Source organism: Hippoglossus hippoglossus, chromosome 17, assembly GCF_009819705.1.
Source record: "Hippoglossus hippoglossus isolate fHipHip1 chromosome 17, fHipHip1.pri, whole genome shotgun sequence".
Taxonomy (NCBI): Eukaryota; Metazoa; Chordata; class Actinopteri; order Pleuronectiformes; family Pleuronectidae; genus Hippoglossus; species Hippoglossus hippoglossus.
In genome coordinates, this window is record NC_047167.1 from 20,971 (window position 1) to 234,393 (window position 213,423).

The following is a 213,423-nucleotide window of genomic DNA, read 5'->3' on the forward strand; positions in this document are numbered from 1 at the left end:
GCTCGGGCCCTAATAATAATAATAATAAAAATAATCCTTTCAATTTCAATAGGGCCTCTCACCTTCGGTGCTCGGGCCCTAATAATAATAAGAATAATCCTTTCAATTTCAATAGGGCCTCTCACCTTCGGTGCTCGGGCCCTAATAATAATAATAAGAATAAGAATAAGAATAATCCTTTCAATTTCAATAGGGCCTCTCACCTTCGGTGCTCGGGCCCTAATATTAAGAATAATCCTTTCAATTTCAATAGGGCCTCTCACCTTCGGTGCTCGGGCCCTAATAATAATAATAATAATCCTTTCAATTTCAATAGGGCCTCTCACCTTTGGTGCTCGGGCCCTAATAATAATAATAAGAATAATCCTTTCAATTTCAATAGGGCCTCTCACCTTTGGTGCTCGGGCCCTAATAATAATAATAATAATAATCCTTTCAATTTCAATAGGGCCTCTCACCTTCGGTGCTCGGGCCCTAATAATCCTTTCAATTTCAATAGGGCCTCTCACCTTCGGTGCTCGGGCCCTAATAATAATAATAAGAATAAGAATAATCCTTTCAATTTCAATAGGGCCTCTCACCTTCGGTGCTCGGGCCCTAATAATAAGAATAAGAATAAGAATAATAATAATCCTTTCAATTTCAATAGGGCCTCTCACCTTCGGTGCTCGGGCCCTAATAATAAGAATAATCCTTTCAATTTCAATAGGGCCTCTCACCTTCGGTGCTCGGGCCCTAATAATAATAAGAATAATAATAAGAATAAGAATAATCCTTTCAATTTCAATAGGGCCTCTCACCTTCGGTGCTCGGGCCCTAATAATAATAATAATAATAATAATAATAATCTTTTCAATTTCAATAGGGCCTCTCACCTTCGGTGCTCGGGCCCTAATAATAATAATAATAATAATAATAATAATAATAATAATCCTTTCAATTTCAATAGGGCCTCTCACCTTCGGTGCTCGGGCCCTAATAATAAGAATAATCCTTTCAATTTCAGTAGGGCCTCTCACCTTCGGTGCTCGGGCCCTAATAATAATAATAATAATAATAATAATCCTTTCAATTTCAATAGGGCCTCTCACCTTCGGTGCTCGGGCCCTAATAATAATAATAATAATAATAATAATAATCCTTTCAATTTCAATAGGGCCTCTCACCTTCGGTGCTCGGGCCCTAATAATAATAATAATAATAATAATCTTTTCAATTTCAATAGGGCCTCTCACCTTCGGTGCTCGGGCCCTAATAATAATAATAAGAATAAGAATAATCCTTTCAATTTCAATAGGGCCTCTCACCTTCGGTGCTCGGGCCCTAATAAAAATCCTTTCAATTTCAATAGGGCCTCCCACCGGAGGTGCTCGGGCCCTAATAAGAATAATCCTTTCAATTTCAATAGGGCCTCCCACCGGAGGTGCTCGGGCCCTAATAATAATAATAATAATCTTTTCAATTTCAATAGGGCCTCTCACCTTCGGTGCTCGGGCCCTAATAAAAATCCTTTCAATTTCAATAGGGCCTCCCACCGGAGGTGCTCAGGCCCTAATTAGAATAATCCTTTCAATTTCAATAGGGCCTCCCACCGGAGGTGCTCGGGCCCTAATAAGAATAATCCTTACAATTTCAATAGGGCCTCTCACCTTCGGTGCTCGGGCCCTAATTACAATTGACAACATTATATTGGAGATGGTCTTTATTGTTCCTTACAAAAGCATTTTGGAGGTTGGTTGAAGGTTTAAGGTTACTAACACTAAAACACTAATAAACTAAAACTTAACAAATTTTGTTGATGAATATGAGTGACTGTGAAAGAAGAAACCTGTAGAATTTGATGAAACTAAACTGAGTATTTAAGCTGAGGATTTCAGCTGAGAAAGAGGAGAAAAGAAAAAGAGAGGAGTCTAAGAATCCTCAAACTGGAGAAAAAGGTGAGTATATGTTTAAATATATTTGGGGTATAATTGGGTTTTAAAGGCTAATAGTAAAAGGAAAAATAAAAAAACCTCTAAACAAATCTTAAAATATATTTTTTTAAGAGATAGAAAACGATTGGTTTAAAAATTAAATTAAGAGACTTTTAAGTTCTTTTCCCAGATAAGCAGAACTTTATTTTCCAAATTTCGTATTCTGCTGAACAAACCAGGGTAAAAAATTATAAAATAAGAGTCGGGTTCACAATTGCTGAGACAACCTATTTGAGAAAATAGGTTTAAAAATAGAGAGGATGACTGTGTCTTTTCTGAGCATGGGAAGTTTGAGTTTAAATTATCTTTGGTAACTCAAAACTAAACTGCGTGTGAAAAGAGAGAAATAAAAAGAATAAGAACGAAGTAGAGAGGACAAAGAAAAAGGGAAAATGAATGTAGGGATATTTGTGCTGGATTGAAGAGTGTATGGATGTTGTTTAACTGAAGTGAATATGCAGGAACTGAAATAATCTCTAGTCTCAGTGTTTCCGACTAGATTCTGATCTGGACTCAGCTCCACCAAGAGCATTGGGCAAGAGAATGCCCTGGGAAGCATAATAATAATGATAAAAATAATCCTTTCAATTTCAATAGGGCCTCTCACCTTCGGTGCTCGGGCCCTAATAATAATAAGAATAATCCTTTCAATTTCAATAGGGCCTCTCACCTTCGGTGCTCGGGCCCTAATAATAATAATAATAATAAGAATAAGAATAAGAATAATCCTTTCAATTTCAATAGGGCCTCTCACCTTCGGTGCTCGGGCCCTAATATTAAGAATAATCCTTTCAATTTCAATAGGGCCTCTCACCTTCGGTGCTCGGGCCCTAATAATAATAAGAATAATCCTTTCAATTTCAATAGGGCCTCTCACCTTTGGTGCTCGGGCCCTAATAATAATAATAAGAATAATCCTTTCAATTTCAATAGGGCCTCTCACCTTTGGTGCTCGGGCCCTAATAATAATAATAATAATAATCCTTTCAATTTCAATAGGACCTCTCACCTTCGGTGCTCGGGCCCTAATAATCCTTTCAATTTCAATAGGGCCTCTCACCTTCGGTGCTCGGGCCCTAATAATAATAATAATAATAAGAATAATCCTTTCAATTTCAATAGGGCCTCTCACCTTCGGTGCTCGGGCCCTAATAATAAGAATAAGAATAAGAATAATAATAATCCTTTCAATTTCAATAGGGCCTCTCACCTTCGGTGCTCGGGCCCTAATAATAAGAATAATCCTTTCAATTTCAATAGGGCCTCTCACCTTCGGTGCTCGGGCCCTAATAATAATAAGAATAATAATAAGAATAAGAATAATCCTTTCAATTTCAATAGGGCCTCTCACCTTCGGTGCTCGGGCCCTAATAATAATAATAATAATAATAATAATAATCTTTTCAATTTCAATAGGGCCTCTCACCTTCGGTGCTCGGGCCCTAATAATAATAATAATAATAATAATAATAATAATAATAATCCTTTCAATTTCAATAGGGCCTCTCACCTTCGGTGCTCGGGCCCTAATAATAAGAATAATCCTTTCAATTTCAGTAGGGCCTCTCACCTTCGGTGCTCGGGCCCTAATAATAATAATAATAATAATAATAATCCTTTCAATTTCAATAGGGCCTCTCACCTTCGGTGCTCGGGCCCTAATAATAATAATAATAATAATAATAATCCTTTCAATTTCAATAGGGCCTCTCACCTTCGGTGCTCGGGCCCTAATAATAATAATAATAATAATAATCTTTTCAATTTCAATAGGGCCTCTCACCTTCGGTGCTCGGGCCCTAATAATAATAATAAGAATAAGAATAATCCTTTCAATTTCAATAGGGCCTCTCACCTTCGGTGCTCGGGCCCTAATAAAAATCCTTTCAATTTCAATAGGGCCTCCCACCGGAGGTGCTCGGGCCCTAATAAGAATAATCCTTTCAATTTCAATAGGGCCTCCCACCGGAGGTGCTCGGGCCCTAATAATAATAATAATAATCTTTTCAATTTCAATAGGGCCTCTCACCTTCGGTGCTCGGGCCCTAATAAAAATCCTTTCAATTTCAATAGGGCCTCCCACCGGAGGTGCTCAGGCCCTAATTAGAATAATCCTTTCAATTTCAATAGGGCCTCCCACCGGAGGTGCTCGGGCCCTAATAAGAATAATCCTTACAATTTCAATAGGGCCTCTCACCTTCGGTGCTCGGGCCCTAATTACAATTGACAACATTATATTGGAGATGGTCTTTATTGTTCCTTACAAAAGCATTTTGGAGGTTGGTTGAAGGTTTAAGGTTACTAACACTAAAACACTAATAAACTAAAACTTAACAAATTTTGTTGATGAATATGAGTGACTGTGAAAGAAGAAACCTGTAGAATTTGATGAAACTAAACTGAGTATTTAAGCTGAGGATTTCAGCTGAGAAAGAGGAGAAAAGAAAAAGAGAGGAGTCTAAGAATCCTCAAACTGGAGAAAAAGGTGAGTATATGTTTAAATATATTTGGGGTATAATTGGGTTTTAAAGGCTAATAGTAAAAGGAAAAATAAAAAAACCTCTAAACAAATCTTAAAATATATTTTTTTAAGAGATAGAAAACGATTGGTTTAAAAATTAAATTAAGAGACTTTTAAGTTCTTTTCCCAGATAAGCAGAACTTTATTTTCCAAATTTCGTATTCTGCTGAACAAACCAGGGTAAAAATTTATAAAATAAGAGTCGGGTTCACAATTGCTGAGACAACCTATTTGAGAAAATAGGTTTAAAAATAGAGAGGATGACTGTGTCTTTTCTGAGCATGGGAAGTTTGAGTTTAAATTATCTTTGGTAACTCAAAACTAAACTGCGTGTGAAAAGAGAGAAATAAAAAGAATAAGAACGAAGTAGAGAGGACAAAGAAAAAGGGAAAATGAATGTAGGGATATTTGTGCTGGATTGAAGAGTGTATGGATGTTGTTTAACTGAAGTGAATATGCAGGAACTGAAATAATCTCTAGTCTCAGTGTTTCCGACTAGATTCTGATCTGGACTCAGCTCCACCAAGAGCATTGGGCAAGAGAATGCCCTGGGAAGCAGCGCACACAGTGCGATTGATTAGCGGTGAGCTGGGGACAGTGAAGGAATTCATCTGGTGCGGACACTGAGATGGAGAGAGAGAGTTTCAAGCACGTCACTATAGTAAGAACACGGTTACACACACACCATGTGAATTAATGTTAGACATAGAACAGATGATTAAGATTGCTATTGACCATTGTGAGCTTGATCAGAAGATCAGTAGAGAGGCCTACTGTACTTTATGCTAAATATTTTCACAATGATGTGTATAAACTAATGCCCGAACACACAAATCACAGTGAGTGGTAGAAACATCACATATATTTGTAGATTCAGGAACCGGAATCAGTTAATAAATGTGAAGAGTGTGATATTACTCCTAAAATGAATGTTGGATATCTCATAATGATTGGAGCAACAGGTACAACAGTGATAGAGAGATGCACTGTACAATTGCTATTTTTCATGATGTGGTTGAAGGGGATTTTTTTAAGATTCATTTTTGTTGTCACCACACTGCCTGATAAATCTTATGGGTAAAGATTTGATGTGTTCATTGAGTGATATGTTAAATTTTAAACACCGCAGGGCATTAGAGGTAACTGGAGTCTAAATAACATCTGCATTTGTTAGATAGAGAAAGGGGGATTTGACACTAGCATATCAATGGGAGGTCTAGACTCTTTTCTACTCTCTGGAAGTAACACCCTCTTGCGAAAGGCAGAGGCAGAGAGACTTCAGACAAATGTGAACATAGATGTTATTTACTCAGAGAAACGAACCATTAAGTAAGCGCAAACTAAGTTTAAGAAGGTTATAGAGGACGTTAATTAAAGAAAGGATAAAGTAAGTTGGTTGTATTGAGATAGTTAACACTGTGTTGTCTTAGTAGTTTTGATAGACTCATTGGCTAAAGATTTGTTAAAATATCAACTTTTGATTATAATATTACTGGAGGGGAAAAGACATTTAATACCAATAAGATATTTTAAAAGAGGGTTAAAGGTTAATCGCAAACGATTTTCCATAGTGATGAATGAAATTAGGAGTGTTGAACTCATTCCTGAATGTGGTAAATCTTTTGATAAAATGTATTAAGATTTTTAGTTTTGGTGTAAACATTAATGATATTCCTGAGTTGAAACAGGTACCGTCATGTTTGTGGACCGGGCACAAATATGTTTTGGGTCTGATCAAGGGATAAGACCCAACTAGAAAAGAATATCTGAATTCTCGTATGGAATATGTAAAGATCGTCTGTTAACACACTACTTTTTTTCCTGTCAGGAAAAACAAAGGAAGCAGAGCTTCAAACAATGTCTTAGAGCTGCGACAACTTTTGAGAGAGCTGTGATATTTGATGTGTGATATGTGACGCTGTGATATATGACTTTACTGGTGCCAATATGCTGATAGGATGATTTTGCTTGAGCAAAATACCTCCCACCTTTTAACAACCAGGTGGCTCAGATATGGGACAGTATTGCCTTAGATGATAGACATCACTATTTAGAGATGCAATGTTTTTAACTATGCGACTCTCTTCCCTACATCAGTAGGGATAGCCACATGATTGTGTAGCAGTTTTTTTCTTAACTAAAGAAAAAAAAAAGTTTTTTTCTCCTAGATTAGATTTAGATTTAAAAGATAAACAGCTGATTATGCAGAAGTGGAGTTGTTTGGTGATAAGTTCAGCATCAAAGGATGCAGCAACTGAGATAACCAAGTGGGTTTACGACTGTGTGATACAATAGAGGCTAAACCACTCCCATCACACTATTGTGCATTGACTGAAGAATGCAAATATGCTAGGGACAAGAGTGTCAAGATCAACACTAATAGCAGGTTTGCATGGGGGTGGCATGTGATTTTGGCCGAGTTGATTGAATAGGAGATTCATGAACCTATTTCACTTCACACTTTCATCTGTGTGCTGATAGATGCTGTGTTATTATGCAAACTGTATGCAGTCTGCAAATATGGAGTGCGTTTAAAGATTTTTAAATAATAACACTTAAAGTAGGTTATAGGAGCTATAAACAAGGGTCAATCGCAATTAAATTTTTTTTAAGAATACAGATTTAATTTAACAAGTTTAAGGAGTAAACTGTTTGGTGGATAACAGTTTGTTTGGTGGCTGACAGACTTATGATGTGGGTCACATGGATGATATTGTTTAACTTATGTATGTTTCTTCATTAGTTTGAATTGACACATGACTGTAGTCAGTGTGTCAAAAGGGAGGAATATAGATATAGATGTATTGGGTGTACAAAAACAACACTCTAAACAATACTCAATAAAACTTTTTTTATCTGAGTCGCGTAATTGAATTACAATTAAAATAAAGAAATCCAGATTCCACAAAGTGAACATTCACCACCAAACAAACAGTTTGATCATTTATAGAGGGATTTGATAAAGATTAAATTGAATTAAGTAAGTTAGATAAATAAATAAATACTGTCTTGTTCTTGTTGACATGTATGCTATGCAAGTAGAAGCTTTCCCCACATCTAGACAGGATTCTTCAGCAGTGGCGCAGACGCTGCTCGGAGAACTCATTCCACATTGAGAAATTCCAAAAAGATGTCCACTGATAATGGTACCCCATTTGTAAGCACAGCTTTAAGGATGCTGGTGAGTATGGGTATCGACACGAGGCAACATCGTGCCTATCATCCCGCCAGTGGCGGGGCAGTAGAAAGAAAGAAACAGTGGAAGGAGACAACAGCACATTGAAAAAACGAACTGGTAGATATTGTGTAAACCTGTCCCCTGTAAAATCCACAGGCAGGTGATGGACTCCCTACCGAAATCCATAGACAGGGAAACTGCATGATCTGAGACCAGGAGACTGGATTGTGGTGAAGGACGTGAGGAGGAAACCAGGAGAGCACGTCGAAGGAACGAGTGCAAACCAAGTGCCTCTCACCACACAGACGGAAGTGAAGGTCAACCTGGAGACATGCAAGCCATTGAAGGAGGATTTCCGGAGCCACGAGTGGATTCTACAGGACGGAGCCTGCGTTGTGTCAGTGTGCGAGTCTTCAGCCTTCAATTGTTTCGTGTTCGCAAGCAAGGAGAGGTGTGGAAATGATTAGGGCCACACGTCTCTAATCTCAAGAAGAGGCAACACTTTGAAGAGGGGGTTGGCGAGGGGCACTGCTGATACAATAGCGCCGAAGGGGGAAAAACAATGGCACCTGATGGGACGACTGGGATGCAGTTCGAGGGAAAAGATGGTTTCCCTGTTCATGAACACCGTCATTGTCGTCCTGCCACCAATAATCATGTGTGTCAGCCGAAGGTGTTTGTCACATAATCAGGACGAATTGTGGCACATACACAGTGAACATTTTTGACAATATGATGCATATCGTTTCAAATTTTAAATGACCTATTGTCCAGAGAAAGAACAAGGACACTCAGATTCCTGAAGGGCGGAATTGATGGTCACGCCTACTTTTGAATGATTACAAAATATGTTATTGAAGTTTGTTGAAACCTATTTGGATTTTCATGTGTGTACTAGTGTTGTTGAGCTGTTGTATTGTCTTTTGAGTTTAAGACTATGGTTATTTCCTTAATCAAGTCTATGATTGGACGATATGTTCAACTTCCTGACACTCATCTATCCTGGATGCTTCCCTTCCAGGATGATGAGATGGTATAAAGATGTATAAAGGATATTGAGCCTTTTAGGCTCAAAGGGGGAATTGCAATGGCAGATTTTGCATTTGTGTAATGTTTAATAGAAGAACAGATATGTATTTAGAAGAAGTAGATAACAAATGTGTTTCTATGACTTACGAGAGTTGCAGAGGGGACTATAAGTGTTTATGGCCCCCACATGTGTGACTGAGCAATTGCTTCACTGCAGGACTCACTCAGTGTGTTTGATATAGATGGGTGAGGGGAACTCTGCATTGTATACAGGACTGGGGTCTTTTGATGTTGTAAATGAAGATAAGGGATCTCGGAGACAGATTGTCTCACACCAGAAGTCACACCAGGGGTCTGGGACGGAGATCTGAGACAGAAACTCTGCCCAACCTGGTCAGAGATCAAGAGGCTGAAGAATACCATTTGCTCCTCGCAGGGAGGGGCTTCTGATTGTATAAGTGAAGTGATTCTCCTGTGCTCTGTGCTCATTCTATACATGTTACACTAGGTGGCTGTGTGGGGTGAGCCCACCTGCAGGTGTTAGAATTGAACTTTCCGAGAGACAATGTTATGTGTGTATTATTATACAATAGAGTATCATTATTAAACAGAAATTGCCACCACAGGACGCAAGTGAAAATCAGGGAAAGTGTCTGTGAGCAGCTTTTTGTGAGACAACTTGATCTCCAAATAGTGCAATAGCTCCTCCGAAAAAACAGCTGATACAACAATCTCAACAATTTCTTTGAGGTCCTTTAATATCTCCCATTCAGGTTCTTGCTCTGGTATTTTCTTTCCAATAAAAAAAGGGAGGAATCTTAACAGGGTCCAATTTCCATGGCCATTGCCACCTATACTGCCCTTTTCAAAACTTGCTTTAGAAACTACCTTTGGTTTATTCACCCTATCTGAGTATTTATAAGGCAACAAAGATATTATGCTATTCAGACTGTCCAAAGTAATAAAGCCTTTCAAAATCAACCTTTTTAGGCACAAACTCAAACAAAGTTCTACTGGAATGACACCTTCAAAAAAGTCATGCAAAATGTCTGGAGGAAAACCAGTGACAGGGTGGAAATATGACAGATGCTTACTTAATACACATTCACTTTTAACACCATTTACATGTGGAACATTTTCACTATGAAGTTGCACCAGAAAAGTATTGTGCTGTTCTCTGGATCGCAGCTGGAAGTCAGAAATTTCTGTGGTTGCTATTTCGCCTCGACTTATCAAACAAAGTCTACAGAACTTGTTTACAATGAAACTCTCCTGAAAACCTGCAAATCCGTGTGCTCCTAAATTATCAGCACTGACACAAAAAACGGTACCTTTTACGCAGTTATCAAGGGTTTGAACAAATAGCCCTGTCTGTTCAAGTGACTTTAAATCCTTAATTAGTGGATCAAGAAACTTGTCATAACCAAACAGCTTAACATCAGATGTCTTTCCAAGTAAAGCTAGATTAATTGAATGTAAACTAGAACGAAACTTTGGAGGTAGATTAAGAATCACCCAATAAACTGCTGTAAACTTGTGAATTTTCTTCGACGTGCCTAATGGGTTACACAACTCAAAATCATCTATATAGAGCCCTAATGCAATTTGCAGATCTTGTCCTACAAAAAGCTGGTTTTGTTTAAAATAATGGCCATCTTGAAAAGACTTGTAAAGCCCTGGTGCAGTCTCTTCATTGAAAACAAGCTTTTCCAGAAATTCTGCTCTATTTAGCAATAGTTCAATAACCTTATTCACAGAAACATAAACAAAGGTTTTTCTTGAAGTCCTGTCGTACAACAACTCAGTTGGCTCAATAATTGAGAAATGCTCCCTGAAATATTTATTCCTCCTGTAATCGGTTGATAATTTTTCTGATGTAGTAGTAAGTAGTGGATTTGTTTGAATTACAGTGTTAGTTAACTCTTCAACAACATTTTCCTCAATATCAATGTTGTGTTTTGCAAAGACCTCTTTGAGAACTGCAGTTGTATGGAACTTGGAAAATGATAAAGTATTATTTAATTCTTCTATAACTGTCTGTATTGCTTGTCTAGACACATGTAACATACATTGCATGCGAAGAAAAAGGGATGCTAATTTTTGTTTGAGTAATTTTGCATCAACATTCTCTACACAATTAGCTTCATCATTTTCTGTGGACTCTAATCTCGAACTACTGGCCAATGAAAACCCAGTCTCATCTCCTTCATTACTTGGTGGGTCTGTGTCAATTGACTGAACACCACTTACTACCCTGACTGATGCCCCAAAATCTCTTATCGTATGGTTTTTATGCTTCCTTGATATGTGAACAGTAAAGCTGTTCGAACGGTTGGTTTTAAAGCTGCACCCCAACAATGGGCAACACACTAGCTCTCTGTGTTTAAGGTGATTTTGCAAATGAATTAAGACAACATGAAATGTTGAGTTCTCTTGCCTTGCGACAGTCCTGTGTAATCTTGAAAGATGTGACTTCAATGCACCAAAGGTTCTGAAAGTGCACAAGCAGTCTGTGTAGATGCAAGGCCAGTTTACTCCTCTGTGATGAAGGCGGTAGTGTTTGAGGAGAACAGTTTCATTGGCGTGAATGAAGTTGCAGAATTTGCACTGCATTCATTTCAATCTGAAAGACAAAATTTGGGAAGGAATTGAGGAGGTTAATTTTAAATTGTAACTTGTACAGCCACAAGCCACTCTTCTTTGTAGGAAGTAAACAACAATAATGGTATTTTATCCCTTGGTTTCTCGAGGGGTTAGGTGATGTGGTTGAGATGCGGGTGTACACTTGGTCAAGATGTCGTCCTCCAAGAAAATGTGATTATTATTTGACAAAAACTCTGCATTACCACAACATTTATCATTGTAATCATGTAATTATCATTACAAACACATACCACACAGGTTGTAGCTTTTAATAAAAAATTCAAAAGCGATATAAATATACTCACTGAATAATGTCCTTTAGTTAAGTTGTGAGTGATACCAAATTATGACAAAATAACAATGGTAAAACAAGGCTTATAGATGGATTTCAGCTGTAAATCTCTCACCCATTTTATCTTAAATCTTAAATAATAATTTAAGTAATTAATTACCCTACACTCCACACGGCGGTAATTAATTATTAATAAGAATTCCTCAAAATTATGCCTGGACATATTTTCTCAATGAGGGTTGTAGTCTGACCAGGAGGAGACCATTTGAGTGACTCTACACTGTACAGCAGTGATGCCTTTTAAAATATTTTTGCAGTATTTGTTTTCTATGTTGCAGTTTGTAGCAAATACTTGTAACCCCTGTCGGAGCCTACAGGTGGATACTGGGGTGGTGGAGGGGCTGAAGCAACTGGCAACCGCAGCAGTGCGAGCAAGGAGGGTGATGGGAAATTTCTCTCTGCTTAAATAGACGCCTAGTAAGGTGGGTGTGTATTATAGATGGTTGTGGAGAGTGAGGTATGTCACTTGATTTTTGTCACATGATTGGAGTAGCGCAGCTGGAGTTGGCTGCCTGAACTAGCTCGCAGGGTTCGCCTCATTTGTGCTGGTCTAGATTTTTTTTTTACTGCAGTTCATAGCAGAATATACAAATAAAATTATCTTCCAGCAGTTTCAATGTTTATCTCCAGAATATGTCACAAAATGTGTGCAACACTTCCTGTAACCTACCGTTTCAAAATAATAGCACCTACCACGTTTCTGTTGACTGAATCCATTAATTTGTTTTTAAAAGAGTTTTATTGTGAAATATTAGCAGGAGCATAAGATGCACGGCTTTATTCTGTATAGTACTAGTATTTGTTTGAGTACACAGGAGTACATTTATACAAGGAAATACTGTAGTTACACCAGAAAACTCATACAAGGGCTGTAGTTATATTCAAAGTTAAGGTAAATGACTTCAGGCGGTAGTCTCTCGCTCTCTCTCTCTCCCACACACACGTATACACACGTATGTCCATACGCACACGATCACACACACTTATACACATGTACTTACGTGCGCACGCGATCACACACACGTATACACACGTACGTACGTACGCCCGCACGCGATCACACACACAAACGCACAATTATGGACATTTCACGCGGCCGGTTTCAACAACAGACAAGTCTCTTACTGGCAGATGGTCAAGAGAGAAATGAAAGGTCTGATCCGGCGTCAGTCCAGCTCCCACGGTGGACCAGCTCTCTGGAGCCAGGTGTGTCCCTCGGACAAGACACCCCCCTCTTTATCGCTGTTCCTGCCTGTTAACGGTCCTGTCTTCTAAGAAAGAAGACCGAGAAATGCAGGTGCAGATGTCGAAGCTGACGCTGCGCAGCGCGGTCAAATCCCCTGACATTACATTACATTACATTACATTTCATTTAGCTGACGCTTTTATCCAAAGCGACTTACAATAAGTTCATTCAACCATGAGGGTACAAACCCAGAACAACAAGAATAGAGAAAGTACAATTTCTTCAAAAAAGCAAAACTACAAGTGCTATAAGTAAGTGCCATTTTAAGTGCTACTAAATTGTTAGTTTTTAAAAATGTTATTCAAGGTATAGTCGGAAGAGGTGTGTTTTTAGTTTGCGGCGGAAGATGTGTAAACTTTCTGCTGTCCTGATGTCCATGGGGAGCTCATTCCACCATTTAGGAGCCAGGACAGCAAACAGTCGTGATTTAGATGAGTGGTTAGCTCGCAGTGAGGGAGCAACAAGCCGATTGGCCGAAGCAGAGCGGAGTGAACGGGCTGGGGTGTAAGGTTTGACCATGTCCTGGATGTAGACTGGACCAGATCCGTTCGCAGCACGGTACGCAAGTACTAATGTTTTGAACTGGATGTGGGCAGCCACTGGTAACCAGTGAAGGGAGCGGAGGAGCAGAGTAGTGTGAGTGAATTTAGGTTAAAAACCAGTTGAGCTGCTGCATTCTGGATGAGCTGCAGAGGTCGGATGGCACTAGCAGGTAGACCAGCCAGGAGCGAGTTACAATAGTCTAGGTGTGAGATGACCAGAGCCTGGACCAGAACCTGCGCCGCCTTCTGAGTGAGAAGGGGGCGTATTCTCCTGATGTTGTACAGCATGTATCTACAGGAACGTGTTGTTGCAGTAATGTTGGCAGCAGGCACGTGCACAGACATTTTGGGGGGCAGGTGCTCAAACCTAAAAAAAAACGGCACCCATCGCCAAAATTATTTATGAAATTAAAAATAATAATAATAAATAAATAAAAAACACAGTAGGATATTTTCAACTTATATATTTATTTTTGTTAACAAACTAACTCAAATTATCAAATTGAATAAATATATGAATAACAGGCAAAAACAGACAAAACAAGGCCATATTGTATTACCAAATAATATGTTAAATAATCAAAAAATATTCTAACTTAAAACTTATCAAAACGCTGCTCTGAATAAATTAAAGGATCTTCACAGGAGCATCCTCCTTGGTGCCATCTCTTGGAAGATTTTTATTACTTCACTGTGATTTATTTCAATGTCTTGCTCAATGGCAAGCAGGAGAAGGTCGGAGAGTCTTTCTTCCCCACAGAGACTCCTGAGCCTGTTCTTTATTATCTTCAGTTTTGAAAAGGATCTTTCCACTGAAGCTGTTGTCACTGGCAGTGTTGCATAGATCCTTACCATCTTCACAAATGTTGGAAAGATGAGGTGGCCAGTGTTCTCCTCCACAATGGCAAGGATTTCTTGCAGGTTCTTCGATGGAAAGCTGGAGTGGAACACCTTTAGCTCTGTCTTCAGCTGGTCCTCATTTTCCTCATAAAAGTCGCAAAGAACATGGACAGCTTCCTCTGCCTCTGGGTTTGGGGTGCTTGTCCAGTTGGCACACACTGTTAGAGAGTGGAAGGACCGTATGATTGTGCCAGTTGGACTTCCAGTGATGCTCCCCTGGAATCTCCTGTTGAGCTCCGCAGTCAAGGTATCAATAAATGTGTAGTACACATTTGACAATGCATTGAATCAGAACTTGGGGAATACTCCAGCCACACATTTCCAGAAAACCAATGCTTTTGGAATGACCGCCCTTCCGCATTTTTGGGAAAAAACATTTCTGGTTGACAGGGCCCTACACTGCAGCACATAGCAATGTAGCTCTCATTGCACCTGATGTGAAATGCTTCAACATGGGATGGATCTGTATGGCATGGTGGCTATTTTTGAAATTGCATCCTCACTTTCATCAACAGCTCTTTCCTCCACATGCCCTTGCTGTGATGTAAAGGGAGCTGCTGTCACTTCACCCTCTTCTTGACTCATCTCCTCAGGCAACACTGTTTCTGTTGCTGCCCCTGAACATAACTCAGTCCTACACTCTGTCTGTCCTTCCTCATCTGTGATGGGCTCCTCTGGACCAGGTAGGGTTACTGATTCTCCCTCATTTGTTTTACTAGTTGATGGCCTGATCCAAGATAAAAGAGAGCTGCTACCCTAAGCTGCTTGCTGCAGTTCCCTGTCCTTCTGCTTTTGGAGTCTCTCTTTTCTTGGCATTATGCTGCAAATTTTGTAAATGAGATAAATCAATGTTGTGCATAATAATCAAGAGTGACTTACATAATCTCTATAAAGCTGACAACACAGTACACACACATTTTTTTTTACTGTTTTCTGACAGAGTTGAAGCATAAGCAGCATTACACTAATAATATACCACAATATTAATATATATTACCACAAAACCTCACCAGACTGTCATGTAACTCAACTTAAGACCTACCTTTCATTTCAATAATTTGAATTTGAATTGTGTTAAATGAAACAAAACTAGTGAACTTGTCTAATTTGTAGAACAGTAAAACTGCCTTTAAATTCCCTGCCTGCCTGCCTGCCTGCCTCTCTCTCTCTCTCTCTCTCTCTCTCTCTCTCTCTCTCTCTCTCTCTCCATTAAACATGACAAACGTCAGTAAACAGCTGGACAAGGCTTTGAAATCACAGATTTCGTGAGTTTTTTGTTTGTTTTTTAGGAAACGTCGGACCAGTTGCGACGTAATGTTTTCAGCAGCGCTAATGTTGTGGTTAATTTATCACCAAACAACGTTGGGGGATTGCACAAACACCGTCATTACCTGTTTGTCTGATGCTGCGGGTCAGAGAAGAAGTAGGCTGCAGCCGTTTGGCCTGGATGAACTGCATGAGCACTAAGTGGAGGAGGAGGAGGGAGGGGTGCGGCGGGGGCTTGTGAGCGCCGCGGAGCATGTCGGGGCGAGATTCTCACAAGAACTCAAATAAATGCCCCGTCAGATATCAAAACACATTTGGGGGGAATTGATGACAGAGAGAGTCATTTTTATTCTTAAATATTGATGAATGAAGAAAAAATTGGGCTCCAGCAGAAGGGGCACTTTTCTCATCCAGGGCAAAAGGGCAGGTGCTTGAGCACCACTAGGGGTTTATCTGTGCACGTGCCTGGTTGGCAGTAAGGGAGAGTTGGCTGTCGAGTGTCACACCCAGGTTCCTAGCAGTCTGAGTGAGGGCTAACACGGAGTTGTCAAAGTTAATAGTCAGGTCATGGGTGGGAGAGTCTTTCCCTGGAAGGAAAAGTAGTTCAGTCTTGTCAAGGTTAATTTTCAGGTGGTGTGCAGACATCCACTGAGAGATATCAGTCAGACAGGCAGAGCCGAAAGAGTTGGTGTACAGTGACATGTGACGACATGAAAAGCATTGACGTTAGCTTGCGTTAGCGGTACTTCGAGAACTACTCCCCACCACACAGTTAAAAATTACAGCTTAAAAGTTTTCGCTCAAGTGTCAGGGTTTAAACACAGCTACTCCCGTGGTTGTAATACTGTAAAACATATGTAAAGACAATTCGGAAAACACATACCTGCTCTGTTAGAGGGCTACTGGACCTGTCTAGACATGCCAGATCCAGTAGCATGTGGCACCCTGATAGACTGAGTTCTGGAGGCTCTGGTTTTCTCCAGAACAAAGGACATGTGGCCTTAGGCTTTTGACTACACATCTAGGCCGAACTGTAGTTCACAAATACCAGGTCCCAACAGCACTTATTGTAAGTCGCTTTGGATAAAAGTGTTGAGTGTTTTAATGGAATACTGGGAAAGTTTAATAACAACAATAGGACAATTGAAGTCCAAATTATGAGGCAATTTCAGCAGAGTCAACAGCTTAGTATGCCATGGACATGTGAATATGGTGCTGAGTTTTTCCCAGCAGTTTGGGAGGGCAAATTTTTGGGACTTTGTCACGCGATGACACAGCTGATATAGTGCATCTAACTTTTCTTTCTTTAATTGTTTGCATGGATTCTAGAAATTAATTATTTAAATACTTCCTTTCTTGGTCCATACTTCGACAGCTACTACCTCCAACTCCTGTATTGCTCCTACTTGTCTGTATTGTATTCCATTTCTTATAAATGTTGCACACCCACCACCATTTCTATCAACTCTATCCTTGCGTTTGTTAGATCTAAAACCGGTTTGAGACACATTTCTGGTATAAAGATGATACCTGGTTTGTTTTTTAATGTGCTAATATATCCTTTTAATTCTTGTCCGTTTGCACTCAAGCTTCAAGCCATCCATTGAAGTATTAACATTATGCAATGATTGGTTGACTGCCCTCTGAGACCCCTTCCCAAGATAATTCTTTCATATCTAAGAATTTTGCTGCTGCTTTCACTATAATCTTGATTTTTTCTGTTTTAGTCTTAGCTTGTTCTGAGCAATTGATGACATATACAAGGAACAGAACAAGTTTATCTGTTGTTAAGTCTGTCTGGTGATACGTGGCATTGTCCATTATTTACTTCTTTATTCTGACTCGTACTTTGATTTCTTTTCCCACTGTCCATGACCTTGACTGCCTCTGCATGTTATTCTCTGCTCAGTTCTGACTTTCTCGACCTTCACTGCATGTTTTCTTATTATCTCCCCACCACAGTTGCAGCATTTTATTTAGCTGTTTTCTCTACACTCTCCATAAGCATGCTCTCCCCCGAACACCTTATACATCTCTGTTTGCCCTTGCATACATTCTCAATGTGACCGTATCTCTGACATTTAAAGAATCTTAAATCTGGGGGAATATATGCACGTACTTTAAAGCTCATATATCCCACCATGACTTTTTCCAGAAGAACTTAATCTTTAAACTCTAGTAGAACTGACTGACTGTTCAGCCTTTAACCGTTTCTGCTTGCAACCGTCAAATTCATGTAACAGTTCCTCCTATCAGCATTCCCTTAATTGCTTCCTAATAGATTCCTGATATCACCCCTCTAACTCCACTGTTGTTTTTTCTTTCTATTTTGCATATTGTTATAAATGTAAGCACCTTATTTCTCTGCTCTGTGTCCTTACATTTAACCAACATACTGTGAGAGGCTGGTCTGAATGTAATAACATTTATACGTTTTATTCTCATTATTATAGCCTGTATAGTAAACGACAAACTTGGGGCACAGTAATACCTAAATGCACAATATGTAACTGCTAGGGGTCTTTGAATCTAAATAATGAAAACAGAAGAAATAGATTGATGGCATTATCTAGTAGTCTGGTGTTTTTGGTGGAAGTAGTGTTTTTGTCTTTGTTGTAAAACGACAACAAAATCTAGCTTTTATGTTTAACTACGTTCAATGACCTCACTTATCAAACTTGAAAGTTGACATCAGATGCCCCCTTACTTCAATCGAATTTTGGGTGGGAGAGTTGTTGGAACAATAATGTAGATATTCAAATCATCAACATATATAACATACCTGTAGGTGCAGTAATTTGTACACTTTTTAATGTAGACACGTTACATATTATAAGTTTAAGAAAAGAGTGATGGAAACATCTTACTGTGTGGTGGCTCAGGTGTACGACCAGCCTAGCCACTTTTCTCCACCTTTTTTCATATTGTAACGGACTGGTAGTTAGGATTATGTTCTGTTTGACTGCTATGTGGTCGTTATGACTTATGTTCAGCTAAGTACACTGTTAAATAAGTTCTGAGATGTCCTGAGGGTCAGTGAACAGGTCGGGGTGGGGCATGTGACAGTTCTAGACCAATGGCTGTGGGGTTGTGCGGGATGACAGGCTCTCATTGGCTGGTTTGTTAGCGGGTCAGGGGTGAAGGAGGAAGGGGAGTGAAGAAGACGAAGTTGTGGTTAGGAGTGTCGGGGTTAAGAACAAGAAGTGTGACATGTTCGGGTTGACTTTAATAAATTTACAAATAAGAGAAGAAGTTCCGTGTCGTCTGTGAGGCGGGGACGCTACATTGGTGTCAGAAGTAAAAAGTTCGCCTCCGGATCCCGCTGCATACTCACAGCGGGCTACAGTGACTTTTGCCCTGTTAGCAAGATGAGCTTAAAGAAAATTAAGCGGGAGGAGGAAGCCGACTGTCGGCAATACATCAGCGCTGACGAGGGCCAGGGTGCGGCCGAACACAGAGAGCGGGTGAGAGAAATGACCCGGAGAATGGCCGGAGGGGCTGGCTTCAATCGGGGGCAGTTGGAGGGAAGAATAACGGGCGACAGCTCGCGGGTGGAGCCGCGCAGAGAAGCCCTCCCGCCGTCAATGAAAACCCCCAGATACGACGGGAAAGCTAACTGGGAAGCATTCCATGCACAATTTGAACTGTTAGCCCACGCTGGAAAGTGGTGCACGGAGGAGAAAGCCCTCCAGCTTGCTATGTGCCTTACTGGGGATGCTCTGACTAGCCTGTTGCTGCTAAGCCCCGCTGATAGGAGCGACTATGATGCGTTAGTGGGGGCTTTAAAGAGACGGTTCGGATTGTGCTCAACAGCCAGCCTGCTTCGCTCTGAACTGTGCAGTAGACAGCGTCGGCCTGCGGAGCTGCTGAGGGATCTCGCCAATGACATTGAGGGGCTGGTCCACCGCACCTATACTCACATGCCCCCTGTCATCCAGAGTGAGCTAGCCCGTGATCATTTCCTGCAGGCCTTATTACCAGCTGACCTGCGTATCCAGACATTACTGGCCCATCCCAGGTCCCTCCAGGAGGCTTTGGAATTAGCCACAGAAAGAGAGATGCTGAGCGCTGGGACACGGGATGCTGCGGTGGATATTACTGCACAAGTGAGAGCTGCGCGTGGAGCCGAGTTAAGTACAGCAGAACCTGCCTGGGTGGAAAAACTAACGCAGCTCGTGCATGCCACCACACTGCGAGAGGAGCGGTCTCCAAGACCTCATTCAAGGGTTTGCTGGGGATGTGGACAGCCTGGCCACCTGGTTCGACAATGCCCTCGCAACCCGGCTAATCAGGGAAACGAGCCAGGGACCGCATAATCGGGACGATGTGGACCCCTGCTTTTGTTTCCCGACCCCCTTCGAATGAAGAGACATTAAGCTGCACTAATCAGGTGGGAGTGCTACCATCAGCAGATGAGGTTGACAGCCAGCTGGATCGGCTCATCATGCTGGGCCAAACGTGGATTGGAGACTGCTGGTATGCACCATTGACTATCGAGGGGACAGAGTGTTTTGCGCTGGTGGACACAGGCTCTTCAGCGACGCTGGTGAAACCCGAGATGGTAAAGAATAAAACAAATATTTTCCCCACCATAGTGAAACTTCAGACAGTCACCGGGGAGCGAACACCTATGGAGGGGGAAACATTAGTGACTCTGGGGGTGGGGAAGAGGTTTGCCCGCTGTCCAGTGTGGGTCGCGAACCTCGAAGATTGCATACTGGGGCTGGATGTTCTTGGGGCATTGGACTGTGTCATTAGTACAAGGAGGGGGACCCTCACTTTTCCAGATGGACACACTATCCAGATATATCGGCGACCACCCCAGCCAGGCTGTCTTGTGACTCACAACATTACAACAGGGACAACTGAGACCGGGACAGGCATGCCTGGGTGCTACAGTTCCTCAGAGGCGCTGCCTACGCCATCTTCCACCCCGCCAACCACTGGCCTGCACCTACGACCAGCCCCTGCTACACAGCCTGAGGAAGAAGAGAGAGCACTGGCGGTGAGGGGGGTCTGGCAGAACAACTGTGATGGACTAACCCCCAATGAACAGAGTCTGCTACTACAGCTTCTGCTGGAGTTCAAGGACTGTTTTTCTTTGTCAGAGAACGATGTTGGTCGGACTGATCTCATCGAACACAACATCGAAACTGGAGAGGCACAGCCCATTAGGATGAGACCACGACGCCTTCCCCTGGCCAGACAAATAGCTGCTGACAAAACTCTGCGGGAGATACAACAGGCTGGACTCATTGAGCCCTCCTCTAGCTCATGGGCCTCCCCAGTAGTCATGGTCCCCAAAAAGCAGAAGGACGACTTCCGATTCTGCGTGGACTTCAGGCCCCTCAACAAAGTGACCAAAAAGGACTCCTATCCCCTTCCGCGCATTGATGAGGCCCTTGATTCAGTGGCGGGGTCTTCCTGGTTCTCCTCGCTGGATCTGCGCAGCGGATATTGGCAGGTCCCTCTCGCCCCTGAGGCCAGACCCAAAGCTGCCTTCATCACCAACGGAGGTTTGTGGCAGTTTAAGGTCCTCCCATTTGGCCTCTGCAATGCCCCCGCCACGTTCGAGAGGCTGATGGACAAGGTGCTGGCTGATATTCCCCGCCGAGAGTGTGTTGTATATCTGGACGATATCCTGGTACACGGAGAATCCTTTGAGTCTGCCCTCAGGTCCCTCAAACGGGTGCTGGAGAGGGTGGCAGCAGCAGGACTGAAACTGCATCCCCAGAAGTGCTGCTTCATGAGACGGGAAGTGACTTTCCTTGGTCACACGGTTGGCGAGGGTGGTGTTGGCACCATGGAAGAGAAAGTACAAGCAGTGAAGAACTGGCCCACCCCCAGTTCTGTACAGGACCTAAAGAGCTTCCTCGGCCTGTCCTCCTACTACAGGAGGTTCGTGAAGGGGTTCTCCTGCATAGCTGCGCCCTTGTTCTGCCTGCTGAAGAAAGGGGAGGCGTTCTTATGGACAGAAAAGTGTCAGATAGCGTTCACTTCGCTGCAGGAAGCCCTGCTGGAGGCACCGATCCTCTCCCCGCCTGACCTCACTCTCCCTTTCGTTCTTGACACGGATGCCAGCAACGTCGGCTCAGGTGCTGTATTGGCCCAGGTGACACCTGGGGGAGAAAGAGTGGTGGCGTACTACAGCAGGACATTCAACAAGGCTGAACGTCGCTACTGTGTCACCAGGCGGGAACTGCTCGCTGTGGTCAGTGCCATCCGGCACTTCAAATATTACCTGGGGGGCCTCCACTTCACTGTCCGGACTGATCATTCCGCTTTACAGTGGTTAATGTCCTTCAAGGAGCCGGAAGGCCAGCTGGCACGCTGGATCGAGGAACTACAGGCATATGACTTCACAGTGGTACACAGACCAGGTATGCAGCATGGCAACGCAGATGCACTCTCCCGTCGGCCCTGCGACAGCGACGGCTGCCGCTACTGCAAAAAAAGGGAGGCACAGGAGTGCGAATGCTTAAAGACTGAGGTGAAATGTGCAGCTCTGGGACCTGGGGGTCCGTCTGCCGATCAGGGACTAGTGGCTGTGGATACAGTGGAGTGGAGGAAAAATCAAGAGGAGGATGGTGACATCAGGCCAGTATGCATGTGGGTGGCAGCACGACACAAACCGCGGTGGGAGGAAGTATCTGTGTTTTCTCGGGCCACAAAGGGACTATGGTCAGTGTTTGAAACCCTGCGCCTGTGTAATGGGGTTCTACAAAGGGGGTGGAAGGAACCAGCTACAGGAGAGACACGGTGGCAGGTGGTGGTCCCAGGGGCTCTGAAGGAGACTGTGCTCCGGGCTGTACATGGAGCTCCTGGATCTGGTCACTTTGGGATCTCTAAGACTCTCCGCCGCCTCCGACAGGGATTCTACTGGGGCCAACACAGGCGAGATGTGGAAGATTATTGTTGCCGCTGCGACAGCTGCACCGCACGCAAAGGACCCACAGACAGATCCCATGCACAACTCCAACAGTTTCCAACAGGGGGTCCCATGGAGAGAGTCGGGGTCGATGTTCTAGGGCCATTCCCCCGCTCGGGAAGGGGTAACCGCTACGTCCTCACCGTCATGGACTACTTCACCAAGTGGCCAGAGGCATACAGCCTGCCTGACCAGGAAGCGGAGACCATTGTAGATGTTCAGCCGGTTCGGGGCACCCGAGGTCATCCACACCGACCAGGGCAGGAACTTTGAGTCCCGTGTGTTTGCAACCATGTGCGAAAAGCTGGGCTCCCATAAGACACGCACCACACCTCTCCACCCGCAGAGTGACGGCTTGGTCGAGCGGTTCAACCGCACACTGGCGCAACAACTTGCCATAGTGACGGCTAAACACCAAAGAGACTGGGACACCCATGTTCCCCTTGTGCTGATGGCATACAGGTCTGCTGCCCAAGACTCCACATCCTGCTCCCCCGCCCTACTCATGCTAGGCAGGGAAATCCGGACTCCGGCTGAAATGATGATGGGCAAACCTCCGGACACCCCGGTGGATCCTCCTGGGCCTGAATATGCCAGGAAATTACAGGACCGCCTGGAGTCCGCTCACAAGTTTGCCAGGGGCCAGCTGCAGAGTGCAGGGGCAAGGCAGAAGAGGAACTACGACGTACATACCAGAGGACGGCATTTCGAAGCCGGCGAGTTGGTCTGGGTGTACAACCCGCAGAGGAAGAAAGGCAGGTGCCCAAAGCTGGACAGCAAATGGATGGGGCCCTGCAGGGTCCTGGAGAGGCTGAGTGAAGTTGTGTACAGGGTCCAGCTGCCGCTGAGAGGAAGGAAGGTTGCCCTCCACAGAGATAGACTGGCTCCCTATCGGGGCACGGTGACCCCACTGCGATTGGAGACTGGAACACAGGGTGTCAGGGACACTGTTCGATCTTCTCCCCAATACCCCTCTGATGTGCCGTGTTCCTTATCAAGTTCCCCACAGTCAGGATCCTTTCCCCTTTTTCCGGTCCCTGCCCCGGATTCCACGTTGGCTGGACCCCCCTCTGCTGCAGGGCCGCCGCGGCTGCAGAGGAACCGCAGACCTCCTGACCGCCTGGGAGTCTTTGTTGTTCCCTCGGGGACGAGGGACTTTGATGGGGGGAGGTAGTGTAACGGACTGGTAGTTAGGATTATGTTCTGTTTGACTGCTATGTGGTCGTTATGACTTATGTTCAGCTAAGTACACTGTTAAATAAGTTCTGAGATGTCCTGAGGGTCAGTGAACAGGTCGGGGTGGGGCATGTGACAGTTCTAGACCAATGGCTGTGGGGTTGTGCGGGATGACAGGCTCTCATTGGCTGGTTTGTTAGCGGGTCAGGGGTGAAGGAGGAAGGGGAGTGAAGAAGACAAAGTTGTGGTTAGGAGTGTCGGGGTTAAGAACAAGAAGTGTGACATGTTCAGGTTGACTTTAATAAATTTACAAATAAGAGAAGAAGTTCTGTGTCGTCTGTGAGGCGGGGACGCTACAATATTATGTTTTATGAAACGCCTCTTTGTATAAGTTCTGGCTTTTGTGAACTTTGGGGCAGTTCCACTTTGAGCACCTGTGCTTGTTGTGTAACCTCTGCAGAGCTTACTATTAAAAAGACTCAAAGGCAACTCCAGTCTGAGAATTTCATTATTTCAAATCTCAAGATGAATTTCCATCACAAATGGAAACAGAATACCCAGTAATTCTGCTGTATAAACTGACAGGTTTTCTGAAATTCGTCTTTAAACTGCTATGTCTTACCTGTCCTCCGCAGTTTGTCTCTGGATTTATCTGCTGCTATGCATCATGATCATAATGATTTAGCTAGGAGTGGGACCTGAACCTGCAACCTCTGGATATATATATATATTTTAACTTTTTACTGATTTTGTGTGCTTTTTAAAGGAAACATAAACTTAAAGAGCTTTTCTTTGACCTTGGGCACACAGCTATGGAAATCTGAGTAAAGAAAGAGTGCTGCTTAAAGTTGTTCACTATTATGCCACCAGTCTATTTATTTGTTTTTCATAAATGCTCAAATTAATTTGCAAATCAAAATTATTGGAGCTTAGACAGTCACATGAGGTTTTCCTGCAGGTTCCCTTGAGCCATCGTGGCCTCCAAGGGGCGATGTTTTACCCAAATCTGCCTGATCGATAATTTTATTGAATCCCTCAGGTGTTAGGTTGGTTCAGGTATGTACAGAGGCAGAGCCCAGGGGCCTTCTGTAAAGCACTTCATCAGTAATCAGAACTGAATCCCTTAAGATGTTATATTAGTGTAGATACGGTATAAATAAAACAAATTCATGACCCAGAATCATTTTGTCATTATGTCATATATTTTCCAGCAGTGTTTTTCAAAAAGGGTGTAAAATTGACCTTATGAAATATAAACTGAGCGTTACATTCATCCATAAAGTTCCCCAACGTCTCTCCCTGCTGGTCACCAGCAGCAACTGCAGGCAGAAGACCTCGACTTTACAGTGGTCACACATTATCCTCCACAGCTGACAGAGCATGTCTATGTTTAAATGTGGACAATATGAACAAGTCTATCAGCCTGTTTCTGTGCTCAGAATGTGGAGTCATGTCTGACATGTGTTTCATCTGAATGTTGTCACTATGCAGCTGACAGATGCACTCGCAAACTTGCACAGTGGTATGCAATACTTCTGCCAAATCCTGCCTACTGCTTTTCTTGTGTAACTGAACTGGTCCAGCTCTTTACTCAGACTATAGTTTTCCTAGTAATTCCCGTTATGTTTTCCCCTTCAATGGAAAAAAAATCCTTAGGATAGAGTGGATCCGCATTTCATTCCAGTTAGTTGGCATCATATTTCCTTTATCGATTTATGATTTTAAACCTTAAGATTTTCATCATATTAAAATTTCCTAATTTTCTAAGGGTGTCTGGACATTTAAAAATTAATCTTCATCACAGAGGAGCACAGGAAACGTCAATTCAATCTGGTTTTAACATGAATGATTACAACTTTAAAGTGGATCAATTTATATAAAGATTTCTCAGAGTAAATGACTTTTACAAATGTATAAATAAAAGACATAACATTTACATAATCATACCTTATCATAGATGGCTGCTTCTTCAAATATAAATCATTTTATAGTTATTTAAATCAAAATCATCAGAACAAATATCTTGAAGGTTAACTCCCCTGAAATGTGATCAGTGACCCCAAGTGGACAAGTTTATTGTCAAATCTTAATCTGTCACCTTGATCTGAAAAGTAATCAGTAACTACACCTGTAAAGAGTACAACACAACACTCAAGTAGATTGCCAGTATCTCATAACTGTACTTAAATACAGTACTTTTAGTTACAAGTTCCACCACTGCTTACATGTATCCAGTCTGAGTCTGAAGGTGTCACTGTGTTCTATGTGTTACTTTTTGAGAGAATATGTCACCTGAATGGTGAAGTTCATGTGTGTGGTAAACACATACATTAACATCAGTATCACGCGTCATCGTAATAAATACTAATAATGATAAGAGAGATAAAACGAGAACCAAGAGTCACATACATGTTTGAGCTGATTTTTACTGAAAAACTGTAACAGGGGTTGGTGAACCAGGCACCTCTGTAGCATCACGCTGCTACTGTAAATACGAGACAACAGCCACGGCACAGTCACTCATTATACAGTGCTTCTAATCAATATATTATATCAGTATATAATGTATTGTATAATCAACCGCTCTGGGTCACACGGTGTGGATATCAGATGATTCTGATCCAGGTTGAGGATGGTTTGTTCCATGCTGAGAAGCTTTGGGCCAGTGAGCATGAAGAGTCTCAGATCCTCAGGCATCATCATCTTATCAAGTTCATCCGGAAAAAAAAAAGAATAAAAAGGGGCACGCTTAAAATATACAAAGACAATATGATCGTATGAACAGCATGGCTTTGTGTCTAAAATAAACCCTGTCACTGGATCCTCGTCCTCTAAGAGGCTCCATGCTCCAAGCCAGGTGGTCCAGTGACGACTGCAGGATGATGACCGGTGTGTTTTCGTGCATACAGAGCTGGTGGCCGGGCCTCACAGGGCGGGGCTCAACAAACACCAAATATCTTTAAAGATCAGACTTCTTAGATTCACAATCCTTCACTTGAGGAGAAAAACTAATCCTGAAAGAGTTTTGCAACAATATAGCACCAGGGATGTCTCGGAGCAACCCTGTGTTCCTGTTAACGCAGATCGATCTGAGGCCAGAAACCCTGGAGATGCCTGTCACTTCCTAGAAGAACCAAATACTTCAACATAACTTGGATTGTTTCCAACATGAGGACTTCATACTCGATCACACCACTTGATTTTTGATCAGAACCTTTAAAACTGCTTCAATAAAGCTTTAAATATTGTCCTGGTTCAAATGTACTCAGACTTGGACAAAACAGCAAGAAAAGACAAAGTCTTTCTGGTGCATCAATCAAGTCTGAGGAATTCAAGACATTAGGCCTCTTGCAGTAACGTCTCATACAAACACATTTGCTCTAAAGTGATGCAAACAAGTGGCTTAACAAAATTTGTGATGTTCATCCATTTTTGTATTTAGAGTTAAGTGGTCCAGACCTGTCTTTCAAGTCAAGTACCAACCATGGTAAAACACTTATTTAAAAAAAACTAATGATAACATGTTGCTGTCTGTGTTAATATTGTATGAATATGTTCTAAATGTTTTACTACACTGAAACAGTTAAATCAGTCATCTCTTTGGCAAAAGTTGATTCATTATTAAACTGGTTTAAAGGTGCAGTGTGCAGAATTTTGTGACATCTAGTGGTGAAGTTGCATGTTGCAACCCTCCCCTCCCAAACATGAAAGAGAACCTGTGGTAGCCTTCAGTTATCATAAAAACTCAAAAGGTGTTTAGTTTGCCCAGGTGGGCGACTGTTAAAAAAGCAATGGCGGCCTCTCTACAGAGGTCGTCATTGTATTTAAATATAAAGGGCCCATTGTAGGGTAAAGTAAACAGCAATTCATACAAATTAGATGAAACACACTTGCGAAACATCACTAGGATTATTTTATATTCAATTTCTGCCAATAGATCACTTTTACCTAAATATTACACAGTGGACCTTTAACTTAAAAACACAACTTCTGCCTTGAAATTTGAGTTTACTGATTTAACTGGACAAAACAAGTTCAACAAACTGAAAATAATAAGTTAAATGTTAACCTGGTCAGTGACACTGACATACTATATGTTACACTGGGTCAGAACTAAGAGCTCTGAAATGTTTGGATGATGGGGACAGAACTCGCAATAATCTTCATCATTGTTAGAATGGTTCCAATCATTATGAAAAAAAAAAGACTTATCATTGTATGTATTATAGACACTGCAATATGTTGCTTCTCTTCAAACTACATGAAACAATGCTCTGGGGAGTTTGAACTTGAATGCTGGGATATCTCTTATTCCTTATTTAATAAGCTGAGTGAAGTCATTCGTTGTAAGGTGATCTGAAAATAAAAGCCAGAAATGTTGAGCTGAATCAACAAAATAGAATTTGTATCTTTACAACTAAATAAGAAAAGATTAGCTGACTTTAATGAATTCCTGTATGATGTTTAATAGTTTAGGGGCCATGATAAGGCAGGTTCATGAATATGAGCAGGTAACATCAATCAGCTTTAAACAAACCATTTACAACACGTGAGTCCAGTTAAGGGATTTTGAGAATCTGAACACGGACAAACCTTGCAAAATAAAAGTAAGTGAAGTTTTGGGTTAAGAGTACAGAGAAGTTCTCGCATGAGGCCAAATGTGCAGCTTTGTTTTGAAATAACTAATGAGATCCTGGTCACATACAAGTGGTGCGCTGTGAAATCTTGGGAAATAGGCCTGTTGACAACAGAGAGTCATATTTATCATCATAAAATCTTCAAGAAATTCTGAAATAACTTCTTTTTGATCAAGTAGATTCCACCAGTCTGGACTACAGCTGGGTATCGAGAGTTTTGGTTCCTTATTTGGCAAATTATTAACACAAACTTCTACATCTCACTTTTGAAGTATTAAATGTTATCAAGCAGCTGTTTCATAACTGTGTCTAAAAACATCTAAAATGAAAATCATAAATTTGACCAGACATTCACTTTAAGCTCATGATATACTCTGTGAGGCATTCACATTACTGTTAGTGCCAAAAAACATATTGGGGCTAGATACCCAACCCAACCCTCAACTGATGGATTTTACTTGATTGACGGCTGGCAAAGGGGAGGTTGTTTCACCTGTCTGTCACAGTTTCAAAACATCTTTACAGACGATTGGGCTGGTCGTGTGTGTGATGGAGTGTGAGGCATAATGTGGAATGTAGATAGAGACCAAAAATAACAACTCCAGTCAAACAAGGTCCAAATCACCAAATGCTGCTGTTAAAACTATATGAACAGATTCATAATAAGTAAAACATCTAATGCTGTTAGGCTTGGTTGTCATACAGAGGGATCACCCTATTTGTTTTTTCCTGGATTTGGATGCACATTTATAGCTTTCATTAGCTAAGCTAAAGCAGTCAAGAAGCTTACGTCCAGCTTGTGAATGAACAGCCTAACACACTCGCTAAGACCTGAGGTTTCATCTTAGTGTCACTTTGGAATGTCGTTCATTACACAGGGATGGGTTTCTAATCACATTTCTTCTAAAGGAAGACGTGTTCACATGAAACCCAGAGGAAGGAGAAAACAGAAGTTGTGCATTTAAAAGGAGAAAACTCAACAGTTCTCTCAGGGTCGAACAAGTGTGTGTGATAGCATGTTTTGAAGACAGAAGCAGTGAGGACAACATCCTAATTTCAAAGCTCTAGTTGAATACAGAAACTAGTGGGAACCTTGATCTGTTCACACAGTCACAATGTGGGGACAAAAAGCATGTCCCCATAACATGGGGAAGTTATGTATGGTCAGGGGATAGGTTTAGATTACGGTTAGGTTAAGATTAAGGTACGGTTAGGGTTAGGTTAACTTCAGGTTTAGGTGAAGGTTAGAGTAAGTTTATGTTCAGGTTAAGTTTATAGTAAGGTTAGGGTGAGGTTAAGAGAAAGTTAGGTGTAGCTAGGAGCAAGGCAAATTGTAGTTTGTCTCCAGGAAAGGAATGTATGCAAGTCAATGAATGGCGACATTATGTCTGTGTCTGTGTGTGTGTCAGTACCGGAGCTGCAGAGATCTAACTGCTCTCTGAAAATATTCTTACAAGAACGTTTAGCATCAAATGACCGACATTTAGTATGAAAGTCAAGCTTTTTATCAGAAAGAAAAGCTGCAAATGAATTTTACACTACTTTTCATCTATGGAGATTTCATGTATAAAACTAAAGAACTGGTTATAACACATTATGTTTAGTTTAAGATCAGCATACATTTTTAAGGTTATCGTGAAACAAAATTTCTTGTGCTACTTCCAGTGCTGCCAAGAGTCACTTCACACTATCAGCCTGCTCAATAGTGGAACCTTTAAAGTTGCAGTGTGTAGAATTTAGTGACATAAAGTGGTGAAGTTGCAAGTGGCAGCTGAATACCCCTCACCTCATCCTCCCCTTCCAAACATGAAAGAGAAAGCTGTGGTAAGCTTCAGTTTTCATAAAAAGTATCATAGAGAGGACCACTCCTGATATAAAGTATCCACACTCGTGAAAACATCACTAGAATTATTTTATATAAAATATCTGTCAATAGATCCCTTTCACCTAAATCTTACACACTGGACCTCTAAGGCCTGGTCCCACGACAGAGCGATGCAGATGAGTTCAGCTGTTGACAGGGTTTATTCTGTTATTATTTTTAGTAGTTTTTCCTTACTCTTGTTGAGGGTTAAGGGCAGAGGATGTCACACCTTGTTAAAGCCCTCTGAGACAAATTGTGATTTGTGAATATGGGCTATACAAACAAAATTTGATTGATTGATTGATTGACAGGGTTTATTCTGCTGTGGCTGCTGAGATATCCGCAGATATAGCACTAGAAAGACTTTTGTAGATCCTCTGCTGCTGCTCACAAAACGTCTGATAACAAATAAAAGTCTTTAAGCTAAGGAGCCTATGAGCTTAGCTTGGTTAATAATGGAACAATAAGATATAACTGCTAATTATTTTCAATTTAATCCTCTGTTGTTGAACAATTTTTACTTGCTACAATAGCAATATCCTTTTTGGACTCTTTAGCACTCCGTCTTTTCAAAGGCAAACAACGTCAGGACAGCTTGCAGTTGGTCAGTTGAGTTCATTTGTGGGACAAAGCTGAACTCAATGCAGTACTAATGGATGTTCTAAATGGTCACAACAGTTGTTGACAATACCAGCTAAAAACAGTTTTTCCTTTAAGGAAAAAATTTTTCCTTAATCTTATTGGGAAGGTGAAAATAAAAGAAGCTAAACTACAACCTTCACTCTATTAAAAAAGTTTCTCCAGTGTAAACACAACTGTCTCTTCAAAACCAGAGCAGAGGATTCTGTTTTATGGCTCTGATGAATTGGCAACAAACACTGAAATTAGTGCCTGCAGTGATGCTGTTGATGGACACTTTGTCAAACTACAGAGGCTAAACCACAATGGTTTGGTCAAAAATAAGAAAAACACTGAGAGGATGACATTCCCTGAAGCCAAGAATAATGCCTCTCATGTAATAAATTAAACATAGTAAGTAAATACATTTCCACAGAACTGATTTGGACCAGTGTTTTTACTAATTTTTCATTTTGTGTTCTACATACGTACATATCAAAGCTGCAACTCTTCCATTTTTCCTGACTGGTATTAATTGTACACCATCAAAACCATCAATGAGAGGACACTTTGGTCAGTCTTCACAATTTCAAAGAGACTTTTGAGGGTTAAGGCCTATGGGCCAGGCTATGCATTATGCTAATGAGTGTCCTTGCAACTATAGAAAAACAAACATGTCTGTGTGTAGGAAAAACCTTACACGCACACACACAGTTAAAATCTAGCATGTGACTGACAGACAACCTCCCCCCTCTTTATCACCAGCATCACATTTCAGTGAACAAGTTTGACAGATGACAATAAGTTTCATAAACCAGCAGTTTACAATCAGACAGTCTTCAATCTTTCTTTCAAGATTTTAGGGCACGGAATTAAAAATTCCTCTGGATTCACCTTCAATCAATTTCATTTTTTGAAAAGTGATTGGCCTGAATGGGATGACTGGTGGTATTTAGGCATCGCTCCCACACATCCATACATAAATACGTTGGCATATATTCAACAAAAATGGTTTTACTTTTCCAAGGGATGGTCTTTCATTACACAGGGTGACTGGGAGTTACTGCAGGATACAAACAAAAAATTCCTTCTCAGCTCTTTGGCTGAACAGTCATTCCAGCTGCTGTTCAATACAGTAGTTTTTCATTTTTCGGAATATTTTCACACCACCTCCTGCTTTGGTCCATTTCATATTTACAACAACCACGGTTACAACTAATCTATAGCTTGTGTTTGTTTGTGTGTGTGTGTGTGTTTCTTTTCAACCCAGGTTCAATAAAACATCTTAAAATCACTGCTTATGAGTGTGTGTGAGTGTGTGTAGGTGTGTGTGTGTGAACACAACAGGCATTCCAATACTCTTCCTACAAAGTGCATGTTTCTGTGTGTTTCTAAAGCATGTAAGGTGTAGATAGGCAGCTCTGTGATGATGCGACAAGCTGAAAAGCAATGACAGTCCAAATGTGCGTCTGCACATTCTGCTGGCCAGCGTAAACGCCAAGGGTCAGTTTACTTTATAACTGTTTATTCTCCTAGAAGAAAGGGCTTCAGATTCACTCCTGGGTCCAAATTACAGATGAACTTGAGGTCTCTTGAGGTGGTACATCATTTATTCAAGGCCTTGTTATCTGGACACTCGGAGTGTAGGAGGAGACTAACAGCTATAGGGCAGAAGTAAAACTTTTCAACATTTTAACAGCAGTCAGCTTGAAGCAGTCTCTTCCTGTGTTGAGTAATGTGGCACGGACAGGGAGCGGGGACACTTCCGTCAGAGCGATCGGCTTGCGTTCCATTTAGCTGCATTGTTCATACTAGGCTGAGGCTTTGAGGAGAACCAAAGCAATGGTAAAGGAGTGAGTGTAGTTCTGGAGTCCACCTCTGTGTGGTTTTGGGTGTCAGGGGGATAGGTTTGTCACCCGCTGCTGGGTAAGGTAGAGTGTAAGTGATAAGCCCACCCTTGGGTCTTATTGAAGGTAGCAGTAGGAGGTTGATGGCCTTTCGGCTAGGATGTTTGTACAAGTTTGTTTAAGTTCTACTGTTTTGAAATAATTCTGAACCCGAGCAGAGGCTCCTGAAAACAGATTATGTAGGCATGAGAGTTTAAAACTCGTCCTTGGTTGAGAGTTCAATGCCCAACTCGCTGGGTAATTCCTAGGTTAGGAGGTGGAGTTCCCTCCTTTGAACAAATTCTGGACCCAGGCGAGGGGTGTGGCCTGATGTCAGGAGTCATCGTCAGTGTCTTCTATCAAAACCTTGGTGTCACGGGTCTTGGACCTGGAGGTGAAAAGGGAGAGTGTGATTTTTGGGTGAACTATTCTTTTAAGGTAGGCCTGTCACAATAATTTTAGTTGGATGATATTTTGTCCCAGAAATAACTAATAAATAATATTATTGTCATCATTGTGAAACCATTTTAAGCCACTGGTATAATGATATTATAGTATAATCATGCAAGTACACCCTTTTAAAGAGTAACAAACTTAATTCTAAAGAATATTCAGTCCGATATTTGAATTAGAATTAAAAATGTTAAAATATTCTAAATAAATAAAACATAAATCACACACAACCATAACAATCAAGAAAATGGACTCTCTGGCTCTGTCAATTGCTATTGAATACATATTTAACATTTGGCACCTGCTCAGTGAACAGGATAGGATGGTTATGATTTACATGAGCTTTTAGGTTAGTATTCCAGTGTTTCACCCAGAATTTTATATGCGTGTGCATGTCTCGTGGACTCTAGAGTGAATAAAACGGACACAAAATACAATAAAACTTTACAAATTCCAATAACTTGTTATTAGTTTTAGTTTTAAGCCATGATCAGCTGATTGATACAGTGGGATGGCTGTATACCTCAAGTAATCCAATTCATCTTACTGTCGCTGTTGTTTGATGTGTTACATACAGAGCCTCTGTGAATATAGCAACTGGTCAGTTATATCCAGTTGCTATATTCAGTCTTACGCGTTGTATTTAACAAACTCCTTCAACAGAAGTAATCAGATTAACTTAATTAATCATAATTAATTGCTGTATGTAATCAGGAGACATCCATGAGAAAGAAATCTTTAATTTTTGTTGAATGGAGTGTCCATAGGATGGAATGAAATTGGTAATGTTTTGCAATGACACAGGAAATGGTTATAGCTTCTCGCCAAAACTTCACGATTGATTAAAGTCTGTGCCTGAAGACATCTAAAAGCTAATATTTAGTCATAGCTCCACCTACTTCCACCTACATCATTCCAGTTACATGAAATTTTTTGTGGTCTGGTCTACACGGTATACACAGCAATAAAATGCATGTTTGGTGTAAGCTCTTTTCTCATTTTGTTGATGTGCTCTGTTACACAAAACATCTATTGCACCTCTTTCAATCCTGGAAGAGGGCTCCCTCACAAGTGGCTCTCTCTGAGGTTTTTACGTTGTTTCTTCCCCCCTGTTAATAGTTTTTTTTTTGGTAGTTTTTCCTCATTCTTGCTGAGGGTTAAGGGAAAAGGATGTTACACCTTGTTAAGCCCTATGGGGAAAAGACTGTGTACGTGAATATGGGCTATACACATAAAATAAGATTGACTGACAGTGGTGTGAGGGCCTGTTAAATGCTGCATGAAGCTAATGTGTCCATTAGAACTGAAAAATAAATGACTGTGTATGTGTCTGTCTGGGAATCTGAACTGCACTCTACATATTAAATAAAGAGACCATCAACGCGAATGAATAAGAGAGGTTTAGAGATGAACACATTTCATAAACAACATTCATTCCAGTCAAGTAATTCAGTCACACTTTAGGGTACAGGATCCCTTTAAGATCCATCACATGGCTGCAGCTGTTGTTTTGAAGACTCACTGTGAGGCAAGCCTTGGCCTACGTAGACTCATGCTATAGCTCCTCTTCCAGCTCTTCTTGCCCTGCCGGTTTCTGACTCCATCCTCCTGGTCCATCATCTGCTCCAGCAGGGTCTGGTCATCAGCATTGAGCGGAGCTACGCTGATGTCTCTGACAGCCCTGAACTCACCACAGTTGTTGAGATGTTCGTTCTCCAGCCGGAAAAAGTTCCACACAAAACGCCTGCCAAGGACAAACACTGACTATCAGCATTTAATCTTAATCCTCCTTCCTTTTACCACATTTAAACAAAACATAAAAGATTTCAAATGTAAAAAGCAAATCACTTTTTTGTTTATATATTTCACACAATTAATGGACTTGCACAGGCATTAAAGCATTTCCTTTATCAGAAGCAGCAACATTGAAATGGCACAGCATCTGAATCGTTAACTGTAATAAATTAACTGCAATCAGACATTTGTTGAGCAAAAATATCAATATTTGCTGTTTCATGTTTTTCCAAATGTTGAGGACTATTTTTGTCTGTTTTTGTAGCTTATGAGTTTTTGAATATTGAAAGGGCAAAATAAACCATTTTAAGACTTTGCCCTGGTTCAAAGAGATTTTGTGATCGTAAATTGATAAATCTATACTGGAAACAAATGTCACCATGAGATGACATATACCTTAGCACCCAGACAACCTAAACGAGTAGAATATTTGTTGCCTTCAAACTTACCTGAAGTCGTAATACTTCTCTTGTGAAAATATCAAAAGGCTCCACTTCACTATCTGATTGACATGATTGTGAAATTTGTTTCTTTCTGTTATAAACAGGCGTAATCTGAACCAAATCCAGTTCTGCAGCTGTGCCAGTTTAACGTTTAAAATCTGGGCAAGGGTAGGAAATAGGGAAAATAAGAGAAGGACGAAAAAGATATGGATGCAATTAAGAGGAGAGAAAAGTCACAAGACAGAGTGATGATGTTCTCCATTACAAGTGGCATCTATTGCACTTCTGTCCGCCTTGGGAGAGGGATCCCTCACATGTGGCTCTCTCTGAGGTAACTACGTTCTTTTTTAGTAGTTTTTCCTTACTCTTGTTGAAGTTTAAGGGCAGCTTATTAAAGCCCTATGAGACTAATAGTGATTTGTGAATATGGGCTATACAAATAAAATTTGATTGATTGATTGATTGATAGACACCTAAAGACTTCCATTGGGGCGAGCACAGTAGCCAGAATATCAGAGATGCCTTGAAACTCAGACACTGCGCTGAGGGTGACAGTCAAAGTCCACGAGAAACGCAGCAGCACATCCTCCACTATAGCACTGTAGTAATAGGCCTGTGGGGAGAGACAGAACACATTAATCAATCAATTAGTCAATGAAACAATCAATCAAATTACATTTTTTTTTGAATGGCACCTATTTAAAAATCCATCTTTGCCTCAAAGGGCTTAACATCATTGTGGAGGTGGCTGGGAGAGCACCTCCACCTGTACGAGAGGATCAATAAGCGCAGGTGAGAGCTGTTAGCTGATTGATCCTCAGCTTAAAAAGGCAGCAGCGGAGCTGCCTCTAGAGGATGGACAGATATACGTGTTGAGAGACACCGAGTAGAGCTGCAAAGCTGAGACACCAGCAGAAACTGCTGGCACTTTAATTTGACTTTCTGTGTTTGTTTAATTCAATAAAGATGCTGAAAAGCAACTGTTTCGTCTCTGGCTGTGTGGGAGAGCCCTGTGGCATGGTCTACTGCCACAATCATACATAACAGCTTATGTTCCGATAATGAAACTTGTCAAACTTGTGTCAGCATGTGCAGGTTCCTCCCTTTGTGGAGGAGAAATACCTTATGAGGATAGACTATCTCCTCTCTCAGAAAGGTATTCTCTCCTGCATTGCGGTCAAACAGGCCCCAGTCCATCTTCAGATCCCAGACCAGTGTGTAACATGAGCTGACCACTAAACAGCTGATGTACAAGTAGAAGAAGATCTGGGTTTCATCTGAGGAAGAGAGAAACAGGATGAAGCATGAGGTTAGACATTATCAGATTTATGGGTTTAATGATGTTGACTTAACATATTTTTGGAGAGTACAAAACACCTTTAACTACATACCAATGATTATCAAAAGCTCATATTTACACAAAATTCTTTCTGACTCTTAACCTGCTGCTACTGTGGCCTCTGACACACAGCAGGGGAAAGCTGCTTATTACTAATTAAGCCTAGGGAAGGAATTTCAGAATAAATCATTAACAGAATAAAATCTGTAAGGTAAGATAAATATTAATTATATAAAAGCATGAGAAAAGTACTCAGCTGAACTTGTACAAAACACTTCTCTGATTGTCTGACTGCACTGAGTGACACGTGGCCAGGCCTATCACTGGTCTCATTCTGGCGTATTCACTCTCATTGGTAACCACAGCTGAAAGTCACGCTATGTTTGGATACCGCTATAGAAGACCAGCCACATATTTACAGTCGGTTACAACAGGATGTTTCTGAACGGTAAGTTACACCGTCCTCATGTTTGTTCAAGTTTTAGCAGGACAGTTGGCAAATGTATAGGAGTAACATCCCGAGTTACAGTACGGAGTTTCACAATGGAGTTTCAATACGGAGTAACATAGACTTTACTCCGTAGTGACCACACCGACACGGCACGTCAGAAGAAATAAAGTGTAACAGCTGGTCTCGAACAGTAACGTTCTTAGGAGGAATGTGCGCGGACACATTCTCTTCCTTGCATCCCTCCACGCTGCAGTGTTTCTTCAGTGTTGTTTGTTGTGGTTAGCCTGTGGTAGCTAACAAGCTGCTAGCTCAGCAACAAGTCTGCTTGGTGTCGCGTTTGGTTTGGAGCGGGGGTGGTGGGTTCGGAGGCTGGACTGGTACCGGCTGGGTGGGGCTGAGACGAGTGTGATCCCGTATGACTCATATGGAGGAGGAAGTACAAAACGAGACGTTTCAATAACATATTTCTTAGAATGTACTGAGTGAAAAAGTCCGCGGAGTGACTGTTTTCATACTTTGAGGGTCCCTACTGACCCCCTTCAAGTCATTACGGATGGTAAAAGCCCAGAAAATGTATTTTACACAATATGGGCCATTTAAAGGGGACATATCATGCAAATTCCACTTTGTTAGTGCTTCTACACGTTAATGTGGGTATCTGGCATGTCTACCAACCCAAAAACTCTGGGAAAAAAACACTCGCGCGTTTTGTTATGGTTCCTCTAAGTCAGAAACGTCATGCTTGAGCGACTCGATTGAGCTTCCTGGGTTTTGTGTCGTAACAAGGCACTGGAAGTCTCCCTACATGGCCTTGGCCCGCCCCCCACACTCGTTACGCCGGGTTTACACCGGACGCAGCGAGGCTGCGAGGCAGCGCAGAGCCGTTCCCAAGCACGCAGCCGAGCATTTCTCCGCTGGTCAGCCCGCGATTCACTCACATGTGTCATTTGTCTGGATCGTTGGGACTGGGAGGCTGCAGCAGTTGCTCGGGCGCGACCGCTCGCTCTCCCATGCGTGAGCTGGAATTTGTGTCAGCGCCACACAGCCAGCAGTGTGGAAGACTTCCGCAGTGTTCAGCACTACTGTAACAGTGGCACACACACACAGAGCCCCCCCACTCGTTACGCCGGGTTTACACCGGACGCGGAAGCGCCGCTGCGAGGCAGCGCAGCGCCGTTCTCAAGCGCGCAGCCGCCTGGCTGTTCACACGGGACGTGCATTTCTCCGCGCTGGTCAGCCCCATAGACTGTATATATAAGGTCAGCCCGCAATTCTGCTCTCTCCGCTTGTTGTTGTACCCGTTGAATGTCGGGGTTCGGGGGTAAATGATGGTCTTCATAGCCCCCCCCCCCCCCCCCCCCTCTCTTTCTCTCTCTGTCTGTCTGCTTGTGTGCTTGTAGTGGATGGGCAGAGGGGGACATTTAATTATGTGATTGGGAAAATTAAAACTCCAGGACAACAGAAGGGGAATACAAAGTATGGGATGCATATTTGATAATTTATATCATATAAAATATGTAATTTATATCGTTTAAAATCATGGGGGGAGAGGGGGGAGGGGGGAGCTGGCTCATTAGCATTTAAAGGAACAGGCACTCAAAACAGGTCACTCTGTGGAGGGCTGTTTTATACAGGGTAAAAAGGGTGCTGTTTTAAATGATCCTTGTGGTATTTTGACCAAAGTATGTTACAGACATTTCATTAAGACCCCAAGGAACCATATCAACTTGTGGTAAAATGGGCATGCTATGTCCCCTTTAAGACAACAAGGAACAGGAAGGAAGTTAACGTAGTACCATTCCTAAATTGTAGGAAATGATACTAAATAATAAGAAATAAAGTTTCATATAAAGGTCTGGAGTGCTCTGTGTGTAAACTATGTCATATGTACACTGAGAACAGCTTTACCTTTGTGTGTACTGTACAGGGCAGCAAAGGTGACAGCAAAGAAAGACGTTGAGTATTTCCCCGCATTAACCAAGTGAGGGAAGGCCCGTTTGGTGTCACGGTAACGTCGCAGACACTGGACAAATCGGAACCAAGCAGGAAGGCACTGGATAACTGCACGGACACCGTAGGAGTAGGAGTTACACACGGCTTTATCTGCAAACAATGACATGCAAGGAGTGTGGTCATGATAAGGTGTAGATCAGTCTTCACAGCCTTCAGTAGCATTTATTTTACAGTCCCACCGTCACTGCTGATTAGTCCATCATGTTTTTTCCAGTCCAGTTCAAAACTGTAAAAACAGATCATATACTCCAGATCCATCAGAACCACCACCAGAGAGTTCAGCTGATCAGCCAGCCAAAAGTCTGCAAAGCCAACACGATGAAATGGAGCTGTCACCACTCGAAACTGTGGAGGAGACAACAAAATGAGGAAGATCAGATTCTTTACAAAATAAACTAAACTAGGAGTTTTCACAACATATCCATTTGGCATGTTATAAACAGTAGGTGGAAGTCAAGGTCTCAGTGTGCCTTCGACCATAGTTGAAAGTGTAAACAATTCTTCTAACAGCAGGGCTGAAACCAGCCATAACCTTACAGGGCAAGATGCACTAAATTATTCTTACTTATATATCAGAGCAGTGGTAAATAAGAGATTTCAGTTTTGGTTTGACTTTGTAATTATGGGTTATTGAGTGTTGCCTGATGGGTGAAAATATGAAATCTACATCACCATACAGAGAGTAACTAGAATTACCGCACAGTGGTTGTATGCATCTGTCAACCAGTGCAGTTTCCGTCTACATATTTCTACATTAAAAAAAGTCAACAACGGATCAAAAGTGACAACGGATCAAAAGTTGAAGAAATTCTCTCAAGGCGGTCTTGAGATATGCCAAAGTGTTTTTGGAGGCCACTGTGACCTTGACATTTGACCAATGAAATTTGATCACTTAATCACTGAGACCAATTAAATATGCCAAAGTGTCCCTGGGCACGATACTAAACCCCAATTTGACCTTTCTCAAAGAGAAAGTGCTGTACATACATGCACTGTATGTATGTGTGTGTGTGTGTGAATGGGTGAATGTAAAACTGTACTGTAAAGGGCTTTACGTGGTCATCAGGACTAGAAAAGCGTAACCATGTGTGCAAAATTATAATTCAGCTCATCTATGAATCCAAGTGAGTTGTGCCAGATATTAATGAAATTCCCGACTGGCAGTCATTAAATATCATATTCACAGGAATGTGAGGTCACTGTGACATTGACCTTTGGGTACCAAAATCAAATCCTAGTCCAAATCAATGTTTTTGCGAAATGTGAAAGGATTCCCTCAAGGCGTTCCAGATATATCACAAGTGCTTTGTCAAGTCACTGTGACCACCAAAATCAAATCAGTTCAGCCTGAAGTCCAAGTGAATGCTTGAAATTCCCTTTGGGCATTTCTGATATACCGCATTCACAACAACGTGAGGTCACGTGACCTTGACCTTGTGGGACCTAGGATTTGTAAAAAATAGTTGGGCCTACATGTAGCCAAAGCCTGCAATAACATGTTTCCTTTGTTCTGATGACAAAGGAGAGCCTCCAGGACTCAGTCTCCCAGGGTGCTTCAACTTCACACCAAGGTGTTAAAACTGCCCCTGGACACAACTTTCAACCACTATTGGTCACTCTGGGCCCCATGACCCATGAAGTCACCAGGCCAATATAAACCCAGTTCCCTCTTTTTTTTCTCTTTCTATTCACCTCTCCTGGAGGAGAGGTGTAGCTCTCCTGCTGACCCAGCCAGGGAGAAACTCTCCCTAACCAAACTCTTCCAACCTCCAAGCAGGCCTGCCTGGAGCAGAACGCTAAAACCTTCTGAAAGGCAGCGACGCAAGACCCTGCCTAAGAACTTTAGCACGAAAGCTGCTTCGACCAAACGTCTTGCCAGCAGCACCACGACAACAGGGGCCACAAGCCAGCAAGACCACTTAACTGGACTTTGAACCGCACATCAACCTTTTCCCCCTTTTCATGGACTGGTAACACAACTAGGCTTAATAATTACACTATGTTATGCACAGGAATGTTGAATTCTGTTCATGTGATGTTTTATAAGTGAGATTTTTGTTAAGTGTGATATTTGGTAATAGGTTATTTGAAAGCTAATGTTAGTTATGTTATACTCTTCACAGACTTTCTTTGCATGCAACTTTCTCTGACCTGGCACCAACATCTCCCACACTCATCTCCCCAAACTTAATACATGCATGTGATGTCAGCCACATGACCCCAACAATCCAGGGGGTATTTCGTCTTCATAGTGGCCAGCCGCCATCTCACTCTCACTCTCACACACACACACACACACACACACACCTATATATAGTAAGTACACCTTTAGTTCGTTCGTGTGTTTAATTTTTTCATAATAAATGTTATTCTTTAACACACATGTTGTCCTAATTATGTTGCAAGTGTTAATTTTGCTAACCTCTACACCACAACACCTTCAATGTTTTTCAGGCCAAGGACCCCCAAACTGGTGGAGAGATGGAGCAGGGACCCCCTACTATATATATTGCATAAAATTATGTTTTATATTAAACTGGGCCTAGTGCCATGTATAAACATAGCTACCCTGTTATTGTGCATTCAATACTAAGCTATTCAAATATTACACAGGTTCATATATTCATGTTTTTAATTTAAACATGTGCAAGGTACAGGGTGGCCATGCCACTGCCATTTATAAACATACATCTTGCATACAACACTGAGCTATTAAAATAATTCACAGATTCATGTTTTTATTTTAAACATACATGTAGAAGGGACAGTGAATCCTCAAGCCATCTGTGGATGGCACACATACTCCCACATTAGTGAAGATGTCTGACCCTGATGAGTAGCACACAACTTATCTAACCTTGGACGGATGGAGGTTGTCAGGCAGAGGGTCATATCAGCCTCACAATATGTTGGATGCATGTTAATGTGTATTTAAACACATTTAAATTTGTGTGAAAAAAAATGATTGGAAAAAAAATTTAAAATTAAAAAAATATAAAAATTTGTCGAATCAACTATAAAAAAATTCTCAACCCCCCTGCAGTACCTCCGCGGACCCCCTGTTGAAGACCTCTGCTCTACACTATCAAGAACGCCATATCCTTTAACTTACTAGCTATTGATGTGGTAATTTTGGTTAAAGTTATTAATTTAATTATTAATGTGTTCCAAAATTGTAGTTAGTAATTTCATGAGACTTAATCAATAAATCGTTTCCCTTCCTTTGAAGGGTGGTGCCCTAAGGTAGCTTTAATGTAAATTAAAGTTATTATTTAATATTAATATTTTTTATATTAATATTCAATATTTTTCTGATAGCCAAATTTATTGAATACCCAAAGGCACACCATTTAATGGTGTCACGCTTAAGGTATAATAATCACAACAACCTTTTGACCTTCAACCACAAAAATCAAATCACTTCACATTTGAGTCTATGTGAAAATTTGTGCCAAATGTGAAAAGATAGAATGTGAATATTCCATAGCAATATGGAGAAATCGCATTAACCATGCAAACAATTTGCTTTGTGAGGCCACCGTGACTTTGACCACCAAAATCGAATCAGTTCTCCCTTGAGTCCAAGTGAATATTTGTACAAAATTTGAAGAAAATCCTTCAAGACGGACGAGAATGAGACGGAGGGATGGACAGACAGCCTGAATGCATAATGCCTCAGGCCGCTGGCTATCGCCGCCACTGAGGCATGAAAAAGTGAAGGGGGCTCAGCACTGTCTGGAGCCACTGGAGCTCCTCAGCATCATGGTTAGTTTCTTCCTAGGTTATATGAGCTAACTGTGTTTTGGTACTTTCTTTCATCTTTACCCTGTTAGTGGGAGCTCCACTGCCAAAATAATTGGGTGATTAATGGATACAATCTACAGAAAAATAATTGTCAACCATCTCAATAATCATTGATTCTTAAAGGGCCAATATTTTACACCTTTCTGGGATTTAATTTGAGGTATTGGTACCTCTTCTGCCTCTCTCTGGCCCTCTAGACAGAACAGGCTGTTTTCCTTGCATCCCCTCCTCTGATGGCTGAGTGCACTTTGAGTGACACGTGACAAGTCTTATCACGGTCTCATTCTGGCGCATTGACGATCTCTCTGGTAAACACAGCTGAAAGTCACGTTGTTATGTTTGGATACAGCTTTAGAAGACGAGCCACATATTCACAGTCAGTTACAACAGGATGTTTCTGAACGGTAAGTTACACCAGCCTCATGTTTGTTCAAGTTTTAGCAGGACAGTTGGCCAATGTAGGAGTAAGTCCAGAGTTACACTACGGAGTAACGTCTGCGGTACTCCGTACTGAGCACAGCGACACGGCACATCAGAAATAAAGCTTTACCGCTGGTCTCGAACAGTAACGTTCTTAGGAGGAATGTGCGCGGACACATTCTCTTCCTTGCATCCCTCCACGCTGCAGTGTTTCTTCAGTGTTGTTTGTTGTGGTTAGCCTGTGGTAGCTAACAAGCTGCTAGCTCAGCAACATGTCTGCTTCGTGTCGAGTTCGGTGTGGAGGGGTGGTGGTGGGTTCGGAGGCTGGACTGGTACCGGCTGGGTGGGGCTGAGTGCGATTCCATGATGACATCATACGGAGAGGAAGTACGAAACGCAATGTTTCGATAACATATTTCTTCGAATGGACAGAGTGAAAAAGTCCGCGGAGTGACTGTTTTCATACTTTGAGGGTCCCTACTGACCCCCTTCAAGTAATTATGTATAGTAAAAGCTCAGAAAATGTATTATACACAATATGGGCCCTTTAAAGTAAAAAGTAGGAGCTTTACTGCAATCAAAAATGAGTAGCACACAAATCGTTTATCTACAATATACAACTGCTTCTTTATCTAAATTATACTTCTCCATTATTGTGTATGTTGAGCCGAAACCAATAATCACTTGTTATCTATTCATCAACTCTAGAATGTCCTAACCTTGTTAAAAGTGAGGATTATACATAAATGCAATTGGACAGTTTTTTTTTGACAAAATGAGCAACATAAAGATGAAACCTTTGGCAGATTAATCATTCGTGAAATGTTCATTGAAATCGTTCTACAGTTATGGCCCTTTAAAGATATTGTAGACACAAGAAAACATAAGGAAAGCCTTTAACAGACATCTTCTCTTTGGTTTAAAATATTTCCCACAGATATTCACCCCTGACCTCCCCAATTCTTATGGAAAAGAAAGGGAAGATGAATTATATCTTATGTAAATGGTTAAATGTTTTTTGTATTTATATAGCGCTTTTCTAGTCTTGATTACCACTCAAAGCTCTTTACAGTACAGTTTTACATTCACCCATTCACACACACATTCATACAGTGCATCTATTAGCAGCACTTTGTTGAATGTCTGACCTACTAGTTGTTTAACAGTCAAGTTAGATAAAGGTAGGGAAGTTTTTACCATAAATATTAGAATGATGTTAGATCACTAAAATTGCCAACCACTTCAAACATCTTTGTGAACTATAAAGACCACAATTTACTGTGTTGATGAACAAAAAGGTGAACAGTGTTGATACAAAATGAAGTCTGTGTGATTATTTAATGAGTAGTTACCAGGAGTTTGAGCAGCCAGAATCGTGACTTGTAGTAGCACGTCTTGAGAGGGTTGATGAGAAAGAGGAGGAAGAAGCCGTACAGAGCCAGAGGGTTTGCCTGCATTGGTACCAGGATGCTGTCACTGAAGAGACAGGACAGCAGGCTAACGCACCACAGCACACCCAGCAGACCTGCAATCTACACACACACACACACACACACACACACACACACACACACACACACACACACACACACACACACACACACACACACACACACACACACACACACACACACACACACACACACACACACACACACACACACACACACGAGAGATTCATTCACAATGGGTCATCAATACAATCTGAGACACAGAGCGACAAATGAACATACAACATCCATCCACTCATTATCTATAACACTTATCCTTTGAGGGTTGCAAGGGGAAATGGAGCCAATCAACAGTGTTGTTATGGGAGCATGCTATATAATAGGCCCGGCTAATCAACTATTTTTATAATCAATTTTAGCCAAGAAACTTACTACATATTCTAAACCATTTGTTTAATTTGTTACGAGCGTTTTTGCGCAAGTGTGCATGTGTGTGTTTTGTGTGTGTGTGCACTCAGACCTCAAACAGATGTTGGTGGGACAGGTTGTTTCTGGGGTTGAGTTCAAATATGAGCACATGGTTGACTCCTGCCTGCCTCCAGCCGTACGTGTTGATGCCTGGAACATGAAGACAGGAAACAGTAAGACTAGTGGAGGAGGTTGTGTGTTGTGTGATCATTGAGAAGAGAGACGGTCGGACAAGGAACCATTCAAGTTGTTTTTGTGTTTGTGCCTACACATGTGCATACATCAATCTGCCTAACTGACTTCTGTCACATTAACGTGGCAGTGGATATTCTTTAATTTTCAGGTGCAACTAGGTTTGTTTTCTAATACTGAGAAATGTCCTTGTCCTCAGCTCAACTAAAAAATTTGCATCGGAGCAACTCTGTGTGTGTGTGTAAATACCTAACAGGAAGAGAAATTCTATCAAGAGGAATCCTCCTCTGTAGATCCTGACCATGGGCCACACATTAGCTCTACGAATCATCACAGCTCCTAATGAGAGTGACAGGTGAGAGAGACCGTAGAAAACAGACAAATGAAAGACATATTTCAGCAGCAGACATTTTCCAAATACTTTTTGCTATAGTAATAAAATGTCTAAACAAAGGTGGATCCAAAGGCATATTCATTCATTCTAGCAAAGTCATATAAACCAATTTTCACAATGTCAAATATATACATTTAGGGCTGGGCGATAAAACGGTCGAAATCGATAATTATCGCGATATAACTTTTCCTCGATAGAGATTTAAGACAGGTTGATATAACATCGATAGAACTCACAGATTACGACGCAGCGCGGTGTTTTAACTTCATTGTTGCAGTAGAAGCGACGCCCCGTTTATCGCGGAACATAAATATGAATTCAGCAGGTTTTTATAAAGATCAGTTCAAGTGTGATGATTAGAAAACATCTGAGGAGCAGAGTCACTTGTTGACCAGCGGAGTAATGTGCCAACGTGCAGTGGCGCTGATTTAAGTTAAGATAAGATCAAACTTTATTGATACACACACTTGGGAAATTCTGTTGTTACAGCAGAAGGCACGTCAGAATGTGGAGCACAAGAGAATAAAGAAATATAAAAAGGCAATAGAATAAATATAATTTTTTTTAATTAAATTAAGAAAATGCTGAGAATGTACATTGTATATCCCCTTTTTACTGTAGTGTTTTGTATGAAATGTTATAAGTAAAGTGCAGTGGCACAGGATGATTGTATGAGCAAGTAAAAATCTGTTTTGTGCATAAGAAAAAAAAATTGTACATAAGAACATTGTACATAAACACAAATGTGCAAAAAAGTTATTTTATGGTTATATAAATTATATCGCGATATATATCGATATCGACTGATATGAAAAAATTATCCTGATAAGATTTTTTTTCCATATCATCCAGCCCTACATTTTGTAGTATAGAAAACAAACTATAAAACAGAGGTTTAAATCTTTCTGAAAAATGTTACAGCTCTTGGTCAAAGGAAAAAAACACCAATTCCTTATTGTTTTGATTAATTTTTTTTCCTGCTGTGACCTACACTAACCACATGTTTAAGTATCAGACCTTTAAAGTCGCAATAATAATAGATCCTGTGGTCTGTGTGTATGTGTGCGTGTGTTTGTTCTACCTGTAATGACCACTGTAACCATTAAGACAAGGAATACTCCACAATAAAGTCCGACTCTAAACGTGGTCCAAGCAGGTGCAGGCTGCAGGTAGAGACACAGGCAGCATCTTAGCAGGATATCATGATATGATACAGAGTGAAACACAAGCAATATCATTAAACACTTAAAGTGTTCAAAAATTGTATATATATATATATATATATATATATATTTAATATGATTTATATAGACATTATAAATATTCTGAACTGTAAACCAGTGTGTGGATATCTCACATAACTGGTCCCCTGAGCTTTTTCTGTACACAGATAGCTGTTGAGGAGTTTTTGAACATCCTCACACATTACTGTATATGCCATTATATATTATGCTTATAGTGTAGATTACATCATAACTTTACACCATTAAGAGAATAGTGCCTGTCTAGGGTGCTGGCTTAGGGACTTTCATATCTAACTCAGATGCACCAGACAGAGAGACACCAACTTCAACTCTCACCAACTTTAACTCTTTTGCGTATTTCACCAGTGGCAAGACGTAAGGACACAACGTTATTTAGGAATGCTTACTTTAGGCTTAACTATCCAATAGGATGCGAACACCTACATGTAACAGAGTGACAGCAATTCTAGCCAATCATGGATGTGCTGTTGGAATGGGTGACGCAAGTAGAGGAAGATATATGGGGATGCTGTGGGAGACATCTTCAGACTTGGGGGTGACAATTGCTCGTTACTCTGTTAGCGTTTGTATATTGTTACTGTTTTTCTGTTATTTGTTTCCTTCTGGTCTCCTTGATGCATCAAGTCTACATTAAAACCTTCTGCATAAGACATCAGCCCCTTCCTGAGTTCTCCTTTGACCAGCTTCCAGAAAACTTCCATAACAATAGCTACACCATCCACCCACCAACTCCCCCACCCATCCACCTCAATATGTATACGGACATTATATTATGTTATCTTCTTGTATCTCTGCAGAAGCACTGCTGCAGTTCTCTGTTATTTAATTATGTCTAAAACGGCAAAAACAAACAGTATCTTTGCATATAGATTTAACAACATGTCATTTGCTTTGGCAGTAATGTAGAGTTGAAGTGAAGCACATTCAATTTGAAGCAGCTGTTCTATGAACTGATCAGAGAGGCAGAGGTTAAGGGAGGTAGCAATACACGGAGTATAATTTTGTAATTAATATAAAAAGAGAGATGTTTTCTGTTTCGAGTTTCTCCACATCTTATCTCTGTGATCATATTCAAAAGACTTCTTATCAGACTGGAGAGAGAGATGTTACACTCTTATACATATTAAATAAGTGCTTCCTTGTTAAAATGTATCAATACTAAAAGTTTGAACTTTTAAGCATTGGTGAATGTTACTGATTGACATAATGATGAAATGATTATAACTTGACAACTGTAAGAGGGATGCAGTCCAGCAAATTATGAATACATTGAGAATATAATCATTTTGTGGTGTAGCTGTTCATATCGATACTGTATTATTTAGTTTTTAAAAATGTTAAACATTGACAGAAACAGATAGACAGACGATGCAATAAATGACTTTTGGAGCATGGGTTATAAAGTCACTGGCTCTCTATTCATTCACAGAGGCAGTACAGTGACAAATTAAAAAGTATGTGTGTGCATGCATCTGACCTGTGCAGCTCCCAGGGGAGGTACCCTCAGCCTCTTCATGGCCTTCTGCCTGTCACCACCTTCCAACTCTGTTGTAACCAGCGCCTGAGAAACAGAGATTTAGAGATTTGTCCTGTTCCTCTCTGATCATGCCAACTTCTTTCAGAATCGTAACACTGTAGATATCATACAACCTACTGTAGCAATCAGGTATATGTGTATATGTGAATATGAGCAAGACGACATGTATGCGCCCCTGGACAAATTCAATACTTGATGTTTTTGTTGTGAAAAGAGGTGATTCCAAACACTGCAGCAGATAGACATAAATTCTTCATTCTTCAAAAATGTTAATTCACGGGACTGTGAGGGTTATTCCAGAAGTCTCAGCATGTTTATTGAATATGTGCATGGTGGAGTTCTAGCTTCAGCTTTGGGTCAATGTCCTGTGGATCTGTATTTTTTTCACTTTAACTTTCTGGACTGACTGCAGGACATCCATGTGAATGTTCTGCAGTCAGTCAGTTGACTTCTGTGTTGAAGTCACATATGAGGTTTCCTCATGAGACATAAGACTCTATTAATTCTGTGTTATTTCTGAACTGTCAACTCCTCTGCAGTCATGTGAGGGTTTTTCTTTCGGTCTAGCCGACCTGCAGCTTTATCTCTATGTTTTATTGGTCTTCCACATTTCACTTTGAGATTTCAGTCTGGAAGACTCTTCTTGCTTTATATCATCAGTCAGCTTCATGTTCAGATCCTCAGTCAGTCAGCTTCGAGCCTATGTTTGCTGAGTGTTCACACAAAGAGTCAGAGAATTTATCATTCCCTGTCAAATCTTGATGACAGCTACTCACTTGGCCTACAAATGTCGAAGATAATGAAATGTCTAGAATCAGCAGCAACCAGCCAAGTGTCAGTAAACAGTCGCTCACTTAACTTCTGTGTTATTGTTAAATAATGGTGAGAAGTGACCTTTGACCACCAAACTGTAAACATTTCATCCTCAAGACCAAGTAAACGTTTCTGTCAAATTTGATGAAATTCCCTCAAGGCCCCCTCGTTCATGAAAATGTGACAGATGAACCCCAAAACACTGAAGAAAAGTGCAAACTCTGGCATGTGATTTTGTGTTTATTTCCCTTATTCAAGAGTGTGCTTTTTTATTTTGAGAGAGTTCTTTCTTCATTTTACCTTCAGATTTTGTAATGATTTCCCTCACCGCCCTGTCCTCTCTCTCAAATAACCCCTGATCAAGGGCAGATTCTCTCTGCTCCTGCTCAAATCTGTTTGCTCTTAGGTATGCTGTTGATGCATTCCTGTCCTGTGTTGTGCTTCAGTTTAAGTCATTCTCTTCATGCTCTGTACACCAAACTTCTTTACTTGGATTTTTTTATTTAACTCTACATATAAACAATTGTGTGTGTACCTCAGTTTCGGAGATGAGCTGTGTAATTTTCTTGCATGTGTAAAACGGAGCCACTTCAACGTGGGCCACCCTCCAGTCGGCCCCCCTCGAAGTCTCCAAAATCTTATCATGCTTCTTTAGGATCTTCCTGAAACCTGTGAAGTTCAGGTTCTGTAGAGACACAGAGGGAGAGACAGAACAGTGTTTGATGAAAAAAGAATGAGAACAATCAATACGAGCTGATTAAACACTTGATGAAAGATGTGAAATGAGCTAAAGAGGAGTAAGAGCTCTGCATGTGGTCCAGCTGTGTTTTGTAAGAAGATGAAATGCAGACTGGATGTGAATTATAAGCTTGTTCTGCACTGACTGAACAGTGGGGATAAAAGCGGCTTCATCTACACATGGAAGCACAACCTCCTTTCATTACTTAAAACTGTTTTAATTGGCTTTGACTGAGTGAGAACAAGCTGTGGACATCTATATTATAAAGTTAATATGGTGAACATTTTAGCTCATAGCAGTGTATTCACACATCCAGCAGCTGCAGAGCAACATTAGAAGTTGTAGTTATTTGGTCTGGTTTGGTCTCCACAACTTCCCTGCTGAATGCTTCATTACATTCACCAGCTAATCACTGACGTATATTATGGTGATAGGCAGGGGTGAACAGTGGATGATGGTGCTAGTCCTCGATGGTTTCATCACACCCCTTACATTACACATATTTATTTTAATACCAAAAGTTGATTAAATGACTGATTAGTGCAGCATTGGTTTGATTTTACTTGACAAACTGAGTAAATAGTTAAAAATAAGAAGTTGACATTTATTGTTCTCTTTAGCTATGGTAACACCTGTTTTAGCAATGAGGAAAGGACACAAACAAATGATTGGCCCTAAAATACCATAACTGGTGCAGCTCAAACCATAATTATGAAGAATAAATAATATTAACTATGTGTCAACCTGTCTGTACTAATTGAATTATTTAAAGATGAATGATTATTATGTTGTATGTATATGAACAGAAACGCAGTTTTTGCTTTCATTGAGCCTTGGAAAATTGAATCAAGCAGTAAAAATGTGTCCCTTGTGTTTGGTTATTTGTGAGTGTTGAGATGAAGTGTGTGTGTGTGTGTGTGTGTGTGTGTGTGTGTGTGTGTGTGTGTGTGTGTGTGTACGTGTGTGTGTACCTGATAGTTCTGCAGTAGTATGAGGCTCAGGTAGAACTCGGAGAAAGCCAGCTGCAGATCCTTGATGTTTCTGTGTTTACATCGTTCCTGCTGCGACAGGGCGAACACCGTCTTCCTCCTCCTCAGGCCACTACTGTTAACCGCGCTCTCTCTCTGGGCATCCAGTGAGGACTGCAGCTCATTCTGCAGTGTGGCGAAACGCCGCTGAGCCTCAGCTAGCTTTTCTGAAGAGAGAGTAATGGAAAACGATTTAAAAGACAGAAAGGATGCTATCCATTTAACACAGTTAAAATAACAGAACTTTATTAGGAATGCCCCACTAATGTTGGGTAGTTCATCCCTTTGCTCTGGATTCTTAAAGATGTTAGAAACTTTCCTTCCTGTATTACAATATTTTTGCAGATTTGTCAGTTGCACATTCATGCTAACCAACTCCAGTTCTACCATATCCCGAATCTAATCAGTTGCAGTCATTACCAGAGTAGAAGGTGTTGATCTTGGCCAGTTCTTTTTCACATGTCTGAAAGAACTTCTCCTCAAACTTGGCGTAGTATCTCTTAACTGTATCTTCATCCGTGACTGTGAGAAGATAAGAGTCATTAGATTCATGAACGAGACCTTAATGTACCTGAATTTAGATGGGAAATAAACAGGTGACTGTGTGTATAGTTCTGTTTATGTGTGTCTTCTTCTTATTTTATCACACTTCATACAGCAAAGCCCTGTACTGTCCTGCTCTGACCAGCAGGTGGAGCAGAGACACAGCAGTAGGTGTCCTGCTTCCAGATTCTCCATTGACATTTTTTGTTGTGGAACACACACACACAAATAATCTAATGCTATCTGAAAAAGCCAATATGAATAAAGCCATATAACATGTAAAAAATTATGACGATGAAGATCTGAGAAGAAAGAGGAGGGTTAGAATCATTATTTTTAACAGGTAGTCACAGTCACATCCTGATGTAAGAAAATTGTTAATTTGTTAAAATGTACAAAAGTAGGTTCAATCATCTTAATGAACTTAAATCACTCTGTATACAATAATCATTGGAGAACACAACACAATAGTTTTCAAATTGTTTGTGTCCCTCACAGACAAACCAGCTAATTAACTCCCATTAAAAGATGAATTAAATTTTATAGTCATTGGATTAAAAAGTTATGTTCTAGAAGAGGCTGCACTCTTTGCTTGCCCTGTTTACTATAATCTGTGTTAACACTAGCAGGATGTCAAACATTGTAATTAAGACTTCTAATGCTGGGATCAAGACAACATAATAGTTGTGTCTCTTGAGATAGGCATTCTATCAGATAAGTGGAGACTTCTCTCTACATCCCAACCAGTCACAGCTTTCCATCATTCTTGACATGCACAGAAAGGTGCCAGATTTCACTGCTCCACAACATGCTACCATATGTAAACACAGCTGAATCTTTTCCATTTCCATCAACTGTCCTCTCAGACTGCCCCGCCTAATGGGGCCTTAGCTGGGACACTTAAACCAGTTTAAAAATGGGATTTGATCCCAACATAAGAGCTGATAATTTCAATACTGTCATCAGGCATTGTGCTCTCTTTCAGGTTATCTCCGTCTCTAAGTCAGTAATTAGGGCCCGAGCACAGACATTGCGAAGACCCTATGGAAACTGATTAATTGCCTTTTTGAGGGCTTAAACGTACTGGAAAACTCATGAAACTTTGCAGAAAATTCAAAAGTTGTGAAAATGTCAGCATTCTGGAGTAATTTGAAATGGGTGTGGCAAAATGGCTGAACAGCGCCACCTAGAACGCACCCCGAGTTTGCTTTTCCACTGATCTGCACGGAAATCGGTACACACGTGCATCATGACTAGACGAACAAAAAAGTCTCAAGGAGCATTGTATTTAGTGGCCATTTTTGACCATTTATACTTGTTGTATTTGAACGAACTCCTCCTAGAGCTTTCATCAGATCAACTTTAGATTCAGTGAGTGTCATCTCAACAACATGTAGATTAAAACTACCTCAGTTTTTTTTGTGTACGTCACACGGTGTTACCGTGGCGTGGCATCGTATTTTGATGATTTGCCAAAAAAGAGGGATTTATTATAACTCCTCTGTGCATTGTCCAATCAGCCTCAAAACTGTATTACACGATCAGAGTCCCGCCCTGATCAGATCCATGTCAATATTTACTCTAAAGCTTCTTCAACACTGAGCCCACTGTTATGTGCCAATAAAAAAAAATCATCTAAAATCTCTGATAAAGGTTGTTAAGAAAAACATGTATTAGAAACCAATCTTTTGAAAGCTGCAAAGTATAAAGTTTTTCCAACAAAATGTTATGTGATCAGATTGTGTGATCAGAAATATAATAAAGTTATATTTACTCCCAGTACTTATATGTACTCCAGTGGTATGGCAGAAGGTATAAGTGCTGTTTAAGCAATTAAGATGCCTTTACAGAATCCTGTAAACTTTCTAATTTTTGATATCAAGTCTTTCAGACTGGTGCTGGTAGAGAGTCTAGAGTCTGGTAAACACTAATTGAACAGTGGACACAGAGAACCTGTGTGTCCAACCACTAACATGCACCCACTGTCATGCCAACAACAACCAAACAGCAGACCAGGCAGGCGGTTTTGAGTCAGGCTGTGCACACTCAGTGATTCACTGTGTTTCAGACTGGCTGCTTTTAGACAAGACACCAAATTAACTAAATTGGAGTGTCCCAGTCATTCCCTGCCTCCCTCACCCCTCCCTCCCCCTTTCCCACCAGCACACAAACACAAAAACAGCCACCACAGTCAGACTACAGTAATCTCATTATCCCTTTTTGGCCTTATTTTGCTCTTTTATTTGTGTCTCAGCTCATGCCATCGTGATTATTATCATTATTACCATTATGACATGTCTGTCTCTCAGTAATAGGCTGTACTTTCCACTGGTCAATTGGTGTTTTTTGGTTTTTCAGCAACACCCTCCTTTGCTCTCAGTTACACACACTTACACTTCGCCACCCAGTGCAGAGGTGTTTTCTGCCATCATGGCTCTGCAGTAGTTAGACAAGGACATAGTTTTCCATTTAAAATGATAAAGGCTGGTTTTATTTGTCCTAGCTTATATATATATATATATATATATATATATATATATATATACACACACACAGTATATACATATATTGTCTTATTCAGTTTTGACTCTCAAATTAGATAATAAAAGAAGTTCTATGGCTGTATGTATTTGATTTTCAAAGGGTTTAAACTGTGCCAGGTCAAACAACAATGATAGCAAACATCACTTCCATACAGGGTTAGTAACATATTGTTAAGATATGTTGGTATTTTTGCACTGGTAACAAAAATGTCCATGTATCATATTCCGTATCAGGAAGGGAAAAGTGTTATCGGAACATCTGGTCCTGTGATGGAGGCTTTTGTTTGGGACTGGGAACTGGGGTTATTGTGGAATGTTTGTAAAGCAGGAAAAGATGAACCAGAAAGTGATCAGAGTCTCAAAGCTACACAAGTAACTGAGTTGTAGTCCTTCAATAAGCTGGAGCAGTGGTCCTGTATGTTTTCCTCCCTGGTGGGGCAGTGAAGTGCCATCTGTATTTTGGCTGTTCATGCCTGATGCTTGCCCTAAATAGTCAGGAGAGTCTGGATGTTTCATGCTGGTTACCTGCTCAGCCAGATTTTGTGATGCCTCACTTACACAGGCCTAAGGTGGAACTTAAATGCAGACTGACCGACACTGTGATGCAGGTTCCACCAGAGCTGAACGGGAGGCACAGGAGTGGTTAAACAGGCAACCAGCAGACAGACTGTGCCGAGGGAACACTGACACATTATCTGGTGACAACAAGGGATTAGCCTATAAGAATTATGAGCCTTTCATAACAGGGAAATGGAAAACAAAGATTATGTAAGAATCTCAGAATTAAGACTTAAGTAACCTGACAATTCATATAGTACCCTTCATAGTATATGGCATAGTTGCATTTTTTTCTCTAAGTTGTTCTTTCCAAACTGTATACCAGCCAATTATATGTATTACTACTCCCAAACCCAGTAAATGAGACTTACTGTACAACTTACACTCAAAACAAACAGCCGTGTAATTAAATTATCATTGCCTCAGCTTTAATTGAAAACTGCGCTCTTTCCACTTCATTAGTAAACGTCAGTCATGTTTTTAAAAAAAAAATGCAGCAATCTTCAATGGATTTTTGCAGGCACCCTGTCTTTCAAATGCTGTGCAAGCAATTCCTGATAGTGTATCAAGCTGCTGTGTTCAAAAGAATTTTGTCACTTCAGTTTGAAGCCAAAGTTGGTCTCATGGGAGCGAGAGAGAGAGAGAGAGAGAGAGAGAGAGAGAGAGAGAGAGAGAGAGAGAGAGAGGATAATGGAAACAGAGTGAGTAAAGAAAACAAATAGATCATGAGGGAGAGCATAGTACAAGGTGAAGGGATATAATGAAATGATACAATGCCTATAAAAAGTATTCACCCCCCTTGGATGTTTCACCCTTTTGTTGCTTTTATACATGAAATCATGGTCAATATAATTTGGCTTTTTTGACAAGAATTTGCAAAAAAAGCTTCTTTCATGTCAAAGTGAAAACAGAACAAACTAATGTCAATTAATTTAAAATATATAGTGTAAAATAAGCGTTTGCATAAATATTCACCCCCTTTAAAGTGACTGACCTAATTCAACAGAGGTCCAGCTAGTGTCACAATTAGTGAAATGGAGATCACCTGAGTGCAGTTGATGTGTGTCAAGTGACTGGAGTATAAAAACACGTGTGTCTGGGAGGTCCAGTCTCTGGTTCATCAGGATTCCTGCTACAATTGCAACATGAAGACAAAAGAACACTCCAAGCAACTCAGAGAAAAGATCATTGAAAAGTATAAGTCAGGAGATGGCTACAAAAAGATTTCCAACTCACTGGACATCCCACAGAGTTCAGTTAAATCCATCATTAAGAAATGGAAGGAGTATGGCACTTGTTTAAATCTGCCTAGAGCTGGCCGTCCTCACAAACTGAGTGACCGGGCAAGAAGAAGACTGGTGAGGGAGGCCACCAAGACACCTACGACCACTCTGAAGGAGTTCAAAGCTTCAGTGGCTCAGATGGGAGAGACTGTACATACAACAACTGTTGCCTGGGTTCTTCACCAGTCGAAGCTGTATGGGAGAGTGGCAAAGAGAAAGCCACTGTTGAAAAAAGCTCATATGAAATCTCGCCTGGAATTCACCCAAAGGCATGTGGGAGACTCCAAGGTCAATTGGAAGAAGGTTCTTTGGTCTGATGAGACAACAATTGAGCTTGTTGGCCATCAGACTAGACTCTATGTTTGGCGAACACCAAACACTGCACATCACCACAAACACACCATCTCCACCGTGAAGCATGGTGGTGGCAGCATCATGCTCTGGGGATGCTTCTCAGCAGCAGGCCCTGGAAGGCTTGTAAAGGTAGAGGGGAACATGAATGCAGAAAAATATCGCCAAATCCTGGAGGATAATCTGACTCAGTCTGCAAGAGAACTACGACTTGGGAGAAGATTTATTTTCCAGCAAGACAACGACCCCAAGCATACAGCAGAAGCTACACAGAAATGGTTCAAAGACAACAAGGTGAATGTTCTGGAGTGGCCAAGTCAAAGCCCAGATCTCAATCCAATCGAGAATTTGTGGCTGGACTTGAAAAGAGCTGTTCACGCCCGATCCCCGGGCAACCTGACAGAGCTTGAGCTGTTTTGCAAGGAAGAATGGAGACAAATTGCAGTGTCCAGATGTGCCAGCCTGATTGAGACATATCCACACAGACTCAGTGCTGTGATTGCAGCCAAAAGTGCATCTACCAAATACTGACCTGAAGGGGGTGAATATTTATGCAATCATTTACTTTACCTTATATATTTTTAATTAATTGACATTATTTTGTAAAAATCTGTTTTCACTTTGATATTAAAGAGTTTTTTTGTGCAAATTCTTGTCAAAAAAGCCAAATTATACAACAAAAGGGTGAAACATCCAAGGGGAGTGAATACTTTTAGGCATTGTAGTTGGTTAGTGGGATTGATTTAACAAGCTTCTGTTCATGTGATGCAATAATAGCCAACATCTCTTAAATCTGCTTGTGTCTCAAAGTCCACCGTCTCCTAAATCAGTGCCATGCTTTATGACTTCAGGCAAATTTATCGAATTTATTACGGCTTGAACATACTCAAAAACTCACCAAACTTTGCAGGCGCATCAGGCATGGTAATAATGTACGTATTCTGGAGTAATTGGAAATGGGCATGGCAAAATAGCTCAACAGCGCCCCCTTAAATGCAGCAATTCTGTCTGGGTTAACCGATCTTCACAAAATTTGGTACACACGTGTATCATGGCCAGACGGAATAAAAAAGTCCCTGCCACCAACTTGATTAATGCAACAGAAAGTCAGCCATTTTGGATTTAGTGGACATTTTACAGGTTGTGTATTTTAACGTTTCATAATTGTGAGAATGAGCCATTAAACTGATAATTCACTGTATAATTTACACCAATACACTAGCATTGAAGAGGAGAAGGGAATTTCTTCAGGAGAGCAGGTGATTTCAGGCCAACGTATACATTTAACATTTCCAGCTATTAACTATACCTGTGAGTCAAATCTGAAAATAAACCAAAGTCAAGGAGAAGAAATGAAACAAAATGACAGCCAGCGAGACAGTCAGGTGGATTTATTCATTAGTCAGAAAATGAGAATGGAAAAGACTTTGAATCACACGGTCATATTGAGTGACAGCATGTGACTGTAGACTTCTGTATAGAACATATATTTAGGGTTAGAGAGACAAAGGCCAGGCTGTTAATTACTCAGTCAATGAGTCATACCATAACTGATAAAAAAAGAAGAATGGAGTATGGTAGTATATAACGCACTGAACACTATGTCTACACAGAAGGTGCAGAAGCTGTTTTACTTCTTCGTCTGTGTCTACACTGGATGCTGCTATCAAGCACAGTATTTGGTACAGGTTACCATTTTTGGGCAAAGCTCAGAGGCAAACACAAACCACTTTGGGTTGTGTTTAAGTGCATATAGTACAAGTGAAATGCAAGATATTACAATGCCTGTGCGGACTGTTCCTTCAGAGCTGCAGGACTGAAATATGTGGTCTTGTCTGTGCGGACACAGACAGGCATGCTAATAGCTTTGGGCATGTAGCTTTGATATTTTAAGGATAAATCCATTGCTTGTTTTCTCGAGGTGAATCCTACAGAGGAGGACCTCCCGCTGTGTTCTCACATCGACTTCTCCATAGTTCCTGCAGACTTTATACCTGATGGGGGCCTGACAGTGAAAGTCTGCAGAAACTCTGGAGGTTCTCACTCGAACATTCAGGTTCACACAAAAACCTCCTCCTGAGAAATCTCTCTGAAAGCAGCTTATGTTACAGAAAGTACTAATAATGAACAGAGGTGGCTCTCACTCAAAGTGAGTGAGAGCGTTTCTATTTTAACGTGCACACCTTTTCTAGCATATACGGTAGTCTTATTTTAACCTGAGCAGCTTTTTCCGTCTTTACGGTAGTAAATCCTGGCAGCATATGGTAGAGTTTACTTCACTGTACCATAGAAAGTTGGAACAAAGATCAAAGTTAAAGCTGTTAAGCTGTTTGTTTGTTGAGATTGTTCATATGTGTAATGCAGTTATATATTAAGAAAAAGAAGAAATGGGGAAACTCAAACTTGGGATTTTTTTTATAAAATTAAGCACTTAATTTAAAGATGCCATTTTTTAAAGTCTTTTATAAAATTTTGGAAAGAAAACCTTTTATTTATTTTTTTATATTATTTTTATTTTCAAAAGCAAAAGGAATGCAATAATACAATGTACATGTACTTGAAATGAGAAAATAATAGTTAATTAATTATTAGAGTACACTTCAGTTCAGTGTGAAAATTAATAATAAACATTGTTGAAATACTATTAAATTGTACTTTATTTGTTTTATTTGACAGTCAGTTTTTGACTTCATACAGATATTGATACAACTATTAGGCTACTTCAAGATTGTTTTTTTTTTATGCTAAACTTGAATTTACAGTGTAAATATTCCTCCAGAAATTTACTTGAATTTTACTTTGGTTTTCATTTATTTTGTTGTTGGACAGCTTAATGTAGATTGATATATTCCTTTTACTTTAATGCACCAAGCTCTTTCACTAATCTTATTTTGGAGAGATATGGGACTGTAATAGAAGTTCAGACTGGGCTATTTTTTGTTGTGGAAAAATGCCTTGCAGTCCATACTTTGTTTTTGTCAGATTTGTTTGTAACAGATGATTATTAACCCTTGTGTTGTTCCTGGGTCGAATTGACCCAGAGTGTGTGTGTGTCTGTGTGTGTCTGTGTGTGCGTGCGTGTGATCATACGCAAGCCCTGGCCGGTCAGGGTTAGGGTTAGGGTGACCCAAGGATTGTCATTATCCAATTCTCCTGGGGTAATTGAGACCAATGGATTGTCATTCTCGATTGTCATGGGAGGGGTCATTTAGACCCCCAGAGAGGGCGCTGTGGTGCTCTGTGGGGTCATTTAGACCCACACCTGATTCCAATTGAAATCAAGGGGGGGTACATTAGACCCACATATAAGTCTCAGTGTGCCACTCTCTCACGGACCATGGCACGATGTCGCGCCAGGAGCGTTTCACCAGAGAACAGGTTCTCCAACAGCTATTCTCCCAGCAACCATCCTCTGAACCCGAAGAGGACGCGAAAGAGCCAGACCGAGAAGCGGACAGAAAAGCAGACAGAGAGGACGGAGACGGAGACGGAGACAACGGCGATAGCGACGAAGACTACGACCCAGTGGGTGATGCTTCTGCAGATTATTCATCCTTGGAAGAAGAAGAAGGAGGAGGACAAGACCACGGCGACACCACCACCACCACCACCACCGGACTCGTGGAAAGAGAGACCTTCCCCTCAAGAAACGGGGAAATAACATGCTCCTCCTCCTCCTCCTCCTCTGCTGCGGCTCAAAGCGGGGTCCCCCGGGGCCCCACGATCCACGCGACGTCCCGCACCGGTGACCTAGCCTCGACGTTCCACCTGTTCATCACACCGACAGTAGAGAACATCATCCTGGAGATGACGAATCGGGAGGGTCGTCGAAAATACGGTGACGAATGGAAAGGGATGGACGAGACCGACCTGCGCGCCTACGTAGGGCTGCTGATCTTAGCGGGCGTGTACAGGTCCCGGTGCGAGGGCGCCGCCAGCCTGTGGGACGCCGAGAGCGGCCGGGCGATATTTCGTGCCACGATGCCCCTAAAACTCTTCCACACATACTCCAGACTGCTGCGCTTCGACGGCCGCGAGACGAGACGCACGAGACGAGCCACGGACAAACTGGCGGCCGTGCGAGAGGTCTGGGACGCGTGGGTGTCGCGGCTACCGCGCCTCTACAACCCGGGGCCCGAAGTGACCGTGGACGAGCAACTGGTTCTGTTCAGAGGTTAGTCTTTTTTTTTTTTTCATATTATTATTATGTTATGTTATGTTAGTTATGTTATGTTATGTAGATAGCGGCTGCTAGTCCTCGTCCTCATCTCATCTCCTCCTGTTTTTCTCCCTAGGCCGGTGTCCATTCCGTCAGTACATGCCCAGCAAGCCGGCGAAATACGGGATCAAGTCGTGGGTGGCCTGCGATGCGAAATCAAGCTACGCTTGGAAGATGCAAGTGTACACCGGAAAGCCGAGCGGCGGACGCCCAGAACGGAACCAGGGGTTGCGGGTAGTGCTCGATGTAACGGAGGGACTGCACGGACTGCTCACTTGTCTATTGCGCTACGTGTGCGTCCTAATATGGGGTGGGCTATGTGAGGGGGCCAACAGCCGGGGGAAGCAGGGACAACACAAGGGTTAAATAGATATAAATTAAGTTTTTTACTTTTTATATTTGATAAATTCATTATTATATTAATCGAAAAAATAATCGTTAGAATAATCACAAAAAAAATAAATCGAGAGGTGCAGCCCTAGTTGATATATTTTACAATGAGCTCAAGTGTTGGACCAACCACCCAAGGTCATTTTCTCATATGAATTCTAGACAATGTCCACACATCTGGGGCCTCATTTATACGTACGTAGGATTCATACTAAAACTGTACGTGCGCAAATTGCATATGCAAAAAAAGATTTAGATTTATAAAACTGGCGCACGCACACCTCAAGGCAATGTTCCCTTTATTAATCACAGTCCGCCTGAAGACGTACCTATGTGAATCTGCCTCAAAGTCTGCACGCCCACATTTAACCATAAATGGTCAATGCAAAGCACATCATGAATATTAAATTCTAATGCTGACCAATGGTTTTCTATGGTGAATCATGACATCAAGCTATGAGAAGAAGAAGTGAAACTGTCTGACACTGACATCAAGGTGGTTTTTTTGGAGTTGGAGGTGAAGAAAGACAGGTTGTTTGGTGGCCACAGCAGTGGCATAAATACATAAAAAAATGTATTAAAAGAGGCTCTACATTGAAAGGTAAATATTATACAGTGTAAATCATACCACACACATATTGGCTAATAAACCAGAGTGGTGAGTACTTGTGTTTGTACTCGGATGGTTCATCACCAGACAACAACCATCTCAGTTCACACAACAGTTAAACTGGAAATTACACCGTCCTTCTAAAGGCAGGGTTTGTTTAATGTAATCTCTGACTGATTTGGAAATTTTTCTTCTCATATACAGCTCCTCTAGGTAATGTCTACAAAAGTTCTGGGTTGCAGTGCAATGGTGAAAGCATTACAATATTGTCAATCACTTCTTCGATTCTTTTCTCCATTACCATCCTAAGAAACCCCTGCTCCTGAAGAGGCTCAAATGCCTAATTTGCATTCCAGTTTTTATTTGTGTGTGTATAGCACCAAGTAATATTTAACATGTAAACCGTAACCTGTAACATGTCCCCCTACTATAACAGAACCAACGGCATCGATGCCGTTTGTTCCCTTTGTTATTTTAATGAGTTACGTGCTTAACATTTTAGATAGATGGAGGCTCTGGTAAAATTCAATGTCAATATAACATGAGAGATACAAGGAAGAACATATTGTGCTTGTCACACTGTTCTGTATCATTTCATGAGCTAACAGCCCAGTGGAACAGAGAGGCCTGTAATTACATGATCAAAAATAAGGTCTCTGATAACGGATTTTAAGAATTTTCTAAGACTGTATGAAGCCTAAAATTCTTGTCATACTCTGGCTGTATTTTCACAAAGACACATTAATTAACATTCACATTCAGACCAAGTGAAACATATATCTCCCTCTAAGGGCACGGTCAGACATACACAAATGTGTGAGTGAGGAGGCAATTAAAACATTCACTTCCCGTGGTGCAGCAAATCCGCAGCATGGCTTGGCTTGAGTTCAACTTTGGTGAACTTTGACCAGCGACCTCTGTGTATGAAACATGCTTTATAAATAACATATACACTCACCGGCCACTTTATTAGGCACACCTGTTCAATTGCTTGTTAACACAAATTGCTAATCAGCCAATCACATGGCAACAACTCAATGCATTTAGGCATCTAGACGTGGTGAAGACGACTTGCTGAAGTTCAAATCGAGCATCAGAATGGGGAAGAAAGGGGATTTAAGTGACTTTGAATGTGGCATGGTTGTTGGTGCCAGACGGGCTGGTCTGAGTATTTCAAAAACTGCTGATCTACTGGGATTTTCACACACAACCATCTCTAGGGTTTACAGAGAATGGTCCGAAAAAGAGAAAATATCCAGTGAGCGGCAGTTGTGTGGACGAAAATGCCTTGTTGATGTCAGAGGTCAGAGGAGAATGGGCAGAGTGGTTCGAGATGATAGAAAGTCAACAGTCACTCAAATAACCACTCGTTACAACCAAGGTATGCAGAATACCATCTCTGAATGCACAACACGTCGAACCTTGAAGCAGATGGGCTACAGCAGCAGAAGACCACAGAACAGGAAACTGAGGCTACAATTCGCACAGGCTCACCAAAATTGGACAATAGAAGATTGGAAAAACGTTGCCTGGTCTGATGAGTCTTGATTTCAGCTGCGACATTCAGATGGTAGGGTCAGAATTTGGTGTAAACAACATGAAAGCATGGATCCATCCTGCCTTGTATCAACGGTTCAGGCTGGTGGTGGTGGTGTAATGGTGTGGGGGACACACTTTGGGCCCCTTAGTACCAATTGAGCATTGTTTAAACGCCACGCCTTGTTGAATCTATGCTACGTAGAATTAAAGCAGTTCTGAAGGCAAAAGGGGGTCCAACCCGGTACTAGCAAGGTGTACCTAATAAAGTGGCCGGTGAGTTTACTTGCCTTGCTATTAGGGCTGTACCGTAGATTATTTTCTTATCGATTAATCTAACGATTCTTTTTTAGATTAATCTAGCGATAATCTTTTCGATGTATAACGATTCTTTTTTAAAACTCGATTAATATAATAATGAGTTTATCAAAAAATAAAAACTTACTTACTGCGAATTTGCCTTTTACAGTCCCATACAAAATCTCTCCAAAATAAAATTAGTGCAAGAGGTTGTTCCATTCAAGCAAAAGGAATATAGCAATCTACATTATGCTGTCCAACAGCAAAATAAATGAAAACCATAGTAAAATTCAAGCAACTTTCTGGAGGAATATCAAAACACTGTAAATTCTAGTTTAGCAGTCGATCAAAAAAATGTATCTTGAAGTAGCCTAGTTGTTGTATCAATGTCTGTATAAAGTCAAAAACTGACAAAATAACAAATAAAATAATAAAAAAGAGCTTTTGAAAAAGGCATCTTAAAATAAAGGTCTGACTTTTCCCATTTCACTCGTTCTGCCAGTCGACGTATTTACCTAATCCATGATGCAACGTCGTCGCCCCTGCCCTACTTGCTATTGCCTTCACATTTGTGAATGTGTGACAGACACAAACAAATACTGTTCATTTTAATCTTATATTCATTTCAGTAATCATTTAAATCAAGGTCTGTATGTAAAATCATTTAAGGTACGATAGCAGCGGTTTGACAAATCTAAGCCAAATAAATGCCATCTGCCTACACCCTCTGGTAGTGTAAGTCATTTCCCACAGTATCATGTATTAAATTACATAATATTTTACTTATTAAAATGTTCTAAATAAAATGCTCAAGTCAATAGACCCAGGACAACACGCACACACATACAGTATGTAATACCTTCGATAGATGGTGCCTGGTCTTGAGCAGCATACAGCATCTCTTTGAAAGCCTGCAAGAGGAAGAAATTAAACAATTACATTGATTGCATAATCTTTTTGAATCAGGTCTTATAATTAATACATTAGTGGGATATTTTATATTGTCAAATACAGACAGAGAGAGAGAGAGAGAGAGAGAGAGAGAGGGAGAGAGGGAGAGGGAGAGGCACGTTCACGTGAAGCAGCCGGTCAGTGAGTTTGTTGAGGAACAGTGGAGACAAACATCCACAGCTGCTCAATGATCAGAAGGCAAACCCTGCCATTTATATTCGACTCCAAACGAGGTCATTTACACTGTATTTTAAGCCTAAATGTGCGCCGATGTCTTACGACGAGGTGCATTCAGGGACCGTCGTAAATGCTAACGTCCACTTGCTTAGCCACTTCCTGGGGACTTTGATGATCATGTATCGCAAAAATATAGCAATATTTGTTTTAGGCCACATCGCCCAGCCCTAGTCTGCACATGTGGTGACATTTCAAGAACATCAACACAACAAATCACTCAGCATGACAGCTTTGTGCCAGATATACATTTTTAAAAGATTTTTTTTAAATCAATGTTATGAAGCATCTTGATTTGTCAGGTGAGATGAGCTCAATGAACACCTGTACATCCGCATAGTCATACTATCTAATCAGCCAATCATGTGGCAGCAGTGCAATGAATACAATTCTCCAGATACAGGTCAGGAGCTGATCTCCTGGGATTTTCACAGACCACAGTCTCTACCGAACTAAGAGGGCCCGTACAGTACACAGTGCACTGGTTGAGCTAATAGTAGATTTTTACGGAGAAGCTAAAATGAAAGCTGTCTGTCTGTAGTCTAGGGGCTCTGATGTAGTGTGAGCAATTTTGTGTCAATTGGACAATGTAACAACAACTTAATTATCACACTGATCAGTAGGTGGCGCTATGACCCTGAACTAATATTAATATATGGAGCTGTTCAGGTCAGGATTGTGATCATAGGTCAGTAGTTTGGAGCCGGTTGGATAGTGCAGAGTAGATTTACAAAGTACTTCCTGTTTCATGGCGAATCAGTAGGTCGCGCTATGACACTGAGGAAATATTGACACAGAGCTGTTCAGGCTTGGTCTCTGATCATGAGACAGCAGTTTGGCGGTGATAGGACAATGCACACTGGAGTTATGACAACATCGTCTCCTTTGGCGAAGGATGAACCTTCGCCGCACCTCAATGTTTACACGGTTTGAGGAAATGTCACAATTCTGACCATGGTCCAATGACTTGACTGAGCTCTTTTGAGCTGTATATTGTAAAGCAGCCAGGAGCAGTTCATCAAAGTATAAAACATGTCACTTCCTTTAGCCAGCAGGTGGCGCTGTGATTTTAAGTCATGATTTCTGTGTAGATGTCATCAGGCCGGGACTCTTGTCTTACATGTCTAGTTTGGACTCGATTGGACCATGTATGTCCGAGATACAGAACCTCGTGTTTTGATGGCGTGTAATCAAACTTTGACGCCACGCCACGGTCACACTGTGTGACGAAAAATCGATCTTTGAGTTAGTTTTTATCTCCGTCTTGTTGTGATGACACTCATCTCAATTTGAAGTTGATCTGATGAAAGCCCTGGGACAAGTTCGGCAAAATAAAAATGTGAAAAATGGCCAAAATGGCCACTAAAGTCAAAATGGCGGTCTTCCTGTTTGGTCTAGCATATCTATCCAAGAGACTTATTTGTTTGTTATGAAAAGACACATGACCCTATAGATTTTTGTACATGTCGGCCAATCGTAGTGCCGGGGCTGCACTTTAGGGGGCACTAGTCAGTTATTTTGCCACACCCATTCCTTAAAACCATCTGAATGTCTGCAGGGGGGGGGCTGTTGTTACACAAATGTAGTTTGAGGGAGGTTGAACCTCCAACACCGAAAGTTATAGTAATTTCGTGTGTCACGGCGAGTTGATGAACTTTGACGCCACGTCACTATTATGGCGTTTGACGAAAAGTCACAGTAATCTTATGCCTTCATTATCAATGTCTTGAGACCCATTTGATACAGTTTGACATGGCTGCGGGCAGTGGGTGAGGAGGAATACCTCCAAGTGTAAGACGTTCCAAAAACAAGACATTTCCTGTTGCCACCAGGGGGCGCTGTGATTTTAAGTCATGATTTCTGTGTAGATGTCATCAGGCCGGACTCTTGTCTTACATGTCTAGTTTGTAATCGATTGGACCATGTATGTCCAAGATACAGAACCTCGTGTTTTGATGGCGTGTAATCAAACTTTGACGCCACGCCACGGTCACACCGTGTGACGAAAAATCGATCTTTGCGTTATTTTTTATCTCCATCTTGTTGTGATGAATTTCTCAATTTGAAGTTGATCAGATGAAAGCCCTGGGACAAGTTCGTCAAAGTAAAAATGTGGAATATGGCCAAAATGGCCACTAAATGCAAAATGGCGGGCTTCCTGTTGCGTTTTTCATAATGCCCCTTTTTTGTTTGTCTGGTCATGATACACCTGGGCTACGATTTTTGTGAAGATCGGTCAAAGGGAAACCTAGGGGCTGCGTTCCAGGGGGCGCTGTTGAGCCATTTTGCCACGCCCATTTCAACTCCAGAATAGTAAAATATCCGTAGGTCTTGAATTTCCGGCAAAGTTTCATGATCTTTTGAGCATGTCTAAGCCCTGAAAAAGTCCCCCAAAGGGAAATAATAATAAAAATCCTTACAATTTCAATAGGGCCTCCCACCGTTCGGTGCTTGGGCCTAATTACTGAATGGATTTCCATGGAATTATCGGAAGGGGTGGGACATAGACCAAGAAGGAATCCATTTAACTTTAGTGCAAACCCAAATAAAGCGGCAGAAGCAAGATTTTTTTTCACTTTCTTTGCAGTGTTTCCCACAGAATTAATTATTGCATGTTGGGAGCGGGGTGCACATGCACAAACAAACAAATCCAGTGACCAGGTATATCGTTTTTTCCCCCAAATCTTAAAGCTACTACAAGGAACTTTTCATTTCATTGATTTTGGCACCTCTGTGAACAAATGCGAAAGTGTTTCCACTGTCACCTGTCGGAAAAACCTTTGTCCAGACAGCATGTGCATTTGTTTTGTAATTAGTGAAGACACATGTAGTGATTTCAGGACACACACCAAGAAAACACTAGCAGTAATGACAATCTTCCAACAATATTAGAACTGATTTAACATGACCATTGAGCATTAAATACATTTATACAAGTACGAGAAACCCATACTTCCCCTGTCCTCTTATTGTGGGAAAATGGAACATCCGACCTGAGACAATACCAAGTCACTCAATTTATAGGGGCTTAAAGTTGGCTGGTTTATCAAACCAAACCATTAAACACAGCTGTTTGCAGGATGCATTAGAGGTGTGCATCTTCACTAGCCTCACGATTCGATTACGATTCAGCAGTCAAAGATTCAATTGAAAACGATGCACTTCAATGTATCACATCCTCAATTTTCTATATTACTGCACATGGCTGCTTCATCAATTAATACAATCAGTCAGTTATTAATCGATGGTGTCGGATCATGTCTCCAGATCGTTCTGGTCACTTTAACCCAGATGTCCTGACTGTGCGGGTCACGTTACGTCTCGTTTTGTGTGAAGCAGTGGAATGTGTGTGCACAGTGTGTTTCATGAACTCTACAGTGAATCAAACAATCACAAAGTAAACGTCAGTCCTGTATGTGTCCTAATAACTTGTGACCAGTGATGGTGTTTATTGTTAAGTGAGCGCAGGTCAGAGGGGGAGTGAGGAGGAAGCAGACTCTGACAGAGACTCTGACACAGGACGACCAGACCTTTAATGAGCGTCTGTCCTGAAGCAGTGGGGTTATAATTATTCAGCGGGAGGACATCGCTAAAACAATGAACGTAGCAGTAAACATTAATCGATTATGTTCCGTCTCTGCATCAATGCAGAGTCGTCCACGTCTTCATTCAGAAATTTCCACACCTCTAGGATGCATAGTGATGAGGTAATGTATCGTAATTCTCATTCTGATCTCATCCATCTTGTTTGTAGGACACATTGAGTTGGCAAGGAACAAACTCGGGAGTGCTGGTCTGTATGGCTTAGCCTTTAGCCTAGCCCTTAGACAAGCCTTTAGCCTAACATGTAGCCTGGCTTGTTTCCTCTCCCTCCGCCTAAACATAGGCTTTTCCAGCCTGACTGGCGCTAGTTAAAAAGTCCTTGTCTTTCATGGTCTTTCAGTTTGAGAGCAGGGTCTATTGATGTCACCTTCAGATTTTGTTATGCTTTCATTTAAAACCCTGTGGTCACTCTCAAATAGCCCCTGCTTGTGCTTAGATTTGCTCTGCTTGTATTCAAACTGTGCGCTTGGAAACATATGTTGTTCTTTCCTTTGCTCCAGCTCTTCTCTCCTCGCCTTTACACTGCTTTAGTGTGTTCAGTGTGCGTGTGAAACGTATGCTCTCAGATTTCTCCTCTGCTCTTGGGTATTTTATGCAATTCTGTCAAAATTCTCCAACCAATAGAATGCCAGCTCTAGTGTTGACTAATGATATTCCCACCCTCGTTTTAAGATGATTATTATGATGCATTTGTCTGTGATGCTCTCACTCTGCGCTCTGTTAATGCAGTGACACGGTCTCCTTCATGCTCTCTGTTAATGAGTCTGCAGTGTATACTGCAGCTTGTCTCTGCTGTAGAGAGGACAACAGTCATTCAGTCTCAGTGAGTGCTGGTAAGACAAGAGGACAGAGACAGCCTTTTTCATCCGCTCTCGATCAAGGGTTAGATAGAAGAGTGGTGAGTTAGTGTTGCAGAATGCCAACAGAGCACAAGACCACAATGGCCTCACTGTGTGCCACCCTGCTTGCCAGCCAGTTAAAGAACAGCTCAGTGGGACACACTGGATTCTGCAGCCAACAACAGAGCAAGTCAAGGTCATGTTTTTGCCTACACAGTCAGTTTATACTCACCGTTTTACCACAGCAATGTAAACAACAAAACAACACCACACACAGGGTAAGCAACAGCAAATATCACGTATAAATCAAAGAGATGGCAGTACGATGTCTCCCATCCTTCAGTGTGTCTGCCTCACTAAAGAAACATTTAGATCCCATTAGGTGATTTAACCCTCTCCTCATAAATATAAGAGTAAAGGACTTTCTTCATGTTGTCACTGCAACTAACAGGTGACAGGAAGGCCTGTTCCACCAAGGCAGTTACAGGGCCAGTTCAGACCCAGTGCCTAATCTGGAACAAGTTCTTTGTGTTTTGACAGCGAAAGAACTGGCTCTTGGCCAGAAAAACTGGTTCGAGAGTGGCACCAACTCATTGCTGGTCTAGAAGCAAGTACTGCCTACTTCAGAGGGCGGGATTATCGTGATCAACAAGAACAACCACAACTTTGTTGTGACCACTTGGCATCGGATCTCACACTACTCTGTGTGCAAAACAGGACATTTGCGTTGGTGAAGCGCAAAATATGATGTTTTTACCCAGTCTGAGTTTACACATGTATCAGATGGCATAGTGTGTTTGCGTGTGTGTGCTTCTCAGCACAGAGTCGGGGGGGGCAAATAAAAGAATAAATGTGCAGCTATGAAGAAAGATTTGACTAATTTAAGAAAAACATAGATCATTATTCGTTGATTAGTGTTGATATTGCGGCGTTCATTTCAAACAAATCAACGTTTAAACTGTAGCATCCCAGAGACGTCAGCTGAGTCATTGCATGCGAGAGAGAGTGAGCGAACATTAAATAAATGAATGGATATACATAATTTAAGTTCATTCATAAAGCTAAGGCGTTGAGACGTCGACAGTCACATATATGGTGACGTAATGGCTTTAAGGCGGCACATGGAAAAGCAATTTTCTAGAGCCATGTCTTACCTAAACGCACAGAAAAAGCTGCAAATGCAATCAATGTACCACAGTGCTGTGTACTTATGATAAATTCTTTGTGTTTTAATTGAGTGACAATAAAACCAGAGCTACAATCTGAGAAGAGAACTCAGGATCAATACAAAACAGTTTGTCAGTGTAAACTGAGATAAAGCACTCAGCAGGTGGAGGGGACAGAGAGGATAGGAGGGAGTCAAGTCTACTGCTGTGAGCCCCATGTACTTCAGCTAGCATTCCCATCAGCTCCACAGCCTTCACTATACAAACAGTTTCCTTTCACTCAAACACAATATATGCACAAGCCGAGTAGAAGCTATCTCCCAAGTCAGGCCTCCTGTTTTTTACTTAGATCATTTTTCCACTTGGGATCAACGTTTCAACATGCTGTGTGGGAAACAGAAAACCAGTCAGACAAAGTGTACCTTAAGATTCACATAACTGCCATTATTTCCAGGGAATATTATGAATACCTTAATTTTTATTGTCCTCATGATTTGCCATGAGAGAGGCAGAATAAAATCTATCACACACAAACTCATCAGTTACCTTAAAAAGGTAATCATTCAATAAGCACTACTATAATTTTAAGAGCGAGAATGGGGATGGTGTGTCTACTTCTTATGAAAACTTATTGAGACCACTGAGTCTTCAGTCAATCTACAACCCCAAATCAGAAAAAGTTGGCACGGTATGTTACATTTAAAATTAAACTGAGAACAGTGATTTATAAATGATCTTTGACCTGTATTACAATAAAAACAATACAAAAGCACATTATATGATGTTTAACCTCATGAATTTTGATTCTTGCAACATACAGTATTTAAAAAAAAGTTGGGACTGGCGGGCCCTGTAATAAACCCAGCTGAAGCCGTCATTCCCTACAGATACAGGAAGCAGTACAGCTGCTCGCTATCAGTAAATAACGGCACATATATTGACAAGTGATTCAAATGTAATATAGTTCCAAGTGAGCTAATTAGGTCATTTTTTATATTAAATAATTTTCATTGAAATCTCAGTCAAGATTATAGTCACAAATTGATATGTTCAATCAAGTCCGGGGGAGACACCAGGAAGCCATGCATAGCACCACTAAGTCCACTTATAGTGTTAATATGGGATCTTTTCATACATTGGACAGTGAGAAGTTAGCGGTTTTACGGTTTTTAGCATCTCTGTCAGTATTTTACTGCTCCTCTCTGTGTCTATGATTCACGCTGTGTGCTGCGACAACCGCGTCAAAACAAACCGAGCGCGACACCATCTCCTCCAGCTCTACATACTTTTACTTAATTTATAGTCTGTTGTTTTTACCCAGACTGAATTTACACGTGTCCGATCACACTGTCTGTCTGTCTGAGAGAGAGAGAGAGAGAGAGAGAGAGAGAGAGAGAGAGAGAGAGAGAGAGAGAGAGAGAGCTGTGGAGTCAGTGTGTGTGCGCTGTTACTTTTCCCTCAGGTTCTGGGATCATAAATAAGATTCACAATTCTTTATATAATCAACTGCTCATAGTGATGAATTTAACTCGGGACAAACATGATCACTAGAAGTTTCCACAATACAATTTAGTCTGGACGTGGTGGAGCGAGATCTAATCCCTGTTTTCAAATTCTCTTTTCTCTCTATTCTCTTCTTATTCTCTTCTTCCGACAATGATTGACTACGGAAAAACCTGTCAATGATGTGAATATCTTTAATTTATCTTTTAGGGCAGCAGGGCTCCATCTGATTTGACAAATATATTGACATGCAGAGCGTGAATGCGTGGTGCATGTAACCCAATGTCTCGCAGTTTTTGCAGTCTTTTGCGATACGTCTATCGTGCACATTGATATTGCGATTCCGCACGATATATTACCACCCATATATCGTGCAGACCTAGTTTATTGCCATTTACCCATTTACACAACATTCATACAGTGCATCTATCGGCAGCACTTTTTCGATGAGGGGCAATCCGGTGTTCAGTATCTTGCCCAAGCACACTTCGGCATGCAGATAGGCAAAAGACTGGGATCAAACTGCTGATCCTCTGGTTAGAGGACAACCACTCTACCCCCTCAACCACGTCTGTCCGATCCTAAAGTTTAGACAACGTAGAGCCACATGGAACAGTTTCGCTTATTATGATGCTGATATATGCTGACTGCTCACTGCTTTTTTCCACCAAACTGCTATCCTCAGCAGCAAGCTCACAAAGACACTGCAACACAACAAGCTTTCTGTCACTTCTCCTGACGCCCACAGGGTGTGTGTGAGTAGGCTGGCTCAGCATGTGCTAAGGCACAAGTTTCCAAAACAAAACACACGCAGCCCTGCGGGAAGCAGGGCAGCTCTGCTTATCCTCACAGATTACCCTACTTCTCTCCTTTTCCTCTTCACTCTCTCATTCTCGAACTCTCTCACTTACCTCGCTATCTTGCTGTCCTTGTAAACTCAGTCGAGAGCATTTTCTCTCCTCTGTCACACACACGATCCAGATACACAACCTGTGGTGATTACCAGGCAAATTTTGCATCACTAACACTGACCAAAAATCTGCAGGACTGATGGTATCTTCCCCATCTCTCTTTGTTTACTCTTTGATTGCTTTCCAATGTATTCTTCAATTCTTCAATTGCTCATTTCATAATTTTTAGCCCTTTTCCTCCCTTTGACCTTGACTATCTCTATCCCTGCTCACTCTCTCCTCTTTCTTACAACTTTTCCTAATCTCCATTATACATTCCTTTCCCCCTCTCTTATCCTGATCATTGCATGCTTCGCCAGAGTGCTTGTGTGTGGGACACCGTTGCTCACTGTAGTTGATGCTGGATGCTGGGTTGAGGCTATGATGCCAAAGAAGTTTCAACCGGTTTCTAAATGCAAGGGCTTCACTTGCTGTTTTCATCAGCACTGAGTATGTTTTATGGGTGCGGTCAATAAAGACACAAAGGATTACAATTGGTAAATGGGAAATGGTTTGTATTTATATAGCGCTTTTCTAGTCTTGATGACCACTCAAAGCTCTTTACAGTACAGTTTTACATTCACACACACATTCATACAGTGCATCTATTAGCAGCACTTTGTTGTTCTATGAGGGGGAATTCGGGGTTCAGCATCTTGCCCAAGGACACTTCGGCATGCAGATTGGGAAGACTGGGGATCGAACTGCCGACCTTCAGGTTGGAGGACGACCACTCTACCCCTCAGCCACAGCCGCGCAATTGTGTGTAGATAATTATCTTAAGCAAGTGTCTGCACTTGTGACCTGAATGAAGATCAGATCACATTTCATGACCAATTAATGCACAAAATTAGCTCATCCAAAGGGTTCACATCCTTATTTTACACTAACTGCATTATGACCACGCCTGTCTAATAAGCTGTTAGTCCTCAACATGACACCAAAACAGCTCAGAACTGTGAGGAAGGACTCTACAAGACCTCTAAAGATGACATGTGATATCTGGCACCAAGACGTTAGCAGCAGATCCTTTAAAGGGGACATAGCATGCAAATTCCACTTTGTTAGTGCTTCTACACGTTAATGTGGGTATCTGGCATGTCTACCAACCCAAAAACTCTGGAAAAAAAACACTCGCGCGTTTTGTTATGGTTCCTCTAAGTCAGAAACGTAATGCTTGAGTGACTCGAATGAGCTTCCTGTGTATTTTGTCGTAACAATACACTGGAAGTCTCCCTACATGGCCTTGGCCCAACCCCCACCTCATCCTCCCCCGCCCCCCCACACTCGTTACGCCGGGTTTACACCGGACACAGCGAGGCTGCGCAGCGCCGTTCCCAAGCGCGCAGCCGCCTGGCTGTTCACACAGGACGCGCATTTCTCCGCTGGTCAGCCCGCGATTCACTCACATGTGGCATTTGTCTGGATCTTTGGGACTGGGAGGCTGCAGCAGTTGCTCGGGCGCGACCGCTCGCTCTCCCATGCGTGAGCTGGAATTTGTGTCAACGCCACACAGCCAGCAGTGTGGAAGACTTCCGCAGTGTTCAGCACTACTGTAACACTGGCACAAACACACAGAGCCCCCACACTCGTCACGCCGGGTTTACACCGGACGCAGCGAGGCTGCGAGGCAGCGCAGCGCCGTTCTCAAGCGCGCAGCCGCCTGGCTGTTCACACAGGACGTGCATTTCTCCGCGCTGGTCAGCCCCATAGACTGTATATATAAGGTCAGCCCGCGATTCTGCTTTCTCCGCTTGTTGTTGTACCCGTTGAATGTCGGGGTTCGGGGGTAAATGATGGTCTTCATAGCCCCCCCCACCCCCACCCCTCTCTTTCTCTCTCTGTCTGCTTGTGTGCTTGTAGTGGATGGGCAGAGGGGGACATTTAATTATGTGATTGGGAAAATTAAAACTCCAGGACAACAGAAGGGGAATACAAAGTATGGATGCATATTTGATAATTTATATCATAAAAAATATGTAATTTATATCGTTTAAAATCATGGGGGGAGAGGGGGGAGGGGGGAGCTGGCTCATTAGCATTTAAAGGAACAGGCACTCAAAACAGGTCACTCTGTGGAGGGCTGTTTTAGACAGGGTAAAAAGGGTGCTGTTTTAAATGATCCTTGTGGTATTTTGACCAAAGTATGTTACAGACATTTCATTAAGACCCCAAGGAACCATATCAACTTGTGGTAAAATGGGCATACAATGTCCCCTTTAAGTCCGGTATGTTGTGTGTTGGATCTGCCATGGACCAGGCTTGTTTCAGCACAACCCTGTCTTCAGTCAGTGTTTTGTGCCTCTTACCACTGTCTGTAAGTACTCACCACTGCTGACCAGGAAAAGCCACAAGCCTTGTTGTTTTATGAAGTCCCTGTTACAAAGCCTGGAGGGAAGGTTGCTCCTTGCCTCCTTGCCTCCTTGTTCCGTATAACATAAATGAACAAAGAATATCACAGAGCAAGTCTATGTGATAGTGAGACTTGGTATGGGGGAACGGGGCACCAACAATGTTTGTGTGCTTTTACTACTGTTCTACTTACTTTGAGCTGAATAAGGGCATTCTCTTGAAATATCTAACTGCAGTAGAAGTTAACAAAGCAAAAAGAAGGAAACAACACATGGTTTGTCTTACATAAGACTTGGCTGAGAGGAGACAGGTATGGGAAAAGACATCTATCCATGACATGTGTGTTGGCATGCATGAATAGTGACAATGTTCAAGTATGGACCCCAACCCTCTAATACCAATCAAGTGGTAGCTGATGTCATCACTCAGTCTGGTCTCTCACATCCCTTTGATCTTTTTACCAACTTCTTCTCTTCTCTCTCTTTTTCTCAATCTCTAAAGATATTTATTTTCATTGTCCAACTGTTTCCCCTTGGTCCAAGAAATAAGTTCAATTAAGAGTTCATACAGGGATTATGGCAATAAAACCTGAAGAAATGTCAGATTCTTTCTTTTAATCCCTCTCCACAGCTATTCCCAACTCCCCTGTATGGACCAAGCCCATCTTTCTACCTGCACGGTTATCTCTGTGAGTTATCTCTAGTGTCCACATCTCTGCAACTAAATTCTCCTTCAATTTTCTCTCGCTTTCTCTATGTACTCTCTCTGACCCCCTTTTCTTTTCAACTCCTCCTCCATTGTCCTTTATTGTTCGCTTTTTCTTACAAATCATGTAAGCCCAGCAGAATCAGCAGCTTCCTTTCATGACTATATTCTGCAGAAGGCAGCAACACCAAGGACCTGCCACAAGAGTAAAACACAAGCATGCTGACAGACACAGTCTGCATTTTATGACTAAATATAGGGCTGCTCGATTATGGACAAAATCATAATCACGATTATTTTGGACAATATTGAAATCACGATTATTCAAACGATTACTTTTGAGTTTGAAAACATGATGCATTTATTCAGTATTTCTCTCCAAAAAACACTTTGTAACTGAGAACTTTCCCCGATTTTCCTCTCATTATTAAATGTCCCCATCTGCCCCCCCACTACAAGCACACAAGCAGACAGACAGAGAGAGAAAGAGAGGGGTGGGGGATGGCTATGAGGACCATCATCATTTACCCCCGAACCCCTACATTGAACGGGTTACATACAACAACAAGCGGAGAATCGCGGGCTGACCGGCGCGGAGAAATGCGGGTCCGGTGTGAACAGCCAGGCGGCTGCGCGCTTGAGAATGGCGCGGCGCGGATAAGGAGTCGCATTATACAGTGTGGCTGAGATCGATGTCTGTCTCTGCGTTGATGTCGTGGGGGTTGTGGCGTTGTCTTTTTGTTTGTTTATTAATTTGTCGTGAGTGACTTTGTGCTTTAGTTTCAGATGGTTGAATAGATTTGTTGTGTTGCCAAGTGGCGCAGATATCACCTTGTAGCAAATCTTGCACATTGTGTGGTGCTGCTCCTCGTCGGATTCTTCGAAGTGTTCCCATACAAGAGAACTTTTTCTACCCTTTTTGTCGATCAAATGAGGCTGCCCTCCCTCTGCCATTTTCCACTCGCGCTGTTTTTTAAATACCGCCGGTCACCACACACACAACTCGCCTCCTTCACTTTACAGCTGCTTGAGAGTGAGTGCCAGTCAGCAGGGCCGCAAATAAATTGTTTCAACTCGATTATATTAGTTTGGAGATCGTTTGACCCAAAAATTGAAATCACAATCAAAATTCGATTAATTGCACAGCCCTAACTAAATATGTCACAATAGGAAGATAAGACCCTTTTCATTTGGAAGGATCCTTCAAATACATCTGAGAAATGTGGCAACATCCAGCAAACTTTGGAGGATACATCCACTGCATGCTCGGTGGCCCTGACTATCCAATGGTCCACTGCATGCTGGTCAAATGTTACTCATTGCATGTAAATATCCCATCACTATGTCATATTTATCAGCTGTCCGTGTTCTGATCAGTCACTTGTGAATTTACAGTATTATACTAATGGGACAAAACAAAAATCCACTGCCCAGTGTAAACAACAGAAGCAAAGCATTATCTCCACCTTCTGTTGTTGTAAAGTCAGAACAGTTTGTTAATCACCGGTCCCATAGTGGATGTAATACTGAAGTATTCTCCATTGCCTTAGATCAGTTTGCAGGCCATCTATTGTGCATTGAAACGTAATTCCAGTTGACTACTGGGGCAGATTATAATTTACTTTCTTCATTTGAAGTATTAAAACTCTCCCCACAAACAGCATGAACTTTGTCTCAAGACCACAGCCTGTTACTTATTTTTTTCCCCAACAAGCCATGTGTTGAAAAATTTGGTAGAATGTAAAGAACTTTAGAGGTGCAATTAAAGGTGCATTACGAAATATGAGGAGACATTTAGGTGCATCCGCTCTCAGGTCAAATAGGGATGACGAAGGAATCATGGCTATGCTAGGGCTGGGCTATATTGAAAAAAGTGTTATCATGATAATTTTTTTCATATCAGTCGATATCAATAAATATCACGATATAATTTAAATAACCAGAACATAAAAATGTTGCAAATTTGTGTACAAACATATTTTTTTTTGCAAAACAGATTTTACTTGCTCATACTATAACAATTCATATAAACCACTACAGTAAGGTGTATATAATGTACATACTCAGCATTTTTAAATTAAATTAAAAAAAAATTATTCTCTTCTATTGTCTTTTTATATTTCTTTATTCTCTTGTCTACCTCATTCGGATACATGCTTGCTGCTGTAACAACTGAATTTCGTTGGTGTGCTGATCAATAAAGTTTTATATTATCTAATCTTAATTTAAATCAGCACCACTGCACTGAGGCGCATTACCCCGCCCGTCTTTATAAAAACCTGCTTAATTCATATTAATGTTCCTGGATAAAAAGGGCGTGGCTTCTTCTGCAGCAAAGGAAGTTAAAACAGCGGTGCTTCATGATCTGCGGGAGGAACGTCTGTCTGCAGGTGTGTGTGTGTCTGTTCATCTCTGCCCCACTTCACACACGAACTGATAATCACATTGTATTTACTTATTAAGTGATGGTGTCAGATTATGACTCCGACACTAATGTCCTGTCTGTGCGTGTCACGTTACGTCTTGTGTCGCACGTTTAAACATGTGTCTCATAAACTCTTGAGCAAATTAAACAAACACAAAGTAAACGTCAGTCCTGTACGTGTCCTAATAACTTCTGATCAGTGCTGGTGTTTATTGTTAAAGTGTATAGTGAGCGCAGTTCAGAGGGGGAGTGAGGAGGAAGCAGACTTTGACAGAGACTCCGACACAGGACGACCGGACCTTTAATGACCGTCTGTCCTGAAGCAGCAGTGTTAGAATTATTCAGAGGTGGAAACCCGCTGAAACTATGAACATAGCAGAAAACATGATTATGTACAGTCACTGCATTGATGCAGACTCCACCTCTGTGCAGGAGCCCAAACATTAACACGTGTGCTGCGTGCTCCTCCACTCTGTACTGTGTGCGTGTAACTCTATACCAGCCACAAGATTGGTTCGGCGCTGCGCTATTCTCATTGGCTGTTCGTGCTGTCTGTCAATACATGGACGGGATGAGTTCTATCAACGTTATATCGACATGTCTAAAATTTCTATTGTGGAAAAGTTATATTGGGATAATTATCGATATATGTCATTTTATCACCCAGCCCTAGGCTATGGTAATGATGCAAGAAAAACTAACAATATTGGTTCAGAGCAGCAGCTGTATCATTATTGTTGTTGTATTATCAACCTTTTTGTTGAATAGATACTGCATGGGCTAGCACATGTATACTTGCACAAATGTTCCTGAATACATTTTACAGTTTGTCTAATTTTAGTTACGGTGGCTAGCAGCTAATTGTTAATATCATTAGCAAAGCTGTGATGTGCCATGTTGAGCCTCGTTGTGCCGTGCTGCGCCACCACTGACCCTATACTGGGAAAACTAGCACTAAAACAAATCATGACAGATACATCATGTGACTAGAAACTGTGTTTATTTCTTTTTAAATATAATCTTATGAAGCGCTTCAACATTTAATGAATATAAATGAGTTAGTGTCAGGAATAAGATACAACTTTTTCAGGGAGACAACTTGACATGAAAAGCTGACAAAATAAGCAGACTGGTTATATAAAGGCTGTCAGTATTTTTTTCAGAGTCCCTTTTTTGAAATGTCTGCTGACTACGCCTATGACTGCAGTTGAAAACTGAGGACTGTTGATACTCCCATATTTTTCTGTCAGCTTCTCTATTCATCACTCAACTGAAACCAGCAACCATCAGCAAACTAACTTCCCATGAACTAAGAGTACTGGCACTTAGTTTCCACCACTGCATAATGTTGACTATGTAAAGCTAAGGAACTAATTTATTAAAGTATGAAAGAATAAAACACTTCAGGTAAATGACATATGGAAGTTATATCACAAACCAGGTGCTGCTGCCTACTGAAGAGTGTAGTGGTTATCCTGCTCCTACACATTATTCACTCTTTATCTATAGTTACTTACTGCAAATGGAAAAGACATAAGACACAAACAGAGTATTAAAATAAAACAAAAATCTAAGGTTGGCTGTTTCTTTCTTTAGGCATTTAAAATATGGGTCACATAAATAAAAACAGTGATGATAATATTAAAAAAATGCATTATCAGAAGTTGACGAATGTATGATAAGGAAAATATATAATAAAGATGAATAATGTGTTGAGCACAAAAGTTGTGACTAAAATGCTTGTTTCGATGTTTTATTTATTTATTCTTTGATTAAATATTGGCAGTTTCAATTTACTAGGTGCTGTGTTAAAACACTGATGAAAATATTTTTGCAATTTGCTCATTATACAAAGGCAAAATGGTGCACATTTTTCTATGTCTCCAAGGCTTCCTGGTGGCCTTTAAAGGGATAGTCTACTCACTAAACTTCACTCATTATCTACTCACCACTATGCCAATGGAGGGGTGGGTGAAGTGTTTGAGTCCACAAAACACATCTGGAGTCTCAGAAGAATCTGATACAGTTGAAGTAACTGGTGACCGAGACTTCAGACATAGTAAAACCGAAAAAACATAACGTGCCTTCATACTGCTCATGTGCCTTTTTGGTGAACTATCCCTTTAAGGTGCCAACTATTATGGCTGAAGTCTCCTGTTTAACTAATCAATTGGTTGGTTGATATTGTAATGGAATGTATGGTGTCTTGTTCTCTTCCTGCTTACTTAAGAGTGAGAAACTGCAGGGTGCTGACATCAAGTTGATTAAGGCAGTCTCAGTGAAAGACAACTCAAACAGCTGCGAGAGAAAAAAAAAAGAGACAGAAAACAAGAAACGCAAGAGTAAGTTCACAGTAGACTGGAAGGCTTTTAGCGTATTGATGGAAAAAGCACAAAGTAGGGACAGAAAAACACAGGCAGGGACAGATAAGATCTCATCTGTGTCTCAGTGTGTCAAGATGCAGGATTCCACCCTTGACTGTGCTCCGCCAAGAAGACAACGACAGAATCAGGCTGTGGAACAGTATGGTCAGCCTGACTCTCAGCGACAACTTCAGATGGATGAGCTTTAATTCAAACCCACCATATAATCCTACTCCACTCCTTTACCCTGACACATCTGATCTTCAACGAATTTTGAATAAACAAGCAGTGGGAAAAGGACAATTAGGTGACTTTAGTCCCTCTCTTCTCAGATCCAGCAAACCCTATAAAGATGTGCAGCCTTACAACCAATTCAGCGCTGCATCACCAGTAAGATCCGAATCACACGGAATCGCACATAGGGAGCTGACACTGCCCATGATGGAAGTAGCAGGCCCTGACGGTGCACCGATGTTGGTCCAAAGACCATGGAGGATGTTAAACAGGCAATGACTCACCTCCCATCACCATCGGATGTCGATGGGGAAAGGTTTGCTGCAGAATTAATTGTGTTTTGCAGAGAATTTAGATCAACAACCTCTGAACTCGGAAGACTCTTAATGGTAAAGATGGGTTTTTACTGGGCCAAAATCTCAACGGGATATCCAGAAAATTATGTCCACTTGACAAACCCTTAGTGGGATCACAATGACAATGGTCCCTTTAGAGTGGTCATCACAGATCTTTGTCGAAAACTCAGAGACGGTAAGAATAGACGTGCAAAATTTTGGCTTGCCGACAATAGGATGGAGAAACCTCACACATCTGACTGAGGCACATGACACACAGCGGTTTGACGCGTCCAGCAAATCTGAATGATAACTGTGGAGGTGAGGGGTCTGGGAGAGCACCCTCACCTGCACCACAGAGGATCAATCAGCACAGGTGAGAGCTGTTAGCTGATTGGTCCTCACGCTTAAAAAGGCAGCATGTGAGCTGCCTCAGGAGGACTCTCCGAGACTCCAGAGACACGGCAGACAGATGACACAAGAGAACCCTCGGCGAATGGCATGAAATCAGACATTTCCACAATACTGAAGCACACATGCATCACATGGGACTCAGGCAAATTAAGCCTCATTGAAGCACATGCTGTGCACGCTGAGAAAATCATTAGAGATGGCCAGAAGACAAAAGGAGAAAGGCGCGAGAAGGATCTGCACATGGCTGCGCTGACAATGTTCCAGGGATACGCCAGAGGGCGAGGTCACGGCTGTGGCAGAGGAGGTTTCAGAGGACAATGCCAGGTTGGCCCTGATGAATGCTATCACTGTTGTAAAAAAGGACATTGGGCAAGGAAATGTTAGAAGAAAAATGTCCAGAAAGCAGATTTACTTCAGGCGGCGGCTGAGGAATAAGCAACTTTGACTACACTGACGCACATGGGAGACAAACTACACATCAGACTGGTGATTGCACAACACAAACACACACACATTTGAACTTATATTGAAAATGCAATACATCAGCTAGAAAAGAAACAGAAAGAAGAAAGTACACTACCAATAGGCACATAAGTTGAATATGATTATGATGATTATGAGGGTATGCCCACATACACACTCATGGTAAATCAAATACTTGTGACATTTCTTGTTGATTCTGGTGCAACACACTTTGTTATCAAATCAGATTTTCTTTTCTAACTCTACCAAAAATGAGCGGCGGATACGTGAATTTCGTCGGGGCGTCAGGTGAAACAGTTCTTGAAAAGTACACAACTCCATTATCGTGTACAGATGATTTTACAGGCAAATTTAGACACTTTTACTATCTGACTGCTGTCCAATCAAGCTCTTATTTAGCCATCAGCTTTTAAATTTAGCTTGAGGTTGTTCGCGGCATGTGATGACTGACAAAGACAATAAAGATCGATACTTCACTCAAAAATGTCTTTTAATAAACTTTGCTGCATATTAGGCTACTATTGATACAAAAACAATGAAAGATGAAGTTTTTGTCCATTTAAAACCAAGGACAGGCAAAGTGCTAATATAATTTTTTTAATTTAAATTCAAGTTTCCCTTTTTCCTGTGAACCAAGAACAGGCCAAGTGCTGATACTAAAAATAAATTAAAAATCAAGTATCCATTTTTTCTGTAAACAAAAGGACAGGGAAAGTAGCAGCAATAAAAACAACAAACAAAACTACAGTCTTCTTCGGACTGCATAATTGTGATTAAAAAAGACGTTTGTCAGGCAATAGTATAACATTACGCTTTTAAACTCGTTAAAAAAAGGTTTTACAAAATCTACATTCAAACCATATTTTTATAATGGATTCTAGAATCCTGTACACAGGTATTGATGGAGTTGCCAAGACAACTCAGTTTATATACTGTAGCAAGCTAGATAACAGGCTATCTTACCGAGGCGAGTCTGCATCGTCTACGTTACGATGTCAAACGTGCCTCCTCTTCAAATGCTCGTGTCCTGCTTCCATGGAAAGCAAGGTCCGCCTTACAAATATTGCAGGTTGTTTTTTTCGGGCTATGTTAAGGGTGAAGTTCTCCCATACTTTTGACTTTCTGGTACGCAATGGTGTTGCAACAGACGCTGCCATTGGTCTATATTTTGTCGCTATTGCAAATGCGCGACTTTCAGAGATAGGAAGGGAGCGAGATGGCTCACTCCTCAGCTACTTCCATCAGCACCTCCGGTAAAACGACGTTTAGTTCAGCTGCACGGCACGAAAAACATGCGCTATGACGTAACCAACGAATCATCGACTATTAAATTCGTCGGCAACTATTTTTGTCATCGATTTTTGTCGGCTATGTCGACTAATCGTTGCACCCCTAGTAAATGCGAAGCTCACAATTCTAAAACTGATCTGGTTTCACAGGGGAACGCCAGAGCAGATGCAGCTGCTAAAGCTGCAGCAAAACAGGAATTTATTAAGACTGATGTTTTCTATACAGTGACTCAGATCAACCACAAACTCCTATGGCTGATTTACAGAAACTGCAGCAGAGAGCTGATCGCACAGAGAACGATCTGTGGAAAAAGAGTGGTTATGTTTGTACAGCTGGGGTGTGGTATGGCCCAATAATAAACCATGCCTGCCGAAATATTTGTTTCCCTATTAGGCTAAGTTGACTGGAATGATGGATGCTGTTTCACAACACATGTTTACAAAGAGTTTCACAAATTACTCACAAAACTTTTGGCAGTCGTGTGTAATCTGTGCGACAAATGACACTGGAAGAGACATCCGCATACCACAAGTTGCACATCCTATTCCAGGAAAACTGTTTGATCACTTACAAATTGACTTTATTGAACTAACACCAATTGAAGGGAAAAAGTTCTGTTTAGTAATTGTTGACATGTCCTCAAAGTGGGTTGAAGTTTTCCCTACAGCTAAACAAGATTTTAATGCTGTTGCCAAAGCTCTCATCCGTGAAATAATTCCAAGATGGGGAATTCCTACAAAAATCAGCAGTGACAATGGCACACCATTTGTCAGTGCTGCTTTGAAAAAAGTTGGTGAATACTTTGGTATTGACATGAGACACTGTGCTTACCACCCAGCCAGTGGTGGTACTGTTGAGAGAGAAAACAACACCCTAAAAAACAAATTGACAAAATGTTGTGAAGAAACAGGTTTATCCTTGACAAAGGCACTACCTGTAGTTCTCATGGAAATAAGAGCGAGGGTTAGACCAAAGAATGGTCTTAGTCCATTCAAAATCCTTTTTGGTCAACCACTGAATACAGGTATTGGACTTGCCAATTACTGATCATTGTGAAGATGAAATGCTGCATTATTGTGCAAACCTTTCCTCTGTATCATCTGATATCCACAAGCAGGTGAAGGAAGCTCTTCCAACACCAGCCACAGGACCTCTTCATGACCTACCTTATGCTGAGAAAAGAAGAATTACTTATAATGACTCCTAGTGCCTGAAATACACTCAACACAATATATCAAATCGTATGACTTCTACCCGAGAGGCCTGCATTCATTGGCACTGCAGAGGCCGTATGTCCTTCCCGTTCAAGCCAACACCGAAATCAGAACCCTTATTGGCTTATTCTCCACATCAACAATACAATCATTGTTATTGTAATAACGGCACAGGTCAATATGTTGGTATGACAAAGTGCTCCAATAATTTCTCTGAATATGGTGGTATTATTGATGTGCACTACAGCAAAGATCTGGTTTTTCAGTGTCTCTACATTGGCAATGTGGTGGATTTTCATACATGTACCTGCCAATAAAGTGGAATGGATGCTCTGTACTACTAAACCACACTATCTCTAATGTAAAGATTATTGTGACAAAAATCTGTCCACACAGACTAAAACGTGACATGGCTACATTTACCATCCTGGAGTCTTATCATTGGCATATAGTATATCAATAGGTGAAAAATGGGGCATAGAATGATTTCCTTGGTATGGTGTCACATTCTTAGTGGACCACATTGATAACATTACCTACTCTATGTCTCAATTTGCGAATGAAACTATCAAAGGATTCAAGTTTCTTTCTGCAACACAAAAATCGCATAGGCTGACTCTGTTAAAACATGAAATGGCACTAGATTTCCTTCTGGCCAAGACTGGAGGACTGTGTGCTACATTTAATTGTACAGGAGAAGCGTGCATAACTCTCATCCCAGATAACTCGGACATCACATCTGCCATCGATGCACTTGAAGCAACCAGAGGTGCTTTTGGGCCCTTTGACTCAGCAGGTTATTCGTTTAATAAATAGCTCACAGATCAACTAGGACCATGGGGTGCAATGCTTGCACAACTGCTGATCCTGGTTCTCGTTAAATTTGGCATACTTCTTTGTATCTGTAAATGTACTTTAACATGCATGAAGGCCCTAATGGACAGATGGATAGGTGACACAGTATCAGGTCAATTACCTGAGAAAATGGGTCAATATGCACTCTTGTCAAAGGATCGAGGCTTGTTTCCTATACCTGGCTGGATTCCACCTTACCATGATGACGATACTGACAATCCTGATTTTAACCCTGTAACAATGATGTAAATACATTGAGTTTTTGTTAATGTTGTTTTCAGATGATTTAGTCCAGATAAAAATGAATATGCTTTCCCTATTGTGAATTAATGAAGTAATGTTTTAAATTCTGAAGGAACTGACATTGTAGATGCTTTCATGATGATATGGTTTTTCTTTATTTTGGATGTAGGTTGATCAAGGATAATCAAAAGGGGGGAAATGTAATGGAACTTATGGTGTCTTGTTCTCTTCCTGCTTATTTAAGAGTGAGAAACTGCAGGGTGCTGACATAAACTTGATTAACTCATCCAAAGTGCAAAACAATCATTAAATAATTTTTAGTGGCAGACCTTATCAATGCTTAGGACATCCGTTTTTCATCTCCTTCCTACCAGATAACATAAAGAGCATAAAAGCTTCTCACAGAGAGAGAGAGACTTTGTCAATCTCTGGCAGACGCTTGGTGACTCTGGCTCTGTATTGACCCCTTTGCAAAGGTTTGAAGCTTCTTATTAAAAAATATACTAAGACAGGTCTGTTGTACAATCTTTATTTTCAGATATCCCCACAATATGTTCTTGTCCAAATAAATTCTCATTAGTCGGACAATCACAATGTCACTTTGTTAAAGGTTCAGTGTGTAAGATTTAGGTGAAAAGGATCTACTGAAAGAAATTGAATATAAAATAATCCTTGTAATGTTTTCACTATGTGTTTTATCTTAATTTTATGAATTGTTGTTTTCTTTACCCTAGAATGGCCCCTTTATATTTAAATACCTTATATTTACATTAGGAGCAGGTCCTCTCTACAGAGGCCACCATGTTTTCTACAGTAGCCCAGACTGGACGAACTAAACATCCTTTGAGTTTTTATAACAACTGAAGGCTACTACAGGTTATTTTTAATGTTTGGAAGAAGAGGCTGCAACATGCAACTTCACCACTAGATGTCAATACATCCTACACACTGAACCTTTAAGAATAATAGTGTTACATCAGTACCATTCCAGGATTAATCTGTTCTTCTCAGCAGTGTGTAGGACATACTACCTGTGAGAATGGGGGTGGTATTACTACATTTCGCTTCTAACTTAATGTTGTCATTCAGTTACATTGATAGGGAAAAACACACTACACGAAGAGCCTCCCAGAGATTTGATAGTAAGCTAGCACCGGAGCATTTCCACTGTAACTGAAGTTATATGCTAGCACCACAGTGTAAACTGGCGTCTTACGCCTGGGCCACCCTGACTGTGTGAGCGCCACAGATCTGCTGCAGGAACAATGCAGACCTGTGTGAACAACAGATGACCTGTTGTTCACACAGGTCTGCTGTGTTCCTGCAGCAGAGCTGCAATGTGAGGTTTCTGGTATGACAACTGTATTTCCCTAAATATAAGTAGCCAACATACTCAACTAAATGCCAGGACTCTATGGAATGAAGCTGTGTATCTTCCGGTAACATAAAAATAACATAAAATGGATGGATGGATTCAGGAACAAAAATGTGAGAATGGTTTTACTTTGAAAAGGGTACAGAAAGTGTTGCAAATATTTATGTTGTGACTTATTCAACAGGTAGACATTTAAACTGTGGTGAATGATAATTTTCACTGTCTATTCGGCTGTGAACCACGCATGTATGTGAAGAAAATAGGCAAGAACTCAAATCATCAAAGTTGCCCTTCCTCAATTGATAAAATAAAATGATTCTGCAACTATTGTGACCATTTAATTTAATCTAGAGAATTTCTTTCAGGCAAACATCAGTTAAGCTTTTGTGAGTTCTAGCTTCTTGCTGCTTTTTATTGTCTCTTTGTTTTTGTTTTAGCTAAGTTTGGATTTTAGATTGTTGGTCTGACAAAACAAGCAATGAAAAGATTGTCAAGTCACTTTCCCTGTTTCTAGAACTTTTGCATCATTCTGGACTTGCTAGTAGGGGTGTGCGATATTAGGAAAACATGCGATATTGATAATGTTGTTGAATATCGCGATGACGATATGTCTTGCGATAAATAAACATAAACAGTCCCTGGCTATGTACACAGAGACCACAGACAGCTCCACAGCCGGGAGAAGGCGCACAGCCCGGTAACAGTGCCACCAAGTCCAGGGAATATACCAGGGAGCCATACACAGCTCCACTAAATCCACTTACAGTGTTAATGTGGGTCTTTTCTTACATGTTTGAACCGTGAAAAGTAATTTTTTTACAGTCTTTAGCGGCTCTGTCAGTAATTTATTGCTCCTCTGTGACTATCATTCACGCTGTGCGCTGCCCCGACTGCATCATACCAAATTGAGTGCCCCCCTCCCATCTCCTCCAGCTCCATACTTTTACTAAGTTTATAAAGTCTGTTGTTTTTACATGTGCCCGATCACAATGTTTGTTTGTTAGTATGTGTGAATGCGGTGCTCTGAAGAAAGATTTAACTCATTAATAAAAGAGCGAGAGCGAGAGAACAGCTCATAGTGATGAATCTGATCCGGGACAACTAACTTGTCCATTTATCTTACAAGTTATGTACTTTCTGCTTAAACGCAGCTAACAACATCTTGACTTTTAATGAAAATAAAAAGCACCCCAGAATCTGTGTTTGCTCTGTGAGTGCTCCAACCATGCAGTCTTTTTAGCTAGTTCATGTGTCTGTTGAATTCATCAGGCCTACTCTCATATTTGGTCTGGTCGTCACACTACAAATCTGTCAATAAAGCTGCTTCCATCATACATTTTCATTGGGAAATGAGTATCAACAAAGTCTGAGTGTGTTCTATTGTCCACACTGAATCTGAATATTTCACACATATCTGCAGATAAGGATTCAGGAAAAAAGAACTGCATATTATTACAATGTCAACGCTCTGAGATGAGCTGGAGCTTTTATAAATCATGGCATGTTTGAAAGAGGCCAGGCCAGCATGAAAACAAATACGCTGACAGTCTTTACTTCAGCGCCCATCACATCACAGCAGCTCAGGGTACACCTTTGTTTAGTGTCTGACCCAAACACAGCTATCATTAGAAAACACAACACGCATGTAACAGCTCTCGACAGCATGGCTCTGCAAACCTCAGAGGCCTGGGTCCCACATCTTCACAGGACTAAAACTAACTGGGCTCAGGGCCAGAATTACAGCTGGACAGAACAACAAGCTACATCTGGTCTGTGTCCACACCCTGCAGGAGCTGGAAGACACTTCTATGTGAAACTGCTGTGGAAATAAGCAACAGAAGGATATTCACACTTACCCCATTCACTATAACAAAGGCACTTTAGGCTGAGTACCAGTTTTATATCACTGACCCACAAAGTGTTTGCCAGGGCAAGGGCTGATTGTCGTAGTCTCCCGCTCCAAATTTGCTATGATATGTCTTTAACAAGTTACTAGGACACAAATAATAAGAAAAATATATGGAAACAAATTGACAATGTTGTTGATGTTTGTGGCGTCAGAGGGTTCGCCAGAAAACATCTGTCCAGCCAGAACCCTATTGTTAGGGTTCGAGGCCTGAAGGGCCAGAATCCTATAGGGATGTGTGATATTTATGGTCTACGATTATATCTTAATTGTTGTTTTAACAATGTGTGAGCTCACGTTAATGAGTAAAAAAATTTAAAATAAAACCGCAAGAAGAGTAACTGATGGCAGGACATAACGAACGCTGTCACCAGTTACATCGCAAAAGACATGGTGCCAATACAAGTAGTTGAGAGAGATGGTTTCAAGCAACTTTTGAATACTTTAGAACCAAGATACACACTTCCTGGCCGAAAATATTTCAGTCAAACAGCTCTGCCGAAATTATATGATTCATTCGCCAAACTTTACAAAATAAACTGCAGAATGTTTTATACTTTGCAACAACAGATTTAGGGTCAAGCAGAACCCTTCGAGCCATACCTCTCCTTGACGGTACATTTCATCGACCAAACCTGGGAACTGCAAAGCTACTGTTTATAAATGGTGGTGGACCACGACCGAGGTGGCAGCTGATGATGGATCCTAATGGCGGCAGTGGACAATGACTGTGGACTATAGTGGCATCCGATCTTGATGGTGGATCATGATCGTGGTGGCAGCTGACCGTAGACTATGATTGCAGCAGGACTGCTTAATACATAGTATTTCTCCTCAGATACTTGACCATTAATGACATTAATCCACCAATTCACTGACCTTCAGTTATGCTTCAAAATGATTACCCTTATCAATGCTGCTAAAACCTTTATCTTGATGATGTTCTCCTTTACACTTGACATCTATTGCACTTCTGTCCGTCCTGGGAGAGGGATCCCTCACATGTGGCTCTCTCTGAGGTTTCTACCTTCTTTTTACCCTGTTAAAAGGGTTTTTTAGTAGTTTTTCCTTACTCTTGTTGAGGGTTAAGGGCAGAGGATGTCACACCATGTTAAAGCCCTATGAGACAAATTGTGATTTGTGAATATGGGCTATACAAATAAAATTTGATTGATTGATTGAAAGATCCTACTTCCCAGAGGACCACACTGGCAACATCATTCCCCAAGGTCTGAAAGATGCGCTGTCGTCATGGTCGCTGCGGGAGGACTGCATGGTTTGCATGACCACAGACAGCGGGGCTAATGTTGTCAGTGCACTACGCATTAACAACTGGAAGAGGCTTCCTTGTTTTGGCCAAAGACTTCATATTGCCATTGGTGAATTATTTGGGTGCTTCAATGAAATGCAATTTAAGTGAGACAGATCTTGTATTTGTTAGGATGCTAAAAAACACAAAAAGAACAATTATATGAAAAAGACAATATGATGTAATATAAATATAATATATTCCTATTAATTTATGTGAGAGCATATACTATATTATAATGTCATCATACATACGTGTTGTGCACACTTTGAATGTTGACTCATAAAATATATATATTAACGGTTTTCCAGAGAGGAGCATGCAGGATCCTAGAATAGACAGAAAATTGGAGTTTGCAAGAAGGTTGTCAGAGCTTTTTCCACCAGCTGGATAAAAAAAAAGATAGCACTTGCTGAGGCACAGGAGCAGATGAATCTTCCCGAGCACAAACTCATCACAGAGTCACCAACAAGATGGGGCTCAAGACAGCACATGATCGAGAGATTTATTGAGCAAGAAAAGGCCATTCGTCATGTGTTGGCTGCAGACAAAAAGCACAGACACCTTGTCCCAACATGGCAAGATGTTGAGCAAAGCACTTGGCCCTCTTCTAGAGTTCACCAATGCTCTTTCAGTCTTTACTTAAAACCTCTGTTGGCCATGTTTAACACTGATGTCCTGGCAGTAAAGTCTGATGAAACAGACCAAAAAAAAAAAAGTCAAACAATCCATTCTTGAGTACCTCAACCCTAATACACAGAAGACTGTGTGGATGAGCTTTTGAGTTTGGCATCCACACTTGATCCCCACTTCATAAAACGGTACAATGATGATGTCAGGATCAAAGCCATAATGGCAGGAGCAACAACAGAACTCGTGGCTATAGTGACGGAGGAAGACAGCCCAGAACCCTCAACTTCTTCAGATCAGGCTATGGCAGCAGAAGTTGGAGCAGGTGATGACACAAGGGAGGCAGCAAAGAAGACCAAAAAGTATTTTGGCAGTTATTTCAAGAAAACACAGGAACTCAGAGGAGTTGAGTCTTGCACACTAATTGAAAATGAGATCAGGAGCTACCTGATGATACCCGAGTTGGACAGTGATGTAAATGCACTCTACTGTTGGAAAACAGAATAAGTAAATTTCCCCAAACTGGGGAAACTTGCGAAAAAGTACCTATGCATCCCTGCCTGGAGGAAATGTTGTAACATGTAGCCGTGCTGCTCTAAAGCCAGATGCTGTTGACAGGCTGGTGTTTTTGTCACACAACTTGAAGTAAATGTGGATCCCCAGAAACCCAGTTCACCGCAAAATTCAAGCTTCTGAAAACCAGTTTCCTCTGTCCATCAACAGTGATTGCTTTAGACCATAATGAGTATTTAATTTTGTTGTCATTAGTGGCATTTGCAAACAAATCCTAAAGTTTCCTCAGGATAGTAAATCTTAACAGAAGAGTATCATTATTTAGCAAATTCTACAATTGTTTTTTTTCTAGTATCTTTGTGTAATATTTGACAGAACTTGAAAGTAATATGTTTACACATGTTATAAATGTGTACACAATTGTTTTATAATTGTTTTTTTGTAAATCATTTTATTTCACTTATTTGACAAAACTTGAGGTTTGGAATTGGTGACATACTGTATGTACAATATGTTGTGTTTTGTTCTTGCTTGAGTGCTGCACACTTCACCTTACAGTAGTGAATGTTTATCCAGATGTTGTTCATGTTCATGTTCTAATGTTCTAGGTTCTAAGTGTTTTATTTCTGTTGGATTCATGTCTTGTTTACATTAAGGGGAAGTGTCTATTTTAAAGTCTTTACTCATACTTGTATGATTAAAGCAGTAATATTAGCACTGGTAATTTCATGTTTTTTTGTATTGTTTATACTTGAGTTTGAAGTAAATAAATAAGGGCTGCTTTCCTTTAACAAGTTGTTTTCACTACTATCATTAGTAGGTAATAGTTAATATCCTAACTTAACAAGAGCAACCTAGTATAATACAATACTTTTTTACAAACACTTTTAAAGGATGCCAAATATCGTCTAATTATCGTTAACTGTGGTTTGTTATTAGGGTTCAAGGCCTGAAGGGCCAGAACCCTGTTGTATTTACTCCGGTTCGTTATTCGTATTATTATTATTAGGGTTTGAGGCCTGAATGACCAGAACCCTATTGTTTTTACTCCGGTTTGTTATTAGGGTTTGAGGCCTGAAGGGTCAGAACCCTTTCGCTAGAAACACGAAACTTGGCACAATAACTGTAATGTGTGTTCATCAACTTTCTGTGAAACATAAGCTCAATCAGCCTCATGGTGGTGCTGTAATTAGGCCTCAACCAGACACATTTTGGCAAGCCACGCCCCTCACACCATTAGTCCGATTGACTTGAAATTTGACACACAAGACCAGCTCAATGTGTTCTACAAAAAAGCCTCTTGGAACATAAAAGTCTGCGGTGATAAAACTGTAATGTGACATCTCTTTTTTGGTTTTTCATCCTATCAACACAAAATTTAGTACACAGCATTATGATACTGAGATACACATTTTAGAAATGAGCGGAATTAGTTCAAAAATATGACTGCTATTTACCAAAAGCTTTTCGCAAAGGGCCGAGCTTAACAGGCCATTGGCCATAACTCATCAACATTTAGTCCAATCATCATCAAACTTGGTAGATATGTTTGTATCGTGTCCAAATAGCATGTAGAGATTTGCCCATAGGGGGCGCTACAATCTCCCAAAATCTTGAAAATACTTGAAATTTCGTTTTTTCAACCAATCAACACCAAATTCAGTATGAAGCATTGTGAGACTGAGATACACATTCATATTAAAATGATAATTATTGGTCAAAAATCTAAGCTGCGGCTATATTCTATTATTGAGCACCAATTTCACTTCCATTTTTTATTGATAATGAGGCATAGTCTTTTTCATTTCATTTTCAAACAACTACATTATAATAACATTTAATAGATGCAACAAACTTGAGAGAGGAAAGGCGAACAGAGTCGCAGAGCAGATGATTGATTTGTTTTCTGCAGTGACAGGAGAGGGCGCTATCAATGCAGACTGCTGCAGTGGCTAAAGGTTGTGCATCTTTGCCTTAAACAGACTACTTGTGGACATTTACATTTTTGTTATGAAGGTTGATCCCCTGCTCTGCTGCTACACTGGACACGGAATTAATTACTTCAATTTTAAAGTCAGGAAACATTGATTAGAAATTGGTCCCCATATAAGCAAGCACTCGCATGCATTCTTTGTGCACCAGAGGCATGGCTGCACCTCTTGGTCTGAGTCTGAGGCTCGTGCACACAGACAGCCTCATCAGTTGATGATAATACCAACATATAAAAATATTCAGTCAACACAAGCACACACCAAGAACCACAGGTCAATCATACTTCTGTATTGACTCCCCAACATTCACACTAAGATTCACAGATTTAGAGCTGCCAATAAACCTACAATGCATGTTTTTGGACTGTGGGAGGAAGCCGGGGCACACAGAGGAAACCACACATGCACAAACAGAACAACCACACAGAGAGGCCTGGCTGGCCCCTGAGCTTAAATCCACAATCTTTAAAGTGCCAGTACTAACTGCTACACTGCCGAAGCGTAAATAAAATTAAAACTTAAAAACGACCACAGCACAAAGAAAGCATCTGTCTTTAAAAACATTTTATATCAACATGAACATTGCCTTTGTCTCTGCAGTTTGTTTCCTACTAAATTGTTCTTGAAGACAATTTACTTTAACAAAGACCAAGGTCAATTCAGTAGACAAAAATGTGACAAGAGAATTTACAACAGCCAAACATTAAAGACCAGTTTAGATTTCTTTGAGCTTTTTAGTTCACCTGAGGCTGTTTGGAGCTGATTTGGTTGTTGTTTGGATCTGAGATGAGCTAAGCGGGGTAAATTCTACAAAGAATGACTGAAGTTGCTCATCAGCCTGCACAGTCAGCCAGTACCAGCAGCAAAAGACCTTTTGGCTCAAAGCCTAATGTGACTGTGGAACGCAGAATTAAAACAATGTGTCAGAAGAGCAGAGAGAAGACCACTGATAGCATCTGACTTCAAGCCAGAGAGCTCGGCTATACTGACTGGAAAAACAGACAAATGCATGATACTAATGAATAAATAATCTATATATAGTAAGACACTATAAATAGGTATTTAGTCACTTGAAACTCATTCCCGATCTAATTAATGTCATAAGATTAAAGATTTTTGTGTGGTGGTGAACTCATGTGGCACTGAGTGAAAGAATGTGCTGCAGGCACTAAGCTGCACAAGTATGTGACCATGCAAAGTGCAGACAATGACTTAAGAGAATACTGCAACACCAGTCACAGGTACAGAGAGGTGGAGCAGAAACACGAGAGCTGCATTACTGCCACATCTGCACTCACAGCATCGAAACATAGAATACTACACCTCCTGATGCAACTTTATAGCTTATATATACACACAATTATGTTGACATGGACTGTGACAACATATTATTGTTTAATGAATTACTTCTGCATACTGAGTCATAACTGGAGTACCAAAATCGACCTGTTGCATTTGTTTGATGCTTGTGTGAATGCATGATTCATAATATTATACGAAAATGAATTGTAAACAAAAATAGCATTTCTTGATAAACAAGATCTGTGCATGATAGTCCAACACAGTACATTCACTTTAGGGAGGAGTTCCAGTATATTAGCCTTTTGGATGATTCTAGGTTGATCACAATCACACCTATACATATTCACTGAACTAAAAATTAACAACTCTCAGAATAAATCCTCAGTTTTGAAATGAAACATTTAAGTTGGTGAAAATGCCAAACATTCACTTGGAGCTGCTCAGACGAAGATCTTCTGCTCTTCTTTTTATCATGTGATGGTGACTCTCTCTATAGAAGTGTAAGTGGAACCTTACTATGAAAAGTGTTTAATTTTGGCACTATACAGATACAATAGAATTGTAAATTGCATATCTTGGGGTTTATACAAAATTAGCAATTTAAATACATAAGTGTGAGGAAATTTGCAATAAGCATTTGTTATTGTTTTCTTACATTTTATAGCCCAATGTGTTCAAATAATGTGAAGATTAATCAACAATAGATAAAGTCCTAATTTTCTCCTTTTTTGCTATTTTTTGTATTAGCAAAGGACAATGCAAAAAGCTTTCAGGTAACCTGCTTCTTATCTTTAACTGATATTGACAATAGTTTTTTCTGGTTTAATTAAAATTTGTAGCTGTAGGTCATTTAATTCAAGTTCATTATGGTGGTAAACTACACAAAAACAGAAAGGAAACTTTTAGCTGAGTATGTGCTAGGCCCATGTGGTCCCTCAAGAACATAGGTAGAAGACAAAATCAACACCACACTTTCTATGCAGGAGCAGAAAAAACAATGTGCACTCAACATAACTGCGTTGGTGACCAAGTGTTGGTCCACATTTGCTGAGCCTTCTCCATTAAAAAGGTATTTCTGATTACATAAATCAATTAAACAAAGTTAAAAGGCTACAGTTGTTGTTTTATAATGTGAGATATAGATTCAGTCTCATTATCAGGTTAGAGCTACAGCATTTGGGCATGACACTGCCTCTCTAAACTGCAGCGTTTCAGTTTAGAAAAACAAACAACGGTTTGTTTTTCGTAGTTTGAATTTTTTGCTCAGATCAAAAATAGGAAATGAAAAAAGGGTCACGGGCCGATTTTGATATTTAATTTGTATGATTTGTTGGGCCCGGAAGTTACTGACTAGTAGGGTTGGGAACCGAAACTCGGTTCCAAATGGACCGAATCCAAAATGCCAAGTACCGGGTACCCGTAAAAAAAATACAATTTCGGTACTGCTTATCGGTTCCTAAACTGCAAGGACGCCGTATGTATCTGCCAGGACCTGCCTACGCGACTACGTCACGCACAATGCAACAGCCTGTCCATTTGTTTAGACGCGACCTAGCATGCATGGCTAACATGGCTAAGATGAGCCGCGATAAACTGTCAGAAGTGTGGCTTCACTTTAGAAAAAGGTAAAGCTGACTAACATGACTTTTATGAATTATGTCAGTAGGTTTCCTATAAATAAGCCGTACAACAAGTAGCTCAAAACGTGATTATCCACAAATGGTTCAACTGCTACTGCTTTCAACTGTGTTGTTATGGAATATATTAGAGATTAATATTCATCACAGATCTTAAAGTTGACAAATATTGATGTAACATTAGTTTACAGGGACAATTAGACCATTTTCTTCTACTAATTATCCACAAATACGACAATGTGTTGTTTGGTTCATTTAAACACCAGTATTTTCAAGGCAAAAAGTTTCAACATTGCCTCTATCTCAGTTACTATTTACACAGTTGGGTTAAAGACATTGAGCATGTCTGATAAGGCTCTAAGATGAGTCGTGTGGGTTTTCTTTTGTAATGTTGCCTTTCTACCACAAGGCGTTACGACTGCTGCCCGGGTGTACCATGAAGCACAGCTACTGTGCATTGGTCCAGTCCAATAAAGATATTTTTTTTATCTAAACATTTGACCTCTTTTTTTTACCATTTTGGAATCGAAATGGGGAATCGATAAGAATCAGAATAGATAACCATTTAGATTAACAACATAACGCCTGAAGAAATGATCTGAGCACGTCCCTAGACTAGTTTAAATTTACTGTCAATTTACGCACGTTCATGCGTAGTGTCTTTTCAAAATAAAGCACTAGTGAGTAACTTCCGGGTCAAACAAATCATACAAGTTAAATATCAAAATCGGCCCGTGACCCGTTTTTTCATTTTCTATTTTGATTATTGTTTTTTTGGTATCAGATTCATAAATGAATAACGAAATAATGACTTGATTTTTTATTTTCCGATTTTGGTTTTCTAATTGAATATGAAAAGAACGAATGATACACAGATTTGATACTGGTTTCCAACTGAGAAAATGCCATTGAACTGACACAATTCACCTGCCCTTGCAGAGATAATGCTGGTGTTGTTCGAGTGATAGTTCACCCTCATGGCCTCTGTCCCAACTGACTCTGTAACAGAGTGTGCTTTTTAAGTTACTGATCATTACTGATTCATGTGGACTGATTGCAGATTGATTAGTGATAATGACATGAGTCCATCACACAGACCAGCTGTGTAACAGCTATTATTTACCCTTATAAGCTGGATATATGCCTTCAGTATATGGCTTTTCTCAGGATCAGAAACATACACAGCGCAATCCCAGTACACAGCCCTGATCACTGTAATTTGAATTAAGAATTAAGGCATCATAAAGATAAACTCTAATGGCATTAATGGATCAAAGGTTGAAGACTGAGCTGACAGCATCCCTCATTGACCCCCCTCCACCCTGACCCTGCATGATGGGAGCTGAATCTGCTTTTGAGGACAGTCGGGGGGGTGCAAAGATTAACCAGCTCAATAAATGATGAGTCAGCTGAATTCCTTTTGTCTGGTAAACACATGGGGGGGGGGGAGAGACACAGGGCTCTGCAGGCCCCCGCCGCACACAGCGGCTCAGTGTGGCTGGATGTGACCGAGGCTCGCACCTGCAGAGCCAAAACACAAACCTAGCTAACACCGTGTTAGCTTACACAGTAGTACAGGGCTACTGTCTGCTTGGTTTGCGGCCGTAACAATTGAACCAGCTCGTTTCGTCTGTTATTAGAGCCGCGAAAAACAAGGAAGCCACCGCCTGAACGACATGCCCAAATGATTCTGAACACAAATAACCGGTGAGAAAGTGGAAGCACATCCTGTTAGCCAGTCAGCTAGCTAGTAGCCATCAGAGAGCGGCATAACATTTAACATTAAGCTAACTTACCTCATACTGTATGTACTGCTTCCTCCACTCCGGGGTGATGTGAGCGGAGAGATGCTCTGTGAATTTCATCTTGACTCTTGGCTGCACTCCTCTCTCCTGCCGTCACCGGGGCCAGGAGCTGGTGGTTCAGCTCAGCAGAGGACAGGCGCGTTTTATTTGACCGTGATGGTTCACCAGCGTTTACACACTAACTCCCATCTGAAGATTACGTTCGTGCTGCTCGCCCAGAGATGATGCCCTTCCTGTCTTCACGTTAAGCTAGCGAGCTACTGACACATATCTTCGTCGTTTCACACACACTCATAGCCACATGACAATGATTGAATGTAGCTTTAATCTGTCGCGCAAAAGCAGCGTTTAGCCTCAGGTAAACAAGCTCAATGTTGACGCTAACTGGATCCTGCTATCTTCCCCCTTTTCTCTCTCTCTCTCTCTCTCTCTCTCTCCCTCCACCTCCTGTCTCCACCTCCTGTCTCCCGCCGCCTTCATGGCAGTTGGAAATACTAGAACCGGCCTAGGTCGCACATGAACGCGGGGTGAGTTCTTCAGACAGGACAGATAATAATAATAATAAACAGAGTTTATAAACAAAGTGCTTTGACACATATTGAAAATTCAATATAAGAGAAATTACAATCAGCAAGACGCAATGTGACATCGAGCTATGTCACATGAAAACTTGAACACATAAAAGCAGAAACACAACATCACAACTGCAAGCCTTATCTCCTCAGGTAGGTCACTCCAAAGCCCAGGGGCCCTGATGGCAAAAGCAGTCACCTTTTCATTCTTGACTTTTGTACAGCAAGCAGAGCTCCACCGTAACAATTCTGTGATGTTCTCTTTCATGTCTGGTGCAATGCCTGTTCTAAATCTGTTTTTATTAAATGAACCCGTGTTAATGCACCAGAGAGACTTCAGAATTATTCCTTGTCATAATATGTTATAATGCCAAATGTGAAGCCGGTAAAATGAACAGTTCGCGAGATATGTGTTCCACATGCATACACACAGACAGACGTTTGTGGAATTAATAGGTAGATGTTTTGACCGTAGTTATTATTATATTATATATTCTTGAGATAATGTGTGTCACTCTGCATCTCTAATGCACTGTTCAGTAATGTCTCTGACAAACTTTAGAAACACCGTCAATCATTTTAATATATATTAAATATATATACTGTATATATTAAATATATATATATATATATTCCAATAACACTTCAATGCCACACGTGACATAGATAGTAAGAGGTAAGATGACATTGATACTGGTTGTCTTTTCTGAGTGGGGCTGGGGAACTTCTGGTGGAAAGTTTCCATCACAGATCCTCTGCTGATGGTGCTTTACTTGATGGAAACAGTCACAGGAGCCAAAACGAAGCAGACATGGTTATGCTTAGCAGGGGGATGAACATTTATTACAGTGACATTAGAGGGATTTTATGATTCATATTTATATTTGGTTGTGAGTCTGGACATATAATACTGAGAAACAATGAAAATCTCTTGTAGGAAGTGACTGAAATACCATCAGCTGCATATAGGTTCACAGCTTTAGAGCATTTAGAGTGGAAAAATACCAATAGGAAACCCTAACCCTAGTACTATGAAGGATTGATAGAAATACAAAAAAGGATGCCAACTCCATTTTTTACCTTTAATCCTTTAACATATTGGTGGTAATTTCACGTCTAAATTATTTTATGTCCCTGACCAACAAAATAGTTATTATAATGACTGTAAGACAAACCACTGTTGCTATCTTACAGTCCCACAGTGAGATTTGCTTGCTAAACATTAAATGTTGCATACAGCAGTAGATGGATGCTGGGTCTTTGTCATGAGTGAGTATGCCATTTTGTTGTGCTGTCTGAATGTATTGAACTCATCATATCCACAGTCATTGGACTTACTACGTTAGGTGGCAAGTCTGGTGACATGGTGTGAAGAGAACAATCTCACCCTCAACACGGACAATGCCAAGGAAATGATCGTGGACATGAGAAAGGAGAGAATAACTCATCAGCCACTGTTCATCTGTGGGCTTGAGGTGAACATCTGTGGGCTTCTGGTGGAAAGTTTCCATCACAGATCCTCTGCTGATGGTGCTTTACTTGATGGAAACAGTCACAGGAGCCAAAACGAAGCAGACATGGTTATGCTTAGCAGGGGGATGAACATTTATTACAGTGACATTAGAGGGATTTTATGATTCATATTTATATTTGGTTGTGAGTCTGGACATATAATACTGAGAAACAATGAAAATCTCTTGTAGGAAGTGACTGAAATACCATCAGCTGCATATAGGTTCACAGCTTTAGAGCATTTAGAGTGGAAAAATACCAATAGGAAACCCTAACCCTAGTACTATGAAGGATTGATAGAAATACAAAAAAGGATGCCAACTCCATTTTTTACCTTTAATCCTTTAACATATTGGTGGTAATTTCACGTCTAAATTATTTTATGTCCCTGACCAACAAAATAGTTATTATAATGATTGTAAGACAAACCACTGTTGCTATCTTACAGTCCCACAGTGAGATTTGCTTGCTAAACATTAAATGTTGCATACAGCAGTAGATGGATGCTGGGTCTTTGTCATGAGTGAGTATGCCATTTTGTTGTGCTGTCTGAATGTATTGGACTCATCATATCCACAGTCATTGGACTTACTACGTTAGGTGGCAAGTCTGGTGACATGGTGTGAAGAGAACAATCTCACCCTCAACACGGACAATGCCAAGGAAATGATCGTGGACATGAGAAAGGAGAGAATAACTCATCAGCCACTGTTCATCTGTGGGCTTGAGGTGAACAGGGGGAGCAGCTTCAAATTTCTGGGGGTCTACATCAGTGATGACCTCACCCTGTCACTAAACACCACCCAGCTGGTCAAGAAAGCACAACAGCGGCTGTAGTTCCTGAGGAGGCTGAGGAAATTTGGAATGTCACCAAAGATCCTCAGCCACTTCTACAGCTGCATCATTGAGAGCATCTTGACCAGCTGCATCACCGTGTGGTATGGGAGCACCACTGCGATGCACCGCAAGCGCCTGGAGAGTGTGGTAAAGACCGCTGAGAGGATTACAAGGACATCACTACCCTCTCTGCAGGACATCTACCACCGCAGAGTCCACAGAAGAGCCTGCTCCATTGTTAAGGACTCCTCCCACCTCAAACACGAACTGTTCACACCTCTGCCCTGTGTGAAATGCAGAACGTCCAGACTGAGGAACAGCTTTTATCCAACTGACATCAGACTTTTTAACGATCCCTGGCCCTGACACCATCCTGGACTAGACCTAAACACAGAGATCCTTCACTACATTACAATTTACTACTTCATGTACAAATAGTGGACAGCCAATGCTCACTAACCAAAGCCCATCCACAGGGAGCCTGCACATCCTATTAATACCATTATATTGCACCCAGTTGGCAGGAGCTAATCCCTGACACCTGGTTCTTATCAAAAGGCCCACATTTTATTTTTACTATGGCAAACATAGTATCAATTATATATAAAAATGTAAATGAAAAAAAGTAAATATCCCTAAATATTTCTTATATAATGGGAGGATTTGCCCATGAAACACTAGCATTGAACTAATGCATGCTGATTGGTCAGTAAGGAGTACCAGGAGGATCTTTGGCAGCCAAATGTAACATTGGTTTATTCAGCTCCTAATGAGTCATGGTGACAAAAAATAACTATTTGGGTTCTGCCTCTGAACAAGGGCCTCCAATTCTTAATACGTTTTCTCAGAATGCCTTTTGGTAACTGACTAATGTTTTACAAATCTGTCTCATAATACCATTGTGAATACTGTCCTCCTATTTATTTATTTACCTCATAGACATTCACATTTGCTCTCAGTGTTTATCTAAAACACTGTATCTATACATTCTGTGGATAGAATCACAAATAGAAGGGTGAATTTTTGAAAAAGTGCAGAGAAATTCGACTTTTTAATGGGTTACAGTCTGTATTTCACATACAGAGAAGCTCATTATTTAACCCTCTTATCACATTCATTAATTTCAGTAAATAATGCACATGTTAATGCCACTGTGACTTGTTTTGATAAAATGGATCATAAAGTTATATCACTGTTGCAATTTCAAATAGGGTTATTTGTAATGAGAACAGCACTCCCTGGTGTTTATTTAATACATTGCATCCCAAGATTGATCTTTCTGTCAATGTTTCTGTACTGTAAGTTAACGACCCTGCACATTCATGGTGCATCCACACAGTAGCAGTAGTCAAGGCTGAACACTAAAATTCAATATCAACTAAGATTGTTACTCTGTTAGTTATCAAATATTATAAACAACAACATCAGAATACATATCCAGTTCAGTGTCGTCATTCCTTTACTCACAAATTCCTGTCTCAGGAGGTGGAAAGCACTGCTGTTGTAAATGATTGTGGATCACTGCAGTGTCCAGTCTTCAAACTTACAAAACCCACATCAAAAGTAAATGTTCCTTGTTTCATTAAATGACATTATAGTAAGTATTGTATGTAAACATTAACAAATATTTAGGGTTAGGGTTATATATAAATGTATATATATGTGTATGTATGTGTGTGTGTGTGTGTGTGTGAGTGAGTGTTTGTAAAGAACATTTAAATGAAACTAAACTGACTTAACTTTAATTCTATTCACAGCATCTTTGAGGTGAGTCACTGTTTGAGCCTCTTGTGCCACCCAGAGGTCATGTAAGAAGCCCTTATCAGTTGTGTATGGCTCACATACACATAGGGTTTAACATGAAGCAATTAGAGTTTCTCTGTAATATAAAACCCCTGTAATAGCTGATTATTATTTTGTTAGGATCCATTCATATTGTTTTTTAAGATCCAATATTATTCATGATTTTGTTTTAAAATAATTATATTACAAGCCAAACTAATTACTGTACAAGGTAGTCATAACTATCTGCCTTGTTACTAAATTACATTTATTCACACATCATCATAATAAATGAATAAATTAAATGAATGAATACATATATGATGTTGTGATCTTTTGTCAAAATGTGTGTGAATACAGAATCCTAGTGAAAAATGATACATCTTCAGTTTGTCTCTTAGTCACACAGACACACTGTAAACAATACTGTTTATTCATTGTGTGGTGTATATTGTCTGTCATCACTGCATGCAGTCTTGCTTCATTGTTTCATCATTTAGTGTGTGAAGTTATCATTTAGTTGATTGCAGCTGCAGCTGCTCTCTGGGTTCTCTTGAGGACAACTATTGTTAATTGGCAAACACATGTATTGATTATTTTCAAGTCATTCCTCAACCTCACTGGCATTATTTGTAAAGCGTAATTTTATTTAGCTATAATAGCGAGTGATGCCTGTATTTGTATTCAAAAAGACAGATTAAACCCTTTTTAAAGAAAAGAAAATAAATTCCTGTAACTACCCCTCATTCCAAATCCATGCCAACATTTTGTGGCTTATTTCTTGGCACATTTTCCATCCTTCGACCAAGTTTGGGTATACAAACAAACAAATAAACAAACAAACAGATAGGGGTGAAAACATAACCTCCTTGGGGGAGGCAACAATCAGTTGATAGTTTGCATAGCACATATCAAGAGAACCTTATGATACATTTAAATGCATTCAAGTTTCTATAGAGCTCTAAAATCAACCCCCTGAAACATACATTGTAGTACTGTCTTCTTTAACTTCATTCATCTCGTTTCTTGGAAGAGAATCTGGATTTCTCAATCCTAATGCTCTTTGTGGATGATAACTAATTAATTTTATATGCATAATGATACACAGGTTTAACTCATGTGCCTTTGTTTCTAAACTATATTGTAACTAACTGAAGACTCACTGCAACTTCCGACTTTAAAATATACTGTGTTGGCTGCAGTTGCCTTATTACAAAGTGTTTATTCTAATCAATGCTGCAAATACCCTTATCTTTCTGATGTTCTCCATTACACGTGGCATCTATTGCACTTCTGTCCGTCCTGGGAGAGGGATCCCTCACATGTGGCTCTCTCTGAGGTTTCTACCTTCTTTTTACCCTGTTAAAAGGGTTTTTTAGTAGTTTTTCCTTACTCTTGTTGAGGGTTAAGGGCAGAGGATGTCACACCCTGTTAAAGCCCTATGAGACAAACTGTGATTTGTGACTATGGGCTATACAAATAAAATTTGATTTGATTTGATTTGATTATCATTTTGTTACATAAAATGTGATTCAAAATTTGAGCTCCAGTTAAATTTGAGCATGTAACTGGATCAATACAAATAAACATAGTGTCAGATTACATAATATGTGTGTGTTTGTGTAGGCATGTTTGTGTTTGTGTTTGGATGGAGCTGAGTGTAAGCATGTGTATGTGCATACAACATAACTCTAAACATAAATTTATAGACAGGGCCTGAACACTGATTTAACACAGTGTATCTGATATGAGCTGCTGCTTGTGGAAACATCCAGAGAGGCAGCAGGACTAAATGTAGAGCAGTCATTAGTGAGGATTAACAGCCAGCCAGGGCAAGATTAGGGTGGCTCGCCTTTTATAACAAAGCTGTTCAGATGTTAACTAGCTGTTGTCTGTAGTTAAAAAAAAAAAAATAGAGTAATTCCCAGGAATTTTCATTTTTGTATTTTCATTGTGTGTAGGTTGCATTTTCATATTTACTTTAGATTTTCTGATTTTCAGATATTTTCTTTTTCTTTTAAATCTGTTTCGAGGTTATTTAAATTAAATACCAACAGTCAAAACTCAGAAGTATATAGATCCTTGTTGGGACCATTATTGTCCTTGTTGGTAGACCGCATTATGTCTTTATTCATTTCCTTTTTAAGGATTATATTCTATTCAGTGTGACTAATGCCCTTCAGCCAACAAAGAAAAATGATTCTTGTAATACATTACAAAATGATAAAATTGCACAAATTGGCAAAGAACTGCAAAGATAAAAAATAATGTTAGCTTTGTTTATATTTTAAAATTCAATTCTTCAGCAATTCAGTGTTGTATTTCTACAAAACTTGCAAGGGAACTAATTTAAATAATAATAGTCAAAGCACGAATAGCAGAGGCTGAGATATTTTGCAAGAATGTTGTGCCTTTATTCCTCCTCACAATTCTGTATTAAAGGCACATACACAGAATGGGGGCTTTGTTGTTCAAGCATTAAGGCGGCAGTGGAGATAGCTACAGAGCCAGATCCATGTCCATGAAAAAGACCTGGAATGACATTGACACTGTTGTGTTACACGTCATTTGTCACTCCTCTGATTCCAGAACTCTGGTAGCTACTTATAAAATCACACTGTGGGGCAATACACCAGCTTTGTTTGGTTCAGTATAAAATAGTCAGCAATATAGAGGTATCCCTATTTAAAAGAGACTATAAAAGCTTGATCCTACATTTCCCAAAATGCAACACAAAAGCATCTTCTGTTTGAGTATGGCTGCCTAGTAAACTCTCATTTAGCCTTTCTGCATGCCATACCCCTGATTTGTGATACAATATTTCAAGGTCCAGGTCTTCAAGTGCAAGGTGAGATAACTGTAATGACATCACTATGACATCATCAGTGTTATTTTCTCCATCACTTCCAGACACACAAGACATTACAGAACTTTTTTAAGACTTACGACTCCTCAAGATGAGTAGAAAATACGTGGAGTATCGTAATAATATTGAATGTGTATCAGGTACCATATTCATTATGTAATGCATTGAAAGATAGCTTTTAGAGGATCGTGGACTGTTTTAATTGAAAATATATTTTAAAATATACATTTATGATGAATACATAATAATATATTCCGGTCTTTTCACATATCATTTGGTTGCTTTAACCCATGGAGCTCTGGTCTTCTTTAAAAGCTCAAGAAACATCACTTCTCAAAATTAAATTATTTATTTATTTGTCCTTAAACATCAGATAAAAACATAAAGTACAGTAAGACATTTGGTAAATACATTGATAGCTGAGTTTAGAAACCAATATAAAGTTAAATTAAGTAAAAATATTTAATCTTGAATGCGCGCTCATGTCACCTTTAGTCTGACCGATGGTGGAAGAACATCTTAGATCTTTGACCAACTGGAAGTAGCACTATTCAATGAAGTACTCTGTACAAAGGAGAAGGTCTTGCATTAAAAAAAATAAAGATTCAATAGTATTTAAATTAAAGTATATTTTAAGTAACACAATTAACTATGCAATATGTCCTATTTCAGATAAAACATTTTGATACAATAATATCTAAGCATCACTGTGATGTTACAGTCGGTAAAGCTGTAATTTTAACAGTTTTATATTGATCCAAAAACAATACATTATAAGTTATATATTGATTATGCATAAAAACATTTGTTCTCAGCATAGCAGAGCCTGGTACAGTACAATACATTACATATAACATTCCACAGAGAGGCATATCAACATGTACAGCAGCTTTTAGGGCATTCCTGCCATTCTGTAGTAGTGAGGCTCCTCTCTTGGCATTCACCGCGTGCCTTAATTGACTGATTTTAAATCAAGGTCCACTGTGAACACTTAGAGAGGGAGCCCAGAGTGATAGACAAACAGGGAAAATAACCTTGAGGAAGAATGTGCTGAGGTTAAACCTACTGTGCATCTATTGTGTTTCTACTTACTGTGTATTGCTCTGAATACCACTCATCTCTGTGGAATGTCCAAAATAAATAATCTATTCAGGCGTATAGCATGTATTTCTGAAATTCTGTAGCACTGTCACAAGTACCTCACGGGCATCTAGGAAATTATGTATAAATGACTAGAGACTTTTAAGAGAAAAGCTGTGACAAAATGATAAATTGTGTTAGAATTCTTCTCAAACACACTTTCTGACTGATAATATGTAAAGGTCACACACATACCTCCAGAACATTTCCTTTTTAATCTGTAATATATAGCAGTCATAAACTGTTTATACCTTTACACCCTAACACAGTCTGCTTCTGCAATGAAAATCATGCACACACCAACAATATATTCCATCTCTCTTTATCATGACATGTCAAGGACACATCAAGCAGGCAGCCATTACAGAGTGGAGCCCAGTCTGCAGGAGCTAAATGAGGCTAAAACCGGATTGTATGAAGCCCCATCAGAATGTCAACAAATGGAAACCAGGGCATTTCAACTATTAATGATGGATAAGAGATTATTTATGAAGCAAATTGTGGGGAAAAAATGTTTATATGGAAATCTCCTCCTCTTTGCTTGTGCCAAATGGTGACAGTGTTTTTCCTCATGAAAAGAAAATATAACCAAATAGGTCAGAGTACTAAAATATTCTTATTGTCTAATTGGATGTCGTGGATTTTAATAAAACCTACGTGAACTACACGCACCGCAGTGAACTCATAGTTTACTACAGACACATTGTCCTTGGTGGAATATTCAGTGAATAAAAAAAAAAAAAATTCAGTTGCCACAAATTCACGATAAACCGAATGTTGACAAGTCCAGACAGACAAAACGTTCCTTCTGGGATATAATAATATCATGTCACCCCTCCCGACATGAACTGAAGCAGGTTATTACAGTGTGTGGGCCGGGCTATGCAGCATTAGCCCATATGCTCCACCAAGGCCTGAACCACCACATTCTGCCAAACAATAGGAATCCACAATATGTTCAATTCAATAGAAAGGAGCTAGGGGATATACATGAATATATCAGTTTACAGTGGGAATAATCCGTTTGATGCAGCATACATCAGGCTGTTCTGCGCACAAAGGCAACTTCTTATCGTAAAACATGCTTTAAAATAACATGCAGGAATTTGCCTAAGTATGTCGAGCGTCGATATCTGCAGTGAAACACGGAGCTGTTCGTCTTGTCCATGTCGCATGATCTCCTCAAGGATCCGTCCCGAAGCCTTCACGCCTTCACATCCTTCCTCTCCTCTCCTCTCCACATCCTGTCATCCTGGACAAAAAAACAACAACACATGTCAGACGGAAAAATAAAAAGCAGTCTCTTTTGGATGAGGCGCAGTGTCTTATCAGTCTCCTCCTCCCACAGCCTGGATGCTGAGAAATGATCTTGCATAATTGGTTCAATTTTCGAGACAGATTTGTTAAATGAAATCAAAGTGTTTGGATTCATCCTCCCGGACAGTGTGGACGGGCGGGTGGTGGATTACGCACAGAGGGCTGGGATGAGGCGAGTGACGTCACCATTCAGACAGATGCTCTCTCTCTCTCTCTCTCTCTCTCTCTCTCTCTCTCTCTCTCTCTCTCTCTCTCTCTCTCTCTCTCTCTCTCTCTCTCTCTCTCTCTCTCTCTCCCTTCCCCCCTCTTTGCCCTTGAGACCAAGATAGGCCTCATGTACAGTTGATGCTGCCATTTAGATCTGTCACTTTGCACTGTTTTCCTATTATACAGCAGTTTGGTTTACAGGGACACAATGCAGTGTTCATTGATAAAACCATTACAACTATCAGTCAGAGATAAGCTGTAACAAAGAGCAACGCTGTGAAATGTAAAGAAACACAATTTGCATCTACGATCACTGCTTGCATTGTTGAACTTGTGGTTTGCATTTCTTGGTTTGTGAGACAGTTTTAGTTTCAGAGTTTGGTCATGACTGTAAATAGAGAAGATTCTCTCTGCTGCTCTCTATTGGCACAATAAATTGTCAACCATGTCCTGCAAAGATAAAGCGCATTCGGCCCAGACAAAAAAGTAGTAAAACAAATGTAAAAATGGAGATGGTGATGTGTTTACTGTCTAACTTTTACCTGCTCAAGGTGGACAAAGGCCCGTTCCTCCCCTTCCTCAGATAAGGTCAGAGTTTAGAAGCAGGAGGAAGCAGGGTGGGCAGGTCTTTACCCACCTTGGATAAGAAAAAAATAATGCATGTTGAAAAAACGTTTCTGTTGCAAATGAACACTGCTTTTTTACAAGTCCCCTTGTAGTTACAAACTGTACTTACTGTGAAATAAATGTATTTCTTCATGCATACAGACATAAATGAACTTGATTCTTAAAAGAAACCTAACTAAGCTACATTTAGAAAAGGTATAATTTGCAAATCTAAAATATTTCTTAGAAATTGTAGGCTTCTATCGTACGAGGCTACAGTTAACATTGTTTAAGTTTGCATGCTGCTAACAACCACTTCCTTCTTCATTAGTCAAGAATTTTTTTAAGTTTTGTGATTCAACCCAATATACAAAAAGTTATTTTGCCAACTTAAGAGGGACTTAACTTTCAAAGTATTAGATATATAAAGTTGCTGGTGCAACCAAATCCAGGAGGTTTGGAAACACAGCACATAATTCCCTGAAACAGCAAACTAACATTTTTACAATATATGTACTGCTACTGTTACCTTTAGACAGATTAACTCGTTGTGTCTTATTTCTGTTGTCATATACTCATATCTGCATCACAACTTAATCTCACAAAAAGATAGCTTGTGTTTGCATGCATCACAGCTCCTTTGACAGCTTTATCTATGACTATGATGGAGCAGGCTATTGTTGCTATCAAATTTAAGTCGAACTCTGCTGTTACAATGCAGCAAAGTCACAGTCGTACTCCAGTAATCTAACATTGCATTTCTATAGATTTGGCAGGCTCATAAGAGACAGATATTTTAAAATTATGATCAATATTGAAGTTGAATTTTAAGTAGATTTATCCTGACTTTTAGTCCCTCTGAAAATGCTTGGCCTGGATGCAGTTATATACCCTTCCAGAGGCAGAGTTTTCCCATGCAGGCTGAGAAGAGGTAATGACACTTATACTGAACCTTATGTATAAAAGAGTATAACATTCCCATTCAAGTTAAAGTGCAGCGGTGGAATATTCAAACTCCAGGCTGGTTATGATGTCTGTTGTCTATGTGTTCAGTTTTCCATAGAGCCACTGACTCTGGATAAAGCCCCAGGGTTCACTTGTTGGGATTTCTGTCTTTCAAAACACATTTTGTGTATAGCACCAAGTTTTTCACTAAATTACACATCAGTCATTTACAACTAATCCCATTTACAATCCCAGTTTTCTATGTAAGATACTATGTGCCCTCATTAGCAAGGTTACATGATTTTGTTGCGTGGCTGTATGACACTTGTGAATGTGAATATCTCTATTTTTTCTATTGATGCCATCATCCCCCTTGACTTTGTTATGAATTTGGCTGCAACTGTGATGATTTATTCATTCAAGAGAGAAACATTCTTTTCAGACTGAAGACAGAGCCAGGTACAGGACAGAAACCAGGAGGTGGTTGGAATCAAGTGTCTTCCTCACAGACGCATTTGGACAATGGGAATTTGCCAAATTGTGACATGTCTGTATGACACATAGTGACTCTGCTGTCCTTCAACTCCTGAAGGGATTTTGCCAGATCGCCTAAATGACTATTTAAACGACTATTTTCTGTAGAGGACATTTCAGCATAAAATCCTTTGTGAACTGATTCTGACTTCTGAGGGTGAAAGCAGTCTTTGACAGCTGCAGTGCTTCATGCTGTGAGTTAAGTGCTGTTGGACTGGGAGTCAGTCCAGCATTGACGGGCTGGAGTGGCCTCAGGGATGGAGGACTGTGTTACAGTGATGTTCCCTAATTTCAATATGACATGCTTCTGTTCAATTCCCCACACAGACTCAGGTAGATGACGTTAACTTTCTGGCCAAATGGAAACTTGTTTTACATCAATAAAAAGAGAATCAATAAAAAGTTGTTTTGGCAGCATTTCTGGAGAAGAGCTGATTGGAAAGTTTAATGACGCTTCAAACCAACATCACTCTCTCTCTCTCCAGTGTGTTACATCATCATACACATTTATCAGCTGAAGGCTGGAGCAGCAAATTTGACCACATGCTTTTCTCTTCTTTCTTCTTCTTGTCCTTCCTTTTCATCTTTCATCTCCTTCACACCCTTATTCTTCATCTCCCCCTCTCCCATCATTGTCTCTGTGGTACCCATGTTATTAACAAAATTATTTGTTAAACTAATAACTATGTCTCTTTCTTAAACAAATTTTTGTTTTTTGTTTGTTGCTCCTTCTCATTTCAGAATAAAATGTATTTTCTACTTCTAATTTTTTAGCAGCTATAATTCCCTGTTACTGTAACATCAGTTCTTTAACTTTCATGCATTTTAGTTTGTCACTTCCTGTTTTATTTGTTTTTCACTCACTCTGTTCATGAACTCCAGCTTCACTTCTTCCCATTGTTCAGGTTGCTGCCACTGCCCTCACCTCACCCGCACCTCATCACCATCAGTATATATACACACCTCCTCATACACCATGTGTGTACTAATCTCTCTCAAGGTTTTCCTAGTGTTGCATCTGAGTGTATGACTTTTGCCTTGACTCAGTTTTTTGGATTTTTTTGCCTGCTCCCTTTGGATTTGTCTGCTTGGATTATTGGACCTGAGTGTTCTCTGAGTGTCTTGGTTCCAGCATTGTTATAGTTACCTTTCACACTGAGGTGTTAAAAACATAATACTTCTATACTTTTTCACTCGCCCACTAATCACTTCACAACCACCGACATTCATCATGTGAGCATTTGGAAGGTCCTATAGCTTGCGTACCACCTGACTAAACTAATACGTGTGCATTATGCATCAGTGTTAACAATCTAATATTGTGATGTGAAAGAAAAGATCAGTCACAGGGCACATTTTTTTGCAGAACCCACCACCATACAATACTCTATAATATATAAACATATCCTTTCTCAAGCCTCTCCTATATTTCTTTCTCTATAGTTCTCTATTTAATGCCAATTACAGGACACAGATCAGACTATTCACATCCATCTCAAGTTCTCTGATCACAGTTCTTCCACGTGTGTGTGTGTGTGTGTGTGTGTGTGTGTGTGTGTGTGTGTGTGTGTGTGTGTGTGTGTGTGTGTGTGTGTGTGTGTGATATAGGAAAAATAGAAAAACAATCTTTTGTTGATGTGTGTTAGTATTGTGATAGTGGTTACAAATAAAACAATGCATGTGAAACACTGAGAGGTGTAACTGAGCAGCCACAGATCCTATTACGTGGATGAACAGCAGAGGGCAGCGTTTCATTAGCAGAATTACAACTTGAGACACATAAACCTTCATATCAACATAACAACTCTTGATTTGATGGAAACCTCACCAAAAGCAGGGCCGTCGATTGGTTTCTATTTCACACCTGCATTTCAAAATGAAATAAAAAGCTTGAAATTACAAAAAATTTGAAAAAAACTTTTGATACATTAATTATAACATTAACTATATATTGTTTGATTCCCCCCAGTTTGAGTCTCAGCTTCGCAAACCTTTGATGATAAACCATGACCAGGATCATCAAGTGTCTTGTTATATCTTGTGTGTCATGGTGGGTGTCCCCAGCTATGACCCTGCTCACTCCCTTACCCTCTGTTAATCTGATGCCTAATTGGCTAACCAGAAGAGATAAGGCTAAATCCGGGAATAGAACTGCATCCTACAGACAAAGATCTGAGTGCATGTTTGAAGTAAGACAGAATGTAAGGTTGCTGCGTTAAAGTTGAAGTCAATATATTATCTTGAGCGACACAAAGTTTTTATCTCATGTTGATCCATTAATTCAGGAAGTACGAAATAAACATGAAACCAAAAACCATTTTCATCTACACGGACATTTTTAGTTTCATTTGGGGTAAAAAAGGGACTACTTCAGTATCTTAAGTCCTCACTAACACACACCTTATCTTACTTATCCTTACTATTGCAGATCAGACCATAAGGCTGCTGTGAAACCAAAGGAATGAAAATCGGGTGTGGTCTGGTTTTACAAAAGCTTTATAAATGTCTCCTGGTGCTCTCTTCTGCTGTATAAAGTTACACTGATTGACCATTTGAGGTGTTATTAAATAAGTAAGTTGGCAGCTTTTAAGGCTGTATGACACTGGTAATTTGAGTTAAATGCTAACATCAGTGTGCTAAAGTACGCACACACTAAAATATGTACAATGCACAGGTAAAGTGTTCACTATTTTGCTCAGTAGCACTAAACACAAACTCCAGATGAGGCAGATGGGTATGTCAATGGATTAGCCATTTTTTGGGTCATTAGCCAGGGTACTGGTCAAAATAAAAGTTTGACCCGTTGGTGCTGGCAGACTGAAGGTAACAGAATCTTCACAGCTTTGACACTTCATTCTGTGGGCCACGATGTCTGGACTAAGATTCATGACAAGATATCAAAATAATGTCAAAATAAATGTAAACCTGGTGGTGGCAGAGGAAAGGCCAGGTGATCACCAGAGTCGTTAAAATTCATCATCTTGGAACCATGAATGTGTGTTGTAAATGTATGTATACAGAATAATGCATCCCTAGAGCCATCTTGCTAACACTAATGAAAAGAGAACTCCAACCATTATGTCTGCTGTCCTTAAATATGTCTATTTGAAATAATGGAAGACTATCAAAATGGTTTTACAACATACATAGTATATATTAAATGACTACAGCATACTGACTGTTGAGACCCTGCCCAACTTGGTAATTTCTACCACATTGTACCACTTCACTGACAAAATTCTAGGCGCATTAGTGTCTCTACAGATAAGTGACTTTTGTTTCACACTTATTGTATAATCACCATCTCACAACCGTGTGATGTAACTGCAGATTTAGCTGAAACTCATTGCTCAGTCAGGCTATCGGGGAGCTCAGACTTTTGACACATGGGCCTTTGGCTCCACACCCTTGGATGACAGGGGCAAGCTACATTCCTTCGGACAAACGAATCAGCCTTCACAGTAAGGCATTTAAAAGAATTACTGTGGTGTGCCATACCATACTCTTTAGGTATGGTCTTAATTTACTTCAAATAGCTTACAGGAGCAAGAATTCATTCATAGACTTTTATGGAAAAATAATAACAGAGGAAACACTACAAATGTAACCACAAAGATGGAAATAGTATGTTTTGATAGCAACATTCAAATGTATTATATAAATAACCATAACGTGAAATGGGGGATTAGCGTCTATAGTTACATGTCTATGGTTGTGTGTGTGTGTGTGTGTGTGTGTGTGGCCACAGACAGAGCATGTGCAACAGAGAGATTAACATGCTCTCCGACTCTGCAGCCTGCTCCGTCCCCTCAGCTCTCCCACAGTGTGCAGGAATGTTTCGAGAAACGTTTTAATGCAGACGTGAAGGGACTGATTGAGTTGGAGCAGAGTCTCTAGATGACTGAGGGAGGGGAGCTGGAGGGCGTGGGCTGGATTTCACTTTGGAGACTTTTTTACACAAGTGTACAGCCTGCTCAGCTGTGGACACGGGACTGGAGTTTGTCTGTTAACGACTTATTTTGACTTTATTTTATCATAATTTTATGACAGACGCACTGAAGTTGGATAGTGGACCTGGTATTATATGGCCTCAGACAACCCCCCAAAAAACGGTTTCACTTCCATATAGATTGGGATAGGACTATTTGTAACTAAATCTAATCTGAACAGTGGAGGAGGCAGTGAGTCAAATGGCAGAGGAATATGACATTTCCTGTGCGTCAGAATTTATTAAAGGTAAGTGACACACACATTTATGGTATCTTATAATGAACATCACATTAACTGTATGAACATTCTACTGAGATATTACTAATATATTTTATTTAGTACTCAATAATCACACTTCTTCTGAGTCTAAACTCAGTCAAATCTAAACACAGAGGGATAACATGTCAAGATTAATGGTATTTACACTGTTTCACAAGTTTACACAAGGATGTCATTATGAATAAAAACTGTAATTCCACACATGAGCCATAGAAAACAACTCTCAATATAAATATAACAGTAATGATTGTTTGTACATCCATGCACACAGTACATGATGGGTATACAGATACTGATACAATACTGATTCTGCTTATATTTAATGAGTTCAGTTTGCCCAAACCTTAACTTAAGGTACTCCACAACTATCAGGTGATTTGTTGACTTTGTGGGGGACTCAGACTTTGAAATAACTCAGAGGGTATAACTGAATACAACTCAGTAAGCAAGAGGTATTTTATTTTTCATTTATCTATTTTAAAAGGTTGAGATTTAGGTGGCACTATCAACAGAAATGGGAAGTAAAGGAGTCCACCATGTTCCTATAGTAGCCCAAATTAAACACTGGCTCCAGAAATGAGCTTTCACATCTTTGTGTTGCCTAAAGTCTACTATGGCTGATCCACTACATGGTTTGAAGGGAAGGGCGAGGCCAGTATTTCTGTTTTAAATGATCAAATGTCATAAGCAAAATGTTTGTGTGGCAGTTGATCAAATCTTCTATTGTAAAGTTAATACATGAACTGTGAATCATATGCTTACCAGGAATAATATGTGTAAAAAGAAAAAACATGTTCACAGTTATTGCAGGATTACTCCGAGAGTTTTGGTGTGGATAGAAACTATAAGAGGTGAGAATTGTACAGTCTTATTGCTGTGGACAGGAAAGACTTCCTGTATCTGTCATTTGTGGCAGCGGAGCTGAACCAGTCACCAGTTATGTCACTCTACACGCAGCTGAACTTACAAAACCTGTCAATAATGCAATTTCCCCTTTCTGTCTGTCTGTCTGTGCCACAGATCGGCTGTATTTTGCTACTCTTCACGTCAAACCAAAGAACACAGCCAACGCACACTACTTCAGCACGGATGACGAGTTCATATATGAGAGGTAAGGGTCTGTGTTAAGCAGCTGGATCACATTAATGCTTGTCAGTCAGCTCAGACGTTGTGGTTATGCAGCATTATTACATCCTTCATAGAAACCTGACTGAGAATCATCAGGTTATTTCAGCCAACCACTCTTAATAATGCTAAATATTTTGTAAAATGAGTGGCCTTTTTGAGAGAAATACAAAACTATACATGCAAAAAATGACACATCAAATTATAAAGCAGGGGGCATCTTAAGACACTTATCCTTTAGACTTGGCCCAATACCATTTCACCCCTTGGCCCTACCCCTACCCCTTGTTTTCGAGGGTTATCTTGCCCCTTGAAACGGAGTCACAAGGTTGGTTGAAAACTTCAGCTACGGATTGGGACAGCCCTTCAAGAAGCTGTTACATGATCAATAGTCGTTGCGAAAACCAGACACATCATCAGTAGTCGTCAATGTAAACAGACGAGACAAAAAGTTTTGCCAGAGATGTCATTGTAATAACATTGTTGAGATCTTAAATAAACCAATGCTATTGCTTGCAGTTACTAAAGTGACAAACCTATAATATCCAAATAACATCTATGCTAATGCAGGTGAATCAATGACATTTGAAATTGAAAAGCTTGGATGCTCTGCATTATTTCACATATGAATCAAAAGCACACAGCTTCAGTTTGCTAGCAGGGGTCTCTAGGCAACCCTGCTGCTTTACGCGGGTTCATCAAGTGCATTGTGTATCTTCAAAGTGGGTGGATGCGACATGAAGTTACGTGTTCTTTTTTTTAAGGTTGTTGTGAAAAAAATGACCATAAAACATTGAAATTATATTACACTAAGATATTACAATCATTATCATAATTGTTAAATCCTTATTAATGGTGAAAATACTACATTTGTGGGTCTCTCTCCCAGCTTGCCAGTGATTCGCAAGGCATTCTGGGTACCCCTTGGTTTGAAGCCCTAACACTTGGCCCTACCCCTCCGTCCCAACATGTATTGGGCTAGCTTACCCCTACACGTGAACGCGCAAAACGAAGCCCATTGGCAGATGCAGAGCAGAGTGAACGGGCTGGGGTGAAAGGTTTGACCATGTCCTGGATGTAAGCTGGGCCCAATCCGTTCGCAGCACGTTACGCAAGTACTAGTGTTTTGAAACGTATGTGGGCAGCCACTGGTAACCAGTGAAGGGAGCGGAGGAGCGGAGTAGTGTGAGTGAATTTAGGTTAAAGACCAGTCGAGCTGCTGCATTCTGGATGAGCTGCAGAGGTTGGATGGCACTAGCAGGTAGACCAGCCAGGAGGGAGTTGCAGTAGTCTAGGCGTGAGATGACCAGGGCCTGGACCAGAACCTGCACCGCCTTCTGAGTGAGAAGGGGGCGTATTCTCCTGATGTTGTGCTGCATGAATCTACAGGAACGGGTTGTTGCAGTGATATTGACAGTAAGGGAGAGTTGACCGTCGAGTGTCACACCCAGGTTCCTAGCAGTCTGAGTGGGGGTTAACACGGAGTTGTCAAAGGTGATAGTCAGGTCGTGGGTGGGAGAGCCTTTACCTGGAAGTAAAAGTAGTTCGGTCTTGTCAAGGTTGATTTTAAGGGGGTGTGCAGACATCCACTGAGAGATGTCAGTCAGACAGGCAGAGATTTGTGCTGCTACCTGTGTTTCAGATTGGGGAAAAGAGAGGATCAGTTTGGTGTGATCAGCGTAGCTGTGGAAGGAAAAGCCATGTGAGTGAATGACAGAACCGAGAGAGTTGGTGTACAGAGAGAAGAGGAGGGGACCCAGGACGGAACCTTGAGGGACCACAGTAGTGAGAGGACAAGGTTCGGACACATATCCTCTCCAAGTTACCTGGTGAGGTAGGATGAGAGCAGGGAGCAAGCAGAGCCTCAGACACCCAGATCGTGAAGGGAGGAAATAAGTATCTGGTGGTTCACTGTGTCAAATGCAGTAGAAAGGTCTAGAAGGATAAGGACAGAGGAGAGAGAGGCTGCTCAGTGTGAAGTTGCTCAGTGACAGCAAGGAGGGCAGTCTCAGTTGAGTGACCTGCCTTGAAACCAGACTGGTGAGGATCAGGAAGCTTGTTATGGTGAAGATAGGAGTAGAGTTGATTAAAGATAACTCACTCGAGAGCTTTGGAAAGAAAGGGAAGAAGAGAGACAGGTCTGTAGTTGTTTACTTCAGACGGGTTGAGGGTGGATTTCTTCAGGAGAGGGTTTACTCTTGCGTCCTTCAGAGAGTTTGGGAAACAGCCAGTTGACAGGGAAGTGTTGATAAGATGGGTGAGAAAAGGAAGAAGGTCGGGAGCAATAGACACGAGAATGTGAGATGGGGTCAAGGGGGGAGGTGGTTGGGCGGGCAGAAATAAACCAGGGCAAGAACTTGATTGGGAGACAGGGGGGTGAAAGAGAAAAGCAAAGTGGATGAAGTTGAAGATGAAGTAGATGTGACAAGGTGTTGGGTATGTGTGGAACGGGTGGGATAGATAAGAGAGGAAAGATTACCGTAATGTTGTAAACAAGTGCGAGGCCTATAGTATCTACGAGTAGATATGCGAACAGGGATGGAAAGTAAACACATATTCAAATAAAAGGAAACGGATCAACGTTATACTTTTATATCAGTCTTCATCTGATGAGTTTTCACTCGACAATGGTTGGCTACAGCTCTGCTGACCACACCCCCTGCTAATGAGTCAAATCAAGCACCAGGTGGTAATGGCCTAGGAATAGAAACTCAGCAGAGCTCAACAGCAAGAGAGACTTGGGGTTATCTTAATCGGTGAAGAGGTGAGTTTAACAAAAACTCCTAATTTACCAAAAACTGACTAAGGACAAAGTCTATTTACCTCACAGGTAGAAAGTAAAATACAACTTAGCCCTTGACAGAATTGTAATAAAATTCAACCACTTTGAGGCAGAGGAACGTGGCTGGAAAGATAGTTTTTCCCTGTGGAGGTTGTCTGCAGGGGTTTCCTTGCAACATCCACCATCAGGCTGCTCAAAGATCTGGGGATCCACGGACAAGCCCTTTGCCGGACCATAAAAGAAACATCACACACTGCAGAACGCTGCAGCCAATGGTTCTGGATCAGGACGAAAGATCCCAACTAGGCCCCAATATGCTAGGGACATGGACCCAGGTCTGATCAACCTGTGGTGAGCCTGCCTTAGAAGAGGGTGTTTTGTGGTTAAAAGGCCATAACACTTGATGACACTCAGGTTCACAACTGAGGTTATATCCCTAAAATCCATTGGTGGCCGCTAACACCTGCTAACTTAAATTGACAAAAAGACCTTCAAACATACAAGGGATATTCACCATTTTGCCCTATGTTCTAAAATGATTCATCACCACAGCTCTAATTTATATAATAATAAATGATAATAACATTATCATTCATTATCAACAATTTATATTTTTAGGGAGTGGAGAAATGAGTGGAGAAATATATAAGATGCAGATTCTTCAACACAGTGGCACCATGGGCTCATTGGATGAAGATGGTGTTAATAGACACCATATCTGCCTATCTGTCTCTGGAAGAACTAGGGGCATCCTACTCTGTGTCTAACTCCTGAACACTTAAGAGTGATCATGTACAGCAGGCCAAGGATTTAGTCCATTCATGGTTAATCCTACTCTTCCTCTCTTCTGTCGTTCTCAAATATCTTCCTCACACAAGTGAGCCTCAACATCATGACCACTCATATGAATTGAATTGAATAATGTTGATCGTCTTGTGAAAGGTCTAGTTATGTATAAGGTGGTAAGTGAGTAGCTGGTTCTCATAGTCAAATGGTGGAATTGGGAGAAATAGGCAGTTGTAAAGACCAAGGTCAAAGGGCCCTTGACTGACACTGGTCGGGAGCATCTTTGAAACCGACAAGTTTTCCTGTTTTGCTCCAAGCCATTACCCCAGCTTCAACCACACATGTATTATTGGTCACTGTGATGATGAGGGTCCCTAAGATTGGAAGGATACAATTTTTTCCCTTATCCTAATCAAGTAGTTTTTCAACCTAAACCTAACCAAACTGTGACCATTCGACAATGTTAACCCATGTGTTTATTACGCCTGTCACTGGTACACTCTCACATGTTTTACCCAAAACCTGGGACAAGTGGTTAGAACTGAAGGGTTGTTAATGATACCACAGGGAACTTTCAGAGGAAGTTTCCTTGCCTCAGTGGGTCAGACCAACAGCATATAGGCAGGTGATCATAATGTTTTGGCCATTAGTGTACTTTCCCCCCTTTTCTCTTTTTTTCCCCATCCTTAATGATATGACCCAACTACTGCATCTGTAGTTCATTCAGAGTAATACTTTTCTTGTTGTTAAAACAAGAACTTTGCTTGTGTGGGAAGTAAGCCACTCTCTCTGAATGAATCAGTACATTACAGTACCTTGTACCCTAAATTGGATGAATTCACTTAAATAAACGCAGGCTAATAAGGAAAGGGAGATTTGTTCATTTAAGTATGAGCCTGTGACGGAAGCCCATTGAGCTCCAGGCATGTACAGCCAGCGTATGATCACATTGAAAGATGTAGGTCAAGATGAGATCAGTGGCTGTGGCCCCATGATGGAAAGGGATTTAGGACAAACACAGAATGACGCAGTCAGACTGGACACTTAATCATTGCAGTCTGCCATTTTTACCTGCAGGGTCTGCAGCACATAGTGTTTGACCTGGTACTTAATCCATTAGCATCAAATTGACAATGCACGGAAAAGTGATGTTTTTATATTTGAGAAAACATGAAAGCCTAGTGCTTTGGTTTTAATAGCTTAAAATCCATGACTGTCTATTTTCCTATTTCTGTGCATTTAAAGCTGCTGTAGGCTTTAGACTTATCAGCTGAGTGTGCCAGTCGGATCAAATAGAGAGATCCGTTTTTATCAGGAACACACTTAACCATTGATAAATTATGGGATATATCTACATGGAAGCACAAGGTTTACATGAAAGCAGGAGGCAGTTTATTCTTTCTGTTTATAAAGTATGTGTATACTCATTGTTATGGAACTTTTCTGGAAGCTGGTGGAAGGAGAACTCAGGCAGCAGCTGATGTCTTATGCAGAAGGTTTGAATGTAGACTTGATGCATCAAGGAGACCCAGAAGGTGGAACAATATACAAACGCTAACAGAGTAACAGCAATTGTCACCCCCAAGTCTGAAGATGTCTCCCACAGAATCCCAGTATATCTTCCTCTACTTGCGTCACCCATTCTAACAGCACATCCATGAATGGCTACAATAGCTGTCACTCTATAAATTACATGCATCCTATTGGATAGTTAAGCCTAAAGTATGCATAACTAAATCACATTGTGTCCTTGCATCTTGTCACTGGTGAAATATGCAAAAGAGTTACAGTTCGGATTGATTCATTAATTATTTATCAATGCGTCAAATTCATTCAGGTCTTTAATGACCTTAGCAGCAGCAGATTATGAGAATACACCAGGGCGTGTGCTCCACTGTCCTGTAACAATCACCAGTAAACTAGATGTTTATTTGTGATTGTAGAAGCACATATGGAAGAAATATTCAGATCCTTTACTGGAGGTAAAACACTCCATCAGTCCTGTTTCACATGACAGCTGTTAGATGTAGCTGTTATAGCGGACGCTTGCTTTAATTACTTACTGCTGCACAGATTTGTATTGATGTTTTTTCTTTTTCTCTTTGCTTTTCTGTGAAATATTGATAATTTCACTTCCAGATACAAGAGTTCACAAGCCCCAAGCCTCTGTTTTCATCTTCATTTTCATCAAACTCTGTGCTTCTACTCCATGACATTTCCTTCAGAAATGTCATGGAGTAGAAGCACAGTATCATACATAACACTTTTACCTATTTGAGTAAATGTATTTAGTTACTATCCACCTTTTTTCTCCTTGATTTGACTCCAAAAGCTCTGAATATGCTTCCAGGAATTCTAGTAGAGTAAGTGACAGAGACATCTAGCGGAGGTTTTGCCGTATTACACAAAATGTACAGTATCTGTTCAGTGTACACACTGGTTATTCATTCCCAGGATCCAGCTGTGTCAATGACTTTTGGACATTTAAAAAACTGTCAGCATTTCAAGTATTATTATATGTTTTGTTTTTTGTATCCCCACACATACCTGACATTTCCTACTTTTGCTATGCTATTGTGGTGGATAACTTTTGTCTAAAAACTAAAAAAAACATTCAAAAAGATATACTGAAAAATGAATTTAACAACCCATGTTGTTCACTGTGATCATAGTGTGAGATTGAAATACAGAAAATAGAAACTAAGTGACCAGTTTTCTTTCTTCTCTCATGATTATCCTGCCCTATAGATGTGAAGGTAACTGTACACCATTTGATACTATCGGCCTATACAGCTGAGTGAATAATGTGTGTCTTTATGTTGCAGTTTCTACACTGATTTTGGGCCCCTCAACCTGGCCATGCTGTACAGATACTGCTGCAAACTTAACAAGAAGCTTAAGGTAACACAGAACTTTCCCATGCACACCATTTATTCAGGCAATCTATGCAGTCTGCATATTTGTCTCATGTAATATGTCGAGCAGTGACATGTACATAGTGATGTTGTTACTGATTATTGATTTGGCAATGACTTTGTTCTATCACATCAGTCTTTCACAATGTCCAGGAAGAAGCTGGTTCATTTTACTTGTTATGACCAGAAGAAAAGAGCCAATGCTGCTGTCCTTATTGGTGCCTACGGTGTAAATATATCTCCATTTATCCATCAATAATCACTCCATCCATCTCTCTGTGTGTCCATCTGCCAATTATTTGTTTTACAGTATAACCTCTTCCCTGCAGGTTATCTATTTGAAAAGAAGTCCAGAAGAAGCCTACAGGACTCTTATCTCAGGAAACAACACAGCATATCTGCCATTCAGGTACACACACACACACACAGACACACACACAGACACACACACACACACACACACACACACACACACACACACACACACACACACACACACACACACACTATGACTGGACTGTAAAAGGATATTGGTCTTTTGTGGTATACTTACAGCTTGGACACCATATGTAAAACAGGGAGTTATTTGACTCTCAAAATCTTTCTGAAAAATATGAAACCTGAGATTTTCTCTCTTTGCAAACATTTGATGTCAATCATCAGAATTATAGATCACACATAAATAATGGTCTTTGTTTGTTTGTTTGTTTGTTTTTTTGTTTGTGTGTGTATATATATGTGCCCAACAGGGATGCAGCAGTAGGAGAGTGCTCCTTCAACCTCTCTGTGCTCGACTGCTTACAAGCAATTCGCAAGGTAAACAACAATGATGTATGACCACACTAGATCAGTTAGTACATTGAGAAGCATGCAACCCCAACAAACACTGACTCTAACCAAATGAACTATAGCCCACTTTTGTTACATCATATTAAACTGATGTAAGATAAATTTAAAAAGACTTTATCAGAGAAAAAACAACAGCTGGACCTGAAAAAAGTAATCTCTGTTCGCATGGAGGTCAAAGGCTAAATACTTTCTTGTTCACTATTATGTGCTTTTTCTAAATCCTTTGCTCATACAAAAGTTTAAAGAGAAAAAAACACAGGTCATACAGAGAGAAGTTACATCCCAGTATCACACTTCATTAACTACCTCCAGTCTCTCTCTCTCTATCTCTCCAGGCGTTACAGTATGTTTCCTGGACTTGACAGCTTTGATGTTGAGGATTATGAACACTACGAGGTGAGGAGGATGATATCATAAACTGACAGAGCCCATAAAAACATCCAAGTAACTGTGTGCAACAACAGTAATAATAACAATTTACCATATATTGTATTAATATTACATATGATATATTCACAACAAATGTTATTTAGTTAATTCTCAAAAAAAAGTTAAGTTAGTTAAGTGCTTTACAACAAAACATATGCAATAAATTAAATAGATAGATAATAGATAAAATAATATAATAGAGTAGGCCTTACAATAAAAGTGAGTCTGATAAAGAGATCCATAAGGAGATATTGGGTTTGCCTATACCTGAGATCTCCTGGCAGGGAGTTCCACAGCTGAGGGGCCAGAAACAGCAAACGCCAGGTCACCCTCAGTGACAAGTTGTGATATTGGAACAGTTATTTGCCAGCTCTTAAAAGATACAATCAAGCCACACGCACGCACGCATACACACACATGCACTGAACATAGAATGAAAATTAATGATTTTATTTCTTAATATGGATAAAGCTCTAAAAAATGCTAGAGCCTACATTTGCCATTATATCCAACCAATATTTGGTTTGACGCTCCCTGTCTGGTACACAACCATGTCTTTCACACTCTACACTTCCAGTTTGTGTGCATACTTATTTATCAATATATCATTTCCAAGTCCAACTCTGATTGCATAAGTATGGCCAGGGTTATTTTCTTAGACTTGACAAAGCTCCGTCAGAGACACAAGACATCATTCAGCTGTTTTTCTCAGAGTGAGTGGGACTCGTAAGGAGAACGCTGTCATTTACATGCAGAATCCACAGTTTTAATTAACAAAATCTTCATGAGCACATCCTGAAATCATCTTGATGTTGTGGTACCACATTATTGTGAAATTATCATTTCATGTTATGTCTGTTTTCAGTGGTGGATGACATTCAAAACATTTATCAAGTAAAAACACTGTAGCAATGGCACACGATAGAAATAATTCATTACATAAAAAATCCTGTAATTAAGCTTTCCTTACTGCAAATAAAAAAAAATGACATATATTTTATGTCAAATCTTCGGCCATATGCTTAAAAAATGACTCCCACGTCACTCTTTCTTGGTGCTCTGTATTGTTACGTTGTTGTATTTGCATCCCAGAGCTGAGACACACCACAACACAGTTCTTCCGTGCAAGGAGTTTATTGTTCTACCGAAGCAGAGTGGAATAAGGCAGGGTTGAGGCTAAGGATTAGCTCGGAGATTTGGCAGGTGAGGTAGGTAGGAAGTCAAACCGGAGTGTAGTTATCCACTGTAGGCACAAGAAGACCACGGTGAGTACAAAGTGATCATATAACATACAGAAAAAACTCTGAATGCACTATGTAGAGCGGCTGAGCGCGAGAGGCTACCACTATGCAGTAGTCCACGCCAGGATTGTAGGCAACGATCTGGCGATCAGTGGGCATCTGGAGTGACCAGGGTAGGTATACTGCAAGTGATGGACCAATAGTTTTGCAGGTGGTGGCAGAATGAGCTGCAGGTGAAGTGGTGAGCTGTTCCTGGCCACGCCTCCGCTGAGCAACCTGAATGCTATGAGACACACCTACAGAGGGGAGGGGAAATCATTTTGTGTCAATGCAATTTTATACAATAGGTAATTTTTGCATCTGTAAAATCATATCAAGAATTTCGCTGTGGTATTGTTGTGCAGCGTACATGCCAAGCACACTACTTTTTAAAATGTCATTGCTGGTATTAAAACTTGACGACGCTAAATCTTACCACTGGTCATTTACAAAAATATATGTGTCTTACATGACTCGAGCACAGTTTATTGATTGTTTAGAAATAATATCAACCTATCATTACAAGTTTTAGTTATACCTGTATTGAATGTTTAAAATGTTGGCGTAATTCTCTCACCCACCATGTCTCCCTCTGTTGTCCCCATGTCTTTAGCGTGTAGAGAACGGGATATGAACTGGATCATACCAGGGAAGATTTGGCATTCAGCAGCCCACACCCTCGCAGTAAGATAGATAATGGTGAGTTTGAGCCCTTGAAACACCTTCCCTCTAAAGCACAGGTATATACACTGTCCACCCAGGATCAGTCTGATACAAAGGTATTTGAATGGAATGTCCCATGCTATTAATCAATACAACTGTAACTGAGTGCCAGTAAATCACAGTCCACCTTGATTGTTTTTCCAGGTTATCCTCTCCATGCACCAGAAGCATACTTTGCATACTTTAAGCAAAACTACATCACATCCGTGGTCCGTTTAAACAAGAACTTGTATGACAGCAGGCGGTTTGAACATGCAGGATTTGAGCACCATGATCTCTTCTTCCTGGATGGGACCACACCCTCTGATCTCATCATCAGGCGCTTTCTGCATGTGTGTGAAAACAATGAAGGGGCTGTGGCCGTGCACTGTAAAGGTAGGAGTGGATTTGTGCGTGTATTTTTTATTTCTTATTTATTTAGACAATTAAAGAAAGTTTCTCCTGCATAAAAGATGGAAAGTCTTACAAAATATAGAATAGTGTGTTGTAACTTTTGGTGTTAAAGCATTTTTTATTCGACCATAACTTTTAACTTTCAACCTTCTCTCTTTAAACACTCCGTCAAAACACAGCTGGCCTGGGCCGTACAGGCACTCTCATTGGCTGCCACCTGATGAAGCACTTCCGGTTCACTGCAGCTGAAGCCATTGCTTGGATCAGAATCTGCCGGCCTGGATCCATCATTGGCCCACAACAGAACTTCTTAGAGGAGTGAGTCTCAAGTCAGGTCTCCATTTAAATGTGTCGCCAATTTTAGCCACATCTTCAGAAAATGAGCTATGGAAAATACAAATTCAGGCACGTATCCATCCATTACTGATATTTGAGTTAGTTCAGCAGTTTCAGGCAATATACAACTATAAAAGTATACATATGTATGGTGTTTTAAGGATTCATGACTAAATTAGGAACCACTAGGCGTGAATCTGAGTGACACTGACAAGACAGGGAAGTCCAGGGTATTGAGATATGGACAATATCTCACTGGACCACACGTGTAAATGCATTGAGGAGGGATTGTGACAAGTCACAAGTCTAAACGTGGTGTCAATCCACATACAATAACTACATGGGTGGAAAAAAAATTCCGAGCTACTGTTTCAAATCAATGATAAAGCAGGAGCTATTCTTCAATCAAAACACATAAGGAAGGAGTGAAGACAAGACCAAGTATCTGCTTTTTACTTGGTCTGATAAAAGTATATTGACAGATCTAACGTGAGCTAGACAGAGCGAGCATGTTTCAGTCAGATCTCAATGTGGACACTAGAGACATTAATACCATGTGTAAATGCAATCAGCGTAAAATTATATCTGGATACAATCTGGATACGAAGACAAGATTTAATATAAAAAAAATTTCAACACAGCTTTTCCAAAGATATTTTCTCATGTCCTCTTGAGAAGAAAACTTGTTATGATATATAAATATAATGATATGAAAACTATAAAATTATATAAACAGAAATTATAATACAGCTTGAATTATTGCAAACATATCAAAAACACATGTTAACAATACTCAAATACATAAGAAATCTCATGGTTCCCTTTCCTCAACATTCACTTTCTACTCTTCTAAAAAAATAGAGAAGTTTCCCTCAAATGGTTGTCTTTGGTAGGCAGATATTTCTGTTTTGTTTTCTGCTTTTTCCCCTAAGCTCTCATATATGGCACATCCTCAGCTCCCTCATTTTTAGCTCCCACTGCATCCTCTGCTCTCTCTGCATCCTTAGCTGTCTTTCCATCCTCTGCTCTCTCTGCATCCTTAGCTGTCTTTCCATCCTCTGCTCTCTCTGCATCCTTAGCTGTCTTTCCATCCTCTGCTCTCTCTGCATCCTTAGCTGTCTTTCCATCCTCTGCTCTCTCTGCATCCTTAGCTGTCTTTCCATCCTCTGCTCTCTCTGCATCCTTAGCTGTCTTTCCATCCTCAGCTCTCTCTGCATCCTTAACTGTCTTAGCATCCTCAGATCTTTTTGCATTCTCATCTCCCTCATACTCAACTCACTCAGCCTCCTGCATCTTCAGCTCTCTGCATCCTTAGCTCTCTGCATCCTCAGCTCTCTCTGCATCCTCAGCTCCCTCAGAATCATCAGCTTCACTGTCACTACTGCTATTTGCCAATCCTTCTTTTTCTGGCAGCCATTCATCATCAGTGTCACTAGCATCAACGTCACTTGACCTTTGATGGTATTTGCTCCACAATCATTTTTACTTTTGATCTTTTTGTTGGATTTGTAATAACAAAACATGACGATAACAAAAATATTATAAATAAACCAATGGATATTCCACAGCGTGGGTCTATATCTCACATTTAGCTGTTGTTAAAGCAGCTTTCTAGATATCCCCAGTGTCTAAGTGATAGTAAAGTGCATGACAGCATGATCACCACTGGCATGTTAACATGCAAGCATCTACATTTAGGCATTGTCAATGTATCTTATAAATTCTTTCTGATGTAGGAAAAAACGTCGACCTTTCTCTGGCTCCATAATAAGGGTCTCTTCAACACGAATGGTCCAAGGTTCCTTCTAGAAAGGTTGTGTGTGTGTGTGTGTGTGTGTGTGTGTGTGTTTTAACAAAAAGTTCAATTACATGGTTAAAATTCTTAGTTTTAAATCTTCAGTTTAAAATCTTAAATAGTGTTCATCTTATGACAAGGGAAGCAAGTGCGTTGCAGGTTATTTGCTTGTTTTCTAGTTGATTTGTCGTGGTGCTGCTAAAATGGTGATAAAATGTTATTTGCTGCTATGTTGGAAGACAAGAGTTTGTCAGGTTGAATGGGCCGTTGTCTCTTTTCTGTATGTGTGTAGGAAACAGCACAGTTTGTGGGTCCAGGGTGACGTCCATCGCTCCAAACAGAAACTGGTTCAGCAGAGGCTGAGTCGGCGGCAGCAGCGTCAGCAGACTCACAGCCCTGACTCTGAGGAAGGGAAACAGGAAACCATGTCCCGCCTCGTATCAAGCATGGATGACCTGTCAATCAACAACACCCTCTTCAAATCATACAGCATGGATGAAGTCAGGGGATTTCTATTATTGCACACATTTAAACTTATAAATAGACATTTGATTTGCAGTATATTTATCATTTTATCATGAATTGATTATACTCTCCCCCCACCCCTCTCTCTGTTTGTGTGTGTAGAATAACTGCAAAGAAAGTAGTCTGACGCAGGGAGACAAACTGAGAGAACTGAAGGGAAAGAGATCAGTTTCTTCCTTCTCAAGGTACACTGCTGTGTGTGTGTGTGTCGTCTCTCTCTTCTGGTTTCCTCTTACTCTCCACTGTCTCAACTGTATCAAACAGTAGTATTGTGTTCATACTATATTGTGGGTACAAAATTATCGGTTCATGTTATCACATTTTGGGGTCATCTCACAGCTTGAGACTGGAAAAAGGCGGGGATTCACATTCGTTTGTAATGATAGCTAATTTTTCTGTCCTCTTATTTACTAACCTTGTAAGGCAGCTGGATTTCTCTCAAGTGAGAATCCATCTCTTCAGGCTGTTAGCGTGGATGCTTCTATAGCATCAGATATATTTAATATGAGTATTTTATTTATGTTTTGTGTGTATGCTATTGTGAATAAAAAATGTCTGCTTTCGTTAGTCAGTAAGCATCTGTGTTTTGTGTGTGTCATCGTATTTTATTATACTATTAAGCCATTAATCATGATTGTGTTTCTTATTCAGGTTAAACCTGTCAAAGGCCTCTCATTGCTCCATCCTGCCACCACCTAAATCCCCTAAAGTCCCCCTCTCCTTCTCCTCTTCATCCTCCTCAAAGAAGCTTGAGCGAAGCTCCTCCTCCTCTGTCACACATTTCAAGAGGTCAGTGTCTTTTTTTCCAACTTAGTCATCTAGATCAAAAGTGCACAGTGTGACACTTACCCTCTGTCTGCGTCTCTCTCCCCAGCCCCTTCAGCCTCCGTCTGTTCAGCACCAGGCCGGCTGTAATTCACTGACAGATGACTCATGTCAGAAACCACACCAGTTCTCCACCAACATGCTGTGGCTGTCCAGGCCTTAAAAATCGCATCAGTCGTGACATGCCTCACTTATTTGTCTGTCACGGTAACAGTGTATTTATTAATGCAGGGATTCACAGAAAACAGTCAACTTCAAGATGGTGAATGGGTGACATCATGGTTGTGGGTCATTATTCATTTTAACCATGTGATTAAAGGACTGGCACCATATCCTCTTATCTATAAAAAAAAAACTTGAGCCTGAGGATGATGTCTGTTATGTAATTACATGAAAGTATTGCAAGCTTTAAAATGAGAACATAAAAACATGATAACAACTTAACTGTCAGGAAGGAGAAAACAGACGAACTTTGAATTTTTCACATCAGTTGCTTCATAGTTCATACATACACGCTTCATTATCACTAGTTTATCAATCTACTACTCAGTTAGCTTGGCAACATCCAGTCATATATGTTCAAGTGCACAGTGTGGCCCCTATAGCAAGAAACTTTTTCCTAATACTGTTGAAATGTTCATTCATAATAATTTTTCTTTGCTCCTTGGATTTCTTGAGAGCTCCCTCAAAGAACAGCATCATTACAATAGTAAACAATTCCTCCATTAATGTAACACCTTGTTCAAACAATGGAACAATAACATCAGCAGTGCAGTGGAACAAGGTCATGTGACTCTCAACTGCAACTGCACTTATTTTTAGAAGTTTAATGCAGTAAATGTTTCTCAACAAAAAAATAACAATAAATTGTTTATCAGCTAATTGCAGAGTGTGCACAGTTTACATTCAAATCTAATTAATCAAACAAAGCACAGAAACAATATAATTATAATATTTTTTTCTGTCACATATGTTTTTAGAATACTAACTTTACTGTATCAAGGTGTCCCCGCCTGTCCCCACCTGGCCCCCTTAGCAGCTCCACTGCACTGAGGCGCATTACTCCGCTGGTCAACAAGTGACTCTGCTCCTCTGATGTTTTCTAATCATCACACTTAGAACTGATCTTCATAAAAAACTGCTGAATTCATATTTATGTTCCTGGATAAACGGGGCGTCGCTTCTTCTGCAACAATGAAGTTAAAACACCGCGTTACGTCTAACCCTTACGTCTTGTGTTGTGTAGCAGGTTTAAACGTGTGTTATAAACTCTAGAGCGACTCACACAAACACAAAGTAAATGTCAGTGCTGGTGTTTATTGTTAAATTGTAAAGTGAGTGCAGGAGTGAGGAGGAACAGAGACTCTGACACACCGGATCTTTAATGAGCGTCTGTCCTGGTGCTGAAGCAGCGGTGTTATAATTATTCAGCGGAGGGACATCACCAAAAACAACATGAATCCATTATGTTCTGTCTCTGCATGGATGCAGAGTCGTCCGCGTCGCGATGCATCTAAGAATCAAGAAATGTCCACAGCTCTAGTGCTCACCACTGTGCGGGAGACGTGGGGGGAGGGAGGGGAGGTCTAATCTCACGACCTCATATTGGGATTTTTTATTCGATCAATATATTTGTTGACAGGGAAGCTGTGTAAAAACAGGAGGATTGATTTAAAAAAATAAAATAAAGAAAAAGAAAGAAAATCCCAGACAAAGGGCAGGGGCTCAAGCCCCCTTTGATGTCTATGTGTGCACGTGTATGGTATTTATACATCTATTCCAGTGAGAGAGCCATATGGTTTCTTCCTATCTGGAAGCTGCAGAGCGGATGAGGTCTTCTAGAATATCCACCTGAAAGAAAAGATGCAGAGACACCTTCGGTTGTCATCAGATATCTGTGTCTCTGACTGACTTCTAAACTGCATTTAATGTCTCACCGCTAACTAATGCACATTAACACACAAAGAAGCGTGGTAGCATGTCAATAATAGTCAAGGATTACATAGTTTAAAATGCAGATGTGTCACGAATAAATGGACAGTATTTATACAGCTCTGAAAAAAATTAAGAGACCACTCCAAATTTTTCTTAAATCAGCATCTCTACGTGTTTGGCAGACATTCCAGTGTCTGTTGAATTCCAATACAGGCAGACCTGATTCTACCTAATGAGGTACTGATTAGGTGATCACCTGAACCAAATCTTATTCAATGAAGAAAAGTATAAAAACCAGTGCTGTCGTCATCACTATCCTCTTGCAATAGGACCAGCTGGATGGCAGAAACAGTGCTAGTAGTACCTCAAAAGTAATTGGAATAAAAAAAAAGTGACTATTAACCATGCCAAAAGAGTTAAAACGAAAAGTTTTGAGTGAGGAAAAGGGTTCAATTCTGGTTTTACTGGCAGAGGTATACAGTGAGCGTCAGGTTGCTTCCATCCTTAAAATGTCAAAGATGGCGGTTCATAAGAACAAGGTCAAGCAGCAGACATTAGGGACAACAAAGCTACAGGCCGGCAGAGGACGAAAAAGACTCTCCACTCACCGGGATGACCGCCAACTCATTCGAATGTCACTCAACAACCGTAGTATGACATCAAGTGACCTCCAAAAAGAATGGCAAATGGCAGCTGGGGTGAAGTGCATGGCGCGGACGGTTAGAAACAGGCTCCTAGGGGCAGGGCTGAAGTCGTGCAAAGCTAGAAAAAAGCCCTTCATCAACGAGAAGCAAAGAAGAGCCAGGCTGAGGTTTGCAAAAGACCATAAGGATTGGACCATAGAGGACTGGAGTAAGGTCATCTTCTCTGATGAGTCCAGTTTTCAGCTTTGCCCAACACCTGGTCGTCTAATGGTTAGACAGAGACCTGGAGAGGCCTACAACCCACAGTGTCTCGCACCTACTGTGAAATTTGGTGGAGGAGCGGTGATGATCTGGGGGTGCTTCAGCAAGGCTGGAATTGGGCAGATTTGTCTTTGTGAAGGATGCATGAATCAAGCCAAGTACAAAGTTGTTCTGGAAGAAAACTTGCTTCCTTCTGCTCTGACAATGTTCCCCAACTCTGAGGAGTGTTTTTTCCAGCAGAACAGTGCTCCATGCCACACAGCCAGGTCAGTGAAGGTGTGGATGAAGGACCACCAGATCAGGACCCTGTCATGGCCAGCCCAATCTCCAGACCTGAATCCCATTGAAAACCTCTGGAATGTGATCAAGAGGAAGATGGATGGTCACAAGCCATCAAACAAAGCCGAGCTGCTTGAATTTTTGCGCCAGGAGTGGCATAAAGTCACCCAACAGCAATGTGAAAGACTGGTGGAGAGCATGCCAAGACGCATGAAAGCTGTGATTGTAAATCAAGGTTATTCCACCAAATATTGATTTCTGAACTCTTCCTGAGTTAAAACATTAGTATTGTTTAAACATGAATATAAACTTGTTTTCTTTGCATTATTCGAGATCTGAAAACACTGCATCTTTTTTGTTATTTTGACCAGTTGTCATTTTCTGCAAATAAATGCTCTAAATGACAATATTTTTATTTGAAATTTGGGAGAAATGTTGTCAGTAGTTTATAGAATAAAACAAACATTTTCATTTTACTCAAACACATACCAATAAATAGCAAAACCAGAGAAACTGATCATTTTGAAGTGGTCTCTTAATTTTTTCCAGAGCTTGTATATCCAGTCTTATCACCCACTCAAAGCTCTTTACAATATAAGTCACATTCACACAATCTCCTGAGCCACAGCTGCCACATACCCTGACATTCATTGTAAATTGCCAGAGAAGTGGCCCATTTAAATGTATGTTTCATAAAGGTAATGCATTTGTCCCACTGTCCAACCATAGAGTATGTAGTATCAGTTCTGGGGTCTCATTCATAAAACAATGCGTGGGATTCATATTAAAAGAAAATTCAGATTTATAAAACCATGCACATGCACACATGCACGCAATGTTCACTTTATAAATCAGTCCACCTGGAAACGTTCGTACTTGGATCTGCCTCATACTCCGCCCTCCACACGCCCACATTCATCCATGAATGGTCAATGTAAAGCACCTCATGAATATTAAATTATGCTGCTGACCCATGGGTTACCCATGGTGAGTCATGACAGTTACGGCATCAAGCGATGAGAAGAGGAAGCAAAACTTTCTGAGACTGACATCGAGGTGTTTGTTAGTGAGGTGGAGGTGAAGAGAGGGGCAGCAGTGATGTCATTAATAAATAAAATAGATGGATACACTGCTGCTGCTGCTGTTAATACTGTGAGTGAGAGTGAGGACGATAGAGAAAACGGAGCCTGAAATAAGAAAAAATCCGATTCAAAGGTGGAGGCAAAACAAATAATGTGGGGGAACTTGTTGTATCTCATGTTCGTATTTTAATCATCCAAAACTGCAGGATTATTAAATTCAGAGACAGCTGTGATGTCCCCAATCGATAGAATTTAACAGAATTATCATTATATGCTTGTGTTTGTACTGGGATGGTTCGGTTCCGTCGGTCGATCTGTGTGATACTGGACTCAATTCAGCACAAAGATCACAGATCACAGATCTATAGAATCTATATCAGCTGATCAGACATCATCATTTATTGGTAAATTTTGATGATCAAATTATATTGTAGTGATAGGTGAGCCAGTCACTCTGATTGGACAGCATGGGTGCAAAGGCTTATGGGACTGTTAAGTGTCCTGGTTAAATTTAGTTGGATGTTATTTTAGTAATGAATTAATGTTCTGTCTTGGTTTGTGTGATTTCTATGTTTATGTGTTCAGGATAAGAAGTTGAGTTTATGTTTACTGATAAATGTAGCCACAATGCCTGTGGGGTATGGTGTCTTTGATCGTGTTCATCAGAAAGAGGTGCTGAAGGATATTGGTATGTAAAAAAAAAATTTACACCATGTAAAATTCAAAAGGTTGGGCTTGGGAATTAATTTTAGCCTCAAGTCGGATATGTCAGTGTGTAACTGCCACATTGTCATTATAATCCTGGAAATTTCAGAGGACAAGTAACATCTATTGCGGTATAAACTACAGTTATTAAACAGATTCAGTGTAACTGAAAGTTGTTATGATGTCAATCTGATGATTATGATACATCTTGGTGAGAAACAAACCTTTACTCACTGTGTGAACTGGGCAACCCTGAGAATTTACCAGTGTGCCTGGTCACTTGTGCTAGAGTTTTACCTGGCTGCTCTCTCCCACACTGAGGTTCTTGAGCTGGTAAACTGTCACTTGTCCATCGCTGTCTCCTACCAGGACACAATCTGTGTGTAAGGCAAACAGCAGGGACCTCATCATCACACTAGTGGCAGCAGGTTGCACAGCAACTGGGTCGAGGCTGAAGGAGAGACACAGGATATGTCACAGAAACAAAAAGGCTTAAAGTTAATGAGACTGGTTGTCATTTCGGTCTGACTCACACGCTTGAATTCAGGTCCCAGATCTCGAGCTGTCCCTCATTAACAGCTCCAAATACAGTGGCCCACTTTGGGGACCACTTGATGTCGTACACTGCCCTCTGGGTAGAAGTAAAACCTAACACGGGGTGAAGGTGGTCCTGCTTCCACAGCTGGATGGTCCAGTCAGAGGAGCAGCTCAGAAAAACGTCAGGACTGAGTGGACACCATGCGACACAGTTCACAGGACACTGATAGGGAGAAAGATATCAACGTTACTGAGCTTCTCTGTCAATACTCAACCCTGTGGCCCAGGATATAGAGCATAAAGCCACAGCAATAACAACATCAGCAACAAGTGGACAACTTTAGCATCCTCCCAGTGGCTCTTCTTGTCTGCCACAACACAGACGAAAACGGACTCACTTAAACTTTTGTAGTAGTATGAGTGACAGGTGCTTACACATCAGAGAAGCCAGGACAAACCAGTGCAGACATATTTGTGTTATAGTTGTGCACAAAGTGCCTCATCAAAAACATTTGTGAATTGAACAACCCACAGTAGTGGTGTTGGAGCCATTATATTTAATGAACATGTTTTGGCTGTTGCTGATGGGCTGGGACTAATACCAGCCAATGACGTAGCAGACGGCCGGCAAGAGGTTAATTGAACCAGGTGTGCAACAAAGGACAAAGATGCCGCAGAGAAACAGTTTTCAGCCGCATGCTCCTAAGTTGGTTGATTATCTTTAATTACTGTTTGTTGTTTTGCTACTTTGAACTCGTACATCATTTTACTTACTATACGTTAAGCTACTTTTGATTTGATCTGGACGTAAGACCACCTCATATACACGCATTTAGACTACATGCAAACATTCATCCACCTAATCTGTGCAACGGGACCTGCAAGCAAATCAACTCACGGTAATCAGATGATAAATATGTGCATGTTGGAAGTCTCATAAGGCGTCTGACTGGCTTTAAAATGCAAAAGGGAAAGAAAGTGGTAATAACTGCACACAAACCTAACAAAAACATCAGGAAACAGATGAGGGGCCACCAACTAAACAAAGCACTGTGTTATAGAGCATTGATGGATTTTATGAGCACAGAATCACAGGAAATAAAATATAAGCTTGGTTGGGTAGTAGAGCTTTTCAACCCTGAAGGACTCACAAAGTGTTTCCTGAAAGTCTCCAGAAACTGCTGACTGTTGGAACAGGAGCACTTGTGGATGTGACCGTCCCACGTTCCAGCCAAGTAGAGACTGGAGTCCTGATGACATGATGACAACAGTCAAATCATTCATTCATCTATCAGAGTAGGAGAAACACATCCTGTGCAACTAATAACTGGAACTGCATAAACATGTCAGCAATCAGAAACAATCTTTGTAGTACAGTAACTACTGTAAGCTCGTCTGCACTAAGGCTATAATCTGCTGGATCTCTGCTACAAACTTACTGTTGGATGGAAGTCAAAGCACAGACCAGGAGTCAGTGCTGACAGAACACTTTCTGTCTTGTCTTTGTTCCTTCCAGCCTTCTTCTTCATATTATGAATCCTCTTGAGCTTCATAAGGTCTACGACAGAAGATGCACCACTGATTTGGATAATCATGTAATAACAATACACCAAATTTTTTATCATTTGAAATATGTTTTTTTTTTTTTTTACAGAGAAGCTAAATTTCAGCCTATCAAAACATTATGCAAGGCTTCAAAACTTTCAATCATGGAAAACCATTCTTATTAGAGTTTCAACCTTTCAAAGATGTTTTTTTGTCCAGTGTAACTGAGCACATCTATATTTAAAACATTTAAGAGATAAGACAGTGTTAACCATAAATAGAGCAAGTGTATCAATGTTTAAAGTATTTATGGAAAAGCTAAAGTTCCTACATGAAAGAGTGAGATCTAAATTAACTCCTTCATCAGGTTAGTGAATGGGTTAAATCTGAATTCATGTAAACTCATTGTCTCATTGTCTATCACTATGTACCCTGAGCTGAACTGACAGTGCTCAAATCACCGCCTGCTGCTCACTACACATACCTATGCAGTCGAGGCCACTGTTGAGGACAAACCAGATGCTGATCCTGCCATCAGCAGCCACAGAGAAGAGCACCTCCACCTTCTCCTCTCCTGTTAAACTCAGCTTTTGTTGAGTCCATCTGAGCTGCCGCACTGGACCCAAGTGCTTTTTGGGACACTCGCTGCACAGAGACAAAGACACAAAGAGGACTATTGTACCTAGCATCAAAGAGAGCTTTATTATCTGTGCGTCATGTCAGAGCTGCACTGTCTCACACACACACACACACACACGGTCCTCACCTGCTGCTGATCACATGCCACTTTTTGTCTTGACTCTGTACATCGTAGATAGCGATGCTGCCATCATGCATCCCCACAGCCAGCTGACTGGGGTTGTTGGCTGAAAAGTCCAGAGAGGTCACAGCGCTGTCACAGTGGACAACACGCTCCGGCCACTGCGGATGAGCACATATCACAACTCCCACATCAATTTATTATACATTGTATGCGGCTGACTGAGGTAGTGTGATGCCTGGAAGTCATGGAAAGTAAATAAAGGTCAAAAGAAACACTTACTGTGGGGTTTTTGAGGGACCAGCAGCACACCAGGCCAGGTTTCAGGTCACTGGAAACCAATTCACCATAACCCACAGCTAGGAGGTCCTAACAGAGCACAAGAAGATATGTCTTAATCAGTAGAATAGTACAAATATTTAACATCCAGGGACAGATGCGATTTACTGTCTCACTTTCTTTAATAGCATCTGAACAGAATGCTGTTTCTGCAGATGATGAAAAACTGTCTTAGTTACTCTGGCTAATGCACAGACCTCAATGAGATCCAATGAAAACTACTGAGAACGTTTTCTGGGAATTATGACAAGTACACTATGTCTGCAAAATTTCATTAGTGTTGTCAAATCTAACTTTTTACATCCTTCGTGCAACACAATTGAAAATTAAATTTACCTCCACTGTATGTGGGATGTATTTATAACATATTATCTGCACAGCTGGATTACCCTGCTACCATATTTTTGGAATCACAACCATAGACAGTATAGAAAGAGGGATGACATAACTGCTCCCCAAAAGTCAAGCCAAAGCATATCTATCGCCGCCTTATAGCTGGCTGCAGTTTAGGTCATAAATCCTGCTTCCTCCATATTAATGAATGGAAAATGTACATGAGACTAACTCGTGAATGGTTGAGCATGTGTATTGACAGGACCTCCCTACCACCGTTCCATCCCCGATTACTACTGCGCAGACTCTGATCTTTCTGGACAGTGGTAGGAAGTGGAGACACGTCATCCCTCTTTACCTATACTACATGATCACAACCCAGTTATTAGGTTAGTTCACTGATTAAATAGGTCTGCTGTGCTCAGTGAAAGCTGTTTGCCCTTGAATAAAAAACAATTGACCAAGCAAAGCTTAGCTGGCAGGACTCAGAACAGGTACATCATCCTCCTACACAGCTAGCTAGCCTTTACCGGGTTCTTCTTGTTCCAGGCCATGCTGCTAACACTGCGTCCTCTGCTGAGCTCACAGCTGAAAGTCCACAGACGCTGCAGAGCAGGAGACCCACAGCTTTCTGCATCCTCCTTCCTCTGCTCCATGGTCCCAGGCTTCACCGGACTGTCTGGGTCTGAAACAATCAGTGATCACAGTCACAAATGGGTCTGACAACTAAGCAGGTTGATTTACCTTCATTGCCACCTGTATACACACGCTTGTGCATCAGTTATTCTAAAGTGGAAGAATGTATGTAAATGTGTGTTACCTTCCAGTGCAGGCAGCTGTCTGTATACAGCCAGGTTAGGTTGAAAGATATTTCCAAGGATGCCTCTCTCCATTACCAGTAAGCAGTATTGGAATTTCTCTGAATGCATGATGAGCTGCAGGTCTGACTCAGAATTCAAGGTGTTTCCAACCACTTCCACATCCTTCAGTGAGCTAGCAGCACTGGCTGAAGAGAAATTTAAGAAAATGAATACATAACAGTTGTTGCAAATCCTAATCTGAATCATTACAGGATAATTATTCCAACTGGTCGAGGCGGCACTGAGTCTAGAGCAGGGGTTGGCAACCTTTACTATCAAAAGAGACATTTTGCCCCTTCTTCCACCAAATAAAATTTGTCTGGAGCTGCAAAACATATTTGATAACACAGCTTATAATGTTTTATATATATCTATACTCAGTGTTGTGCCAGTTCACACTTAAAAATAACTAGTTCAAAGTTCAGTTCATGCAGGTGAAAATTAACTAGTTCATGTTCATAGTTCATTTTTTAAAATATTTAACAAATTTCACATTTCCAAAAATTAACTAGTTCACGTTCAATTTTTTTATTGGGCTGATTTAGGTGACAAACGTACAGTCATGTGTTTGGTTCTGAATCAATGGTGTCGGATCATGTCTGCGTGTCGCTCCGCTCACTTTAACACTGAGTCCTGACTGTGAGCGTCACGTCTCCTGTTGTACTGAGCACAAAATGATGACGAGTCATTTTCATGATGTTTAAATGCAGCCTCATAAACTCTGGAGCGAATCAAACAAACACTAAGTTACTTCATGTGCTGATCAGGTCCTGATAACTAGTGACGAGTGTTTATTAGTTCAAGTGAGAGCAGAGTGGAGGAGGACACAGAAACTCCAGCTCGGTACAAACCAACTGCAGCTTCTGCTCTGATCACTGAGAAGCTGTGACCAGAGAAACTCTGTGTTTTCACTGTTTCCACTGTTCTATTCAACAAAGTCACTGACAGGCTGATTCACGTGAACGAGCTCTGATCTCACTGCGTGTGTCTCTCTGAGCGAGTGAGTAGGGGCGGGGGGAGGAGCCCTGTGAGTGTGCGCGCTGTCTGGGAGCACACACACACACACACGCACACACATTTGTGAGTGACGTTTACTGTTGCTGTAGTGAACGTCACTCCTATCAAGTTCAGCATGCGAAAACTGTTTCGTTCAGTTCATCGAAATATGAACAGTGTACAGGGGGCCACTGCAGAAGGCTCCAGAGCCGCGGATTGACGACCCCTGGTCTAGAGGTTCTAGAAGTTTCTTCCTGTTTTTTTCTCTCCACAGTTTCCTTGTTAATGGAACTGTTGAGTTTCTCTATAATTCTGTAAGGTCTCAACCTTACTATGTAAAGTGCCTTAAGATGATCTATATTGTCAATTAGCATTTCACAAATACAATTTGATTTAATTAATGCTTTGTAATGATATAGTGTAAATTTTTCTGTACATGTACACCAGTAAATAATCCACAGTAATATTAATATATGGACTGGAATTATACATGAAAAACCCCAGACAGAAGCAGAGTGTGTCTTTGATTGTTACCTATGCTGGCTGTGCTGCCCAATGACATGCCCCTCTCTGCACCTCTGCTTATGCCCAAGACAGCATCTGGATAGTTAAGTTTCTCTGGTTCAGGACTGCGCACAGTGTCATCCTGCTCAGGGCTGCACAGAGTGTCATACATGTCCCAGGTGCTGACAGTCGTGGCTGTGTAAACAATAAAGTGTTGATTATATACAGTACAGATGAAACAATGAACATCCTCTATTTGTAAGTGTAAGTTAGTAGGCACAAACATAAGCTGCAACAATTACTCAATATCTCGATTCATAATTGGGTAATTGCTTAAGAATAAGTTTGAGTATTATTTACTACTTTCATCTTCTCAAATGTTTTTATATTTACAGATTTAATACTTTTCTGTTATAGATCACTGAAGATCTTTGGGTTTAGTACAAAGCAATGACTGTATCTTAGACACTGGAAAAAGGGTGTTGGACTTTGTTCACCAGCTACTCTGACTATAGCTACTTTTAGACATGCACTGAACTCTGAGTGAACCAGAGCAGTGATACGTTGGACAAGACACATCATATTAACAATCAATAACATTAAGATTGTAAGCTGTGAGAAAAAATAATGAGCCTAACCTGTGTCCACCATTACCATGCCATCGATCTGGACATGTTTGTTTTTCACTGCTTCATTCAGTGTCTGCATTGATCGATCATTGCCCATTCTGTTCCTGCAAACTTCAGCATACTGATTGTTTCTCTCTCTGTAATAACAAGGTGAATATGAGACCAACTTTTTGAAACCAAAAGATAAAAACTGATCAATTCGACTCACATAGCCACAGCTATCTGTGTCATCACCGGAGAATCATCACTAATCAGGACTTTGTAATACATAAGTCTCTGCAGTACTGCATTAGTATGCGCCCATGGTATAAACTCTCTTCTTCAGTCCAAAAAGATTTAAAGTGGTGAGGAAATTCATAAGAAGGACTACTTCGCTTACATGATAACTTCTGCATCATCAGTATCCACTGACACAACATAGCAGGGTATGTCCAGCAGTGAAATGCTGTCCGTCTCAGAGATGTAGACGTCTATGACTTCTTTTAACATTTCTTCTGTCACCAATTCTTTCACAGTGTCTTTCTTCCCTTGGACATCTGGCAAGGGGTAAAACACATGGACAAAAAGTACAGCATGTTAAAGCTATCTTCCATAGATAGCTGTGACACTCAGTCATTATAACATGTAACTGTATTATACTGCATTTAGTTTAAATAAACGTAGTGTCATGTAACAATTTTAAAGGTTAATCTAAAAAAATTGTGATAGCAATCAAGACCAACAAACAATAGAACAAAAGCAAGGAAATTGTAAGCATGCATGTTTGTGTGTGTATAATTGTTTTAGTGGTAGACAAAGGTGATTATTGTGTTGAACCTGGGAAGTTGATAGGCATGTCTCGTTTGGAAAATGTTTCCTCAATGTCCTCATTCATGGAGTCTATTGTAGACTGGCTGGATATCCTGCTACTTCCTAATAGTGACCTAAGAAAAACACAAAAACAACAAGGTGTGACCGTGGCGTGGCGTCAAGTTTTTGTTATTCGCCATCAAAACAAAGGGTGGTGTATCTCAGACATACGTGATCCAATTGACTCCAAACTAAACATGTATGACAAGAGTCCCAGCCTGACAACATCTACACAGAAATCATGACTTAAAATCACAGCGCCCCATGGTGGCAACAGGAAATGTCTTGTTATTTGCACATCGTAAACTTTGATGTACTTCTCCTCGGCCTTTGACCGCAACTATGTTAAACTTTGTAAGAAGGGCCTCAAGACATTGATGATGAAGTCTTATTAGAACTGTGAGTTTTCGTCAAACACAATCTTAGTGGGTTGGCGTCAAATTTCAACAAGTCGCCGTGACATACGAAATTGCCGAAACTCCAGTGTACTTTGTTCAATCTCCCTCTTACTACATGTGTGTAACAACAGTCCCCCCCTGAAGACATTCATATGATTTTAAGGAATGGGCGGGGCAAAATAGCTGAATAGTGCCACCTAAAGAGCAGCCCTAACAACATGATTGACCAACATGTACAAAAATTGGTAGGGACATGTGTCATTTCATTACGAACAAAAAACCCTCTGCGGTCGATATGCTAGACCAAACAGGAAGTATTTTGAAGAATATTTTTGAAGATCAACTTCAAATTCAGTGAGTGTCATGTTAACTCCATGGAGAGAAAAACTACCTTGAATGTTTTGTGTACGTCACACGGTCTGACCGTGGCGTCGAATTTTGATGATTAATCAAAAAAGAGGGATTTATTATATTGTCCAATCAGCTTCAAACCTCTTTCACATGATCGCAGTCCTGCCCTGATCAGATCAATTTGTCAATATTGAGTCATGATGACACCTGATGGTGTTGACCGTACGTGAAACGCATGCAACGCTCTATTCTGTTTTCATACCTAGCTGTGTATCAACCCTCTCTTACTAGTGAACACTAATGATTTAGTTTTTTACACTGAGAACTTAAAACCGCAGGAATATAACCATTTTCTACCACATGAATTTTGTCTTGTATTTTCTCCCATAATATGATGAATATTCCTTCCCCTTTCCACAAGGCTCCATCATCAGCAAAGAGGGCCGCCCAATATCAACCTGAACTTGAGAGAACACATCATTCATCATATTTGAAAACAATATTAGACTAATGACACTGCCCTGAGGAGTACCATTTTCCACCATATAGCTTCCTGATAAAGCTGTCCCAATTCTTACCTCAATAAACGTATCAAATATAAAGTCTCTGATCCAATAATATGTCCATCTACTGTGTCTTCTTCCTCTTCTTCATTCCCTGTTTTTCTTAATGACATATCAAAGACCGTCACGGTGTCTTTGATATATCCATATAGCCAGATGTCTATATGAAGTGACTTAAAGGGGTTAAAGTATTAGTGGATTGATGGATTAAAGGCAATGTCTTTGACCTTGCCTTGAAGAAGACACACCTTGACGTTGTGGCAACCTAGCGTGACATCACCCATTGGTTTGTGAACTCCCGTTTTGAAGCCGAGAGTTTCGAATTTGATCAGCGCCATCTTGGCAGTTTGGAGCCAGGCTGAGGCGGACATAACAATATTTGGATCAAAGGGAGGAGTTGGGTCTAACCCTGAACTGTGATGAATAATGTCTCCTGGACTCTCAATTCTAACTTTTCTACTGTAAATTCTACTCACTAAATGTTAAGCTCTAAAGATGAATCTTCCTACAGTGACGATCAGCTTTACCTTGATCCTCAACTGTATTTAATCTTTTGTTGGATTATAAATGTATTAATCTAGTTTAATGTGCAATAAAGTTATCTATGAAACTATTTTACATGCACAGTATTGTAATCATACAAGAAAACTTTGATGAATGTGTTGTTGGAATTTAAAATTAATCACAGGCCTTTTATATTTTGGTTTTAATCAAATCAATCATTGATAGCTAGGATATGAGTTAATACTTTGATTATGTGTCTTATGACAACATTTTATGACAATGAAAACATTAATTCACCAATTAATTCACCACCAAGTCCTGTTTGATTTATTATAAGGGTTAAATGTGCAAATACCAGGCAAGTCATCTGTAGTCAATGAAAAATGTACTCAGTACAGTTTAATCATAAATATCAGAGGTTAAGTAAAGACTTAATCATGTATATCTAATACATACTTAAAAGTGTTAACAGCAGTAAACATTTGTTATAGAAGACACAAATAATCCCGGTAAACTTCAGGTTGTACAGTTCCAAAAGGACTCTTCATGTCACATTGGTAAACAATTACCTGTGAAGGTTGTGTATGCTAAAGTTGATCCATTTACTAATTCTAGGTAAATAAATTGCAAGTTATGTTTTAAAAACGTTACTACCACCTCTAAAAACAGCAGAAATAAAGTAAAGGGTAAAAAACTCAATCTGAGAATGTAGAGAATCAAACACAAAGTTATGTTGGTCTGTCATTTCAGAGGAAACTGAAGGTGGTTTATTGACGTTGTCATCACATCTTATTAAATAATTAAGGATGTTGTTATCCAGTCTCTCTCCTCCACATCCTGAAGAATGGCACCCAATATGCTGCTCCATACATGAGGTCTTCCTTCTGTTCACACTAGTCATTGTGATCGTTGGATGAGGTCCAGTTGTTTTACGTCACTATCATCAACTCAAGCTTAAGTCCTTTAGCCTCTGGTAGATTCATGGATGATAAAAAAAAATACAAAAGCATGTCAGCAGAGAGAAGTAGAAAAATAATTAAGGAATTATTTGGTAACAATCAGACATTATCACATCAGAATTAAATAATCAGATTAATGAGGAAATAAAGACACTGGCACCAATCCAACATCCACAGCCCAGGAGAAATCATTAAAACCGAAAGTAATCATACATATCTAATGTAGTTAACTTACTGTCTGTTTTTTCTACACAGTCAGTATAATCTGACAGCTTCACTGCATAACTACATAGACTTACACACAACGTTTTACCTGATTAACAGCCCTGAGGGAATTGGCTAACTAGCTAGCTTGGTTAGCATCGTGATTCACATTAAAGGGGACATAGCATGCAAATTCCACTTTGTTAGTGCTTCTACAGGTTAATGTGGGTATCTGGCATGTCTACCAACCCAAAAACTCTGGGAAAAAAACACTCGCTCGTTTTGTTATGGTTCCTCTAAGTCAGAAACGTCATGCTTGAGCGACTCGATTGAGCTTCCTGGGTTTTGTGTCGTAACAAGGCACTGGAAGTCTCCCTACATGGCCTTGGCCCACCCCCACCTCACCCCCCCCCCCCCCCCCCACCTCTTCCCCCCACACTCGTTACGCCAGGTTTACACCGGACGCAGCGAGGCTGCGAGGCAGCGCCGTTCTCAAGCGCGCAGCCGCCTGGCTGTTCACACGGGACGTGCATTTCTCCGCGCTGGTCAGCCCCATAGACTGTATATATAAGGTCAGCCCGCGATTCTGCTTTCTCCGCTTGTTGTTGTACCCGTTGAATGTCGGGGTTCGGGGGTAAATGATGGTCTTCATAGCCCCCCCCCCCCCACCCCTCTCTTTCTCTCTCTCTCTGTCTGCTTGTGTGCTTGTAGTGGATGGGCAGAGGGGGACATTTAATTATGTGATTGGGAAAATTAAAACTCCAGGACAACAGAAGGGGAATACAAAGTATGGGATGCATATTTGATAATTTATATCATATAAAATATGTAATTTATATCGTTTAAAATCATGGGGGGAGAGGGGGAGGGGGGAGCTGGCTCATTAGCATTTAAAGGAACAGGCACTCAAAACAGGTCACTCTGTGGAGGGCTGTTTTATACAGGGTAAAAAGGGTGCTGTTTTAAATGATCCTTGTGGTATTTTGACCAAAGTATGTTACAGACATTTCATTAAGACCCCAAGGAACCATATCAACTTGTGGTAAAATGGGCATGCTATGTCCCCTTTAACTGCAACAGTAACTAGCATGCTAACAGTTTCCTCTTCTCCGGTCAGAACACATAGAAACACAAAGTAACTTTTGTTGAGCATAGAGAACACGTGAAGATAAAAAATAAAACTTTAAGAAAACAAGAGTTTACTCACCGAACAAACCGGAGACATCGGCTCCTCTGTGCCTGATGTTACTGAAGAGCAGGCCTTAAACTCAAAACTGTGAACTCAAAACTAATAACCGAAGCTATAGCAACAGGGTCCTCACACTGTGCTCGGGCCCTAATAAAGACAAACTAACAGTAAATGCGGCGGTGTAAAAACCTTCTCCAGCGACTGATACCGACAGAATCACAGTAAATATGAGAGAAGTGAGTGAACACGGTGTAAACACAGCTCCTGTTTTTCTCCAGTGAGTCTCTCTCTGGGCTGACCCGCTCAGCTAGTGCCTGTCGATCATCCGGGAGTCTCCGTGTGTCAATCAAACAGACACGCCCCTAAATCTACGGCTTTTTATATTCTAATATCTAATTAATTACTATATTATTTTCAGTTGAGCCAGCCCCTGCTGGATCTCGGGCGGTATTACACTTTTAAGCACTTCCGCATAGACTTCTTCGTTTGGAGCCAGAAGCTACGTCCATGTTACATACATATATATGAAGATGCCACGTCAGTCGTCAGCGCCATCACATTAGAGGGCTTGTCCAATCACAGCCTCATGATTGAAGTCCTGCTACCGCAGACAAGAAGATACCGGCGATGAATGACGCTGTTTTCGGTGTGAAGAAACTGTCTGAAGTGAACACCACACTTCTTTCCCTGGAAGAGTGGATGACTGCATTGGAAAGCAAAGCTGCGTGCCCAGTGTGGAGGATTAGAAGCAGAAAAGACGGTACCCACAATCCCAAAATTACAGTAAGAGCTAAGCTAAAGAGAGAAGCCATTGCTAACTTCTAAGCTAAGTAAAAGGCAGATCTGAATAGCGTGTAAAAAACTGTGGGATTAGCGAGAAAGTTGGTAAAAAAAAAAGAGAGCAATGACTGCTTGAGCAGAACTAGTTTACATTTAAATGTGTACGAACTGCTTAAACATAAAGAGTTTGTTCTTGTTAAGTTTTTTCATAAAAGTGACTTTTTTGTCATGTTCTACTTTATAGGAAACTGTCTGTCGTCGTCACACCTCTGAGGCAAATGGCAGGCGCCATGAACCGGAGCAAGGGTAATACTAAAAAAGAGACACATTGTGCTATATAAAATACGTTCTCTATCTGATCTATTTCATCATTATGTTTTCACAGTCTGAGCTCGCCTCAAATTTGGTTGAAGCTCTCGCTGCAAGTCCAGATTTCGGGCCCTAATAACAAAAGAATATATCTAGAAATATAATCAAGAATCTTTCAGAATATATCAGAGTCTATATTGTAATAGAAAATTATATAATCAATCTGTACTAGGGATTATCTCTGTTTATGCATGCTAATTTCCATCACAAACTTGGTGTCAGAAGTGGGATTCCTTGTGTGACTCGTCTGGAGCCACAAACGGACGGTGACTGATCATCCTGAGAGAAAAAAATACTTCAGCCTCTAGCTCAGTGAAACACAGAGACGAGAGGGCTGACCGTCAGGGCCCCGGACAGTCACCACTGGGATCTCCACACAATGGGACCTTTGTCGTCCTTACGGTGAGACTCTGAAATAATTCTATAAACTGAAATAATTTGTCAAATAACGTACAAACCTAATTTAGAAAACAAATTATCCCTTTGGTTTCCATCTGTAAAATCTGATTGCCAATATTGTCATAACAGGGCAGAGTGATATATTATATGTTTGGAACATATGCGAAAAAGAGAGATCAGGGATCTTCTTTAAAAATATTTACCGCTGTTTGACTGCTTTTATCAGCCTTGTAGCCTAAACAATCTGAATTTGCGGTGACGACAGTGTCTTAAAGAGAAGAAGTGTACACCATGGGAAACTAAGGACCGGGACCTTTGGGATCAGAAACTTCAAGATGGGAAACAAAGGGACTAAATTGAATCCGGATAATTTGCCCGATTTTGAGGCTCAAAATGTGAAAATAATGCAGACTAAACATATAGTGCAGACCACCAATATGGATAAAGGAATTTGGCTTCACCAGAGGGGAGCCCTAACCCTGACCCTCCAAGGTTGGAGGAAAAGATAGAACTGGGAACTTTTTCATTCGATTTGCAAAGTTCTTTATTCACATACAGATAATTTCTGACTATTCTTACATATCAATGTGTCTTTATATCTTTTAGGTACATCTTTATATGCCTTCATTTTTTTATTTTATATTACTATTATTATAACTATCATTTCAATTTGTCCTTCAATGCATCTCTGTTAAGATAACTTGCTATACCTTACATGTGCTGTCAACACTATACTGATGGTTTTTCTTTGTTCTATGATTTTTTTTCTTTTTTCCATAAAATAGAACTGGAGATTTAAATAGAAAAACGAACTATAATGCAAAACAATTGCTGTATGGTCAAAATGAAGATGATAAAATGACAAATGAATGTGAACGAACAGATTACTCTGCTCAGAAAAATTCTTCTTTGTATCCTACAGTGCCTCAGTGTGTCAGAGTGGACTTCAATCTCGACCTGCGCCCCTCTGCAATGACCTGAAGTGGCTTCAGCCTCAGCCGGTTCACCACCACCCTGTGTCCCACCAGCAACAACCGCCCATCAACCAGACTCCACGAACTCAGCAACAGGTGGCAGTAGTTGACCATCACCAGGAGATTCAGGCGAAGAAATCTCCGCCTGGGAGGCCCACCTGAGAAACAACTTCATCGAGCTCCATCCTGAAATAGCACAGGCTGTCAGACACAGCTGCATCTCCTGGTCCGAAGAAAAACTGAATGAAGTTCGACGACATGCCCTGCATGCTGAAGAAAACTACAAGGCCCAACAAAGACACAACAAAAGATAAAACTGAAAAGACCTCCACATTGCTGCAATTACATGCATCAGACACGTCAATACGCACACAAATCATCTCCATCTGCCTACACCATGAAAAAAAGAGAGCGGTGAAAACTCTGACTCACTTGACGCCTTAGGTCCTAAGCACGGTATCACACATACCACACACACATGATAATGACACCACTTTCACTGACACACACACACACACACACTAATATCAGAAGCAATCACATGCTTAGAAATGAAAAATGACCTTACTAGCACATATGCTTTGAGAAACATCACATTATATGGGTCCTGACATCGCATATGAAAAACAATGGTATAGGGATGAATGCAAAAGTGAGAAACTTTTGATAACATATTTATGCTCGGATACACGCCAATGTGTGGGTTTAGTTCGCTTATCAGAAAAACAGTCTGAAACATTGAAGTCTCAGACTCCAGGCCACACATCTCACTCGCTAAAGAAGAAAAAAAAAAGAGGCAGAATTTAGGTCTTTTTGCTAAAAAGGGTAAAAAAGTCACTGATTGGAAATGTAATAAAGATGAATCCGTACTCTATTCACCCTAATTGCATGCATATAAAAATGTGTTTTTTTTCGTCGCAGCAAACCGTTCATCTGGTACCTTTAATGTCTTCATCGAACCATTTCTTGTCTCAAGCAGATGTTGCGAATCTTTCTGAGAATACGATGGAGATAGCATGACTTCTCCCCTGTGGGTGGGGCCATCCATGTCTGTTTCTATCTGTTGACAAATCCCTACTGCTGTTACAAGTGTGATTTCTAGTAATCAGACAGTGAATTTTTAGTCTACTTAGTGCTTCTGTTTCTTTAATTCTATAGATAATTAAGACATTCTAAATGATTTACAGGACTGTTACCCTTTTTGTGATTAATTATATATAATAATTTGTATTCAATTCAAATATTTAATTCGCAGTTTAAATTTAGGTTTGAGCATATCTTTTGTTCAATATCACTTTTAGTGTTCCTATTTGACGTGATTATTAAAGGGTCAGTTAGTAATTGTCCTAATAATTTTGTAATTATACAATATTAGTGTTTAGATTTTAAAGATTCAATTAGAGCAAGGGTGGGGAACGTCCGGCAAGACTGTTTGATCCGACCTGCGAGGCAATTCATAAACATAAACACACGATAGAGGAAAAGATTGAATACTAACATAATACATCCCGTCCAGTTGAGCTGGTAACATATATCCTGTGCCAAATGTTTAATATTTATTCAAGAGCAATTTTTGTTAACGGGGCTAAAGAGTCCATTTTATGAGTGGTGTATTTTTTATTTATGTTTTATTCATCAAGGATATTTCAATATTTCTAAATTAAATTCAAGTATCGGATTAAACGTTCTGTACAATTAAGTTACGCTCATTGCTCTTTGAAAAGGTGAGATTGCATGATTATGTTATAATATTATTATTGTGTTTTAAAATGGTTTGAGAGTTCTGACAATATCTCCAAACAACATTTGCTATCGAGACAGGCCAACTATAATATTTGCATAGTGCACCACAGTTACACAAATCCAAGCAAAATTAGTACTGTACAATGATATATCCTTAACTGAAATAGATGCTGAATCAAATCGAAATGAGACCTTGTGAATCGGAATTGATTAATAATAAACAAATACTTATTACACTGAAGAAAAATTTGGAGTGATGCTCTACGTGCGTAATGCACATGGGTTGAAGAAGCTGCAATATGTTAATTATGATGATGGTTAATGTGATTAAGTTTTTGATTTTGATTGAAGTTGTTTAATCTAGTAGGTTTATTCACTTGTTTTCGAAGACACTGCCTCCTCTCTTTGAAACGCAGTGCAGCTGCTTGTCGTGTTTGGGGAGTGCAAGAGCATGGCCAAGGTCAAAGGCTCACTCCCTAGACAACATAGATCTTAGAAAAGAGTCCCACGCTGAATAAGATATTTGGTGCAATACAAATAGAATGTGCACTAATCTTAGGCCTTTTGAGATCCTCTTTGGCAGACCCACCGGGTTAGGAATGTCTCCATCAGAAAGACCTCTTCCTGAAACATATACTGTATCTGTGAAAATGACATGTTAGAATATTGCAAGGTTTTGTCCTCCACCCTGTCTCAGATTCATTCTCAGGTGAAGGACAACTTCCCGACACCAGCTGATCAACCTCTGCACACGCTGAAACCAGGTGACTTCGTGGTTGTGAGTCGAAAAGGTGGAACGGACCGTTCCAGGTGCTCCTGACCACGCACACTGCCATCAAAATCGCTGAGAGAGCGACCTGGGTTCATGTCAGCCACTACAGGAAGGTTCCAACTCCATCTGCTGACCAACAATAGTAGATGGCGAATCAATGCGCTCTACTCCATCACATTGCAGCAATTCCGTCTGGTTTAACCGCCAACAGGAGGTCTGCCATTTTGGATTTAGTGGCCATTTTGGCCATACTATACATGTTGTATTTTGACGAACTCCTCCTAGAGCTTTCTTCAGATCAACTTCAAATTCGATGAGTGTTATCTTAAAAAGATGGAGATTTGAAGTTTTTAAAAGTTTGAGTTTTCGTCACTCGGTGTGACCTTGGCGTGGTGTCAAATTTTGATGAATCACCATCAAAACACAAGGTTGTTGTATCTCGGACATACATGGTCCAATCGACCCCAAACTGGACATGTATGACAAGAGTCTCGGCCTGCTGATATCAACACAGAAATCATTACATTACATTACATTTCATTTAGCTGACGCTTTTATCCAAATCATGATTTAAATCACAGCGCCCCATGGTGGCAACAGGAAATGTCTTACACTTTGATGTACTCATCCATTGACCACAACCGTGTCAAACTTTGTCAGAAGGGCCTCAAGACATTGATGATGAAGTCATATGAAAACTGTGAGTTTTTGTCAAACACCGTGTTAGTGGCTTGGCTTCAAATTTCAACGATTCGCCCTGACACACGAAATTGCTGTAACTTCAGTGTACTTTGTTCAATCTCACTCAAACTACATGTGTGTAACAACAGCCCCCACTGAAGACATTCATATGGCTTTAAGGGATGGGCGTGGCCAAATAGCTGAATAGCGCCCCCTAAGGAGCAGCCCTAGCACCACAATTGACCGACATGTACAAAAATCGGTAGTGACGTGTTTACGAACAAAAAACCCACTTGGATCAATATACTAGACCAAACAGGAAGTCGGCCATCTTTTTATTAAGTGGCCATTTTTGACCATTTACACATTTATGTATTTTGACGAACTCCTCCTAGAGCTTTGATCAGATCAACTCTAAATTGACTGAGTGTCTTCTTAACTCCACGGAGATTAAAACTACCTTGAATTTTTTGTGTACGTTACACGGTCTAACCGTGGTGAGGTGTCAAAGTTTGATGATTCGGCAAAAAAGATAACTATAACTACTAACTCCTCTGTGCATTGACTCATCGACACAGCGCCAACTGCTGGCGACAGGAAGTGACATGTTTTATACTTACACTGCTCCTGACTGCTTTACAATATACAGCTCAAATTGAGCTCAAACGAGTCATTAGACCATGGTCAGAATTGTGACATTTCCTAAAACCATGCAAACATTGAGGTGCGGTGACGGTTGATCCTTTGCCAAAGAAGACAAAGTTGTCATAACTCCACTGTGCATTGTCCAATGAGCCCCAAAATTCTGTCACATGATTAGAGTCCGGGCCTGAACAGCTCCCTGTGTCAATATTAACTCAGGGTCATAGCGCCACCTACTGATCAGCTTGAAAATAAAGTTGTTTTTAACTCCACTGTGCATTGTCCGACACCAAGCTGACATGTTAATGAGCTAGCAGCTTGTTAGCTACCACAGGCTAACCACAACAAACAACACTGAAGAAACACTGCAGCGTGGAGGGATGCCAGGAAGAGAATGTGTCCGTGCACATTCCTCCTCAGAACATTACTATTCGAGACCAGCGGTTACCCTTTATTTCTTCTGACGTGCCGTGTCGGTGTGCTCGGCTCATTTCACCACAAACTCTCAACTCCTCAAGGACACAGCTGTTCCACACTGCACACTGAATGCTCTACATGCAGCGGTACAGGGTAACGTCTAAGTTACTATGGAGTAACATAGGTGAAACTCGGGACATGATCCTGTGCTGTTTGATCAGTCTTTTTAAATCATGTGTCAGACTCAAATAAATTGTCTATTTCTGGAATCATCATTCTCCCGTCCCGTTTATTCTGGATATATGTGGTGAACCCGATTGGCATTCAACTGTCACCCCAAACTTTTGACATTACATTACATTACATGTCATTTGGCGGACGCTTTTATCCAAAGCGACTTACAATTAGTGCATACGACATCTATGAGGGGCAATTGAGGGGTTCAGTATCTTGCCCATGGACACTTCGACATGCAGACCACTACAGAATTGGTGTTGTTGGCAGGGTCGGAGGCTGAATATGTGTTTTGTTTTTTGGCCCTATTAATTAGTAGAAACTAGGCCAGAGTGGGAAAAAACAATGGCTGGTCTACAGGTGAAGAGGGCCACTGGCTGATTCGAAGATCTTCTTCAACATACTGTCCATTGGGAGGATGGAAGACGTACAGGCCCTTATGGAGCAGCTGCAACAGCTGAAAACAGCCAATGAACAGTTGAGAGAGCAGTTGCAGAACCAATCACTGTTACCTGAACCAGTTCCAGGGTCATCCACTACTTATCCTAATGTGGTTCCAGCAGGCAGCCTAGCCTGTGATGCAACCAACCTCCATTATGTTTATGTACCTAGAGAGCGTAAATGTCCCAAGTTCACTGGTAAAATGTCAGTTGATCTGTTAACAGTTGAACAATGGATTGAAAAGGTACGTAGATGTCTGGAGGTTAGGCATATGCCTGTACCTGAACTGTTGCTGTTTATCACAGACCATTTAGATGGAGGTGCCAAGTCAGAGATAATTTTTAACCCTTGTGCCGACAGAGATACTCCTGAAAAAATCTTTCGGATTTTAAGAGAAAACTATGTCAGTTCTTACAGTTCTTACAGTTTTTCCAACGTACTCAGAGATGGGGTATCCATTAAGGCTTAAGTCCTTAATGGATTTAGCAATACGTAAAACGCCTGGTGGTATCCCCAACTCAGATGTCCTGTTGCGTGATCAATTTGTCGAACATGTGCTTGATGATATGTTGCGTAGAGAGTTGAAGCAGCATGTGGTCCAACAACCAAGTATTCCTTTCGTAAACCTTCGGGCTATTGCTATTAGGTGGGCAGAAACAAGTAGACAGGGAGGTCAAATTAGACCTCGGGTCTACTCTTGTGACACATACTCCCAGGCAGTGGATAGTTCTGAGGGTAGCACAAATGCGGTCACTGCTGGCTCTAATGATGAAATTGCAGAGATAAAAGAGTGCCTTCGCAAACAACAAGCTCAATTAGATACTATTATGAAGCATGTCACTGCCCAGTCCTCTCAGCCTACTCAGAGCGATGTAGCCCTGACCCCAGCTAAGCAGTTACGATTTCCAACAGATGGCAAACTAATTTGTCACCGTTGTAATAGAGCAGACCACATAGCCAGGTTCTGTAGGGTAAACCTAACTGCTACTAAGACCCGTGAAGGATCTGTTTCTGAAGTGGGGGTGCACAGACAGGTAGGGGGAGGGGGTTCTGACTCTCAGCCATCGGGAAACTAGACCCCTCTGGTGTAGAGAGCCAGGCATCAGAAAAGGGTTTTGTGGGCTCACCTGAAGACCAAATGGATGATCACTCTCGACTTAAAGGAGATTGCCCAGTTGTGAAAATCAACATGGGGGGTGTGGTGGTGCCCTGCCTCTTGGATACCGGGTCAATGGTAACCACGATCAGAGAAAGCTTCTTTGAGAAACGCTTCAGGTCACAGGGTGTCGGGCTTCTAAAGAAATGTCACTGGTTACGTCTTAAGGCAGCCAATGGACTAAAAATCCCTTATATAGGATATATGGAGCTCAATGTCACTGTTTTGGGTAAAACCCTCTCACAAATGGGCGTGCTAGTTGTAGAGGACCCCCTAGATGAGCCCACACCACAGCAGCAGGCAGTATCTGGCCTCTTGGGAATGAACATAATTCGCCACTGTTACCGTCTGCTTTTTGAACAGTATGGACCTTGTCTTTTTGAGTCACCTGTCCTACAAGCTGCTAGTAAGGAGTGGAAAGAAACTCTTTCCATGTGTCAGCGCATTGAGGCTTTAAACACACAGGGGTGCTTGGGTATAGCCAAAGTCCATGGTCGAGCTGTTCGCGTTCCTGCTGGTTCCCTCAAATGGATACGCACTTCCTGTCCCTGCACTGTCAACACCACCCTCCCATCAGTGCTCCTGGAGTCCCTAGCAAAGGGAAATCCTCTCCCAGCAGGGGCCCTTGTATCTGCAGCCCTTCTTTCTGTCCACCAGGGCAAGTTCCTGTAGTCAATGTGGGCACTGAAGATGTTTGGCTGCAACCTCATACACAGCTGGGTGAGCTGCACATGGTTGACCTGCCAAAATCAAAGAGCTCTATCCTTATCAGGGAAATAGACGACCAGAACACGATAGCAGTGATTCAGGAGGTGACTGCAGTGAGCCCCCCATTCATTGATCTGTGTAGGCTGTCATGGCCTAACCTTTCCTCTGAGCAGACGAAACAATGTATAGAGCTTTTGCAGAAGCATATCACAGTTTTTAGTCAAGGAGAGGGAGACCTGGGATGTACCACACTGGTAGAGCATGAAATTCCTATAGTGGATGACGCCCCAGTAAGGCAACGCTATCACAGGCTCCCGCCGTCACAGTATGAGCAAGTCAAAGCTCACATTCAGGAGTTGTTGGACAGAGGGGTTGTACGTGCAAGCTGCAGCCCATACTCCTTGCCGATCATGGTTGTTTTTAAAAAAACTGGAGAAATTCGCTTGTGTGTGGACTATAGGTTGCTCAATGCCAAAACAAGGAAGGATGCTTATCCGTTGCCCTGAATCAAAGAATCTGTGGATGCCCTCACAGGCGCTCAGTGGTTTTCAACATTGGATCTTGCAAGCGGGTACAACCAAGTACCCATGGCAGAAAAGGACAAAGCAAAGACTGCTTTTTGCAGCCCTTTCGGACTCTTTGAGTTTAATCGGATGCCGTTTGGGTTATGTAATGCCCCTAGTACGTTTCAAAGGTTGATGGAGATGTCACAACTTCAGTCAGCTCATAACATTTTCATTTTCTGTTATCTTATTTTTCATGTACTAACTCTCATGTCATTTCAGAATTCAACCACTCCCCCCTGCTCTGCATCACCTCTTCTCACGGATCCCATTACCTGCCCCACCCCCAGACTCACCGGCTTTCCATCAGTCATTAGTCACCCAGTATATATACCGGCCCATTTCCTCTGTTCTCTGCCAGATCGTCTAGTGTGTTTTTCCTAGCTTTCCAGCGTTATCCCCTGTTTCATTGCTCTGCCTGATCTCCGCTCTGACCTACCTTCTGGACCCTGGATTCCCGTTTTGCCTGCTCCCTATTGGATTTGTTTGCTATCTCTGACTGTCTGCCTGGTTTTTGACCCCTGATCATCCATTAAACCAGAACTCTTGCTATTCCTAAGACTGCTCAAGTGTCGTGCTTTTGGGTTCACGTTTGCCATTTTGCGCACTCTGACAGGAGAGGATCTTTGGAGACCAAAGTTTTCAGTCCTTGCTTTTATATCTGGACGATATTGTTATTTTTTCACAAACTTTTGACCAGCATCTCCAATGTCTCGAGTTGGTGCTAACTCGTCTCAAAGAGTACCATCTGAAATTGAAGCTAAGTAAATGTCACTTTTTTTTCAATCTGAGGTCAAATACCTGGGTCATGTAATCTCAGCATCTGGCGTTGCCACTGACCCTTTTAAGATTAGTGCAGTGGTTGAATGGGCACAACCCACTACTTGTACAGAGCTTCAATCATTTTTGGGATTTGCATCCTATTATCGCGGCTTTGTGGAAGGTTTTGCGAGGTATGCTGCTCCCCTCCACCGTTTGGTGGCCGAAATGGATGGCACCAAGAAGAAACGCAGAACCCTTGGGAAAGCCGTTATAGGCAACCGTTGGAGTAATGAGTGTGAAAATGCTTTCCAAACACTCAAGAGACTGCTTGTGACAGCGCCAGTTTTGGGATATGCTGACTTCACCAAACCCTTTGTCCTTGAAATCGATGCTAGCCATGCTGGATGTGGTGCTGTGTCATCCCAGGACCATGATCAAAAACGGCGACCAATTGCTTTTGCAAGCAGAGGCCTTAGGCCCACGGAAAGACTACAGCTACAGCTCCAGAAAGCTAGAATTCCTGGCCCTTAAATGGGTGGTGACCCAAAAATTTCGAGAGTATCTGCTGGGACAGCAATTTGTAGTGTTCACTGATAACAACCCCCTCAGCTACCTGCAGTAAGCTAAACTGGGGACGGTGGAGCAAAGGTGGGCATCGGAGTTGGCAGTTTTTGATTTTGAGATCAAGTACCGCCCAGGACCAACTAATCGCAATGCAGATGCTTTGTCACACCAGTTGCACTCTCAGAGCACATCACTTTATTCCCCGGCTTGAAGGTGCCGCCGGAAGTCCATGAACCAGCAAAAGTCTTACTTCAAAGTGCCCACGCCATGGCTGCAACCTGCCAAGCTATAGCTGCTTTCCCATAATGGCCCAAAGCTGACCTAATTGCTCTACAGGCCACAGATCCAGTAATTGGTACCTTCCTACAATATTGGAAGAGGGGCACACCTCCAACTAAACAAGAAATGGCCAATGCTGGTAGAGGCGTAAAGAAGCTGGTGCAGCAGTGGTCCAAAATAAAATCATAAAGGATGGTGTCCTATACCATCAAATACAGCTACCAAGGGAAGGACAAGTTGTGTTCCAACTCCTGCTGCCTCAATGCCTGCATGGAGAGGTCCTTAAAAGCCTTCACGATGACCAGGGCCACCAAGGCATTGAGCGTACCAACAGTCTTGTGAGGCAGAGGTGTTTTTGCCCATTTATGGGAAGTGACATTGACAGATACTGTCGGGAGTGTAACCGGTGCACACTGGCCAAAGTAGTACAACCAAAAGTCTGTACATTCAGGGGGAGTCCGGTAGCCTCTAAACCAGGGGTCAGCAACCTAAGGCACGCGTGCCATCATTGGCACGCGGCGCCATTATCATTGGCACACAGGCGATTTCTTATTAAAGAAATGTTCAAAGGTTTTGCCGTCACGCAGCCTGTATTATTTAGCTTGATTGATGTTAACACCTCCCAGCCACTAGGTGCCAGTAATGCGCCATAGGCTGGATGCCAATCGCCATTATATAATAATAATAAGAAGAAGCCTCCCAGCTGGCGCTGCTCGCATTTTCCCACATGAATCTCCGTGAAGTGCAGCCGTTCAGGTGTATTGGTGATGGCATGCCCGCTAGCTAAAAAAACGAAGACACGGGCATTTCAGCCCTCATGGGCAGAAGACTATGGCTTTGTTTTTCATAAGGACCGTGCTGTGTGCACGCTATGTTTTGAAAATGTTGCGTGCCGAATGTCCAGTGTTAAGCGCCACTTTGAAACAAGGTACGAAAGAAGTTTCAAAGATCAGGCAGACAAGGGAGAATCAATCAAACGTCCAGGTATGGGAAGCAAGCCAACTCTCTCAAAGTCTTTGCCACTGCCAAAAACCATGCGACTGAAGCAAGCTTTTGCAATTCTGAATATGATTGTGGTTGGTGGGGTTAATGACAAACTTATTATTGCAATCATAATGAGATAAACATGTTTCTTTAAAGTGTTGTTCTATATATAGCCAATATGGATGGAATAAAATGACGTCTGTTGGAAATATTAATGTGGTTCAATAATAAAACTTAATATAAAAAAATGTTGATATGGCACACTAATTAACAAGAACATTTCACATTGGCACTTATTGTCAAAAAGGTTGCCGACCCCTGCTCTAAACCATTGGAAGTCATTGCCATCGATTTCACTGTATTGGATAAAGCCAGTGATGGAAGAGAGAACGTGCTGGTGGTCACGGATGTGTTTTCAAAGTTCTCCCAAGCATTCCCGACACCAGACCAACGGGCCAGTACAGTGGCCCGGGTGTTGACAGAAAAGTGGTTCTACATTTATGGCGTACCCAAACGCATCCACAGTGATCAGGGAAAGTGTTTTGAAGGGGACCTTTTGAAAAGACTGTGTCAACTGTATGGAAGAGAGAAAATTAGAACCACACCTTACCACCCCGAGGGCAATGGAAAATCGAACATTGCATGACTTGTTGCGCACCCTCCCCCAGGAAAAGAAGAAAAAATTGCCAAAATACCTACCTCAGGTTCTTTAGCATATAATACCACAGACCACCAATCAACTGGTTATTCACCATATGAGCTTATGTTTGGTCAGAAGGCACAACTACCTGTGGATTTCCTGTTGGGCGCATCACAGGAGGAACCCACGTCTAGGTCGGCAGAGGATTGGATGGATGAACATCAAAATCATCTGAGTTCAGTCTATCTTCATGTTAAGGAACGACTCCGGCAGGCAGCAGAACAGAGGAACAGACACTATCAGCCAAACACAACTTCCCTTATCACTCCTGGAACCCTGGTCTACAGGAAAAGTCACCCTATAGGACGCCACAAAATTCAGGACCCCTGGGATCCAGCTGTGTATATGGTGGTGAAAAACATGGATAAAGAAGGAAGGGTATATAAAATATGCCCCAGAGATGGTGCTGGTCCAGAAAAGAATCTTAACAGGTCAGAACTTAGGGTTTTACCGACCGCCACCATCAACAGGCCCATGACCCAAAACCAACCGGTACCTGATCCAGGCCTGGTCGATGATCCACCGGATTTTAATAAAGAGGACGAAGACAGTAACTCAGATGGGGTCATAATCACCATGGAACCCGAGTGGTGCCGAGTTCAGGCCCCCTCCCTCACTCCCCTTGAGCTAAATGGTCAAACCATGGGCACAGAATCACATAGCTCTGGCACCCCACTATCCAGTTCAGATCACAGCCAAGAAAATGGCTCTAACAATGTTAATATAGTGGCAACAGGGCAGCCAAACATATCACAAAGTAGGCTCAAAAGGAACACAGTTGGGCGTCACACTAACCCCTTTAACCTTCCGAGGTCAGCAAATGAAACGTTTGATACCTAAGTTAGAACCTTGCAGGTGAGCCACGCTGCAAATCATCACGTTGTTGAGACAGTGTTAAGACCCTGGTTGTAATTTGTCACCGGGACGGTGACCTTTTAAAATTGGAGCCATTGTAATGAGGTTAATCCTTAAAAAAAGCTTTAGCTAAAACAGGATAGTCTCAGCAGTGTTACTTTCCCAGTTATGCTTATATGTCATTGTAGATATAAAATCACAGCTCTAATTTACCTGACAGGACGGCGATGCCTATAGGATGCGGGGAGTCGGCGAAGTTTATTTAGGGACACCGTAGTCGCTCTCTCTCTCTCTCTCCCTCTCCACTGCCGGTCCAGTGAGGAAGTGTAGCGTGGGCACAGCAGGTGTGGACGCAAATTGTTTGTTGCGGTAAGTTTTGTTAACTCAAAGTCACTTGAGTCACTAAAGTAAATGGAGATCACGCAGAAAACGTTCTGTAAACATTAAGCGCATTTCTGTTCATAGAGCCCAGAGTACAGCTGTGTGTGTGTGTGTGTTTGAGAGACGGTATAAGCATCGCCATCCATGCACGCTGTAATCTCCTCCAGTCAGCGTGTACACACAAACTAATGGGAATGATACTTGTAAGTGATGCGCCGGACATGTATCTAGAGTTTATACTATTATATGTCTGTGACATTGAGTGTAATTATCTTTTCCTGCTTTAGTACTTGTCGTCAAGACAATAAGGACGGTGTGGGTCTCTGCTTTATTGTAATGAATTGAAGGTATGGCATAATGATGTGTTTTATGTTTGTTAATGTTTTGAAACATTTTGATAAACTTGTTTAATAATTGTGTGACCTAATACGACATGTTTGTTTTGTAGGGCTGCCTTCAGGCAGAATATTTACGGTCACTGTTTTTTCCCACCTGAAGATTTCATTTAGATTATTTGGCCTTGTTTAGAATTAGTTTTCTTTCTGATTAATTTGTTTGATTTCTGGTTTCTTAGTTTTATTTTATTTTGTTCATGTTTTATGGGCAACGTGCAATATGGTTGACGGGTACTGTGCAATCCTGGTGTAATGGCTTGAATATTGGTTATTGGCTCCGTAAACTAGAGGCCCTCTTCTGTTATTTCATTGTATAATATCGCTTGCAGTGATAATCCACTGTCGCAATCACACCAGTGTTAGGATTCTTAAAGTGTGCTGTGCTTGTTTTATGCATGATAATTTAGCTTTGTTAAATTGGATCTTGAGCCTTTGACTTCTCTTTTTAATCTGTTATTTATATCAGGTACATGCCAGTACTCCATACTTTGCACATGATCCTGTGCTGTTTGATCAGTCTTTTTAAATCATGTGTCAGACTTGAATAAATTGTCTATTTCTGGAATCATCAGCCTCCTGTCCCGTTTATTCTGGATATATGTGGTGAACCCGATTGGCATTCAACTGTCACCCCAAACTTTTGACCACTACACATTGATTGATTCATTGTTGATGCCTGTGATAAATATTCACATATCATGTTGTTGTGATACCTGGAGAAGGGCCTGGTGAAGCTGCCTGTGGCTGTTATCTGGTCTGATGCTGATTCAGCACAGATTTCCTCCACAAAGAACCTGCTGCCTTTAACCTGAACTGCTCCAGGATCAGCCTTGTACAGTGGCTGAGGAGTGACATCATTGTTCTCTTCATCCAACACCTGCAGACAGTTAGCCACCCAGTTAGCTCCGACATCACTGCCTCTACAGTAGCCTGCTGCTACAAACATGTGTGAACTTACCCGAGCATCTTGTCTCGGAGTGTGGGTGGCGCTTTTCTCCAGAACTTTGCTTCCGCCGCCAAGACTGAAACTTCTCCTGCTGGACGAACCCAGCACGCTGCTCGTGTGTCTGGGACCTTGGTTGACTCCATATATTCCCGACGCGAAGACATTTACTGCTCGAGAAGAGCTGAAACACGTTCAAATAACTGATTAAAACTACGATTAAAAAATTAGATTGCAATGACTGTCCTGTTGTGAAAACATGTCAACTTACGGCCTCAGCACCAGAGTGCGTCTCTTCTTTCTTTCTTCGTTTGCCACCGACGAAGACATTGTTGTAGTGTTGAATATCTGCCCCACTACGTTGCCATAACAACGTGAGGCCACACGATACTTCCGATTTCTTTCCCTACCCGAGGTGTGTGAACACCCGCCCCTTTTCTACCTCTGATTGATTAGATTACAGCATGAAGAGTGATGATTGGTTAGAGTTAGGTTCGAAAGGTTAGAAGACCCGCCCCTGATAGTGTGTACCAACAGCTACTGACTGTACAAAACTCAGCATTGATATTAACGATTAACAAATAAAGGAAAATAAAAGGGAGAGAAACATTGAAAGAAAGAGAGAGAGAGTGTGTGTCTGTGTGAACTAGCAGTCATTGAGGCAAATGGCAGAATGAGATAAGATGTTATTGCCTATAATCATTCAAATCAAAGTGACTAGATCAATGATTAGTTATGTCTATGTAATCATATCTGGGGGAATAATGAAGTCGGAGCCAAGATGCCAAACCCTAACCATGTTCTGCTACAATAAACATTTCCAAGGTTGCTTATGTTTATTTTATTTCTTATGTTAAATTTCTGGCATTTTAGGTAATTTCATATTAACTAGTTAAGACTAAACACTGTAAATGTCGACATTCATTTGATCTAATTACTAAATAGCTATTAATTATAGGTTAATAGTTCACTCTTTGATCTATGACTAAATGCAACAGGTTTTGTATAACATTGGACTCATTTGCATTTACATTGAAATTAGCCATATGTCTCATAATGATGTCTGTCAAAGAGGCCTTGAACATGACAAAGATTTCAAAGCTGTTATAAGATAGAAATGAGTTGAGTTGTATTTATTTTTTTGTTTAAAGATGAGCGGTTGAGAGGTCTCTCGCTTTCTCAATGCTGACATAGCAGGTCTCATAATAGTAGTTGTGGACTGTTGACAGCAGCTGATTTCTCCAATGGTGCACTAGAAATAAAACAGCAGTTATTAATTATCTGACATTTTATTCGCCCTAAATGTCTGTAAAAAGTAATCTCACAATACATAACTCCTATAATAACAGTAATGTGAATCTGATTTAAAATGAGCCTGTTCACAAAAGAAGTCCGTCACATGCAGCACAGAAAGGAGTTAGTAGGACAAGAAGCACTCATCTCTTAGCTTGTCCGGTACTCAATTAAGACTCATCAATGGTCACACTCGGTCCAATAGCAATTTAGCTAACATGTGACCCCCCTGCAGTATGCATTGTTCAATGGCAGAATGTAAATCCCTCTGAAGAAGCTCAGAAAGGAATGGTGGAAGCTGCTATATTGACACCATGAAATGCTCTCTAGAGAAAACTGTTTGTGTACAACTCTGCACAAACAAACCAATAATCAACACAAAAATATAACTGTAGTTGCTTAAAGTTTCATATTGTATAAATTCCCTTATTTTATTTATAGACTATGGTTGTTTGTAGAAAATATATCAGATTTTTTATGATGACTCTAAGCCAAATGAGGAACAGTTCATACACATATGTGTGGTCCAATCAGGTTCCCTCAGCTCTTCATCCCTCCTTTTCTACTGGTGGAGACATGCTGGAATTTCTAGTTCAGACTGGTGATAATTAGCAAACCGACGGATTGATGGCACCTGGTTTCACAGAGCCAATAACAATAGAGGAAATGGAACAAAGCTTGAGCAAGTAAACACACACACAACATGAAATACATGATTTGAAAAGAATGTGACCATTTTATCTTACATTTTATCTCACCCCCTAAGATGAATGCCATGATCCTGGAGGCTGACGTCACTCTGGAGGGTTATGGGCACCCAGTGAAAAGCCAATCCCTATAATGGACCCACCTCCCTGACATCTTTAGTGATAAACACCCTTAACCAATGACTGGATGCGGTGTTGGCATCAAAAAAAGGTTGTGGACTCAGATATCACAGAGTGCTGTAGACCAGAACCAGTCATTCAGTCTTCTAGATTAGAATAAAAAAATAATTTCAATAATCTGTGGTTTGATACATTTCAGATTTGATACATACCATAAATCTCTCTGTGGTTTAATTTACAACTGAAAACTGTAGAAAGTACAGTTTTGATGCTTAGAGTCTTTCTGCAGGCGTGGGTTTGTCATTAGACCTGCTTCGCCTCCAGTTAATGGAACCAGGTAAGACATTTTTTTTTCTTTTTTGGCACAATTACCTCTATTTGATGGTAAACAGTTTCATATAGGAAACATTGGCAAAGAGAGGAGGAGGGGGAGGGTGACATGAAACGTGTGACATGTGGTATGTGGTGTGGTTTTGTGGTATGTACTAAACACCAGAAACCCCACGCCTGCTGTTTATCTGTTTGTAATCTTCAGGACTGTGCTATTCACAACTTTGTACATAAATTACATCAATTATTGCCACACTGCCAAATAAGAAACACTCTCAATTGTAGATTATTAAAAGTGGAGTATTAATTATCTATTGTAATGCTGCAGGGAATAACGAGTATTATGGAGTCTAAAGTAGTGAGCAGTGTACGGGCCAAACAACATAAAGCTCGATGGTTTCATTAATTCACTAGCCCATCATAACTTGCAGTACATTTCTCACCTCTCATCTCTTTTCATCCTTCTTTTCCAGATTTCTGCAGTTGATTGAGGAGAAGTTTTCAGACGTGACTTTGTCTCCTGGATGGAAGGTGTCACATGTTCACAATCTGATTAGAATTCAACGTATTTACTTAGACCTACTTAGACAAGCTTGTGATGTCAGTGAGTTAGTCCAATGTGGAATGGGCTGGTTGTTGAATTGTTGAAATATTCACTAAAACTCCAAAATGTCAACTTCATGGTGGAGAACTGAGATGAAAAGTTGTCTGTGCAGCAGCTCACTCTGACTCGTAGTTAGGTTTTATTGATAGGCAACCTCAAGTCTCCAGAGGATAAACTGGTTTGATGTCATCATCAATATGGTCTTTAAGTTCACACCACCCTCAGAGCACAAGTTTAACATCTTTTGCACCACTTGGGGTGTGAACCTAAGAGTAGCAAGGTTTCTTTCTTCTGTATAGTTAACATGAATGGTTGTGATTTACAGCTTATGATACATTGTTTCTGACAGGTAGCCTATGGTCCGCCACTTTTCACTGAAACCTACACAAGGTCCATGGTGGAGGATATGAATAATTTGATGAGAGAAGTCCCACAAAAGGTGAGGATGCATAGAAGTGAGATCATCCAGTATTATCAACGATCAAAGGCTGCTGAAGTCCTGGTCAGTCCTTCAGATCAGACACTGAGAGCATGTCCACAAAGACGTAGTGGCTACTTGCAGGGCTTGCTAACTTAGACATGAACTTCACTACTATATTTTTTACCATACTTCATTCAAGTATTTCTATAAAACTAGGCTTGACCTCTGTCAGCCAATGTGAACTTTCATTCTAATGACCGAGCTCACCTGTGTACATTCCTCTGCTGTTGGGGACATATTGTTTACAGAGAAACTTAGAAATTCTCACTGAATTCAAGTAGAGACACAATCTTGTCACATCACATTTCTGTATGTGTCATACAGTAATAATTGTCATCTGCCATCCTCTGCATGTGGATTGAAAGCATGTGGATGGAAGGTAAATGGGCCCCAGACCTTCAGGGGGCCTAAGACTTCAGTGTCACTGTGTGGCAAGTAGGTTGTGGTCGTTTGATTACTATCAGTTTTGTTTGTTAATATTTTTGGGGACCCCTTAAACATGATATAAACTAAAATGATACAGGCCAATAGGTAACACCTATATTATCTCCTAATCTAGACGTCTCGTTTTGTAGAGGGGCCTTTGGCTTGCATTGTACTTATATGATGCACATTCACAGATAAATCTGTGCTGAATGGAATTACCACAAATTAATTACAAACTAATACATATACAAAATGTAAGATACACTAAATAGGTCCACAGCATATTTTGCCCCTAAAACAGGTGATACCAGCAGTTACACGTAGTTACAAAAACCTACTGTATATAAGAAAAACTGTTCAATATACAATGTTTATATTATAAAGATGATGTTTCTTCCAGTGGTCGCTGGTAGGAAGGACATGTAGCAACATCAGCACCATGGTCTGATTTGTTCACCGGAGTAACAACAAGGTATCATATGTGACAATGGCTCACTGTATGTACAGCTGAAGGTCAGTGATAGTTCTCTGAACTCTCTTCAGGTGACATTCCCAGTCCATGCCTTGTTGGTCCGCAGTGGCTGGCAGCACATCAGCTGGCTCCTCAACCAGTCACCACGGTAACAGTTTCAATCTGTAGTATGCCAACGTCTGAAATCAATCATTTAAAGTGATTCCATTTTCAAATAAAGAAAAAATTGCTCTTTGTTAAGGAAAGCTTCAACACTTGTTCTTCTGACTCTCAGAAGTAAACAAAAAATGTTCATGGATGGTAGGACATAACAAATTGTGAATGTTCAGTTGCCAGTGACAGTCCACAGGTCTGTGACACTGAGCTTGTGTTGTTGGTGCTGTGACTTTGTCTCTAGGTTCAGTCTGACCTTGTGGCAGGGTTCAATCCATCCAAACATCAGTGACCTGCTGTTCATCCGCGACAACACCCACCCTGCCAGAGTCTACTATGATATATATGAACCAACACTGTCTGCATTTAAACAAGCCGCAAGTAAGACAGGAAGTAAGACAGGAGCAGTCACCCAGTTTTCAATGGACATGTAGTTTGATATGAAGAGCTGGAACAGAGAAGAATGTCTGTCAACATTCTTTATGGGTTACAATTGTTAATGAATAAAACTTCCTCCTATACTTACCGATTTAAACATACGTAGGCCTAACTACTTGTGTGTTACTCTCAGGATTTAAAAATCACAAGGTGGTCTCTTCATTTATCATGAAGGCATCCAAACAGATTTCACATAATTATATCTGCACTTTCATAAAACATAAGTTACGTTGTTTGTGGCATTTACATTTTGTTTATGTGCAAAAAGCTTAAAAAGGGACTGGTTTGTGTGGATAAAAATTTGAAAAATAATGAATAATGAATTATTTATTAATTTAGTATTACTAAGTAAATATTGAAAAAAATTATGTAAGCCGAGATTTGGACTAAAAAATATAAAAGAATGCAGAAAAAAATTGTGAGCTACTACTCATAGCAGAGTGGAAATATTAAAGTATGAATGCTTTGATCAGAAGAGAAATAACTTACTTTTTTTGTTTACTGTTTACTAACTGATGTGTTGAATGTGTTTACAGGGCAGCAGGGCAGTCTGAGGAGATTCTACCCCGGGGGAAACCTGATGGATTTCCTCTGTCAAACTCACAACTCAAACACCAAATTCCTGTCCACACAATGCAGCAGCGTGGCTGTCCACTGGTTCACTGTCACTGACCAGACCTCCCTGATGGCTCAGCTCTCAGGTACAGTGGGTAGATTTCTAATGGAAAAAATTGTTACTTACACATATGTTATCAGAATACCATAATTTGAAAGAGTGGCTTTGGCCTCTGATATGCTCTAACATCCCATAGCTTCTGTTAACATGACCTTAAGTGCATGTCCAAGTTTAAACCTGTGTGGACTGCTGCTGTTGAATCACATTTCCATTAATGTGACAGTGATGAAGATGTAATTCTGTTCACCCTTTCTGTCTGGTTTATAATGTGTGTTTGTGTCTAGATGGGGCTGGGGGAATGTTGGTTGTTCAGGTGAGTTCTGACAGCAGCCAACTGGGAGTGCCTCTGGTGGAAAGTTCTGGAAAGAGTTCAGAGCCCCTCACACTGCAGGTAAATCCACACAAAAGATGGTAAAGACGGGTAAAGCAAAGTTTTTGTTGTTGTTGTATTTCTTTAGTTTTTTAGATAAACTAGTGCAGTGCCCGTTCTAAACCTGTCTCTTCGGAATGAGCTGGTTATTTGGCCTGTGTTAATGCTCTAGAGCTACTCCAGAATTATTCACTGTCATTAGTGACTCCTCCTCAAACAGTTCTACAATACACTTTCACTTTTTTATTGTTTGCGTGCTGGACTTTGTGAGCAGAGCTTTTTATAAACAGTCTATGGTGCAGAGTGAAGTTTGAAATATTTGCATTCATCCTACCTGGTTTATCTGCCAAGAAGATTTTATAGCGGATGTTTTTCATAAAAAAATTGTATAGCCTTTATATAATTTTGAATGATTGACTTAACTGGTGTTATATTTTTATATATTACATGTGGGCCATTTCAGACGACTTAAGCAATCAACAAAATCTTCAATCTTCAGACCCAAGTTCACAACTTTTCCAAATAAAAGCTCTGTAATTCAGGTCGATATATTAAGCATTGCAGCAACAAAACAAACCCTGTGCTTTTGGAGATCAGCACCTGTGCTGCGTGTGAGTCTGTCAGTCTGATATGGTGGAATCAAAAACAATCAAATTATCAAAATGATCTCGCTGTGATTTTAACCTGCAGTTTGACTTAATTTTTGGCCATTGCTGTAGATTATCTAAGGGCAAAGAAGACATGTCCAATTGACGGCACACTGCCCTCCCCCACTGACTGCTACAGAGCGCTGCTCGTCTGTTCATTCAGTTTTCATTATTATTAAACGTATCACATGTCTTGACATGACATTCAACACTGTACTTCCCAGGACCTCTAAGACTACACATGCCAAGTGTTAAGCTGATATGTTGAATGGTTGTTTGTCTCTATATGTCAGTCTTGTGATAAGCTGGCGCCCTGTCCCCACCTCTTCCAAATGTCAGCTGGGATTGGTTTCTTGAGACCCTTAAAGGATAAGCAGCATAGATGATAGATAGATGGAATAGATTGTGACATTTCGTTTGGATTACATAGTAAATTATTTCAATTGAATTCAATTTTATTTGTATAGCGCCAAATAATATACATTATCTCAAGGCACTCTACATAGAAGGTGTAAGGTGCCTTAAAATTTATAGAAAAACCCAACAGTTCCCACAAAGAGCAAGCGCTAGGGCTACGTTGTAGCACTGACGGGCCCGAGCACACGCATTTCGAAGCCTGTTGCGGTCGGTGGAGAGAGCGATCAATGACGAAGCGCACGGCTCCGCGTTGCATGTGTTTTGCGCACTGCAGCAAGGACAAACACTTCACTTCCTGCGTCCGTCACGCGATGTCGATCCTTGCCTGCTAATTGCTCATTACGGTCCACGCTATCAATTGCACATCACACTGTGAAAATTTTATGTAAATCGAGTGATAGTTGTAAAACAAAGCTTACTTCCTGTTGCCAGTAGGTGGCGCCATCACTATTATTACCTACAGACTAATATATCTGTTCAAGTAGGGGCTCTGATGTAGCGTGAGCAATTTTGTGTCATTTGGACAATGTTACCACAACTTAATTATCACACTGATCAGTAGGTGGCGCTATGACCCTGAACTAATATTAATATATGGATGTGTTCAGGTCAGGATTGTGATCATAGGTCAGCATTTGGGGGCCGGTTGAATAATGCAGAGTGGATTCACAAAGTACTTCCTGTTTCATGGCGAATCAGTAGGTGGCGCTATGACACTGAGGAAATATTGACACAGAGCTGTTCAGGCTTGGTCTCTGATCATGAGACAGAAGTTTGGCAGTGATAGGACAATGCACAGTGGAGTTATGAAACATCGTCTCCTTTGGCGAAGGATGATCCTTCGCCGCACCTCAATGTTTACACGGTTTGAGGAAATGTCACAATTCTGACCATGGTCCAATGACTTGACTGAGCTCATTTGAGCTGTATATTGTAAAGCAGCCAGGAGCAGTTCATCAAAGTATAAAACATGTCACTTCCTGAAACCAGCAGGTGGCGCTGTGATTTTAAGTCATGATTTCTGTGTAGATGTCATCAGGCCGGGACACTTGTCTTACATGTCTAGTTTGGACTCGATTGGACCATGTATGTCCGAGAAACAGAACCTCGTGTTTTGACGGCGTGTAATCAAACTTTGACGCCACGCCACGGTCACACATCGATCTTTGAGTTAGTTTTTATCTCCGTCTTGTTGTGATGACACTCATCTCAATTTGAAGTTGATCTGATGAAAGCCCTGGGACAAGTACGTCAAAGTAAAAATGTGGAATATGGCCAAAATGGCCACTAAATGCAAAATGGTGGACTTCCTGTTTGGTCTAGCATATCTATCCAAGAGACTTATTTGTTTGTTATGAAACGACACATGTCCCTATCGATTTTTTAACATGTCGGCCAATCGTAGTGACGGGGCTGCACTTTAGGGGGCGCTAGTCAGTTATTTTGCCACGCCCATTCCTTAAAACCATATGAATATTTTCAGGGGGGGGGGGGGTGTTGATACACAAATGTAGTTTGAGGGAGACTGAAGCATGAACACTGAAGTTACAGCAATTTCGTGTGTCGCGGCGAGTTGTTGAAATTGAACACCACGTCACTATTATGGTGTTTGACGAAAAGTCACAGTAATCTTATGCCTACATTATCAATGTCTTGAGACCCATTTGACACAGGTTTGACATGGTTGCGGTCAGTGTATGAGGAGGAATACTTCCAAGTGTAAGACATGCAAAAAACAAGACACTTCCTGTTGCCACCAGGGGGCGCTGTGATTTTAAGTCATGATTTCTGTGTAGATGTCATCAGGCCAGGACTCTTGTCTTACATGTCTAGTTTGGACTCGATTGGACCATGTATGTCCAAGATACAGAACCTTGTGTTTTGATGGCGTGTAATCAAATTTGACGCCACGCCACGGTCACACCGTGTGACGAAAAATCGATCTTTGAGTTAGTTTTTATCTCCGTCTTGTTGTGATGACATTCATCTCAATTTGAAGTTGATCAGATGAAAGCCCTGGGACAAGTTCGTCAAAGTGAAAATGTGGAATATGGCCAAAATGGCCACTAAATGCAAAATGGCGGGCTTCCTGTTGCGTTTTTCATAATGCTCCTTGAGCCTTTTTTGTATGACCCGGTCACGATACACCTGGCCTACGTTTTTTGTGAAGATCGGTCAAAGGGAAACCTAGGGGCTGCGTTCCAGGTGGCGCTGTTGAGCCATTTTGCCACGCCCATTCCAAATTACTCCAGAATACGTACATTTTCACCACTTTCTAATTTTCAGCAAAGTTTCATAGCCTTTTGAGCATGTTCAATTTCTCAAAAAGCCAATTCATTTGGGTTAGAATAATAATGAATTCTCATATTGTTAGTATCTTTGTCTCTTTCTGCCCATTCCGCTGTCACTCTACTTGAAATGTTACACACCGTCTCGTTCTCCATTTACAAAGCAGAAGTTTTGTAGATTAGAAGTAGAATCCATTGTTTCACCTACATGTGCTGATCTATCCAAGGAGCGAGGGCCCTTTAATACTCCTCGCACCTTTAACTTTACATTGAAGTTCTTAAACCATCATCAGAAATACAACTTTTCATCACTGTGTTGGGATAGAGTCGTGATTGCCATTTTGTCTGTGATTCAAAGTTTGAAAATGGTCTGTTCGTGTTTGTTTACACCCTCCATGTCTTTTCCTCGTGTGTTTTTTTTTTTTATGTGCCTTTTACCGAATAGAATTTTCCTTAATCTTGTTGATAATTTGCAACAAGAATTTGATCAAGTGCCTTTCTGAAAAAGATCTAAAACTTATAAAATGTTATGTTTCCATGTAAATAAACGATGTGTTTCATTGGCTCGTTTTGTGAATGTAAATCAACGAAATAACCAGTGTCTGCCTGTGGAATTACAGGATTTAATCTGAATTTGTTTGTTCTCTAAAGCTAATGTCCGATTTTTCCTCTTCACATTTGCAGTATGTTGTCCAACATCAGAGTTTAAAGGTTAACACTGCATCAAATGATAACATGAAGTCAGCTTAGAATCATGTTGAAAACTAAAGAATGTTAAAAGTTAAATTTGTTCAGTTTGATATCTTTTATTTCAGACTGTCAATTGTTGTATGGTCTACGGTTGTAAAATAATCAGATCATTTAAGTCAGATCAGTTTCACTCGAGTCATTTTGTGTCATGAATGGATTCATATAGAGACAACTAACTAACATTATTACGCTAGGGTCAGGCACATCCTCACTGGTTGTAAAATAAGTATCTCCTAAGGTAGGTATACGTTGATACACAACCAGATAATGCCTTGCAGCAACACTAGAAACTAAGTGAACTGCTACCAATGCCTGGCCATCCAAAACATCGAATGCAGTTTAAAGGACAACATTTATCCGCGAGAGGGAACAGGGAAAGAGAGGGCCTCCTCCACTGGCCAGTAGTGGTCAGTTGGAGCAAGTCCGAGACTGGGAGATGCTGGTGGATGTGGGCCAGCAACTTACAGTCCCATCACATATTGTCACTACCACCCTAAGACCTGACCTGATAATCTGGTCTAATACCATGTGCATCGTCTACTTTTTAGAATTGACAGTACCCTAGGTGGATAATGTTGATGAAGCGAATGAGAGGAAAAGGCTGTGGTATGCAGACCTTGCATTTGAGGCACAGCAATGTGGCTGGAAAGCAATAGCTTGCCCTGTGGAGGTTGGCTGCACCATTAGGTTGCACAAAGATCTGGAGATCCATCGACAAGCCCTGCGCCGGACCATGAAAGAAACATCACACACTGCAGAACGCTGCAGCCAATGGCTCTGGATCAGGAGGAAAGATCCCAACTGGGCCCCAAGATGCTAGGGACATGCACCCAGGTCTGATCAACCTGTGGTGGGCCTGCCTTAAAAGAGGATGTCTTGTGATTAAAAGACCTAAACACCTGATGACGCTAAGGTACACAACTGAAGATATGTCCCTAACATCCGCTGGTGGTCACTAACATCCGCTAACATCAACTGGCAATAGGCATTAATTGCTGCAGTCAAACGTACAAGGAATATTCTCCATCTTGTCCTATGTTCTAAAATGGTACAGAGTTTAGTTTAAAAAGGCTAAAGAGGTAATGATGTCTGATCTACTGAGCAGCCACATGGCTTTCATAGTACTGCCATAATACCCAGCAGCCAGTCAGATTTACCTTTATCCTCAGCGTACCCTCAAGTTCGGCCTGTATCATTGATCAGAAGGTCAAAACACTTGATGACGCTAAGGTGCACAACTGAAGTTATGTCCCTAACATCCGCTGGTGGCCCCTAACACCTGCTAACATCTAATGTTTTTTTTGTGGTAATTTGTGCAGAAGACCTTCAGACGTACAAGGGATATTCTACATCTTATCCTATATATTAAATCATATAAACTCTTGTTGCTTTTTACATAAGTGAGATATAAAAAACATGTTGCAGTTGTAATATTTCCATCTTCCTGCAGAAATTTAACTCCAAAATTGAATTAGTTGAGATCTCAAATTTCCTTCAAAATTAAGACAAACACAATCAAGTAACACTGTATCGATTTACGGTGATAGTCAGCAGCAACTGTGTCTTATTCTGAAAATATCTGACAGTTAGATGCTTACTATCGCTATTTGATCACCAGCCATAATGAGGTCACTCTACTCTGCCTTATACAGCTTGTTGGAGCTAAGTTCAGGTGAAGGTGCTGATGGCTGATGAATTAAAGGAAGAAACTAAACTTGCACCTGTGAAACTGAATTTTCAGCTTGTAAAACAGCAAAACTTTAGTCTCAGTGGAATAAATCCTGATAAAAAATTATTCGATTTTGAATCTTTTAATAATTGTTTTAAATATGGGAAGGAACCGGAGCACCTGGAGAAAAGCCACAACAAGACTTAAGTCTGAGTGGAATAAATACTGAGAGCAAATAATTCCATTTTATACATTTTATTCATTTTTATAAATGTGGGGATAACAGGAGCACCTGGAGAAAACATATTTAAATTTGAAAGTAAAGCTATCGGAATAACATCATCCACCTTTTATCTCTGGAAGAAGGAAGAGAACCTTGCTCTGAAAGAGGAGAAGAAGCCAGGCTTTTTGCACAGGCGTCTTTTCAAAGAGGAGCGAATTGATATCTCAAGTTCTGGATCTCTTAAAAGAAAGGAAACCAATAGCATCTCTGGACAAGGCCACTTCTTACACAACTCCTTGAAAATGACCTCATCAAGGATTGTGTTGGGGTTGAAAGTTGAGTCAATGTCTTTGACCTCGGCCCATATTCTCTCCAGCAGATGATGACTTGTGTCTGTTATGTCGACATCAGTCCAGGTCACCTTTGCCTTATTATAGCTTCGTGTGATGAGCTGGTCCAAGAGAACACTGACATACATTTTACATCTGTCTGCTGCCAGCATCTTTGCAATCTTCTCCCTGGAGTTGCTGTCTGATGATGCTGAGTTCTCCTTTTCTTTGCTGACCTCTGATGATGTTGTCTGCTTCGATCTTTTCTCCTCAATGCTGCTGAACTCTGATGATGTTGACTGCTTCGATCTTTTATTCCCATTGCTGCTGACCACTGATGATGATGACTGCTTAAATGTTTTCTCCTCAATGCTGTTGAACTCTAATGATGTTGACTGCTTCGGTCTTTTCTTCCCTCCGCTGCTGACCTCTGATGAAGTCTGCTTCGTTCCTTTCTCCTCAATTCCGTTGAACACTGCTGGTGTTGACCGCTTCGATCTTTTATTCTCACTGCTGCTGACCTCTGATGATGAAGTCTGCTTCGATGTTTTCTCCTCAATGCTGCTGACCTCTGATGATGATGACTGCTTGTTTGTTTCCAGTGAGTCGATGGCCATAAAAGCCTCTGACACCCTTTTTGTGTGGCAGTTAACTTGGTTGTTCAGCCACCAGCTTATCAAGGACAGAAAACAAAACACCCTGGTCTGAATGTCTGCATATATGCCCCTGTGTGCCTTAGGAACAGCCACCTTTTTCACTGGACCTGAACTAATGTCTGAATTCCTTCCAGGTGCGATGTGCGCATAGATGAGATCTGAAAGCTGTTTTGTGAATACAATAACCTTTTCAGATGGAGGCTTTTTCAGTGTTTGGAATGCAGAACTTTCATTTCCACCTCCCGGCTTCTCCTTCTCCAGAAGCACAGCGTCAATACTAGCCATCAATGACTGTATCGTCAGCCTCCTATTGACTTTGGTCTCCTCCTTGAATTTGTTCGCGACCCCTGTCAGTATTTGAAGCGTCCCTGCTGTGGCAAAAGTCTTTATGAAAAGACTATTGATCGTCCTCATTCCTTTACTAATTGAGAGGTTTGGCTGTGGAGATTCCTTTCCATTTTTGCTTTCCTTATTGATTGACTCAATAATTTCATCTAAAGCCATATCAATCTCTGGAGAAAACGATGAATGGAGAAAGAGGCTGTCATTGAACTCATTAAAGAAGTCTGTGATGTCAGTCAAACTATTGTTGATTGTTTCCTGGACAAGCATCTTCCCACTGTCCATACTGCTTGTTGTTGAACCTCCCTCTGAGGAACTACCTGACTTGGAGCTGACTCCTGAAGAGTGGGAGCTTGAAGAGGTCCTACACATCAGAATGGGATCATCTGAAGCGTCCTGTTCCTCTGAGGAAATGGCCCGACTTCGCCTGCGCGATTGACACTCGAGCAAGAGTTGGATTTTTGCATCTGCCTTTAACGTCTCGCAGGCATAACAGATCATCTTCTGGACTTTAGCGGGGTTAATGAGGCGGGTTGGTATAGGCTTCTCAGAGCTCACACAGGTGGAGCTTGCAGACAAGGTGGAGTTGACAGTCTTCGTCACCTCCTCTACAACCAAGTCTGTGAGCTTATCCAAACTCTTAGACTTTGTTGTGCCTGGTGAAAGACTGTCGTTGAGAGTGTCGCCCAGAATGGACCGAACTTCTTCCTCAGACAAGGGTGCATCGGGACATCGCTTTGCAATGGCATTTGAAACGGTCGTCATTAACTTCAGCAGAAGATCTGCCAACATAAATGTTGTAGCTTCATCCGGTTTGCATGACTTCAACAGCTCCCACTGCTCTGCACTGATCTTCGTAAAAAAGGACTCGAAGTACGGGCGGACAGTCTCTACCTCTATATCCATTTGTTTCACTCTCCGAGTGATCTCCATTGCGACTGTTGTTTGTTTCAATGTGTGTTACGAATTGTTATTTTCGCTGTTCAAGATGTGTTTTCCAAATTCTCATGAAAAATCTCTTATCTTCTTTGTTCTACCAATTCGCTGGTTAGTGCAGACTGATTCTTCACTCCTTATTTTTCTGAGATAAAGAGCACCTTTAAAGAATAGAAAGGGAATTGAAGCAAAGGAGTTTAAAGGAATTGAAGCAAAGGGGGTTAAAGGAATTGAAGCAAAGGAGGTTTAAGAAATTCAAACAAAGGGGGTTAAAGGACTATGATGTGACTAATAGATCAAAGGAAACCATAAACTGTTTTGCCTGCTGCCGTCCGGCCGACGGTACCGCAGCATCCGGGCCCGCACCACCAGGCTCAGAGACAGTTTCATCCCCCAGGCCATAAGACTTTTAAACTCCTCCAATCTCTGCAATAACTCCACTAAACCAGCACCTTAGCATATTTGCACTATTGCACATAATTGCACTATTGTTTTTTTTTCTTTAGGTGTATATATATATTTAGATATATATATTTTATTTGAAATTTGAAATTTTTGATATTCTATTTTATATTATGTTATTCAATATTTTTTTGCTTGTAATATTCGGAGCATTGCTATAAGAGAGCCTGTGACCCAAGCATTTCATTGCCAGCGACTGCTTAATGTAATTGTTGTGCATTTGACAATAAACTCTTGAATCTTGAATCTTGAATCCATTTGGATCGACCTTGTATTGCAGTACCTCTAGGAACGGTGCACCAACTCAGCAGATGGCGGTAATCAGTCCAAAATACTCTGTTTAATCTATGATAATACCATGACACAAAGAAGTTTTTTTACAGTTATCTTCTGGGATCACATAATCAAAGTCCCTTTCCCAACATATTTTAAGGCCCTCCAACTTTGGAAATGTATATAAATATAATCATAGAATTTTGATGCTCCCTTATTTTTGTGCTCCATCTTAGGTGAGAGATCTTCAATTCCAGTTGTACCTTGAAAATGTGTTTATTTGAAATACAGCAATGCCTAATTTAATAACCAATGCCTAGGTACACTGAGTGGAACTAATGCAGTCCCATACAAAATGCCATATATTATATAAATATTGTACATTTCATGAAGGTAGGACATGTTTTAGGGCTGTTGGTGTTGGATTGTATTAGTTTTAGCTTGGTGTACCTAATAAACTGCTTCACTTAGTTCCTTATGCAATACGTTACCCTTCATGTCCATTGTATAATACTTTGTGCATTGTCAGGGATTTGTTCTGCAGTTGAAAAACAAATGACTTAAGATAAATTGTGAATAAAATTCACATATTTTTCCTTTGGAGAAGTGATGAATGTCACTGTCTGATCTGTGTCAGCACCAAAGTTGGGATCTGCCATTTTGTTTTATGGTTTGTATTAAGCATATATTTAACAAAGCACTTTGTCAACTCCAAATACAAATTTTTTCAAAATGTCAATTTTTACTATGTATGACTGATCTGTGGAGAAAGGCATTTTCTTCTTCATCATTCCTGTGTATGCTGAGTGAATATTATAGAAGTGACACTAAATCTGATTCTGATTGTGTTGCAAGTTGATTTAGCGCAGCATCACACAAGCCAAGAAGTTAAAACCGGAACAATACGAGCTCTTCACAGAAATATCAGTAGTGGCATATGTACCAACCAGTAACTAACTAAAAGCTGAAGAGCAGGTTCACACTGAACACATGGGGAACATTATGCTGCCTGTACATTCTACACACTAAACCTTTAAGGTTTCTAGATTCTATTGGTCAGGTATTCAGTATCCTAAGCATCCACATTTAGATTTAAAGATGGAAAAATAATTACATTACCAGAGTTTAAATTGATAAAAAATAAGAGTCGGGTTCACAACTGCTGAGACAACCTATTTGAGAAAATAGGTTTAAGAATAGAGAGGATGACTGTGGTTTTTCCGAGCATGGGAAGTTATAGCAACTCAAAACTAAACTGCAATGTGCCGGATTGGGGAGCGTATGAATGTTGTTTAACTGAAGTGAATATCAGGGACTGAACTAATCTCCAAGTCTCAGTGTCTCCGACTACACCCTGATCTGGACTCAGCTCCACCAAGAGAACAACCACAGCCAGCAGTGGTGCAGCCTGATGACCAGTCGGACACTCAGCTGCTACCGCTGCAGAGGGCGCAGGCAGCAGCTCCAGCCGTCCCTAACCTCTATCCAGACTCCGACCTTGTTGCAGCGGAGGATGTGGACAGGCTTCCAGCATACACCACTCCATATGTGGCAGCCCATATTCCACGGCAAAATGGAAAAAGGACAATTCATGGCCTAAATGCAACCTCGCAAGCACCGAGGGGGCGCTAGTCAGTTATTTTGCCACGCCCATTCCTTAAAACCATCTGAATGTCTGCAGGGGGGGGGGGGCTGTTGTTACACAAATGTAGTTTGAGGGAGGTTGAACCTCCAACACCGAAGTTATAGTAATTTCGTGTGTCACGGCGAGTTGATGAACTTTGACGCCACGCCACTATTATGGCGTTTGACGAAAAGTCACAGTAATCTTATGCCTACATTATCAATGTCTTGAGACCCATTTGATACAGTTTGACATGGCTGCGGGCAGTGGGTGAGGAGGAATACCTCCAAGTGTAAGACGTTCCAAAAACAAGACATTTCCTGTTGCCACCAGGGGGCGCTGTGATTTTAAGTCATGATTTCTGTGTAGATGTCATCAGGCCAGGACACTTGTCTTACATATCTAGTTTGGACTCGATTGGACCATGTATGTCCAAGATACAGAACCTCGTGTTTTGATGGCGTGTAATCAAACTTTGACGCCATGCCACAGTCACACCGTGTGACGAAAAATCGATCTTTGAGTTAGTTTTTATTTCCATCTTGTTGTGATGACACTCATCTCAATTTGAAGTTGATCTGATGAAAGCCCTGGGACAAGTACATCAAAGTAAAAATTTGGAAAATGGCCAATATGGCCACTAAAGTCAAAATGGCGGGCTTCCTGTTGCTTTTTTCCCATTGCACCTCTGACCTTTTTTGTTTGTCTGGTCATGATACACCTGGGCTACGATTTTTGTGAAGATCTGTGAAAGCTAACTGAGGGGCTTTTCCTTAGATGGCGCTGTTGAGCCATTTTTCCACGGCCATTTCAAATTACTCCAGAATACAATTACTTTTTGGGGTTTAGAATTCCCTGCAAACTTTGGTAACAATTTGAGCATGTGTAGGCCCTGAAAAAGCCCCACAAGGGAAATACAACAACAACAATAACAACACGAAAAAAATCATAATAGTTAATTATTCTTATTACTACTATTATTATTATGATTTTTATTTTATGATTATATTTTTATTATAATAATTGTTGTCTGAATCCTGCAGCTCTGGAGTCAGAGATACATACACAGAGAGAGTGACAGAGCAAGAGAGAGAGAGAGAGAGAGAGAGAGAGAGAGAGAGAGAGAGAGAGAGAGAGAAGGACAGAACAAAAGAGTAATTCTACATAATCTGTTCAATATGATCAGACACATGATCCGTCAGACTATGGGAGGGAAAGGCCACACAGTTAGTGACATAAGTAGTAAAATAAATAAATATGGGGCAGAGAGACAGAAAGAAGTGGAGATGATCTAATTGCATGATGGGAGTTCCCCCAGCAGTCTAGACCTATAGCAGCATAACTAAGGGATGGTTCAGGACTCACCTGATCCAGCCCTAACTATAGGCTTTATCAAAAAGGAACGTTTCAAGTTTAACCTTAAATGTAGAGATGGTGTCTGCCTCCTGAACCCGGAGTGGGAGCTGGTTCCACAGGAGAGGAGCCTGGTAGCTGAAGGCTCTACTTCACATTCTACTCTTACATACTCTAGGAACCACAGGAGAGCCTGTGTTTTGGGAGCAAAGTGATCTACTGGGACAATACAGTGTTTGAGCTCTTTAATATATGAAGGAGCTTGATTGTTACGGGCTTTGAGGAGCAGGATCTTGAATTCTATTCAGAATTTTACAGGGAGCCAATGCAGAGAAGACATGAGCAATATGACCTCTCCTTCTAGTTCCTGTCAGCCCTCGTGCTGCAGCATTTTGTACCAGCTGGAGGCTTTTCACAGACTTATTGGGACATCCTGATAATAAAGAATTACAGTAATCCAGTCTTGAGGTAACAAATGCATGGGGTTTCTCAGCATCCTTCTGAGACAGGATGTTCCTAATTTTCAAAATATCTTGGAGGTGGAAGAAAGCTGTCCTAGAGTCCTCACAGTGGAGCTGGAGGCCAAACTAATACCATCCAAGTATTTATGCAAATGTATGTCACAATTCTTGACTCAGACATCACGATTATTTTAGAGGTACAGTCAACACACTCATGCAGTAGTGACTGATCCACATACTGTCTGATTTGGGTTTATGTCAATTCACAGTGGATGTTTTCTAGGGGATGTGGTATGGCTTCATGGCTTTTTATTTTATCATTCATTAGTACAGTTGTGCAGATGTTATATTTCCATAATGATCACTGGAGATGTATTGAGGTAAATGAGGCCTACTGTGTGTGAATGTGTGCAGAATGTCCTGCAGCTGCTTGGGCACAGCACAGATGCACCCTGGGGTGTTCACCTAAATATCCCCACACAGCAGCTTCTGGAGGCTTCTCTCACACTACTGCATTCAGCTTACAGCAGAGACATGCTCTACAGGCCTGTTTGGATCAGCATGGAGGGTTTACTGAGCAGCCATGTACCTTCATGGCTGACTTGTTACCTTCAAAATCAACTTCTACTTAAAAGTAATTGTGATTCAATTTTGACACATTTTATACCACAAATGTGAAGAAAATCTTTTTAAATCTCCACAGAAGTTGATTCCTGGAAGATTGTAAAATCTGTTTTAGCAACAGGGGCTGCATTCTTCATAGGCTGCATCCGAGGACCAATGACATCACATAATATTTGAAAATCTATAAGCAAATCTGTGTAAACCATCACAGTAATGTTAGTAATATCTGTGCCAAGAATCTGACAGTACAATTTTGTGGACTCCTCCACCAGCCTAAATGTTATATACTCTTGACAGTACAGTTTAGCCATCCACGCATGTACTCACACATTCATACAGTGCATCAATGTGGAGCACTTTGTCTATCAAACATCACTCACACACTGCCAGCACAGACATCAGGGGCAATTTGGGGTTCAGTATCTTGCCCAAGAACAAGTGGCATGCGGGAGACGGGGATCAAACCACCAATCTTTTGATTAGTGGACGGCCCGCTTTATCTCCTGAGCCAAAGCTGTCACATGTAATGTAATGTTAAAAGGTCACTGCTGTGTTGTGTTTTATACATCTTTTATGGAGAACTGTCCAATGTTTGTCATCTTCGGTTTGATAATCTTAATCTAAAAATAATTACTGGAGGGACATTTTTAGATGTTTTTTTCCTTACTCTTGTTGAGGGTTAAGGGCAGAGGATGTCACACCCTGTTAAAGCCCTATGAGACAAATTGTGATTTGTGAATATGGGCTATACAAATAATTTGATTGATTGAATTATCTGCCATCTGTATCAGGTTAGCATCATACAGAAAGCACAGGTCATCTCATCACAATCATGACAGAAACAGATGTAAAAAGTTGTTTATTCCACCACTGGCTTTTTAAACAAAATGTGATTTAGTTTATAGCCTTCTTTTATAGACTTCTTTTTCCAGTTTCTTTCTTTCTTACAGTGATGCTTGTGTGTATTTGTGTTTAATTATTTTGTATGCATGCCTGTATTTCTTAGTTGTTTCACATTTACTCTTATTGACGACCAATAATTATTGGCCAAACTGCCTTTTGGAACAAGAAAAATTAAAACAGTTAATCACTGGTACAGTGTAAACGCAGAAAAGGGTGCACTAATACCTCCTGTTAATGGTTTGGTACTGTGGGGAAATTGATGGAGACCAAGGACAGCCTAACAAAAATAACAAGTACATAAATATATATTAACATGCATTAAAAATGATCTGCAAAACATGAACTACATGGTTGGAAATCAAACTTTCAAAAACACTGAAAGTGTCATCTAAATAGCAACATCCCTTATATCAGATGTGGATGATGAAAACTGAAAACTTCTTAATTAATGAGAAAAGTTCAGGTCAATACACAGTATTGATACTGTCTGTATGCTTCCCCTACATAGTGTTTTTCTCCCTTTAATCCTTGTCTCTGTCTTTCAGGAGTATGTGTCCACAGTAGAGAGACTGTTCCCATACATCACCCTCGTCCTGAAACAGCAGAACTGGCCTCCTCAGATCCCATCAACAGTGGCAAACGTGTCTCAGAGCGTGGTGCTGTATCTGAACACAGCATCAGTGCCAAACGGAAAGGAGGAGCTTCACTCTCTCATGGGAATGATGAACAGATGTGACCTCATAGTGGAGAAGGACACAAATAACAATGCTGAAGCTTTTGTGATCTTGAAAGAACTTCTAATCCAGTGTACGGGGAAAGCAAACACAAACCTGTATGTGATCTCTGACCAGTCTTAACCAAGGATGGATGTGACATTATAGTGCACAGGCATATACATATGCATATCCGTAACACTGGCTCTGTAGCCTTATTGGACATTGTTAATTTTAACAGTACAACATTCAGAATGTTAGAATCCTTTGGAGCCAATATATTGGAAGACACATTATCCGCTGATATGGGGTAAAGACTGTGGAGCAAAATTCATGCCAAAACTTAACAAACAAAACATTTTCCCTACCAATCACTTACAAACACAATGTGGTTTGCAAATACAAAACCCCATTAACAAACTAATGCATTTTTGCAAATATAAAACGTGCCTGACAAACAAATACACTACATAGTACAAACAAATATATTGAATTAGGACAAAAAATATTATTTTACAAGTAAACAAAAATATATTCTACAAGTATGAAAATATAACGTGACTTTTGTCACGATTAATCCGCCGTTGCTCTATACTTCCACAGGCACAACGCCGTCATCCTCTCGTCCACAATGTCGGATACGGTCTGATACGGTCTGATAGTGGCGGTTGGATTCAATCGGGTTCAATATCTTGACTCCTGACTTCCTGGTGCCTGTAAATAGCTCAAAGCGCCACCTACTGTTGTGGCATGGAGGGAGAATTACTAAGGACATTTGTGAGAAAATCCTCAGTATGACAGCATTTGATCTTTTTTGGTATTTTTGTACATTACATTACATTACTTATCATTTAGCTGACACTTTTATCCAGAGCGACTAACACACTGTTTCCAAGTGAAGGGTAGGGAATTTGTAAAACACGTTTGTTTTTTTCTTAATTTAGCTCTATAGGTTGATTCAGTTACTTTAATATTGTTGCCACTTTAGCTTAGTAGAGTTGTTGACAGCAGATGTTGAGTCCAAATAAGTAAATTGTCTGTATATATATATAGAGCTGTTTTAGTCTGGATGACCACTAAAAGCACTTTACAGTATAGTTTTACAGTCATCCACTCACACACACATTCATACAGTGCATCTATGTGCAGCACTTTCTCTATTAGTATGGGGCAATTTGGGATTCAGTATCTTGCTCAAGGACACTTGTAGGCATGCAGACTAGGGAAGACTGGGATCGAACACCCACATTTCTGATTAGAGGACAACCGCTCTAAGCACTAAGCCAATATAACTGTCATGAAAAGTTGAATGATGAAATAAAATGTGTCACAAAAGTGTGATTGCAAAAAACAACATGAAATAAAACAAACTCCCAAAAAATGTTTGGTCACTATTATTAATTCTTTATACTCCAAGATAAAATGCCACAACAAAATCAAATTATCATATGTAGTTAACATTAAAATTGAGATTGGAAGAACACAGAGCAAACACCTTTTGTTTTAAATCATTTGAATTCCAATAAAACTCCTATGATGGAAGCTAGCTTGTGCCAACTGCAATCAGCAAATGGAGGCAATTCACCCCACTTAATGCCACTGTAGTGTGTCTCAAAGTAATTCCAATGTTTAAGGGTGCCAGATAGAGTTTATGAGCGACTACCATATATTACAAAAAAGACTGAAAAATGTTTCTGACCCTGTGTGATGCAGGTGACAATTCTGTGTCCAAATCAATGTCTGTTTATAAAGATGGACAGCACATCTCCACACCATCCCACAGTAAAAAACATCCCAGATACCCATCAATACACCCACCTGATCAATTGCAAGTCAGTTTCATTGGTCAATCATACTGTTTCACCCAGTTTTATAACATCGAATCATTAAAACAGAACTTATCAGAAACATGAACACACATCAGTGTCATGAGAACTACCTAAAATGACAGAAACTTTCTTTGAGAGTAATGTGGTTCACGTGTACTTTGACCTCTCAGTTCGGTCAATGTGCCACCTGCTACCATTTTTTTAAGTGGGGTTGATGACCTGTACTGCAGGTAGCCAAGTCAAGGTGTTTTGGCTTCACTGCTCCTAACTAAACAATTTATAGTGAATGAGACTTTTTTAAATTAGGTCTGTCTTTCAACCAGTTGTGCTTATTAAAAGCATTACATGTATACAGCATAGTTTTACTTAACTCACTTTATTGTAATCTTTTCTAATTTATCTTTTCCTATATCTGCAAATATCCTCTTTTGTTCACTAATCATATCTTGCTGCAGCAGACTCACCTCACCGTACACTTTTTAAAGTAAACTGGCCTGACAAGTACCATTGACTGTCTACAGCTGTGTGCTGTGGAAACCCACTGACAGAGTGTCTGCTCCATTCTCACAGGGGGGGTCTGCCTTTATTCGTGGTTTGCTGCCCTGACAAATTTTGCTCAGTTTGCTCCTCTGAGGTAAACTGCACCCTGTTCTGAGTAAGGTACTGGCTACACGAGCAAAACGTGTGGTAAAAAGAAGATGAGAGGCCAGCGATATCAGTGGAGATGTAGGGAAGGACCTCTGGAGACGCCTGGTTATAGTATCTGATCTGGAAAAAGAACCACATGGTTAAATTTGTCAAGTTGATATGTGCAGATATACTTATTTACTGAGCTAAAATGAATATTTGTCTCACCAGAGACATGTTGTTTTTGGTCTCCAGGATGGTAAATCCAGCACACAGAACCTCCCCTCTGTTATATTCTTCAGTCGGAGGGTGAGTGGGCAGAGTCACTGAACGCAGAGCAATAACGTACGGATCTCTGAGGAGGAAAAACACAAACACTGACATTAGGAGTGTAAGACCTTTGACTTGCTAATAGGAACTTACAGACAGTCACTCCTCTCACCCACTGCTACACGGCTTCCTCTTGGAAGCCAACAAGATGAAGTCCTGGAGAATTCCTTCTGCCTGACTGATGGAAGTTGTGGAACCTACAACACCATGATAAACTGATGGAGTAACCACACGATACAGGAAGTCATCATCATCCACTCGGTAAATCAGCTCACATTTCCTGATTTAGGAAAGGACACAGAAGCCACTTTCAGACATGCAGTGAACTACATGTGTTCTACTTAAATTATTCGGAGGGAGGAGTTTTGCTGCAATCCCCCGTAAAAGCCGTGTGAGCCCATATGAGAATACAGCAGGTTATTTTCCAGAGTATCGTGTGTGAGTGGGTGCCTAGATGACATTTCAACAATCGCAGGATGAAAAAGAGGTGCCATACACATAGAAGATGCAGAAGAAGACATTAACTTGAAAATATATTGAGATTCAAGAGCTTTTGGTGATAAGCGCCTACGCCGGTGTCGATGTGCAAACCCCCAAAATACTTGATTTCTGCAGCAGAATTTATATAATATGTCCTGCCTCCTGCATGCTCTACCCAGGCACCACTCCTCACCTGAACTCTCTGAACATTTTTTTGTTTTTTTGAACCCGTCCATGTGATAGGCAAAGTCCAGATAATGTCCAGACAATAAGTTTACGTCTGAAAACGGCTAGAGTGATGTTGATAGAAAATGCAATATATTTGATATAAAGTGAAAGAATATGAAGCATTTTGTTAAAGGCACTGTTCCACATTTTGGAAAATACACTAGTATGCATTTTTCCAAGAGCCAAGAGTTAGAAGAGAATGTTAATATCACCTTCATTTCTGCATTATAAACATGAAGCTATAGCCGGTTAGCCTATAAGCTGGTTAGCTTAGCATTGAGACTGGAGACAGGGGGATCACAATATTTACCTACCAGAAACTTGCTTAATAAATTACACATTTTATCTCCTTTGTTCGATCTCTATAAAGGCAAAGCCACCTCAACCCTGATAGAACATACCTTTGCCCAGAAACTAAATAAACATATCAATCATCACTCAAATTGTATTTGTATAGCCAATATTCACAATATGTTTTCACTCTAGTAATCTACCCATGTCAATTGTGAGCTGTGGTTTATTTGGCCACACTCCAAAATACCTTCAGCGTCTATAAGAATCCAGAGTCCAGACGAAGATTAAGACCCAACTTTGTTCCATCACAGTTTGATCAGAAAATGTTTGACGCTTCTCATAATAACATAAAAGATTTATTTGCGCTGTTGCTTCATAGTAGAACATACAGTCCTCAGCAGGCTATGTATGGACATAAACCAAACTACTATATCTATAATCTTCCCAGCAAATTGTGCAGAAATGTTTAACTGTAACATGTTAAATCATGATGCTCATCAAAATAAAAAATGTTGACCAAAATCTCTCTCCGAGTCTTATAGACCATTGCTAGTGCTCTGGAAAACGTCAGGAGGCAAGGCTATAGAGTACTATAGAAAGTGATGTACTATGCTATCAGATTTACAATCTTCACTATGAAAACTTATTCTGTTTTCCTTAACAAAAACAAAACTATCCCTATATTTGATAATCTCATTGCATTGCAATTGTAGATAAAACTTCTCTATCAAGGAGTATCTCTCTGCCTGATCACCGTCAGCTCATAACAACTTAGGACTCCTCTGCAGCTCATTACAGTCTTTGAATTATTGATCTGTTGGATTGGACTGATATCCTGCTCTGAGACACTGACACCTGTTTCCTCTAAAATCCTCCATGATCTTCTACATAACACGAGCCTGCATGCATGCGTGTTTGCGTGTGTGTGTGTGCAAAGCAGTACTGATAATGTGTGTCCCAGCTCGGTCTTCTGCTTAGCTCAGCCAACAGACCAAAGGCTCTGTGAGCAGGAACATCCACCTCTGACTCCACCCTGAAACTCAGCATGGACTTCTCCTCCAGAGTGTAAAGACGAACCTGGAAAAAAAAATCTCTTGAATCCTCCAGCTCCTCATGTGACATAGCAAACGCCTCACATAGAAAAAAAAACATTACTCAGGTAGTGAACAGCATATACCTTGTCTTTCTCAGAACTGAGGCGCCAGTTGTTTCTAGCAGCCAACATCTTCAGAGCAGACACATTGTTATAGCTCAGATACACCTGGAAAACAGAAACAGGTATGCAACAGAAAACACCTACACAAGCATCTGGAGCAGAGGACATTACTTTGATACCAGCCAATACATTTACCATCTCCTTCAATCAAGAGCACAAAAGCAGTGTTTATAAGAAGATGTAAAGGAGAATGAACACACTATTTCCCAATCCCATTTCACCCCTTGGCCCTAACCCTTCCCCTTCTTTTTGCGTGTTCACGTGTAGGGGTAGGCTGTCCCAATACCTGTTGGGACGGAGGGGTAGGGCCAAGTGTCAGGGCTCTATAGACCTCGAAATGAAGATTTTTCAGACCCACACTTGAAACCAAGGGGTACCCAGAATGCCTTGCGAATCACCGGCAAGGTGGTAGAGAGACCCACAAATGTAGTATTTTCTCTGTAAATAAGGATTTAAAAATTACGATAATGATTGTAATATCTCAATATCTCATCTGTATCTCATTTCAATGTATTATGGTAATTTTTTTCACAACAACCTTAAAAAGATCACTAGCATTTTTTTGCATGATAACCCCGTATTTTCACATAATTTAATTTCGCATCCCCCCTCTTTGAAGACACACGATGCACTTGATTGAACTTGCATATAGCAGCGATGTTACTCAACTTAACTGCTCCTCTGATAACAAAGCATCCTGGCAGGGTTGACTATAGACCATTAGCATAGATGTTATTTGGATATTATAGGTTTGTAACTTTAGTAACTGCAAACAATATATTTGGTTTATTTAAGATCTCAGTGATGTTATTTCAATGACATACTCTGCAAAACTTTTTGTCAAGTCTGTTTTCATCGACAACTACTGATGACGTGTCTGGTTTTCGCGTCAACTACTGGTGATGTAACGGCTTCTTGAAGGGCTGTCCCAATTCGTAGCTGACGTTTTCAACCACTACCCCTTGTGACTCGTTTCAAGGGGAAAGATAACCCTCTAAAACAAGGGGTAGGGCCAAGGGGTGAAATGGGATCGGGCCTATATCTTGACAGTCATTTGATAAAAAATAACATACCTTTCCTAAAGAACAGCCTAAGCCTAATTTTTTTGTTTCACAAATTGAACATGGTTTCATACACTGACATCCTTTTTCAGATTTAAAAAAATTCTAATGCAAATATTTTGGACTGGAAAATGACCATTAAGAAAGTAGTATAGATACTGTTAGACTTGGATGTTCTGCGTTGTGATTTGATTTTAATGTGGTATGGGAAAAAATCCTTCAGATATCAAAGAGTAAAAGTAAAATAATTGAATTTTTAACATAATGTAAACACAGTGTAAACTACATAATTCTTTGTAAATTTTGTGTTTCTACATTTAAAAACACTTCCCTGCAGTATTTTGTTGCCCCTGCAAACCTGTGACATTCTGTTCACTGCACTGACAAAATAACACAACACAGTTGTTTCCTTGTTAAGTCTCTCTGTTGTCAGTTGCTGCTTCTGTTACATGAAACATCAGACAGAGAGCAGTGAGCACCAGTACATAATCAAGTAGAGGCTGAGGCAGTGAAAGGAAGCAGTATAATCTGTGTTAGTGGTTGTTTCAGCAATCAATACTCATTTTTCAAACTCAACACTAAAGACATTTCTGACACATCGGTATAGTGGATGTTGCTTAATCAACTCTCCCAAAACTCAAAACATTTGTGCCAAAGATCAGCCATTGATCTAGTAAAAAATCTACCTCTATGCATCCACTCCTCACCACAGCAGGGTTTGAGAGATTTATTGAGAAGTTCCTCAGATTTTACGTGTAAAATCAGTATACGGTTTTACCAGCCGTTTAAAATTGACATTGCAGGGCTTTACCGGAGCTGCCAATTGCTGCTGTATAGTTTTCTGCCACAGGGTGGCTATGGGGTACTTCAACTGATTTTCCACCCCAAGTTATTCATGTTTTTAACTAGATTTTATGTTTATTTTGTCTATGATTATTATGTGAAACACTTCATTTCTTTGCTGTAAATTATTTTCTGCAGCATTTTTGTATGAAAGGTGCTACATGAACAAGTTTGTTATCATTATTGTTGTTGTTGTTATTATTATTATTTAAAAAAAGATACATATACCATTTAGCAAACATTAACAACATTGACAATATTAACAACAAACACAAAACTTAAGTGCAAATACCAACTAGCGTATCATCATCATATGTCAACTCTCCCTTCTGAGAAGCTTTCAAATGATCTGCAGTTATGATCACATATAACTCTTTATTGTTTTTTACAGGTTATTTATTTGACAAATTAAAAAAGGCTCTATCATCATTTTAATAGAATCTGGAATTTTTGACCATCCTCACACAGCTAGGCACTCAACAAAATCAGGCTAAGGCACATCCCTTCCAACTACACCTTGATTAAGAAGATGATGTCTAATAACCATCGTCAACTCTGGCATTTGTACAAAAAAAAAAAAGTTGTACTTATATATTGCACTTACATGTAGCACTTGTAGTTTGGCTTTTTTGAAGACTTATTGTACTTACATGATTCTTGCTGTTCTAGGTTTGTTCCCTCATGGTTGAATACACTAATTGTAAGTCGCTTTGGATAAAAGCGTCAGCTAAATGATATGTAATATAATGTTATGCAATACAAGTGATTTTGAACCTTTTTACTTACCTGGTTTCTGGGGTCCCAAGGTACAGACAGAGGGACCTCACTCTGCGTACGGGAAATGATATACTTCCTAAAACAAGAAAGCAAGAGAAATTAGAAGCATTTTGATACTGTGAGGTGAATAGCACATGACAGTTTTATTGAAACTAAGGGTGTAAATGGTCAAACAAACCTTTGTTCTAATGATCTAAATCTACTGAAACCCAGTCTGGCATTGGCTTAAAGCAGTGGTCACCAACCTTTTCGAGCAGAAGATCACTTTTTAATTCCAAACGGAAGCCGAGATCTACCACCCCGATATCTTCCAAACAACCCACTTAGGAGGGTCATATTAATTATTTTTTGCAATTTCTGTTAAAGGCTGAATGTACGAACGTGAATTTACAAAAAGAAAGGCAGTTGTGCAACTTTATCCATTCAATGCACAATATGTGGCTTCTCAGTTCAACAATATGTTCTGCAGCGGAGCTGCTACTGCAGCACAATGTTTTTACATATAGGCTTTGACTTGAATATGGCCATAAATGACTATTTCCTTGTGTAAAAGTACTCCTGTGTAATTCCAGTACTATACAGTATGAAGCCGTGCATCTTCTGCTCCTGCAAATATTACACAATAAAAAAAACTTTTTAAATAAGGGAATGGATTCCGTCAACAGAAATGCTGGAGTGCTTTTATTTTGAAAAGGCATACAGAAAGCGTTGCAACCATTTGTTTGTGACATAAATTCATAAGATAAACATAAAAACTCAGGTGAAAGATAATTTTCTTTTACTGTACTTTTTTCTTTTACTGATAATTTTCCTTTACTGTGCCATGAGGGGCGCTGCCCCTCATGGCACAGTAAAGGCTACAGTAAAGGCTACAAGAGTTTTTCACCACAAAATCCTGAGTGCATTGATATTATATTATAATATTGACACCACTATTGATGTTATTATTATTATTTAATTGTTTTAATCAAATTGAAATAATTCCCTTGAGGCATTCTTGAGATGTTCACAAAAATGAGACGGACTGACAACCCGAAAAACATAATGTCTTGGCATAAAAAAGTGAGTGACTTTTATGTATTTCTTTAAACATGACTAGACTAAAATGTGTAAGCTAGTATGTGCTTGTTATAGAAGTTGAAATATAGTCTACCTGTCTAATCTGATCTTCTTCCTGGCTATGGCTTCTTGAAACCTCCTCTCCCCCTCCTATTAATGACAGACAGAGAGAAGAACACACACAAACAGCAGTTTTGCACATTGTTGTGTTGTTATCAAAAAGGGGCATGGCGAGTTGGGGGATTTACAAAAGATCACATCTTTAGTGACCACATCACACATTATCCAGAAGTAACATGTCCATTGACCAATAGACCCTTTTCCCCACAGCCATTTTAACATGAAGTGGGTTAATACATGTGTTATTTAGATTGAGCTTAATCAGGGTGGTTAGTAACATTTTCTCAGAGCCTGAGCCACACAGTGTGGTTGTGGCTCTTGATTTTTCTTTGCTTCTTCCTAAGCATTCCATATGTTTTAAAAAGTACAAGTCTTAGTTGTTATTCTTTTACTCTAAAAGCTGCAGCATTGAGAAAACACTATTGTTACTTCCAAAAGGCAAACAAGCACATTTACCACCAAATGTCACAGAGGCTGCTACTCTTGTCTGGCTTGGTTGATTGATTTTTTAATGTTGACTTTACTATTATCTTACAATGAATATAGTAACTTATAACTAAAGCGCAATTCAGCCCGCAGCTGAATTGTATCAATAACAATGTAATAAAAGAGCACAAAGTCGCTCCTTCAAAGCTTCATCGCGTCCTAGTCATCAAACATTATTTGCACTTGTTGAGTCAATTCAGTTTTATAGCTCTGATCTTTGTTCAGTTTCAATGTTGTGTTAACAGCCTGATCCTTTGCCCCTTAGTGGCCAAAAATGTTTAATGTTTAATTCAATTTAATGTTTTTCTCAGCAGCGTCGGAAATAACTAACACTGTACATTGGACAGAGTAATATCCATTTAGTCTTTCCTTATCTCACAATGCCAGGCAACAATAAAACTATAACCACTGCCAACAGGTGGTTTAATAATGTTTTTAGAAAAAGCTGTGCTTAATAAAAAAAATTATCAATTACTTACTGATTTTACTACTGATTGGATTTGCATTTGGTACCATTGTAAGATTTGAATTCAAAGCAAGTACTGCCAAGTATAAACTTGAAAAAACCTATTCAATGGAAGACATTCCATTAAGTAAAGACATACAACATTCTTTTCCTCAGCCTTGTTTGTTACATATGCAAGTCAGAACACATTTTATGTGTCATCACTTGCTTGGAGTCAGTAGAAATTGGTAATTTTTCATGCTACCACAGAAACTGCCACCTCAAAAAATGTCCCTCTCAACAGATATTTTACACTACAGAGAATAATGAATGGCACTTTTCAGAATCACAGGATTATGTGCTTGAATTTATCTGTAATATGACTAATGTCAGTAGTTCATTATGCTGCTCAACTTACTAAGGGTTCAGGTCGTATCCATGGCAGCATACATGGCTTCTCATGGTCATCAAGAACCTCAAATGTCATGAAGGCTGAGTTTATGTGTCGGTTAGGTCCCTCCTCCTGGTAGGCCTCTGCTCGCACCCCCACCTCCATGCTGCAGGACACGTTAAATCACACATTTGTTTTAATCATTTTGTATTTAAAACTGTACCAAATCTTTTTACAGCCCCCGTTTTATATTGAGCTGTTATCTTGACCTGTTTTCCCCCACATGAATCAGTTTTAACTTCTGCATCCTTCTGACTGTTTGTGTATACAGTGATACCTGTTTTTAAAGGCGTTGTTGACTATAGACCTCAGCAGCAGATTGTCTCCAACTTGAGAAGGGCCTCTGAAAGTGAACATGTCAATGGTGCGAAGAGTCGGATGAGCCTGACACAGACGACTGTATAAAGAGAAGATCATACAACAAGATAAAAAAAACAACATTTGAGGACACTGGCATATACTGGTAAGAATGAATGTAATTAATCATAGTTAAGTTACATCAGTGGTTCTCAAACTATTTCAAACACCCCACTCCCACCTCTAAAATGTATAAATCATTATCAACGAGAATTAATTGGATTCAAGGGTAGATTCAATCATATTCATATACATTCATTCTGTTGCCAGTACACAAGTCTGCCTTTCTGTTTGCTGGAAAACAGGGTGCACAATGTTCAGGCGCTGCAAGCAGAGTCACAGAAGTTACCGACTGAGGGGGCAAGCCTGCATTGCCTCATGAAGTATATCATAGCATCAAAACGAAAAAAGGGGCAAAAAACACAACAGAACATTTCCCTTAAATTTAATTTTCTTAATGACATTTCACACAGTGGAGGTTTCAAGCTGGAAGGACATTGATATATTTTTATAGCCTCTTCTGCTTGGTCGCATCAGCTTCATGTTCAGATCCTCAGTCAGTTCTTTAGAGGATCAGCTGTTTGCCGAGCTTTACTGACTTTTATCAGCCGAAAAATCCTACTGACAACTCTATCTGCCTCACTATTTTCCTTTCAATCAACTAATCTATTAACAATTTTAGCTGCCATATTTCAAAGTGCACATGTATTTGCGAGTGACTGTACCTGGCAGCAATCGTAGCTACATTCACCATCCACGCCATGATCTGTCCTCCAAATGTATTCACCTGGTGATCAGATAAACACAAGAGAGATTAGTCAGTGACAGTTCCAAAGATGACCCCTCAACACTATAATACAAAACTGATGAGACATGAGATGTGGGAATAAAGAGTAAAAGCCTTCGTTTTGACAGAACATTGGATGCTAGGTGGGGCATTCTTTTAAGGTGGGACATTCTTTTAAGGTGGGACATTCTTTTAAGGTGGGACATTCTTTTAAGGTGGGACATTCTTTTAAGCAACGTTTTAATTCTTGATCCAACATTTGCAAGTTTTAAGTTATTATTCCGTTTGGGTTTTATTAGTAGTTATATATATGTTTTACATTTGGTTTTATTGGTTTTGATGTGTGTTGCATGGTTTTAGTAGTTTTATGTTTGCTGTTTTTACATTGCATGTTTATTTGGATTATGGATCAAAGTGATGAGAAACAGCTGTGACTAACTGGACCACACCTCACACAGCTCAGGATTGGTCGACACAGGACATTGTGCTTTTTAGGATTGATTTGGGACAGGTACGGCAGAAGGAAAGACGACGGAAAACACAGGGAAGACGGACATGAGGATGGCAGAAAAACTGGAGAGTTCTACACACCGCAGGGAGTTTGCAGACTATGAACGTGGCGGCAAACCAAAAAAAAGCCATAGATGAGGTACTGGATCGAAGATCCTTAAAAAGAGTTGGACACGACGCAGAGGCCGAAAAACTTGGTTCAACTCCTAAGTAGGAATGTCAACAAGAAAACATAACGTGTTTGAGTGAGCCTTAAATTGTGTGTGCCCATGACTCAGGGTGCTTCCTTCTCTTACAGTGGCCGCAGCATTTCGAGTAAGCAGGGGCAGCGGGACCAACAGAGACATTTGGATTTTAGTACCGCCACTGCAAGAAGAGTCATCTGTGTTTTTTTTAAGTGCACTGGTTATTATTTACCTGGGTACATTTTAGTGATTTCAGCCATTTTAAGACCCATTTTTAAAAATCATTTGTTCTTATCTACCGGATAATTTTTTTAAGTGGCTGTCTTTTATTTGTTTTAGCTTAGCACCTTTTGTTTTTATTCTGTGGTATTTTATTGGTTGTAAAAAATTTTTTAATTCTTTAACAGTGGAATTACCTTTTGTCACTTGTAAAACAGAAAAAGAACCTCACACACTTGATAAAAAGACAGATACAGAAATGCATCACCTGATGGTTAGCATGTGGGGGTAGAACCAGTTCAACACTCTCCACCTTGGTCTTCTCTGCTGCCACTGCATTGCCTACTGCTGAGTTAACTGTGAGACAGACACACACACACACACACACACACACACACAGTAATACATGTGATATTAAAGCATGCTAGACTGAAGCTATTAAAAACAGTTAGCCACACTGTTGCACTTAAGTCATATCTTTCTTCTCTCACACACACACACACGCACACACACGTTAATTAAGATGATCACTGCAGTTTTAATTACACCATACTAATATTTGTTAAAATGCCGCATTTGTTGGGACTTTTTTCAGCAGTGGATTAATCCACATTTGGTGCTCTAGTGTGTATCTGGTGTCTTAGGACAGTGTGTGTGTGTGTGTGTGTGTGTGTGTGTGTGTGTGTGTGTGCGCGCGACTGAGTTAAGTGTGTGTGTGTGTGTGTGTGTGAAGAAAGATATGACTTAAGTGCAACAGTGTGGCTAACTGTTTTTAATAGCTTCAGTTTAGCATGCTTTAATATCTCATTTATTACCAAATTTTGAAAAAATTGTATCTACATTTATAGATCAAACTTAGCTCACAACACCACCTGGTGTTACAAACCGTCTTGGACCAATGCTAACCTAGAGTCAACCATTGTCTAGGGATGTCTCTACTTCATGACATTTATATATAGCATATATGACAAACAACCTCTAATTAAAGGTGGTCGCCCCTTAGCAGTGACTGCTGTGATGATTCTGTGTTTGTTTTGGTTTTGTTGTATGTATTCTGTGTTGTCTCTCCCCCTCCCCTTTCTGTTCTTCTCCTGCAGGTCATGTGTGTGGTAGGGGGTGTGGCTGGCTTCTCCTTTTTCTGCAGCAGACAAGGCACACCTCCTCTCACTCAACTCATCAACCTCCCCATAAAAGCCTGGTCTTGACTCCACTGCTCTGCCAGATAATTCCGTCTAGTTCTGTAGTTACTCTGCATGTTTTTTGTGAATCTTCCATGCTCTTGTTTTTTTACCCAGATATCCTGTGTGCCTTGCTGCTCGCCTACGTTGAGTCTTCTGTGCAGTGAGCTTTTTTCATGTGCTCAGCACTCCTGCTGCTTTGTGGATCTCACCAGCCAACCTGCTCTCTGCCTCCATTGACTGCTCTTTGTTGCTTCCTTTTTTGAGCAATAAAGACCTTTATTTATCATCACCTGTATTTCAGTCTCTGCTTTGGGGTCCAAAGTAAATCAAAGCTTAACAGACTGGAATCTGGAAAACTGCACACATTTTCAAATCTATGTCTTTAGAACGCAGTACCTTTCCAAACTGAGTTCTAAAGGCATTTTTCGAATTTCCAGGAAGAGGCACTTCAGCCAAAATTTAGTCTACTATAAAGTGTAACATGGAAATGTGCATCACACCTACCTTGCTGGATCGAGCCATGGGATAGCAGATCTCTGATGATGTCATCATGTACCATCCTCACCCTCCGTCTCTCAGCTGCTACGCTGTATTCAACCTGCTCTTTCTGAGTCTGAGGTACAATGGGCTTCAAGGTTATCTGTGAGGTAGTGTCAGTAAATGTTACCACTGACTGTATCACACACAAACACAAAAACAAACGCACACACCTCATCCCACACATTCTTAGATGATAGGAGGGTTCACACAACACCCAGTTACCTTTTTTCCATTGTTTGTGCGCTGGGTTACAAAAGTGGCGTAAGCATGACAAACTCTCCAGTGACGGTCAGTGAACAGGTCCTCACAGCTCACCTGTATACCCACCTGACATGGAATATGGGATAATTATTGGTCAGGACATAAGTATTGTATTTTGGGGTAATACAATCTACGGTATTTATACATATGCATTTTCACAAAAATCCAAGCTTCGCCTGGACGCTTCATGTTAAGCTCCTGTCTAGGGTAGGAGCGCAGCATAAAAGGTGTACAAAACTTGTTCCCCTCCCGGTCCCCAAAACCAGAATCAAAACACTAACTTATTCAATGAAGTGTGAATTTATTATTTACACAAACAAACAGTGAAACGTGATACGGAACTGGAAATGCTGAATACTCAGGGTGAGCCCATGCCAAAACAACAGACAAAAGAAACTAACTCCACAAAGTAAACTGCTGGATAAACCTAATGAAATAAATAAATAAATCAAAAGACATAAACTAAACCTATCTCCCTAAATACAACCACAAATGAGAAAAATCACAAAAAGAACACAGGCACCTCACACATACAAACCTCAGTGCTAACTTTAAACAGAGAATGAGAACTATGTGACTAATACAATATGTACAAATACTTACAAGTCCGAATCAAAGTTACACACAAAGAATACACACGAATGAAACCTGGATGCTTTAACCTGAGGCCTGTTATGGAGGGGCCAATCAGCAGCAACCAGCTCCCAGCGAAATCATCTCCATCCATCCAATCAGGAGGAGACCTGCCGGTGTCACTTCACAGATCCTCTCCTGAAAAGAACACACACTCACACCAAAATACAGACACACAAACCATAGGAACAAAACACAATACAATGGGCTCACCTTGAGTATTCAGCCTTTTCATTTCCGTATCACGATTCACTGTTTTTTTGTATAAATAATAAATTCACACTTCATTGAATAGGTTAGTGTTTTGATTCTGGTTTTGGGGACTTGGAGGGGAAAAGTTTTTGTACATTTTTTATGCATAACAATGCATTATCACAAAAATCCAAGCTTGGCTGTAAAACAACACTATATAACAGGGACATAATGTGAACTCCTCTGACCTCCATACTGGTGTTAAACGCTCTGTTGACCTTTGCTTTGATGTTCACCACTTGACCCACACTGAACAAAGAGACATAAATGACAAGACTATGAATATACACTGTGCACACACACACATCCACACACCCAAATGCACTCACACAATCTCGGTATTTAGAAGGACCCACACTTGTGTACACACTGTTCTTATTACCTGATGGTGTGTTCAAAATGGATGTCATCCATCGAAGCAGTGACACAGGGACTTCCAGCATGTCGCTCAGCTGCTCATATGAAACAGAAACATTTCAGATCCTTTCTGTCTGGACTGTGGTTACACCACACAGTGGACACACTCACACGGAATAAAAGCATTTCAACACAACACCACATGACAAATATTCTCTTTCTCTCTCACCAGAGAGGCAGGCAGTGGAGTCTATCCATTTGAGCAGTTGTCCAACGCTCAGCTCCTGACGAGGGTTACTGTGACACGGCATCACTATCTGACTCATTTTCACCTCTGTGGGGTTCATACTCTCGCCTTCTTTTTCCTCTTCCTCCTCTTCCTCCTCATCTTTCACCAGACCACCTGACACCATAGAACTCATCTTTAAACCTGAGGGAAGTGGAAGAATAAACATAGGCCAGTTGTTCCTTCATTGGGAATTTCAACCAGTAACAGTCTGGATAGATTAGATTACTGTATAGGATGCTTGGCAAAGACAAATTGAAGCCCCCCCACCCCCCGCGCAATGTTCCATACATAAAAGTGCTTTAGATTCTGAACATTGTATTTTGTCCATGCAGGAGATAAAGAGAGGCTGTCTAAACTCTAAACTGTGCCACAGCAGATCAACACCAACACTCATTTACAGTCTTGTAATAACACTACTTCCTAAAAATGTAAAGCTGATAAAAAGAAAAAGTTAGAACCATAAAGTGAAAACTTGGTACCCCATCACCTCACCCACAGACCTAAATTAGAAAAAACCTCAACCAGCTCTCACAGTTTCATTTAAAGGTCCCGTGACTGCACATCATGGTGGAAAACTATAGACTCTTCTTGCTACTAGCAGAGATGCTGTTATTCATTGCTGGAGACATTATATTAACAGCAATACACAGTTTTTACAAAACACCTATAGCATTTAATGGAGGTAACTTAACTTAAATAAATAAGATAAAAAACCCTGAAGTACTTTCTCTGTTATTTTCTAATTTATGTTCCTCATTAAGCCCATTAGGCTTTATTTGCAGCTCAGTGACCGTAGGTCAGAAGTTAATGGTTTGGCACTGTACCAGAACAGTAACCTGATTGGGTGCAGGAAACAATTTCCATTTTTTTTTTACTGAACATTTTAACTTTTCAACAATTAATTTAAAAATATAACAAATCTTAGTGCCCCCTGCCCTCTTGGACAGATGCTCAGTAATCCACTACTGGTGTCAGTACTCACCAGTCAGAGCAAGAGGGAAAGATAGGTGTAGGCTATTAATTTTGATAAAAACATTGTCTGAAGATGGACAGTAGCTCATACTGATGACTAAATGCATTACTAATTGAATTAGTTCTGGCTGTGAACTGTTCTGAATTTGCGCCTCTGGCTAAATGAATTTGAGCATTTTCAAGTTTTACTCAGACTGGAGGAATAACATCAATACTGTATTTTAGTTTTCTTACATTTAAAAGTGTTTGTCTTACTTGGTTTGTACAAACATCTGTCAATTATCATCGACCTACTATTTCCATAAACGTCTGTCTGTATGTGAAACGCATATCTCATGTGATTTTTTTGAGTGGTCATGGGAAGTGCAGTGTTAAATTTGGTGCAATTTGGACTCGCAATATGTTTAATATTAATAAACTTTGTATAAGCAGGCGACCAGTGCTTTGTAGCAGTCAGGGGGGGGGGCGGAACACTGTGCTTTCAGTTTGTGGGTCGAGTTGAACCTGTCTTCTGCTTGGCAACTGGCAGAGTTCAGCCAATAATATCTAAACAGCTCGATCATTTTGATAATCTGAATATTTTTATTTCACCATATGGCAACAACTTACATTGAAACACTTCCTCTTTAGCAAGTTGTCTTCAAAGTAATAGCACAGCATTCATTTTATAGATGTAATGCATTAAATCGAATTGAATTACAGAGCTTTTATTTTGAAAAGTTGTGAACTTGGGTCAGAAGATTGTGACCTCAGTAATAAGGCTAATTAAGTTTGATTTTATGAACAGTATAGACTATGAAATCTTCATTGAAGATAAACCAGGTATGACAAACGCACTTTTTTAAAACTTCACTCTGCAAAATAGACTGTATATAAAAAGCTCTGCACACAGCGTCCAGCACACAAACACTAGTGATTAGTGAGTCCAGGACTCACTAATGACAAGGAACTTTTTGGAGTAGCTCTGGAGCATTAACACAGGCCAAGCAAATAGCTCATTCAAAACACGCAGGTTTAGAACTATCACCGCAACTAGGAGGTTCACTGACATAACTGAAAAATAACATTCGTGGGTGTATGTGTTGCAGAACTGATTAACAGTCTGTATTTACACAAGACCTATAACATACTGTAGTGCACTTGACACCACGACCTCAACAGTCACTTTTCTATGTGATCCTATCTTTGAAATGCAATGTCCTCAATCCATGAGTCACCAGGTCACATAGGTTGAGTGGTTGCATGACAATGATGGCGACATGCTGTAGTTTATTGCAACAGCTTCCTGTAACATGATTCATTTTCAGTTGAATGTTTTTCTTGAAAAGCTGATGAGTTAGGCTCTAACATGTTGGATTAAACAGAAAACATGGTAATGAATGTGTCATTGACTACGTTGTTACAGGCGCAGCACCGTGTGTGTAGCTAAAGGTGACATACTAGACCCATTTAAATATACATACTGACATTTCAGCTGCTATGGTATGATGGATGGTGGATGATCTACGCTAAAACCCCTCAATCCTCAAATCGATGTCAGCTCTCATGAGTTCCAAATGTAGCAAGCCAACGTTAGTACGTTTGTGTGACAGTCTGACTCTTATATTGATGGGAGTAAATCCGGACACATGCAGAGCAGCAGATGACATGAACAGCACAACTTCTGACAGCAGCAGTGACCTGGTCGTTAACTGAAACCCACTGAAACCCACCGCTATTACTCTAGGCTAACCATTAGCTAGCCACGTAACGTAATGTTTGCTAAGTAACTTCAAAAGTCTCCCATAGCTCTTTAGTTAGTAGCACAAAAGACAAGTTGTACGTCTGTCAGATTCATCACGCACATACAGGACTAGCTGTGTTAGCTATTTCGAGTGGTTGCTAATCTTGGTGCTATCTAGCTTAGTAAAAAGTAACATTAAACTCTTTACCTTTAACGTTATTTGCATGGAAAAAAAACAAACCTGACAGCAGCTGGTAATTATGTCAAGTCAAACATACACAGCATGATTTGTCAAATGTTATTCCGGTGATACCTTTCAAATTAAAAGTCGTAGTAGCTTACTGTGCTCGTGACTACAGTGTCTATTTGTCAGAGGAACCAGCCAAATGTGAAATATATAGGGTTAAGAGGATACTTCAAATATTTACAGCAAGAAACACTGCAAAAATAACATTGCACACCACTTCCGGTGTTTGTATTTGAAAACTTTGTAAAACTCTACAAAGTTGTCTTCATTTTGGAAACATTGCAACCCTGATAAAGATCTTACTCACCCGATTATGGTCACCTCTGAGCGCGCGCGCGCGCGTGTGTGTGTGTAGCGATTGTCTTCACGCTGTTTTTCGTCTATGAGTTTGTGTGCGTCATTACTATTAGGCTGTATTTATGGGCGTGTATTGACTCACACTAACACACTGGTGGAAGCTGTGATCCACCCTTTGGATCCACCTCACCAGGTAAACCAGCAAAAACAATAGCTACACTTTTTATTCATTGAATACCACATTATAGTCAAATGGAAAACGAAGTAAAATAGGTAATTAATTACATCTTTGATTTATAATATTAAAACATGAAAGAAAAGAAAAAGAAAAAGAAATGAAAAGATAAACATAAATGATCATATGGTGTATCTGTTGCTGTCATTGATACAACTTGATAAAAGCCTTACCTTGCTGCCAGCAGAAAGAAGATGTCGAATAAGGTAATGTAGTGGGGAAAAAAACTAAGTTTGGTTGAAACCTATTTTGTAGTTGAAAAGTAAGTTTTTGCAGACCTGTCTAAATACTTTTATGATCTGAACTTTTACCTTTTTATGACTTATTTACTCTCCAAAGAACTGAATTTATGTCTGCTTTATCTCCAAAGGAAACATATGTAAATCAGTTTGCTGTGTCTTGATTCCTGTCTCAAACTGCACCTACAGAACACATGCATAAAAACTTGATCTGTTCACTTCCACTTGAAAATCTGTTAATAAATATAAAGGAATGACAGAGTGTTATTAGACAATTGTTTACTCAGCAAGATTTTGAAAATAAAATTATTAGGTCTCTGAAGATTAAGTAAAATGTGTACCTAAAGTATTAATATCTATTCATATTGTGATGTGTTCATTTGTAAAATTGGTTTAAATGTGTTCATTGCTGCACATTTGTTTGGGAATTGAAACATGTATTTGTGAGTACTACATATTATGCACACATCACTATACAGATTTGTAAAGGTAGTTTCTCACAAAACGTAAGCCATGGAAACAAATAGACACAGATACAAACTCAGAGTGACAGTTTTATTGACTAAACTTTAACAGGGTTGGGGCAAGTGTGTAAAATAAGAAGCTGTTGTTGCAGTGAACTTTTCTTGTCCAGAAATCAGAATATGTCATGGATGAGGTCATTAATCATTTAAAAGAAAGGAGTTTTCTAGTACGACACTGGTTTAGATCCCAGATAAATACAAAGACACACGCACGCACACTTCAGAGGTTAGCAGTCCTACACAGCTCCGTGCAGGTACAGGGCCAGGAACTTCCTGAATGTTTCAGAGTTGTATCCCGCCAGACCAGATGGTACCTTTCAGGGAGACAAAAAGGAACCAATCAGAGTCACTTATAATTTACACCACTGCTCTCCCCCTCCCCTTTTAGGACAAAGTCAGCAGCTAATACACATAAGCCATTTTCAGACATGAACTGCACAGGATGGCCGCAGAATTGAGTCTGAACTTTCTCTGGAGTTTGCCTTTCACACAAAAACAAAGCAGCAGGAGATTCTCCGCTTAGACACGTTTCCAACAACACAGGGATCTCTGGAGCATTAAGGTGAGAGATGGCACAGCAGGCGGAGACAGGATGTAACGTGATAATTCCGCTGCGGAGATCACGTGACATTAGCTCGTATCATCAAAGTCCTGACATCTTCATCATTGTCTTCTATGAGTATGGCACTGTTTTTTCACCCTATGATATTTGTATTCTTTGTTTTTTCCATTTTTGCATCTGTTGCGTATTAGAAACATCATCAACACACCCACTCGCTCACAGTAAGTCCTGCGGAGGATCTCCCACTGTGTTTTCATATTGGCTACTTTGGACATTCTGCTGAGATTTACGAAGGGGCTGACCGGAGAAACTCATCAGAATGTCCGGAGGCTCTCACTCACTCTCAGTCTAGCTATACAATGCAGTTATGGAGTGGGAGAACAGCGGTTGGGCCGTTCTGAACATGCACATGTTAAAATCAATTGTTGGATGATCTGTGAGGGAATCAACTGCTTCGAGTCCTAAACCATTACAAATCAGAAGATTTTATAGCCTAAAAGCACAGGATCAGCCTTGATGAGAGAACATGGCTGAAAAAGCTTGGGGATTACCTTCACTTGTTTCTTCTTGATCAGTGGTCGGACTTTTGCAAAATCATAAAGATCAACATCTTCATCAAGCCACACCTGCAAGGAGCAGACAGATTTGGAAACAATTAGGAACACGGCCATGGTAAAGAAAAAAGGGCTTTTTGATGTGATGGTTAATTTTGACTGTTGTTCATTATTGGTTAAATGACTGATAACTGTTGATGGCAATGTGTTATGAGGACAAGATTATATAACAATCTTTTGTTTAGTGGTAATGTAACAATGAAATTTCATTAAAAAAATACAAATGGTTTTCAAGTACTGCTCCAGAAACAAAATTGTAATATTTTCAGAAGCTGTCATGTAAATATGGAAAAGACAAGACGGTCACTTTAAGCTGGTTAAACATTGTGAATCTTGCATAAGTACACTGCTCAAAAAAATGAAGGGAACACTTAAAAGGATAGTTCACAGAAAAAGGAAAATTCACCCATTATCTACTCAACACTATGCCGATGGAGGGGTAGGTGAAGTGTTTGAGTCCACAAAACACTTCTGGAGTCTCAGGGGTAAACAGTCAAATCCCATACAATTGAAGTAAATTGCGACCTCTCCTTCAGATGAATAAAACAGAAAAAACATAACATGCCTCCATACTGCTCATGTGTTGTCATCCAATTGTCCGCAAGCCCTGACATTTATATTCGACTCTAAACAAGGTCATTTATACCGTGTTTTAAAGCCTAAATGTCCTCTGATATCTTCCTGCGAGGTGCATTCACAGACCCTCGGACACACCATCATGTGGCTACGTCCGTTAGCTTCGCTAATTCCAGTAGCGGACATTTAGGCTTAAAGCACAGTTTAAATTACCTTGTTTGGAGTCGAATATGAATGTCTGGGCTTGCAGACACTTGTATGACACCACACGAGCAGAATGGAGGCATGTTCTGGTTTTTCTGTTGTTTTATTGTCTGATTTGTTGTGACGATAGATGCAATGGAAAGGCAAAAGCAAGACAACTCCCCAAAAAGGGAATGTTTTACATGTTTTACATGCAGTAACTACAGACAATCTCTCCTTATCCTTCCTGACTGATTCTTCTCTAGTTTTGTGTTATGCTAGTGTTCTTGTCATGTTAGCTATGTCTCCCAGCACAGTCTCAAGAGCATGGAGGAGATACCAGGAGACCGGCCGTTACACAAGGAGAGCTGGGGCATCATTTATAAAACAGTGCGTAGGATTTAAGTGTTCGTACGCACAAAGGCAGAAAATTGCATGTGCAAAAGAAATTCAGATGTATAAAATCATGCGCACGAACACCTGAAGGCAATGTTGCCTTTATAAATCACACTACCCCTGGAAACAGGCGTACGTGGATCTGTCTCATATTCCACATTCTCATGGCTACATTCAACCATAAATGGTCAATGCAAAGCACCCCAAGAATATTAAATTCTCAGCACAGTGCAGCTCGGTTGGCATTCGCCACTGGCATCCCGTTCTCTTTACAGATGAGAGCAGGTTCACATTGAGCACATGTGACAGGCGTTAAAGAGTCTGGAAACGGCGTGGTGAACATTATGCTGCCTGTAACATCATCCAGCATGACCAGTTTGGCAATGGGTCAGTGATGGTCTAGGGAGGCATATCCTTGGAGGGTTACACAGACCTCCATGTCATAGCCAACGGTTCCCTGACTGCTGTTAGGTACCGGGATGAAATCCTCAGAGCTATTATCAGACCTTACACTGGAGCAGCCCTGGGTTACTACTGCAGGACAATGCCCGGCCTTATGAGGCCAGAGTGTATAGGCAGTTCCTGGATGACGAAGGCATTGATGGTATGACTAACCCTCACGTTCCCCTGACCTACCCCAAATTGAGCACCTATAGGACGTTATGTATCGCTGCATCCGTCGCCGCCAAGTACCGCCACAGACTGTCCAAGAGCTCACTGATGCCCGGATCCAGGTCTGGGAGAAGATCCCCCAGGACACCATCCACCGACTCATCAGGAGCATGCCCAGACGCTGTCTGGAGTGCATTCAGGCACGCAGAGACAACGTCTCTCACACTACTGAGACACATTATGAGTTGCCGTGATGAAATCCACACAAGCTAGATCAGCCTTCAATTTTTGACTTTGATTTTCAGTGTGGTTTTGAATCCAGTACTCAATGGGTTGATGAACTTGGTTTTCTGTTACGTCATTTTGTTCTCAACAAATTATACAATGTACATCAGTAAAGATTTTCAACTTGAATAATTTGTACATCAAGATCTGATTGAAGTGTTCCCTTAATTTTTTTTAGCAGTGTATTATGATGCAACATGGGCAGCGTCTGACATTTAAATGGACTAAATTTATCAATATATAATAATATATAAACATAATAATACAGTAACATTAATAATAATTATGATGAAGAAGATGATCAAGCACCTGGTTCTTGATGCCATCATTTCCTGAGAGGTCTGTGGTGTTGAGCTGGAAAACCAAAAACTGGAATATTCTACCATTGGTCCCCACTGCCTGTACTGTTATCGGACAATCTAATACAGGCTGGGGCTGAGTCTAACACACACACACACACACACACACACACACACACACACACACACACACACACACACACACACACACACACACACACACACACACACACACACACACACACACACACACACACACACACACACACACACACACACACACACACGTTAAATTATGATTATTGCAGAAGAAGAAAAAAAAAAGATATATCTCAAGTATAACAGTCCACGTCCTTACCCCATACAGTTTGTGTGCCTGGGCCAGAGCATTTCCAAAGGTGAACATGAGCATGCTGGCTCTGAACCTTTCTGGGCGAAGCTTAAAGTGAGGATCAGCTCCCTCCATGAAGTATATTGTGTGGGCATGAGGGTAAGGGTGGTCCCCCGTGAAACCTGATTGGATGGGAGAGGTACAATTTAATCAAACTCAACAGTGGACAAAATGACACTCCTTGTTCTGTGCTCAACCTCAGGAACCTACATGGCGCCATTTCTTATTAGTCCATGATGAGAACATGGAGGACTTGGACTCTTCTCACCTGTGCAATTCACATTCTCCTTGTACACATTAACTTTCTGCAGGTCAATGGTAGGGGAGACTGGATAGAAGGTTTCCAGGACATGATCTGCCGTGTCCACAACTTCCTGTTTCCCAGACACTGCTGGGAGAGGATCCATGGAGCTGTGCAGTAAACCGTTCTGACCCCTGATCTGGAATAAGTCGTCACCTGGTATCCAAGAAGTTGAAGTTCATTAGCACGCATTCGGTCTTGATGCTTTTAACACGCGACAAAAATGGAAAAAAGCTAATACAAAACAAGAAAGAGCGGTGACACACATGTAGAAGACACCGACAAAGATCTCAATAGAGTTTGTGATGATAAGAGCTGATGACGGTGTTGGGCTGCTGTAAATGAAATCACATGATCTACGCAGCAGAGTTAATATGTCACTTCCTGCCTATGTGTGCTGCACCCAGCTGCTCCACCTCTCGTCTGGATAATGCGGAGAATTTGTTCCTGTTGTAAACGTGACTGTGCAGAGAACCTCCCGCTGCATTGTGCATGTATGAAAGGCAAACTGAGTAAACAACATTGCCAATTATCTGGAATTTATATGGTTCATGTCTGAAAAGGGCTTTAGAGTCAGACTGAAAGAGCTCAACTGTTGGATAGACTGCCACAAACAACCAGTCATATCCCCAGAGTTTGAAATCTCATTACTTTGGTTATATTTGTCTTGACTGTATTTGTTAGTTCAATGCTACATTTCACTGCAAACTGTTGATCTGTGAAAAACCATGAAACCATCAGCAGGAATGTGCAGCCTGCATGCCTCTTAGCATTCACAATTATTATATTATATTATTATACCTCAGGGATGAAAGACTGGAGCACGCTGATCAGTGTTCTTCAGGTATAAGGCTGCACAGAAAACACCTTACTATGTATAATACTGCACCTCTTTTCCATGCAGCTGCCAACGAGTACTTCTCAGCAAAGATCTTCCTTCCAATCGCAGGGTGACTGGACTGTAGAGTCGCACACAGGTGGATCAGGTTAGTGAGCAGAGTTTTGCTGGGGAAGAAACAGAAACAAACATTGAACTGTCTTTTCTATTAGCGCCAGATGGCCCGACATTAAAAGGTCAATTTCAAGCCGACTACTTACTTACTGTTTCAAGTTACACCACTGTCACTAATTATAATCTTAAACCAGACAAAGGATTTTAGTCATCAGATATCTGGATCTATCAGAGAAACAAGCTGAGCATACGACTCACTGGCCCTCGAATCGCAGCCCCTCAGAGATATGCTGTGTCCACTGAACAGTGTCGAAGAAACACTCATTTTTTACATACAGCTTCTGATTTCTGTTTAATTTAAATTTAATCAGTGGATCTGTTTGTTTTGAAGAGGAGACATCTGACGATAATTCAGCTCCATGAAGAAAACCTCCTGAACCACATTGTATGACATGTTGTGTCTAGGCAAAATATAAATGGTTTGCAGTTGCACCTGTATTTTGCTTTTCCCGGCCGTTCCTCTGTTGTGTCCCAGAAACGGGCATGTTTGATGGCATTCTGAACGCGTTCATCCTGATCTGGTATTTGATTGGCTGGACTCTCAGCCACTGAGATGAGCTGAGGGGGCAGACCAGAGATCAGCTTTGTTTTGGTCAACCACAGAGCCTGTCGCACACCTGAGAGGGAGAGGGGGGGGGGGCCAAAGGGTCAAGTCAACTCTTGTGACATTCAGGTTGGATCAATACTTATTACATTATGTATGATAAAAGTGATTATAGAATTCTGTCAAAATGTATTCATAACAATCTTAAACATGCAAACTAACAGACAGGTTTCTATTACCGAACATCCATTAGACATTTACCCAGGCTCATCTGCCAAGCTGGGAGAGGATTTCAGCTAATGTATATTTGGTGGTTTCTGTTATTAGCTTAACAATATAAAATGTGTGGAATAGTGTATTTGTAAATCATCGAGCATAAAAAGACTGAATGTACCATCTGTCATTTATATTTCTGTTATCTTACTTCAAGCAGTGCACGCACGCACACGGCAGTTTTCACCACTGGGAGGCGTTAATGTAATGCAACACTTCAACCACTCCAGTAAAAGTGTTGAAATGTGATTTTTGTACTATATAATGTTTATATATCAAAATGGAGTGTTATTATACTTGTTTGCCATTGAGGAAGTTTTAGAAACCCAGACTGTGAGATTTGTTGTCATGTTAGTGGTATGAAAGCATTTGTTGTCAAACTGTATGATCGTGCGATCTTCTACAATGTACAGGTGCTGTTATAATCTATTTCTTTCATTATATCAACATAGAGCCAACCTTCCAGCGCGCTGGTCCTCTGGTTGTAAATATAGCACGGTTTCTCTTTGTACAGCGGCATGTCGTGGGGCGGAGGGGATCTGTAATATCTCGGGTCCTTGTAGTCCCTCTCCCACGCGGGGAACAAGGGCCTAGCCAGCCCTGGCACATAGTGCATCCTATCCGCGTAGGTGACCATCTCCAGCCCGGGGATATCCACTCTCTCCCTGGGTTTACGCGCACGGAGGACCTTGGCTGTCAGACGGCGGCTTACACCGAAGTGTCTCCGGGCCTGTAGGCGACTGGCTCCCCCATGTGCAGACAACCGGCTCAGCTCCTTTAAGGAAGTGGTTTGAGAAAACGGCGACAAAGCCGCCTTGAACCACCGATACGTTTCTGGAAGCATTGGTGTAATTCTTGCTAAAAATCTCAATACTGACGTTGTGTGTTTGACCTAAGTCGTTGCTTATCAGGTGCGACTGTAGGGTGCTGCCATATTGAATTCTCTTGTTCTTCTTCTGCAGTTTTACTTCTTCTTCTTGTTATGGGATTTGCGGCAGCCTGGATGCTGCCCTCCACAGGTCACTTGTAGAACTCCATCGGTTGACCGAAATCTCCATCCACCGCGAAGTATGAACAAGTAGTTGAAAAACACAATGTCTATTGTAATTAAGTTTACAATATACAATATCAAAGTTATTATAACACATCCCTGGCTGTAAGTTTTCAAAGTGACTCCAGTCAGTTTAAGTTCTTGTTTTCTATCAATATTTTTGCATCAGTTAAATCAAACAGCAACATATAATGTTGTAAATTATCCCATTGAAATAAATTAGTAATATTAAAATTTATTTTTGGTATTTTATTTGTTTATTTTAGAATATTGTATAAACATATGAATATAGTTTACTCTGTGTGATAGCATGTGATACTCTCTACATTATTTTGATCACATTGATCACAGACAGAATAGCTTATTTCATTAATGCGAACCCCTTGGTGGTAGACATTAATTAGTGCAGTAGAACATACAAGTGATATTCTCCATCTTACCCTGTGTTCTAAAATGGGACAGTGTTCAGTTTAAAAATGCATAAAGGTAATGATGTCTGATCTACTGAGTGGGCCACATGGCTTTCATAGTCCTGCCATACAGGCCAGTAGCCAGTCAGATTTGCCTTTAGCCTCAATGTACCCTCAAGTTAGGCCTGTATCATTTATTAAAATTAAACACTTAATAGGATGCACAACTAGTTTGTGCATCCTAGTTATGTCCCTAACGTCCGCTGGTGGCTGCAAACACCTATTAACATCTAATGGTAGTTGGTAACTTGAATTGTGCAGAAGACCTACATACAAGGGACATTCACCATCTTGTCCTATAGTCTAAAATGATATGACCTGCCACCAAAATCCATTTTCACCAGAGTCTGAATGCATTACATATAATGGGTTTTAAAGATAAGCTACTTCTGAGCTGGTTGTTATTTAGAGAAGCCTTCCAGTGCCGCTAAATCAAACAACAGACAATGTTCACGTCCATGTCATGAGTGAATGAGTTAAGGCAAATATGGAGATCATCCACTTTTCCCCCTGAATTATTAGACATGCAATAAAACTCACCAGGGTAACCAATCTTCCATTATCAATGTATGTCAGTTATGTACAGTATGTAATAAACAATAGTGAATATACCTCCCATATTATAGGTTCATTGTAAATATATACTCATTGTCTATACCTGTACAAAGAAGGCTGGCCCCATGCAAAGCATTTGTATCAAAACTTTATCCAGCAGGAACAGTTCTGACGTAACATATGCCATGCTTTTGTATTTTCTCTTTTTTTTTTAAAGCTAAATTGAAACACACGTCATCTTTCCAGGCATCCAGATTTCAATGTTCATGCTGTTTTACAATGACCTGCAATTCTGCTCCCTGCAAGACATTTTCAACTAGTAACTCAAATCATGCTCAACAATTTTATGGGGAAAAGAGAAAAAAAGACAAACACTTTGCTGTTTGCTGCAGAACGAAGGGGTTTTCATGATCATGACATCAAGTAGGACTTCAGCAACATAACTTGTACGTTTTGGAGGTGGACTATTAAGAGGCAGGCCGGTTGATGGGTGGGAGCTTCTGAGAACACTTTTCTTCGGTAACATTAAATGGTCCTCTCACACAGATTACTAAAAATACTTCTTGTGGAAAAGTATTTAGACTTGTCAAAATTTATTTGAGATTCGTTTGAGCCTCCTTTTCAGGAAAATTTACATGCATGGTGGGAAGGCACTCAAACATAGTAAAAATATCTATTTTAGACACATCAACCAGCATGTCAGTCACTCTGGATAATGCACAGACCTCATTGTGGACTATCTTCATTTAAACCACTATCTTTTAAATATAAAATGATGTAAAAACTTGATTGCTTGAAGAGCAGTGATTTCAAAACTATGTGGTCGGATAACCGAGGGGAACAAAGAGACATTTTCTGGGGGAGGGGACAAGTTACATGACTAAACACAGGTGTAACATATCTGGATTGGATTGATGGACAAGCTTTTAGGGGAATCTGGCAATGACAGATCCAAAGTAACAGGCACACTGTCTCTAAAAAGAGATGTTGCAGCTTAACTTTAAATAAAAACACAACAACTAAATTTCCATTCACATAAAATCTTCTGTGATGGAGGAACGGAATCTCAGATGATTGGCTATCTTATTAAACCAAATCTATGTATGTGAGAAGATGTTTTTTTTAAATAATTTTGGGTACATTTTGGGTGAACAGATCATTTGAGTAATGCAAGCAGAACATGTCACTGATGCCTTATTATATTCGCTGAGCACAAGGAATGTGATAACAGAGCAGGTGGCCTGTGTATCTGCAAGGAAATAGTCATGTGATAGGTCATTGTTAATTATTATTCCTAACTTTTTAAAGTGACATTGGGTACCTTGAAAGACACAATAGAAGTCTAAGCTATTATTATTACTATTGCATGATATTTTTCCAACAGAATTGGTGTTGCTCCCCATACTAGCATGCCATTGGAAGCACTTCCAGACACCAGTAAGACACTGTGGATCTAGATCTTTGGCAGTGTTAAATGAACGCTGACCAGGGGAAGTTGAGGAACACCTGAGCTCTAGGTATATGGGTATGGGTTGTTACATAGTTATGTTTCTTTTCACAAATATTTAAAAACAAAGGGCCATGAACAGAGTGGCTCCACCTTTTGTCAGGTCAATAAAATACAGATATTTGTACATTATGCAGTCCTTGATCACAGGACTTTTTTCTGCTGCCCACGAATAATTGTGACAATATTAATGTTCTCTGTTTTGATCATATTATGATTGAATTTAGTCAGATACCAAAAGCTGTTCAACAAGAAGTTACGTGGTTAAGTGGAGCCTGTACACGGTGAAGGTGGACAAGAACTATGACTACATTCCTGGGGCCTCATTTATAACTGTTACGCCATTTTCAGCTTTTGTGCACACGTACACTTTTAGTATGAATCCTACTCACTGTTTTTATAAATGAGGGCCCTGACGACTAGGGGCCATCGTCTAAAGCTGCACCACACCAGGCAGAGACATGCCGCATGGGCCCGATGACCTGAGCAGTATGGTGGGCTATGTGGTGTTTCAGCTCAAAACACAGAGCAGACACAAGTCTGCCGGGTGTAAGGTATAGAACTTCTTTCAGTTGGCCTCTGTTTTTATATACTTCTTAAGAAACCCAATTCACATATTCCTCATCAATTCTGGCAGATACCACAGCTCATTTATTTTCATTTTAGGGCAAAATGTACACTCACACACTCCTGTAGACATTATATATATAAGTACAGTATATTCTTTTACAGTGGCAAAAGATTTATTATTGGTGTGAAGTTCGAATACTTTAAGGCTATGATATAGTCAAAATTTACCTTTTCTCATGCTTTAAGAGCAATGAATGGTGGGATAAAGTTTGAAGAATAGAAACAAATCTTATTTTAGCTATGAAGTTTGCCTATAGAGTTTATTGATCACAACCAACGTTTTGCCAAATAAAGAGATGTGTTATGATTGATATATTTATGTTTTATCTCACATAGACACTTTGTCGTATAAATCATGTGGACACAGGATGGACGGCCTATTGTACAATGTCAGCACAGCTTGTTTCATCCTAATCTGGTTGAAATGCAGGATACAGTCAATTGTGGAAAGACTTGCACTGTTTATTCCTTCAAAATGCACATTGTCTTCAATAATCTGCTCTTGTATTTTGTGCAGTCCGACTGCA

The 213,423-nt window shown here is 40.6% G+C and overlaps 5 protein-coding genes, 2 long non-coding RNA genes and 1 pseudogene across 15 annotated transcripts; 3 read left to right on the plus strand and 5 right to left on the minus strand.

Annotated features, from left to right (window-relative positions):
- Window positions 1-4,356: 4,356 nt before the first annotated feature.
- LOC117777799 lies at window positions 4,357-30,544 on the minus strand. Its single transcript, XR_004616665.1, has 3 exons — window positions 28,649-30,544; window positions 7,784-7,786; window positions 4,357-4,367 (listed from the first exon to the last, which is right to left on the minus strand). It is a non-coding gene; the product is annotated as an uncharacterized LOC117777799 (long non-coding RNA).
- Window positions 30,545-31,871: 1,327 nt separating this feature from the next.
- LOC117777767 (xenotropic and polytropic retrovirus receptor 1 homolog) lies at window positions 31,872-98,708 on the minus strand. The gene is made up of 18 exons (XM_034612705.1): window positions 98,567-98,708; window positions 98,315-98,533; window positions 64,556-64,607; window positions 51,784-51,885; window positions 51,307-51,530; window positions 50,132-50,281; window positions 48,724-48,807; window positions 47,063-47,144; window positions 45,837-45,926; window positions 45,448-45,545; window positions 44,829-45,008; window positions 39,437-39,597; window positions 39,142-39,344; window positions 37,503-37,507; window positions 36,572-36,727; window positions 35,923-36,062; window positions 34,735-34,956; window positions 31,872-33,147 (listed from the first exon to the last, which is right to left on the minus strand). Exons 2-18 carry the CDS (start codon window positions 98,381-98,383, stop codon window positions 33,093-33,095), a joined length of 2,073 nt encoding a protein of 690 aa, XP_034468596.1. The 5' UTR covers window positions 98,384-98,533; window positions 98,567-98,708; the 3' UTR covers window positions 31,872-33,092.
- Window positions 98,709-113,154: 14,446 nt separating this feature from the next.
- LOC117777806 lies at window positions 113,155-133,028 on the plus strand. Its single transcript, XR_004616671.1, has 4 exons — window positions 113,155-113,168; window positions 116,456-116,460; window positions 130,923-130,932; window positions 132,593-133,028. It is a non-coding gene; the product is annotated as an uncharacterized LOC117777806 (long non-coding RNA).
- LOC117777778 lies at window positions 122,448-129,834 on the plus strand (annotated as a pseudogene).
- On the minus strand, window positions 131,321-162,498 carry dnai4 (dynein axonemal intermediate chain 4). Of its 6 annotated transcripts, none has more exons than XM_034612696.1 (17): window positions 162,113-162,498; window positions 161,857-162,025; window positions 161,612-161,775; window positions 141,899-142,005; window positions 141,462-141,618; window positions 141,092-141,219; window positions 140,484-140,648; window positions 138,914-139,099; window positions 138,624-138,778; window positions 137,704-137,790; window positions 137,428-137,582; window positions 137,146-137,306; window positions 136,556-136,674; window positions 136,268-136,366; window positions 135,113-135,339; window positions 134,877-134,956; window positions 131,321-131,524 (listed from the first exon to the last, which is right to left on the minus strand). In XM_034612696.1, the coding sequence occupies exons 1-17, from the start codon at window positions 162,169-162,171 to the stop codon at window positions 131,448-131,450; spliced, it is 2,295 nt and encodes a 764-aa protein (XP_034468587.1). In that variant the 5' UTR covers window positions 162,172-162,498; the 3' UTR covers window positions 131,321-131,447. The 6 variants fall into 6 exon arrangements, with proteins under 6 accessions (XP_034468587.1, XP_034468588.1, XP_034468586.1 ...); XM_034612697.1 differs by having other exon boundaries at window positions 134,877-135,030; window positions 140,484-140,549; window positions 162,113-162,497; XM_034612695.1 differs by having other exon boundaries at window positions 134,877-135,030; window positions 162,113-162,496.
- A 1,212-nt stretch (window positions 162,499-163,710) lies between these two features.
- fam151a (family with sequence similarity 151 member A) lies at window positions 163,711-182,740 on the plus strand. Its single transcript, XM_034613814.1, is given in 13 exon segments — window positions 163,711-163,759; window positions 163,762-163,820; window positions 163,901-164,005; window positions 164,007-164,080; window positions 164,765-164,822; window positions 165,245-165,334; window positions 166,346-166,422; window positions 166,672-166,808; window positions 167,402-167,566; window positions 167,826-167,932; window positions 180,756-180,926; window positions 181,772-181,780; window positions 182,417-182,740. Coding segments are annotated over 13 exon segments (1,410 nt in total). The 3' UTR covers window positions 182,726-182,740.
- A 1,034-nt stretch (window positions 182,741-183,774) lies between these two features.
- LOC117777770 (acyl-coenzyme A thioesterase 11-like) lies at window positions 183,775-201,703 on the minus strand. 3 transcript variants are annotated; one of them, XM_034612712.1, is made up of 18 exons: window positions 201,648-201,703; window positions 198,339-198,539; window positions 198,135-198,204; window positions 197,941-198,001; window positions 196,829-196,933; window positions 196,571-196,706; window positions 195,154-195,242; window positions 193,910-193,971; window positions 193,105-193,224; window positions 192,795-192,933; window positions 191,420-191,475; window positions 190,276-190,342; window positions 187,547-187,630; window positions 187,313-187,446; window positions 185,480-185,647; window positions 185,266-185,392; window positions 184,999-185,178; window positions 183,775-184,469 (listed from the first exon to the last, which is right to left on the minus strand). In XM_034612712.1, the coding sequence occupies exons 2-18, from the start codon at window positions 198,529-198,531 to the stop codon at window positions 184,452-184,454; spliced, it is 1,809 nt and encodes a 602-aa protein (XP_034468603.1). In that variant the 5' UTR covers window positions 198,532-198,539; window positions 201,648-201,703; the 3' UTR covers window positions 183,775-184,451. The 3 variants fall into 3 exon arrangements, with proteins under 3 accessions (XP_034468603.1, XP_034468602.1, XP_034468601.1); XM_034612711.1 differs by lacking the exon at window positions 201,648-201,703 and adding an exon at window positions 201,335-201,411 and having other exon boundaries at window positions 183,775-184,575; window positions 184,630-185,178; XM_034612710.1 differs by lacking the exon at window positions 201,648-201,703 and adding an exon at window positions 201,302-201,351 and having other exon boundaries at window positions 183,775-184,575; window positions 184,630-185,178.
- Window positions 201,704-202,627: 924 nt separating this feature from the next.
- Window positions 202,628-209,644, minus strand: mrpl37 (mitochondrial ribosomal protein L37). Of its 2 annotated transcripts, XM_034612738.1 has the most exons (9): window positions 209,143-209,644; window positions 208,300-208,483; window positions 207,744-207,859; window positions 206,822-207,010; window positions 206,521-206,675; window positions 206,173-206,304; window positions 203,749-203,823; window positions 202,827-202,949; window positions 202,628-202,747 (listed from the first exon to the last, which is right to left on the minus strand). In XM_034612738.1, the coding sequence occupies exons 1-8, from the start codon at window positions 209,525-209,527 to the stop codon at window positions 202,872-202,874; spliced, it is 1,314 nt and encodes a 437-aa protein (XP_034468629.1). In that variant the 5' UTR covers window positions 209,528-209,644; the 3' UTR covers window positions 202,628-202,747; window positions 202,827-202,871. The 2 variants fall into 2 exon arrangements, with proteins under 2 accessions (XP_034468629.1, XP_034468628.1); XM_034612737.1 differs by having other exon boundaries at window positions 202,653-202,949.
- Between the last annotated feature and the right edge of the window lie 3,779 nt (window positions 209,645-213,423).

Bases quoted from the DNA above. Each gene is read 5' to 3' on its own strand.
- LOC117777767 (XM_034612705.1), bottom strand. From the start codon at position 98,383: ATGAAATTCACAGAGCATCTCTCCGCTCACATCACCCCGGAGTGGAGG. The intron at 50,282-51,306 runs GTACACACACAC...GTGTCTCTACAG, and splicing joins TACTACTGCAGAACTATCAG to AACCTGAACTTCACAGGTTT. The intron at 39,345-39,436 runs TGACGGTGGGAC...GTCATTGTTTGC, and splicing joins CATGATGGACTAATCAGCAG to AGATAAAGCCGTGTGTAACT.
- dnai4 (XM_034612695.1), bottom strand. From the start codon at position 162,171: ATGTCTTCGTCGGTGGCAAACGAAGAAAGAAAGAAGAGACGCACTCTG. The intron at 141,220-141,461 runs GTAAGCGAAGTA...TTGTTATTACAG, and splicing joins GATGATGCAGAAGTTATCAT to AGAGAGAAACAATCAGTATG. The intron at 138,779-138,913 runs GTAACACACATT...TGATTGTTTCAG, and splicing joins ACAGCTGCCTGCACTGGAAG to ACCCAGACAGTCCGGTGAAG.
- LOC117777770 (XM_034612711.1), bottom strand. From the start codon at position 198,531: ATGAGTTCTATGGTGTCAGGTGGTCTGGTGAAAGATGAGGAGGAAGAG. The intron at 196,934-197,940 runs GTCAGAGGAGTT...ATTCCATGTCAG, and splicing joins CGTTTAACACCAGTATGGAG to GTGGGTATACAGGTGAGCTG. The intron at 187,447-187,546 runs GTATATGCTGTT...TTTTTTTTCCAG, and splicing joins TCAGTTCTGAGAAAGACAAG to GTTCGTCTTTACACTCTGGA.
- mrpl37 (XM_034612738.1), bottom strand. From the start codon at position 209,527: ATGCTTCCAGAAACGTATCGGTGGTTCAAGGCGGCTTTGTCGCCGTTT. The intron at 206,305-206,520 runs GTAAGGACGTGG...TGTGTGTGTTAG, and splicing joins AGGCACACAAACTGTATGGG to ACTCAGCCCCAGCCTGTATT. The intron at 203,824-206,172 runs GTGCTTGATCAT...TGCTCCTTGCAG, and splicing joins ATGATGGCATCAAGAACCAG to GTGTGGCTTGATGAAGATGT.